The sequence below is a fragment of the Prinia subflava genome, chromosome 15 (genome assembly GCF_021018805.1).
Source record: "Prinia subflava isolate CZ2003 ecotype Zambia chromosome 15, Cam_Psub_1.2, whole genome shotgun sequence".
Taxonomy (NCBI): domain Eukaryota; kingdom Metazoa; phylum Chordata; class Aves; order Passeriformes; family Cisticolidae; genus Prinia; species Prinia subflava.
In genome coordinates, this window is record NC_086261.1 from 17,833,861 (window position 1) to 18,122,218 (window position 288,358).

A 288,358-nucleotide genomic window follows, 5' to 3' on the forward strand; every position below is an offset into this window, starting at 1 on the left:
TTTATTTAAAAAATTTTTTTTAAAAGTGACAAAATGGCACATATTTATAGCTCAGTAAATGAGGGCAATGTGTAACAGAGTCATGACTCATGTGAGTAAACAGTTTCTACACTTGGCATCATAAACTGTGCCACAGAAATGTGTTGTTCATTAACATGACCAACCACAATGCATTTCATGTAAATAACATGAACATGGAAAAGCAGGCTTTGGAAATCATGACAATTATGGACAGATAACTCTCTTTGTTAACCATGATGTAATTACATAAGGAGAAAACTTTTACAGTGTAAGCTACTTGCCCCTAAATCAAGCCCACTCCTAAAGAGGAAAAAACCCAAATCCCAAGAGGTTACAAAATATGTAACCATACTCCTGGGCTGAATGTCTTATCAGTGTGATAAGGACTGATGAAAAACAAAAAGGCACTCATGATCTGAATGTGTTTAGGTTGAGGAGGTTTCTAGATTTACTTCTCCCTTCATTAGGAATTAAGTAATGAACGTGCAGAAAATCAAAGGGAAAGGGACAGAGAAAAAAGTCTGGAACTCCATTTTTGTTTCAAAACTTGTCTAACTTTTGAGGCTTCTGATGTATAAAAGTTTAGACAAATGATAAAATATTCAATTTTTTGAATAATTGGGGAATGACATTAGACTATTTGTACACAAAGAACTTTGAGGCATTTTGTTTTTAATTTGCATACAATTCTCAGAGTGAATTCCACATGAAGAAGGGTGAGATACAACAGAGCTCATTCATCATTTCACAAGTTAACAGAACAAAGTAAACATCTGTCCTTCTTATTAATTAGCATCTACCCCTTACTCCAACTTGTCACTTCCTGCTGCAAGTTCCCATGCCAAAGAAATGGATGGACTAGTTCCAAACTCCACAGATGTTCACATGTGAACTTCAGCAATACTGCAAATTATAACAGCAAGATTGAAAGACTTTGGATGACCTTATATTCTCTTAATGGTTCACAAATGAAGACCCAAAATTCCAAGTAAAAAAATACTTCAGTTGTCCAGCTCAGCTATTCACCTGACTGTGGTTCCTCTATGGAGCACACAGCTAAGGAAAAAATACTTTCTGTCATGTAAGAGGGGGCACTAAATCAGAAACAGAGAAGTCTCAAAATAGCTGTGCTAAAATGGACTTCGCAAACACTTCTCTCTGGAGCACAATTTGAACATGCTCTTACCTTCTACATACTGATAAAGTTTTGTAGCAATATAATTTCCATACATAGTTGCATTTGACAAGGTTTTTTTGGCTTATATCAAACTGGCAAATACCATCCTGACCAAAGTATATTACAACAGTATTATACCTACAATAAAATAGTGGCATGGTGTTAAAAGACAGCATCATCTGTCTTCATGCTTTAATGAGATCAAATAACAATTAAAGGTAGGTTGAATGGGAAGCAGTAACAAATCTGTGAAAGAGATTGGAAAGTGAGGCTATCCAGGTCAGACAAGAGCAAGGCATAAGCTGCAAAGGAGTTGAACCTACAAACAGCAGCAGAAAATCTCCATCAATAGAGCAGTCTTTATTTAGGTCTTACAGCAATAAATACCAGTTTATTGTTCTGCTCAAAGACTTACAGGAAGCCTTTTTCTTGGTGTGGGATTCCAGACTGTGACACTGTTCACAGTGAGTTGAACAAAAAACCAAATTGATTGTGTTTGTGGGAAATCAAAGAACTGGGAATTGCACATTTCTGATGGTACAGGGTTTGCATTTCACACCAGCCTACACATCACAGCTCGCCTGTCAATGCCAGTGACTCCATTTGGGATATACCAGTTTCTTTCCTCTCATGATTGTGGATTCTCCAGCAACTCTACTGAGTCTGAAATACGTCAGTATCAGAGAAGAGACAATAAAAACCTTTTTACACTTCAATATTTATTAATTCTCTAGCAATTTTTTGTTATGTATTTAGTACTAGTGTGACAAAATTCCTGACAATTGTCTCATGCAGGTAACTGAAATGAGGAGTTAGCACTATCTAAACTGATGAACCTACCACTAGGGGGTTACTGGGGAGGCTACAAGACAAGTATTTTCTGCAGCAACAGCTAGCTGGGGATGCACAGAACACAACAGGCTCAGCTGAACGTACCTGGTGGGATCTAAGGACAGCACAGCCTTCAGAAGGACTGGAGGGGCAACATCCTTTGACCTAAACAGATTTGCCATCTTTGTTTAGGAGGGCTGGACTGGAGCTGGAGACGTGTTGCAAACTGATGTTAGGAGAGATGGTGTTTCTGTAGTTAGTCAAATAGTTTTAGCTTTTGCTACTTCCAGTTGCTGTGATTTGTGTTCTCTCTTTGACATAGTAAAATAGGTTACTCTACCCAAATTGCGATTGTTTAGGTCACAACAGAGATACTGAGAGCATACTGTACCTTTCTGCAGCTGAAGACAAAGATTGCTGCTATTTCTTCTCTGCAATTCCCTGGTGAATACTTTTTCATCAATAGCAACTACGAAAACAAACTCTCTAGAGTCCAAATTTTTAAAAAATATATTACAGGAAAAATTGTAAATCTACTTGTAAATCACTTACTCTTTTCTCCTACAATTCCCACAGGTTTTAAAACATAATAATTATAAATGTCATTATTAAAATAATAACAAGAGTTGTGATAGTCTTTTGTTGTACTGGGCATTTCCCTTTTTAAACTGAGATACATTCTAACAGAAATACCACAGTACGAACCAGATACTTTCAATTAAAAAACAAAATGCAAACTATTCAGTCCAATGTTAGAGCATGTGTATGTGTGTATAATACTGTAAAAGTAGTCACACATTAGAGGTATATAATTGAAACAGCATTTTCTTTCATGAACCTGCTATTATTGAGGCAGTGACAAGGTTTCCATTTCTTTGTTTTTTGAGCTCTTTAAAGAATGGCTAATGCCACATTTTGTAAACCTAAATACTGGACAAGCAGAAGCTTGTTGGTATCAGGTAAGGAATAATACTAGTAGTGCAAACAGCTGCAGAGACAATTCCTCCAGTTTTGGGGTGAACCAGCTATATAACACTGAAAGAGGATAGGCTTCTTCTTCAGACCCACACTCGGGCGTGTTTCTTCTCTCAGCCACACATCCTTCTCCATCTTGGTCTTCTTTTTACAAGGGTACTTGGGGGAGGAGAACCACCAGCTCATGTGATATTTATCATACGAAAGATTTCTTGACTCTTTTCCTACTTAATATTATCAATGTTTTAGAACAAGTCAAGGAACGATAAATACCTCAAGCATCAGGAAAGTGACAATAATACTGACTTAGTATCTTTAGTAAAAAGTGAAACATTCTCTCCTGAGATATAAATCAAGGGAGGAACAGGAATGATGAACCTAACACTGTACCATTATTTGATCATCATGCACCTCAGCTGAGCAGATGGGAAAGAACAAGTGTTTATTGCCCTCTGCTCATCCAAAGCTATGACAGGCAGTTTATTTAGCTAAGTGCTTGGCATACCAGTATGCTGTCAGAGCAGTTCTCAATGTGCTGTCCCCCTTTAGCTTATTTCTTTAAAAGAAAAAAAAATAAAAAAAATAAAACAAAAGAATAAAAAGGAAGAAAAATCTCAGCAGGTTTATGGTTAACCCTCATCTTCTCTCAGCTCTGTGGGCAGAAATTTGTATTGCTGTTGGCGGATCTGAGCCAGTTTTTTCCTTGCCTCTTCCAGCTCTCTCTCCTTCTTCAGCATTTCTTCTTGGGCTGCGATAATCTAGACAACAGAAGCAGCAAGGAATACTGTCTGTAAAATAATATTTCTTTCTCTATGACACCACAGTCACAGCTGGCCCTTGTGAGCATTCTCCAGAGAAGCACCAAATTTCAATGACTTCATCAGGAATTGCTCAAATTTTTCCAGATGCCAGGACTAGGCCATCAAGAAAAGTATTGTATTCCCACTTGTTTCTTAAAGAGGACTAAAAAGAGAGAAAAAGAATCTACCACCATAGTTTTACCATGCACCCATGATGAATTTACAGCTCTGCATCGTCCCAACATTCAGCAGGGTGGGGGTTTTAGAACATGTGGAATAAGCACCATGTCTTAACATAATGTCTGTGACAGTAAAATTGAACATTCCTTACTGCAGGTGTCCACAGTATTTTCCCGCATCTCAGAATGTCAAAGAAAAAAAATGACAATACTACAGACACACAGAAACAATCGAGTTCAGTATCTTTTAAGAAGCAAGTCCAGTATATGATGTACCTCATTCATTATAAGGAATCTAGAAGTTGGTACCTCAGAGCCTTGAAATCTAATTTCAAATATTGTTATTATTTCCCAATAATTATTATGGTCACAGTAACAAAACATCATTGCTTTTTATCTCTCACTCTCTATTTCTTTGCTTAAATATATGCAAAATCATCCTTTCCAGTGAGATTTGGGAACATTTAAAGTACATAAGAGAATTCTGAAAAGATTCACTTATTTAATCAGAACAAAACCAAGAGCTATTGAACAATGGTAGCTGCTATTACAGCAAATGCTCAGTGGAGAAGTGCAGATATCACGTGGCATCACTGTGCTTTTATGTCAGGGGTTCCGTGATAATGAGGCATCAAACAATTTATCACAGATTTCTACATAGATTTGTCCAGCCTGCAGTGCAGCAGGTGGACACTGTAACACCACTCATTTCTGAGATGATTTTTCCCTGCTTTATTTCTGGGGTGATTGTACCAACCTGAGCGATGCCACCCACAAACTTTGTTTTGACCACAACGTCATCATCCTCTGCTTTTCCAAACGCTGCTTTTTGGGCTGCCCTGACAAGGTTGTCTGATGCACGTTTGACAGCATTTCCTGCAGCCTTTGAGAAAGACAAGAAATGTAGTAAGAAGGAGAATACATAACTAATGTGGTTTGTCTGAACATCAAAACAAACATCTTTTCTTGACTGCACAGGAAAGGTATGGGGATTTTCTCTGCAGTGAAAAGCAAATTAATCTTTGAAAATCAGTGTTACAGAAAGAATGAAATTCCTTTGTTTAAGAAGCTGAAAATTGAGGAAGTCACGAATTTTCTTTTCCTGCAGTTTGAAATAAAGCAGTCGATGAAATTACAAGTTACATTATGCCAATCAGACTTTTTTTTTGAGAAAGACAAACAGAAACTAAAAGCTAGAGTATAAAGATGCTATAAAACAATTAAGTTTTTTAATTAATGGACTTTAGTCAGGTCAAGTTAACAACTTACACAGCCATGGCTATCTAACATTTAAACCTTTATTTCCTAAAAAATTTCAGATATCTGAAGAGAAATAGTCCAACATTTGTAATACATCTTTTGTTGTCTGAACTGGATGCTGTCAGCAGGCTGAAATAGGCTGCTTGCACATGCTGGAGACACACTGGCACTAGGAAGGGAAGCCACAGCTCCCAACCTTCCAGCACTAGGAAGGGAAGCCACAGCTCCCAACCTTCCATCCTTCCTAGGAAGGACCAGCCTGAACCCATCCTTCCCTCTTTCCCCAGTCCTATCCCTCATTTCCAGCCGCATCTCCCTTTCAAGTCTTCCTCACTGAAATGACCCAAGAATAAATTGCTTGAAATTTGCTCTGCTCAGTCTGGAGCTCGTCCAGAAAGAATGGAAACATTTCCAATTGTTTCATTAAGTTTTGGAAGATTCTGTAACAGTGCATTCCAAATTTACATTCATGGGAAATGCAGTTCAAATTGGGGTATGAAGGAAAAAACCAAGACACTCAAAGTCCTGAGTCCAACCTATTGATTGAAGCTATGTGAAAACATTTCTGCTGGGGGCAAAGCCAGCTGGAAAGTCTCAGTAGTTTTGGCAAGTCCACCAGTAAAAATATTTAGTAGACATCAACTCACTGTTTTTGCTATGATAAAGGACATGAGTTCCAAGTGCAAACTACTCTTCCTTTCATTATTCATTCTGGGACTAAAGTGAAGCTTGGTAAAATGGCAAAGTTCAATTTCAGTCCATGCTTGGGCTTGTTTCCTTTTCACATTCCCTTCCAATTTCTCACATTCAATGTCTATTTAATAATATTTGCCCACAATGACTGAGAACCCCAAATTTCCTGTTAGAACTGAGGAAAGTCTCTAGTAGCTGATTTTTTCCTGTTTCTATTGTTTGTTCTGCATTTAAAATTCCATTGGACTCCTCTTGGTACCTAGATATTACAGAGCAGATTGCACTGTGGGCAGAACCAGCTTCCAGTTACTGACACCTTCCCCACACCCCTTTGGCAATGTCAGTATACAGAGAACCACAATAAAGCACTAAAACCATCTCAGCCCTATAACACACCACTGTTTTCTGTAGAAACAAACACATTTTCACACAGTCATATATTTATTTTTTCCTCCTAAATATTTAATCCATTTTTCTCCTTTATGACATCAGTTCCTCGTGCTCAGACAGACACCTAGTCATATGTACTTCTGCTGAATTTGATTCTGCCTATCCACACATGAACTGTTGCACTGAGTGTCTGCTAGCAGCAGCTGTGCAAGTACAAGAAAAAGAGGAATTTTCACTGTTCACCAAAGGTGGTGTAAAAAAGCAGCTGAAATAGTTCTTACATTCCAGGCTGAGCCTGCAGGGCATGATGTCAGACAAGGCTGTAGTAATTTTAAAAATTGCCACCCTCAAACAAAATTTCTAGAGACGTTGGATTTTACCTATCAAAAAACAGTGTTAATTCAGCAGCAGTTCAGAGAAGTTCAACATTCATGGATGTATAACCTAAAGGTAACCAGTTTCATGTAAAGAAGCTCACTCAGACTTCAGCTGAGAAGTTGCATGAGATTCTCTTCTGAGTTTGGCCAAAAATGATTCTCCATTTTAGAAATGCTCTCTATCTACAACTGCTGTCTCCTGATTCCTAGAAATGAAAGAAGACTGACCACAATCCATGCTAGCACTTAGAGAAATACTTTGTTGAACACAAGCACAATCTTGGAGTGCTGGAACAGTGTTTACACAGCACTACCGTGGGTTTTCAGTAATTAACACCAGTACCTGTAGCCTCCTCATGGCTTCAGAGTCGTGATCAGCCTTCACTTTGCAAGCCACGAGCAACTGTGCTGTAGAAGCTGCAACTTGTTTGGCAGATGAGATGAGTTTCTCCTCACTAGCATGGCCTTGAACTGAGGCATTTGCTGCTTCACAGAGATTGCTGGTTGCAGCTGCCACCATTCGGGCCTAGAAGGCAGTAAAAAAAGAGTCATTGTGTATTCTCACAGGATATTATTTCTTCAGAGAAAGTGCCAGTTTTCTGGAGAAGTAGTTACTCACAGCAGAAATAAGTCCCTGAGACCACTGTCCATCATCAGCTGCATTTGCAGGGATTGCTCCAACCTGAAAAAACAGTTCAGAGATGCTTACAAGAAAACAGAAAATACAATTGCTTTGTCTCAGAATTAGACAAGCAATACTCCATGAAAAAAGGAACACCCGTACCTGTGACTGTGCCCAGCACATTCAAGAGCAGAAAACTCAACTGGAAGTCAGTGTCAGAGTAACTGTGCTTCCAGCACTGCCTGCTCAGGAAGTGTCCAACTTACTGCTTCAGCTGACCCATTCTTGGAACACACAGAAGTAATTACCAGAATAACCAGTAATTATGGTGGTTGTAGCCACAGCAGAAGCAACAGCTGAAACAGCAGTTCCTTAAGTCCCAGGCTTTAAAATAACTTACTTCTCTTCCCATAATACATTTGAATTTACATTATTCTTTCATCTCTTCTGATCTGAGCACTGTGGGAAGGTACAGATCAGAAAGCTTCCCAGGGAAGCCCCTTAAGTGCCTTCATGCCTAATAATGGCACTTTAGGACAGCAGCCCACTTTTCTGATGGCTTTTCCACTGAAGTGTTTGTGGCATCAGCAGTACCAGCAAAAATTTGGAGACATTTTTCTTCCCAGATTAGATGAAAGCAATGGAACTGAACTCTACAGTTCATTGCCAGACCCACACCGCCAGCTGCCTGGGTCTGGGTGGTTTTGAGAGAGAAATTGAAAGACGTGAAATGTAAACATGGTCCAGAAACTTGTGTTTAAAAAGAGATGGAGACAGGCATTTGTGCATAATGAGAATTCCAGGGAACGAAATCAAATCATTAAGTGCAGCATCAACATAAACAGAAGATATGTTCTCTCCATAGCTATGGTGACTATGTAACTAAAAAAAAACCAGTTATACAAAAAACCTCCACTAGGTCCATAAAGTATTTAAGTTTCAAGGTTTAGCCTTTTTTTTTTTGCCTCACCATCCCCTGAACAGGTATTTTTAAGCAGACCACAGATGAAGTGCTCGCTGGTCCTGTTTGAACCAAAAGCACAAACTTCCCAGAACCCAGGCTGAAGCAGACAGCACAGCCTGATTGTGGGATCCATGATACAGCCTGCTCTGAGTTAAAAATCAGGTGAAAACAGAAACCATAACTACACAACAGCAATGGTCCTATAATGAATTGTGCTCATAGGCAACATATTTAGGTTTTATGTTTCAGAGTATACTAACTGGGAGAAATGGTGATGGATATGAAATGATCTACAAAATCTCAATTCTGATCACACCAAAAGGATGCCACGTGTTGTAAACACTCCTTCCATTGGTTCCCACAATAACTACAAGCACAGCCACTTAAATGTACTGAATGTACATGCAGGCCTGTGTCCCCACTGTACAATAGAGCACTATTGTACATTCTGACATTTGGGTTTGGATCCCCAAACTCTTGTGTGGGACTATACATTACTAGTCCCACGTGAATCACAGATCTTCACGAAGTGAAAAACCCACACAGTAAAACTCCCCACAGCTGAATCATTTGAGGAGCCAAGCACTTGATTGCACTTGTGAGGTTTAAAGAAATGTAACTGTGGGATTTTTTAAATAGAACCAGGTCTGGGCCATATATTGTGATGAGCAGTGAACAATTTACATTTTCATTAGTCACTCCCAAGCTTCTTTCCTGCTGTTTTTAACAGAGCTCTTAGGAGACTAGATTCAATTGCGATGCTTTCCCTCACTACTGTTGCTCCATGTCCTGTTTACCCACCTTTCCCTGAGCCACCAGTTCCCTCTGGGCTGCTGAAGCTGACTTCACAAGGGCACTGGTAGCAGCTGCAATGGATTTAGCTGCTTCCAGGATCTGTTCTTCAAAGTCCAGAGTCTCATCTGCTTGCTATAACCAAGAAAAAACAATGTTACACATTCACCTTAGAGCAATTATACTTTCAAGACTGAGTATGACATACGCAAAGACAAGAAGATTCTGGAACACATCAGTCAGTAAGGCCTATACATAATTTTCTGCAAAGGAGTTTTGTGTGGACTAAAGCTGGGAGTCAACATCAAGCCAGTATTAGCTCGCTCTTGTGCCTGCTCACACTGAAGCACATTGTCACACAAGATACTTAAACAAAGCCCTCAACTTTCTAATGCATTACCTCCACTAGAACTACTCTAAACTACTTCAGAAAACTGCAGGTCTGAAAAGAACTTCTTGTCTTTCTATCAAGATTATCTCTGTGGTGCCATAACAGTGGCTCCCAAGATTGCTAAACTAGGGAAAGCATTTTTAAAATACTTAAAGACTTAAGGCATTGAAAAAGAACAGTGATAAACAGTGATCATGTTGTCTCTTTCACCTGAACTAAGGAATGTATAGTTGATACCAAGCAATAGCACAGATTTATCAGCTTTTGGTAGGAGCTGTCATTGCACAGAAAGCAGCTCCATGCAGCAGTTTAGTGATCTTGGAGATAGGAATTTCCAAAGGTCTGTCTGGAACATTTCAGTCATCCAAGTATGCCTTTCAACAAGCATGTACAAAACCTCCTAGTGAGGTTTCTTACTATTTAAAATGCAAATTCATTCTTCTGTAAGTTTCCTGACTTTCAAATAATTTAAACAAATATTGAAGACATTTATCCATCTAAGCATGCTTACTAGCTTTTGAACAGTTAACAAAATAGAAATGAACAGTTATTGTTATTTTAAACAGAACCAGGCCTGGGCTGTGTATTCTGATAGTTTTTTATATAAAATAATCCAACAGAATCTATTTTGTTTGTGATCCAATCACAAGCCAACTGGAATCCAAGGCCCTGTGACAAGTAGGGCTGGTGGCTACAGTATCAGGACCTCTTATTTGTGAGAGATACAGGTTTTGAAATACAGGTTTATTCCAACTGTGGCAACTACAACATTCTTGTGTCTTCCTATTTCTAACTTTAGAAACACCAGCCAGGTGGGCAGTGAGTTAAAAAATTGGGCACTTCATTTGCAAGTCCAAGCACACCCATCTAAATTTAAGTCAGGTTTAGTTCTGTTAAGGCAATTTGATGAAACAGTCAATTGTAAAATAATAAAGGATAATGATAAGTAATTAATATGATCCATCAAGCAGCACTCATTCCTACAGCACTTCACATAACTAAAAGTCCAGGAGATGGAACAATAGCATCCAGACACCAGTAAAACTGAATCATCTGAAAATCAAAACTGATGTGTAGATAAAGATGTTTGGCAATTGAAAGTTTTTTATTTTTTTCCTTTTTTAAGGAAAAGCCACCTCATCCACTGAAAAGTATTTGTCTTGCCTTGCTGTTGGGTTACATGTCTTTGTAATAAAAGAAACTGCTTTGGAAAGTGAGCAAATCATGTTCCACATAAAATTTTGGCAGTGCTTGCTGTGCCACATCATGACCATTATTATACCCAAGTACGATCACATCGGCCCTCTACAGGCCTCAAGTCTTATTTGTGAAACTCTTATTTCAATCACAACATTGCCAGAGTGATGAAATGGAATCCGGTAGAGTGTCTAAGGAATGACTGTCCTTATTAAAACAGATGTATTATTGACTGATTTGACTAAAGACTGAAACATCAACAAAAATACCTCTGACTGACAGTAAATTTAGCAGACTGTTACTACATTTTTACCTTTGTCCAAGACTTCTTGCTATCAAGTTTTTAGATTCTCATTTCCAACATAAAATATATTATGTGCATTACTCTTCATATGTCAGCACTTCATATGTCAGGAATTCAAGCTTAAATGAGAACTTCAATATCTGCTTATTTATTACAAAGGAGGTGTCAATCTTTGTTGACATTTAAAAAAATGTTCATGGCCATAGTCTGATCTATTGGACAGCTGTGTATGTGCACAGATAGAATTCCATTTGTGAAAAAACAGCCACCAAAAAGATGCTGAACAAAAGCAGTTGTTTAAACTCAGTTCAGGGTCGTGAGTGGACTAAATACTGCACACAAGTCCTAAGCAAAAATCACTGTTTTTCAAAGAGAACACCAAGAAATCAAAGCTTGCATTATTAAGAGAGCCATTGCACAATGGTTGGATTAACTTCCACTGTGGAGCAGCAGGTGAAGCTCAACAGGAAAACAGACAGCTAAACCTTAGTATCTCATCTGGTAACAGATTTTGTTCTCCCCTGTGTATCAAATCAGTTTCTTTCCAATTATACTGAAATCCAGGGCTTGGGAGAACAAGCCATACTTCAAGTTTCTCAAATTTCTAAGTCTTTCATTCTCTGACATATCACAATTTCTTTTACTTTTGGAAAAATTTCTCTTGACAGTTGATCCCTTATGTGGAGAATTAATTTTTGTAGCAGCCTTACACAGCACTCAGACTGCTGGCTTTTCATCTTTTCTAACAAATCCTTCTTTTCTAGTGCTTCTCTGTGGTTTTCCCTTCCCCATTCTCAGGTGTGACACACACCTAAGGGCTTAGCCAGCACTGTGGGTGTGTTTCCTGCCAGGGCTCTCCCAGGAGCATTCCTTAGCAATAAGGACAGGAAACAGCACAGGACTGAGCACAGCAAAATGCCCTACAACAAAAATAATTCCCATTATTAAAGGAGTGTCTCCTGCACTGTCTGAAGTTCACACTCATACACAGCACCCTCACAATGTGCCAGTTCACAGCATTCATAATAAAGCTGAGAGCAATGATGTGATAGATGGCAGAAAAGATCATAGTGTGAGATTTTTTACAGCAGGTTTCTTTAGAAAACCAGATTACAACAAGTGATCAGCTTCTCGATCCTCAAGCAGCCCCATGAAGGTCAGAATCTCATTTTCCTCAAGCCTAAATTAATATGCTGTTATTAACCATGAACAGCTATGGATGGATTGGAAAATGAGGTTACCAGAACAGACAAACATTAGGCTCACTACAAAGTCTTTAGAATGGAATATCCTAAAAATGTTGATTATGCCATTGAAGACAAAACAAGATATGTTTTTGCAGTGTATTTTAACCATTTTTCTACATCATCTCCATTATTTGGGGTAGCATAAATAAAGTCAGCGTTAATAGGAAAACATTAGCCCCAATCTCATTGCAAAACAGTAGCAAAAATTACGAAAGAGAAACCATTTTATTTTCAAGCACCTCTCATAATCTATTTTATAATGAGCAAATATGAGTAAGTTACTGCACTGAGCCATGGAAAGCACAATAACCATTTCAGTGAAAGTTCTTGGCAGAGCTGCTGCTGTCACAAAGAGCCCTACACAACTTAAAAGTCTCTTCAAGAGCAATTCTACTGCTAAAGGAGCCCTCATGTATGTATTTTATACCAGATTAGATTAGGAGTCTACAGAAATCTTCTAAACCTGCTTGTGAGTGACTGCACTCCTTCACATTGCCTTCCACTATGTTAAAACCCCCGGAGACAGGGCAGGACACTGTAGGAATATGTTTGATATATAGTTGGATTAAATAACAACCTAATATATCAAACATATCACACAGAGTCCTGCAGAAAAAGGCATCCAGGTTTGATTCATCTTGGGTTAAAAAAACAAAGGACCAACTGCTGAAAGCTACCAGCAGGGAACTCTTACTGACTGCAAGACTCTCGTGTGTGGAGGCAGAGGCCTGCATGAGGAGCAGACAGAACACGGTAGGGACAACAGTGCTCCCTATTGTACCTTATCTAGCAAACCTTTTTACTTAAAAGCGGGTTTTGCCAAGTATTAACATGAAGACTTTATTAGACAGAACAGTTTTCTTCTTCAGAAAATTACTAGTTTTGGGGGTTGCTGTTTTATAGGAAGTGGCATATTTGCATAACAGAAGGAATATGTGTCTGCATTGCAATACACCTGAGTCTCCAAATGGAAAACTGAAAAAGTAAGAGTCCACATTCAGGAAAAATAATTGTACTTAAAGGAAACATGACAGCCAAATCCTGCTTAATAAACCATAAATATCACCTTGAACACTGCAAGGAGAATACTGAACAGGTTTTGTGTTACTGTAGTAACACCTGCTCAGGAGAGTCCTCCAAGGTCTTCCAAGATACAAGCTCAGAGACACAGAGATATTTACAGAGCGTCAGTGGGGCTGTGGACTAGTGGACTAAGTATTTTGGGAGCACATTAACTTGCAGCCAAACAACCAGGATTTAAAGCAAACAAAATAAGCATCGTACAGGAAAGCACAGGCAGCAGTTAGCAGGACTGTGTCTCATTAGAAATCGTTCTCTGGGATGATTCCCAGTAACAGAAAATGAAGATGTCTCAAGCTGTTTGTGTCTGTTTAAGACATCAAGGGGGGTATGATAGGTGCAAAAATATGAGGAGGAAACAAGGACAAGAAGAAAAAAAAAAAATCCAAAGGTTAAAAGTAAGATAGTGGAACAAATGAGAAGAAACCCTACCTTTAACTATTGGGGGTTTTTTTAGAGGTAAAGACAAACTGGAACACAAAGATAAAAATTTCAAGCTTAAATCAAATTACTCCCACTCCCTGCACCAATAAAAAAACTTTACCAAAAAATAGAGATTCAGCCAGCAACTAGTAATGATGAAGACATTGGATTTCGTGCAGGTAGACATTCTAAAATTACCAACTTCTCTCAGAGTTCACTTGATGATGATTGCTGTTAACCAAAGCAGGATATTGTCTAGATAGTCTGTTCCATTGTAGAAAATAACCCCTACCCTGCATTTCATAGACTGAGCACCAGACAAAGCAACCCTTAGCTAGTCTAAGTATTCCTACTACAACAGTCTGAATGTTGTCAAAGATGGGCATTAGAAAGACAGAGCTGTTCACCACAGGAAATCCTGCTCTGGGAGGATACAAGCTACAAGTCTGCAGCAGAGAAAGTGCTATTTGAGCCACTCTGTGGTCTTCCTAGTACCTTCTGATGTGGATTATAATCCCTATTGTGAAAGAGATTAAACATCTGAAAAGGATGCAAAGGCTGCTGAAATCCAAATCAAGCAAACAGCTGGATATAAATTTTAGTTTCAGAAAGCAACAAACCAGTAAGTCACAAGCAGACTGGATACTCAAATGAACATTTTAACTGATGAGCAGGTGTGAGAACTGTGTTCACTGGGAGATCACAATGACCCTGGAGGGCTTCGATGTTGGAAGGAAACTGCTCCATGTTACCAGGCAACACACATGTGCTATTGTGCAGTGATTGTATAGAAAAGGTGATGGAGGAGTTCTCCACTCCTCAGACTCAGCCTGGGCAATCTCATTATAAAGGACCATTTTTCTTTATAAACAAAATGGATGTACTCGTTAAAAAATACAGACAAAGAGCATTTCTTTTTCATGAGCTAATTTATTCGTATCACTAAGCAGGGAGTGGGGGTGGGAAGTCCTCAAAGGCTGAAGCTTCCAAGAACTATTTCATCTGATGCTCCTACAAAATACTGCCCTGCACCAGTACAATCATCCAACCCTGAATGGTCTTGAGGCTCTGCTTTTTAGAAAGACTTCTCATTAGCTTTACTTTGAAAACAGTTTTGCACCTACAAAGCAGCATAAATAGGAAAGTAGTCCTCTCCTGAAGTCAATTACACAGCCAAAACATGTTTTTCATTTTAAAGCGATGCAGCATTGTAATTCCTACTAAAACCTGCCTGTTAACACCAGGCAAAAGGCAGCAATTCTCTGGGATCCACCAGTTTCATGTATTCCCTCTGTACTGCACATGAAGGTAGTTGGCTTAATCTTATAATATCTTCAGAGACACATTTGAAATGACCTGGCGACATGCAACACCATGTAGATATAATGAACTGTAATTTCATTTCCTTTAGGAAAATGACACAGAAATGATCATACAATGTATCTGATTCTATACTGAAAGAGCTGCTTTCTAAGCATGGCATAAAATACTGGTTTTAGTCCTAGAAAATCCTGCAGGTCATTTACATTCTCTTCAATCCCAACTGTTACTGCTGCCTTCTCCTGCTATACTACACAAATTCAAAGGGGCTCCAAAAGAAAGCAAATAAGAATGACTACACACCAGTAAAATATGTTGGGAAATGGAAAGGTAATTAATCAACAGTAACGATGCCATAACTCTTAACAAGCATTTCAAACATTTGGCTTCTCTTCCTTTGCTTGCTTATGGCTGGTGCTTGACTCCCTCCCTGAAAAGCACCTTTTGACCCTCTACCCTTGGGGTAAGTGTAGCACTGAGGGTCATGCAAGGTTTGATTGTTTACACCGTGATGGTGGCCAGGAGCAGAGTACTCCCCAAACTGTGGGCAATGTGCATCCTCTGCCTTGTGCACCTCAAACAAACAGGGATGGACACTCACCTTGGGCTTGGCTCTTGGTTTCAGCTGCTCTAACTTCTTTGCTGCAGCCTCAATGGATGCTGCAGCCCCTAACAGCTCTGTCTCTGCAATGACTGTTGGGTCTTCTGGATCCACCCACTCTGTCCCTGAAATTAATGGAGACAGAGACAATAACTGCAGTGAGCTGCCACTCCAACAGGGGAACTGCAAGCACACCTCAAGTGTCCAGTACAGAATGTACTTCACAGCTGATTTTAGGGCCATAATGGCATGAAACCAGTGGTTTATGTCACACAAAAACTGTAAAGCAGAGGGGAAAGAAGTATTTAGTAGCATTCTCTCATGACAGTAACTTATTTAATAATTACGTAAGCAAAGCAGCCTCAAAAAGGGATCCTGTCCATGCTGGGAACAAAACCAGCTGTCACTCAACTTGTGTTCATCAGAGGCCTTGATCAGAGGGTTCCTAAACTGACCAAGCCATGGGGCACATTAAAAAGTCTGTGTAATGGTAGAGAGAACAGGCTACAGCCACCACAGCCACCCCCTGCACAGACCTGGCAGTGGCTGGGGATGAAGTTAGCACTGACTGAAGGAAGCACACTTTTGGCAGAGTGTCTCTAGCAGTGGAGTAGAAAAGGCCAAAGCATTTTCTGTATCACATCTTAAAGGGAGACCTTTTTTTTTTTTTTTTTACTTCTTCTGTTGACTTTTTGGCATTTTTCTTTTCTCAAAGAAATTACAAAATGAATACTTGGCTGGAAGTGGTTTCAGAGTTTTGGAAGTTGTCAGTGCATTATTATTTTTGATTTCCTAACACCATTCTCTGAATTACAAGATTCAGAAACCATCCATATTTTGAATTGAGGGAAACAGCCAGAAGTTCATAACCTCTAAGGGTATGGTCTAAAAACCATTTCTCAGCTCAAATGCTGAACAGGATGAAGACATTCTATATTAAACCCTAATACTAGCAGACAAAAAAAGAATATAGCAAGTATAAATACAGTCAGCCCATAATTTATAAAATGTAGCAGTTCCTCTTCAAAAAAAAGGTATTTCACCAAGTTTAAAACATTTACATGTTAAATTTGTTAGGAGACAATTTTATTGTGTACTTATAAATGAAAATGAGGAAAGAAAATAGTGAATGGTTAAAAAACATTTTACTTCCCACAAAAAAAGCTTCTAAAGTGAATAAAGCCGTCCTCTACAGGCAGCAAGTGAATAAAGAAATAAAAAGTGTTTTTTTATTTTAAGGAACATGAATTAAAATGCAAAAATTGCCAGAAATTTGGAAATGTGTCCAAATATGAGGATAATCTAAAGATTTTTAAAAAGCACTTAGGGAATAGAAGAAGTCTGATATTTGCTTGTCTTGGAAACTGAAATTTTGAAATATAAAAGAGAATGCAGAAAAAGCTGAGGAATCCAATGAAGCTACTTGAACAGGGAAATAACATAATATAGATAGATCACTGTTCTATGGAAAAGAGTATCTATATTAAGAGATAAGGAGGAAAGAAAAATGGATTCCCATACATGAAAATTGCTTACAGTTCAGCTTCATTTCCAAGGCTCATGTACTGATAAGGAAATAACAGCAGCCCCTGCAGTGTACATTACACAGAATATCAGGTCAGCACCTCTGGAGTAAGGAGCACCCCACGCTGGCAGCCCGGCTGCCCAACTCACCCTTCATTGCCTCTGCTGACTGGATCAGCTCTGTGACTGCACTTGCAACCCGCTTGGAGAAAGAGGCCAGCTGGTGCTTTAGCTCTGGAGTTGCTTTTTGAAGAATCTAGAGAAAGAGAATGCACGTCAGTAAGGATCCCAGAACGCTGGAAGATTCCCAAGGCTCTCCAGTGAAAGATTTATTTTGTATAGCGATTGTCTGAGAGCCCAGTGAGAGAACTGGAAGTGTCAGGGAAGCACTGGGAGCAGAGGCTTACACTGCAGTGTTGGATGCACAGCAGGGAAGTGGCACTGCCTGGCACAGCTACAGGAACTGACAACGTCTCAATCCTAAACTGAGGACAGAACTACCCAAAACAGAGGCACACATTTGAGTATCTGGGAGGAATATGCAGCTTTAGCACTTCATTCTCAGGTATTTTAGTCATGATACTCATGCATCAGGCTCAGTCTTTTCACACTCTTAGAGAAGGTGATTTTTAAGTACTGACAGACTGCTCATCCCTATTTCTGAGAGACAGAATTATAGAGTTCTGGAAGTGCCAGTTGCCTGTTGTGGAAAAATCAGCAATGGTGAACACTATGGAAATGCCAAGGCTCTCAAATAGAAGGAAAAGATGAGCATCTCTGAACTGAATTTGTATCAAATATTAAACTGTGCTTCTTCAAATGAAAAACACTAAGACACTCAGCAAATGAAATTGAATTATTTCCCTGAACAGGACCATCTGCATTTTTCATTACCATATTGTCAAGAAAAATGTTAAGTTCTGGAAATTTATGTTTACTCAAAAGCTCCTTCTGAGAGAAGAGTGACAGACACAGATAGAGCTTTAAGAGCAAAACAAATGGTTGAGTTGTGAAAGTCACATCCTGCACACAGGTGTGCATTTTCTTAATGTTTTCCAAAACTCTCCTGCAAGCCTGTCTAGATGCACATTGGAAACAGATTGTGTCTTTTCACCAGAGTGTTGCCATATTGCAGTCATAACCCATTTACTTTGATAGAATAAACTAAACTATGTTGTTTTCCTAACTTTGCCTGGTGAGAACTCTGCCACACGAGGAATCCTCTCTCTCTGGAACTGCCATATCAATGTATGTGTGTCTGGTCTCCTGTCAACCAGTTTCCACAGTAATCACAATTCCACATGAGTCCTCAATAGCTAAATAATCTTCAACACTAACAAAATATAACAACATAATTATAACCAAAATTTATGCACTGCATGGACTCTTATCATAGCAGAAACTGAGCACTGAGCACCTCAAGGGTTATCTTCCAAATATAAGCAAAAAGGTCAAACCCAAAAATGTCCAAAAACCACACAAATGTGGTCAGGACTATAACAAAGAATGCCCTTTTTTACTCCAGTAACTGTGACATTAATATCTGTGATAGAGTTGTCAATGATGGAATTGAAATAACTGAGCCAATTTTAAAACTAGGCTGTTAAAGAACTGTATTGTTTTAAAGCCAGTTTAGAACTGTCAGCAGAGTCTCATCCCCACAGACATGGATGGGAAAAGCTGCAGACTTCCCCTGAATTCAGCAGGGATCAGCACTGACCAGGATGGGATATGCAGGGGGTCAGGTCAGTCTTGAACGTTGCTAGTACAACTCACAAGGAGTTTTACTCAGATGTGCAAACACCACACAGGTGGAATTCGCGTGTTCCTGGCCCTACCCCTAGCTGGGTTATAGGTGCAATATTCTTTTGAGCAAACAAATCACTTCTGTGCCACTTGCCCAACGCAACCTCTACACAGGTTAATACGCTGGCTTGAGAAATTTTAGGTATTGCATCTGACACACAAGTACCATTTTCAAAGAAATAGGGCTGTTGTTTACTCCTTGTTGAATACCCCCTGTGCTGAGTCACCCATGCAAGCCTGACCACTGAGGGTGTAACTCAGCTTAGTGACAACTGTATCACAGGGTGCCAGATGGAGCAATTAGAGATTCCTAATCCCACATGATTTGCTGTTTCTGGAGGTTATAAATTAAATGAGGTTGCAGATCTAGGGGTTCTAAACCCCCAGTTTGCTAAGGCAGCCAACACTGGGGAAGGAGCAGGGGGTGGTACAAGGGGGCAGAACTTGCTCAGGGCTTTAGGGCACTGAACATAAAGAGGTTTAAGGTAAGAAAGGCCTGTTACTTCAGTAAAATGGAACATACCTTTCTTACCTTAAGCCTCTTGACTTATGCAGAGAGAGAGAAATAAAATGAGCAAAAATTGATTCAAGTCTTTGGTCTGTTCTGGCACTTAGTTTGGAACACATACTGCCAGTGTTCTAGGGGTCAAATCTGAAAAACTCCCCACAGTCCTCTGAACTAAAAATGGATCAGACATGTAATGCTAAATCACTTACTGTGATACAGCTCTAAGAATTCCACTAGTAAGTTCCAACTTTCTTGAACTATTTTACCTGCTAGTGGCAAGCACAACTGTGACTGTACTTTTATTTTATATATAAATTTCAGTGAGTTGATGCAAAAAATCATGCATGCTTTATTCTCAGCAGAAAAACTGATTTGGGCTTGCTAATCAGCAGTTAATGGCTGCAAATTTCAGTTTCAGAGACTTTACTATGTCAAGCTGAGAGCGACCTAAAAGAAACCACTGGTCATCCATGAAGTGATTGCTGATTTAACTCTTCTCCAGAAACTTCAATATCTCATAAATGTTAGTTCAAACACATTTTATTGCTTCCTACAAAATAATAGCAAGAACATACATTATGGGGTAATTAATATATTGTGTGATAATTACGTATGGTCAAGCAAAGCCCACTGAGAGCAGGATTCGTGAGTTTGGATTTGAGTGCAGGAGTTTTATGCAGAGCTTTGGGGTGCCGTGTCTGATGTGTTGGGAAGTTCTTTGTGAGGCAGTGCTGGCTGGGATTTTGGGATGCCCTGGAGTCGGGTGTGGCTGTGAGAGGCATGTAACAGTGCTTCACAAAGATGATGAAACCTCCTCAGTCTGGGGGACAGGCCTGTGCCTAATTTGTCTAGAGTTTATTGTGGGCTTAAAAGAATACTGAAATCTCTTATTTTAATTTCTTTGTCAAGGACCTTTTTTAGGTTCAGATCCATACTGCCTCCAGATCTGATCCAGAATGCAGCTCCATTTAAGTACTCCAATATTCCTTCAGTCTCACGGTTTGAGCTGAAATACTGAGTTTCCTTTAGCTTGCTCTAACAACAAAATGTCATGATCTTGTGACAAACATTACAAAATGTGCCACTAGCAGTCACTGTAGAAAGAGAGCAGGGGGATTACTCTCCTTGGAAGCAATCCAGTAGATGGATGGAGATGACTCCTTACCAGGAGAACGTGCTCCAGGAGCTCCAAGTACCCCAGGGTACACTCTGTTCCAAAGCGCAGGGCTCTCTCCCGAACTTCTTCACTCACATCCGGGTGATACGATGCTTGCTGAGGAGGCAAAACACAACATTAGCATCCAAAACAGCTCCCAGAGGAGAAGATCAACACAGAAAGATGGGGGAAGAGAAGGGAGGAGATTTTTTTATAGTGTGCAAATGACACTTGAGCTCAAGGACCAGTCATTTCTGTTGTAAGGAAATGGTGCTGGAAGAGCAGCAGAGCTCCAGTCCTGTAAAGGCTCATTAATGGTGTTAGCTTGATGGAGAGATTTTACACAGCAATAGCAGTGCTGGAAACATCTGTTTAAATACAGAGAGAAGCTGCAGCAGAGTCAGGCCTGTGCAAGGATTTCCACTAAGTGTAATGTCTGGCAGCTAACATAAGCCCAACTAATTCAACCATTTTATTTTTAATAAAAAGTGAAACCTGCAGCCTCTCCAAGCCTTATACTTTCTACAATAAACTTCTAGGGAACTTTTTTATTGAGCAGAAGCACCATTTGTTGCCAAGTGTAAGTTCCCAAAGCGCACAGCATTTCCTCTCACAGAACAGCTCCTCCCGCTCCTGCAGCCTCTCATCCCCCGTTGGGATGCGGGATTATCTCACGGCTCACTCATGTTCGGCCTTTCCTGCAGCCCAGCATCCCGAGCAGGGCCGGCCTGGTCTCTGGGCTCCCTCTGCAGGGAAGCTCGGGATGAGCAGGGAACAGCCCCTCCTCATGCCACCAACACCCTGTCTGTGGGGCAGGGAGAGGGGAGCAACAGGACTGACTCTCCTCATCCTCACCATACTTCAAATGAGCTGCCGAAGCCCAGAAAGTTCAGGACAGTTCTGGTTTTATTTTATTTTTAATTTTCAAATAGGACAAAGGGCCCCCGAGTGTTTCTTATGCATACATTGTAAAGCCTCCTAAAATGTCTCTTCTGCACTTCAATATTACCCTAACACAGGGAATTGGAGCAAGCATCTGTAGGATGGGAATATAAAGTTCTTTCTATGTTGTCCATACATAACCAAGACTGGCGTCAGAGTATTTTAGGAGCATTTTTAGGGTTCAGTATAAATTCCATACAGGTGACAGAAGTAGCTTTTCTTTCATTGCTTCCTATGGCTTTGGTAGGACTCTCTTATCTGTTTCCTTTCCAACAGCAATCACTACGAAGAGTGATACTATGCACACGTTAATTACTGCATTATTTTATACAAATACATAATAAAGAAATTGTTATCTTAGGGCCTGCTCTAACATTCAATAAATGTAATTATAGCATTTCCACTGACTGTAATGAGAATTGTCTCAGTACATCCCACAATAAGCATCCTTATTGTCTTTTGAAATAGCATCTGCTTGTAAGAACTGAATTAGTAATGAGCACTGTAAATTCATCTATAGCAGACCAAGCACAGGCATCTATATAACTGTTAATTCTAACTCCTTATACTACTTGCCTTAGGCAACAGGCAATTAAATAGAATTTACATTCAAATTCCTGACACTGGGGAAGTCAGAGCTGTTCTGTACAGTTCTACCAAAGCTCATACACTTTGGGCCAAGGCACTTTTGTCTTAGCCCAAAGAACATAAAAATCTGATCATTTATCAGTGCTAATTCTATGGAGAAGCTTAATATCACTATAAAACCCCTCCAGTGTTTGTCAAATGTCACAAAACCCAAGTCCCATTGCATCACACAGCTTTTACAGCATTGCAGGGCTGAGACTGATGGTTCCTATCCCTAAAATTCAATGAATGTGGTTCATCATGGAAATGCCATGTCCAGTAATAATTTTTTAGGATTAATGGCATAAGATTTCTAAGACTCAGAGCAAAATTTAGTAGAAAAAGTAGAAACAAGATTTTCTAAATCAAGTCTGGTTCAAGCTGTGTATTTAAAATCTTTGTTAAATGATACAGCTATTTGCTCATACATTTTAGATAATGCATAAAATTAGTATTCTTGGAAAGTTTTATTCCTGTTTGTCCAATGAATGCTCTTGGTTTTAAGAAAATAGACTAGATCTTAGGCCTTGGCACTGTATCATTACAAATAAAATGATTCCCAGCCCCTTTTCCATCTGAAGGCTCCTCTCTTTGTGAAAGCAATTCCCTGGGAGACCAAGAAGGCTCTTGCAGCATCCCAGAGCTCCACTGTTCCATCTGCAGGGAGTTTCATCCTGTCAGCCCCTTACAATGCACAAACCACTCAAAATCATGAAATTAACTGGGAGCAAATGCAAACATAAAAAAAGGAATATTCATAAATAGAGGTTTGATAGTATGTGCTGGGCTGTGCATGGATGGAAGGGTTTTATAATGCTACTAAAACCAGAGGATTCTGTTCCTGAGAATCTGCTGCCTGTTTGGAAAGACAAATCAAAATCTGAAGCATGCAAAGAGGTCAAGAATTGTTAGACACTAAAAAACCTGCTACAAACCTAAGTCAATATAAAAGTTTCATTCAGTGGTTTTGTATAAGGTAGTTCTAAACTAGAACTTGCACTTTTGAAAGAGAATCATTTTTAAAACAAACATAACCCCTCTGTTTGGGCAGTATTAAGCTAAAAATCAATCTGGGAGTGATGTAGGCAGTTAGAATTTGACCAAATACTGAAAATCAGACAGCACACAGAGAGCACCGTTATTCCACTGTCACCTTCCATACATGGAAAGATAAAAGTAAATAACTGTGATTTACAGGCAAAGGCAGTTTACTGCTACAGTCACTACTGAAAATCAAAAGGAATGAGATCCTTATAATTTCATTTTTTTAATAATTTATGCCTAGATATTTTTTAGCATCATAACAAAGCCAAATGGCTTAAGAGTAATTTATGTAGCATATCATGTAGAAAATAGAGCTACACTATTTTTATAGGGCTACAGTTATTATAATTAAAATTTTGCAATAAAAATTGCAAACATTTATGAAAAGCACAAAAGAAATGGAGCAAACCAGCAGATTTGGTCAGGGGGGAAAGAACTACTAAAGATAAATCAGAGTGATTTTTTCACCATTCCTTTCATAGTTCTAGGAATATTGAAATTATATTTATAACTACAAGAATAGTTGTATATTCTACCACTTGCACAGATTGTTTGTCTTCTGACTGAAAACCAGGAAATTTCAGCTCAAATAACATTTCTCATTTTCATAAAAAGAAAACAGTAAAAATTAGTGCTGGGGTTTTTTGTGTGCACGGCAAAAAAAGATCCTTTCTGAGAGAAAAAGTAAAAGAGTAAAATTATCTTACCCACTAACTTCCTCATACGAAAAGCAGAAAACTGAACAAAATCTAAATGTTCTATGGATTTCGAGGCACACAAACACAGCAAGATCAGTCTCAGGCAAGGAAGGGAATCTTTACCTTACACGCTGTTAGCATGTCAGCCACTGCTTTGCGGCTCAGATTGGCGGTAGCGATCACATCCTCCTGCCTGCAAGAGTTCCCAGCTGCAACAGCTTTGGCAGTTGCCATGGTGATTCCTTTCGTCATCCGGATGGATTCTTCAGGTGATGAGGTCTTCTCTGGAACCTCGCTCGACTGAAACACCTGAAAGTGAAAGCAGAACAAAGTCTGATGCCAGTCCAGTCAAAGCAGAAGAGCCGTGAGGAAGAGACAGCAAACAGAAGCAGCCTTCAAACAGCAGGGAATTAGAAACATATTTGGGTATCATTCCTGCTTGCCTGGCCTGGATCTGGTAAGGCTGCTCACCTACAGACACCAGAGAGAAACAATAGGCTGAGGGAAGGAGACAATGAAAAAGGTTAACCCATTCATCTCATCTGCATTTAACTACCCACACAACAGTTAGAGGCAGCTGTTCAGAGCCTCACTGGATGAAAAGAATTTCTGGTCCTTTCATTGCATTCTTTTCTCATCCTGACTGTTTAGGCTGGTCCACTCACATGAGGAGATCCTTCCCCTGCAAAGGCTGGACCCTGCCAAGTGCTTGTTGATAGCACAGAGCAGTAGAGACTGAACATCTCCACTAAAATATTCAAATGTGTCTTAAAAAAGCAGAGGTGGAGCGTTGTCTCTTAGGCTATATTTAGTCTCCCTTAGAAACCTAAAGATATAATTTTGCAGGGTGAATCATGTGAAAGTAGTTCAAATTACCTCACAATACATGAATTCTGGAATACAGGAACTGTGGGAAGATGTGGGTAACAAGAGCTGCACAACCTTACTTTGATCATGTATTTTCCTTTCCCGAGCTTTACTCTGTATTTGCTTGCCATTCTTTTACTGTGCAGGGGCAGTTTGGAGTGCACAATTAATCGGAGGTTTCTTGACCACACACAGTGCAACCTAAGCAGGCCAGTGGTTTCAGAATGCAAATGCCTGGACAAAAACGAGCCTGGTCTACCCTGTGCTCCCAGTTAATGAGATTTTCACTTCCTCTCTCCAGAAACCGAGGCGATGTTAAAAAATGAATTCTGGTTATGCATGTGAAGAAATCCCTCGCTGTTGCTCAGAGCCAGCCCCTGGAATTCCAGATCAAGCCTGACACATTTTCTTGAGTACCTGTGTGCCACTCTCTGTTCTCCCCATGAATGAGATGACAACGCCACAACCACAGGTCCCCCTTAGCAATGCTGACAAAGCCAGAGGAACACTTCAAACAGATACCAGCCAAACTGAGAAAGATGTGCTAATGCACAATCCACTGACAGATCAGAACAGGCTTTAGCTCAGAGTCACAGGATGGGATGTAACAGCCAGGCCTTCATGAGGATACTCCACAGTGACTTGTGAGATATTGTACAGAAAATGCCTGATCAGGTACCAGATCAGGAGGTTTTATGACTGCCATATGTATTCCCAATGACTATAAACAGATATCTAAAAAGAAAATATTTTAAAAGAAATTTCCTCACTACAACAGCTTTGCTCACACAGTGAAAGCTGTGGATGATGAAATGTTTGATGGAGAACATTTGACAAGACAAAATGGTGCCACAGTGCAGTTATGGTGTAAGAATTGCTGATACACAGCCTATACAACAAAGCATTTTCTGCTGAAGTTTGTCTACAGGGTTTTTTTTACAAAAATGGACTGTAAGTAAAGGAAAGAAAAAAACCAGGCTTCTTCACAAACATGCAGGTATTAATTTATGTCACTACTATACTAATAAAAAAACCCCCAACTATACTTTTATGTCTTCAAGAGGAAGGAAAACAATTGTCATGGGGTAACACCTAATCTGGGAGAGAATTCCACACCATCATTAATTCCTTACACAGAATATCAATAACAGGCCATGTATCACAGGTAGGATCATTTCATAATAAAGGAAAAATAGAAACAAGTTTAAACTGCAGACACAGTATGAGAGTGATGCTGAGGAGACACTACCAAAGCCAGGACCAAACAAGTGAACAACTTCAGATCAGAAAATAATATCTGTACTGAAAGCTTAGGGTCTAAAGAAAAAGGAAGCAGTTGACCCACTACGACTCCTCAGTCCTGTACCGTGAGCTCCTGTTTGATGTACTCGATTGTGGCCTCCAGGGCTCTTGTCCCTCGAGTAGCTTCATCTTCCACTGCTTTAACTGTCTTCAAGAGGGATGTGACATTTGTTACCATCACCTGAAGAAGAGGGAAGGGAAGACAATAACATGTGAATCCTTGCTTCTGTTTTCAGAGGTGGCAGGGTATGAAACAAGGCAAATTAAGCTGGGAAGTGTTGTTATTTCTAACAGGACCTAAGAGACTTCATGAATTCTACTTGTTACAGGACTAATACCAACTCTTGTGCTGGCCATGATACCACGATAATTAAACAAATAAAGAAATGAGGCAATCAGAAATTGCTGAAGCCAAAGTTCCACATGTTTATCAAATGTGTTTGCACAAACACTTTCAAATAAAATGTAAGAATAACGTTTTACCTTGGCAGCGCCTTTCAGCTGGTACATGGATGGATCATCTGCTGGTTTGCTGGCAGCTCCTTTGGTAGCACCAATGAGATCAGAAAGGGCCTTTGCAACATCCTTGATGGCATTGATCAGAACAACCTACAGAATAAGAAATATTATAATAAGGCTCAGGCAGTAAAGGGGGTCTGCATGAGGGTGTGATTTTTAGAACACAGCTAAAAAAACCCCTGTGTTTTTTCAAACATCTGCAATATGCTTGCCTGTCTCCATTTCACTGAGATCAAACAAACAACTGAGGAAATATCAGGGATAATCCACATGGGAAAGTTGTAGAGTTAATTGAAAAAGAAGACAGATGTAGCTGGAGAATGGCAAGGGTTTGTCAGCCTACACAAATAATACAGAGCACTGTCCAGATGTAAGTGGGATAAGCAGCTTTAAAGACCTGCAAGCTCTACAGAACAAAAATGGGATGAGCCAGAGTTCCAATCACAGGTTAATAAAAATGAGCCAAATACTTTGCCAGAAGCATCCCAGCTGGAACACAGAGGTGAAATAAAAGCAGAAGGGTTACACAAGGGTTACACTAGTTCCACTCAATGCTTGTGCCTCTTGACTGTATTCTAAACAAGTGATATCTGAGTAAACCCAGAAAAGTCCCAGAGGAGATGAACCGTATTGTGTTGCTTAAAAGCATAAGTCACACAAAGTTCTGTTAAATGAAAACTGTTCTCTGTAAGAGTATCATAAAATCTTAAAACATCTCACCTGTGTTTCAGGATCATCAGATCCCAAGCTGGCTGCTCCCAGTTTTACTACCTCAGCAAGCTGAGTGATGGTGTTAGCTGATGACTGAGCTGCTTGGGCCAGCTTGTCCTGACTTGAGGCAGCACCAGAAACCAACAATTTTGTGTCTTCAACTAAAGCTTTTGCTGTTTTCAGGATGTTTTCCCTGTGGAAAAAGAAGAGGAAGCAGGGAAGGAGTGGAAAAGGAAAAGATGTGTTTTCCAGTGTTATGGTGACTAACAGCTACACAAAAGAGCTGATCTAAATCATCGTACCAGTGTCCATTCCTAACACAACCCAGGTCAAGGGTGTAAGTTAAAAAAACCAACTATTAAAAGTTGCATTAAAAGAGCATTTGGGGTAAATGCAGGGCAGTGTAATAAAATGAGCCCATCTTGAAAAGAAATGGATTGGGCAGTAGCATTGAAGAGCATTGTATTTGAATACTAAAAAAAATCTGGCCGTGCTGTGAGAAAAGTACCACAGCTGTTGAACGTCCATAATTATCAGCATAACGTAAGAAAAACTAAAGAAATCATGGGGGAGGAAGGTAGAAGAAAGAATGGCAACAGGAACAGAGAGTGTCCTGGTCAGAGTTCCCCACCCCCCTCCCACCCATATTTGTGTTTTGACATGTCAGGACAACAAATCCAAAGCAACATCTAGGTACTAAAATAAATAATTTTGAGTATGGAGTTCAAAAACAAGTCAAATCCCAGATTTCCTATTTCTCCTCTCACTCCCCTCCCTCATTTAATTCCATTTACAGGAATCCAAAATGGTAAAAATTTATCTCCATGTCCCAGTCTCCTCTGCCAGTTCCACTGTTCCCCTGGGCACGCACTCTTCCATCTTTCTCGGCAGCACTGACCTGTGATCTGCAAATGATTCATTGTTCTCAGCATTAAGGGTTCCAGCAGTGGCAAACATGATAGTGGTGTCCAGATCTGCAATTATCCCAGACACTGCACTGGCTGCAGTAATACAAGCCTGTGTGCCTTTGTTCCCTGCCTGGAGGGCAGATAAAACCAAGGAGACCTACAAACAACAAAAAGCAACAAAGTGGTCATCAAAAGAAAGTTGGTCCTGTGAATCATTACTACTCTATCAGCTTTAACTTTACTCACAAGGTACTGTCTCCCCCTGCCTAAATTTGGAGTTGCCACTGCTCCTGGGATACATCATGGAACTGGCACAGCTGAGAGCAGAGTAACACAGGCTGAACCAAGGGCGTTTGGTGAAACCTGAAAGCCGCTGGCACCAACTCTCAATGTTCATGTCCAACACAAGGAGAGAGATGCCATCAAAAAGGGTCAACAAAATACCCACACCATTTATTTGAAGGGGATGTTTCCAAGGAACAAGAAGGCCCACAGAGGTTTAATATCAGCTCTAGGCAGTTAGTCTGGCCTTGTCCTAAAAGGTGAGGATGTTGCTACATGAAACCACGTGTCACTGACCAACCCCACAGTAACTGTGCCCAGGGAGCGCCTCCTAAGGCACGAGAGCCATCTCACATCCCAGGGTGGTTTTGGACCAATCTCCTCTGAGAGGAGGTTGAAGTTTTATTGCAAGGCTGAGGAAGGACTAATCATGGGCTAATCCAGCACATGAACTCTGAATGCTTAAAAGAAAAGTAAGACCTTTGGGTAATTCAGACACTACTGTACTACAATGCAAAGTTAAAAGAAACAGCTTCCTGAATCCAGTTTGGCTGGTTTACTCCCAGTGGAAGCTTGGACAAACATCATGGGGTAACAAGGAAAGCTGTCTTACCTTTTCTGTGACAGCACGAGCACATTCTATCAACTCCCTTTTGGTGTAGCTGTCTGTAGGGCAAATCTGGAGAGCTCCAGCTTTTTGCACAAGAAAGATACACCCATGGCCAAGTTCCTGCACCCGAGTCCTGATCTGGAACCCAATCTAGATAGTAAAGAAGGCATGGGAAAAAAGGAAAAAAGGCAGCAAATAAATAGATGTCATGCTGGTACACTGTGTCAACAGGACTGGAAGCACAGTCTCTCTGATGAATACCAGTATATCCCACCACTATATCCTCTGGAAAAATCAGAAAAGCACAGCTGTAATTCCATCTAAACAGGAGGCACAGCCCTATAAAAGGCTCCCTGATGCAAAAGGGCAGGAAGGACCCAGAGCCTGGGCAAGAGAAGGGCTAAGGCAGGTACCTGAGTCAAATGGACATAAGAGAAGCACACACAGCTTCACATTTAAACACTGCTTCATCACCCAGAACTGCCCTGCCAGCCTGAGCGGTACTCAAGGTACGTGCAACAGGAAAAAGCACACGGTACTGTACACTGCTGAAACTGGGTCCAAAAGTATGTCAGTAAGTGATTCTCTCTGCTTGGTTTTCAATCTCACACAGTCTTCACTCTCCAGAATCAACCACATCCATGTGGAGCACTGAAATGGGGAAAATCCTGCTGTTACTGCTTCTGATTTATTAATAATCCTACATGCTAAGATGCATGGTCCCTGTTTTGACACATGGTAGTTGTAGTCCCTGCATGTATGCTGTCATTCCGGTGTGATTTGGGATAAATACATGAGCTGGGATCACAGCCATTAGTGTCACAAACGGAATTATTTTAACCTCAGGCACAAAGTAACATGCACAAATGGTAATTCAACTTAACAGTATCGAGCCAAGTGCCAGCCACTGCTTTTCCCCTAGCTACTGAGCACAAAACATTTAAGTAAGTGTATCAGCAGGATGTGTAAGCACAGAGGCAAAAACTCTTTAAAGGACTTTTATGTAGATAATCTGATACATCTGGAGAAGGTGAGATACCCTCTTACCCCACCTTGACAAAGTTTGTCTATGCTCCAGTAAGAAGAGAAGGGTTAAAGGGCTGTGCAGTTGTGCTCAGAGAAGATGCAGCCGTTCCCAAAACAGGCTCATGCAACTGAGGCAAACAGCCCGTCCTCCTCACTTAGCACAAGGCAAGTAAGACGTTTCTCCCACATCACATTCCAGCCCTGAGCTATGGAGGATGTCCTTCAGAAAAAGATACTTGTGCTCCAACTGCTTGCATGAATCTCACTTTCAAGATAGGAAGTTATACTTGAAATCACTTACAGGCAAGATAAAAAAGGATATATCTATTTGTAACTTGTCACAACATGCAAGATTGAAGGAAAGCCACATAGTAACAAGTTAAGAGTTTTAAGAGTTTTCTTTGTATTTGCAAGTTGCCTGTAAGTGAAAGCCCCAAGTAATTTAGGAAGTTCTGTTGTGGTCTATGGAATTACCCACTTTTATCCTGACCTGCTTCTTTCTAAAGCCAAACAGAGGTTTTGACAAAGGGTTTCTGCTCTTTGATGGGGCAGTTCTTGTAACAAGGCTTGTCACCTTTACTGTGTTCTCCACAGTAAAAGAACAGCCTTGTTACCAGCACCGTGTACAGAGGGTGAAGAGGTCTAGAACGCGCAGACCTCCTCTGGTTCTGCCGTAGCCGCGGCCATTCGGCCCTGCAGAGCCAAATGCCCGTAGTCATTGGTCATTTGCGATGCAAGTCCTCCCAGCTCCTCCGGGTTAGTAACCGACTTAGTCATCTGCAAAAAGAACACAGGCGAGAGAAAACACCATTGACAGGCATGAGAATAACTTGTTAATGCACCCCGGATTAGAAGCACGCTTGTCTGTTTGGCCACGCTGATAAAATGGGGAAATCCATGGAGGGGATGTGTCCTCCAGCAAGAATTCCAGAGGAAACTCAAGCTAACATGCTTTATTAGAGTCATGGCAACTGGGCAGTTGCTGCACATCAGGAGGAATCAAAGAGCAGCAGTTAGAGCCAATCCTTCACTGTTTGACACACAGGGGCCCTTGGCCAGGGACAGTTATTCACACTGGGAAGGAAAGCGGGGTTTGTCACAGCCACCTTATTCTGTCAAAGGTGAGCTAATCCCCATCAGCCTCAGCTGAGACGTGGAAGCATGGGAATGGAAAAAATCTGAGGAGCAATGCAAATCACATCTCAGATGAGGGAACAGGATGGAGAAGAAATAGGCAAGATGACACAGAATGTCTCAGTAGAATGTCAGTATCAATAACTGAATCTCTCTTTAGAAAATTCCTACCTTTCGACAAAGATAGTTCTTCTGTCTCAAATTAATGTAAGTAAAAACAGCAGAGGTCCATCCCTGGGACAAAACTGGTTTTAGACAAATTTCTGTCACAGATAGCAGAATCATGGACCTGTCTTGATTGCAAGAGCAATCGACTTGGTGAAAAATCCTGGCTGTAGCACTCAAGAACAGCCACCTCAACTCTCTCTACAACAAACTAGCAGCCACAGTACTGTTCTGAGGGAAACACATTATGCATTTCTGTGAAACCAAAGTCAAGAAAAATCTCAATTCAACAGGTGCCACTTTTTTCTTTTTTTTTTTAAACCCAGCTGAGTCAGAAATGAAAGAAAAGGACAGTGTGAGATGTTGATTTGCATTCATTCATTAAACATTACAGGCCTCTGAAAGCACTGATGTTATTTCACTGGCTACATGAAACAATAAGTGTGAAAGAGTATCCTGAAGTCACTCATAAACAAAAGGTGGCATTTTAGCCAAGTTAAATGGGCTGATGAAAAAGCAGGTGGTTTTCCTTTTATTTCTCCTTGAAGATGAGCAAATACAGAGCTTTTGTGCACAATACAGTTCAGCACTCCTCCTGTAGAGGACCCCTCTATGATCACATCACTGAGATGCAAGAGTTAAATTGACAAAATCATCACTTCTTTTGCTCCATTACCCCAAAAGAGATAAGGTTATTGAAAATTTGATGATCAAGAGTGTCTCAACATTGCGCAAATAATTCCACATTCCTTATATACACAGTGTTTGGACCTTGTAAAGGTAATTTCTTACCATTTCCTGTGCTGTAACAGCAATGGCTTTAGAATATTTCACCACAGTGGTCTGATAATCAACAAAAGTTCCTTTTGGATCTGGAGGTGTACCTTCATCCAGCTGCAAGACAGAGGGGAAAATGCAGCATTAAAAAGTCACAATAAACAGCTTACTTTACAGGCAATAGGAAAATTGTATTATATATTCAGTTCTGTGATGTCCTCTCTCTCAAGATACACAGGGGAAAACAGTGCACCAGGATGTTCAGAGAAGCTCAACAAATACTTGAGGCCAGGTTATGAGCATGGAAGATGCAGAGAATGTAAAGTGCAAAGGTTTTGGGCACGAGGTTTGCTCCTCATGCAAGCTCAAACAATCTGCTCTTCTCAGCTAATAGAGAAAGGAAGGTGCAACAGCTACAAACCAAAATGTTCATGTCAGAAGACAATGTAAGATTTCTTTATGTGCTAAAGTCTTCAATCTTTTAAGTCAGGATAGGAAGAGCCAAATATTTGGATTGAACTCATGTACAATTGCAACTATACATCTTCAGTAGAATGCATTACAAAGTACAGCAGAGCATTTCAGGCTTGGACTTCATCTTCTCTGAAAGTAACTTGCTTCAAGGTTGGCCTGCTGTTCATTTAAGAGACTAACATGAAACGTAAGGGAAAAAAAGGAAGCAAAAATACGAGGTCACTTGACCTAAGATGATAGTTAAATGTCAGACTATTACTGAACAAACTATTTTGTAGGAATTCTACAAACAGGTACCATGTAAAAGGTGAGCGCCATGGCTCACATCAGTTTTATTTTACAATATTAATCTTCAGGTTTCCTGTGACAACATTTCATGACTGACCACTGAATCAGCACCAGTTTGTCCACAGCTCTGCAATGTGGATCAGCTCTCAAGCACAAAGTGAGAAAGGGGTCAGCTTCTATGCTCACCTTGGTCATTGCCTCTGCAATCGAGTCTACCATACCTCCGACCATGCCAACCTCACTTGCAGCTTCATTTAAAGTGACCATGATGTCATCCACAGCCTCCTTCATCAGCTGTGCAGCCTCGGTGATGGCATCGTGAGTATGGGATGCCTGGTGGACACAGAATGAGAAAACTGAGACAGTCAGAGCATGTTCTCTGCAAAACACTGTGTGAATCAGAATTGTGAGAAATTCAAACAGTAAAGGCACTGAAAATAACATTTCTGGGCAAAGAAAAACACTGCAGCAAAGTGGACAGAACAAAACTTGTTAACTCCTTCAAGGAGCCACGACACTTCCAGCCTCAGGTGCCTCAGTCTCTTTAAACATCCTCTGAGGATGGTGGCTCTCCCAAAGGCACAAATCGCGCCCCAGCTATGAACGGTTGTGTGCTGCTGCTCCTTCTGGCAACCATCCCCATCCCCCTGGGCCATGCACCACACAGGCCCTGGGTTTGAGCCATTTGCTTGCTCTATGACAGCCTAGACAGCTGCTGTCACACCCTGACTTTGTGTTCCCCGAGAGGACGCTGTGAGAAGACTGCAATCCTGTCTTGGAGAAATGTTTCCACTCCCAGGAGACATCAGGAGAGCTGTCACTGGCACTGACTGCAAACACATCCCTTGACTGTACAGCAGGTATGTGCTGGGTTTTCTGCCATACTTGCCTTCCTCTCTCACCCCTAATGCCACACAACCGCCTTACCTTGGGGTTTCCTCCCCCTTCTTTGGCAGCATACAGCATCTGTAAGGCAGATTCTGCTAGAGTCTTGCTCTGGTCCAACACAGTCATCTGCTGCTGATGATTCAGAGTCTTGGATGCCACACCAACTGCAGCTAAAACAAGGGGTTCGAAGTAACTTGCCAGCTGAGTTACCTAAGAAAGCCAGAACAACCCCAGAAAGCCATTAACCACACTTCTCAGGTGAAACAGAGAAAACACATTCCCTGTTTAGCACTGGGATGTGGGTTAGCTCAAGGAGCACGATGCTTCTGCCCTGTACAGCGTGGGGTTTGGATCGTGTGCCCAGGGGTTGTGGCTCTCCTCACTGTCCAACTCCTTTGCAAAGCCACACGTCTCCCCCTCCAGAAGCACCTGGTCCCCTGAGGGCATATGTAACTGTTCAAGACACTCCATGTGCTATTCCAAGAGTATCCCTGAAAAGCATCTCCTCTGGGCAAGGGAGGAACCTCTCAATCTTTGCTGCCTCTACAGTTTTCATTCTCAAGAATATATCACAGGATGAGAACTTCCTATGTGAGAAACTTCTAAATCTTGCAATAGCCATGATAAATAAGCTTTTGGTACATACATTCTAACATTTGTTTTTTTGGACAAATATCTTATAAGCATGAGTTTGACTCCACTTACACTCCATATAAGAGAAGAAGAAATTTACACAAAGCCCCTAACCAAAATCCTCAATGAGAGTGTTTTGCCCTCTGGCACAAAATATAAAAAGGTTTATTTGGTCTTGGCTCCTAGTATTTGAAAATGGCATACTTTTTCTCCTTACAAATGTGTTCTTCTGCTCTCCCATAGGAAGAGAAACTGCTATGAAATTGGGGTGTTCTCTAACACTCAGCTGCCCAGGATTTCAAGTGCCTCTGTCACGGCAGTACCTTGTGCCCCAGCTGAGCTGCCTCTCCCCGAGCTGCGGTGGCGATGGGATCGATGAGGTGCCCAATTTCCTGCACAACTGATGTCAGCTGCTCCTGCAGAGCCTAAAAGAAAGAGAAATTGTCACTTGCTGTCACAGCTCTTCTCTTACCCAGTTGTACCACGCTTGACAATCACCCTTGGACCAGTCAACATCCTCAGAGCTGTTCAGGTGACCTGCTGTGGCTGAATGCAGAAATCCACACTGCTGCTTGTCCTCACATACTGGCTCATTCCTTGTCCCTTCCCCTCTTCCAACAACAGCAGCCCTGCTCTGTCAGGTTTGTATCTGGGGAGGGAGTGCTGACAGTAGCAAGCTCAGGGCAAGGTGTCCTTTCTCACTGCAATGTGATCAAGGCCCCCCTGACATCTCCCAAGCTATTTTTGCCCTGACAAAGATTTAGTATCACTGCACCAATCAGAAAACTGTCAGGAGCGCTGATTTAGGTGTGAAGAAACATTTTTCAAAGCAGAAAATGCAGTGCAAGAACAAAAAACTGCCATAGATTCTGAAGCTTGCAGGAGAAACCCACTGGCAAAGGAAAAACGTCACATCTCTGAAAGACAGAGATGAGGAGTGACCTCCTGAATACAACCTGCAGGAGAGGAGTAAACATATTAAAAGCATATTAATGGCCTGGTCAAGACAAATATTGGCTTTTAATTCAGAAGCACTTGATATCTTGGCAGCCATCAGGATTAAGGTCATCTCATGATAGGCAAGAGAAAAAACATTATTTTTGTCTTTTGTTACATTCCTTTACTGCTTTATAAATAACTGCCATTTTTGGTAACATTTACTGCAGTTCAACATGGTGAACACGATAACTTCACCATTTCAATAAAAATGAATTATGACATATTTCTGGCAATGACTTCTTTTGCACAGCTTCATTTGGTCTGACATGTTTCTAGTAATGCAGGGTTACAGCCCCAAGAAACCACTCCAATAAACACAAGAAGCAACAGAAAAGACATAACTTTATGAAAAAAACCATGAATTTATGAAAAGACATAAATACCAAGATGAGAATCTCAGTGTGAGTTGACACACGGAAGAGGGCAGAGAAGGAAACTTTCTTAAAGTGAACATATCAACATCAGCCTCAAATTTTGCTTAATAAAGGACAAACCAGGCATTAAGAAAAAAGAACATTGATGCTTATGTCACTGAACTTCTGGTACTAGAGTAGCTTCAGAAACAAATATATTATGAATTTTCAGAAACTAATCCTGGCTCCCAGGATTGAAATCCGGGCAAGATACCACAAATACTCCATCAGTCTGTCACATCAGCATAGGAAGTCAGAGTAATATGTGGGTGGCAGTAAAAAATAACTACTTCTGCTCCTACTATTCCCTGGTGACTCTGGGATCTTTGGAGAAGCGCTACCCGTTGGTCTGTGCGTGATTTTGCCTAGAAAGACCCCGGTAAGGACACTCCTCCCCTCGGTGGCAGTGACTGTGCTGTGCCTGAGCAGCAGGGTGTCCCCCCTGCCCTGCCTGTGCCCTCACCTCCACGGAGATGTCGTCCCTGGTGGCCAGGCTCTGGCTGACGGCGGCCAGCGAGGCCTGCTCGATGTCCCTGATGCACCTGTTGATGCCATCGATGGAGAAATCGCACTCCCGCTGCCCTGGGGCCTTGTCCCTGCAACACACAGACACTCAGCTCAGCAAGGAGCAGGGTCCTTCCTCAATGCACACAGGCCCACGCTAAAAAACTAAAATAAATAGAGCTGTTTCCCATATATTGTGTGTTGGTACATGATCCACATGGAGGTAATATTAGCTACTGGTCATTTTCTACAGCATTCTTTATTACATTTAACTCAGAGTGAATTGGGGGTGGAACCAGAGCAGGAGAACAGAACACAAACACAGAACAGCCCTGTGCTGCAGGGTGCTCCAGTCATCAGTTGTGATTAAACACCCAGTGTAATCACAGATACTGTGCATCACAGTAATTTCCATCAGTAAAAATAAGACAGTGCTAATGGCCATATGGCATTTTTCTTTAGGAAAAGTTGCTCAATTACTACAACAGACATACCTGATAGAGGTAATAAGACTCTTGATAGAATCTGAGACTGTATGGGAATGCCCTGCTAGTACAGACCATGTGGGAGGGTCTTTGGGATTGATAGCCAGGGAACGGGCAGTTTTGATCAATAAAGATGAGCTCTCCAACATTGTCTTAGCTGAAACCAGAATTGGCTCCTGTGCTCGTGATCCCTGTGGTCAGGAAGGAATAGGAACAGAAAGAACATTTAAATTATTATTCAAGTTTATCTACATTTTCTGCTCCTAAAAGTCTATTTAATTAACAGCATTAAAATGGAATTATCATTCCTCCATTGTACTATTGTATTCAGATAGTCGACATAGAAATAGAATAAAAATAATTAGTCCAAAGCTTTCTCTGAAACATACTTAAGATGTCTCAAGTTAAGAAATGCATCTTCCAGCTGAGAAAGAAAACAATGACATTTGTCCACTTGCAAACTACAGAAATTGAAAACACACTTTGTCACAAAAATTGTTGTCATCAACAGATGTGCCCTTTCCCCAGTCAGACCACAAACTCCACGTGCTGACTGATGACTCTTGACTGGATTATCATCTGTGTATCTGTTTTATTGCCAATAATCTGATAGAGCCAGGTACCACAGCCCTGGAGGACACACTCAGATTTCAGTTACAGCCCCACAGCTGTAAAACTGCAGCAGCTGCTGCCTCATCTGATATTGCCATCTGCATCAGAGCCTGACAAAAGCAGGAAGCAGCCCCTGGAGGGCGGGTAACAACACACGATGACCTCTACTCCAAAGCTTTTACAAAGCTTGAGGGGTTTGCTTTTTTCTCTCTTTTCCCTGTGAAAAAAAACCCCAAATCCAACAAATCCTTCATTAGTCTCTTCACATTCTACTGTGCTGTAGTTACACAGATTGATGATGGAGAGTTGTAGGCAAAAAAAACCCACAGCAACATCCCTTTGATTCTTTTCAGAACTAATCAGGTTCCAGCTGCTAAAACTGCTCTTGAGGGAAAACAAAGGGATATTTACTATTGTATTGCATGGAATAATCCAGCTTCTAAAACATGCAAATCACCTGTGCTGTATGATTTTGTGCATCCTACTGGTAGAAAAGTCAAGATTAGAGGTTAAACAAAAGACAGCAGAATGCCCTGTGAACACCCAGAAACCCAAGGAAACACTCTGGAGTCTTTACACTCACTCTCTCCCAACATGTGATTAATTGAACATTTTCAGCTTTTGGAGGATGGAAATGCAGAGTGCTGCCTTACCTCAGAGCTGATCTGTGCTGGGATGCTGACAAATTCTGGGTTTGAAGCAAATGCTGTCAGATTTTCCACAGCCTCTATTAAAGGTGCAGTGGCAATCCTGCACTTGTTGCGGTTCTCCTCAGAGAAATCTCCATCCAGTGCCTGGAAATGAAGTCAGAACTGAGCCCTGTCTGAATGGCTTTCTTCAGCAAAATTGAGGGAAGATGGCTCAAGTCTCCCTAGGTTTAAACCGCTGTGTGTTTATGATATTTGAAAGCTCCTCCACAAACAAGGGGATGCAAAGAATGTGATCTTTTAGGTGTGTGTTTCTTTCCTCAGCTGGTTACTGACCCTAAACTTTACACTGCTGCAGGTTTTCTGTGACTGCACTCAGTGAGTCTCTCAAGTCTCTCAAGTGTCACAAGACCTCACACTCCAAAGGGTGGAGGGGGCTAACTCCCACCTTTTTGTGGTTTGTGAAGGTGGTTCTTTCCCAAGGACTGATTTTGAAATCTTTTAGTTATTTCTGTTTTAAGGAAACCAGAAATGGTCTCATTTTCATCCAAGTCACCCAATCTCTCTCACAATCTCAGAATAAACATTTCAGCTAATGAAATCAGATTAAATCAGTTAATGGCTTCCAGAAGGGTTCAGAATTGTGAATTCTCCATGGCTTCACAAGCATTACTTCTGCTTGCATGAAAAACCTACCCCCTACCAAATTGCTGGCAGGAATCTGGAAAATAAAAGGTTCCTATTAACAGGAGACTACTAGCAACACAAATGGCTTCTATTTGGCACTATTATTTAGTCCTTTTTTTTTTTTCTCCTATAGATAAGGTAAAGCTGTCAGAAGTAGCTCCAAAAATCTCCATATACTGGGTAAGTTAACACCATTAAGAACCTTCACATTCATTTGCTTGCAGATTATTCTCATGGTGCGAGCTCATTAAATACATCAATCCTGAGGGATCTCATATTGGATGGGCCAGCTGCCTCTCCAAATATTAAAACTGCCCAATTTTTTTCATCTGGAATTCAGCAGTTACACCATTGAACATGTTTTCAGTTCAGCTCTCCAAAAATTTAATTAGTCATTTTTTAAACCATGCATATCCAAGAACATAAAAAGATATTCCTAACTGTTCTGATTCTGTCTCAACAGGGGGAAAAAAAAAAACCAAACAAGAAAATCCTTTAAAATCCCAGCGGAAGAAGAAAGCACAATTAAGCAGCATTTGTACCTTGATAGTTTTGACCAGGTTGGCAGTGCTGTTTGCAACTTCCTTGGCAGACTGCACAAAGTGTCTCTTGGCTACGGGGTTGGCTGTTTTTGACGAGGCGATGCGACAGGCGTTGCACAGGGCAGACGTGTGTTTGGCCACGATGGTGGCAGCTGACAACACCTGCAGGAGCCAGCACAGCACAGGCACAGTCAGAGGGGCAGGACAGCGACCACACCGCAGCTCTGCAGTGCCAGTGCTGTGACCACACCGCAGCTCTGCAGTGCCAGTGATGCAACCACACCGCAGCTCTGCAGCGCCAGTGCAGCGACCACACCGCAGCTCTGCAGTGCCAGTGCCGCGACCACACCGCAGCTCTGCAGTGCCAGTGCTGTGACCACACCGCAGCTCTGCAGTGCCAGTGCCGCGACCACACCGCAGCTCTGCAGTGCCAGTGATGCAACCACACCGCAGCTCTGCAGCGCCAGTGCAGCGACCACACCGCAGCTCTGCAGTGCCAGTGATGCAACCACACCGCAGCTCTGCAGCGCCAGTGCAGCGACCACACCGCAGCTCTGCCGTGCCAGTGATGCGACCACACCGCAGCTCTGCGGTGCCAGTGCAGCGACCACACCGCAGCTCTGCAGTGCCAGTGCCGCGACCACACCGCAGCTCTGCAGTGCCAGTGCTGTGACCACACCGCAGCTCTGCAGTGCCAGTGATGCGACCACACTGCAGCTCTGCAGTGCCAGTGCAGCGACCACACCGCAGCTCTGCAGTGCCAGTGCCGCGACCACACCGCAGCTCTGCAGTGACCACACCGCAGCTCTGCAGTGCCAGTGATGCGACCACACCGCAGCTCTGCAGTGACCACACCGCAGCTCTGCAGTGACCACACCGCAGCTCTGCAGTGCCAGGGCCCAAAGCCAGGCAGCAGAGCCAAACCAGGACGCCCCAGACTGGACACACCAGAGCAAAGCCCCGTGCACTGCCAGGGCCGGGTCCCTGCAGCCCCGTGGCCTCACCTGCGAGGGGCTGCTGGCAGGGTCCACCAGGTTCTGGCAGGCCATCTGGATCGCCTGGTTGGCACGGGCAAACTGGATGGGGTCCACGAGGCCCTGCTGGCCAGCCTGGCTGTTGGGGTCTGAGATACCGACCAGGTAAGCAGCCTGGAGATGGGGAAAAGGAGAAACGGTCTGAATAAATCACGCTGAATCTATCCAAGATCTCTGGTAGGCTGGCCATATGTCATAGCACATGGTGGTCAGAGATTATTCAGAAATCACACTGTGAAATACAATTACCATTTGTTTTTAGCCGTACTTCTCCAGAATCCACTGAAACCAAGAAAACGTACCCTTACACTTGAGAAATTTGATTAGTTGAAACAAAACTAACAGCCCACTGCTTAGACAGCTGCTATCCCTGAAAACATTACTTGTCACTTGCACAGCCAATGGAGAGAGCTTTAATGGTTAGAGGTACTGGCAAATTATTTACTGAATATTTACTGCAAGTTACTGTAGTTATTTACTGTAGTTATTTACTGTAGCCACGGTTGGAGGCAGTGGGGATTTTGTCAAGACTACAGAGTCAATCCAGCAAAGGATTCTGGTTGAGTGCAGGTCCCACCATGCCTGCAGCTGCTGGTCTCACTGCAGCTCGAGGTGTCTGATGGCCAACCTTATCTCCTCTCTCATTTAAGTTTCATGCCTCTCAAAAACCACAACTTACCTGAACTGTCACAATCATATAGATGATATATAGAAGATTCCTTGTATCTATTACAGATGCAATTATCTGTCACTTTAATATGCCAGTAAGGCAATCAGAGTTAGATGTGGAGGAAATTTAGTCCATACCAAGGCATTACACATTTGGGGAAATTAAGAAGAGGTTTTCAGATGCAGAGCACGATCCCCCACAGCCAAATCCTTCACCAAGGTGACTGTATCAGCTCTTTATAGTTCACTCAGTTATCAGATCAGTGAAACCACAGAGATCAGACCCTAATTTGTTGTATCAGCCTAAAATTTTTGGTTATTCCAAAAGTATCTGAACAGCTGAATCAGGTTTCTTCTTATTTCCAATGTCAGAAATTTGTGGTGCTCCTTAAGAACTTTTACACACTAGAACTCGATTCATTACTTTTAACTGTGGCTTCTTTGTGCATTTCTCTATGATACAATAGTTCTGAGCTTGAGCTGCAAATATGAATTCCACATGCTGCATTGCTTTATCCTCAGCAAAGCTTCCTTAGAAAACAGAAAACACCCCTGTTATTGCACTCTGCTCCTCCTGCAGTTTGTGCAGTTTCTGTGGAACTACACAGAGCACACCATGTAATACAAAGTCATCACTTGCTTGACCACAAGGAAGTTAATTTCAGATTTATAAACCCAGAACATGAGCCTGACAAAAAATAAAAACTTAATTTCTTTACAGCCTTCAGTCTCTTACCTGAGCTGCTGCCTCTGTGAGGCCACAAAGAGCCTTGGATGCGACTCCAACACATTCTCCAAAGACTAAAAGATCCCCAGTTTTTGCATTCTGGGAAATGCCCGCCATTGATTCTCCAAGAACCTCAGAAATTAAAAAACAAAGTTATCTTTCAAATATGCACCCTACCACTTAGAGGCAAGCAATTGCTGGCCTGAAACCAATTTTGGCCCACAAACCCGCCAGACTTGGCTTCCAGAATTTTCAGACTTCACTGAACTGGGCACATTCCTCTGTGTGGTGTGAGGGATCAGGCATGCACAGTGACACTGCACTGACAGGGAACATGAGCACTGCTACAGCTCAAATGACCACGAGGATACAGAATTAACCCTCATTAATTTTGCTGTCACCCGTTAGTCATCACAGCTATCCTGGCACTGGGTGCATTTCAGACTGCACAACATGCCAGCCAGTCCTGCAGATGCTGTTGACACACCCAGGATCACCTTTGTAACCAAACTCACTGAAGCTCAGTGGAAATGAAAGTGCACCATGACTTCTGGAACCATCCCAGTGTCAGAATGCACATGAACCCCCACATTATGTCCCACTGAATTCAGCTCATTTGCCTTTAAAATTCAAAATGAGCTCTGACTGCAGTAGAGCATCAGATGCAAGATGACATGCACATCCACTAGGTGCTTTCTTTTTCTTTTAGAGAAGAAGGAATATGAGACAATTCCAACACATCAAATAATAAGGACACCAGAAGCCAGCTGCAAAGCAAGATGTACAGCATGGTTTGATTAAAAATAACTGGAGAGGTTTCCCTCAGGTTTTCTGACGTGCTGAGGTGTCTGGAGTGCTCAGACATTTGGCAAAGCTGTTCTGCACAGAACAATACAATGGGATTTCACTGCCAAGCCCCCCATCCATGCTTTGGGCTGTTCTAACACAGCTGCAGTCCAAACACAGCACCCCAAAGTGTGACACGCTGTCTGCTGCACAGCAGAGGAAGGGAGAGAGGAGAAGCTTTCAGAGCATTGTGTACCAATCACTTCATCAAAAATTTCTTACTGAGGCAATACACCTTCAAAGAGACCAAAACCTGAAATCACCTGCAAGAGACCTGTCTCAGGCAGAGTTTATCAAGGAGTGTAGCAGACATTTCAGCTAGAAACACTGACTGCAGCTTTAACATTCAATTATGCATATGGAAACTTCTGAAAATCCAAACACATTTTATTACTGACACAGAGATGAGAAAAAGAAATTACCTTGGAGTTTTCCATTACGCCCTCAATACAATCAAAATATGAGAGATCGCTCACAGGTTCATTTGGGTTATCCAGCATTCCCTTAACTGTCTGAAATAATGGAAGAAACTGATTACTGACAGACTCTGAAATACTGAGCTGAGAGGAACACAGAGCATCACACCTATCCTGTTTATCCCAGTGGAATCTTACACGTTTGTCTCCAGCAAGCAGCCAAAGCTACACAGACCCTGAGGGTGTGGCCTGCAGGAAACCACACCCGACAGGAACTGAGCAGTGGGAGCTCCATCTCTGTGCACCTCCAACCTCCTGGAAGTTCAGCAGTGATACATGGCCAGAGCTGCTCAGCTTGACAGGAGCAAATCTGGTTTTCTGTCAGGTGTCAACAGTGTAACACATGTTTTCAGTACTATTTTAGATTTCATAAATGAATTTAAAGGAGTGATAAGAAAAACAGCTGCCATTTGTTGAGCGCTGTCTGGAAACACAAAGGGTTACTGAGTACACATCCACCACCTGCCTGCCCTTACAGTGTCAACAGATTCCCCAACACAGGAAATTTTTCTGGCAGGAAGCTACAGATAGTTGGGTTTCATTTCTTTTCCTGAGGTGATTCTGAGTCCTGAAAATAACAATGTGACAATCAGTCACATATTCATTGGAAAAAAATAATGAAATTAGATAACAAAACTTGTAAAAAGCTGCAAAATGCAGGAGGCTAATTCTTTTTTACATAAAACTATCTGTAGCTCATCTTTTTTCAAGTTTTAAGGAACACTATGTTACTGCCAAATATCATGCAGAAAAGACTTTTAATCCTTCTGATGAAAGGGAAATCAGTTAAGCAGAGAAAGATACTGGCAGCTGTATCTGACATTTGCTTTCCACCTAAAGAAAATCAAGGCATGATTTTAAACACATAATTATCAAGTGAGAAGCCAGTAACAGGAGCTATTCAGACAAAGAATACAATGGAAACAAACATTTGGGGCCCAGTTTTATTTATAAGAACTTTTGAATTATAACAATACCTCCAGTTCTCTGAGTGCATTGTCACATTCCTTCTGCCCGGGAGCTTGCTGGGTGCACAGGGTGATGAGCTGGTTTATGCTCTCAGTCACAGCTCTGCAGAGAGCAGGAGGAAAAAGAGGTGGATTTTAAAGTTGAACTATTCCTCTTAGTAAAACTTTTGTCATTAACTGTGTACTGCATAAGGATATCAAACTTGGATCTTCCCCCACGTGGCTGAGCCCAGCAGCCAAACTGGGCAAACACTGGTGACAAAGGACAGAGCAGCAGCTGGCAGCAGGCCAAGGCCAGCACATGGCAGTGGCACAGTGACACAGCAAAGCTGCTAAAAGGTATTTCAGCACTTCTCCAGGTCTGGCATTAACTCAATCATTTCTCAACTGCCACCCCAGAAGCCCTAAAGGATACAGAAACCAGTGTCTGGTATGGAAAACAATGGCTGAATATAAAGTAAATGTTATTTACCTTTCTCTAGCAAAGCCTTGTGTCTTGTCTGATATACTGTAATACACACACACACAATCCTGCTATACATCTCCACAGTCTCTGAGCTAATTGGGGTTTTTGCTCTTTAACTAAGAACTGATACTCTGCCCTAGGCTTATATCCCCAGAGAACAAGTTATGCAAGGCATTATGTTCCTGTGGAGTTCACAGCTCTTGGACAGAGGCTGAACCTGACACACAACAGTCACTACCTGTCTTTCTGATGAATGCTCTGATAATAGGCAAAATTCATTATAACTACATTTGTTTAGACTCATGACTAACAACCCAGGAAAGGGGCATCTAGAAGAGAAAATCAGTGAAATTGGAGTGCATGGAGAATATGCTTTCCTCTGGCCTTGGAATCTGAATGGCATTTGCATTATTTTCCCTTTCAGAAAACAGGCTCTTGATAATGTATCAATAGCATGATGACCTTGGTAGATGGTATCCTACTGTTACAAAAGGAACCATGATGTGCTTATTACATTTAACATGTTCATGTTAAATTCCAGGGCAAGAAGAATGGAAACTCATAGACATACTTGTTTTACTATTTACTGTTTTTACTAATCATAGTACCGCAGATGAGGAGAGAGAAATGAGAAGAAAAGCTACTTTATAATAAGGAAGCTGTGCCTCTTTTAATTTTCATGAGAAGAGAGAAAGTAAAAATATTTGACCCTGATCATGGGAAAGAGAAGAGAGCCCTGGCAAGCTTGTCCAAGCCAGAACAGAGGATCTGAGAAGGGAAGTACAGTGTCTCCTGAAACACAAGCTGAGAACTGGTGCAGTATTTACTTCTCACAGGTGTGTGGTGTCTGTGTAAGGTCACACACACACAGAACAGCTGGCTCACCTCCGTTTTTCTATTACGTGCTTCCACAGAGGGAACTTACAACTACCTGGACTTCACTGGGGTGAAATTCCTCTACACTCCAAAGAGGAATGCTCCAAGCCTAAAGCAGAAATCTGGAGCAGTTTGATGCTGCAGCAAAATCTCACGTGACTCCTTTACTTTTAAGCAGCCTCTCTTTGGTTATCTATAATTTTTATAGGTGCTATTTATTTCCAGGGAGACAAGAGGGATGTAATTTTTTTTTAAACAAAGTATGATGAAGAAAAGTAGCCTAAGTTCTTAAGGAAGCCCTTTACTGAGGGAGTGGATTTATAATCCTAAAGTAAGGGTATGCTCCACTGAAGAAAAGTAGCATCTAACCCTTTCAAGTATTCCTTATCATACACACATGCACACTGCTCATGATAGGTAACTACAATTTTTAAGCACATTGTATCTAAGAATATTATTTAATTTCTTTTCTTTCAGGGATTTAGAGACTTAATGTTAGCTATTGCCTTGTCAGAAGACAGATGGTGAGAAGATAGTGTGTTAAATACACTGATTCCTTTCAAAAGCCAGGCCAAGTCTGCAAATACTGGTTCCCATTCCCACCAAGGGTAACAAATTATACCAGCTGAGGAACTACTCTAAGGTAAACAACTCTCCTCTGGCCTGCTTCCATTTAAACAGAACTACAGCTTCCAACCACTCAGTGAACTGCCAATAGCAGAAGAATATATAAGCACAATATAAATAAAAAGTAAATCTCCTAGGAAAACAAAGCAAGCATCCTTACCTTGCTGCTGCTGCTAAGAGGTTCTTGGCATTGGGAGCTCCAGGATCAACAGACAGAGACTTGGCAGCCAGTAACAGCTTGCTGGAAGCCATCGAGATGCTCTTGAGGTTACCTATGACCTGAATCTGGTCCTCTTTAGTCTGGAAAGCCACAGCAGCATGACATCAAGCACAAAATTAGCAATCAAGAGAGTGTGCTAAAACCACACGTGGAAAACCTGTTTATTCACCTGAAACCACTGACATACATGAGCTCAGAGGAGGATGGCCCAAGCCTCTGTTCTCCCAGACAGGTACCTCTGGCTTCACTCACAGAACAGAAAAAGACCCTTACAACAAATAGCTTGGCTTCTGACAATGGTGGTATTCACAAATGAGCAATGGAGAAACTTCACTACTTGTTGAACAATGCTTTTGTTGACAAGACTCTTCTGTGTCTCTGCCTGGCACAACTGCTTCCCATTATTCAGTCAGTGTACTCTCTGTGTTCTGGCATCCTTTGTGCAGCCTGCAGGTTCTCCAGCTTCTAACTGGGACTGCTCACACAGAAACATCCTCCAGAAATCATCTTCCCCAGGAAAATAAGTTTCTATAAGCCCACCTTGGTCAACATTCTGACCTGGGTCATCTATTACTTATTTTGAGCTATTGCTTGAAAAGGGAAATCTGTATTTAAATACAGAAAAGTACTGCATCTTCACAGCAAACAGCTGTGACCAGATTCTTCTGCCAATGGTCAGTAGAAGTGAACCCATTTTTTCTAACAGTCTGTTCCTAGTTTTATGTAGAGGTTGCACATTATCCAGCTGATATGAATTGCTTTTACTCTATATTTATACCACATGCTACTTCCTCCCTACCCTACATTTTGCTAGTCACCCAAAATAGCTGGCACTGCTTCTGTTTAGGCCAAATAATTACACACAGAAGGTTTTCTCTTTGGAAAGATCAGCCATTAATAACTAAGGTGGTTACCACCCCTGTGTCAGCAGGATAAGCAAATTCACAAGGGTCATCAGCAGCTGGATTCTCATTTCAAGCAGCCATTTGCAATATCATTTCTATCTTTGCCTGCAGTGAATCACCTCAAACAAAACATCCTAAAAGTCAATGTGGTCCACAGCTAAACAAACAGGTACCTGACTACGACTCACATTCAGAGTCAGCTGTATATGGAGCCTAACTCACTTCACACATCTGGAACCTGAATGAAGTTCTGATGGAGAATAACCACCAACCACTGCAGAAATCTCTGCTCAGTTCTAGCTACAAAGTATCTGCTCTAGAGAGACATTTCATAAATTACTTCAAAGGACTCACAGTAATTTCTTAGGTTTGCAGGGTCCTCCTATTAACCAGGGCAAAACCATCTGCAGATTCCTTTTTCTGCAAGTCTTCCCATCTCTTCCAATACACAATTCCTTTTTATATGCTGACATCTGTTATGCTAAACCATTGTCAATGCTAAACCATGACCAATTACTGCAGCTCAGCACAACTGTATCCAGTAAGATAAACTGAAAATGGTATCTCCAACCACCAGGAATGAGTTCAGCAACATGCGACAACGTCCCTGATTGTTAGAGTTCATCAGAGTAGAATTCTGCCAGATTTTAAATCACTGAACACAAGTCCATGTGCCTGCTGTCAGATCCAAGGATGGCATTTTGGGCACTCTCTTCTAGTGCTTGCTCCCCTCTGTAGCAGCTCCACAGCACCACAGAGCAACATCAAAGCATCTTTTTCTCCATCTACTTAAAGCATTTCAAAATCGAAGTCAAAAGGTGCTACATTTTGAACAGCATTCACCCAAATTATGCTCCATGGTAGTTCCACCAAAACAGAAGCAACCCTTTCCACAAGCTCAGAGGCTCAGCACACCTTGGAACCTTTGAAGCTCAAACTACAGAGAGGGGTAGGAAATTTTATTTCTGACTGGACACAGAAACAAACACCAACATCCTGTGGAAGATGCAAATGCTGAGCTCTCTTCTTTCCAGATAACCAGGGGACTCCCTCACAACAAGCATCTCCTCACACACAGCATGCTGTGCTGCACTGTAGTGCTACATATTTAATATTTATAAACAAAGTCCTGCACTGCCAGAGGTTATGGCCAAGATTACCCCTCAATCAGCATCATCAAGAACTTACCTGTGCTTGGCCTGCCATTTCAATACCAGCATCAAGAAACTCATCAAAGTCATCGCTGAACTTCCCAGAGGCTGCAGCCAGCTCCCCACTTTGGCCCCGTGTGGCATGGACAACTTCCCCTGCTGACTGGTTCAGGTCTGCTGCTGCCTGGTTCAGTTCACTCTGAGCTTCCTGGAACGACTTAGAACTTGGAGGGAGCTGTAAGAGACCAAGGTCAGTATTTTATTGTCTGTCACACCAGCCCGTCCTGACTGGAGAGTTCAACACACGCTGAGAATGCCAAATGAAATGGGGTAGTGAGCTGGAACTGTGGGACAGCTGTCAACCAGAAATCTGTCCTGAACTTCTGTCCTGCTGTTCCTTTCAAGGGACAGACAAGTCTGTAAGCTTTTCAAGGGACACAAGTATTGGCAGCTCTTCAGAATAACTCTAAACTCTCTCTAGTAAACCAGTTTGATAAAAAACCCCCTGGTTTTATCAAAAGGCACAGCACAAACACATCAAAATACAATTCCTCCTTCATTCACAGGATAGCAAGGTCAGTGATGGATGCAGAAAAAAAATGCTGTTTAAACAGCATAAACTTCTGCAAATTACCAGTGCAAAAAGGGGTTTTTGACATGAATGCAGTTAAACAAAGTAATAATTCCACTCTTTACAAAAAGTGACCCAGCATTTTTTGACATCATCTTCAAGTAAACTGATCACTTCTAGGTGGGAGATGAACTATAATTTTCTAATTTTCATATTCTTCAGAATGCTAAGTCATAGCTGCCATTTTCAAAACCAAAAAGTTAATACCAATCTATGACAATTTTAATATTGCCTTCACAAGTCACAGACATTTCACCTTGCCCATGAAACTACAAAAACGGTATTTCAGTCTAAGTAGCAGCTGCCTAAAGGTGCAGAAACTTCAAGCTTACATGAAGTATACCTAGGGAACATTTAGTAAATAATGATTTGACACATGGAGAGCCCAGATCTGCTGTTCAGTTTTCTAACCTGTATTCCCACATTAACAGCCATCTTACCGAATCCACAAGGAGCTTCTTGCTGGATTCCCCAATGCTCTTTAAGGCCACATCCACATCCTTTTGTCCAGGCAGACAATTCACACAGTTATTCAAGGAGTGAGACACTGCTTTTGCCACCTACAACACACAAGTGAATGAACATATTCATCCCCACTGAGAGAGGCTCAAGGGCTCATTAATAGGAGGCACAGCCTCTGCTCCACAGCCAGCAATTCCTACATTCTGACCCTTACAGGAACATTTTTTGAGGCTTGCAACTGTCTCAGTTTGCTGACCTGCAAACTGAGACTCATCCATGTGATCCATTTAGGCTCATCCATGTGATAGGACAGTTCAGGGCAGCCCCAGAACTGCTCCTGGGATAAAGGCTGCAGCACTGCAGATAAGGGAATGCCCCTGAAGTTATCTGTACATGAATCACAGAAATTTGTTGCACGCTACTTTTTACAAAGTTCTGATTAAAACAAAGGTATCTTCGTATGAAATTATTTGCAAAGCAGGCCAATTCTAGAACTTCAAATCAGTAAAAAAAGAACCTGTTACTCCTAAAGTGTTCAAACAGTGGTGCCACACATGAAGAAAACATGCACTCACTTTTTGAATATAACATGGATATTGATCTTTTACTTGAAAATGATCAGTTTAGTGGCTATTTTGCAGTCAAGCAGTCCCCTCACATATGTTGTGGGTAAAAGCACAGAGCTGCATCTTTGTATATTTTTCTAAGAGATAACTAAAATACCATACATTACACCACCTGCATTAACACAGGCACAATGGTGCTGTCTGAGAGCTGCTGGAAGGAACAGGAAGCTGACATACCCAGCAGCCTTATTTTCTGTCCTTCCCTCTCCTTGCTGAATGCTGCTCTGGAGTGAATTCCCTGGGTGTCTGACAGCTCCTGCAGCTGCTCCAGTCCCAGCTTACCTGTGCTAATCTCTGCTGGCTGTCTGCGTCCCCCGGGGCAGCCAGGGCCTGCTTGGCCTCCTGGATCAGCATTGCAGAGCCTTCCATGACGTCCCTGGCGGAGTCCAGCATGGCGTGGGCAGCCACGGGGTCACTGGTGGAGGCTGCAACCCCTCGTGCTGCCTGAGCCAAGGTCTTCAAGGCCTGAGCAGTTTCCCTGGCAGCGACTCCTGTGGTCACCAAGGATTCTATCAGTACCTTCAAAGATAATCTTTGTGTTTCATGACATGACCTTGCAGGTAATGACCCTATTGCAAAGTAACACTGCAAATGCAGTTTAAAGGAAAATTTTCAAACAGGAATGCGTTTGAAATATACAGTATCATGGGCTTAGAGAAATGGGGGAAGTGAAGCCATAAAGTCAATGTTACAGCCCAAAAACCACAATCTGGGCACAGCACTGAAAAAGAAGAAAAGCTAAAACCTTTGGATGAGGAAAAAATACTCCAAGCTATGGGGGAAGTGATTGTCTGCAAGAATGATGTACAGGAGTTCAGAGCCACAGCACAATAGTTTAACTTCCAGCAATCAAAAAGAGATCATTAGGAATGATTCAACTTGCTATAATCTAACATCACTGTGAGTAAGAACATAAAAAAAATAACTGAATGGAGTCACAGAAAGGATGTAATACAATTACTTTCTGTGATCTGTCTGGCCTATGTTAAAGGACATCTATCAACTCCAGTGCTAAGGCACAGGACCACATGAGAAATGGTCTCCTCCTATTTATGAAATTATTGAAAACTCATTTTGTAGGGTAGCTTTGTAGGGTTTCCTACAGTCTGATGATAAGAGAGCTACTAGATTTAGCTATTCATTATCAGCTGTGAGTATCTGTAATCCCTTGCCTCATACCCAGTGCCTACTTCTCACAATTATGTGATAGGAACATGAGCCATGCTAATGAAATTCCATCTGCTTTGAATGAAAGCAACTATAAGTTCTAGAGGCCAGGTGCAATTATAAACAAAGTGATAATTGCCATAATGCATTTTATCAGTAATATTAGACAAAACACCTTATGGGAGTATTTGCAACAACAGCTTTCATTTCTAATAGAAATAAGGACACAGAACATTTTAACATCTACGAGTAAACTTCCTTAACCTGTAGAGGGTTTTTTTTTAATTAAGGTGTTTTTTGTTTCTAAACTGAAAGTGCAGGTACAAAAATAAACTGTAGAATGTGTGTGTCCATGTTTCCTGTTGGCTTCACCTCAAACTATGCAAATGTGCTCCATGAATCAGCCAGAGCAGCTGCATTGTACACATGAACTGGGGACACCTAGGATGAGATGCAGTTCTGAATGTCACCAAGCTGTCCCCACTATGTTTGTACCCTTTTGCATCAAAACATATCTGAGGCACCCTTTAAACCTTCTGTTAGGATGTAGCAACACTTCCAGTGGCACTGACCTTTAAAATGGAATACATTTTATTTCAGCCCTTCAGAGTCTCAGTGGCACATATTAACCAAAACAACAGATGTCCCAATCTATTCTGATTAAAGACAGAGCAGATTGCACCACTGTTCTTTTATGAAGCACGAGTCACACTCACAGTTCTTTGTAACATACCACTATTCACTATGAGAACTAAAAAAAGGAGTAATTCCTTGATTTAAGTAGTCTGTGACAAGAAAACCTGTCATCAAGTGTTTGATGGCAAGCAGAGGTTTCATAGAGCTATTGTGAATAAAACAGTACCTGTGTAGTGCTCGTTGCCCTGAGCAGCACAAGTTAACAACTGGGCCATTGAAGAACCGACTGCTTTGGATGTGCTCCCCAGGTCCTGAGTGCATTTCTCAAGCTGTAAAAAATTGCAAAGGACAAAATACTTAGTTTAAGTTCAACAAAAATGCACTTCATTTTAAATAGTACTGAAAAATTCCCCATTCCACAAAACTTTCACCTCAGCTAGTGAATAAACACACAGTTTCTCTGAAACCTGACTAGCACATTTTCCCTGTTCAGGATGAAATTAATTAACATACTAGGCAGTGTGTACAATAAAACTATTTTATAATTAGCAATGCAAGTAAATACCTTAATCCAGGAAAAGCTTTTTTTTCCCCCTCAAATAAACCATTTCACTTTCTAAGCCTACTAGAACTGGCTGTCCTGATCATTATTGAAAAGAAATTCTTTTTGACAAGACCAAAACATTATTGTTATCAAACTGTAATTTGTACAATAGAGAAGGAGACCCTATAGCCCTATGAGTAACTCTACTACAGAACATACTGTTGGTGTAGTAGTAACATACATTCCTTTTAAGAGAATCAGTGCAAAATCCTATCAGCAGCATCATTATCCAAAGCCTCATGACTTGTTTTGCCTCTAATATTTAAGTTTTTTAACAGCTAACTTTGTTTGTTTTTAAATGAAGAACATCCTTCCTCAATTACAGTTTCTCCTGGGAGAGGTTTTAACTGTCCATCCACAGCTGCCATCTTCGCATCTTGCAGTTCATTTTTGAGTGTCTGGACTGTATTCAAAGCAGAATCAATTTCCATTGGGCCACAAGCTTCATGAGCCTGTGCAGAAATCAGATCAGTACCACTGTTAGCAGCTAATGCAACTCAGAAACAGTGAATGCTTCAGACCCAACCTCCCCTCCCATATTATTTCTTTTCCTATTTTAGAAGGAAGTTTATTTACTCATCCACTGTGAGCCCTGTAAGTGCTATACATCATGGATTCCAAACTCCTGAACAATATTTTCACTCTGTGAAGAGAATAACACTCTGCTAAAGGCACCAGGGGAATGAGGTGCTCCTGTCCCTCCACAGCAAGCAGCCAGGGACTGAGGGGGTAACTGCTGCCCTCTGGACTTCCCCTTGGACCAGCAGCCTGGCTGTGCATCATGGCCAAAATCACCCTGAGCCCTGATGGGGCAGCCCACATTCATCAGTGCGAGATGGGAATTTTAGCATCAGCTCAGGTGCAGCCACCTCAATGCTACAATTCTGGTTTCAGGCCCCAGTGTACACACATGCACACAAAAGATCAGACTTTCCACCTGCATTTTTTCTAAGCCCCACACAGCTTAGAAATCTGTGTGTGAAACACAGACAGCCTCTGCTGCCCTGAATTTTAGAGATGGTGATTCCAGTTCACAATCACAGCAGTAAGCACAGCAGAGCTGTGGCTGGCCTCTCACTGGTTTGGTGGGGCACGAGATGTGTTCCCTTTTCCCTGCTCTCCTCGAGTGTTCCAGCAGCTCAGAGCCTTGCTGTGCTGCTCTCTGTGCTCTGCTCACGTTTGTCTGGCATTGAAAGGGCAGCACAGGCTGGTTCAGTTTTCTCATCACTTCTCCCTCCCCTTCCTATCCTGACAGAGGCCACCTGGGAATCTGAGCAAAGTGTGCACAAAATACAGCAGAGAGGTGAGCACTGCCTGAGCGTGAGCCATTCCCTCAGGGGAGACAAGAAGTGCTCTTGTTTTAGGTGATTAAAACCAGCATTTACCTACCTTCTGGGAGGCAGTTCGCAGCTCAGCTAAGCTGGTAGCGAGATTCTTTGCACACTGACTGAGCTGCATTGCTGCTGCTTGATCCGTCACTGTGGGGACAGCAGCTTTAGCAGATGCCACCATCTTACTTCCAGGCTGTTCAAAGAATATCAGTGAACACAATTGGTTTTACCAGCTCATTTTCTTTAAAAAAGGCTCAGGATTCAATAAACAAACTGCTTCCTCCATTCACACACACTCATGAGGTTTCTGGATTTTTCTTTAATGACTGCCACATTCCTGCTCCTTAAGCTGGAACACCCTGTCATAATTCTGTCACTTTTGCAAGTCCTCTGCAGCAGGACTCATTTGTGCTTTACTGGGACAATGACTACTCCATTGGTTCCAATGTCTGCCTGAGGCCTTTGAATACTCATGCAGATTAAAAATGTGAATTTTTGCCATTCAGCATTCATCAATCAGGTTGAGGTGGCAGAGATGGCAAATTTCTGTTTGTAAATATTAACCTCTGCCAAAATTCTCTGAAATTAAAATTGTAATTCAAGCAATGCCTCTAGACAGAGATTACTGCCAGTACAATAAAAGCCTTTGCTGATTCTCGTCATCACCACTGCACACACACACAGCCAGAGGGGAGATGGATCAATCATGTGAATGACTCCAGAGGGAATCATGGAGCAAATACTTAGAGTGAGAGCGTGGTTTGTGATCCCTCTGCCTACCCAGGACCATAAAATCTGCTAACAGCAATCACATTTAAGGCAAGAATAACTGATGCCAAGTAATGACCATGTACAAACAGTTGGTTTCTGGTGTTGTTTCTTGTAATGTTAACAATAAGCCAATATTTTTGTTATCAATGTTCAATACTCTGTCCTTCTGTTTTAAGATGTTTTAGAAAAAGCACACTGTCAAATTCTGTGTTTTTCCCAAACCATCAATCTAGATCTCTTATGCAGGCTAATATCTAAAAGAACCATGCTAGTATTCCCTTTTATTTCTGAAGAATTCTGAAACTTGTTGATGCAACGCTAAGTTCACCTTGCCTAAAAAGGTTACAACAGCCTGCACATATTCAGACTCAAACTTCTATTTAAAAAGATGCTAAATTCTCCCCATCTTGTTCTTTAAACTCTTTTCTAGAAGGCAACTGTACAGCAATGAATGTTTCTTTTCCATAAACATACATTTTTTTCTTGTTAATTTTAACCTCAATGTCAGCAGTTCTCACTCTCCACAGATACAACCTAACCTGAGGAACTAAATTCTCCCTATCTATGGCTCGTGGTTAGCAGTGAACTTCTTTACAGGGTTCTTAACAGTTTACTGGTTATTTATCACAAATGAAAACGTATAGCACTAGAAAATGTCTTTTGTATCTACTGCAATGATTGGTTCACTTCACCTGAAGGAAATTCTGGCTGGAATTTATTAAAGCAAGCTGGGCACTGAGGTCTTCTGCCTGAGCTTGACTTCCTCTTACACCCTGCACCAGCTGAGGAATGTGGTCTGCAACATTCTAAAATGGACAAAGGGAAAAGATTGTCAGTAAATAAATAAAAACTCAAAATCCTCTGAAAATAAACATTTCTAAGCAGGCTTCCCACTCCCCTTAAAGACAACTGCAGCATTCCTAAGTAAAATCCTCCTGCTGTGCTGTCACAGAATTAATTTAAGATGTGTGGAACCAAATTAATACACAATAGGACTTTTTTAGAGATGTTCTACTTAAGAAATCATTATTCAATCCACTTATTAGTTAAAGGCTCCTACAAGACAATCCAAGATTTTTATGCAGAACTGTGTACATCAAGTATAATTATTCCCTTTGCATGATCAAATGCCAGTAGTGAAGGATTTTTTCAAGATCATGTCTTGCTTTCAGAAAAACATTATTTTTTACACACAAGCACCTCAGCTTACTTTTCCTTGGCTTTCAGCAGCACAAACCTCATAGCGTGGCTGGAGCATTTGCAAGCAGATATTGCTAAAACTTTATCCCTGAACTGTCCATATTCATGGTCCTTCTCCAACCATGTCACAATAACACTTGTGCAGTGCAATACTAAATTACCACCAGCACAAAAACGTAAAAAAGTAGATACTGAATCTTCTCTGTTATCTAATAAATGAGCATCAAGACAAAATTACAATGAACAGTAAACAATAGTTATCAGTTGCACTTTAAAAAAATATACTGAAATAGCAGCTTTCTACAACACAATTCTGAAGCATACTTGAGCTATCTTACTTAATTCCAACATTTCTTAGGATTCACCATGACAAGAAGTAATTGCAGAATGTTGGTGTGGTTTTTAATTGTCTTTAATGGCTTTGTTCTTGTTCCCCACATAACTGCCCTTTGATGCAGAAGAAAGTCCTTCTGCATTCTACTGTCTTTTGCAAATATGGCTTAAGCACCAAAGGGAACAGCTTCTCATCAGATTGAATTCCAGCCTGGAACTATTAAAATGTGCTTGACTTTGGGCATACTCTGAAATCTGTGATCTTACAGCTTTAACTTCAAGCTAGGACCCATGATAACCCCACTGTAAGGTCTGTCACTTATGTTTTTATGGTGACATTTAAGGTCCCAGTTGCTTGGAGGCGGAACATCAGAATAGCAGGAGCAGTTGTTAGTTATATAACCAATTATATAACTGATATGTTAAATAAGAATTCCACACCATTATGGTATAAATCACTATTGCTACTCCATCCTTCATTAAGGAAAATCCAAAGGCCAGCTTTATCCCACAACAGACCTCAGTCCCATTTCACTGCATGTTTTGATGATGATGAAGCTACTCCCCTGCTGAAGATCACACTCATACCCTGAATGCACGGCCAAGGCTCAGAACCAGCCAGGGAATCACAAATTCCTGAGCAACTGGGCCCCTCTGTACAGAGCTTCCAGCACAGCTCTGCCTGTGGTCCATCACTGGCTGATCTGTACCAAAACTTGCAGCAGAAATACTCACTTCAGGTGAGTTGTGTGGACAGCTACACATCTGTGCATCCTATTCTAAGGTGTGTGTGACAGCCAAGAGTTACATGGCACTGAGAGCAGCTCAGCTTTGCAAAGCTCTACAAACAGCAATGCACAGATAATACAGTAAATGAGGGTTCTCCACAACCCACACCCATGAACACACACAGCTGCTTTGGGTTTTTAAAAAGTATTGAGTTTTTGCAACTGTATTCTAGAAGGTGATCCTCATCAGCTCCCCTACAGCAGAGTTCAGGAGTCGTTTGTCACGGGCTGTGGTGTGTTTACCTTGCAGCTCTGCACAAGTTGCTGGTGGGCTGCTGTGTTCTTGTTGGAAACAGCTGCATTCTGAGAAGCTGCAATGGTCTGAGTAGCAGCAGCTGCAGCTTGTTTAGCTGCAATCTTGGGAGAAAAGGAAAGTTAAATGAGTGCTGAAAGTCAGTAATAACAGAGGATGAAACACACATTACTACAGGTAACTTTGACAGTAACAACATAGACAAATGAATACATTTCATCCCTTAATTTGTTTTTCCTCAAGGAAACCTCAACTGACCATCACTGCTCTTCTCTCAAGGTGCAAATGATCTGAATACTATTATCCATCTGTAATTCTCCAATACAGAAAAAGGCAGATTTAGAGGCATTCTGTGCCCTTACTCTTTCATAGCTTAGGTTCCAACAGGAGGAACACAAGTGAACTACAAACAGCAGAAATTATCTAAAAACAATGAGCTCCTTATGCAGGCCAGAGGAAACAGGCAAAGCACACAGAGTGTTTCACACTGCCACACTGATACCTCTGAGCCAGCATGCCAGGGAGCCAATTTCTGCTGAGATTGCTCTATGGCAAAAGCAAAGATCCTAAAATGACACACAGGTACCAAACACTGGTATTTCTGAGCCTAAAAGCATTGAGAAGATCTTCTTCAAATATCTACGAATGTTATTATCAACATCTCCCTATTATTGCAAAAATAAAAATTCAATGGTTTATCCAAGGTACTTCAGCATGTTGTACAACACTAACTGGTTCACTAAACAGAAGCAAGCAGGAAGTTTATTACACATTTTACTTGCAGTCTATGTAACAGCAAAACATATAAAATACTCTTTGTATAAAACTGTTGAATGCAGTTAGAAAATTACAGACATCAGCCTTTATTTCCTCAAGTACTCCTGATTTTTAGTTCTAGACAGAAACAGGAACTTCATGTATTCCTGGAACATGGTCACCGTACTGCATTTGAATCAGACTAATGCAAAAACCAGTTGCAAACTAGGAATTATAAAAAGTTTCTTTTTTCAATCTGTCTTCATTTTAGTTGTGAATGTGAAGATCAAACTCTGCCTACAAAACAAACCTCCGTGGTATTTTATCCTTACTAAATTGCCTTTCTCCCTCTTGGCTGGGCCACTAGACAGGATGTATCTTTTTACTTCCCTTTCTGCTTCTTGACTCTGAGTGATTTCCCAGTTTAATTGGATATGGTGTGATTCAACTAATCTTGAACAGACTTTCATTTGTTGCATCCCAGTAAAGCCACTGAGAGATTCTGTGTGTAAATGGCACGCCATAGAGATAAATTACACAGCAATGGAGCTGTTTGAGCTCAGCTGTTGGATTTTAGGACTTCTGAGTCAAATCCTTACAACGTTACCACATCTGTGATACAAGTTACTCGATTTTCTGAGGGCTATGTTATGATATACTGGTATATCTAATTCTAAGCCTTGTACTCTGGAACTGGGCTTATGGTGCTGTGATTCTCTGCTTAGCACTTTCACTATATGGTTTCCAACCTCTAATCTGTTGACAATTTTCTTCTTGATGGCATTCTGTGCAGCAGCGTTTGTGGCAACCCGCAGTCCCTCTGCTGCTTCTCTCAGACGCTGCTGCTGATCCTCGTTCTCAGGATTGGCTGCAGCTCCCTGCACAAAATTTCCAAGCAAAACCCGTAAGTCTGAGTAAAAATTATTGAAGAAAATGTGGATGAACATCAAGACTTAAGTTCAGACAGCATTTGCTACATCAGCATTCACTTCCCTTAAATTATCATGAAGGAAAGTTAGAAGAACACTGAAGCATTACAAAATTTCAAAGCAGAAAGTCTGTTTCTAGTGGAAGGCTGTTCCTGCCTATGTCTGGTACTTAGAGGAAGAAAGCTGAACATTTGCTCCATAGAGCACTTGAGGTGCTTGAGAAAAAAGCCTTTTTCAACTGCTTCCCCTATGATCTGAAATAATGTACTTGTATGAATATAGGTTTTTTTATGAAACACAGTTTTTAAAATTCCCAATTCAGTATGTCTTTCAGTAACTGCAGTCCAAAACTTGAAGTTTAACACAGTAGATTTTCTCCACCTGAAGTCAGAAAATACTGGAAAGTCAAGGACAGGCAGCCAGGCACACAGGCCTTCTGGAGTCCCAGCAGAATGGCTGGCCCTGCTGCTGTAAAAATCATTTCAGTGCAGGATCTGTGAAACAAGTGAAAGGACATACTCCTCCCTAGCAGAGTGAAACAGGGAGCAGCACAGAAAGGGGAGAAAAGTTGTGATATTTGGCTCTTGTGAGAAGCAGGGAAGGATGTGGAGGGGAAGAACACAGGCAGGATTCCCCAGGTGGAGGAACTGTTTCTTTGACAGAGGGGAGTTGCTTTGTAATGACTCCAGTAAGAGACTGCTGTGGTTCTGCTGTTCCATTTGCACTGGTACATCTGCACCCAGCAGGGCTCAGGGCTGGGGGTACCTGCCTGCCCCACATGGCTTGAGTCATGACCCAGGACATGCACACAGGAAAGCAAAAGCAGTGCAAGAACATCTTTTAAAACCAAAAAAATCCTGGTTGCTAATAAACTGGGTTTTGGAATGTACCTAGGGAAACTCACCAAATGCCAAACTTTTACAGCATAAGAGAAACCATCTTTCCCATCAGCCAGATCCTATTTATAAATCCCACATACCCTCTTCTCTTCATCGTGTACAGCCTCACAATTTTAAGCCGACATTTCATTTTCCTGGTACCTTTGCAGCTTCAACCATGCGGGCTGTGGAATCTGCCAGGAGCTTTGCAGCAGCCAGAAGCTTCTTGGAGTTCTCCATGTCGATCTCAGCCTCTGCATCAGATCTCATGGCATTGACGAGGTCGGAGGTGGCCTGGGCCAGCACCCTCGCCTGCCGCACCATTTCACCTGGGGAGGCAGTTCACAGCTGCAATTTTACCTTCTGCTCTCTGCAGGAGAGTCTTGCTTTCAAAACTCAGCATTGTTTCATAAGGCAAAAATGAAGTTATATTTGCTGAAGCATTTTTTTACTTGAAAATGATATGCATATATATACATATATAACTTGAAAGTTTCATAAACAGATCTTGGATCCCAGTAAAAATGACAGAAACCACTACAGTGGAGATTCAGAAAAAAGTGTAGTATTTGCAATCTAAATAGTAAGACACAAACACACAATCAGTATTTTTAGGTAATTTTGAATATACAGTTCAAGGAAACTCCTCTCCCAGCAAAGACTAATAATTTTGCTTTCAAATCACAGCCAGGATTTCACTTCTTGAATAAAAACTACCCATCTTCCTCCTGTGTTTCTGGGGAATTATCTTTGGTCTAATATAAACTGGGAACTTTGTCAGAAAACACTTAGAACCATTAAGACTGTTTTAGCCAAAAGCATTTTGTTTCTCATTTTAGAGGCTGCATTTTTTAGAGACATCTTAGAAGAAAAAGCAGAGCTAAGTTTAAAAACTTACAACAAAATCTATGCATAGTAACACCAATTACTGTGAAGTATTTGCCCAGGTGCCTGTCTTACTATTTGGAGATGAGAAAGTGCTACACAATTCTGTGAAGTGAAGCAGTGGCAGAAAACAGACAAAATATTACAGTGTTCCTTTAGCATGGTATTGTTTTCTGTTGGGAAGGATGAAGTAGAAAGACCTTGTAAATATGATGGTTTAGATTCTGGGAGTATGAGATCAGCAGGGGAGATAGAAATGAAAGCAAGCTTTGAGATTTAGGGTGTGGGGTACCGGGCCATCAGCTAGTGAATAATGGTGTGCTTAGCTGAGGGCCATCTCCCTTGATTAAACAACCCTCCTGCTTACCAAAGGTAATGGGACAGTTCTATTGGCTGTATGTAAGTGCTGTGAGATTGGTATCTTGTATTAGATTGGTTGGTCCAACACAGACTATTCAACTTGGAAAGACATTTATTGTACGGTATTCAGAACCTCCTCCTCTGTTCCTGCTCTCCTGGCCTGCTTTAGCTGTGCTCAGCAAGGCCCTCACAATAAACCACGTGCTACCACAGTTGCTTTGCTTATAGAGAGACTTTGTTGCCGACTCTGCGGTCACCCTACAGTTTTCACTGAATATTTACCCCACCTAGCACACAGCTATGTGCATGTTGCTGATTTATATTGGCCTGGATCACTCCCCATCATGACAGCACTAGCTCAGAGGCAGAGAAGAAGGATTTTTCCCTCTCCCGGCTCGAAAGGTGCACGTGTGGCTCATGTGCAGCTCCCGCTGTGGCAGGGACTCACCGGCGTCGCCCATGGAGCTGAAGATGCTCTCGGTGACGCACATGATGGTGTCGGTGGCCTGGTCGTAGCGGCCGATGGGCTCCCCGCGGCTGGCGAACTGCCGCACGTGCTGCAGGAGGTCTCCCAGCGCCTGGCTGACGATGGCCGCCGCCGCGCTCACCTGCTTCAGCAGCTCGCCGTCGTCCGTGGCCGCCTGGCACGCCCGCACGCAGTTCTCCACCGAGCGGTCCACCAGCTTCCCCGCCTCGATCAGCTGCTCCTGACACACCGGGGAGCTGATGGTGGGGCTGACCACCTGCACGGAGAGAGCCCACTGCACTCAGAACAGGCTCCTTCAGCAGCCTCAAGGCCACGGGGAACGCACAGCAATGTGGAGGTGCATTATTTTAGGTTTATTATGATTTTATATTTGTTGTAATAACTCAGTTTTGTGTACCCCATTTCCCAGTTTTATGTGCCCTAAACCCAGTTCTATGTACCCTTACCCCCTTCATTAATATTCCTTTGTCTCCCTCAGCTTATGTTAATTTATGCAGGCACCTGTTCTGTTATGAAACTTTCAGTTATTTGTCTATCACCTTTTCCGCCTTGTGTAAACCCATCCCACATATTCTGGATTGGTCTCTGCTATCTTTACCTGCTAATGTATAGACCCTAATTGGTTGCTGTAGCTTTACCTCTCCCCCTTTATCCCTCCCCTAAGCTTGCTGTATAAAACCCACTCCCCAAGCCCTGCTCGGGGTCTTGCTTTTCAGTTGCCAACATCCTTAATAAACCTCTTTAGTTTCACCCCAAGACCCGTCTCATCTCCACTCCATCTCTGCGCCCGAGGCAGACGCTGCCGAGAACGTCGGAGTCCCTGGGTGGGGAGGTGAGAGCTCCCCAGGGGGAAGGTGTCACACCCCTATCCTGCTGTGTGCCCTGGGACAGAGGAGAAACACACACCACGACACAGCAGCACGCCTGGACACAACACTCTGCCCCTTCCCAAACACCGCCGCCTCACCTTGGCACACGCCACCAGCTGGGAAGTGGAGAGGGCACACTGGGTGGCAGCAGCAATGACCCTGTTCTGCAGGACCGTGTCCTCTGCCACCTGTGCCACGTTCTTGGCCTTCAGCACCAGCATGGCAGCAGCGTTGGCAACAGCTTTGGCCAAACTCATCAGAACGTCCTGGTAAAGGAAAGGGGAAACTCAGTCTGTGACATTAAAACACACTCAGGTGTTAATCCCTGCAATCACTAAGTGCAAATAATTTCTTCCCATTTCCCCATTTAAAATTCCATCCATATGCTTCAGATTTTTAGAAGGATGGAGTCTTCCTAATGCCTCTACTATGAAAATGACCTGATTTTCCAGTAAAGAAAATACTTCCAATACACTTATTTATAATTTCAACTTCACAGCAGACAGAAAATCTTGCATTTCAGAAATCAAACCCACTACTTTTTGTTTTGCTTTTAGACAGGATAAGCCATCCCTTTCCTTACCCACTTTCTCCAACACTCCATAACACAGGTAAGAATGCTTAAATTCCTTCCCTTAGCCAAGAGCTGTAAGACATACATTTAACTAGGAATAAAAATGAGAAAGAACTCTGATGAAGTTTACAGATTCACTGCTGGATGTGTTAAAAATGGCCTGTAAGTTGTATTAGCAGACACCCTGCACACAGTGCACTCCAGATCTGCTGCTGAAAAGCACCTTCCCTTGCTTCTGGTGCAAACACGTCCTTGGCACTCAGTGAAAAAATCCACACAGGTTTTTTACAGAGGATTTGAGAGCACTGGTCTTACACTGCTAACAGCAAATACTAAAAATAGTTAAATAATAGTTAAATCATAAGGCATTATGATTTTCTAACTGATGCTACTATTTATCTTAAAGAAATTTTGTTTGTAATACAATGGTTTTTTTCTAGTCAGTTTACCAAAAGATTTTATTAACTTCTGGTTTACATGTATACATACAGACACAGCAAACACTTATATAAAATCCACTGTATTTAATGAGAAGAAATACAGTGCAAAAAGCTCTCCAAGAAGCATGACAGCATCTGTATGGTGCACAGAATGAAGTAGGGGTTCCTATGAAATCAGCACTCTGTGACTGTGTAATTAAAACCAACTTCAAGATGGATTCAATCAGCATAGAGGAACTCCAGCATTTTCTAACCACGCTTTGGGCAGCCTGGTTTTAGCAGGAATCTCCTCGTTACAGAGCTGCAGAGCTGTGACAGTGACAAGCAAGCCCTCATTACCTGGAACCTTTCATCTGTCTCATTCTCTCCGATCTGTCTCAGCAGCTCCCCGCTTGCCTGTCCAATGCTTCCAGCTGCAGTCAAAACTGTCTGGCGAGGCTGCAGGAGGCAACAGAGAAACGCATTTGTTCAAAGAAAATGAGCCTGACTTGCATTTTAGATTTTCCTCAAGGAACTTTTACATTAGTGTGCAAGCAATATGGCCAAAAAAGAGAGAACCTGAGAAGTTTTTCTATATTCACCTCTCCTGAAGTGGGCTGCACAGCCTTCAGCAGGTCTGAGACAGCACTGGCCAAGGTTCGAGCTGCTTTCAGGAGGTCTTCTCCACTCCCAACTTCATCATCCATGAGTGCAGCAAGCAGTTTCACACCTTTGGACATCTCAGTGAGGTTGGAGGAGATGGTTGTAATTGCACATCCCACAGCAGTGTAATCAGTGTCGACTGGGTCTCCTGCAGAGCAAATGTTTTTCAATGGTCAGAATGCTTTAGTGGCTAAAAGGGAAAAAGGGGCAGCTACAACAAGCTACACTCCGGTGAGAGACAAAAGAGACATTTCAAGATAGTCAAGCAATGCCTACTAAGTAAAGTGTCACTTAAAAAACCATTAGATTGCTATAAATTTTCTGATTTCTACCTTTCTTCTGCAATAATCTATCCTCTAATAGAATGTTTCTTCATTCAATGCAATTTGCTGAGAAGTCAACAGTTTCAGCCTCTTTCAATACTAAGAAAATCTAAGGTAATACAATCTTGTCTCCTTTAAGCCACTTGCAGCTCCCTCAACTTGTAATTTGCTGAGGAAAATCCCACTGCCAATAAAAACATTATCTGTCCTTAACAACCACCAGATCAATGATGCTTCCTAGTAGTAACCTTGCAAACACTCTCTGCTCTGTTGGACAAGCAAGCTACATTTTATCTTCACTATTACACCTTTACAGGAACTGAAGATAGAAAAAATTGTGTTGTTAGGGACACCAAGTTTGTTCCACACACCAATGCACTTAGCTATTGGCGTGTTTTAAAGAAAATTTTCTGCAGCTGCCCCCATGTTCATGTTACCTGATTTAGATTGACAAATAGTTAGGAGACTGCAAGGAAATCCTTCCCATGGAAATTTACCTGCTGTAAGGTTAACAACAGATGCAGTTCCTGCAGTGATTGCATCAACCTGAGAGTGTATTTCATGTTTTGATTCATCAACCTTGTTCTGAACCCATACTCTTGATGCCTGAAGAGCAATAACGAGAAGAAGAATGAAGGACTGAAGTGAGGTTCTGTAAGGCAAGACACCATGTACATATCCCATTGCTTTGTGAACTCTTAGAAGTGAAACAGAAGACAAGTGAAATATGAAAGTAAGCATCTTCTCGTGATTCATTCATTACAGATTTGCTCTCACATTTCAACAGCTGCCCTTTTAAGGTAAATGCCATAAGAAAGGTTAAACACTCTTCACTGAGAGTCCCCCACAAACAATAACCCTCTGGCTCCATCCTCCTGCCCTAACCTGGATCACAAACAACAGTGTCATATTCTGTTCTTATTTTCCACGTCACTGAGAGGCAGTAAGTCCCACCATTAATACTGCCCATAGTTTGTGTTTAACTGCACATATGCTCACAAAACCACAGCATTCCAGGCAGGTTTGTGCAAGGAATTCTGCTACATCTGATTTCAGGAGACTGGTTAGAGTGAGGGGTGCCACTGTACATGAATTCCTTAAAGAGAGCACAGAGTTTTTACCCCATTCAAAAGCTTTGCCAAGATCACTTTAGACGTGGGGACAATGACCAAACAGGTCTGCAAACACGCCCAAGCCCTCAGGGTGATTCTGTGTGGATCAGCACTCACCATGTCCTGCCCCAGCGGAGGCAGGTTATCCACTTGGCTGAGGTCGGCCTGTGCCTGCTGCACCGCGTGCATGCTGGTGTTGATGGTGCCCATCAGCGCCTGCTGGGCTGAGGTCTGCAAGGCAGAGCAAGGCCGTGGCTGTGCTGGGCTCCTGGGGACACTGCAGGCTCGTGTCACACGTGCACAAACAGACCCTGAGTGCCAGCAGTGCAGCCACCACACCAGGCCACTTCAGAGAGCTGCCTTCTCCCAGTGGAGAAAGCAAAGCCCTCAGACTCTTCTCACGGTCTTGATTCTGCTTGTGCCATTTCACACTTTGCTGTACTTTCACACACACAAAGTGCTCAGCTTTCTCAGCTCCAACCATGATCAACAGACACACACAAACCCACTGAGCTGTCTTACTGACCTGCATTCCAGCAACAGGAAAACTCAATTTGCTTCTAGGAGATCATCACTGATTTCCTGGGACAGCCTCCCAATGCAATCAAGGATGATTCTAAAACTAAATTGTCATCAATATGCATAAGCTATCAGAACACTGAAGGGGTTTAGGCAGAGCAGATGCTCTGTGTATTGAGTGTCTGTGGCAAAGTTTTGGCTGCAGGGGTGGCCTCTGGGAGAATGAGCCAGGGGCTGCCCCACAGTGGGCACAGCTGGCTCTAGACAGCTCCAACAGACCCAGCACAGCACACAGCTGAGAGCAGCAGCCGCTCTGGGAAAACAGTGGTGACATTGGTGAGGGGAAAAAGGAGTTCAAGAAACAGCCTTGCAAATGCCAGTGCCTGACAGGGATGTGGAGGGGATGCTCAAGACAGCAGAGCTGTGTTTCCTCAGCCCGTGGGAGAGAGCCAAGTGCAGCAGGTATTTCTCTGCAGACTGTGGACAGGGCTGTGCTGGAGCAGATACCCCACGTCCACCCTGCAGAGCACAGAGGAGCCCACGCTGCAGCACTGCAGGGGGATATTTCCCTGAAAGGACCTACAGCCCATGGAGAGCCTGTGCTGGAGCAGGGGCACCCCCACTGGGGCCAGTTTGTCCTGGATGACTGCAGCCCACAGAAGGACATGCTTGAGCTGGGGAAAGCCTGAGGAGCAAGGACAAGCAGAGAGGGACTATTATAACTTGACCACTTGTGAGCAAGGTAGAATAGTCAGAACTGATGGAGTGAAGTTGAGTCTGTGTAAAAAAACAGGGGGTGGGTGAGAAGGATTTTTAGTTTTCATTTGTTTCTCACCATCCAACTGTATTTTAATCAACAAGAAATTGAATTCATTTTCTCCAAGCTTATTCTGTTTTGCCCATGAACATAATTGATCTCCCTATCTTCATCTTGACCTATACTGCTATAAAGCTTTTTTTAATCTTACTTTTCTTCCATACACACTTCTTTGGTTGAGGAGTAGGAGATGCCTGCTGAGCAGGCATCTGGCAAACAGCCAAGGTCAATTCACTACACAGACTACACATCTAGTAGTATGTCATGATTTTAAGCATTGATTATGTTCTCTAAATGCTGTTTAGGGTTTGTGAAAGTCTTTCAATTTAAATGAAAAAAGCACTATCAGCTTTAGGCCTGCTAAAAAATTTCTAAGTTGGTTGGCTAGTGATAAGCTAGAAATAAGCTTTATCCTTAAAACTGCTTACTTTTGCCAGTCTTTAAATCTTTTTCCCCCCCTTTGAATACTAGTTTTAACTACTTAGAAGTAAACAAAAGACTGGAAGAGCCTGTTTTAAAGAAAATGAGGACATACCTCAAAATGTGACACCCTAAATATTTAAGGGATACTCAAAAACTTATGTCTGGTAGAACAGCCAGGGCATTACAGCCAGGACTGCTGGTCTTACAAACGTGTGTAACATTCTGCTTCTGACTACCTGCTGCACAGAAAGACAGAACAGGGAGGTTTCTCACAAGTGGGGGCATGTGTCCTCGGTGCATCTGGCCGGTGGTGACCTGCTGCTGAGGGGAGGGCATGATGCCCACGTTGAAGGTCTCGGGGCCGCTGGAGCCGGAGCGCATCACCGCCGGCAGCGCCACCGAGCCGTGCTCCACCTTGCCCGTGCGGTTGAACTGCTGCTGCAGGATGGTGGGCCTGAAAAAACACCCAACACACACCCACTGAGCTCCTGTGATCCACGTCTGCCAGCTCCTCTGCCTCGAGGGGTTAAACTGCATTTTACAGCATTTGGAGAAGCTAGGAAACCCGATGGTTTTTCTTCTAACGTATTGGAAAGAAAATAATCTGGGGCTTCTGGCAGTTCAGTTGTTAATAGCACTAATGAGCAGGAAGCAAGGCAAGATGGCAATGTGCAGTTTTGTTAAACACGATACAATAGCTTTGCCCCTTTTCCACACATGGAAGACAGAACCAGAGCAAGGTTTATGGCATAACAGCTGCTTCATTTCAGTTGTATCACAGTCTGATGAATAGAAAATAGAAGTATGAAACTTGTGGAGAGATCTTTTGTTCCCTAAAACTGCGATAAAAACTTTGTTTCTCCCTCCTTTAGACAAACAAGTACACACAGTACTTGCAAATAATCTGGCAGGCTACCAGATACTGGGCTGGAGAATAATAAATAAAGTTACTGCCATCCATGGTCATGAACTGGCTTGCCAGATATACTGCTCATATTTAAACATGGTTCAACCTTTAATAGCTAGAAGCGTCGACAGAAATTCAGGCTGTAACAACAACACTCTGCTGAGGGGAAAAAAAAGTGATTTCAACTGTGAAAAAATTTTGTATTTATCTACTACAGGCTCTGGGCTTCTCTGCACAGCTCTTAACTAAACAGTATACTCTGGAAGTGATTTGGAAAGGGCCATGTCAAAATAAGCACATCTGAACATGTGTGATCCATCAAAAGATGAAATTTCCCATAAGGCCACATGAAATACCTAACAAATCTAATCTCATATAAACCATATGTTTAACAATAAATTAAATGGACTTTTCACATACACACTGCTGACACTGCCACCCTCAAGAGTTCCAAGAAAAGACTTGAGTGGCTCATTACAGCTTATAAAGTCACAAATCTGTTTCTATTGTCTCACTGCACAGAAAGATTTGACATTCCTTTTCAAGCATGTGGCCAGCTGTACAGTTCTGTGTTTTGCTATATTCAGTTCCCATCAAAACCATAACCTGACCTACTTGTCTCAAACCCTTTCCTCTACCCACACCACACATCTGATGAAATCAGCCAGCTCTGCTCATAACCCTGTGTACAGCTAAACTGACAGGTGTCAAATCTACTGGAAACATGCAACTAGCAGACACAAGCAACTAAAACCTTGTAAATCATACATGAAGATGAAAAAAATACTACAACCTTACAGCTCTGCTACATTATCCCCCTCTCTGCCCCAGCATTTTAAATTGAATTACAGCCTGAGTGCCTTAGTTCAAACTGGTTGTCCTAACCAGCAATTTTGTGACAAGTATCTGCTCTTCAATCCTTGAATGAAGCCAGGAACCTGCTGAACTGCCTGGGGACAGTGCTTCCTTCTATTGAAACACTCTGTAGAAACCCATTCTTTAACAGTAATAACTGCAGTACTTCATTTGAAAAAGCTGCTGCAGCTACATGTGGTGCTCTTAAAAACATTTCCTCCTGTTGCATGCACTCACTTTTTAGGTGAAACAGATTCTTCCAACATGGTTGACTCCTCATCACCTTCAAGCCCAAATCTATCTTTACTTTGTTTCTGGAGGGGGGGAAAAAAAGAAAAGTTAAACAATGTGTGTTGTTTCGTGCTTTCTCTCCACCATTTATCATAAACCTAAACAAATGAGCTGCAGAGCCTTGTCTGGAGCTGCTGTTGGGCAGTGAGTGACAACACAACCTCCCCCAGAGCAGAGGTGCTCTTCAGCATTTAACAGCCCAGGTTCTACACCCTGGCACGTGAAGTACATGAAGGTGAAGACCTGCTGCTGTCATTTTGAACAAAAGTATAAGGAAAGTGCTGAGATGTTACTGTATGTGTTACCTACTGGTGCCTTAAGATTTCAGCCTTTATATTTTTCAAATCCTGTAGTGCATTAGTGCATAACTCTAAACTCCATATAAAGTGTTAGTTAAGTGTCTTCACATTTTGGTCAGATAAAACAACCCCTCTAGGCCTGAGATCCAAGGACACCCTACAGCCTCAGGCCCTGAAAATATAAACAAAAGTGAATGGGGGGGAGGAGCAAACTGGGGATGTATGACTTCATTAACCTGAAGCTGTAATTGGAAGATTAACCCCTGATATGTAAATAGACCAAATATATCTGTCTGAAAAACTCATGCCTATCATCTGTTTTGGGTGTAGCCCCCTGGGGAGGCTTTGCCTGCCCTTAATGAGGGCCCTTCATTATACATATCCACTTTATTTTTTTAACTTTGTCTGGCCTCTGTTTCTAGGTAAGCCCGAAAGAGGCATCGCTACCATAAGGAAATACATACCCATAAGTAAAGACAATAAATTGAATACTGTCTCCAAGTCATTTTATCATAGGTACTTTGAAGTTCAGGACAGTCTGACCTCAGGCTGAAGACTGAGGCAGGGGTATTTAGTGCTGAGATTTGTAAATATACATAAGGGCAGTAAGTCTAAACCACTAGAAACAACAGGAAACTACAAATCAGAGAAATAGTGCCTTATAAAAAGAGTTTATTTCTACTCATTGCCTAGTGCAGAGAAACTGCCTGCATTCCCTCTTGCTGCATGATTTACAGAGTCCACAGAGATGAATATAAAGAGAGGAGTATCCACTGTGACCTGCCATTCAAGAGGAACTCCTCATGCTCATCCACATGAACACACAACTTTGGAGAAAGAAGTTCTTACTATAGGGTTTGATTTTATCCATGAACTGAAACTCTCTGTTTCTAGTCAAGATTGTGCTTTACTTCTGTAATGATGAAGTAAAAAAACCCTGTTTTTAATTTGGATAAACACTACTCAAGTTCTGGGTTCTCTGTCACCTGATTGATGACCTATCACTGAAATTGCAGGACATGAGGGGCTGGGTGGGATGGGGGGGACACTATACTAACAACACTTGAGCAGAAATAAATGTACTTATCAATGCACACTGGAGAAAATTAGTTGGACCAGTCCAAAACACGCCAAGAATTAACAAAAAGCAACTGAAAGCAATGAACCCCACTCTGTGGCATCTTTCACAGAGATAATGTGGGCTCAACAGCTGTGAACTGCATCTTCTCATTTGAATCATGGGTGTTTATGATCTAACCTGTTCCTAATTCATTCCTTTTAAACTGGCTGTGTCAGCAGATGGTAGAGAAAAAAAAATCAAAGGGCTGGGAGTAGAAATTCTCACATTTGTATTCTATCAAGACAGAAGGCTGCTTTCATTTGGCACTGAGAGCAATGCTACTTTTGAATGAAGTTTTAAACCATCTACAGAAACCTGCAATTTATTTGATGTTTATTAAACCTGAGCCTGACAGCCTCAGAGAAAAAGGCATGTGATGAATTCTGTGTGATGAATTCTGGCAATCCTCCTGAACCTCTTATTATGTAACACTTAATGTTACATCCTACACTGCTCACATGAACAAAGGCAATAAATTCTTCTGAGCTACTTAACTTCATGATTTCTTACTACTGAAATCTATTACAGTAAAGAATGATGTTGTTTGGAGTGTCAATAAAGTAAGAATTTGATAAGAAGCAACCAGTACTGTTTGGAATACCTCACTTTTCTACACAACATGCTTTAAATGGGACCATTCAGCTCCATGTTTGTTGGCAAATTTGCCATTTTTTGCTGTTGCACCTCTTGCTTGGGAATACATACTTTTAAATACTGGAAATTCGTATCAGCCCTTCCTCTCTCCTCCCAGGCATGTTCTATAAAAAAGTTTCGAGGCAGTCTGACCTCTTCACAAACACTGATTTTATCCCTCTCTGCCCAATTCAAGTCTAATTCTTTGCTTTAGTAATCACAGTGTTTTTAAAGCAATGTACTGTTGGGGTTTTTTGGTTTGTTTTTCTGGCCAAAAAACTTTCTCAGCTTTGGTACATTATATACAAGAGCACCTGGACAGCTACTGTGCAGTCCTGGCTGTGGTTTTAAATATTGCTCCTAGGGTAACTTTTCCCCACCTGATTCATTATTTTGGACTATAGTTTAAAAATCCATGGCTGAAGCTTTGGACTCTTCCCTGGACATACACTCACAGTCACCAGGTCACCTTCCAGACAGAAAAGCAAAGCCCAGGAGTGCTGCACTGAGCCTGAAACATGCTAGAGATGTAATAAATAGCCTTGATTTTTTCCAGAACCAGTGCCTTACTTGCAGGTAAAAATATACAACATCAAAACACAAGATACAACACCGACACCATGAGAGAAAAACTGCAGTCTGCACGTATTTGAGTTTTTGCATTGGCTTTTTTGCTACATGCCAAGATGTTAATACTGTACCTTCTTCAGGATGATATCAATGTAACCTGCAATTAACTGAGAGATCTGTTCTCCTTCAGTGGTCTGTACTGAGTAATAGCTTTCCTGATATTCACCAAAATCCTGAAGAAAAAGGGGAAAAAACCCAAAACTTAATTGAAAATGCAAAGTAATTAAATGAAGAAACAGTACTAAATATGAGTGAGAAAATCCAAATTCTGAAATTGTACAGACATTTTATTATATCCAACAGTAAGTTAAACTCCTCCAATATTCTAAACCAGTCTGTATGCGAGACTGAGGGAAGAGAGAAGAATGCTTTTTATTTCAGTTTAATCACAGATGTTTCATAAATTGAAATGCCTAGGAGTGTTCATCTTTGAAATATCCAAACGTTCATCTAACTTTATTAGATCCAGTCACTTGAGGATGGAGAAAAGTTTTTTTAGAATTGAATCCTAGAGCATAATCATCCATGCAATTGGAAATTAGATGCACATGAATCAAGTGAATGCAGTTTTCTAGCCTCTCCCTCTTGCTTCATCACTTTAGAAAACCTTTTCATATACAAAATGTATGTTACAGTGGTCTCCTGTGGACCAAATAATTAGCAAAATATCACATTCATGAAGCTTCTCTGAATTCATAATTATCAAAAACATGAATAAGCCATCTGAATTTATGTTCACATCTTACAAGTCACAAAGTACATTATGAATGACAAGCACTGTAAGTATTTACACAAGTGTGAATAATAATAACTGCTTCATTAGTAAGGCACAAATCAGATTTAAACAGTGGTTTGTTGAAAGATTTAAAACAGTACTTGGGAGGAACAGGCCTGTCTAGAAACTGAAACTACAGATTGAAAACCAAATTTAGAAATCAAACTACAGACTGAACCTGGACTACAGTATGTGTCAGCTTCTTACTTGAGGACTCAGTGACTCTGCAAGGCTAGAAAATTAGAGATAGAACAAGTTCCAGTACAGAAACTGCTCTAAGTCTCCTTGCCCTCTGAATACACACAGAAAGATTACCAGAGTGAAGCTTTTAGGGGAGGCAGCCCAGCGTTTCACAGTTGTCAGTGGCCATTCCTGCAACACCTCCTTGGTCTTCTCATCCACACGCATCACCGAGTCCTTGGTGACCCCCAGCAGACGAGGAACCAGCTTGTTTTTGCCTTTCATTTTTTCCTATAACAAGGTGTGGAAGATGGTTTTCCATACCAATGTAGTGTTCCACAGGACAAAGGAAAAGCAAAATAGAGTATCCTGACAAAGGGAAGCAGCTGGCATGCAGACAGTGACGATTTAAAACTCCAGGCTTAGTTTGTTTACAGACAAGGATTTTCAAGCATTGCACAAAGAAGCTCTGGTCTTTAGTGCATCTTTACTATTCATGTCAAAACACAACCCCTATTCTCACCCCTCCAGGAAGCTGAAATATCTTAGTGGTGGAGGTAGCAAAGCTTTGCTCAGTGAGGCACCTGAGACAATCCATAAGCAAGGGGACAGGATGGGCACAGCAAGGGCTCTGTTACCTTGACAAGGAAAAAGGACACGCCGTAGGTGCGCAGGGAGCGCGCCAGCTTCACGTACTTCACTTTGGCCTCGATTTCCGTCATCTCACCACAGTTTTTGTGCTCCTGTAAGACAGTTCAGTATCAATTAGGCACAACAAAGCTTTCTAAACAAACATAAAAAGGGTACGGCTTTTAGCTATTTCAGGATGTTTAGTTCATAATCATTAAAATTAGAATATTTGAAAAAATACTGGGTAGAAACATTTGCAAAACTATCATATAATGCCTCCCATCAGAGAAAATAACTAACCTAGGCTAACAGAACACTCCTCTTTGACCATCAACCATTCAATCTGTGCTTCAGATCATGCATATTAAATCTCTTCTGACAGTTTAAAATTCTAAGTATTGCTGCTATTTGACACCATGAGGTTTCATATAATTAATGCCTCTTCACTCAGCCTTTAAAAGTCATTTTAGTGTACCAGCACCCTTTTTTTTCCTCCCAGAAACAGATTATTTATGTCTGCTTTGTGCCTGAAACTTCTGACTCATGACAGCCTCACACCTTGTACTTGATCATTTCTCATGTCTTGCAGGCACTTCCAATGGGCCTTTTTTGCCAGTTGCAGCATTACCCAGAATTTTTTTCCATGGCATGAAAATAATTCTACAGCTAAAGAACAAACAATGATTTTTCTGAATAGTTCATCTTGAAACACTCATTTGTCTTATAACTCAGTCTCTATTTATTATTTAAACAGCTTGGTCACTAGCAGATTGAGGATTATGTTCAAGCAATGATAGGTCTTTGTATTCTTTATAAATCTTATGTATTTAAATTTCACCCCAGCATCTGCTCTGCCATCCAGACCACTGTGCTGAACACACCCAAGTGTCTCGCTGTTGAAATCCTGCTGGTGGGATTCCTGTCCCACCCCACCTTCCCCTCAGGTGTTTCTGCACCGCTGGCTGCCACCTCTCTCACGCTGACTGATGGCAGCAGGGGGAGCACCACGAACGTGGGAAACGCCTTCTTACTCCTCTTGTTCCCACCCCAGCAGCGTGGGAGCTGCTAAGGGAGAGCAACTGCAACTCCAAAACCCTCTTGCATCCCAAGAACACAGGCTGCTCCCATCTGTCAGCCTCAGCATGGAGAACACCACCAGCATCCCAAAAGAACAAGAGCACAAATGTAGCACCTGCCAAGCTCCAGAACTTCCCGACTTGGGAAACACCTGGGTTCTTTTCAAGAAGACAGCTCACATATTCTACCTTGTCATCAAATCTTTGCCCAGATCAGTGCCCTCACTGATGAGCTTCTGGTCCATGCATTAAAGCACATAACGACTGAAGCTACTCATAGATGGGCATGGGCAAAAAACTGACAAAAAACCTGACATGGGCAAAAATTCCATGCTACGAACAGCATGGCCATGATACTCAGAAGTGAATGAATCCGGTTTTTGCTTTAACTGTAATGTCACTGCACCACCTGAAGGTGCACAGCAAAGTGTCAGACATGCTCATCCACAAGGAAGCACTGAAAACTCCTTATAGAACGGACTAAGCTGTAGGATTCTTCAACTGGGAGTGCAGCAGACAAAAGAAAGGACGTGACCTGTTCCTGCCCCTGAACTTGTCTCCCTAGCTGGGATCACAGATCTCTGCTGTGTCCTTCCAGAAGCCACATGACCTCATCTCACCTGTTGACCTCAATTTCCAGCTTCCATTGCACTGCCAAACTTGTATTTCAGTGGGCAGAGATACCTGGTGCACCTACAGTACTCAGACTCTGAGACCACTTCTAACAATATCAGTACATTTTACCATTTATACCCAGCTGCTCCACTCTTTGACAATGGGGTGATTCCCACACGCACCACTGAATTCAAGCATTAAAAAACCAGAATTGAGACTCATGTTTCAATGAGGCATGAAATTAAAATTGGCTTTCTTAAACACGTGTCTATCTTAGTACAAATATAGTACAAATCTTTACATGTCAATGCAACGTAGAAAAAGATCTTAAAAATACTGAATTTTCACTCTCTGCATTTAACAAAGCCCATTGGATAATCATCAGTGAAGAAAAAATTATCAGGACAATAAATCTGCTGAAGAAATAAAAGCTGTCAAATACTCCATACTTCATTTTCTGATAGCTACATAGTTCAAGTATATATGAAGTTTATGCCTGGGAAATCTCAGATTTTTCTTATACAGGCAGTGAAATTGTAGTAGTTTTTTCAGCCCCACAATTACCTGAAATACTCTCTTTTCAGCCCCTCTTTGTTTGGTATATTCTTTAGGCAGGAATTCTTTCAGGCTAGGGGAAAGAAAAAAAGAAGAAATTCCAAAGTTAATGGTTCCTTCTTGAGGAGGGATGCTGTCCATCCATCCTTACTGGCACTAGGTACCCCAGGCTTCCTACTATGGGTGTTAAAAACCTCCACAACAAAACAAAACTAAGTAGAGCAAGAGCAAGTGCTGACCTTACCACGTGAGTTGCTGCCCCAGGGAGTACCTTTTCATGTTTTGTAAATTCATCAAAAATAAACAAGAGCTGGGACACTTTGCATTCTTAAATTCTAGGATGTCTCTCAGCAGCTCAGAGGGTCTCACATCTAAACGCAGCTACACTTTGTGTAACCTGGGAGCAGGGGATGTGCAGGCTTAGCCAGCTCTGTGTCTGAGCTCAGACACTGCTGCTACCTCACTGCAGCACTTTCATTTACTGATGTGGGACCAAGTTCTTTCTCTGTGTCATCCAAGAAGTGTTACAACACTAATATTGTACTGAAAAACTAGAAAGTCGTGTAAGTGGACCCTTAATACCACTGTGTTGTCTCGAAGTAAAAAAGCAGCAGTTTTAATTTCTGCAGCACTCACATTCTAAGGCTCTCAGAACATGGATTAAAAGAAACAAGTTCAGCCTCTGTGACAGAGTTTAGACAGAAGGAAAGCTTCAACACCTCACCTGCCCCTCCTTGCTGTATAATAAAATAACGCTTTATATCTCAGTCAAATTTCACCCTAACCTGGGGGAGTATCAGCACCACACTTTAACAAATACCTGTTCTGGTTTGTACCTTCCCATCTGGAATATCCTACTCTGATGGAACCATGTCATATAGTCAGCAAGTCATTTTCCACCTGAAGAAACTTGCACAGTTAAAATAATTAGTCTTTAAGGATTCCCCCTACTTTGGAGTATTAAGAATCATAGAAAAAGTCTGACTGGAGAATGTCCTCCTAATTTTGATTTATTCAGTAAACAAGCAACACTTAAGACTGAAGGCTAGACTATCTACTAGGATACAAAGTTAGAAGTTTTGAGAAGGATGGATTGTTTTAAACAAGATTGGCCAAAAAAACTGCTCAACTGTTCTGTGGGAGTTGCTTTGGTTTTTTATCTTGAGGGTGTTTGTGTTGGGTTTTTTGTTTATATTACTGTGCTTCTTTTTTGTTTGTGTTTTTAAAAACAAAAGCCTGCCATTGCAGACAATCAAAAAATAGCTCAAAAGAACTAAATTAGGATTTTGTGCTTCAAAAATACTACTCAGTACTGAGCTCACAAATTTTGTCTTTTCCATAAATCTCTAGCACTATAAAACAAAGTAAGAACAACTGTCCTTGCTAATCTTTCTTCTGATGTTCTCATAGCTGTATCTCATTTATCCATGATAAAGAAATCTCTTCTTGGGGATTTATTTACAAAGACACATCATGGGGTAGGGGAGGCTGAAGAGCCAAATTAAAACTGTAGATAAGGATTGAACACTGCTCATTATCTTAAAAAGCTGGTGTATCTATTAGGAAACAACTGGTGGTTTTATACAGAACTTCACAGGTTCAAACCAGCTTAGTTGAATTCAATTCCAAGGCAAATTAGGAGAACAACAAACCCAAACCTGAATTAAACAAAGTTTCATTCTGGAAATCGATTTACATAAATAAATTACAGCTATCAAGTTTCTTTAAATTCTCATCTTTTATTAGCTAGAGTTCATTTTCTCATAGAGTTATCTGTATACAGATAAACTATCAAAACCATTATATTTTTAAGCTTGTCTACTTATTTTTTAATTAATATAACACTTTAAAAACACTGCCAAGCAAACATTACTTGAAGCTTCATAAGCAGCAAGGGTTAAGAAAACAACTTTGTGCTTTGTCCACCAAGCAGCAATTGTAATACTCCTGCACATGTGGGTGGCAGTTGGATTGAAGTTTTTTCCTTCTAACACCTTCCACTATTTTTAAATCAAGAGGCAAGTGATCACCTCAGCTGAAAGGGTGAAATGCCAGTTGTGAACAGACTGAAATGATTTTAATTCTACCTATAATCCAGATATTTTCTTTACAGACACAGTTGCACTTTATTTTACAGCTTTTTAACAGAGCTAGCAAAATAATGGAAATATCTTAAAATTTAGCCTTCTTGAATCCCTTACACATATTAGAATGGACATTGAACTCAGTCAAAAATACAGCTAACAGCAAGCAATGTTGATTTAACTTGGTTTACACTGAGTTTCATCTTCCAGTCCATTAAGAAATTACACAAGTGCCAATACTTTTTGTTTTTCATTAGCACAAATGTGTTCTTGAAAAATACAGCTTAATTCAGCAAACCAGGTTAGATTCAAGGATTGAGCTCAGCATCAAGCTCACTCATCATCTGCAGCTTTTCTGTTTGCCAGTGTGCTTGCAAAGAAGTGGAGCTGCAGTTTGAGGTGCTCCTTTGCTATCTGCAGATGAACAGGGTGAGCTCTTTATTATATTCTTTATTATGTTCTCAGCAAATTCAGCCCCAGGGTACTCTCTGTAGGTGCCCTGCAAAACTACATCTGTACCATGAAGGGCACGAAGAAGGACTACTTTAAAGTTGATAGTTTAATGCTTTCACAATTTACTTTGGCAAGAGCTTCAAGGGAATTCCAACAACCAATACCAACGACTTAGCAAGACACAGGCTACAATCTTCATCTGTGCCAAGAATATTTTAGCAATGACAAAAAAGGATACAAAAGGTCTCTCTACACAACCATACTGTACAACATGGCAAATTAACTAAGCTGTTTCCAAACAATTTCATTAAATACTAGTGCTGTTCTGTTCTGTGCTGGTTTTTGTGGGAGCTGACAGATTCTCCTTAAGGGAACCTGTAGCATCTTAAGGCTTCAGTAGCAAGTGACTTTCAAATACCTTTCAATACCTTTCAAATGTATTTCACATACTGAGCTGCAGTGTACAGTTTATATAAAGCAAAACTACTTTCTTACTTGAAAAGAATCAGTGTTTATGCACCAAACAGTAGAAAATAGTTGGATGAAACTTTAAAAAAAGCTCATTCTTCTTCAAGGGGCTAAAAATACTAAGCGTTTTTTTTTTCTGAAAGGATGAGAGATGCATCTTCAGAAAAAAATAATGAACATTTAACTACACTATTTCTGTATATTGTTCATAGTGAGCCAGGATCACTTGGCTCACTTGGACTCACAAAACAAAAGCATGAGGTTTCACAACAAGGCTGTCATGATGGCTACGTAAAATAAATGTATCACCACTAAATCATAAATATGTACTCTTCAAATTAGGAGACAATGACCAGGAACTTACGGTTCTGGGGCAGGTTCATCTACAGAGGAAAAAAACTGAATCACCTCCAAATGAGAAATGCTTAATTCTATGAAATGATTAAACATCAGGACAGAGACCAATTATACTTGGTTACGTGCCAAGCTTGGTTCCAATACAACCAAAGCCCTAACTGAAAATAAAACAACAGCAGAGCAAAATGCCCTACAAAATATCAGAAGATTCTGAATTTTGGACTTATGGTTCAAAATGGTTTCCACTGGAGTAACATTCTTTTTTTAATAGATCATTCAGTTATTAATACCTTTCATCTCTACTAGGATTAAAAAAAGATAATGCACATTATGTGAGTGATGACTGTTTCATGATGGACTCCAAACTATCCAGCACTGCATACAAAGCAGAAGTGCCATCCAGCCAGCAGCTTCAGTACACCATAAAACACACTCACTATATGGGAGCTTAAAAAAGAGAGGAAGAAATTTTCCACTGAAAAAAACCAAATAGTACATTAGAAAATCCTAAAAAAATTAAGCAACTGAATGCTGTTCAGCAGTTGGCAAAAGCCACTGGTTAAGCTTGTGGGAAAGTATTGCTTCAAAAATTAAAAGCAACTATTCCTGGGAACACCTAACTCTTGAAATCATTACCATGACACAACGTTAGCTTATCATGAGATGGTGCCACAATGGTTTGCTGCAGGAATATTCTTCAGTGAGTGTAGTGAAAGGGGAGGAATAAGCAGACAATGGACCAATCCCAGAGAAAGATTGCTGTGTAACTGCTCCCAGTTCCAGGAAATAAAAACCAGAAGCTGTTACACTGGGCCCCTGTAATTCTTTGACATCAGTAGTTCTAACAGGAAAGGTTCATGGGCCAATCAGGAGCAGACAGACAGTAAAAAGAAAAGCTGATTATTAATTGGAACTGAAAGATGTTTATTCACATAACTGAGCTGCTGCTCAGGAATAGCCTTCAGAAGTGAAGTGTTTCAAAGAACCAGCACTGCAGCACTGTGTTCCACAGCAAGACACCACTGCAAAGGGGTTCCCTGAGATGCTGTAAAGCCCAAAGGGCTCACAAAGGCAGCCTGAGGCAGCACTGAGCACTCTGCCAGTGGAACAGGACAAAAACCAAATACGCACCCATTGTTTTGTGCCTCCAATTAAGGTATTTATGAGCCTCATATGTAGGCAAGGCTTGATGGACTGTGCAGTAAATAGCTCTCTTTTACCTTCCTACATTGCTTTCCTCAGACTTCGGCCCTCGGTTAACTCTACTGCAGGTAAACCAATCAGAAAATCAAAATCAGTAGAAAAATGGGACATCTAATTTTCAGCCAAACTTAACTTGCCCTCCTGATAGCAGTAAATTAAGTATCACAGTAAAGATTAAAGGATGAGCCACTTGTAAGCAGGACTTCTGTCCATGCCTGAAACAAGAGCACAGTTCTAGAATTCCACTTGAACAACACCACGAGAAGGTGACTCTGATCAAGTGACTATTGCCACTAAAAGGTTTGGAAAATTTAATTTCTACACACAGGAGGATTCACTTTATTCAAATGACACAACTTCTTTCCACTCTTTACTTTCCTGGTGCTAAGTGTGTACTTAACTGGCACTCCAGGAGGAGCCAGTGCCCTGTGCTGTCTAATAAGCCACTGCCAAAGGTCCCTCCTCAGCTGAGGTTGTTGATTTGTGCAATAAAGCTCCTTTCTCTGGGAGATTTGCTATTGAAAACACACTGAATCTGATTACCTCTGCTTGGAGTAATAAAATGTGCTTAATCTGTGACAACTCAACATTAGTTACACTTGAGGTCACCCAAATTTAGAAGTTAGAAGTGTTTACTCTAAAAATCCAGGTTTATGTTTGTGTTCTACATGAGGTCCAAACTGGATCTGTGCTTGAAAGCCTCCAAATTCACAGGCCTTCTCAAAGGAGACGGGATGGGAACCATTCAGAATGTCATCACGAGCCTAGAGGAGACAAACAAAGATGTGTCAGAGACACCCAAAACAACTACTCCATCTCCAATTCCTTGAAAGCTTGAATGCAGCCAGCATTTTCCTTCTGAATGTCTTTATTATTCCATTCTGGATGTGTATGTGATTAATAAAGAGCTACATTATTTCATTGTGAGTATCTACGGAGATTTATTGCAGCTATGATTGTGTCAGCTTTGATCAAAAAGAGAACTTGACAGCCATTTCCTGATGCATGTGTAAATAAAATACAACATGTACAGACACTTCTGTGTATGTGCACACACATATCCAGATCCATGTGTGTGCAAATACACACACTGCAAAGCTTTCATCCCACTGCCTCACATGGCAGGGAAAAAGATCTCCGTAATTAGTAGGTAAAAGCAGAATTACTGTGACAGATATGGCAGCAGAGACAGGCACACAACATTTTTCTTCCTTCTGTGTAAATCTGGTGGTCATTGCAGATGACAGATTTTATAGTTCTGGCAGGAGAAGGCTCATCTACCCATATTTAAAGCAATGACAAAGCATTATCAACACATAATGTCACACCAGCCTGAATGAAGTATTTCAGTGGCAGGAGGACAGCTCAGTGTGATAGTCTTGTAAGATACTTCAAAAAGATACCACAGTTCTACAAGCAGTAGAACAGCCTCACCTTCTGCCTCAGATTTTAAAATGTAATTTATAGCAATGTCAAGTATAACAACAGCACATTCCATTGAACTTTCATTTTTTTTTACTTTGAAAAAAAGCCCCAAAACTTTAACAAGGAGTTTAAAAGCCTACTTTTTTTTCAGACTGAATTGCAGGCAACTGCAATGGCACCTTCAGTTAAATATTGGCTTCTGCATAAGGCTCCTGGCTTTGCTAAGGGATGCACAGTCCCTGTGAGAGCTCAGGAAAGCTGTCGAGAGGGACTCCCAGTGTGTTACAGGACATGGTCCCTGCCTGCCTTGTGTGCTGTGTGGGTTGGACACTGGTGCACAAGAAGCTCTCTCACTGATCAGGCAGAAGAGAAAAAGACATGAGAAACAGAAAGCTGCTCACAAGACTGACCTGAGAGTTCACATTACACAGAGAGAACCACCCAGAGACGAGAAGAGGGAGAAGAACAAAAAGAACAACTTGGGACTAAAGACATGCACCAATTTTAAGGAAGCAGGATGTGAAAGCCTCATTGCCCATTGGGTTCAAAGTATTTGATTAAAAAACCAAAAAGTCTCTGTACTATCATGTGTTTTTGGAGGGCTAGATAAAAGTAAAACTAAAGCACAACCAGAACTGGAATTCTAGAAGATGGAATATTTGAGCACCAATTTTTTTCTACCAAATCTACACAGGTTTCCTCAGACAGAGCAGAAAGTACTGTACCTGAACATAAAGCAAATTAAGCTGAACAGGATCTCTTGAATCTACATTCTGGTCTGAATAAAAGAACTTCCGTCTCAAGAGCAGCGTTTCATTTTCATCCACTCCCTGCTCCCTGAAGGTCCTGCTGTGATCCAGCCAGTTCACTGCAACAGAGCCACAGACACGCACACTGGTAAATCCACACTGCTGCCAGTGCCAAAAGCTGATGTGAAACCCATGGGATAATTGACATTTCCACTGTGGGGGGAAACTCCACAAGAAATGTAACTTTCACTCCTGTTTCAAATCATCAGTGCTGAAGGTTTGCTGCAAATGAGAACTGAAAAACAGCACTGCTGAGAAACAAGGGTATTCTACAGCATGAACACCATTAATATTGAAGAAACAACTGTAGTAATGTTTTATCACTAACTTTAGATCTCCAAAGCTTCACAACAAAATAAACTTACCACATTTTACCTCTAAACCAAATTATTCTGCTTACCTTTCTTATCACTGAACACAATTTTAAAATATCTTCCTGCCACTTACAGTTAACCTTAGTGTCTTACAGTAAAACAGAAAAAATGGTTATCATGACTTAGCACACAAACCAAACCAAATCCTGTCTTAGTCTTTGGCAAACTTCACTTACAGTTAAAACTTATACCTTCAAACACAAAACTACCTTTTGATGGCTTTCAGTAGGCATCAATTATTAAATATCCAACTTTAATGAAGGGACAAGAACAACCCCTCACACAGAAGTTGGGGTGCCCCTCCCAAACATATACCAAAAATCACTCCCAAACACCTGCTGACTCTCAAAGGCATTCATTGTCCTTTCATTCCATTTCAAAAACACTCAGCTGCAGACAGCACTACATAAAGAGATGCAAAATACAGCCAGGAACCAACTGAAACACATTGTGCAGTATAAAAATGCATTCCTGCATGGCTTCTCTGCATTAGACCATGGGAAGATATGAATCAAAGAATGACCCTGGAACACATTACTCACAATCATCATCCGTATGAAGCTTTGCCTTCAGTTTTTCCATTTTTCTTTCATCACGTAACAGTGTCCTGTCTTTCTTAAGTGTTCCTGTACTCTCCTCTTTCTTCTCCTCGATGGTATCCTGGATTAATGAATATTCCTCATAATTTGTTATTCCTGGAATTATAAATAAATCCAATTTCTGACCCCATCTTTCCAATGCATCATTTCTTTGTCATGTGCTGCATTTGCCACTTTCAGAAGGGTATTAAGTATAAAGTTGTTTTTTTTTCTGCTGCCTACCAAGAGAAGTTGCCAGTTTAAAAACATGATGGACTGTAAAATAACTGTAAATTCCAAACTGGAGACAGGCTATAGCGAATTTCCATTCATGGATGCCTACAACTGCTTCCTGAGGACTGAATAATTTCAGCTTGCCCATGATGCAAAAAGAAATGTGGCAGAGCCAACTGAGGAACAGAAACCATGGGAAATTTATGATTTTTTTGTTTAAAGCATTATGACTCAACTTTTCCTGTGAATTTTAAATGAAACTGAATCAAAAATCAGTTCAAAGTATTTAGCATATGTGCTCAGCTGTTCCTATTTCTTTGTTCTGGTTGGTTTGTTGTACTGTTTAGGAAAGCATTTTTATGTTATACCAGACACCAAATTAAACACCTACATAACCACATTCATGAAAATTAGTCAAACTAATTTCTGAGGTAGTTACAGCACATTGGAATCCAACATACAAAACCTCAACGATGAAATAGATGATTCACTTTCCAAGGGAGGTAATATAAAACAAATTAAGGCCACTTGAATTCAAAATGAGATTTAAGCACTGTTTTAAGACCTTAATTAATCCATGTTGAATGCATACTTGTAGTGCATATATGAAATACAATTTTGTTTTTAAAAATGTCTATTTAGCTAAGCATTGAGATGAACTATAAGCAATATGACCCATTTTTGACCAGCTGCTCTGTTGTTTTACAAATGATACAATTTTGTGATCAATTCTTAATCACAACAACACAAAGTCCTAAGCTTGGGTACATTTCAAGGTCAGCAATGTTCCTCTTTTGTCCAATTAACACTGAGTATAAATTCAGTTCTAAACCTCTACCCTATAGCAGGAAAGAGTATGTAAAAGTAATGTACAATAAAAAATTGGTACCTGCACTGTTGGATAACTTTGTGCCTTCAACTGCTAAATCCTGAAGTTTAAGGATACAGCTGACTCTCTACAGACTTTGATAAAACCTGGACAACAGGTTTCAAGAAAGTATTTGGTAAATAGTAAATTAAAACAAATTTAAATTTTCACATGTATGCCGATTTCTAGCCACATAACGTCCTAACAATCAAAATTTAAATATGGCAGCAAAATAAATTCTTGAGCATGTGTGTCCCAGAAGCTTACCTATCCTGCTGCAAATGGTGACCAGCAGTTCACCCACTGTTTTAGAATCATCCACCATGACTGTTTTCACTGAACCATCCAACATACGTATTTTCTGAGGTCTCTGTTTCTTTTTGTACTCCAAAATATCCTAGGAAGTAAACACAACTGTTTCTAAATGCTTTTGGAAGCCACCACAAGCCAACCCACTACCTTAGATGCCTAAACCAGGATTCCCTTCCTGCCCTCCAAGCTGGATTTTTCCTTTATTACAGTATAGCCAAACGGACTCATTTAATCAACTTGAGAAGTGACTACTTTTAGATTTGCCAATGTCATTTTTCAAGGATTGTCCTGAGTAGCCAGATCCAGTCGGGGCAGGACAGACCAAAGTACCTTAGTGCTGTGAAATGTAGTCCAGCACTTCAAAAGGACTGCAACGCTGTGGCTGCAGCAAGCTGGCCACGACACGAGCCAGCCTGACCTCACCACCTCAAGTATACAAGAAACCAACTCCAACACAAGGTCACATCAAATAAAACAGCATATAACAAAAGTTATTTTTCAACTTTCTGTTAATCATTCTATGAAGACACTACTGACCACAGCAGCTCACAGTCACAACCTGAATGCAGGAGAAAAACTGACATCTGAGGCACAGCAAGGAGGAGGGCTAGGTCAAGTTCAGGAACACACTCAAGACCATCCTACCCCTCCAAATGCTAAACATTCTTCTTGCTGTTTAGGAAACAAGTTTTGTAAGAACATGGTGATGAAGGAAGCAAGAGACTTGCACCATACCCCATTTCTGAGCATGTAATAATCCAGTGTTCTTCCAGCCTCCAGCCATATACCTTTCCGAGGATCATCATCTGACAAGAACAATCCATAGTCAGAGGCTGCGGAACAGAACAGACAGAGAAACACTGAAAAATATCAAACCTCATAAAGCCAACGTGGGTTTAGTCAGGGCTATTCAGCTTCAGGGTTAAGCCTCCATTACACTTACCTTCCATTCCTAATAAACTTGGATAGAATTTTTTTCCTGTGCTTCATGAAATGTTTAGTTTAGCAGCAGACAGCAGGGTACAGGCTTTAGAGAAGACTCAAACAAAAGCTTCACTATGCCATCACATCTTCACATGTCACATCTACTGTGTATTATATTTGTAACTACTTTTCTTTTAGACAACCTTTTTTAAATGCTCACACATCCTGCTTTGGAATCGACCAACAAAAAATACAAGCAAGTTTGCCCTTAACCATAGTGTACTATTTCAAGCAGCAGTTCTATTTTCAAAACACAGTTTTCTTTCAACCCTCCACAAAATGAGTTTATTATAAACCTGGGAATCTTTCTGGTAGATGATTCAGGTTTAGGTATTTAAAAATATACAAGGCTTCCAGAATTATATTCATAGCAAACACAGCAAAAACTTGTATCTTTTGAAGGCTAAACAGTGTCAACTGATTCTTTCAGAAGCAAATGATAAAATTTTCACTGCCACACAAAAACAAACCCAGGCTTAGGTTTCAAAGACTAAACTCCAGATCCACAAAATGAAGTATCATGACTGTTAATTTAAGGCCTATCCATATGCATGAAGAATCCACACAGATTACACTTCACAAACAACAAGCAAGCATTCAGCAGCTGAGCCTGCTCTGTTTGCAGTCCTGCAGGTTAAGCTAAAGCCCCTTCTCATGGGCAGCAGTGCAGAATCTCCTACAGCAGCTCTGGGCCATGCCTTGGTTACTTTCAGCCTTGTGTTTGCACCTTTGATCAGAAAGCCAGGTAAAAATCCTGCAGTTTTCTGATAGTATTTCATCCTGAAATGCCATGCACAGCAATAATTTACTTTTAACAGCCTTTACCTTAAACACATGATTACTTATGCAATTATATAAAAGACCTTACACGTAATTGATAGAAGTGCAACTGACTTACAGATATCCAATTTATAAGGGAGAACCCTTCCAAAAACAACTGAGTCAGATGAAAAACTTTCCCTGCTGACTTTAATTAAAAACTCCCCTGAAAGGTCACATGATCTGTTCATATAGAGATGTTTATGATACAGATTCAATACAGAATCACTTCTGTGAGATTTTAGAATTTGTGCCTATAAATAGGTTGTGACCTTTAGAAGCAAAGTGCCTTGCACAGGGCACAGAAGGACCAAGGAAGCACAGACTGCTCTGATACCCATTTGTAATGAACACAGCAGGAGCTGTGCAACTTGGACATGAAAATCATGGCCACCTTTGTGCTGGGACCAGGCCTGTGGGAGAAGTGGAATGTGCAGAGCTGACAGCCTCAAGTACATTTTGTGTTGTGCAGAACCAGTTTATCAACTGTACTGCACCACTGTGAGACTTCTGGACTAATAACTAAATACACACATTTTAACAGCCACCAAAAACGGGAAAGGATATTTTGGAAACACTTCTGTTCATCACTCAGCTTCATTTTTTTGAAGTTTGTAATTGTACTGCAATCATAAGTAAAGGAAAAGCCCTACTAAAGAGTCTGAAAACTCCTTGGCTTTTCTTTGAGGTTCATAATGTTCAGGGATATTTATTACTCAGCTTCTCCAAATTCAACAGCTGTCTACAATCACGGCCTTGAGAGACCAGCATGGTAAAAATCACAACTTTTATCTGAAAACTGAAGTTCTGTAAATAGATTTCCAAAGGACTCCTGCAAAGGAGAAGCAATTCTCAGTAATAGTAATGAAGTCCATTACCAGTAAGTTTTTCTAACAATTCAGACAAGATTTTTGAAATGACTGTAAAGGTTGAGACCTTAAACCTCAGTAAACAACCTGCTTTAAGAATTACATTCTGGTAGCATTATGTACAATGCAGCACCAAAGGGCTTTGAAGTATCTGAATTTTTTGACGACTTTGGCTGTATTAAAACCTCTTGTCCATGGTGTTTCCCAGTCTGTATTCACCTAATCCACTCAATAGGTACAGAGACAGTTACATTTGATTAACATATAGCACCACTGTACCTATGGCATGCACAGCGTGGTGATGATTTTAGTTATTAACCAGTTTCAAACATTTCTCTTTGCACATTTTGGAGGTATCCATGTTGTCCCTTCCTTTGCTGAAGCACAAAGTAAGTCTGTACAGATTTTCTTAGAAAACATTGCCAGAAACACTGCTTTAAGTAGGTAATACCAAAAAAAAAGCTCTCCATGCAGGAGACCAATTTCTCATCTTTTAGGCAAACAAGGTATTTATTTAAGAAGTCAAAGTTTGACTAAAAACATCCATTGTGGGAAAACCTTTGTACAGCTTTAACAGGACAAAAAGAAGAAAAACAACCCAGCTTCTTTCTGTCCCTTAAAACTCTGTTTGCACTTGATCCCTTTCACTCCAGAGCGTTACAATTTAAATCAATTTAAACAACCAACCCGTCCAACACAAAAAATAATGAAGAGACAGGGCAATGTGAGAAAGCCCCCAGGGTTCGTGTCCAGTGAGGTGAGTAAGGACAGATTGAGGAGCTCACCTTGCCCTGTCTGAGCCTCCGGCACTCGCTCTCGGATGACCCTGCAGGCATCGTACACGGCCGTGGAGGGCTCAAACTGCATCGTCTTCACCACATTGCACTGGCGCACACAGATCTTCAAGGACAGAGCCACCATGGTGCCAGCTCACTGCCACCTTCCTACTGGAGTACCTGAAAAAGCAGTAATGACACTGCTGCTTACAGTTTTCTATTTAATGCTTTAACATACATAAAGCTTTTCATTAAACGAATGAAACTAGTTCAGTGGAATTACATTTATTCAAATGCACTTCTATTTAAAGTCTCGTTAGTATCATCAAGCCAGAAACTAGCCAAAACACGTATTTTTCTTGGTATAATGGAAATTCATTTTTCAAAAATCTGTGAACAGATACTACATGTTCATACTTTCTTTGAGGTAGGTTGAAATGGTGCATAAAAACCATCGCACTTATTGGGTATATTGGCAACATATTAACTGCTGACAGAAAATTATTTTTCTCTCATCACACATTTTTATTAGATCATTTAGACTGGTTGGTAACCAACAGCTTAAAACAACTATTGCATTGCAAAAGTAGGATTTTCTTAGCACATAACTACTCTTTTCTGAAGATTCTAAAGTGCAATATAGTGTTATGGTTTTTCTCAAATCTCCTCATAGACCTGCTAGATGTTTTCAGTCTGTTGCACAGCTACACAGAGCTTCAAGAATGAGTTATTTTTCATTTCAGTTTTATTTCAGAAACTACACCAAATCTGACAGCATTTTTTTACAGAAACAGGAAGCTACAGATGCTTTTTGTATTGTTTCATTTTGTAGATAGTCTGGGTTTTGTCTCCAGTGTCTTCCCTTGCTGTTTCAACAGTCCAAACCACTCTTCCATCACCAGACTTTCCATAATGATCTCCAAGAACTCTTCCGAACTTCAATCCTTTCTCCATAAATACAGAATGCACTAGAATCCTCAAATAATTTCTGCATGAATTTATGTGTGTGTTTTTAAATAGGAGTTTCCCAGAGGATCCTAGGGACTAACTTGAAGACCTGGAAGTTTGTTTTCCTCAAGTTCAGGGGCCTGACTTCACTTCCAGTTCTGAGGGATATGAGTCCAGTCCAGACTGTCTCCAAGCTCAGCACCCCTGATGAGCCCCTGCTGGTCACCAGGACTGCATCCCCTCTGGCAGGGGTGGCTGTTGCTGTAAAAGTTATCCTCTGTGATCCCCCAGTCTCCTGGACTGCCCAAGGCTCACAGTGCAACTTCTGCAGCAGCTCCAGGGTGGATGGAGTCCCCAGCAGGAGCAGGGTCTGTAACGCCTCCTGTTGCTGGAGCAGAGGTTTCCCTTTGTTTCCTCAGCCTCTGGTTCTCACCCACAGGCTTTAACCTGCTCCCAGCTGTTCTTCAGACACAGCTCTTGGCACCCTCTCCTGATGCAGAGGGTAACACGTCCCCCCTCCCTTCCCTCCTGTCCCTTCTGAAGTGCTGGTGGCCATGGAGAGCCACACCCCAGCCATGGGATCCATCTCATCGTGTTTCAGTCAAGGCAACCAGGCCAGGGCTTTCCAGCAGCAAGGTGTACTCCTGTTAGTGTGACACTATGCTCTACTGGCTAATTTAAAAACAAGCAGGGTCCTTTTTCTTACAGAATGTTCCTTTTAAAGTACACTGTTTAGGTTTACAGCTTTTTAATATTTTCACTTTTTGCTCGTGCACAACACAACATGCATGTCAGAAAGAACCTCAAAAGGCAGCCTAGAACAGTGCCTTGCATTGCAAAGTGATGCATCCCTATGCATCCCTGCCAGATGCTCATTTAATCCATTCTGCCAAAGCTCCATCACAATGCAGTCCACAACATCCACACCTGAGCTGCTCCATTTTTATTTTTCTTTTTACTATTTCTACATTTTTGGATGGTTCTCCACTCTGCAAAATAATATTTTTATTCCTTCCCTACATAAACAGACATGCAAATTTATCCCTGATGCACTTTTCCAAGTTGGGAACCTGTTACTGTGTCCTCCCCCATCACCACTCTCTTTTTTTCCAGGGTCAAATTCAACCCAAAGAAGGAAGGACCTAAACATGACAGTGGTCTGGTTTCCTTCAGTTCAGTGCTCTTGGTTTCAGGCACACCAAAGGATGCTTCATCTGAAAAAGAGCTCATGACTTATCAGCTTCCTCCAACACTGCCTTCTCAAACTCAACAGAAAGGTTTTCATTTGCCTCCTCCAGATTATCCTCAGGCTCTAAATCTCCCCACTTGGCTTTCAGTAATAAATGGGACAGGCAGTTTCCATCTCCTGGGTAACAGCCAGAACAGGACAGCTGTTTTTTCTCAAAAGAACTAAGAACTTGGTCAAGAAAAAGGGTTGAGATCACTCAGAAAAACAAGGGGAAAATATCTTCCACATTCCCTTTATCTTCTATACATTGATTCACACCACATTTAAATATTTCTTTGTGTAAGTAATGGACTCTCTGTGCTTCACCCAAATTCACTCAGTCTGCGGAATGGCTGACCAAAAGTTAAAAGGATGCTGGAAATTAAGAAAATTTTACATGAAACTGTTTGCCTTGTACTGTCTAATTCTCTGTGAGTAATAAAATAGGAAATTTCTAAATCAGGCTCTGACGGATCTGTGCTTGTAAGGTGGGAGACTGGAATAATAAATTATGAATCTGACAGCTTTGGGAAAGATAGCAGCAGCTTCAAGCTCTTAAAAAAGCCACAGAGCATATCACAGTGCCTGCAGATATATATCAGAGTGTGTATGTCAAGGCCTGGAGCTGAACCATCACAGGGCTCATGTTCTGGAAAATCTGAACAAAACAAAATTCTAACCAGTGCTTGAATTAAGATCAGCAGGCCTGGGTGTGCTCACAGGGATACCTCGCCAGCCAAGCAAACAAGCACAAATACTTCAAACACATATTACCTAGATAATAAGACAGAAGATAAAGTAATAAGATATTATCCCAAGATGTAATCAAGGGCTGAAAAGTAAGACAAGAATGAGGCAGCAATAAGGTTCTTTAGAGTAACCTCAAGCAGGAGGAATGTGTGCCTGTGGGTTCAGCAGTGATTATAACACAGGATTACCCAGAACATCTCTGGCAGGAGCACCCTCCAGCACAGGAGCAGGAGGAAACATTGTCCCAGCAGGGTCCCCATGGTCCCCGTACCTGGGCAGGACAAAGCTCGAGCAGAGAGTTCCACTCCACTTGCACAGCCCCTCCTGCGAGCCCCAGCTGAGTTACCCATCCCTCCCCTAGGACTCTGCCTGCTCTCACCAGAGCTAGGATGCTGTTGCTACTAAATTAGATTTACTGTGGGCTTAGAAGCAGATACATACTCCATGAGCAGTTAAAATACTTCTAATAATTTCTCTTCATTAAAAAAAGCTTTCTGAAAATCCAAGGACCGATATTTACAAAACTAAACATCTCTTGTAGGTATTTTCAGTGAAACAATTTGAACATTAAATACAAAAAAATGTTTGTTGATGAAACACTTATACATATTAAAAGATATTAAGTTTATTTTCCCTGAAATGAATCTGGAAACTGCCTATTGCAAGACACAAACTAATAATTTGAACAAAAGCTCCAATATATTTGTTTGAGAAATGTCACCACATTAACAGGAAGAAAGTTGATGCCAAAACACCCCCACCCTTAATGTCCACTGGAAAATAATTTAGAATTGCTTTACTTCCTGGTGTCATTCAAGGGGAGCAAAACAGAACTAACCAACACCTAGTAGGGCTGCCAAAGCTGAGTAAATGAATTTATTCATATCCTACTGCACCTCTTCCTCCATCAGTCTGAAAAGTAATTTCCAGAAAAGTTTTTTTTCTAATTAAACAGTAATTTCTACACACTGTCTGTGCTGCCACAGTAAATTAACAGCTTTTGCATGAATTTACTCTCAAACTTCCTTGCCCCATTTCTGCTTCACCAACAAATGGCTTTCCCAACCAGCTCCTTAAAAAGCCTTCTGTAACAGGATGCAAAACTGAGCTGTCTGCTGTTTGTGAATGCATCTGTGTTAAAATGTTAAAAGCACTGAGATGGGTGACACACATATGATCAAGGTCAGACTTGCCCTAGTTAGAGAGCTTCCATGATTTTTTGTCAGCTCATTAAGCGAGGACTAAATCAATGTAGGATCCAACCCTACACTACTGAAAACCTCACAAGTCAAATCAATACTCTGAATGCAAGCCCCAGGTAATGTACAGAACAGATCTCCAGTCCACAACACCTTGCTGAGATAACTCACATGATAAAACCACAGTTACAGAAATTCCAGAAAAGATTTCCCAAGAAACTGAACTGAACTTGAGAGTCCAGCTCTGCTAGACTGGGAATGCAGCACTGACCCCATGAGCTGCAGTGCACAGAGACAGACCAAGGCAAGGGGCAGCAGAGTTATCTCAAAAAGCGTTTTACAAGGCCTCTCAAGAGACATGGAACACAAGGTAAATGGCTGTTTCTCCCAATACTGACAAGGACAGAAATTTGCATCACAGAATTTCAACAGGAATCAACTATCATCAAGGCAAAAGTGTAAAATAAAATAAATAAAACAACAGAATAAGGATGCATGGGAGAAAGGGGATTTAGAGGGGAGACCAGTTAGTGCACAGTGACCTCCCTGATCATTAACCTACTCACCTGGCTTAATTTGTACCATTCCTACCCTCGTATCTGTGGTGTTTGAGCTGATGAGACCACGATTTTATCTGTATGTTCTGAACTGCACTGCTAAGCAAACAGAGAATGCAAAATGTCAGCTCAATGCTATGAGGGCATTTGACATCCTTGCCAACTGAGAGTTGAGGTAACACAGAGCCCAAAACCACCTGCATTTCAAAACCAAGCAAAGGTGGAACAGCCACCCCTGGCACTGCCAAACACCGACCACGCCCATCCAGTTCAAGGAAAGTTGTCACTGCCAGTGCTATGGTTAAAAGCAAAGCTCTGCCATGATTTACTAAAGGTCTGTCTCCCTGGAGATATTTCTTAACTGGTTCATTCAAGCTTGAGCAAACACAAATCTAGGTCATGAGACTGTCACAGCCTAAAAGCCTGTATGTGTACATGCTAGTAGAGGCAAAGCTACAATTTTTATACTAGACTAACTTTGGATTTTGTTACAATGGAACAGAAGCCCTCTATTCTTTTCAGTATTCCCACCAACTACCTGCTGGCACTGGGTACCAGCAATACAGGACACGTGACATTTTCTGTTCACAGAGATTGATCATCTAATTCTATTGTACATATCAAATACTTGTTTAGTGGGCTGCCTGCTAAGACCTCCATGAGCAAAATGCACTCTGAAGCACAAACTAAGCTGAACTGATAGCTTTGTATGCTTCCAAAATTATGGATACAAATGGAAGCATCATCCTTCAAAAATCGAGCCTAAAGGAGGCACAAGGCAGGCAGAGAGGCAGCTGATTGCACAGGCACAGAGAGTGACAACATCCATTTTACTCTGAACTCTCAATGGCATCTATGTCAGCAGCTTATCATAAAAGAGGTGACATTGCACCTTTCAAGGAGGCCTCTCTCCAGGGCTCCTTGGCTGTCAATTTGTAACTCATTTATACCACAACGCTCTCAACAGGGCCTAAGGGCTGCCATTAATAGACTTGATTAGAAGACTAAGCTGATTCTCCACCAGAGCACAGTAGAGGAACCACACGATCATCTGTGGGTTGTGTGCCTTAAATGTATGTCCACATGTCACAGCCATCAGCAGCTCCCTGCTGGACAGGACACGGTGAAGATGCCATCACTGGTTGTCACCACTGCACTGGAACTGTGCAGTGAGGGGCTCTCAGGGGTAACTGTCACTCATGGACAAATATCACATTTGTAAACACTGGACTGGAAGTTCTCTTGTCAGTTAGGTTAGAATCTCTTCTGGTCAGAAAGGAAACAAAACAATATCTCTCAGTTTCTGTCTAATTAGCTTAAAGATGAAGGCAACAACAGTAAACCAACAGAGTACAAGTTGATGTTCTAAATGGGCACTAAGTACAAAGATATCAACTTGGAGGGTCCAGGAGCAGCCTGACAACCTCAGACACCACACACTGTTCTGGGGTGGCAAATCAGAGCTCTTGAAGCTTAAACAACCAAAAAAGCACAACCAAGCAAACAAAAAATCCCTTCCTTTCATTGGTTAGAATACAAGGAACTGAACACTGTGCAGCAGTAAACGTTGCTTGTTCTGTTTGCAAGTATGCACAGACATATTATTATTAAATGCAATTACAATTAAAATGCAGGAACTCTCCCATGGCCCCCTGCCCTAAGAAAATCCCTGCTCAACCACTATGGCTGTACACACACCACACGTGCCCATAAGCAAGTGTACCTTAAAAACCTTCAAAAATCTCAGGAAAAATTCACTGCATTTAACTGTAGCATGCAGTACTAAATCTTACAAACAAACTACTTGGAAAAAAAACCCCACAGCAAAACAAAGATGAACCAGGACAAGCTTTGAAAGATTACAATGAGAGCAGGCTGTAATTATTAGTAAGCATTAATAGATACCATTCTCAGTTCACGCTTTATAGTCACACAGCAACAGCATCTCTTTTGCTAAGAACCCAGCAAGGAAGTTCCCTCAAGCAGAATTATGTAAGAGACCAAAATATTTGGGTCTAATTAAGAGTTGTTTATGAGACAGTCAGCTTACTAGCAATTGAACTTCAGCTTGCTTTTTAAGTCAAAAGGCATATTTGCAAACTAACTTGCTTATATATATCTTCAAAAGGAAGTATGAATTAGAAGGAACTGCAGGAGGAACGTCACTGTCCCAAGCAGAGCTGGAACAGCTTTTAGGTAAGATAAGCAAAGAGCTTGACTGGAGCTAGTTGTAACAGAGAAATCACAAGGCTCAGAACAAGAGCCTTCACTGTGGCAGCCAGTGACATGTCTTGGAAGAGCCCTTCCAGACCTTTCTTTCCTATTTTGCAAGAACACTGCAAGAGAAAACCAAAACCAGAAACACGAGTTTTTGTAGAAATCAGAAGAGAATCACATCCCATGGCAAGGTTCCTCTCCCAAAGTCCTTGGGAGGACAGCAGTAAATGTATGTATGCACAGATTATTGCTAAAATGGTATCTGATGTACATAAGACATTTTTATTTGGTGTGGGTTTGGCTGAGGGGTTTTTTTCCCTCTTTTTAAAGGGTTTGTTGTTGGGTTTTGGAGGGGTGCTTTATTTTTTTAAACCCGTCTCCTGTAAGGTTAATCTAGGTCCATCTCAAGCACTGCAACTTGCTTACAGTGGAATATATTCTTATATGTTTATACAGCTTCAAATATATTTTCTGATCTCTAATACTTAGGTAAATTACAGGATAAGAAAAATAAATGACGATTAAAAATAGTTCCTATTCTGTGGAAAGGTTTGGCTGATAGAAAACTGATTTTCCAAAGCAGCAGATGTGACAATTTGAAACATTTCACCCAGATTCTAAATCACACTAAGAACAGTAATAGTTTGAAGTAGGCAGTGGGCTGTTAAATTCAGGCTAGAATAGTTCTGTGTATTCACACAGTTTTCAACTGCTTAAACACTGCAATGCTTTGAAGGACAATTTTAAAGCTTTTATGTCTAGGTCTACAACCTCTGAGCATGAGTTTTTCCCCTTCACTGCATTAATTGCACAGGCATAGAGAGTGACAACATCCATTTTACTCTAAACTCACAATGGCATCTATGTCAGCAGCTTATCATAAAATTCATAAATCATAAAAAAAAAAATTCAATGAGTTTTTTCCCCTCCACTGAATTAACTGTTGTCACCACTCAAACTTCTGAGCTCCACCTGCCATTCTTGGGAAGCACCACAGAGCTGGATGTAATAACCCACTTGGAGTTCTTCCTTGAGTCATTAAATGACACAGCCAGGATTTGACCTCTCGGGTTCACCTGCTGTCGTCTAACTCTTACTCTGCATTTTCTATTTTACTCCTGAAGTGACATGTTTTGGCAGAGAAACAGCATTGCAAAGTCCCAGATAAACTGTCATGGTAAATCACACATGGATTTTCCTTTTGCTTTCCTTCCACCCTGCTGAACATCACCTGATGCTGCCCAGGAACTTCTTTATCATTTCCTTTAAGAAGAACAGCAGTCAAATCCATACACATCTACTTGATTATCTACCTTAGGGAACACAAAGGCAACTAACAGGCTGCTCAGGGTTCTTACAGGCTTCATAACCAACCTTCCTTATTTGTTACAGAGGCTGAACTGTTTAATAACAGCAAATCCACTTAGCTACTGAAATCACTGAAGTAAATCCACATTGGTAATTTTGATCAGCATCACCATCCTGAATTAGATGGGGTTGGTAAGTCTTCAGAAACAACTTTGCTACACAGAAGGAAAACAGTGAAGCTCAAATGCAGTAATTTTTTGCCAGTCCTGTGATGGCATTAATATGGAATCGTTCTCTGCTCTCACTGATTCCATCTGAAATGGTGGACTTAACAGGCACTGAAATTGGTCTCAGTAGGTTTGGATCCATTTGTCCCCAAAATCAATTAGTACAATTACTTAAAACAGATCACTTAAATAGGAAGTGAAGTAGAAAAAAATAAACATTTATAAAATGTTATTTGAATGAATGCAACAGCAGTCTAGCAAGCCAGCATTCCATTTATTTAAGTAAGCCCAGAAGAACATGGAGAAATTCACACAACTGATAGAGTCATGCTGGCAACCAAACTGATCTCCACAATAAGCCTCATCTGTTCACCTAGAACCTTCACAAATTCAATGAAGGCAAAGGGATTTCTGACTTGGAAATCTGTTATTTCTTGCAGGCCCATTTGAAAAGCAGGAGGCTTGGTAAAGAGCTCACTCATTTAGTGAAAATTCAGGTTGACAGCTGAGAGACCGACTGTCATTTATATTAGGGACAGCATGGCAAAGTGGGGCCCAGTCAAAGCCACAGGTACTCCTTAGGCAAGCTAACCCACTTTTCCTCTGTTCAAGAACACAGAATGCACTGAAATCCCTTCTGAGTTAACACAGCCATGTGCAGAAAAATGAAGTGCAATTTAAAAACACATAGATCAAGACCAATCCAAATGGTAGCTTGAGATACCATTTTTATTTATGATAAATAAAATAAATAAGTAAAACTTCAGGATCTGAGTTTGTTTGGAATACAAATTCTAGAAAAATCACTGTCAAAGAAAATACTCATTTATGTTGTGTTTTTTTGTCCCAGGACAGTGATTTAAACAATCAAATCCAATTAAAAAACAGCTAAGGGAAGAGTGAATACTGTCTGTCTTTCCCACCAGAATATAAATCAGAACTTGTCAGAACATTACAAACCCCCACCATGCTATATGCTCAGCATGCAGCCAAAGCTGACTTCCAGAATACACTGTGTATAAATATAAAACACCATTAGATACTGATGATTCTGATCTTCTCATTAAACCCCACCACTACATGCTGTTTATACAGGTCAGATAACATACTACAGTTACAATAATAATATATTGGTCAAAAGGTAAAGGAGAACATATTCTGATGATAAACCACTGTGAAAAGTCAGTAAGAACTGAAGAAATGGTGTGTGCAGTAAAGACAAAATCCTAGAATTTACTCTGAGGTAGAAATCATGGTCATTTAAGAAGCTATTACATTCTAATACACGATCAAAGAAAATCATAATTAAGAATCAGACAGTGTTAGGAAGGCTATAAAGAACTCTTATGGTACAACCAACTCTAAAAGGATTACCAGAGTTTCTAATACTTAAGGTATTTGATTCTCTGATTTGTACAGATAATATTTTATAGCCATTTCTTTGCTTAGGCACTTCTTACTGTGACTAACATCAATCATTACTGTAGTTTTTTCAACAACAGCCATTTTGGTCAATCATTTCCAGTTGTGTAAACTTCTGTAAAACAGAACTCTGCTGCCATCATGGACATCTCTCTTCGAAACAGAATGAAGCACAGAACAAAGAAACATGAGTAAAATTATGCAGCTGACACTAAGCCCAAACTAGGCTAAGACAAAAAAAGCCCAGAGATTAAATCTGGAAGAGTCGACATCAACCTAACAATCAAACCAGCAGCAGTACATTTGACAGAATTTGTTGCAAGCAAATGATTTCCTGTTGGAATCCTAATATGAACTACAGAAGACGTGGTTATGGGCCTGGAGTCAAAATTAATAAAAACGGAGTGCTTCCTCCAGATATTTTTCAGACTTGAATATACATTTTTGGTGTCACTTGTGTGAAGTGTTACCAATGTTAAAATTGAACATAAATTTTTCCTTGCAAAAACAATTGGACAAGAACAGTGATTCTACTGGTGCAACTCAACTTTTTTTCTGCACAAAATGTTATTGAAAAGGCCTCAGCCAGGAATCACTGCATGGAATTCTATAGCAAAAAAGAACCTGACAACTCACTGGAAATGATTGGCCAAAGAGATGCCTGTGATCCTGAAAAGCCATCAAGTGAACCATGTAAACTGTTGTATGCAATTCCTCTCTGAATCTTGCAATGCTGCCTCTTGGGGGTTCCATAAGAGGCAGATTGTCCAGGATCAGATGGGGAATCAAGGCCACCAGAATAATTCACTTAATGGCATTTCTTCAACCTTTGCTTTACATACTTATGTGCACTGGAGCTACTCCACAGGCAGCAGAGCTGGACTAGCATGTTAGAAGCCAAGTCACTGGACACTGCCTAAGGTAAATAAGAATAGCTGTGAATGTGTTTTTTGAAACTTCAGCTATAATTGTCTTATTCTCCTACAGCCATCAGACTAAGCCAGTTTTAAAAAACCTAAGTACACAAAAGAAATAAGGGGAACAACCCATATAAACTCAAACACCTCAACAGGTTGGGGTTTTCTTCATCAGCATCATGTAAGTTCACTACTTCAGCAAACTTTTTACCAAATAATACCTATTGGAGCATTCAAAACAAAGCCAAGCACTACTTCAAACTAAATTATAATTAATTTAGTTATGTTTCTACCCCTTAAACACTCAGATCTCTATCCCATCTCTATCCCATCTAGACAATTTTTTCTCACAAGCTATCACAATTTGGTATCAACATGAGATTAAACAATTTTTTAAATAAATTACCATTCTTTATCAGTTTTCATGTCATGGAGATAGAAAAGTTTTTACAGAAAAACAATGAAAATAAAAAACCCTGCATTTCATTGTAACCCAACACACACCCCTCATTGAAAGGTGGTCACATGGAACTGTCATCACATCCTGCCAATGCTGGAAAACTACAGGCAACAGTTTACACACAACTCAGGTGGTGCCATGCCAAAGAGAAAAACAGCAGATCATGCAATCCCCTTCCAGTGGGTTTAAATAGCTACTAAAAACTAAAAAAACCTTTTCTTGCTCTTCCAACCTCCATCACCTACTTGAGATTTACCACACACACACATTACCAGTTATAGTTTACAATTTTTAGAATCTAATGCTTTGGCTGATGCTACTGCAGCAAGGTTGAACGACCTTAGTGCATGCTCTCTTCATTTTCTGATGTCAGCACCTGAACAGAGAGGGAAGCGAAGGAACAACAAGGTGTCTCAAAACTGAACCATTGCACACCATCTCAAAGGCTGAGTGTCAGCTCTAAAGATTTTTTTTTTTGACTCTCAGGTTCGGGCAGAGATGTCAAACACTGCTTTTTGATGACTAAATTATTTTTTATTAAAAAAAGAACACTTCTTCCGAAAGAAGAAACAAACCAGGAATGGCTATTCAAAAGAGCTTTGAACAACTAATACAGGGATAAAGAGGAAAAAAACAAAAGTAGATGAGGAAAGGAAAAAGACCTATAGCTATAGACTGCAAAAAGCTCTGTTACTACCAAAATCAGCAAAACTAATGAAAACAGAAAAGCTGAGCAAGAACAGTGTGCTAGCACCCATCAAATCAACATCTGTCACAGCCACAAAACAGGACAACACAGAGAATGAGCTCCAGCTTTAAGAGTTCTCCATACCCCCAAGGTAAAAGTTCACAGCTGCTGGATAAGGAAGGACAGAAATCAGAAGCTGGTGCAAACCCTATAAAAATTTATGAACAGGGATAAGTTTGAGAAAAACCTAGATTTTGGAAGGAAACAGGATTTAACCCCAAAATATCCACTGTTTCTAGCACAGAGACAGAGGAACAAAGAAATCATGAAACACTGAAGTTCCATCAGGGTGTAACAGTGTGTGCAAACATTGTATGTCAATTAGATTACACTGAGTCTAGTACACTGCCAGCTGTGTGCTCATCTGAAGTCAAACCTCCTCCTACCCCAAATGTGCTCAGAAGAGCACATCTCCCAATAAGCTCAACGTCAGCTTGCCAGAACTGAAATGGTTGAAGCTGAATTCATATATTTTGTCATTGTTCTCAGCAAAGCCCATTTCAAGATGTACCTAAAACACCTTCATTTAACCCTGTCCTTAGATGTATTTGACACAAAGTGACATGTTGCTTTAATTACAGGCTGCTTTGAAAGTTCACTGAAGACATTTTTCAGACATGGAGAATTGCAGGACAAAATTCCATTAGCGACCTTTTGGTATTTCAAGCACCATTTCCAGATGAGCAGTCAAAGCCAGAGACACATTTAGAACAGTAATGTGGACAAGGTCAAAGTCACTCCAACAGATTAAGAATATGGGCTGAGATTTATCAACATTTTGCCCAGAGCCAATTTTACCACTTAGTGACATTCTCTTCTGAGAGCATTACAGTACAGAAATGGTGATGTGTCTGTGAAGTTGATGTAGTAATGATTTTTCCTTGTTCTTTTTGCCACCTCTTGCATGTATTCAGATGAAAGAGTTAAGTCATCTTCTCAGCTGTTTGTTTCATACCAGTGTAAGGCATGGCCCTTTTTCCTAAGGCTTAGAGAAATCACTTATTACATGATCATATTCTCCAGTCTCCCTGGCAACTGTTTCAAAACAGTCAATGCCTGTCATAGGTTAATCTCCAGGCTGTTAATTACAATATTTACTTGGCACTTCAATATTCACACATCACATTTATTTTTCAGCTCAATTGCTCTCTTCATAAACACAGCCACAGAAGTATATATTTCACATACTCTCTAAAGAAAATTTTATACTAATATGTACAAGCTTTTAAATTACTGTAGGTTTTATGTCATTACATGCATAACAAAGAAAATTAACCAGGACCTTACCTCAAAATTAAACTTCATTTAATACAAAATAACTTTGTCTGAAAGTACTGTTTGATCACATGGAAGGCTTCCAGCAACCAAGTCTGTAACACAAAATACAAACAAGTTACTTTCTTATCCCCAGTTCAGTAATTTCTATTTTTCAAGTACCTTCTTTGTCAACAGACTGGAAAGAAAACAACTCAGGAAGTTGTAAGCTTCCTTTTCCCTTCGGGAGTCAGAATTTGCATTGCCAAAATGTCTTTTTGCTTAAGAAAACAAATTTCAGTCCAGGCTTCTAAATTACTCACACATAAGAGCTCATAATAAATTAATTCATGAGTTTTTACAGGTAAACACTTTGAAACTGCCTCGAGTCAATTATGAAAACACTTGTAGCCCAAGTGTGGATGATAACATAAATTAAACTATCACACTGACCTCTCAAAACCACTTATTTTGCATTAACTGTGCTTTTCCATGGTTTACTGTCCCTGTGTGAAATAACAGTCTCAAGCACCACAGCTCTCTGGGCAATCTCCCTTCTGAAAGTATGATTGCAAAAAAATGGTAAAAGAGTTTTGTTTTTAAAAGATGACAAAAATCTGTTTCAGGGCTTTGGCTGTTTTGAGGAGGTGGGTTTTCTTGTCTGGATATTTTCAGGCTTTGTTTAATAGATTTTGGGGTTTTTTTCCACTCAGGTTTCTTAGGATCATTACTCAGTTTTTACTCTAAACAAAAGCTAATACATCACAGCAGTGTAATAATCACGAGGATGGGCAAATCAGTTTGCTCACAAGCCATTTAGCAATTCTGGAGCCCCACAGTGCTCTGAAATGAACACCAGCTTCTCTCCCAGTATCTTGCAGCACCTCCAGGCTTAGGTCTTACTGCTGGCAAAGGCTCGAGTTCCATGTGTGCACTTATGGAAGGCACTCAATCCATTTTTATATCTCCTGGATAACCTAAAAATTCAAATGAAGTTCTGATCCACAGCAGCTATCCAAATTTGAACCCAGTTTATGCATCGATTTAGAAAGACCAGGATGTTAAAGAACAGTTATGCTTTCATACAGCCACACAGCAGAGAATGACTGAGTTGAGAAAAGCCCCAGCAACAAAAGAATTCTTGAGAATTTCAACCAACCAAAGCTGGCAAAACCATTTCTGATAAAACAAATTCATCACTGAATGTTTTCTTGTCTTGGCTGGTTAGAAAAGTGATTTTTTTGCTTTCAGTGGACTTTTAAGCAACATCAGCTCTATGCTAACACACCTATGAACTGCAGGTTAACAGATTTAATGCAGGCCACAGTAAATGCACTGTATTTCAGACAATTACTTCAGCACCCAATTGATCACCTGCAGCTGCATTAAAACTGGCAGTGCAGTAGTTTGCTACTTTGAAATCCCTGATCACACTCACCCAACTTTTCAGTGCCTGCCAAGTCTCCAGTAATGCTCAAATAATGTACAATTACATATAATTAAAGGTATGCCAGCACCTGCACCTCATGGGATCCCCACTAAAACGTAAGGTCAGGATAAAAGCAAGTTCAGCACACAGAACATCTGTGAGTCTGATGCACTCCCTTAGGTGGCTGCATCAGTGCATAAGGGATTGATCTGCACGGTAATATCTGTATTACAGTCACATGCAAATTCCTGTTCAGTACAGCCCACAAACTCCCCAGCCACCCCACTTCCTGCACATCACTGTATCCTTCTCCATACCTGCAGGTATTTTAAAGTTCTAAAATTTGTCTCAAGTGCAGTTGTGAAGCAGTTCAGTCACTTGCAGCTGCTACCTGCCTTTGTTCTCAGTCCTTTGTCAGCAAAGAAGCCCTTTCAAGCCCCCGTGTTCTGTAAGCACAAAGCACCAGCTGAAGGCACCTCCACCTCTGCTCAGAGCCACCACCAAAGCAGGCTGACACTTCCTGGGCTTGTACCAAACCCTGAGTGCCTGTAGAACTCACCACAGCTAGGGAAGAACAAACCCAGGCAGAGCAGAGAATGGAGCGACCTTCCCAATATTGCCTTTCTAGCTGCACTGCACAAAGACCCCCAGAGAAATGTTCCAATTTATGTTGCTATCGTCATGATAATTTGAATAGGTGTGAAACTGCTTTGAAATAACACCTTTCCAAATGCAGTTCCAAAGCAGAATCATTCCTTAAAAAAAAAAATCAAGCAAACACAAAAAAATCCCCCAATAGTTTGTTTCTTTCAAGCTGTTCACTGATCATGGGTAACCAGAAATTCATTTTTCTGTAGTTTATCAGAAGGATCTATATACTTACTTAAGTGTTAATGAGACTAGGAAGGAAGGAGGTAAGGCAACTGCTGTCTTAACTTGTTACGTCAAGGGATGAAACAACACAACTCATTTGCACATACTACCAGAGTAACTCAATGAACAGAATCCCATGTTTCAAAATGACAACTTAATTTTAAATAGTAGATTTTAAGTCATCAGAATACTTAAGAGTAGAAATATGAATATATCTTGTGGAGTCTGAGGAACACAAAAGTTGCTTGTACTATGATATATCTTAAGAGCAGCTGGAACAAATGTGACTGTGGAAACAACATTCATTTTTCAAGTGAGTCAATTACTGCTGAAGCAGCCATATATTTTCTTTTTCTTAACAACACAGAGATAAAGAGATGCTAAAAAAACCTATCAATCACTGTTTTTTTTGTTCTATTGTCCTCACTTCCTGGAATGCAGTCAGAGATGGAACTAGACTGCCCAGAAGCCCAGTCAGCAAAGCAGCTGCCCTGAACCCAGCATTTGTTTACAATCTAGTGGAGGGTGGAAGCAATGAGTGCATAAAACACCCAATTCCAGAAGTTTACACAGGGCTTGCTGAATATTTGGAGTATTATTTAGTAGTAGCTCCCTGGCTCCTCCCTACCCTTCTTTATCCTTAGCTGCAGCTACATTTCTATGAAATGCTTTTGGTTCAAACGCTAGTGATGTTATTTACAGAACAAGAAAACTGAATAAAGAAAAGCACTGGAGTAGAATGTACTTGCTCAACATTACTGCAGATTCCTACACTATGAATTAGAAGTAAATTACAGTTTTGCCTTTATAGATTTTTCCTAGGTATTCTCTAAATTCTTGGTGGCAACAGTTTAATTCAGTAGCATCTGGATTTCAGGCTCACTGAGATTAAACATAAATTCCAGCATAGACTCATACTGCATTTTCTGAATGTGGAAGACACTTCTGCCCATGTATTTCCTTTGGGTTTGTGATGTGTGTTTTTCCTACGCTGTGTTTTGTGGGCTGTTCTTGTTTGTGCTTCTACAGTTGTGTGGGTTTGGGTTTTTTTTCACCATAACTAAATCCAAATCCACGGTCCATTACACAGGGTATGTTTTAGTCCTATTGGCATTCACCACCCCTGTATTTACTGTATCACCTCTGCTAAATGAATCTGCCAACAGCTTAATATTTAAAAGCTACAGACAGGGGAATAGGTCCTTTGGGACACTGGGAAGTTTAGTTTAGGACATCTGGAACATTGGGAAGCTTAGTTCTGTGATCAAGTTCCAAACTGTGTTCCTTGCACATAATAAAGATATTGAATGGCTGTTTCAGGCTGGTACTAATTCAGAAGTTCTGTACTGTGTGACTTCTTGAAATCCTAGTTCCTTCTTACCTGTCTCTGTTACCTGCTTCAAGACTACTTCATAAATCATCACAATTCACATATTAGAAGGTTTTCAGGATTTAGGCAAATTTGACAACCCCCTCATGAAACTAAACTCTCAAATGCAATTCTTCCCTACTTGGAACAAAATGTTATTCCTTAAAAACTGTGAAGTTTTTTAAAGTGGTGGTTCAAGCCAGACTTTCTGGGAACCCCACAGATGGTGGTAGCTCATCCCTGCACTGGTCTGCCAAAACTCAGCTTTCAGCCCCTCAGGACCTATTATTGCTTCACTCTTATCAGATCTGAACTACTGTTTTTCAGCTATCAATCCTTACAATAACCTGCACATCTGGGATAATAGTTTTGAGTCTGCCAAGGTAGAACAAGTAAATTCTGCAACACAAAAGCAAAGTATGGCATTCATTTCTTCTCAAGGCTTCATCTCTGTATTTAGCAGGTAAAAAGTATCTGTTGTGATAATTTAAAGTCAACTGTGTGCCAATTAATTTTCAAAATTATGTACATTTCATCTCTTACATTATAGTGCTGACCCAGCTTTCTGTGATTAATGTTCAATATGTTCAAGGAGTTTACCACAGCCATCATCAATGGTTCTTCATTTATTCTAAAATCTCTGGCTATAGGTGTGAACACAGAATACAGTCTTCCAAAAGCAGAGCTAAACACATAATTTACAACTGTATAATACAACGTATAGTAACTTAAAATGACAGGTAAAAATGCAAAACAACAGGTCCTCAAAAATGAGTACATGGCATTTTCCTCACCCAGGTACCATTCACACTAACTGTAGTTTCTGACTTTTCACAATTTGGTATCTCTATTAATGTTATCCTTTATTTTTATTTCATAACAGTCTGCAAGCAGTTTAACAAATGTAAATAAGATGCTAAGCCTGGCTTTCCTAACAACAGCAAGTGTAGCTTGCCTTAGAACAGCTGCAGTGCTCTGCTGGATGCCAACACCTGAGCAGTGAACACAACCCCACGTATCAGAAATTCCTCAGCACAGGGACTATTTCCTTCCCATGCTGTGGTGCTGCACACTCTGAATATCCAAATATGTACTTGCACTCAAGTCAAAATTAATCAGATTTCTCATCCATTTATGGTGCTAAATATTACAGAATCAGTTATTCAGCAGTCTAAGGCAAAGATTCACTGGTTCAGTGGCACCTCTTAAGTTTCTGCCCTCCTATGGCAATATAAATAAAAAATAGTACATTTTGCTTGACCTTTATGAAAAAGTGTGAATTGAGCTGTCACACACAATTACCAGAAAAACAACAATACAGAAACTTGCACTTTTCCTTTGTTTTTAAGTCACGAATCAATCAGGCCTCAAACCTTTCTCCTCAGTAATCTACAGCAGGTTCTCATTTCCCTTCAAACTACTTATCCCAAAAGATCCATCAACCCAGGCTACAACAGGCCACGTTCCCAATCCCCAGTGTGAGTCTCTGAACTGTGAACACTTCCACCTTGAATGATGACCTGCAATTCATCATGCACTTCTGCCTAAATACCTGCAAATAAAAATCATTGGCGATATGGCTGTTAGAAATTGGGAATTCATGTCCAGGGTTGGTGCATGAGCTGAAGAGGCAATAAAATAACAAAAGCAATCTTTCAGTGGGGAGGTAAAAAAGAGAGATAAGGAAAAAACCCAACCCCACAAGAAAACAGCACCAGGCTTTGGCTGTTGGTTCACTTTCTTCAGAGCGTGTTACCAGGACAGGGCACCTGCCATTCCAGTGGTGTAATGCTCGAGCTGTCTGCAGTTAACAGTGTGCCAGCTAAATCTGCTCACAGCAGAACTATGGCCCGCTCACACTGCAGCAGACAAAAGACACAATTTACTTCTTTGGCATGACTAACAGGAAGTTTGCCAACTTTCCAAACATACTCCTCAAAAGCTGGCCTGCTCTGTGTTTGCATCCAAAGGGTTAGTGTGGTAATAGTTCAGAGAGTCCAGATATAAAGTGTTGGAAACCCAGTTTCAACAGACATAAAACTTGGATCTTCCATTTTTATACTATCCTCATTACTTCAGCAGACTGAAGAGCTTCCTTTTAAAGAGTAGTGGTTTGTAAAATTTCTGTATCTTCACACCAAGTTGTTAAACACTTCATTTAGGCAACACATTAACTATCCCTCAAGGAAACACACTGAATCACAAATATAATATTCAACGTTCATGTTAGCATATAAATTTATGATGTATGTAGTGAGAAAGTGTTTTGAACTCAAACCAGAATGATACAAAACAAATTTAAATTCCTTTCTGTTTGCATACCAACAGACCTTTGATGGACCAGGCCAGTCTGCAATACAGAAAAATCTCCAAGCAAACAAGCAAACAGCACCAGTCCCAGACCTTCTGAGAATGAAAGCTGGTTCCCAAACAAAATGCAGCTACACTGAGGTGTGGGGGAAGTGATTCTGGGCCGACTCTATATATACATGCATATGTACATATATGTTTTACTTTAGCCATGCAAGCACACATGGCCTTAGCTGGGTGCTCTCCACACTCCATCATATCAGCACACTCTGCATTTTCAACACAGTCAGGGTGAGAGGTTTCCAACAGGAGGAAGTCTATTGTATAGATGCACTCCAAAGTACATCCCAGGTTGAAAACCCCATCACCACTTGGGAAAAGACACAACCTCAGAACACTAGAAAATGTGGAGAACATCCAATAAACGATTTCTGGGGGAAGTAAAGGCCAAGGCACAACTTGGTGATTTTCTTGTATGCTTGAAGCTCATGTTCTCCCAGTACCATGACTCGCGATCAAGCCTCCTACAAAATTTCAACATTAAGCATGATTTCTAAACTACTTTCAATACACTTCCATCTCCAAATAACAGCCATTTATACAAGTGAGTGAAGACACATCAAACAGATGAAGAAGCTGAGTGTCTACCTCCTGCATTTACTTCTTGAAGGAGGTACATGTCTTTTGATGTGACTGTGGGGAGGGGAATTTAAAAGGCAGCTTTAATCACTGCTACTTATTAGTGTTCCTCAGAGACTCAGAATTTAGTATGTTTGCAGACTGTACATATTACTGCTGCTCACTATACCAGAAATGCATAAAGCAGTTCCCTTTCTGCCTGATTTGCCTTGGAGGACATTAAGTTAACATTTCAGAAGGAAACAGCACTTCTTTAACTATGCAGCTGCCAAATCAATTCTTTCTGATTCAAATATGCTTTGAATTTCATAAGATCTTTCCACAGCCATAAATCTTTCAGTCCCAAGCACTTCCTGTCATTTTAATTACTTCCCTTCAAGTCCCCTAAAGAACAAAAATGATGCTTTGCAGTGTTCACAGACAGGATGAACAGCACTTACTGTGTCCTAGGGGAGAACACTGTCAGGAAGGGCTATTTAAGTGGGGGAAGAAGCAGATGCAGTGCTGGAAAACATACCTAAGAAATACATACTGTTAATACTCAATTGAAATTGAAAATATGAGAAGCTCAACCTCCTTCTCACTTCCCCCTCCCAGTAGATAGAGGAGAAATGCCTTCTCTTGACAGACTGAGCTTTCCAAGCACGTTTCTGGTATGAGACAGTACCCGAGTTAGGCTGGAGAACATGAAATAATCCTTTCAAGTTGCTTCCCCTACTTCTAGATAGTGGTGGTCTTAGATCAAGGAGGTTTTATATAAATATTTTATATTTATTCAATAGGGTAAGGAGCAAGCCAATCTCCATCACACTTGTGCACTGATATGCTCTTGACCCAAGTCAGACCCCAGTTTCTACACAGACTGTCAAATCCCAAGCAATGTCCTTTCCAGTCACCCCCTACTGGAGCTGCTTCCATTTCAAATCTCCTGCCTCACTATGGTTCACCTTGAAGTTACCTCCTGCAAGCTTCCTCCACACACCAGCCCAGACTCCATAATCTTGCTGTGAAGAAACTTAAATCAGGTCACCCCAAGGCAATCTGATAAAGAGAAAGCACTGTTTGCCTTCATGTCAACTAAGCTACCTAAATAGTGCAAAAAACTTCAAGTACTCAACACTCGCAGTCACTCAGAACTGGTTTTGGTTGTTTAAGGTGACTGTACACCTGCAGCACTGCAGCTGCAGCTGCAGACAATGCCCTTCACCTGCATGGTTGCCCTGTACAGCTGCAGGATTTCAGGGCTAAAAAAAAACCCAAAAGAAACCTCAACCAAAACTCTCCCACCGTGAACAAAACCACCAAACACAAAATAAAATAAACCAGAACTACTCTGCATTGTCAGCATGTCAGCAACACGTTTGTATGTCAGAAACTGTTTGTATGGAAGAACAAACTGACTTGTAACACTTTGAATAACAGAGATGCCAGAAAGATATGTTTTTACTGATTTTCCATTCATGGTCCTGGAGTTAAAGCCAAAAAACCCAACTAAATCAAGCAATTTTCCTATCTGGTCTTTTTGAAAGCCCATAACATCAGTGTGCACAGAATGAAGGCTTTAGAAAGGTAGAGGTAAAACTGGAGCATTCTTAGCTCCAGTCAGCATATTGCATTTCAGTATTTTCACAATAAAATACAGCTGATATCCAAAGGTAATTCCAAAGGTTTTTTTGTACATTATCTGCCCAAGGGACTGATTCCACTGCATTCATAAAGCACATCTGAAGTGTTTATTGCTTCCAGATTTTGAAAGGAGAAATTGCTGTTATAACTCAGCTGAGTCGTCTCAGCAGCTCTGCTAAAATCTCTCTGGTTTTCTTCCCAAGTCTCACTTCAGAAAAGACATGTTTCCTGTGTACTAGTTCTCCAAGCATACAAAGCCCATAGTCAACATTTAGGGAGGTAAAGACATTTAACAAGATGAATGCAACCCAACACTTACAGTGTGGGCAACTCGAAACACGTAGCAAAGTTTTGGGGCCTTGAGTTACTGCATACAACACTCTCTAACCTTCTTCCCACTCTCTGCCAAAAAGCCAAAATGTTGCACTCAGAATTTGCACTAAAAGCAAAATTTGATAATCACGACCTGTGTGCAATGCTGCATTTAATGGTTTTATTGGATCAAGTTATCACATAGGTGACAAGTGACCTCAGTGTCACAGACATGTGAATTATGTCACATGAGAAGAGCAACAGCCAACCCAGGCAGGCTCCAGTTAATGAGAAATGAAGCTGATGTGTAACACTCACACCTGGAGGTCCAGCAATGCAACAGCTCAGCTACAGATTGAGCCCAGCAACCAGAGAACAGAGATATGAACAAGTCTGAAACTTCTGCCCAGAGAGCTTTTGCTGTGAAAAGGCACAGATCTTAAATCAAAATAAAAGAGTCTACCAAGAATGCAAGTGTTGTTATGATTTTTGGATGGCACAGGAATAACAACATGACTCTCGATATGATGGTGAAAATGAGAGCAAACTTTATTCTTCTAAATTCTACTTTTATAGAGTAGTTCAGTACAAAGAACATGATTGGTTATTAGAGTCTACACCTTTTTATAAACATATTTTGCCAGTAAATATGTTGGAAAAACACCACCTGCGGATGGCTTCTCATTTCCCAAGGTTTGTTTGAAATCCTCTTTAAGATTTTCCTAGGCCAGAATGAGAAAGTTGCTCACCTGCCTTTCACACAGACACTGGCAGAGCCTGAAGCCTAAATTCAGACCAGCTGTCAGTACCACTTGCAAGTGACTATTGAATGCAACACCTAAAGTACCTGCTCAGTAACACTCAGTTTGGTCACAGATCACAGGAATGATGAACCAACATTAAATAAATGATTAGCACGACATTTTACATAAGCCATTTTGGATGAACAGAGTGAGTGAGCATGTCCACTAAACTGGTGAAATAATGCAACTGTACTTTGGTAGGGAGCATTTAACAGGTCAACAAGCCAAGTGGCAATATCTGAATTCAACTTGCATCTTTATTGCCCTGCTTCTAAATCTGTGGTTTATTTATTAAATCATAGCAACTTTAAATGCTCCTCATTATGCTTTAAGTGATAGATTCCACTTCTGCCATAGTGCACTCTGGAAGCAAAGCTTCTGACTTGTCTTAAAATTCAGAGCAGCCCAACTCAGGGCTGTGTTCTGGATTCACTTTCACTCCAGCTGCTCTCACGAATGATTAACACTTCTCCAACTGTGTTACTGGCTCCTTGGACAGCACTTAGCTGCACGAGCAGATGGACAAGCTCCTGGAAGCAATTCTGCCAGGAATGTCCAAGCCAAATGCTCTTTTTGGACTGGCCTGAGGAGCAGCATGTGGGAAGTACCACACTTCTGGTTGACATGTTTGCCACTTGGAATGTTGCCATGAACTGGCAAATATTTACAGAGGAAACTTTTTTCTTGGCTAGAAAGTGACACATCAGTCTGAGGGCATGGAAGATGACAGATCAAGTCTTGTATTTAGAAGCACCACTGTAGGATCAAATAAAGACTAAAAGTCACATGGCACTAGTGTAGCTTCAAGGAACACACACAATAGGCAGAGGAGCAAAGTTTTAGCAATGTAAAATACTCAATGCCACAATATCCAGCTCCTCTGAAATATTTTTGAGTTGTTGGAGGGGAGATGTTCCCTCACAGGCAAAAGACCAAGGATCAGTATCTTAAATCTGAAGAAATCTCCACAATTTTTAGAACTTAGGCTCATCTATTCTGGCTCTTTTTCTACCTCCTTGTATCTTTGCAACTGCACAGAAATCTATGAAGGTGGAGGGTATCAGCCTCTGATTGCAAAAGTCCATAGGGGCATGGACCCAGAAATGCAGGCTTAAAAAAATTCAGGTGACAGAAAAGACTTTTTCACAACAAGCAGATGGTTGGGGAAGTAAAAAGAACCTTATGATGGACAGTCTGTGTCTCTGAGCTTTTATGCCTTCTGTCCAAAGGACACATATGCCTGAAGTGACTGAATTACTTCAATTAAATTAGGATACTAAATTCTAGTCACAGGGAAAGCAGGTGGGAAAAAAATGGGGAAACAACAGAAATAAAGGTTTTTTCATTTCTTTCTTCCGTTATTTTCCCTAGACACATGGGTATGTATAATGTTCACAATTCCAACTTGTTTGTAACACAGGCAACAGAGAGAACATTCAAAAAATGATAAGACAAAAAAGTCAATCTGATAAGTAATACACATGAAACAAAAGAGTTGAGATGAAATGCCTCTGTACAAAGGAAGTGTGTTTATAGGTGCTATACAACTATCATAGAGTAGACTTTAAAACAATAAAATCGAATTTTACAACTAAATCCAGATAACAAAAAAAGCTATAAACTAATAGCTGTATCTGCAGAACCTTCTGCCTTGATATCTGTGCTTCAGTTGAACTGAGAGGTCATTGCCACAAAAATCCTTCACAGAAATCAGACTTCAGAAATCAGACTTCAGAGCAGAAAGGGACACCCTTCCCCAGGCTTCAGGTGAGCCATGCTCACCTGCCCAATGGTTGCAATTCTAAGACAATAAAAGATATTCCTAAGAATTTCAGAGATGGCAGTAGCTGCAAAGAGGGCCAGTGTAAAAAACAACCAGGACCGTGGCAACTTGGGGGATTTTCACCACAAGCCAAATGTACCCTTACAAAAACACAACAGCTTTCTTCAAGGTCATGGGGTGGTTTATAATTCTCCCAGAAACTTCAGTGCTCCCTACTTGAAGCTCAATATCTCTGAAGTTTTCATCTTCAAGTGGCAAAGGAGGTTTTTTCCCCTTTAACTTTCATTTCCAGCAGCAACTGCTCCACAATAGCTTTCCTATTCCCCCTACCAGGCACCCCTTTGAAACAACCAAGTTTTAGGACGTGTTCCAAGGCATCTCTCATTCTCCACAGGGATTTAGAAGCACTCCCAGCTTTCCCACTGGTCTAAAAAACAAGCCGTTGTTTTGTCATGTGGTCCATTTTCACTATTTGCATGAAAGGAGTCACCCTCTGAGGACTGCAGTAAGCTGTCAGCCTTTCAAAGTGACAATCACAGCAGAGGTCCTAAACTGCCCTTAGAAGAAGACACCGTATGTGCAACAACCACACAATTCTCCCCACTGCAAATACAGCTGAATGCTAAAAGTTACACCACTAAAAACTTACTGAAGTTACATTGTACTTCCATATCTTCCTTTGTGGCTGCAAAAGCCCTGCTTTAATCCAGTTGTCCAGAACAAACTTCCACTGTAATTCCAGGGCTTTATTTCACAGAGGGCATTGTGCACAGCAATATGAGCTGGAGAATGTGAAGGCTTTGTCAACAAGCAAAGCACGTTTCAGCCACATGGTCAAATTCCAGTTGTGACCTGATTCCAGTACACTGCAGCGGGGTGATACCAGCTAACAATACTTGAGTTTAGCCCAGAGGAAAAGAATCCGTGTTTCTGTGGTTATGAACTATAAAATAGAAATTTTCAAGGGTCCCTGCTCCAAATTAAATATTCACACAAAAAGAAACTTCCAATAATGAAACAGTTTCCAGAAAAGTTCAGGGGACTACATGATTCAGTCTCCCAAGGAATTTGCCTTCCCACACAAGCTGTAAATTTAAATGGAACTCAGAAGAGTTGTTTTTCTATCCTTTCTATAACTAAAATTTGTAGACACTAATGTCAGAATGTTCAACAACAAGTGGTCAAATTTCCAAACAAAACTAAATTCTAAAAATAGTAGTGATTCCAAGACAATTAATTACTGTGCTATTTGATACCTGCTAAAGATAACTGGAAATCTGAGTGCTTTTTCTAGACAACCAGACATCCTGGTATTGCTGTTAAATTTATTTCTAAGGAATGTGTAGTGTTAGATTAGAATAAAGACTGCCTTAAGGAGTTCTCTGTTGGAAAACTGTTTGCAAGGGTTGTTTTGCTGTTAGTTCAAAGGCAGGGCATTTCTTTTTCTTAATTTAGCTTGGCCCACATTGTGCAAGGAAGGGGCAGCAGAACTCACCCCCAGCTGTACAACACAGCCCTGCACGGTTAGCTCCATTTTTACTTAACTGCAAATGTTTCTAGTAAAAAGCAATGTTTTCACTTAGAGATGGGAAAAAAATATCACTGGCATGCTCTAGCCAAGATGAATACCTTTTGTATCTTTTCATATACTATGCATGCTTTGTAAGAGCATTTTTAGATAATTTCAGGTAATTTGACAGCTATGCTGTTTAAAGCCACGGTTTAATCAGTTCTGACTCTGGCATGGTTTGTTTCATACAAGGCTTTCCACTGTCTTGCTTGACCCAGTCCAAGATGAGCCTAACAAAAGGAATTTACAAAATGCACCAGAGAAAGGTGATTATGTACATTTTTTAGCACTACTATCTAAGACAGGACTTTGGGCATGCTCAATGGCAGCCAGGCCAAGTGGAAGGAAAAGTAAAACAGATTCCAATCCTGGAGTTTCACATAGAATAGTCAGTCTGGTGAAAAGGAAGGCCAACACTGAAATCCAGGCCATGAAATACCACCTTAGTTACATGCACAGAGTTCCTGGAAAGACAAAAGGAGCTTACAGTCAGTGAACCAAAGCTCACTGATCCTTTCCTAGCATTCTCAAAGAAAAAACACAGTCCTTTCTAACAATATGAACATCCAGTCAGCAAAAGAGGCAATCAATTTACACCAGGCTCTCCATATGGGGATATCTCCAAATCTGAAACCTGATTACTGCTTGTAAAGACAGGGAAATCTAAGTTTTGAAGTGCTCTTAGTGCCATTCAACTGTTTATCTTCATCATTTCTACCCTACCTGATAAACAACCTTGACTACAAATAGCTTTATTCAAAATTATTTATTTATTGAGAGTAAGATCAAAACCAATGTACATGTATTATAAGAGGAAGCGGGTATCCTATTGCCTTCCTGTTTGCTGCCTCACAGAGCTGACATCATTTCTCATGTCTGCCCACAGTTTCTTATTAAACATCCATAACTCAACTAGAACCATCTAGAAAAAGGCCTGACAGCCAAGTCCATTTCTGGAACATTGGTTTGCAATCAATATATCTGAGAGCATCTGCAATGCAGGAAAACCCAATCAAGTGCAGAGCTTGCTGTCCCACCACTGAAGGTCATTTATGCTCCCACAGGTTTCAAATGGAAAATGCAGTTTGCAGAGCTGCCTCTTTCTGCCTGTCTCCCCTCACTACGTGGAACGTGCTCAGTCAGGAGAATCCTACATGAAAACTGCTGTGGTTTAAAAACCAAGCACAATCCAGCTACCTTAGGTAGTTTTCTTACCTCTGGAATACCACACCAGTTCAACTATAGAAAATTAATAGTTAAAACTTGAACAAAGAACAGAGGCCAGACACCAGTGTCTTTCATTTCAGCACTTACATACCAGAAAACGCAATAAAATTCAATTGCAGTCACTCAGGCTTTCTTATGTCATTATTTCTACTCTATGCCACATTTTTTATGACAAGTCAAAATTTAACTGCTTAATCAGCATGCAAAATTTCATGCAATAATTACACAGAAATCTTCACCAACCCAGTGTTTCTCCATGTTCAATTAACATATTCCACTATGGACGCTTCAGTACATTTCTGCCATCAAATGGAACAGATTATGGCATTACATGACAATTATGACAGCCTCCAACTTACACTCTGACACCTTGTTACTTAAGCAAATCCATAGTCCCCACAAACTAAACACTACCATTTAGCCTAAATTGATTTGCTTCACATTAACTTCATCATACTAACTCCTATACCCCTAATAATACCTCAGGAGAATGTAGAAATAAATTAAAATTAAATTACACTACTGCATGAAAAATAACTGGTTACATGGTATGGTTATAAAAAATATCAAAGTCCTTCTTATTTTCAAAATCTAGATTCCAAATACTGGACGTCTGGTTTCTGCTGTAAGGATATATTTAGTGCTGATATACTGCTCTCATCTCAGATTACACTATTTAAATCTAAAAGGCAATGCATGTGCTCAAGAGAAATGTTAAGAGTAAACATGAAAGTCCTGATGGAAAGTTCCTGTGGACTAGGTTAAGCCTTATAGAGATGTAAAATCAGGCACTACCAGGGAGAACTTGGACATCTTGCTTGTCACACTTTTTAGCTTTCAAATCCTGTACTGATTCCTCAGTTCAAGATGGGAAGAGATTAATTGCTCTCCCTACTAGTGGAGCAGACCCTTTCCCCACCAGGCTGAGACATAAATAGAGCCACCACACTCTCAGTAAGGCCCAGATAAAAGCAAAGTCCTGTGGTTTCCAAGCCCTTTACCCTTGAAAGGGTAACCAACCCCACAAACCACAACAGGATGTGACCAGAACTGAGTATTTCTTTTGTATACCCAAGCTATGAAATCCTCCACAGCCTTGCAGAGGTGCTTGATAGCTTGAGATTGCTCCAGCTGCCTCCGTTCTCTGGATATGCAGAGGAATAACAGTGTCAAAAGCAAATACACAGCCTGTCCAAGGAGCAGTAATGACTGTGCAACCTGAACACCAGAGGGTAGAAAACAGCAGGCTGAAGGGGAAGATAAAGAGCAGGGCTTGGCAGCAATTCCTCTTTCCATGTAGTGCTCATGAAAAAACGTCTGTGGCATTCACATTTGATGATAAGGAGCTCCAGACACAACCACAGGAGGCTGAACACCTGGGAAAGCAGCACTTGTGGCTCTCCAAAACCTGCCTTATGCAAGTCAATCCACTGCAGAATACTGCTCTTGCTGCCATCAGCAGAGCCCCTGGCCTTTAGGGTTAGGGAGAAGTCACCCCTTGGCTGACCCATGCTCAGAGCTCAGATTTTCAGTTGAACCAACCTCATTTGGATGCAATGGGAAGAAATCCAGCCCCTCACTTGTACCTCCAATGAGTGTTAGCAGTATTAAGCAGATCCTAACTGTGTTTAGTTCCTAACCAAAATCTGACCTCAAGCACATGCATGGCACCTTTAATTACTACCAACACTAAGCAACAATTGAAAAATTACACTGGGTAAAGAAAATAATTTACAATATTTGAAAATGGGAAAGAAAATATTACTTAAAGTAACAAAAAATGACAGAGTTGTCATATTAAAGAAGCTTGACCTTTCTGACATTGTTCCCACAGGAGCCTTCTGCAGCAATCAGACAAAAAGCCAAGTCAGGAAATTCAGGCTGCAAAAAAAAGAAAGCTGACAGCATGCAGGTGATGAAGAAGTTAAGTGTGCTATTGTGGAAGCAACAGTGCACACTGAAAACAACAGCCAGGACCACAACAGCTGCAGAGGTTTGCAGAAAAAGAGGCTGCAGGGGCAGCTGCAGCATTAGAAGAATTAAAACATCAAATGAGACACCTCAGCATCCCTCCTTCCAGTTAACTTACCTCAAATAAAATTCTTGTAATTTAAAGATGATCCAAGTATGGACTTCAGCAGTTAAATTTTTTTACATTAGAGCAACAACTGCAATGAAAATACAGGTTTCATTTGAGGTTTTTTTTCCCCCTGTGTAAATGGAAGGATGGCTGAACTCCTGTTAAACTAAACAGAAGCTCACAATAATGAGCTCAGGACTCAGATATATCTTGACAGTGACAAATCTGTACTGACAAGTTTGCAGACACCTTTCTTTTAACCACATTCCCTGGAGGAAGACAGAGTCTGAGTAAAATCCCCAGATGGTTTGAAAGAGTCAAAGTGAACAGTTAAAAACCAAGGGGCCACCTCTCACTGAATGTAAACTGAGTGAATGTAAATCCTACTGAGTTTTCTATCTGGTGGAGACTGAATTTGATCCCTTGGTGCTTCTAATAAGGAAGAAAAGCTGCAGACACTTATTTCTTCCTACCTTTCCTCGTTCAGCTCAACCACTGACAGCCAAGCACCAGTCTTGGACCTTCAGATCAACAGACCTTTACAGTTTTAACTTCACAGACTGTACATCACCACATTAGTTATTCTGCAAAGAACCCAAGTGTGTCAAAGCTCAAGTCATAGAAACACTGGGAGAAGTCCTGGTGTCAGTAAAATTTGACTAAAGAATTTTTACACAATCAATGCAAAATTAACTTGTCAGAAATTGGTTTTCCATGGCACTAATGCACGTTCAATTTTTTTTTTCTATTTACTTCCCTGACCACCTTCTAAATGAGCATGTGTTACCCTGCTGACACCACTCATATGAACTTCAAATCATTTGGCCCACTTGAACACAACAGCAGCGTCATTTGAAGCACTTTACTTCACAGAAAAAACACCTAAATGCCCAAGAGAGCACCCTAGCCTGTACTGCCATTTCCCATGGAATCCATGTAGAATTTAACTCACTCTGATCTCCTGCTGGAGTTTTAAGATGCCTTTATCCTAACCCATGCATGGAGATGTGTGCTAACAGCCATGCAACACAAACACTGAGGACAGGGTGTATGGCACACAGAGCAAGGAAATGTGTGGTCACAAGGAGAGGAAACGTGTGGTCACAAGAAAGTTACAGCAAGCTCTTCACTGTGTTCTGTATCGAAGGATATTCTCCAGAGGAACTCAGTTTACTGCAGTGACCATTTGCTTCTGTCCAATCTGTAATTCAACACGCTTTGTGGCCTATTTCTCCACAGATTTTTTGGTCCCACCCTCCAAGTGAGTCATATCATCACTGTGTCACCTATTTAACTTTCCCTAGTAAACAAACACTTTTTACTGTTCTTGTCACCTAGAACAGATCTCCTCAGATCCCAAGCAAAAGCAGGGCGGAAGGAATTTTGTTTCAGATATTCTGGCAAGAGTATGAGAGAAGAAAGACAAACAGGATGCCAAAGTAAGATGTGATGAAAGAACCTTCTGGAACTAGTCCCTCAAAAGTCTAGATATGCAATTAAAATTTAGTCTAGTATTTTATAATCCACTTCAAAATTAGAGACATCTTTTAGTAAAAGCAAAATAATTCAAATAAACTCATCATACAACACCTGATTGATAAACAGGAAGCTTTCTTTGTTTTGCATAATACATTAATAAACAGCCTACTGGATTTTGAGGTGGTAGCATTTTTAAATCCCAACTGCAAAATAAAATTAAGATTCCAAGTAAACACATGGAATTTGTTCTTCAACTTACACTGAGCTTTCTTGCAAGAACCTTATAAAAGTATATACTAGCTTGTTTACCCAGGCAAGGAAAGCATTTTCTGATGATGAACAACATCCATGGTTATGATGCAGAGTCTGTTCTAGCTTCAGAGTTTTCTAAAGTCCCAAGACTTTTTAAGGATCTGATCATGGCAGTGTTTATAAAGTTCCCACCCCTCAAAGAAGAGATGCAGGAATATGGAAAAAATCCTAAGCTGCAGAGCAAGTTTCCACAGCTTTTGCCTCCCACAGAAAGCAGCCCCTCACTGCCCTTGCAGAAGGCTGAGAACCCAGTTCTGGGACAAAGGGGGTAAAACAGCTCCTGCTCCAGAGCTCCTTTACACACGGCAAAGTTTGTCCCACAGGCTAAAAGGGAATATGCATGAGGCACTCCCATTTCTTGAAAATTTTTGAAGTCTTAAGTGTTAAACTCCACTAATACATTCTTTATCTTACATAATTTCACACACAAGTTTTTTTCTATAGTTTTGAGCACTTAAACTCAAGAAAGAACAACTTTAACTCTGTTCCCATCTCTTATCTAAATATAATCTTTCTTTAGAGGACCCTTGATGAAAAGACTACAAATCATAGATGTGTGTAATTCCTTTCAACTATTTCAAATATCAGCCAATGACCACCTGAATACTGGAAGCTGTTCTAAGTTTCCTTCTGTTAGCTGCATTTCTAATTCCTATATAACTCAAATTCCAGGAAAAGAACCATGTTGTAATGATAATATAAGCACTGGCAATATAAAACCAGGTTTTTCACTCTACACTATGTACCATGCTTTGGTACTGCAGTCCCAGCATTCCTGGTGGCTCCTCAGACTTTTGGGTTCTATTATTTTACTGCCCTTAAAATGTTTAAGCTTTCCTTCTGTATCCCCATAGTTATTAAATGTATCTTGTCCATTTATTTAACTTGGTCAAAGCAGATATTTTTCACTCAATATTTCTTTATACATTTTCAAAAGATATTTAACTTCTCATCCACTTATATATGAAGATAACAGCTTCTGACACATCCTAAAATTAACTGGCTAGAAATGCTTATCTATTTATTTGAAGTATGGAAAGCATATACAAGGATAAAATATTGGTTAGAATATTTAAACTGAAATTCTCTCTCACTCTTTCCTACCTCCCAGGAAACAGGCTTTCTCTACAGGCCAGATCTCAGAAAACATCAGAAAACTCTCCAGATATATGGAGTTGACTGATAAGATATGCCCTGATTACCAAGTACCACTTATGTTCAATGTCATATTCAAAGTCATAAATTGGACTGGTTTTCTTTCAGAACAGCACATAAATAATAATAAATAATCTAAGGGAGAAAAAGCAGAGAGGTAGACAACTCTGGAATAACAGAGTAACAGGAATATAAAGAAGAATTCTGCCAAAATATGGACAGGTGCAACTATCCCTCCTACTATCTCAAAGGTCCAAAACATGTGAACCAGTGTGCAGAGAGCTTAGTTAAAATGCATACCATTTTATACCTGATTTAACTGACTTTTTAAATATTAAAACAAGACTAATGCCTTAGCTTTAACTTCAGGACAAATATTTCAAGGCCTATTCCAAGGGCTCCTTCCCTACTGCTGGAAAAGGCAATAGGGAAAGACCCCCTGGAACACTCCTTTAGCTTTACAGACAGAACTAATTTCTTACAAGCTTTACATTTCTTCAAATATGAACTGACACAGCTTTCTAAAACTCATAGTATTGAAGTTTTCCTTATTAGGCTGCTTAAGCTAGCTCTGCACCTTAGATTAGATTATTTTATGAGTAGTTCTTCCTTACAAAAAGAACCTTTAGAATCATCTTTGAACTATGGGCCCCAACAGCACAAAGATACGAACCCAAAAGTTGCATTTTGTAGTTGTTAACATCCAGTCACCAACCCTGTCTGCAACAAACTGTGCTTGGCAGCAGGACACAAACATCACCTGAGGCTGCAGCAGGTTTTCAAAGAAGCTGAACAACACCACTCTGGCAAACGTCCTGGAACTCATCTGAGCAGAAGTCAAGGACGCTTGGGCAACACTGTGGGCTTGGTGACAGCACAAGCCCTGACTGCAACAAAGAGATTTGGGTTCTAACTGCAGCGTTGCCCAAGATCAGCCCTCGCAAGCCAAGAAGCCAAGTGGGGAAGCTCTGCCTGAACAGTAACCTCATTGCTGGACTGACAGTGCAGTGGAGATTTGGGTCTGCCAGGCTCAACATTTCCCCCTCTGTAGGAGAGGCCAATTGATTGTACTCTGTCCTCCTTAAAAGCTAAAATATAACTAAGCCTATTTAAATAACTTAACCTGGGAGCTTTTTAGAGTTACTCTACATATATACATAGTGAGATAAGGAAGGAGTGTAAATGACACTTTTTTTTTCTTTTTTTGTTTTCAAAACTGGAACAGTAGCAGCAAAACTTGATGGCAAGTGCTGTGACCACTGATGTAAACGTCGCAGCAGCCCCAAATATCTGAGATAATTATCACCAGGGCAGTAAGCAGCTGAAGTAATCTTCAGGAGTGAAAATTCCAGATAAGTCTGAGTGTTCACACTTCAAAATCAAGTCAGTATCAAACTCAAGTTAGTATTCAGATAATTAAACATAACTAATAATCAACTGTATTGACAGAAGAAAGCCATGCCAGTGGAGACAGGAATGGCAGTGGGAGAAGAAAATTAATTTTATTTACACTTGAATGTTCTTGTGCCCTAAAATGCCTCAAACAAAATATTGGGGAAGCTAAATTACCACGCCAATCTTCATTAAAAGAGGAAAAAAACCCCAAAATTTGAAGTCAAGACACTTATCACATGATGAAGAAACCTTTATTTTCAGAGCAAGATAACTGATGAAGACATCAATAGATTCTATCAAAAGGAGATGTGCAGCTTCCTATGACATTTGAGCTGAAGTGTTTTCCTCTCATAGTAAATTGAGGCAAGGATAAAAAAATAATCTAGCATTTCCCATTTCTGAACTATGACAGTATTAAATCCTGGCAACAAAAAAACGGGGTTTTTTTCAGTTCAGGTGTTTCTCTAGGACCCAATTATTGCAGCATGGCAGATGTTTGGAATACTATGCAGTGCTTATTATGGCACTCCCAGTAAGGAGAGCATAATGAATTGCTGAAAAAACCCCCCAAACTCTTCCCTTTTTCATTGTTTTTGCTATAACAATTATTTCAGTAACCATTCTCTTAATTTCCCATTCTTCTACAGATAACACCATTTTCTCCAGAGCAGTCATTCAAATATGATATTTCTGGTTTTATCCAGAATTCTGCAACAACAAAACAAAGCACAAAGCAGCAAAGGCACCCAACCAGTCCCCTGAGGCTGCTTAGGGACCCAGCCTCAATGGTCTGAAATAAGAGCTGGAGTGATACATTCAGCTGTTCATCACAGAAACCCCACAGTTTGCATGTGCCTAAACCAGAAAGGCCTTTCAGCATACCTGCTAAAGCTCCAGCTACAAAGGTGGTCAAGAGGGGAATCAGAAAAGAAAAAGGGAAAAGAAGTGCCTAAGCATGAGGTCAGTGGGGAAATCAAGTGAGCTGTTACAGCTACAGTGCTTCAGTTCCTGAAGCCAGCTCAGACATCTGGGCAGAAACAGTCTCTGGTCAGAAATGCCAACAAGGCACTCCCTGGGCATTTAGAAAGAACGCTGCTGGGATGACAAGACTTGTTTCCAAACTGAGCAGCTGTAACAAAATGTACTGCAACACAAATATTTCTATGTATTTACCATGTACCGGTATACAAATAGCTCCTGTGTATTATTCACATGCCAAGAACACTGAGATGAGGTGAAACAACACATACACATGATGTCCTGTCAGAGACAAAAGTTCCTCATAGCAAACTCCAGGCTGTCAAATTAGATCTGATCATATTGTTATTTTGAATAATTTAATGTGCTCCTCCTCCTGTTGATACAATTTCATTGGTTATGCAGTCAAATATTTTCCCTAAAATGGTAAGACTCTAAAAAAGACAGATACATGAAGAGAATTTTCTGCTCTTCTTTACATTAAATATTTTAAGGGATCCAGATGTAAAATACAGTTCTAAGGTAGGAGTGCCTACACTCTGATTACTGATCAGCTACATACACTAACCACTAAAGGTTAAGTATAAAATAAATGCTGGCACTTGTTTTGCCAGGTTTCTTAAAGCACACACAATATCACTGGTGCTACCCGGCTTTGAGGTAGGCAGAGCATTAAATGCCAGTAAAATATTCTCCCATACCACTGTAGTTACTGGTTCCTTCCTGCCAATCTGGGATCTCTGAATAATGGAACTACAGGACAGTCTAGACTCAGATGTTAACTCACATCAGAGTACTGCTGTAGGGAGACGTGAGGAGAAAAACACTTCAAATACTTTACCTAAGCTAAGAGGTTCATGGAAGAAACAGCACGTTATGACACTGCTTCCAAAATGACAGCCACACCAAGCCAAATAACAGAAAAACAGAACAACTTCACTTGTGGCAGCAGAGCAGCCACATTTCAGTCCCTCAGAGTAAAGTTAATAACAAACTAGGGCAGCTCAAATTGCAGAACTGAGCTGGAATGACCTGACAGCAGCAACTGCTGCCCAAACACACAGGAGCTACTACAGTGTTTGATCAATGCTTCCAAGAAAGCTCATGTTAGAGATGTGTGGACAAGAAACTCTCGATAGGTAATTTTAAGATTTGCTTTTCTATCACCCAACATTTGCTCGTAGACAAGGTACCTTAATTTTCAAGATATCTGTGATAAAACACTACAGCTTCAAGTAGTGACGCTTCAAGCAGTGACTCCAATTGTTTCTGAACACAGTTTCTCTTTAAATGCCAAAGTCATTTGTCCTCACTGACACCTATGAACCTGAAGGCCACAGTCTGAGGCTGTCAAAAACAACAATATTTTTGCCAAATCATAACAGGGTACCTTTAAGAAATGCCAAGTTTTACATATGTCTAAATATTTCATTCTCATGCAACTCATTAATTCAGCATTGACATATTTAGGCTAAACTTCACACAGCAAACTAAGCAAAGAAATTACACTAGAGGCAGTAATGGAGTAAATATTGCAATCCAAAAAAGATTTTCAGTCTTCCTGAGTGTTAAAACATTGATGCTAAAACGTTAATTTGAGAAGAAATGTATCTTCTACAACTCAAGTGCTTCTTCATGGACCTCTTCTCCCTTTCAAATCACTAAAATTCACATTATACAAGTCTAAAAAATGTTTCTTTTTAATACTAGCCCTTGAAACTTTCAACATGCTTACCAAGTTAAAAGAATTACAATGTTTAAACAGGACTCAGAAGCTGCTGATGGTGTCATCCAGTGATGCAAATACAAAAGCAACCCTACATATGTGTGCAGATACAAAACACACACAGCGTACCCTTTACTCCTGACTGGTTTTATTACTCCCAACATCTGTAATGAACATGCCACTACAACATGTTGTTAGAGGTTGCAAGCATTAATTTACAAGTGCTTCACTTTTTACAAAAACCCCAAATTATCTAGGAAATGAAGTCATTTGTTGGTCTTGAAACTACAGCAGCCATCATTGCCATTCACTTCAGCGCTGCTCCTCTTCTAGGCAGTAAAGCTGGATGTTTCAAATGGTATCAGATATTCCCAGCATGAGCACCTGCCCTCCTGCCCTTCAATTCACTATTCTACACCTGCTGAGGGCAATGTACAAAATTTAATCTAAAATATTAGATTTTCCCTTTGATTAAAAGAAAATAAAGTGCATCAACAGCTTTCCTTCAGTTTTTAAGGCTCAGTAGAGAGAAGTACCTCACAAGCATGTACAAGTTATTTTAAGTCATTTCATCTCAAAAGTTTACACATAAGGGCAATGCTAATCTTATTTAAGAAAACTGAAGCCATGCCAGAAATAACTGGGGATTCAAACCAAATCTATTTGGGGATAAATCTATACAGGGATTCACTGTAATCTATTGATAGGTATCTATCTTACCCAAAGTCCTCACTGGAATGATCCTGTGCCTGCTGCCACCAGCAACCTCACTTTATTTGAGTATTTCTGACCTGTCAGAGATATTACTAAAATAGTACCTCAAACATCAAAGGCCACATTGAATTCTGAAGTCTCAGCACTGTAAGACTTCAGGAATCCACTGCATGGGAGCTTTGGGGAACACAGCACAGCCAGCACTGCTGTAGCACTGGATGAACTTGCTGCTCTCTTGGGGAATTTTTACAAGACCAGCCGTACCCAAAATGGGAAATTACAATCCCTGTATTTTTAAGATACAGAATGTAGTATTATGCTACAAAATTCCACAATGAATACTCAGAAATGCCTCTCCTTTGTATGTAGTGCCCACTGCAGATCAGGGATCAGTAAGGACTTGTAGTAAATTTGCATTTAAATACCAGCAGCACACTGTAAGCAGCACAGAATTCAGATTCTTTTCTATGGCATCTGGGTTGAATTAAAAGATGCTTCAGTTTGTGCATGTCAAAGTCCTTGCAGTGTTAAGTAAAAACTACTGCTCAGACCCAGCTTTCAAATGGTTACGTAGTCAGAGAAAGAGTACATTGCCAAGGAACTGAATATTGATAAGCTGGTCACTCAAAAATCATTACAGCCATCCCAGATGGAGCACACAAAACTGATTTCATTTCCATGCAGTTCAGCTATTTAATTACATGTCATACATCCTCCCAGTCTGATACTTGTACAAACATTCTGGTCTTTTGCTGCTTCTATCAGAACCAAAAAAAAAAAAAGAAATAGCTGATGGTGGTTAATACTTCTAAATCTGGTGCTCTATATCACCCCAAAATTTCCCTGTCTCAGGAGATAGTTAATGTTCTGTCACAACAATTACAGCTTACTAACGAGCACATATTCCACAATCTTCTTTCATTTCATACAGGACAAAATAGCCAATCCATGTATGGTCCATGTAAACAACAGCTTTGCCAAGAGAAGCAGATGAAGTTGAGCAGCTCCCCTCATGCACTGAAGGGTGCTGGAAAACGCACAACTGTAGCTGTTCCTTAATCTCAACAACTGAAGGTACAATCATCACTCATAACCTACTTGTGTCAATCACAGAGAAGCTGAACCAGACAAATCTGGTTTTACTTTGTCTGACATGAGCAAAAGGATGGAAAAGGATTGACATGAGCCTATGATAGATGATGTTTTTCAAACTAATTCTACCTTTGCCCAGAGTTATGTTGTCTTGTTTTGGGAAATGACATAAAACTACTACTTATGTCAAATCAATTTAACTAGCACATGAAGTCAGAGGCCAAGCCTGCCTTCATTCTCCCTTCAAAACTAGGTTACAGTGATGTACAAAATAATGGAATATCACTAATTATGCCCTGCCACACACCTAACAGATACAGAGCTTTTCACACTGCATTGCAGGTTTCTCATACAATCCACCAGAAACCTCTGACTAGGAATCCTGGGGTCCAGTGGAATTACTTGCAAAATCAAGTATCAATCATATAATCATATTTTAAATGATCAAATGCTTCCTCCCAACACATTCACACTTACTGAATTGCAGGGTTGAAGATATAAACAGTAGGACTTGAAGGTGAGGTGTAAATTGGCCACCAGTACCAACCTGCATTTGGCCAAAGATGTATTTTAGTAAGATAACTGATCAGCTGGTGAGTTACACAATATATATAATTAAACAGCTGAGAACAGTTAGCACTTCTAGTAGTAAATTAGAGTATATTTTCACTAACAGATAAAAGAGCTAAACTAACAGCTTTATCTAATAGATTTTTAAAACTATATTTAAATGTGGTCTTAAAGAAAGAACACACATGAAAAAGGTGTTTTGCCATTTATTTCAAGTGCTTCGCTTCCACAACACTATGAGAGCCAGAACCCTGTAAGAAAAAGCAATATGAACAAAGAAAAAAGGCTTGCCCTCTCAAGCTGTCATATACATGAGATTTCTTTTCTTCAAATTTCAGGCACAGTAGTGTTTCATTATTAACAGCTTCTCCTGATTTAACAGAGCCCAGAGGAATGCATGAGGCACACAAATTAGCACATGGGCACTGTTTCAGTACATACTGCAGCATCTCTAACTCCATTAATTAAAAAACAAAACAAAAGGACTTGTACCAGAGACACGTTACCTGCTTATGACCTCGAGTACAGAGTTTTTGGAATGCTACTCCATTTGCTGCAGCATGCTGAGGGCTGGAAGTCACAGAGCACTCATTGTAAGACATGGCTTTTACCAAAATAGAAAGCCATGAATGGGGCTTGACAGCAGGGGAATCCCCTTCCTTTTTACTGCTATTTATAACTGAAAGCAAGTAAGGTCATTTCCAATCTAACAGGCAGTTCTTAAAGCAACAACTTCTGCAAGAAAGGGAAAAAATGAAAGGTACAAGTATTCCAAACACAACATTCTTAGGCTTCATCTGCCAGCAAGACACACTGACCATTTCTACAACACAAATTAATAAAAGTCAACATTTAGTGTTCTGTGTAGAACACTTATTTTAATGCCAAATGCAGTGAACTTGGAAGTACCTAGCACTGAAATAAGGAGTAAACAAGGAAAACTAATACTGGCTTTCCCACAGCTTTTCAGCTGAAAGAAAGACTGGATTTTTGCATTGGTTGGGCTCATTTGACAATTTGGTTTGGCTGCAAGTCTGCTCCATCAAGCAGACTTCACTCCTCAGAAAGAACTTTCAAAAGGAATTCCCACTTTCTAGTTCAACCCAGAAAAAGTGTGCAAACTGATATACAGCATTATTTGCTTTCACAGAACAAAACTATCAAAACACACAGCTGATTAAAACTTTTGTCCCACTGTTAGGCAGAATCTCTCCTAACACTCTAACTCATTGAAATTTAAAATAATAAACATAAGAATGCTTTCAAATCTTGAAGGTTGAGAAGAAGAACACTGGAAGTCAACTAAGTCCTCTGTTAATAAACTGCCCAAATCATTTTCTTACCCATCTGTATCAAGCAGATAGATATTATACTACAGTCCACTTAAGCTACTGACTTCAGGAAAAACTGAAGGGTGGTCAGCAGTGTAGTTAATCTCATCAGGAAGCTCATTTGCAGATGTTTCTGCACACAAGAGGCTGTAAAACAGATTTCTGCACTGTTGGATGGGCCAGGAATTCATCACAACCACAACAATCAGTGGAGAGCTCTGCATTCTCTTTGATCACCTGAAGCAGGAAACAGTCTCTGAAACCATGTTTACCAGAGGACTTAATACAGAAGACTGATGAGAATTCTGTTCTTGAAAGTTGGCACCAGAAGTTTCACTCCTGATGAAAGGCTGTCATAAACTAACAGCATATCAATATAACTTTCCTTGAAATGAAACAAAAGGGTTTCCAGAAATTACACTAACTGTTAATGAGGTTCTCTTTCAAACACAGCTCCAAAGCAGAACAGAGATGAGGGGCCAGGAAGTTTGACACTAGTTGAATTAACATCCTGTTAAGTAGAGTTAACCTGCCCTAGGTCTTTCAAAAACCATATTTAAGAAAAAGATGACAAATCAGCATCTCAGCTTGCCAGTATTTTCTGTGTGCCCCACCACACACTGCGTGTCACACCCACAGCAAGGGCAGATTCCTCACTGGTTTGCAAACAACTGCTGCATGCCGAAATCCCACCCCTTAATGTGCTGTGACGGCAGAACTTATGCAAGATTCAATAAACACCAGTGCATGAATAAGATCCCTATTTTCACACAGAACAGACAATCTGAGCAGAAAACAGCATTAATGACAACTGCTCAATATGGATTCGTGATGCTGGAATAAAATAAAGTTACTTGGTAAGGAAAAGTTCTTGCAAGATTTGGAATTAGATATTTGTTGCCAAACATATCCCACGCTTAAAAACAAGGCTTCTCTTTAGTGTTAGCAGCAGGCAACTGGAAAAGATGTTCCCTATTAAGAGCAGCTGAGGAGGAACCAAAGAAAAGCAAGTGTCTGTCCTGTAACCTGACAACCTTCAAACAAAGAACTGTTTCTTACAGAAGGCAAGTGGTAGCTGCACACAGGAAATTATTTTTATGGTATTCATCCCAAGTGTTGAAACCCAAACCTTCCTAGAGGGACACATTTTTTTCCAAAGCCTTAATTTTAATAAAATAGGATTATGTCTTTAAAAAATAGAAAGACAGGATCCTAACTCTAGCAATGTGTAGAGCAATGAGGGTTTGCTCTGCAGACAGACTCTCACCTTCCAAGGAATGACCCCTTAACTGTCACAGGCTGCACACCAATAGCAGCTGGGAAGTATTTCAGTAATGCTTCCCACAGCAGCAGTTTGGGGGAAAAAATGCCCAAAAAGCCTGGGGTATGCTGGGAGGGGAGTGAGGCAGCACAAATTCAAGAACCAAATCAAAAAACCAAGATTGAAGAAGCTTAGTTTTGAATTTTAGGATAAAGAGTAACAGAATATAATTGAGATTGGATCCATTTTAATTTTAAGAATGCATAATATTTACTGCACACCAAAATGGGCTGCTCACATTCCAGGTGCAAGCTGCTGAGCAAGGTCTTTCCACTTTCTCTATTTGGCCATCAGAAACAAACAATTAACTTAAAATCATGCACTTAACAGTTCATCTTGGTTTTAATTTTAATCAAACTTACAACTTAGGAAATCCTAAACAAGGTACAAGTAGAGAGCAACCCACAATCGAAAAACCTATTCACAAGTTCTTCAAGCTGAAGTGTCATTAGTACTTAGGAAGCTGGAATAAACTTAAGTTATATGTCACTGCAAGTTAGGGTCAGTTACAAGACTGACAGTACAAAAAGAGAAATATATCCCTCGGGAACTGGACCATTTTTAACTTTGCCTGAATTGCTGTCAGTTTTTTTGGCGTTTTATTTTTAATAATGCAATAATTGGAATATATTAGGTTTTTTCCCTGAAAAAAAAATATACTTCTGCAAATTAAGAAAAGGCTTCTCACATTACTAATACTGGTGGGCAACATCCATTCCATGAGTTTCTCAAGTATCATCAGAATACAGCAATTCAGAATTGTTATTTCTGTCATGTTCAGTGAGTATATGAAACATTATTGGAGAATGGCATGAGAAAAAAGGGTAGAGGGATACAAGTTTAATAAAGCTTCAAATTCAAGCTGTAGGTCAGAATATGCCTTCAAAGTCAGTATTTCAAATTAAATTTTCAAATCCAAACTTGACACTTCAGGAACTCCATTTGCTGTGACACACAAAGTTCCTTTCCCCTTGCCCATCAAGGTTTCTGCCTTTACCTTTGACAGAGCAATTAAATGCCTGTAATGCTTCTGAGAAGGGTAAAATCCTGATTGTTCAGCCCTGTCTGCATATGCAGTGCCAGGAAAAAGCCATTCCCGGGCTGTCGGTGCAAACTGCACTGCCTGTGGCTGAAGCTGAGGCCCTCAGCCATGCACACCCACAGCCCAGTGGGTGCCCGGCTCTGACAGCCACAGAGGGGCTCCATGCTGGGGGAAAGTCTCAGATGAGAGGAGAACTTGGCCTTCAGCTATCAAACCCATTCTTCTCCAAAAGAGAAGGCAGGAATAAAAAATGGATACCAATAATTTATTGATACTGGGTATGCTACTGCATCATTCTATAGAAGAGAACATTACAACAATACTTCACATTTCAATTCAATGCCTGGACACTTTGTCACTGAAGCATAAAGACTGGTCCTTGTATCTGACTCACAATAACTCTGCTAAATTAATCAAAATTAACACCATGTACTCCTGGGTCTATTTATCCTTGCGAAGTCAAACAAACCATCTTGAAGTTATATTATCTCCACTTTGCAAAATAAGTGTATATTTATTCTTTCTGACCACCAGCACTAAATAAGTTAGTTTATTTTGATGTGAGGGTTGAATTACAGTAAGTAATCAACTGCCAAAGCCACAGGCTGTATTGGTACTCATTTATACAGATGTGACACATCATATATGTGCTCATTTTACAGACACGTTCCCTCAGCTGCTCCTCCTCACCCTCAGATTTCAATAGTGCTTCAATGACTTTGACTCATGCCTCTGTGTATAACTAAACGAAAATCTGGGTTCAGTAGATCAGAAGACATCAAGTACATGCAACAGAAAGCACAATTTCACTATCTCATTAATAACTTACATTGTCTTCAAGTGTAGTAACTGCCATACAGCAAGCTTATTCTTTTGACACTTTATGGAAGCAGCCCAGAGTACTATTAAAAATAGTACTTTTATTAAAAGTACAGATCCTTCTGAAGTAATTTGTAAAGTGTAATTCATCTCTGTAGACCTCCTCAAAGGTTTCCTACTTTTTTTTTTACTTGAACACTACCAGAGTGTATCTCTTGTAATTATAAACCTGGGGGTTGTTTTATATTGTATATAGTTTTCTATACTGCCTGAAGAAACACTTTTTTACCAAAACCCATAGGGCCTAGGAGTAACCTAGAGCCCTAGGAAGTCAAATGTAATTTCCTTAGTTTCCAAGATGCCATAATTAAACTATTACTATATTACTAATACTATTACTAAACTAACCTATTACTAAACTACTAATAATTAAACTATTATTAGTTCAATTTTTCCAGCTTGTATGTCTGTTAGGAGCATCTTAAAAAACAAAGTAGTCACACAGGTATCTCAGCAGGACAAGAATTTGAAACAGCAGCTCAGAAAATGCAGTCAGCTGGTTCAGTGTGAGAAGGTATTCAACATTTACATGTATCTCATAGAGATCTAGAAGTGGGCAAACTTCTTCCTTCCTGCACACTGTTTTATGTAGGACTAACCCTAAGTTCCTGAGTATTTGGAGTCATTAAACAGCAGACGATAAAGCAGGACAACAGGGCATGCACGGGAAAAGGAGAGCATGTGTGAGAAAACAAGGGGGTTTTTCCATTCAAGGATTTCAAAGCCGAGTTATTGGGAAATACCTTTTCTCAACTACCTGCTAAGCACTGTCTTTTGCCTACGTCATCTTCTCTCAAATAATCAACACTGCTCCTTTGTTCAGTTGCAGGAAACAATTATTGCAAGACTTGCCACCAAACAAGCCAAGAACTGACATTTAGAAACCTCCAGTATAAACAAACAAATTAGGTTGCAGCACCCTGCAGACTTTGCCATAGAATCTCAGAACAGTTAAACATATCAAGTTATTTCTTCCAGCTCAAAGAATCAAGCTCTTCTAACAGAAATACCTGCTTTGAGGGCTTTAGTTCCCTGTTAATTCTCCCAGGAAGATACAGCGCTGTATTATTCATTTGCAGTATAACACCTACGTTAGAGAACCTTAAGCACACCCGGGTTTCATTCCCCTTCAGTGAGATATCAGCCACTGGCCACTGTGTGTTGAACAGGTCATTTAAAGCTTTGCATGACAGAGAAGTATTATTTGACAAAGCAGGTAACAAAAGGATGCTGGAACTGCACAAAGTCTTGTCCAAACCCTGTCTTCAGTTAGCTATTGGTCAGGATTTCTGCCTTCCACATGTCACTAGAGCTTTTTGCTGAACACAGGTTCCTTGTTAACAATCCCCTGTGCTTCCAGACTGTGGGACTTGTACCAAGATCTGCATCCCACTTGAGTTTCATTTCATTGTTCCCAAGACATCCACTATGGAACCAGAGCACGGCTAACAGTGACCCAGATCCACCCGTTTACATTCTTCACCAAGCCTTACAATGGTTTTTTTTTTTTTCATTCAAATAACCAAGTTTAACCCCATTTTGCATCAGATGCTTTGTGGAGAAGGAGCTGGTTTCATGCCAGCACTCCGTAACAACGGGAAGTCCAAGAGAGAAGGCCAGACTGGGCTGCCCTACTGGCCCCAACTCCTCCACCCCATGTGCAGCTGTTTCACTACCCAGTGGTCACTCACACCAACCAAAACACGAGATTGTCTCCAAAGCTGTCAAAAGGCAGCGTTCCAACAGCTCCCAACAAGACACTCCTGCTCCTCAGGCAAGCCTCATTATACAAATACTAGGCTTTCATTAGCCTATTACTTATAAAGAAGCATTTTCCTGTTGCTTAGTTGAATATCCCATGAATGTTGCCAGAAGAAAACTTTTCTAATTCTAAGCTACTTGGAGATATCTAAAGTAAGAATTGCTTAGATTCAAACGGCAACTCCTAGCAAGGATGAGTATTTCAAGCATCTGTAGACTTACCAGGAAGACAAAACTCCTACTAAACACTGTTTAGAGCCCCAGAAGGAAGACAAATTTCACTTGCACAAGTCTCTAGCACCCTGATTCACTCATCACATGTCATGGGAGTTACATCTCGTAGAATACGTGTAAAGAAAAATGTTACAAATAAAAGAAAGCGAAATTAGAGACTTCTTACAGAACGACTCAAAGTCAGAAGGAAATAGCAAAACTATTGAAGACATCAGAACAAGGGTTGATACAAAATACAGCTGTTCTATAAGGTCTGTTTCTGTGATGACATGGTTGCTTTCTGTATCTAGTCATAATAACACAAAGAGTATTTGACAAGCAGTAATACAGTTCTGGTTAAAATAATGAGAGATAAACATGAAGCAAGAAATTTGGCATGTGTGTATAGTCCAGAATAAAAAACTCAAAACAATCAATACAAGCTACTAGAAATCTTCCGTCTTTACAAAGCTGTAACTATAGTTTGCAGTTTTCTAAAATGCTTTTCTCATTTTTCTTTCTATTCTATCATTATCTGTCTTCATTCTACATTTCTTCCTTTGGTTTTAAGAGTCTTGTAAACAACTTTTAAAAACCAACTCCCTGCTTTATCTTCTTTTTTTACCCAAAACACAATTATCTGCAACCCCACCTTGCCTTTGCATCTTTTCAGAGGCTAAAATTGTATTTCACTCCTTGGCAGCTCCAGAAAGATGAGCTGTACATGAAAAGATACACTTTTTGGGTGGGTACCAAGACAGCACTGGTGCTTGATAGCAGATGTTTTGCAGGTACTTGGAATTTATCTGCTGTAGCCTCAGGCAGGATGGGATGGGAACTACTCTGTGTTGGCTGCTGTAAGCCAGCAAGAAAAATTGCTGTCCCCTCTAACAAGTCCCCATGCAAAGAAAACCAAAACCAACAAAACTCACCAAAACAAAACTTCCATTATTTAGGAATGCTTATTTCTAGAAGTTTAAGCGGCACAGCCTAAGACCACAATTCACAAAGGCTTGCTTATAGAAATTTGCTGTCACAACACACGTGAACCATGTAACTAAATACCCCATTTTCAAATATGTGAACATGAGATAAATACGGCTAGGAATTCTAACCAGGGAAATACACAAATGGTTTAGGGCCTTTAGGGCCTTCTACAGCTGCAGATCTTGCTAAAATCACCTCTGATCCTGAAGACTCTGAAGTGTTACTATGCCACATACACAGATGCCAAGACAGATCCTCTTTTTGCTTCAAAATCCATATGCAACAACTGACTTCCTATTCCCAGTGAAAGCTACTTGTCACACACATCATAAGGTAAAATCAACAATCTAATCAGAGCTGACAAAAAGTGGGCCAAAAAAATGGAATTATGACGATAACTACTTGAAATATGGATTTACATATACCATCAATAACAATGAACCTCACTCTAAATACACATTTTACCTTGACACATTACATAATGATAATATGAAGCCATCATGATCAGCAAGACATCTAAAAACTAAGTACCCAGGGAGGTGAGGACAAATCTTTACAATTTCTTCACATTATGTGATACTTTACATAGTGCTTCACTTCAAAAAACCCCAACTACCTGAACTTAATGGCAAATCTTCAGAAGCCTTTTTTAAGGTTTCTTACCTTACTGCAGAAGAGATAAAGGCACATAGCATTTGGTCTTCCTACTGCAGTAAAAATGGCTGAAATAATAAATGGAAGACAATATGGCATTCCTTTGTCAGCAAATGCTGCTGGAAGACTCACAGAAAACAGCTGAAGATTTGAGGAAACAAGTATTAGAACAAATTCTGCAGTGTGGGAGGTGTGCTGCACTGCTGGCTGACCTCACAGATGTTTGTGACATGCCTCATCTTAGGGTATATGCTGGATTGTTCCAGCAGTGAAATGCACTGGGAACTTCTCTCTTGCGAGTCACTCCAAGAACAATGTACCAGAGTAGACTCGACAGTAAATTATTTCTTTAACAGAAACACTGTTTTATGAGAAAACTGTGCAAGCACACACTTTTGTGATTTTATCTGTAACCTTCACACTGGAATTCTTTAATTTTTTTATTCCAGTTAAAGCAGTCACTCCATAACCACACATGAAATTCCTTCACCGCATCATTCGTACATAAATAAACGAACACAGCAATGCTGGAGGCAGAAGTGCACCAAGTGCTACAGGATGTGATTGATTATGTAACTTTATAAAAATAAGATCTTTCAGCAGCAGAATACCTTGTAAAAAGGGAGCTACCATGAAATTCCCACAATAAGTTTTGCTAGTTATCTTGTGGCAAAGGGCTTAAAAGAGTTGTTAAACGTAATGACACACCTTGTCTTTTTTTCCTGCAAAGGCAACTGTTCAAAGCTGGCTGATCTTTTCTGTGATGACAAGGGGCTGTCAGCATTATCTTACTTAGCAGATATTTTCAAATAAATACACACCTAAGGTGTCCCTTCAAGGTGAAGCTGACGTTTTAATAGGGAGCAAGAGAGTAACTGCTTCCCAGAAGCAACTCACTTTACAGAGGCTGTTTTGAAAACAGATGTTTGGAAATGTTTCCACCGAAAAAACCTCCCGTAAAAACCTCCAAATGCTGTACATAACCTCCTAAACTTTAAAATATTTTCAAAAACCCCAACATTGTTTAAAACTCTTCCAAAAGAAGGGCTTCAGGAAAAGAGAAGGATGCAACATCTTCCCATTAGTCTGCAAGAAGAACTGATTGACATCAGGGAAGGTGGGATTTAATAGATGAATCCCAAGAAGTATCTCTGCATAGTATGGGATTGGAAAATTAGTATCATTATTTAGTAAGCACAACAACAGTGTACTTCCACTCGGATCTGTCTTTGTGAGGTGACTTATTTGGCTAGGAAAGTAATTAAAACCAAGTACTGAAATAAACTGAACCTAGAACCAGCCCTTAAAATGGCTATATACAAGTGATGAACCAGTACTTAAAAAAAAATTGAGAGGCATGTTCAATCACATAGCTCTCACTAAGTTATTCCTTAATGAAAGTAAAAAACAGGTTTGTTAAAAAATAAAACAAATTTTCTAGCTATTTGTCTTTTCCTTTATTAATATCTAATTTTTGTGTTTGTTCTGCAATGTGTATAATAATAGTATAGTAGTATGTGTGCAAATCTATAAATAATACATATAGTTTTGGGGTGTGTGCTCACAAATCTTTTACTGATAAGGGTGTGAGATCAAAAAAACTCTTTCAAAGCCATTGCCTTAAATGACCTGATAGGCTGGCAATATCATCCCAGAGAAGTCAAGGCAATGGCTGATTACACTAAGACCCACTGGTTTTAGTTTTCAATATAAAGTACTAGAGGACTTTTACCCTCATATGCAGATGGCATTTGTAACGCTTCAAGCTGCAATTTATGCCTGAAAAGGAATGATAATAGCATTGAGGCAGGAACACATAGTTCCCACACAGATATTCACACTCATTACTGAGCCACTTTTGTAGCCTGGCCTTACAGTTGCCCCTGTTGCGCTCTGCTTGGTTCTTCAAACCACACTCACCCTTCCTCCTCTTGCAGGCTTCCTCTGTCTGTGTTCAATAACCTCCAACTGCAGAACTGCTGCACAAGTAGCTCATTTTAACCACACCCTGGTACCACAATCAAGGTGTTTTTCTGCCTCATCTCTTCATCACCGAAGCCCTGCCATTCCCTTGGGAGTGATAATACAGAGTCAGCTAAAGCCCTGACATGAAAACTCTAAAAATACATTCTCTGCCTAGCACAGAGAACAGATTTGCACTCACTCACACACAACCTGTGATGCATTTGAACTGACCCCGGACATATCCAGGTCCACTACACATAAAGGCCTCAGACAAAACTCATTAGATCCCCTGCAACCCCTCTTCAAAGTCTAGATTTGTTCTGTACTTAATCTGTAGTCTGGTCTGCCCAAACTCATAGACGAAGTTAACTACCCTTTCTTCACAGGTTTCAGTCTTCTGTACACACACCTACACTCATCAGCTGTGTTTAAGTCTCATCAGTACCACAGTGCAGCTGAACAGACAACCCAGCAATCAACTTGGCTTATCTGGACCTTACTCACATCTGTCAACACAGTCACTGATTTTTTTTTAATTAAAAACCCCAAATATTCCTCAGAGTTGGTACATACTACAACATCTTGCGTTCTTGCCTGGGGTCTGTACATCCTCAGCTGGTGCATATAACATTTGGAAAGACTACTTTAAACATCACAACAGAGTGATCTCATTTCCCACAGCCTTCGCTTTTTTCAGCTGAAGCTGGACATTTATCTCTTCCTCCCTGAAGCCTTTAGTGGTACCCTGACCCAGGAGACCCCACTGGTTCCTTTTGCTTGACCCTGCATGGTGGCTGTGCAGGAATGACTCCCCCAGGGAGTTCAGATGCCCTTGTCAACAGATGCATCCTTATACCACAACAAAAAAATCAGCTAAGAAAATCTTTCAGTCACAAATGATACAGAATTACAAGAATTGTGAGCTACAGTCAACTGAAATATTCAAGTTGGGCTTCCTGATTTCATTTATTCATATATTCATTTACAGGCCCATTGCTAAATCTTGATTCTGTCATGGTATCTAAAGATTTATTGTGTCTAAGGATCATGCCCATCAGTCCTACACCACCACCACATTCCTGACAGCATCCTCCTAGAGGTCTTTTCTCAAACAGGCACCATCACTTCTGTCATTCTCTGATAATCTTTCCTGCTGCTGTTCTGTCTGCCAAATGCCACATTGCCATTTCCTGCTACACAGCACTTGGCACATGTAAATTGAACAAAGGTAAAAGGTACTCACTGTAAATTACTTTAAGCTTAATTAATGTTTCCAGCTGTACAGATTCAAGCCAGCCATTTTTGGAACTGTTTTATGCTTATATTTACGTCAACTATACACAAAGTTTAAATCTCACATTCCAGAAAAGTCAGAATTTGCCTGCTAGTACAGAACTTGACTGAAATCAAACCACAGGACAGGCTGGACTTGAGGTTGCTAAGACAAAGGGCTGCTTACCACATTACAGACATCAACTCTCAAGAAATGTAAAGAGAGATTATATGAAAATAAACAATAGGTAATAAAAAAAGGATTACACAAGGAAGACTTTAAGTGGAAGACAATGCCATTGTTTAAGAGGTTCTCACACCACTACACCAAATACTTCAGCAAAACACTAAACTCTTCAATATTTTAGAGCAACAAATCTACCACAGCTGGCAAATGTAAATTGTTATTCAACTCAAGAAAGTAATCAGCCCATGTAGTACCATTGATTCTTTATCACCTCAATTGTTATTTGCTGTGATTTAGAAGACTGAGTCTCCTGCTTGTTCCTGGGTTATATGTCACTTTTTCGTGAAAATAAGAAATCTCAGCCTTGCAAAAGTTGCCATAGAGAAAGACACAAGGTCCATTTACAATTCACTTCAGCCCATACTTTCTTCCTGCTGCCCAAACACAGAAAGATGAGCTACCTACAGAGAATGAAAGGAAGGCAGTTTGAAGTGCCAGCCTGGCCCATCTTGGCAGGAAATCAACTGGTAGCTGCCAAGTAAAGGGACTACAAGTAAGTCAGCACTGTAATACTGTAAAGATATTTTAAGACAAGACTTACTGTTGTATAGTCACCCTCACCTTGTGAAGTCAGTCAGTGCATTTTCTAGCTTTATGAAGATGCTTGAGTAAAAAAGGTGCTGGAGCTTTGAGAACTGAGGGGGTGGATCTCTGGGGATGAAATTCCAGCTTGCAACTGGAAGTGGAAAATATCAAAATGTTATCACAATTGCTTCAAGTATGCAAGCTAATTCAAACTCAATTCCAAGATAAGCATGTGTGCACACAGCACACCCAGGGAAATGGTTCTCTGACTACTGTGAAATGGATTTTCAGCAGCATTAGCAGGGACAGAAAGCTATAAAATTCATTGTACACAGTTAAAAGTCTGGTGTTAGAACAAAGCACAGGGCTCCTTACCACCTCCTCATCCTTCTCATCCTCAAGCATCCCAGCCTCACTCCACAGGTGGAACTCCCTGCACCCAGAGACAAAAGGCACAATTCTGTAAACCCTGATCAGACCCAGGATTGCACCACATGCTGTGGATCAGCACTTACACATCTAAGGAGCTCAGGTTACCTCCAAGGCATTCTTCGTGTAAGAGGAATAGACTGTTTAATCACAACAATAAAAATAAAGTACAAAAGAGCTTAAGACACAGCATGATGTCCATAATCATAATCTCATCCACAGAGCTGCAAACCCTAGATTATTTATCTTAACATAGCCTCTGGAAGTTGTAAGACAAACTACTCTGAAAAAAACCCTCTGCTTTATCATTTGCAACTACCTTGCCCTAAAATTTTTGCAGTTCAATTTACTGTATATTTTTATAACCATATGTGGTCAAAAGCAGAACCCTGGAAGCAAAAATCTGCATCCTCCTTCAGGACTACCTGAAACTGCAATTTCCACCTCCATTTGTCCCAAGTGAAACACTAAACTCCAAAAGTAAACAAATGTAACATAACACTGCTTTATTAAGACAGCCTCCCCCATTTGCAACAACACCCAACATTTTGCTTGCTGTTCTCAATTTGCATCAGCATTCTATTGTCTGTAGAAACATGCAGAAGCAGACTTGCCAAAAATTTTAAAGATTCAAAAGCAGGGAGGAGAAGAGAATTTCTGAAAGCTGGTACAGTGGTCTGTAAAGACATTCACACTTCTTACCTAATTAGGGCCTGGTGCAAAGGCAGCATCTGGAAAACACTGCTTAGCAAGAAACTCTGCATATTAAAATAAATAATATCAAGATGTCTACACATTTGGCAGCTTACCAAAATCTCTAGAGGTCAGATAGGACTGGCAGCTGAGAATCATCTCAAATGGTGTTTTCAGTACTATAATGCTAAAATTATGGATTGGAGGGGTACTTCAGCAAATGGTATCACTCATATTTCATGAGCATGCAATACTGATATTCCAACAGTTATCTGACACTACAATGCCACAAAAAGGAATGGAGGTGAGATGTTTAAACTGCTGTCTAGATGTGGTGACTAATTAAGTACTGTCATTTTTGCACGCCATCTAGACTGCATTTGCACAGGTTTAAGGGATAAAGGATTAAGGATATCATACAGGTAAGCATATAAAGTAACAATCCAAATATTAATACCTCAAAATATCCTTGCTATGTGGAGTCAAATCTTTGTAGAAACAACACCAAATAAAAGGAAGTTCTCACAGCAAAACTTCTAAGTCATCATGCAGTTCAAGCTATGCCACAGCTAGACAGTTCTTTCAAGCCCACTCCAAAATAAGACTTGAGTCTACCATAGTGGTGTTTCATACTGATAGTTAGATTTATAACTGTAGATGGATTTCCTAATATAAGTAGAATTCGGTCATTGCATTAGCTGGCAAATAATGAAAGAAGTCTAAAACTGTGAAACAACCCAAGCTTGGAGTAAAATTACTTAATCCATTGCAGTTCAAATGCAAGTTCATCTTTCCCAATATTGTCTGCTTGTAACCAATCTTTCCATCACATAAATCACAAAACCCCTCACCCTCTCAGGCACTACTACAGTGCAATGGCAATGCTTCAAATCAACTTAAATTAGGCTGTACTACGTTCCCTGACATGATATCATGCAACAGATGTTACTCTAAAAACACAGAGGATGATTATTCAGGATAAACTCCTGTAATCTGAATGGTAAAATGAATAGGAATCCTATATGAAATGGCCGTAGACTTTATCTAACTTTATAGTGAGATTTAGAACTTGAATATTATCCAAGTTTACCATAGTTAACCCACTTAGACTGGCAACCAGAAACAAGTGGCATTCTTATCTTACATAAGCTCAATAATTTTGTCATGAACAGATAAGCTAGAATTCCACTTAACCCTTTCGTTGTGCGGTGACCAGTGAGTTAAATGAGCCATTAGGAAACTCAAATGAAATGCACTTCCAAGAGGCAAGAGACACTCCCCCTCCCTCCTCGGCTGCGTGGTAACCTTGAATCTCCCTTGAAAATGTCACATTATGAAAATTAAAGCAGGAATGGTAGTTCAGCCAACTTAACTCACAGTTAACGTGTCTAACAGCGGCTCTGTTGGAAGTAGGGCTGACCATTACACAATATAGATATAAAAGCTGTTCATATACTACAATTTGTAAGGTATTTTTAATCAACACTGGCAGCTTGCATTACTACTTAAACCACAATGCCATGAACATACAACTAAGTCATGTTTTACATAAGCAAGAGCAATCTCAGAACTGTGTTGCTTCTTTGTTTTTAAATCATAGGGACACTGTTCCATAGCCATTGAGCTCTTTTGATAATGCAGAACTCCTCAACACCTCTAAGTAACATACTTCCAAACTTGAAATTTCATGTGGCTCAAACTTGAAATTTCATGTGGCTCAAACTTGAAATTTCATGTGGCTCAAACTTGAAATTTCATGTGGCTCAAACTTGAAATTTCATGTGGCTCAAACTTGAAATTTCATGTGGCTCAAACTTTGCTCCAAAATAGAGGTCTACAAAAAGAACTTCAAGAATATTTGGAGGGAAGTGGACAATTGTTTGTCAACAGGCGTTTTTCAATCAATGAGCATTTCCACAATCTTTCTAACTAGATGTCACAGCAGCATTTTAACACACAAAAAGTAAAGCCCAAAACACCTGAAATGGCTGGTCAGCAGAACAAAAGCGCTATAGAAGGTGAGCATAAAGCCAGCAGAGGCCCCAGCTCTCAGTAAGGTGTTCCCACGCAGTGCCACTGCGCCGGGGCTCTCCAGACACCCAAAGGCAAGCCTGCACGCAGAGATAGATATGTGCTGGGAGGGCACGGGACAAACAGAGGTACCGGGACACACAGACGGACCCCAGCCCGGGACTCGGGCAGCCCCGCTACAAGCACACAACGCCGCCCAGCACTAAGGGAGGTTTTGTGCTTTGCTGAGCCCCGGACACGAAGCCTCACCGGGGCAGGTAGCCGGGAGCCGCCGGAGCCTCGCACGCCGCAGGCCGGCCCGGAGAACAGGGACGCTGCGGAGCAGCCGCCCACCCATGCCGGTGTGCGCTGCGCAGGGCGGCCGCGTCCTGCCCTCCCCGCCGGGGTGGCCCTGCGGGACCGCCCTGCGCCCAACCCCAGCCGGCCCACCGGCCTCGGGGGGAGATGCCGACAGAGACACACACACAGATACGGATTCACGCGTATGCAGACGCGGCAGGATCGTCCTTGGGAGGTCGTCACTTCACTACGTATTGCGAAAAGGTTTTTTCTACATCACGGTGGCCAACAGCGCCCACAGCGAACAGCTCCGTTCCCTGGGCAAACCCACCTCCGAGCCGGCCACGCCGCGCTCCCCCCGGCGTGATGCGAGGGGCCGGCCACCCCAGCACCTGCCTCCTATTCCAGCCCTATGCGGCCCAAGGAAATCCCAAAAGAGCGTTGTTTCCCTCTCATCCCGGCCCGGCTCCTGAGGAACGATAGGTGAGCCGAGGCCGCTCTCCCCTTCCCGGGGCCCAGCCCACACGGCACGGGGCCGGGCTGTTGCTGTCCTCCTTGGAGCCGGCAACTTGTTGGGCGGGCAGCGCTGCCCGCGGGCGAGCCTGTACGGGGGAAGCAGGCACCGACGACCGGCGGCTGCTGCCGCTCGGAGACAGCCAGCACCGGGAACCCCGCACCGGGAACCCCGCACCGGGAACCCCGCGACAGCCGAGCGGCTCCGCGCTCCCGCCGCTCAGCCCCGCGCCGAGTCTTCCCCCTCTCGGCAGCTCCGCACAGACCACACGCTCTATGCAATGTGCAAAGGCAGGGCAGGACGAGGGTCCTCGCGGGCTCCTACCGGGGACGCTGTTACCGTGGCATTGCGGAGCGCCTAAGCCCCGCCGCTCTCTCGCTTCCTTCCTCCTCCCCGCTCGCCTCCTGCCCGCTCCCGCCGGCTCCGCCGCCGCCCGCTGCTGCCGCCGCAGCGGACTCCAGGCGCAGACCCCCGCCGGGGAGGGCAGGAAGCGCGTCATCACTCCGGGCCGCTCCACCGCCCTCCGCCCGGCCCGCTCTGCTCTGAGGGACCCGCGGCTCCCGCCCCGCGCCCGGAGCCCGCCTCAGCTGAGGGCTCGGAGGTCCCCCTTACCTGCGCCTGAGGGAGAGGCACCTCCGCCGGCCGCAGCCCTCACCCGCGCGGTGAGGTAGCGTCGTTCTCGCTCTGCCCGCCCGGCACCGCTGCTGCCAGGGCACGGCAGCTCCTTGGGGGAAGGAAGAGGAAAGCCAGAGCAGCCCCACGGAGAGGGGAAAGACCCCGCACGGCACCAGCACCGGCGGGGCCGCTGTGGGGGCACGAGGCGTGGGGCCGCGCGCCCGCGCCCAGCGGAGCCCTCAGAGCCGCGGCGGGGACGGGCCAGAGCGGCGAACGCGCGGTGCGGTCAGCAGGCGTGTGGAGAGCCGGACCGACAAACGCCCGGTGTGGAGAGACCGGACCGATAAACGCGCGGTGCGGAGAGACCGGACCGACAAACGCGCGGTGCCGTCAGCGGGCGTGTGGAGAGCCGGGCTGACAAACCCCCGGTGTGGAGAGTCGGACCGACAAACGCGCGGGGCAGTCAGCAGGCTTGTGGAGAGCCGGACCACCCGCGTCCTGCCTAGCGCTCACAAGTCACGGCATCCATTGGGGTGGAAAAGAACACTGAGGTAATCGAGTTCAAACTTAGGACCGAACACCGCCTCGTCAAACAGACCACGGCACTGAGGGGTACCAGACATTTCTCGAATGTCTCTAGAGATAGCGACCACCTCCCTGGGCAGCCCATTCCCATATTTAATCACCGTCTCTGTCAAGAGAGTCCTCCTAATGCCCAACCGAAACCTCCCCTGGCACAGTTTAAGACTCTCCACTTGTCCTATTACTGGGGAAAAGCCCGATCCCCTCCCTGTCTACACCTCCCTTCAGGGAATGGGGTACAGTGATAAAGTCACACCTGAGCCTCCCCCAGGCTAGACACCCTCAGCTGTTCTCACAGCACCTGTGCCCCAGACCTTTCCTCAGCAGTATTACCCTTCTCTGGACCCATTCCAGCAGCTCAGTGTCCTCTCTGAACTGAGGGCTCCAGAACAGGACACTCCTGGAGGTGTGGCCCCACAGCACAGGGGGAGGATCACCCCCCTTGTCATGCTGGCCACACCATTCCTGGCAGGCCAGGATCCAACAGCAGCAGCAAACGAACTGCTGGAGCAGCAAAGGAGACTCAGGGCTTCCCTCACACAGCTTGTACCATTTGAACAGTTCTAACACAGAGTTGTGTAAGTGCTTTTCACACCAATATATTGGTACAAATATGAGAAAATAAAGACCTGCTCCAACTTAGGCCCCTTACATGAGTTAGTGTCATATATAGTGTGGCCTCTGTAAAACTACAACAGGTGAAAATCATGCAGTTAAAATCATTTCACCTGATTTAGGTGACGTACAGTCATTAGTAAATATTTTTACTTGTAACCAGCTTAAAAGAGCTACATCACTATACAGATGGTTTTGCCTTTTAGAGTAATCTTGCTCCAACAAATTAACCTTAAGAACTAAACTCACAATGCATGGTAACACAGTCCAACAGAGTTGCACAGCTTGTGTTGATACACTTGGTGGGCATGTTTAAGGCAGTCTGTAGATACAAAACCCAGGCAGATTATTTTATACACCCACCCTACAGAATTAAAAGCATCACAATTTTAACATCCCTAAGAGTTCACCTGAGCTGTGCCAGCTGTATCAAACAAGAAGTGTCTGCCCTGTTAACTAGAATAGAGGCTACACAGGATTTGCCTTATAACTTGTGAATACTTGACAATATATGAGTTTTATAAATAAATTATTGTTATCATCTGTTACTAAAGAGATACTATCCAATCTGTTATTAAAGGAAGTGATAACTGAAGTATTTTTTGTAGTTCTGAGATACTTTTGCACATGTAAGTTACCTGTGAACAGCCATAACATTTACATAAAGAACACTTTGGGTTGTTTTGGTTTGTTGGCTTTTTTGTTTGGGTTGGGTTTTTTTTTCCTGCCCTTTTACTACCATGATGATAAGCTTCCCTGTGTGGCATAAAACTTAAATTTCCCTCTAAAAAAATACATAATGATACATTTCATTCTTCTCTTCAAGCAGTATTATCCTGTTTCCTGGCTGAAATACTGCTTCAAGAGTAACTTCCTGTGCCCATGACTGTACTTGATTGCATTATCTTTTTCTGCCTTCACTTTTAAACCTTTTCCTAACCTATGTGTTCTCTCTCACAGTAGCATGCAGGGCCACAGTTCAAGTCTCTGTTGCCCTTGTCATTTCTGTGTTCTGTTTCCTGTCAGCTCACAGGAAGGCTGTCTAAATCTCTGTGCTGCATTGACCTCCAAATAGCTCCTTTGAAATCTCTGCAAAGAGATTTCAGCAAAACATCAGTAGAAGTGTCCCCCAATCCCAAAGAACCAAATTTCACTGCAATGTGGAGTGCAGTGCCAACACCAGGCTCTCCTGTGTCATTTCTGTCTCTTGCTCCTCCCAGTACATATGCATGTCTGCACACATTTACTGTCTCCCTTTGTGCCCAGCTCGTGACTTGCTTTGGGGCAAACCAGCTCTTTTTTCCCCTTTATGTTTGTATCAGATCAAATACAAGGTGGTCTGAGCACTTACCTGCATTCTACAGTAAGAATCCTTGATAAAACTAATGCAATAATACATGAGATATTCTGTCAGCCTGTCCTGTGAGGATTCAGCTTTTGTTATTTCGCTACTAATTCTAGGCTTGATTTGTATTCAGAGAACATTTTGAAATTAAGGCATTCTATTGGACACCTGGCTTCACTTCTAGGGTTGTCTTTTCCTGCCATCCCAGCTATTGTAACACTTTATCTTTCCATCTTCCCATTACCAAACCCCACAACTTTAAGAGTGTGTTTTATCAGAGGAAGAATTACAACAATCTAATGTCCTTCTCCAAAGTGAAGTGGGTCTGGTGTGTGAACATCAGGGATGTTCTCTCGTGGTTTGCCTTTCCCACAGGTCAGGAGACAGACATCAAGGGATCTCCCAAAACAGTCGTGAAGCACCATCACAAACTATCCCTACATGCTGTCACACTTGTCCTACTTGTTTACAGCCCTCTGTTAATCCTTGTATTGCAACTACTTTTGCATTCTGGCCCTCAAAATATCCTGTGGGTGAGAGCAGCGCTGGCATATTTACTGGTGCTCTGGGTGAACCAGCCTGTGTGCAGGGACCTTCAATGAAGTACACCATAAACAATTTTCTCATCTATCATTTCAAACGCATTTTAAATCACTGTCTCAGAACAAGTCCATTAAAATGCAGCCTAAATCATACCCAAGCCTGTAAACTAGATTCTGTGTGTGTGACAAGGCTATTTCGATAATTACATTGGATAGCTTAGATATACTGAAGACATTTATAAAAGTGACCTTTATGACTCAAGCTTATCCTTGGTAATATTAAGCAAAGCTCAGCACTGCCAGTATTGCTTCAGCATTGCAGGTGGGAATGGTTCTGAGTGCTCCCACAGCCCCTGATGGCCCTGACCAACCTCAGCTGGGACCTCCACCCACACCCCTGCCCACGTGGCTCAGGAGATCAATGTAAGAGCAGTCCTGGGGCTTTCTGGCTCTGCTTTCTTGATGGAAATTTCTCTAGAGGTTGGGTTCTTTGTTGAACTTGTCTGCTGCCCTTATACCCATCTCTTGATGGTTTTGGTTTCTTGGTTGGTTTTTCCTGTATTAAAGTCCTAAGACTAGGGAATATTGTAATGTCTGGGTGTAATTGGTTCTGGTAGGTTCAGGTTTGTGGTGCTAGTTCAGATGGGTTCTTTTTGTTCTGCTCTCTCTAGTTACAATAAACAAGGGTTTGTTGTAGTATATTGTAATATATATGTATATTGTAATATATTGTAATCTGGATTTTATATTATTGAACTTGTAACTTTATCATTTGAATTTTTTTCATTGCTCTGCTTGGTGCCTCTTCAGGTGTTCACAGAAAGGCTACTCATTTCTTTGGGGTTTTTGTACTCTCTTGTGGATCATTATAACTTTATGCTTTTCAAAATCCAGTACAGCTCTCTCCAGTGTCTTTTTAGCTTTAATTTGTGATTCTAATTAGCTCTCTAGGTGATTTCTGCTATTCTGATACTGAACTGATTAATTTCTAATTGACATTTGTGCTTAGGCTTTTAATTGTCTCTTTGAGCCTCTCTTTACTAGCTGAGTTTATTGATAATGGAGCATATCTTCAGATTGCTCCCATCATTCTGGATTTTTTTAGACTCTTCCTCAGTACTCACAGGTATTTTAAACTGCAGTGCTTACTTCTGCTCATTTGGTGTCTTCTTGGTACCATGGAGCCTGGTATTGTCAGCAGTTCATGGACTTTGTGAAGACTAAATTATCTCTGCTCCCTTGAGCCTTATTGCTGTGCTCTGACTTCATCAGAGTCACAACCATCTCCTCCCTGCCCTCCTTGGGCAACACCCCCAGACCTTCCTGAGCTGGGGGGCAGTGGCAGCAGAAACCCCCTGTGCTGCAGGTGGACAGGGCACAGGGGAGGGAGGGGGGTTCTGATTTGCTTCCCCTCTGGCAGGTATCCACCAGTGGGTGCATCCACTACGTGCCACATCTTGTGTCCAACACATTCAGTGAAGGTCTTGCATGTGTGAGAGGGAAGTGAATTTGTGGGTGACAATTTTGCTGCTTGCCTGATGTAAATCCTATCTTTCTTTTTGGCAACATCCACTTTATTCCATACCATTGCACTGTACAAGACCCACAGCATTACTGTGCTACAACAACCATGTTCTTAATTTACATGCGTTTCTTTATTTTTTTAATAACTGGATTTTTCTGTAAACTTTTCACTGGTCCTGCTAAATATCCAGTTCTGTAAGGAAGTAGGTCATTACTAAGAGGCATTACAGCATTGGTGAATCTTACTCTTCAGATTTGCACAGTAATTTTAAAAATTATTTTATTAGAGAAAAAATCTTAGGATGTCAGTCCTCAAGAAAGATGTTAAATAACTGAAGGGATCATGTTCCTCTCATCTTATAGTAGAGCATTACAGTATTCTAGGGAATCACAGCAGGGTAGCAGTCTTGTCATGATCTAACAATTTTTCCTAGCTCTACTAATTGGAGTTATGATGAAAGGACAATGCATTGTGTGTCAAAGCAAGATCAGTTGATCTTATAAGTTCCTTTTTTAGCTTTGTGGTTGCAAAATACAATATGGAAAAGAAATTGTATTTCTCTTTTATGGGGGTTATGTCTGCAAAAAATCAATCAGCTATTTCTAAATGAGAAAATAAATTTACAAGGTTGGTAAGGAACACTCAAGACTGCAGAAAACAAAGAGGATATTTTGGTACCTAAACTTCAAGGGAACAGCCACAAGAGACTGAAGGACAGGATCTTAATTCAGATCTAGTTACCACAGAAAATGGCAAAGTTAATGGGACCCAGGTTTGGTGGTGTGGGAGGTGAGGAGACTAAGAGGCAGAGCAGCATCCCTCCCTGTTGTGTCTGACACAGCACCTGCAGTGGCAGGGTCATGAATTCATCCTGTAGTCAGTGTGTCTGCCTTGAGCAGCCAGATCTTCTGATGATTTGTATCATCAGAAAAATTCTGACTCCCTAACAGCAGTGTTTCCTGTAATGTTGTCCCTCAGAAGGCAACCCAAGTTGTCTCTGTGGCTTCTGATAAACATATAAATGCTTCTGTTTGCAGCTGAGCTCCATTCTGGTCGGATGAACATTTCCAGGTTTTCTAGAGTGCTGCAAGAAGGATCAGAAAATGAACATGAGGACTTTGTCCACATACCCACATCCATCTAAGGGATAATTCTCAATATGAACTGTAAGTAACACAGAATCTTTAATACAGGGTTCCAGGTATTCCTGAGTAGCAGTATACGTGCTTTGCCAGGTTTGTTTTCAAAAACAGCTACTAAATTAGTCTTGATTTTTTAGAAATCTGACCCTCTCTTGTTTTCTTGCCCATATCCAGAACTAAATAAAAAAAATTATTTATTTTGTACAGCAAAATAAAGTTTGCTGTACAAATTACACATGAAAATATTGTAGTCTTGAAAATAGAATTCAGCCTTCTAAACTGCTTGGCTATTACATGTTGTGATCCAAATTGGATGTGACTTGTATGGAATTATGTTGAACTTTTTGCTTTGTCTGAAATTCATATCATGCAGCAATAATGGGTATTTTTTTTCAATTGCCTGTATTTTCAGGATGCTGATGAAGCACTGGAACCATGCCAGGTATTTTAGGAAATGCACTGCTGTTTCCCTGGATCCCCAGATGTTACAGTACATTAACTCTGTTTCTGGAATAAAGAGCAATTTTTATTGTGTCTCTTTAACTAGGATGATTCAGTGTTAGACAAAAACCTTTACCTTTAAAATGAGACATGTTGTTAGCACCTTACCTAATACTGCATGTTATCTAAATTATTTGTTTGAAGACATATAACTCTGTTTCCTTTTCCTTCTCCAATCTCCTTCAATGACTGGTAAGAGCTGTGCCTCATTTTTATCAAGTTGTTCTATTGTTCAGAATTATTCATTATTTATGACTTTTAACAAAAAAAGTCTTTAAAAACAATGAAACACAGACTTGGACATATTTAAATGAATCCAACATGTGCATTGCTTGAGTCTGTGTGGTACCAGAGGACAGAGCTGTAGTTGACACAAGATTATTTCCTGCTGGAGTTTTGCCAAAGAAAAATTGGCATCATTTGCACTATTCTTTATTGGGAGTCTCCTCTAATGTGTGTGTTTCATAAAACACGAACATCTGCGCCCTTTGGGTAAACTCCATGTGTACCAGCAGTGTAACTCTTCCAAATTGATTTTTATTTGCAGACTTTTCACTCAAGCAGAACCATCCTGGAGTGTCTGCTTTGGGGCCACTGCTACTTCAGTGCTACTTCAGCCCTACTTGGGTGTGGGTGAGGGTCCCCAGTGGCACTGAGTCCCCAGGCAGGTGCTAAGGAGAGCTGCTTTATTGCATAAACCAGCAGTTTTAAAGCCTTTTTAAGCAGTTAGTCCATTATCAGTTACATAGTTTTAAAGCATAACAAACATCATTCAACCAACCCACCATGGTGTGAACATGCAGTGTTATATGACTTGCTTTTCTACCCTTAATTCAGCTGTCTCTTTCCAACAGCCCTTTTCTGCTTAGCTGAAGTAACAGGCCTGAGCCCTGATTTTACAAGGCCTTCCTTTTGTAAAGTTTTACTCATTGGTCACACTTGGGCTTTGAGGAGCTGTATTAGATAAACTTTGTTCCTTCCTCCGCTTCCCATTTAGTTTCTGTGTTCTCTTTATGGCCGCACTGGGATTTCCATGGCGTGGCCCCAGGCTTCTGCAGGCAGCCAGCACTGCTGTGATCATTGATCTCCGCTGGAGAGCCAAGGAATGAAATCACAGGAAAAAGGAGCTGTGTTTTGGGATGCTAACTTCTAAGATAAGGCACGTGGTAGGCCGGAGCACAGGAAGATATTTGTCATCTGTGCTGTCAGGAAGCTGCTGACGTTGATTCCTCAGTCTGCCTCTTCCTGACTGCTTCTGGTGCTTTCCCTTGTCCTTGTGCCTTGATACTTAACTGGAGTGGGTGCTGCAGTCAGGTGTGAGGTGAGCACTGAGCTGTGAGCAGGGACAGGTGGGCTCACATGGACTGCACAGGCTTGTGATTCTGTGATTCCAGCCTTTCCACAGCAAGAGGGAAGCCCTGCCAAGGGCTTCTGCTACAGCACTTATTGGCCTCAGCTTAAACTAACTTTTCACACACCTGAGATGCTGGTTGGGTGTCTTTCTAGATATTTGTGTTCCTGTTGGGTGTCTTGTTGGTTTTTTAAGTAAACCAAATCCTCAAACCTCTTCAAACAGTAGTAGGAAAAATCTTTTTTTCCTTTTTGTTAAGCAGTGTATGTACATAAAAGCATAAGTTTCATGGGTAGAACTATGCCAGTGCTTTTGCTCAATGGTGTTTTACTGTATTGCTGACAAATACTAAAATCTGAGGGGGGGGAAAAAAGGGGGTGGGTGGCAAAAGATAAGGAAACTTCTTCCTCCTAGCTGGTGGCAATGCTTTGAGTAGCCCTGAGCTCTGAAAGGGATTGCAGTGTGTAGCAGGATTTTGCTCCATAAACAAAGTGGCTGCACAGAACTAGACAGTCATTAACTTGAAGGAGTTACCATAAAGAAGGCAGTAGATTTTTGAGAATCTGTGTTCTTAAATAAAGTCTTAGGTCTGTTTATCCAATGCTCTCCAAATGGATGAAGAATGCCACATTACAAAATCCTGATGAAGTAGATCAGCTTTTACAAGGTCTGTGTGGGAAGAAAGAGCCACTTGTGCCATTAAGTGGGAGACTATAATTATGCATAATTCATAATTCTGCATAATGTGTCTTAAGGGTAAGTGTGCAAGTGGAGTCCTTGTCTGGCAGTGCTGAGCAGGCAACTTGTACCTGTGTGCATGCTCTTTGTGCACATCAGGATGGCCTGAATTTATTATGGCTTGTATTTAACTGAAGTGATGTCTAGAGATTGTGGCATTCTTGTTTGCAGAGACATTTTATAGACATTTCTGCTAGTGCTGTTATTTCTGCTTCCTGCTCTAATGAGAGCACATCACTTTGTTCATGCATATGAAACCAGCTTCATAAGTCTCAACCAAGTAATTAATCATTTCTGATTATGATTGTCAAATTCATATATAATCAGCTTTTTAGCCATGGGAGTAGCAAATTAGATCTTCCCTCAGTAAAATGAAAAATTCATAATCTTCATATGAAATCATGGACAGCACATAATTAATATAATATTCCATGTAATTTATATTTCTATAAAAATAGATCAGTGCATCCTTTTTGTGTCCTATGAATCCTCGTCTTAGACTGCTATGAAAGTAAGCTGCCTTTTCTGTAGGCAGAAAACAATAAATCTGTTGATTGTTATGATCTTTTGTTGATGTATTAAGCCAATAATGATTGAACAGCCTTTTAAAAATCCTAACAGCAGTTACCAATGAGAACTGTACTACTTCTGGCATGCCTGTGGTGTGGGGAACAGCCATGAGTCTGCATTTAATGCTCAGCTGTGCAACCCCTTTGCACCTTCTGGGTTTGGGGACCTTTTAGCTGTCAGGGTTGGCCTCGTCTGTGTTCAGTTGCCCTGTCCCCTGCTGGGTGGTGGGGAGTCCAGGGTGGCTGGTGCTGCTCCTTCTCCCACCCTGCTTCAGGCACAGGTCCCCTGTATTTCCCTGTGCTGCCATCAGCCCCTTCCCGGGACATTATTCCCTGCCAGGACCGTGTCCATTGCTTTTCTGCTGCTTGTCATGCAAATGAACTGGGGTGCCCTGGAGCAGCTCCTGTACCCAGCTATGCCACTAGAACAGGGCTGAACATTCCCCAACCTTTTCTTTTTCATTCGAGAGATCTCATAACAGAAGAGGCTTTAAATCTACTAATTGTAATCGGGGCTTGTGTATTTGGCAGTTTTCCCTTACTCCCTGGCCAGCTTTACTGTTTCTGCCAGGCCACCCCTTCCTTCCCACAGCTGAATCCTTTGCGAGGCTGGACCTGAGACAGCCTGTCCCAACTCTGGAAAATGGACCCGTGGATTCCTTCCCACAGATGTAATGAATTCTACAAAATTATTTGCTCTTCTTGGATTTGTATTTATGACCTCAAGAGCAAAATTCCCTGTTTCAGGGCATACTCATTCCTTCCAGAATGGTTTAGCCTGCATTGTGCTATATGCTCCTCCTCCTTATCTTGCGGGAAGGGGGAATGAGAGATCTGCAACTTTTGTGTGGATAAATCCCTGATGCTTTACTTGCTGGAATGTATTGCATATGAACATGCACTATTACACATTTTGTGGTCAGTTGCTAAGAAAAAATGTATCCCAAAGCAAAGCAACTTCTCTTATATCACTCTAGCCTTGTGCTCATGAAGTGTGCTGAGGGATTTCTTAAGTGTAGTTCATCTTTTTTAATTGTGAAGCATGAACTGAGACTTCACTGGGGCGTGTATCCTAATGGGAACTTGGTGTCATTCTTAGGCTTTGCATGCCATTCTGCACCCTGCATTGTGTGTAGCTGGCTTTAGCATTTGTATTTTTTTATCAAGTACCCTCGCAAGAATATGATCATTCAAATACAGCACAAAACAAGTTCTTTGCCTTTTGAATGCAGTGGGTGTCTGTGAGCATGTGTGTGCATGTACATGCCTACCTCATTTACCAAAGAGAAGCAATTAGTAGTGACCTTGGCAATTTGGGCAGAGGTGATTTTTTTCTTTTAACATAATGCAGCAGATTTCAGTAAAGTTAAACTCAGGATAAGGTGGGAACTGACACACACTGCACATAATTTTGTTTCAACTTTGCAGACAAGGTTACTGATAGTTAAATAATCTCTAGTGAGGTGAAAGTATATGCATAAGTAGAACTGATAGACAGAGTTGATTTGGGGATTTTTCTTTACTTTTGAATGAGGCTAATCTCTTGGTGCTTGGCAGGGCCAGACCCAGGCACAGGCAGCAGCAGTAGGGATGGCAGAATGGGCTCTGGCAGAGCCCTGAAAACCAGCCTGGCAGCTGCTGCTGCCAGGAAAGGGGTGAGAATGTATGAAACAGCAGCTACTTCAGGAAAAATGGGTCATGTGAGCCTTTGCTGCATCCTGTTCACTTTTCTGTGGTAGAAAAAGCCAGCTCTGTGTGTGATGTATGTACTTCATCCTCAGGGCAGCACAGTGCAGTTTGCTAATGCTGATAAGAAGCCTTGAGCTAGCTCTGGTGGTTGGCTTGCAGTCACTGTGTCTTCCAAATTGAATGCTTTCAATCACTCGTTAGCCACTTCACAAATCAAACAGATACTGCTGTAAAAACAGCTGTCAGGGACAACTATTGATGAGTAGTGGCAGACACCCATGGGTATTTACAGACAGATGAAATACTTAGACCCACATGAAACAAAGTATGGAAGATTAGCAGAAAAACTGAGGAGAAACTCATCTGTTCCAGCAGAGCAGCAAGCTGTGGGCTCTTACATGGTGTGCAGACAGAAGTGGCAAGATGGAGAAATGCAGGAGAGTGCTCCACATGTCAGAGCTGCAGAGAGAGAATGCTCTTGGGCTGTGAGCCTTTGTGAAGGCACCTAGAAGCAGTCTGTTCTGAATTGGTGGAGGAAGTGAGGCACACAGAATAAGTCTATGGGATAGAGAATCTGTCTATGAATAATCAGTCATTAATAAGTGTTACTTTTACTTTTCCACAATTCTGTCCAGAAGAAATTGTAATAATGTCTCCAATTATTGCTGAGTTCAATGAGTAACGTTCTCCAGTGGCACACTGCCAGTCATTTTTGTCTTCTGAGCTTTCTGAGATGGAATATTCTTCCCTTGCCCAGAAGTGTCATCTCTTTTGTGGCCACTAAAATGGATTTCCATGTAGGAATCTAGACTGCAGATTCTCCCAAATATGTAAATAAATATAATTGAGGCTTACTTCCACTGTTTTAGGTGTAGCCACCTCTGTGAGACAAATACTGATGGATTTAGTAGGAATGCTGCCCCACCAGGGGCAAAACTGAGTTTCCTCTCACTATTGCACTTTGAGGAATTAATGCTGAAGTGTCACAATGTACAGCACTCACTACCTGAGGATAACTCATCCATGTAATTGAATGTCAGTTGATCTACCTGTTACAGTACTCAAAAAACCCCTACTTTGTTAAATGTGTTTTTCACAGAGCTTCAGCACTGTTGGCACCTTTAGATCCCTTTCATATTTGTCAGGATTTCTTTCCACTGCCTCTTTCTGCCACTTTAACAAAGCTCTGTGTGTCAGATTGTTTTTCTAGGCCCTGATTCAGCAGCCAGCATCAGGATTGAATGTCTCAGCAGCAGCAGCAGCACAGTCAGAGTTGGGACTGTGGCAACAGTGAAAAAGAAAAACTGGTTAGATCTATAGTGGCATCCATTTTCTTGGAGGAAAAGCAGTTCAATGGTCAAGGATTAGTTTTCTGAAGAAGCCCATCGCCTAAAAAGGCCAGTAGAACCCTGCTGCAATTTTGAAATAGTTCAAACCCTGCTAGTCTGTGTTCTATCTGTGAAAAAGCTGATTGATCCTGCACCTCTTGAAGGTGATGGCACAAATCCTGCTGCAGTCTGTGGGGCAGGGTTAGGCATTCCCCCAGCTTGCAGGGTGAGCACTGGCACTGCTGCTGTACTGACAGGGAGAAAGTACACAATGGGGTGAGGAGGCAGAGCCCTGTTTGGTGGCCTATTGGTATTTATGGTGTTGCTGAGTTAGGGCCATGAGATGAGGTCGTATCTGAACCTTGAACTGCCAGACATCAGGTCCATCCCTGTGCAAGCATTTGGGGAACTTTAAAAATGGCTGGCATGGTGCTGAAGCAACAGCTACATCCCAGGATGAATTGTCCTGTTGAATCAGGTGTTTTTTAGGGAACTGGGAGCTGTAACCCTCATGACACAGTGAGCTTCTCCTTTTCACTGCTCCCGAGGTTGCAGGATAACCTGATAGTTAGGCAGTTGTAGTACTGCAGCGAGCAGTACTAGACACTGCTGCTGAGGGTAAGTATCCTGCCTTAGGAATGATTTGGGCATTCCTTCAGTAATATGTAACAGTGCCAATTAGAGATACCACACAAATTAGAAACACAGCTTGCACAGATATGTTTTGTATCCCTTAAGTGTTAAATTCAATTGTATCCTAATACAATCTACTCTAGCAGTTCTAGTCATATTACTTTATGTTCACAGAATTGGAATGGTTTAAGTATTTCTTAGCCACCTGGGGAGGAAGAAGTATCTGTCGTGCAGCAGCAGAACAGGCTCTGTAGCTGTGCTTTCCCCTGTCAGTGCCAGCCCCTCCCCTCAGAAGCTGGCATGCAAGCTTTGCAGAGATCTCAAGCTTTCCTCAGCAAACAGGACTGGAACTTCTTGTGTATCATGCATGTTTGGGGGCAGGAAGGAAGTAGAAAGGAAAAAACCAATTTTTCCTAAGTCTCTTTTTTGACAAGAGACTTTAAGTAATGACTCAGGAAAAATGTGAGGGATTTTTCTGCTTCTTGCCTGCCTAAAGAGAATTTTTTCATCATTGTTGACTGCAGCCCAGGAGTAACAGATGAGAAAAGGATTTGTATCTGCACTTCATGTACAGGTTTAGGAAGCTGGAATCCATTTTGTAAACATTATGATACTCTTATCTTCCCCAGTCTTGCTAAGTTAATGCAGTTTTGTGCACTTCTGTTACTCAAACACAGGGAGTGGAACAGGGAGGAGGAGGGGAGGGCTGTGCAGTGCTGCAGCTACAGTGTGGAGTCATCTGTGCCACAGTGGTGACAAGAGATGTGCACGCCCCAAACACTCAGCAGAAGGGACAGCTGCTCCTTTGCCTAGGAGAGAGGAAAAGATGTCACTCATACCCTGGGAATTGGACACATTTGGGCAGCATCTCTGGAATATGCTTGCAGTGGTTATATCTCCTTTCTCTGAGGCAGATACTGGCTTCATGTAGGATTGACCAAGAAAACTCCCCGGAAAATAGAGGCTGGTACTTGCTTTATCACTTTGTGAGTAACTACAGAAGAAAGCTGATACAGCTTTCTTTCAGAACTTAGTCTCCTTAAGTAATACAGCCTGTTAGCTGTAAGTAGGAGCAGCCTTTTTGTGTTAAGATTTACACTATAAAATCACCTTAGACTTGATGTGCACCCTTGCTTTTCTCTCTTTTTATGCTTTGCACTTTGGTAAGGCAGATTTCATTTGCTCAGCTGAAAGGTCTCCAAAGCTGGGATTTTGCAATCTGTTGTGAGCTAATAAGAGCAACCAGGGCCTTGCATTACTGTAGTGCTTTTGTGTTGAGGCACTGCAGGCTACAGGGAAAATGATTACCAGGCACTGAGCTAATGCCACCCTCAGACAGGGGGGCATCTGCACAGGTCTTGAGTGAGTGTTTCAAGGGGTGTCAGAAAATTACCAATGACACGTAAGCAGGGGTCAGTCCAGGGTGCAGCCTGCTGGTGCTGGGCTCACTATTGCTGTCCTGTTTGTAGGAGAGGTCGTGTGCCCTCCATGCAGCCTCTTCAGTGCTTATTGCTTCATTCCCCATCCTTTGTGCCCAGGGTCTGTCAGGCCTCCACTGGGACTCACTTTTCACTTATCTGAGAAAGCCATAAGTCAGGTTTCAGGCTAAACCCAGACGGGGAAAAATGCTTCTTCAAGTGAAAAAGGGGAAATGAGAACAAAATAGAAATGCCATGGTGACTAAGTGCTTGAACAAAATGAAGGTACTTCTGAGTACATGAAGGAGTAATGTTAGTGGGGAAATTGAATGTCAAGATAACATCTGGTTGTATTGCACCAGAATTAAAGGAAACTGAAGTGATGAACATAAATTGTTTAGTCATGATCAATAAAAAAAACAGCGTTTAATTTCAGGTTAGGTCTGTGATGTTCCATGTTAGTAACTGGCTTTCTTATTTGAATTTAAGGAAAAGACCTGTAACCCTGTAACACTTGTAATTTTAGGGTAAAGAAAAGGCTTTGGCAGGGCTGGTCCCTTGGCATCTGCAGTTACCAGAGCCCCATCCATGCAGACCTGCAGCTGACTCCTCAAGTCCCAAAGGCTGTGCTGCTCAGAAAGCAAGGAGGGCAAGGCCTAGGGGCTGAACATTTGGGGGCTTTCTGCACACCGTTTGGTGGTTGGAATTGACAGTGGCTTCTGAGGGATGTCTTGGTGTCTTTTCATTTAGTGCTGATGTTCACATTGCAATAGTCAGATGGAGGAGGTTGGGTGAGGCGTGTCCTGACTAAAAGCTGGGGAAGGGGGTTGGAGAGAGCTGGCTGATGGAGCAGATGTGGCTGGGGAAATGGTGTGTGCCTGAAATCAGGACATGTTTTGCTGTATGTTTCAGTGAGAACTGAACAGCCATGGGGAAGGCATGGAATTGCCTGTGTAGGGAGACATAAGCAGTGCAGACTGTAAAAGCACCTGAGCTGTAAGTACAAGTCACATAATTCAGGTGCTATTTAAAATCTCATTTCAAGAGACTCTACTGGGTGTTTATTCCCATCACTGAGTGTGTAAGAACATTTTCAACTCTGTCACTGCACACTTGGGTCCTTTGTGCTTTGCCTTCCTGAAAACAACTGCAAGCACTTTCCTCTGAGCTTTGCTTTGCTTAGGGGTTATTGAAGGACAGCAGAAATCCCAATCAGCTGAGAGCCCACGGGGTGTCCAAAGCTCCCTCCTGTGCCAGCCTGCTCGTCCCCCTGCAGAGGAGAGCTCCAGTATTTTGGAACAGGTATGGTCCAGCCCATCACAAGATTCTTCCCACTTGCATGAGACTGGAGGTGTGCAACAGCTGGGAGTGCTGGGAAAGCAGCTATAAACTGGTTACAGTTTGAAACAGCAAATATATTAGACAAGGAGTGGGGGAAGAAAAGAGAGAGCATAACATTAGATTTTCTATGCATTTTTGACAGTGTAAGGAGTCAGTTACAACTTTATAGTTTTGCATGGAAATTTGTTGCTTCAGAAAACTTGGCCACAGGGCAACAGGGTCTACCAATCTCACAACTGAAAAAAAATCCCTTTTTGGCTCTTGGACAGATTTTGCAGATGTTTCTTGTGTGCTTAGGCATTGCTTCTGCTAAGCAATTCAATGAGGGAATAGTACTCTCCTGCCCAATATTGACATACAGCCCTTCCGAGAGGGGAGCTGTGCTAATCACAAGTTCTGGGGTTTTTCACATGGTGTGTTTGAGGGGAAATAATCCCAAACAAAATCCATGAGGTAAGATGCAATTTGTTTATCCTCACTAGTTGTAATGGAGTCAACAGCTCTCAATTTTTTGTGGGGACTTTAACGCTGGGATACAAAGTATATTGTGGTGCTGCTGAACACCTCAAACAAACCTGTGTACTGGGGAGTGTTTCCCCAGGAGGAAGGAGCCATTATTTCAGGGAGCATGGCCAGCTCTGTGCTTCTGCAACAGCAGGTTCATTTCCCCTAGGATAACTCAGAGCTGGGCTTTTCTCATCATCGAGTAGGAGAAAGCTGTGGGTTTTATCTGCATTTCTACAGCTGGCATGTCAAAGGATGTTACAATTAAGGTCACACACATGAATGCTTTTGAGAAAGTTATGACCCATTATTGATAAAGTCGAGGATTGACTTAGAGTCAGTGAGTTGAAAAATCATGCAGATGATGCCATGTATATCTTTATTTTCCTCACTCTTAAATTGAAGACACAGCAGTGAGATCTTACCATCTCGCCTCTTGGCAGATTTTTGATGCATTGATTGCTTTATAATTTCTTATTCTATTTATTGGTTTATAACATTTCCAGTTCCTCAGTTTGCTTTGTGAATATTGTTAAAATCAGAAGAAGGTTAAAAAAACACCTAGAGACAAACTGATATACTCATGGGCCTGGATCATTTTGAGGACTTTTAAGTGAACTCATTACATGTCTACTGTTTCACTGACAAAACTTATGTAAAACATTGATTGCCTATGATATTAAATTTTCTTTTGAGTTTGTTATATGCCCTGATGTCCTGCAGAAAAGTAAAGCATCTGGAAAAAAAATCCCTTTTCTCTTTTACTCTGAATTTGCAAAAATGGAAACCAACAGCTGTTTCAGAGCCAAAAAGAAATAAAAAGCCTGTAGCAGGTGGTACCATGCATCTAACAGTCTGCAAGCCAGCTACCAAATAGTGAGGAGTGAGATCATCATTTGGGCAGAGGAGGGGAGCAAACACAATGGGAAAGCGAGAGAAATAGTTTTGGCTCAGGAAATTAATATCTTTATAGAGGAGAGAAAGGAGCGTAACTAAGAGCAGTGAGTTGTGATAGCCTTTTGTTTTTGAAGCGTTGTCCCCTTGGCTCAGTGCTGTCTAGAGAAACTGGCTGCAGGTGCCAGAAATAGTGGGGAGATGAGGGCATGTCTGGTCTGTGGGTCAGTGTGAGTGAGCAGAGCGCTGTGTCAGGTGAGCTGCGGCTCGAGGCGCACACGGAGCAGCTCACGTTGGCTTCTGGGCCTCCTCTCACACACTCTGTGTGTGTGTGTGCTCACACCTGGGCCTTGGGGGATCACACGTGTGAACAGCCCTGTGCACTTCCTCATAGAGGAGCTCTCGTAAAGCTCTGGGGTTTGTGGTGTGCATCTCAAGTGCTTCAGTGAAAATAATGTTCAGGATGGAGAGAAAGACTAACGTGGGTAACTCTGGAGTCACAATTGCTAAGCTGGGTCAAAGGGAGCCTGGCATATATTTGGCACGTGATTTTCTTCTTAGTTGTGCAGTGAAAGTCTGAAGTTAGCAGGATTACACAGAGTGAGCCAGCATTAGTGAGAGGAGGGAGCTTGAGCCTGCTGCTTTCTCTCCAGAGGTCTGATGGTGATTTATTTTAGTGCTGTTTTTCACTGACACCCCCCACAAGGTGTAATTTGTTTGCATTTTCTGTGATCAGATCAATCTTCCATCTTATTGTCAGCCATTCACTGATAGTAATCCTCAGTTAATTCTTTCATTTAATGCTATCTCACTGTACAGATAAACCATAAAGGATTTCTTTGCCTGGAGGACATGTGCTACTACCTTAAACTGATTTAGGAAATGCTTTTCCAGAATTTCACTGGGCAGCACACTGAAGGCAGTTTGAAAAAATATTTAAAATTAAAGCATTCAGTATAATAGCACAAGCCCAAGAATGCTTTTTTCCCTTGTCTGGCACTCCTTTCAGTGGGTGAAATGTGCTCCTGCACAGTATCAATAAGATCATGTACCTCTGAAACCGTCCCTGAAGGGCTTCTATCAATGTGTCACAGCAGCTCCCTGTTGCGAGGGCAATACTTCAAAAACAAGAAGAAAAACCTACAAGCCTGCAGCTTATTTTGCAAGTTTCCTTTAGAAAACTTAATTAAGCCCAGGGTCACTAAGGTTCCCCACAACTTCTAAGGGGCTTTGACTTAGATCTAACCACAAGCAGAAGAGATTTGAATTATATTCTTAGAGGAGAGCAAATTGTTGACAGGTGAAGTTGGGCTGTTGTTGATGACTTTTAGTCTGCCTGAAAGAGCTGATCTCTGAATATCTGGGGAGCTGAAGCTCCTCTGGCCTCATCACCACTTTAACTGCTCTTGGACTTAATGATCTTAAAGGTCTTTTCCATCAAAATCATTTGTCATTGAATGAATCACAATCTTCATTGCTTTAGGAGAGTTGCTGAGCAGTAAATTGCCAAGTATAATATTTTAATTAGTTAAGATCAGTTGTTCTTCCCAATTTCCACTGATCACAGTAAACAGTAATTAAGAGCAAACAGCACAGAGTGAGGGTGCTGCTGCCCTGGAGCTCAGGATTAGGAATAATCAGAGCCAAAGTACTGGCCTTATTAGTGCCTGGGCCATTAATTAAAAGCAGCAGGGACAAGTTGCTGACTTTTTGATCCTGGCCTTACTGAGAGTGCTGATGAGGCAGACACTGCTGTGGCACAGGGTGGAGGAGCAGGCTCTGTCTGGAGGCCAGAGATGGGATTTGCTCTGTGAAGCAGCAGCTCTCAGGTGTGTTTTGCCCAGAGACAGGTGAGAGGGGCTGGTGCCTGCCCTCAGCTGATCATCTGCATAATAAATTAAAGTCAGGGACAGAAAAAGACTGCTGCCCAGGAAGTTTATAATTTATGAATGTAGACTGACCCGCTGTTGACCTGGCTGGTTTCACACCCAGCTCTGAGGATGGTGCTGCCCATCATGAAGGAAGAACTGTGCTTCCCACAAGCACAGCCTGGAAAAGGGATCCTCCCCTCATGTCCCTTCCTTCTCCTCACTGATCTGTCTGTGCACCTCCTTGGAAGACTGGTGCTACAAGAAGCATTTTCCAGAGCTTTCGTTGTATTTGTTTTAATTGAGACCAAGTAATGGTGAAAGATACTTGCAAGAGCCAGGAAACAGAGGAAAGCATCTTCTACTTTACATGCTTGGGTAGCAAAAAACCTCTTCTTAACCTTCATCTTAACAGCTGAAGTATTGAGTTCTGCTTTTGGGTGTGTGAAGCCTCAAGTGGAACATGCACTACAAGTAAACTGCAGCCTGTTTGAAGCGTTTGGGGTGGAGGAGGTTCCCGGAACACCAGTGCCATGTGCTCCACACTGCCTGCTCCAGCAGGACAGAGAGAGGCCCAGGCAGGCTTCAGATTCAGCCTTGCCTCAGGGAGTGAAAGGATGAGGAAGCCAAACAGTCAAGGGTTCAATTTTGTCCTCCCCTCTTAAGCAAAGCTCCTCACCATGAAACAATTTTAACAAGTGATAGAAAAATCTGTTATAGCCACATGAGCCTATTTCTGCTTTTCCAGTGGGAATATGTGTGACAGCAATAACTGCAAATTATTTTTCTGTATACAGTAATATCTGGCCATATGTTTAAACTCTGTGTTTGGTAGCAATAGTTAAACAGTTTTTCTCATGCCTATGGATTCCTGAGTTGGAAGGAATTTTGTCAAGGAAAATCCTTGTATTTCTGCCACTCTTCTTGCTTGCAGCTGTGAGCCAGTGTTGTTCTCCAAGCACTTTTAACCTAATTTGCTACACATCTCTGGTTGTAAACCATTAGTAGCAGATGTTTAACATGTGAGTTCTGGGGTGTGATCCACAACATGTCTCAGAGCTGCTGCTGTGTCCCAGGATATAATTATAGTGTCCTGTGACTTTTCTTCTGATTTTCCTTTAAATGAAATTTCAGACAATCCATTTCCTCATGGTAACAAAACTGTCACTGTCTGTTTTCATCCTTTCTGCTCCCAAAGACCAAAACCAGCATCTCCACAAAATCCTGAGCCTTTCCCCAGAGCTGCCTGAAGTCTGCAGGGCTCGTTACATTGATTCCTGGAATTAGATTCCTCTTAGCAGTATCAGGTTAATGAATGGATTTTTTCCCCCCACCACTGAGAGTCCAAGGGATTGTTGTTCTCCAAATATTTTTTGGGCATTAGGAGTTCTGAGATAAGGGAGGTAATCATAAATCTTCTGTATGGAGCTTTGCAGGGTCAGGGCCATAGCAGGCCCTGCTTTGTAAATGGAAAGTAAAAGTGGAACACTATCTCATTTCTGAAAATACTCCTGCAGAAACACAACCTAGGGGACAGAAAGCCACAGTCTAGAAATGTGGGAGTTTTAGAGAAAGAACTGTCCTTTTGTACCTAGAAATGCTGGGGATAGTCTAAGGGTGAAGAGCTTAGCTTTGAGCTTTGCTTTGAAGGTTGAGCTTCAGTGTACCAAAAGCAACATCTGCTTCTTAATGAGATGCTGCTGGTTAGTGAAACTACTCTGAAATGTATTCCACTTAAAGGTGTAACTGTCATGACTACATGTCCATCAAGATATTGTGGCCAATTCCACCAGTCTGTGCCACCTTCAGGTAGAAGAAATGTTCAACTAAATTTTACTCTCCATAGGATAAAATTACTCTTCAGTTATTGGTGAGTTTTCTTTTTTAATATTTAATTTGCAATGAATTAGGTAAAGCTGCCTGGAGTAGCTTGTGGTCTTAACTTGCTGCAAAGCAGGAATATTTCCCAGTCAAATCTGTGAAGTCAGAGTGTAGATGAAAGCTGCTATAAACAACTAGAGATTGTAGAGGAGGGACTGGAGAGGAGGAAGTAATCTGGAGGTTGCTGTTCTTTATGTACTTTACAAACCCCTCCATGAGGCAGCTCCTGCAGCAGAATTCCCCAACCTAATTCCTGATCTGCCTCCCACTGGGCATGGGCTGTGGCCGAGGGAGGAACAGCAGTCTCCACACACAGCCCCTTGAGCTGGGCTGTGCCTGTGGGCTCTCCCAGCCCATCCCAGTGTGCCTGCATGGCCTGCAGGCACCTGCACTTGTTCTTAGGGCAGAACTTGGAGCCTCTCCTCCCGCAGTGACATCTCAGTGTTTGTGGCTCACGGCATGGAAAATGATGGGAGGTGATGTTTGCCAACTCACCTGTTTGTGAAGTGTTAAACGCTCCCAGCCAAGATCCAGCATGTTTGGAAAGGTGAGTGATCCTTTTTGAAATGTCCCTGGCTTGCTGCCTTGTTCCTTCTCATGAGCCTCGTGTGTGCCAGCAGGTTGCTGCTTCAGCACAGACACGTCACTGGTGCCTTTCAGCTTCATCCATCCTGCCTGTGCAGGGCACTGCAGCCAGCCACAAGTCCTGAGAACACGGATTTCAGGAGCACCACTGAGATCCTTCCTCTGTTCTCCAGTTTAAGGTTGCTTTGGATCTGTGCTCTTTGGAGAAGGACACTGTGGGTGTGACTGGACAGGGAGGAAGGTTGTTAAGGTCTGCTTGTTTAATAAAACCTGCCAGTGAGGGTTTTGCAGTGCATACATCAACCCTGCCATACTTTTGGAAATCACTATCACCTTTTACAAGTTTCTGCATGACTGCAAGAGTATTATATGGCACAGTTATAGAGGAAACTCTAGATATTATTTGTGCAAATCATGGGGCACACCATGTGGTGCCTAATTTAAACTTTAGCCTTGTGTGTTGAAGGAAGATGGCAAGCAGGGAAATCCTCGGAGTTATTCTTCCAAAGAATAACTGCTGACATTGTAATACCTGGTGAAGGTGCTAGATAATGTAGATAATGATCCATTTGCTGACTCATATAGTCTTCCTTTGAGGCATGAAATGATGTATAAAATGATAAAAAATCAGCACATAGATCCATAACTTTTCTCTAATTTGAGTTTTTGGAATGGATGTAAAAATACATTATTTGCATGGACAAACATAGATTTAGTTTCCTAATACACAGCCCTGGCACTGTTTTCTTCTTTCTCTCTTTAACCTTGATAGAAGTAATCCTTACTGATTCTAAGGTTTGTGGAGACTTTTTTTGCTTCATTTCCTTTTACAAAGGCTCATTTTTATTTGAAAACAAAAAATATTTTTAGCTTTTATCTTTCATATTTAAATTTACTTTGAGCACAAAGAAGATAGAATATTTTTCTCTCAGTATGTGTGATTTACCTTGCAGGTGTCCATGTAACTTTATATGGAATGAATTAATTTGGGTTACATGAGAATGACCATCAAATCAGACTGCAATAGGATGGGACCAAACTGCAGGAAATATTCTTCTGTCGAGGCTGCTAGAACAGAGCTGGTTGCTTCAAGTGTTTATTTGTGTTTTTGTGCCTAAGCAGGGAGTGTGACATGAAAGCAGCTGAGGACACTGTGCTTGAAGAGGAGGAGGCTGAGGGTGACCTGGCTGCTCCCTGCAGCCTCCTGGCGAGGGGAGGCAGAGGGAGGGGCTGAGCTCCTCTCCTGGGAGCCAGTGACTGGACGTGTGGCACTGATCCAGAGCTGGCTCAGGATGGGTTCAGACGGGATGTCAGGAAGCATTTCTATGCCACGAGGTGGTCAGACACTGCCACAGGCTTCCCTGACAGGTGGGCAATGCCCAAGCCTGGCAGTGTGTTAAGAGGCATTGGGACAAGGCCCTTAATAACACTCTTAACTTTTCATGAGCCCTGGATTGATCTGGCAGTTGGACTTGGATGTAGGTTCCTTTCTACTGAAATAGTCTGGTCTAGAAATTATAACGTTGTACTGCCTGATTTAAATTCTGTTTTTACTCTGGGGAAAAGACTGATGGTAATTCTCACATTTCATTAATGGGGATGTATCCTGCAATGAGCCAGAGTAACTACAAAGCCATGATGTAAGTGGAGCTCATTCCTGCTGTAACTCTCTACATCTCTGTCAGAAGGCCCAATCAGTTTGGTGGAGTTTTTTCCCTGAGAATCCCAAAAGGCAGTTACCTGGCTGTGGGAGAGGCCTGCCCTGAAACTGAGCTGTTTGGCATTGTAATAAGTTAATTTTCCACAACAGAAGAGTGACCTGAACGAGACAGTCCAGGGGCAGTTCTGCTTTCACCAGATCACAGAATTGTTGAAAGAAGCACAGACTCTGTAATACAGAGCTGCAACCGTGGCAAATGTCATGGGAACTTTTAGGTTCTCATCGTGTTCAGCCCTGTAAGAGTTAAAAGAAACATCCACTAACAATGCAGTTTATACAGCAGTCCCTTGGATATGTGTTCCTTCTGTCTTGCTGCAAGGTCTGATCCTGCCTAAACCCTGCACCTCTGCCACTGCCATGGCTTCAAGAATGTGGATTAAAGGCACTTGCAGAGTATTCTATGGAATGTAAATCTTCTAGAGGAAATGCAGTTTCCATTCTTTGTGTCTGCATCTGCATGACTCTGCTGTGATTTATGGCTGCCCTCTCAGTGAGCATGTCCAGCAACAAAATTATCTTCCTGACTGGGCATCCTTTAGCTCTGTTGGTAATATTGATTCCCTGGAGGAAGATCAGACACACTTCAGAATGGTGGCCATACACGGGGTGCCAGCAGCCTCCTTTTGAGTACCTGAGCCCTTTTCCCTTTGAAGTTTAAGATTAACACTGAAAATCATGGAAATAGCACACTGAAAGGCAGCAGTTGGCCAAGCCTTGGCTGAGAGTCACAGGTGCCTTCAAAGTTGGAGCTAACACAGCTCAAAAATCCCTGTTCTTTTTTCCCAGAAGCAAGCAGTCTTTCTGCCTATTGTATTTTCTTTCCAATTAAATAATCTCACTTTCTTTTATCTTCCTCTCTCAAACTAGTTCCAGTCTTCTTTAGGATCCTTTTCAGCAGCATACCTAAACTGTCCAGGCTCTCTAGTAAACCCTCTGGTCCTAGGAAATCTGCTCCACTTTACCACTGAATTTTTATCCTGGTTATCTGTCTCTAGAAACTTGCTTTTTTTGGGTAACTGGCTGGGTGGAATCAGGAACATCATACCTTTCTTGGATTTTTGCATGGCAATTCTCACTTTGTCGTAACAGGACTATATAATGTGCTATAAGAATGAATTCTTCATACCTTTAGATTTTTACAGTTCACACTGCTATGACACAAGGCACTTGGGATACTTGGGATGAAGTCCCCAGGTGCCTGAAGGGCCCTGCAGCTCCTGAGCTCTTCCTGCCAGTCCTTGGGCATCTGTTCATTCATTTGTTCATTTAAAGGAGCACGGACATCTCTTGTAAAGCTATGCAGAAATTATCTTCACTGATGAGATAAGATATAAACTACTCTGTGATACAAAAAAAAGAAAGGTCGGGTTGGCAGATTACTTTTGCTGACCTCTTTAGTAATACTTTGTATTACTATGAAAGTAATACAGAATTATTTGGCCATTGATTTAGGCCAGAAATGATGAGCAGTCTGCTAACAGATATCTTTGACATTTTTCAAAGTGACAGGAAGGTATTAATGTGCTATACAATGTGCTGTATTTGTTCATGATACCAATCTCTAACAAAAGAATATGTCTAAGTGCCTGTCAGTTGATTGAAGTCTCTTTCAGGAAGCTACAGCTGAGTTACCGCTGCATTCTTTAGGAAGATAAAGCTGAACTGGGTTCTCTATTCTCACCAAAGCTGTGTGGAAATTGTGAATGTTTTATTTTATTTAAATTAAATATTTTATATATTTAATATAATGCACGGCTATTGCTGTTGCTTTAAGAATGGTGACCTGTTACATGCTGTCTCATCCAGGACTGGCGTTCCCATCTCCCCTTTTCACAGCAGAACCAGAGGTTGTTTTGTTTTTTATCTTTCAGGTCATTTTGGCCGGGCAGGGAGTGTTTTCCCCTCCCTGGTGCACATCCTCCAAGGGCTGTCAGCTCCTGCAGCTCTCCTACCTCTCTATCCCCTGTAAAGCACTGAGAGGTTCTCCCGGCAGTTCCAGGCCCTTGAACCAGCCAGCCTCAGCCGTGGTTTGGATTCCGATGTGTTTACCCCGCTCCTCCCGCAGAGGCGGGGCTGGCAGGGGCTTCCGAGGCGCGGGACCTTTCCTGAGCCGCTGTGCCCCGTGAAGCCCGAACAGGAGATAAAAAATATCAGTAACACACGAAGGAAAACTCCCCACTGCCTCCTGTGTTGCTGGGAGATTGCATTTTCTTACAGCCCCTGCCCTGATCCCACGGTTTCACCTATTGTTGGTACAGGAGTTGTAATAAAGATTTGCCACCAATTATATCCGGTTTAAAAGTGGATTTTTGTAGGCACATCTTTTATAGCGACAGGAAGCCTTGTTGGCAGCATATTTTAATTATGCTCCGAAGCTAATCAAGGAAGGAGAATCAGTTCTGAACACAGCAAGCTGCATACCCACATGTGAGTGCCTATTTCCTCAGGGCAGGTACAAGTGTTTAAGCGTTGCTGAACTCCCAGCATGTGAGTAATCTCAATGTTTATAAAGTGCAGGCTTTCATAGGGAGGGGAGGATCCACCACCCCGTGTAAGGCACCTGCTTCCTCTTTCCAGTCACTGGAGGGAGACAGGCAGCTGTGAGCAAGAGACTCTGATCACCTCTGGAAAAGCCCTGACTCTTTTCCCTGACGGTACAGGAAGAGTAAAGCGACTGAAGAGAAACCACGTACCAATAACAGGGTCGCTATTTTATTTCATCACTGCCTGATGCTAGGTGCAAACTTAGTACCATAATTGCTGTGTATGAACAATTTCTGTGATCTGTTACTGAAGGCAATAAGGTTTCCACTAAGAAGCGCCATTTCCTTAATTCTTCTCCATGTTAAGAGTTAAATTTTTCTTTGGTATGAAGGCAGTGGTTCATATATTGGAACAATTACTCTTAGGAAACTCCACGGTTTGTAATGTATGATACATGGTATGGCATTGCCTGGTCTGAATGGGTAACAGCACTAAGGTGCACATGCTCCTTCCCAAAAGAGCAGCCCAGCGTCTCCAGTACCTCCTCTTCCTGCTGCTGTAAAGTCTCAGTGGCTGCAGGAAGCACTAACCCTCTCCAGAAGCCTCTAAATTAGATTGGGAGTTGTTTGAAGCACACTCACATCAACTAAATTCATCTAAGTGAACTACACGAGCTCCTACAACTGAAATGTCACTGGGATGTTTGGGGTCCCAGTTTTGTTCTGCACCTTCTTACAAAGCACGGCAGAAAGAATTTTCTCAGATTTTAATCGCTAGAAGATGGTTATGCAAATGAAGCTTAACTGGTATAAAACAGGAGAGAGGCAGGGCTTACATGCTTACACTCAGAACACGTATGTACCCAACTAAATCATCTTTCAGCAGGTTCAAAATGTTCCCTGCCCCTGTTGCCCACGGGATTTGTCTCCTCTGAGCACATCCCGTCTATTTCAAGCACTCAGTAAACATGCACTTTAGCTCTTCAGCGGAAAAGAAGAATGTTATTTGTGCACTATCCCTGTGTTAGAGGCTTCAAATGAGTCTTTAGCCAACCAGTTTGGCAGGCCTCCCTGGCTTTGCATTAAAGATTCCAATTTGCAGCTTGCAGAATAATTACAGGCTTGGCAGAGATCCGTTCAGGCTCTGCTGCACTGGTGAGGAAGTTCATGGATCCCACCTGGCTTTGTGCAGGGTCTGATAAGCGTCACACGTGCCCGGGTTTTTGACGTGCTGCTTTTCAAGGTGACTTGCCAAAGCATTTTGTGCCTTGTCTTTCTCCTCACTCCATCTGCATTCCCGTTTCTGCTGCTGCTCAGTAGCAGTGATAAGAACACGGTGTCAGGGTTCCGTCGTCTCCTGTTCTTTGTGAGTAACGAGGGGGTGGACACACATTCAGATGTAGCAGGGCAGCAAAGTTCTTTACAAATGAGCTCGAAAACCGCAATCCCCACTTCCTACTGCTCTGACGCTGGAAAGCCGCCAGGATCTCCGGAAGAAAATAATCCCCAAGACAATGTTGCTTTTGTCCTGCGTTTGTTAGTTATCTCCAAACACCTCGGGACGCCTCTGTGAGTAGAAATGAATCAAAAAGAAACTGGACGCAGGGGAAGGGCAGGGGCCGGGCGGGGGCAGCGCCGGGAGCATCTGCTGCTGTGTGGGGGCGAAAGGAGCGGTGGAAAAGCGCTTTCCCGTGAGAGGCCCCTTCCGCAGGTCCCTCCCCGCTGCTCCGGGCACGGCCGCGGTGCCAGCAGAGCGTCCCCCTGCTCCGCTGTCCGCAGGCGGCGGGAGGAGCCCGCAGCCCCCGCCCCTGCCGCGCCTGGGAGGCGCCGGCGCCGCTACAAGAGCGGCGGCCCGGCCCGGGCTGCGCCGTCCTGCTCCGAGCTGTGGGAGTGAGCCCGCGGAGCAGCGAGCCGGGGCTGCGGGAAAGAGCCGGGCTTGCGCTTGTCAAGGTACGTCCTCTGCTCAGGGAAAAACACGTTAGGGGTTATACGAGAGGGACGTTTTCCTCTAGTGAGGAAACTCGATGCTGTTTTCTCTCTTTAGTGGTTTCGTTCCGTTCCTGCACCATCTAACTCTAAAGGTAGTGTGCTGGGCAGGGGCTGTTCTGAACGTGGGGATTGAATGGGCTTGTGCTAGTCCTGCCTTGAATGGCGCCCTCGGTGCCTTGCTTGGCTGTAGTGTGTCCATGAAGGATGTTCATGCACTTTTTCCTCTCCGTGTGTCTGCAGGTGGATTTCTCCTCAAACTTTTCCCCTTTGCGGACCTCCTGCCCAGCTACAGGGATGTGGTTCTTGGAAAAGATCAGAGCGTCACATGAAAATGGAAACCTCCCCAGCTCTTCCTTCCTGGGACTGCCACAAGGCCAAAATCTGCCAGAAAAAGCCCGGCTGAGGGCTGCTGTTTTTCCAAACGTGATCACTCCTGACAGGATCCCTGAGTTCTGCATTCCCCCCAGGCTGACCAGCTCTGGCTCCATTAAGGGCAGCGGCTTCCACCAGGATCACAGTTCAGTGGATGCAGCTCTTACTTCTGATTACAGCCCCAGCTCCTTCCCACATCTCATTCAGGTGGAAAGTGTTGAAGAGGAGGTCGCAGCCCTGGAAGAAGAAAGCACCAACGCAGACCCCCAGTCCCAAGCAGCGCTCTCCCTGCCCCACTTTCCCAGAGCCTCCACTTCCTATGGCTTCTGCACCTTGCTGGAGAGTCCCCACACCAGGAGAAAGGAGTCCATCTTCCACGGTGATCCACGTGCGGCTCTGCCCAGCCTGAAGCTGTCTCGGTCCCGAGCCAACACCTTCAGTGGCAAAGGGAGCGTGTCCAATCCCATCGCTATCAGCTTTGCTTCCGTGCGACTGCCGCCCAAGCACCTCTCTCTGCACAGGCAGGGCACCTGTGACAGTGACACTGCCTCTTCCAGCGACTCCTCTCCTTTCAGTTCTCCTCTCCTCAGCAGGTCACCTCCCAGACCCTGCTCCCTCATCAAAGCACACAGCCAGGAGGGATTGCTCTGCAGAGCACTGAAAGACAAGAGCAAACCCGCTGTGCCCAGGAACAATTCTCTCTCTACAGAGGAGAGCAGCTCCACCGATAACAGCCCCAGTGCCACCAGGAGAGCCTCCGAGGGGCTGCTTGGCATGCGGAGCTTTAGCTCCTCCTGCTCTCCCATGTTTCCCGTGGACCTGAGCTGCAGCCGGGAGAGGCTGCTGGCAGAGAGCACCGTGCTCCTGGGCAAGGGAGGCGTGCTGAGGCTGTCAGCCGAATACTGCGCAGAGAACGAGCGGCTGCGCATCCGCCTCATCAGTGCAGAGGGGCTGTACGACGATTCTGTAGAGCCCAAAAACATAAACTGCTGCATCTCCTTCTCCCTGGTGCCAGGGAAAACACAGAAGCAGAGAAGCACAGTGATAAAGAGAAGCAGAAACCCCATCTTCAATGAGGACTTCTTTTTTGATGGCATTGCGGAAGAGGAGCTGTACAGCCTCTCTGTCAGGATGAAAGCAACAAATAAAGGGTGCAGTATGAAACGGGATTATACCCTAGGAGAGCGGCAGTTGTCTATAATGAGTATGTTGTCAGTGTAGTGCTTCAAATATTCAAACTGTCTCCTGAAAGTTTTCTACTAAATAAAGTTTTAGGTTGACTTTTACGTTGTTGCAGGGTTTTTTTTTTAAGAATACTTAGAAGCACTGCCTTGCTTGGTGTTGCTGTTGTGCTCTTGTGCCTTGTTTTGCTGTTTAACACTTCAAACTCTGAGATAGGAGGGGTTAAAAGGTGGCTGTGGAGCAGACCTCTGCCTGTAGACTAGGACAGCAGAGGGAAGAAGGGCCAGTTTGCCTTTAGGATAAAGAATAAGGCTGTTCTTGTTTATGGCTTTCAGGCCATAAACTTCAGGTGGAAGTGTTTTTTACTCTTCCTGGTCCCTAAGTGGGTAACAGTCTGTGCCCACAGTACACCCTGAACTCTGTTGTAGCTCCTCGGTACAACATCGGTTCAATGGACCATTTTGACAGCCACACATTTGCACAAAGCAGTGTTTCAATGAGCCCTGTATTCGGAGGAGAATGACATCTTTCACAACAGGAGGGTTTGGATTCCCAGAGCCGGTGTAAGTTCGTGGTGAGGGTAACGGGATCAGCCTGTGAGCAGCAGCTGGAGCCACAGGAGGCAGGGCTGTGGTTCCACAGAGCTCGGTATAAACACTTGGCCAGCCTGGGCGAGGTTGCAGCACGGTCAGCATCTCTCACCTTCCCTTTCCACGGTCGGTTTCACAGGCACAGAAGCGAGTTGCCAGGTGATTGCGTTTTGATCAGGAATGTACCTGAGAGCTCCAGCCCTCAGCAGTCCAGCCATTGAATCCTTGCTGAAGCTGATAAGGTATCAGTGCAGCAAGGGCAAAGGACAGTTTGGGATCTCGGCACTGAATTCCTGCTTCAGCTCCTGACTTGATGCATACCTTGCTCAAGTCATTGTCATACAATTACTGTAATCAATCTGTCACCAAGCAGCGAGTGGCTGAAGCACTTGCTGTGCCAGGGAAAACACAAAGGTGCAGAACTCCTGCCTGCTCCAGACCATCTTCCCTTTTTTTTTAATGAGGTTTGCTGGGGGCTGAGTAAAATGGATAAATTAGTGGGAGGAGGTAAAAGTGTCTTGAAAGTCCAGGCCTGTTCTGCCTCCCTTGATTAAGTTGCAGGCTTCATTATGTGAGGGTAGATAAGCCTTAATGGAGGAGCAATCCGTGCAGGCAAGGGGCAGAGAAAACAAAGGTTTCCTTTTGTGTTCCCTTTGAGGCTGTAGAAACAGGGCCTTGCTGGTGCCCAAATACACCTCTTAAAAGCTATTCCACAAAGATTTTAGCAGAATCTCCCTCGGGCCTATTCTGGCAAGAGTCTAGTTGTCTGCAAATCATGGGACTGCTCACAGGGAGACTGTGGTATTCCTTGGCCAATGAATAATTTGATTCAGTTTCAGGCAGAAATACTCAAGGAAGGACAGCAGAAAATTCCTTCTGATAGCAGAAAAAGCTCAAAGGATGTTAACTGTGACCACAAGTGCTCAGAAATGCCTACTGCTAATCCTTGATCCAACCCACATCAGATGCTTCTAAAAACAGGATCCTTGTACGAAGGACAACTCACACAGGTGAATGCCTGGGTGTTTTCCCAGAAGCCAACTGCAATAAAATGGAATAATAATCCCCTTGTGCTAAGGGAAGGAATTAAATGTACTGAACACTGCTCAGATGGAGGTGATACACTGTCACATTTAACCTTGAATCTGAGCAAATTGACGGTAAGGGAAAACTTATAGGAAGTGGGGAGAAGTGAAATTAAAAAAGGTGACTTCAAGGGAGAATCAATAATGTTACAAAAAATAAGCCAATTTAATTAGTTATTGCATGGGGTCTCCTGAGGGGAGGCAGAGGCTCCCTCTTCAGGCTTGTCACTCATCCACCATCACACTTTTAGTTCCTGGGTTTAGGGTCCCTTCACAGGTGTACTCACACGGAGAGATTGCCTGAGGTCACACAGAAGAGCTGCAGGCCTCAGGGGCTCTTGTACAGCCACACTGGTGGGTGTCTGTCTGTCCTGTGACCTGTGCCCTGCCAGTGCTGTCCTGCAGGGACACACAGCCACGGGATGGCTCCAGGTGGGGAGGGGCCCTCTGGGGTTAGATCACCTGAATCCTGCTGGACGCACAGTCAGCTCTGGCAGGCTGCCCAGGACCATGTCCTGTATTGGGTTTAAAGCGTCTCCAAGGATGGAGACTCCAAAATCTGCTTGGGAAACTTAGTCCAAATCCTCACCAGCAGAAAAGGTTGGGTTTTTTTTCTTCAAAAGTGAAATTTCCTGTGTTTCAGTCTGTTCTTGTGGCCTCTTGTCCTGTCACTGGATACTGCTGAGTAAAGCCTGGCTCCATCCTCTGCACTCCCTCCCAGCAGATAGTCTCACATATCATTGAGATCTTCCCTGGGCCTTCTCTCTGCAGCCCAATGGGCAAACTGCAGTCACTGCCACAAAAGAAATTTCCTTCTCAAGTCTCATCAGCAGGGAAGGAGTTAAGTCCTGAAGAAAGTTCTCCTTTCCTGTCATAGGAAAGTAGGTTTCCAGCTGGAGTCATCTGGCCAAGTGTTTAAACAGGTGATGGCCACCTCTCTGGTTGGTCAAAAGGAAACTCAGCTATTTTTAAAACTCTTTAAAAAATGAAATATTTCTGAGAAAGCCTCCTCATGGAGGTTTGATGATAGGCCTGCAAGTTAGAGGGGGACAAAGCAAAGCAGTAGAAGATTTGTAGACTCAATTCAAAGGCAGAGTTTAAGCCTGGGAATGACAGAGACACTTTGCCTACCTTTCTCTGGTAAATAATTTAGCTTCCGGTTTTTCTTGATAATTTTGTTCTTTAATATAAGAACTTCAAATTACCTATTCAGGTACATTAGACAAGACTAGACATGACTGTGACACTGGATGGAAAACAGTGTTGGTGGGCCCCCCCCATTTTAGTGTGTCTCTATATTTTAGAGTATTTGATTAACTTTGAGTTTGGGGTGTTGCTCATCAGGCATTATTAACAATGCAAAGCCATAATACAGTTTGAACACTCCATTTTGCCTGGCTGTTAGAGGGCACAGGAGTTGTTTTCCTGTGCTCTTGGGGGTGAGTTGAGCTGTGAGTGGTGAACACCTTCGAGGCTGCAGCTGCTTTCCGTAAGCGTCAGCCGTACTGGGGCAATTACGTAAAACACCTGCATAAGCAAACAAAAAGGCAACTGGATACTCCGGCCTGGAAAAACGCATGATGCCTCAATGCTTGTGTTAGAGTCAGCAGCAAGAAGAAAATCAACCTCCTGCATTAGCAAACAGCTACTCAGAGTTAAGAAATATTATCTGCAGGAGTTTTTGGAACTTCTGAAATGCCATGAAAATATGGGAGCATAAATGACTCTTTCAAGCAAGACTCCTGGTTTGGGTTGTCTGATCAGCTGTAGTCAGTGGTGCTCTCTGGTTGGAAGATCACATCTCAATTTAAATTTAAAAAACCCCAGACAATTGTTTGAGGAAAAGAAAATCTTTGTGCCAAGATCCTGGACTCGTGTTCTGCTAAGCAAATATTATTTGTTTCAGCTGCACTGGAAGCAATACTTATGCTGCCCTTTTCAAATGCAGGTATTTTGAGCATGCCTCTTCAGTCCTGGAGAAATGTTACTGCAAAGCAAGGCTTATGTTTTTCTTTCCAGAAATCCACTCAGGTTATCTCAAATACAAATTGAGTTGCAATACACTGAGGTTTACTACAGTACAAGGCAGTTCCTGTAAGTGAGCTCCTTTTCAGGTAAAATTCAGAAATAGAACCAAGGGAAGAAAATACATGTGACCTAAAAAGCCTGACAGGACAGATCTGTAGACTGGGGATTAGGCAGCATAGTGTCTGCAGTATCAAATTCTGCTTATTGCATCACTTTTTCTAAGCTGCTCCCATTTCTCAGACTGCCTTTGGAGAGGCACTGCTGAACACAGCACCTATGCTGCTTCTAGGTGCTTCATCTGAGAGGGCTTTTTGGGGAGGGTGGCACTTCTGCTCCTGGGGCTTGGCTTTTCAGTCAGCCACAGTGGCTGTTGTGAAAGGCTGAACATACAGTGGGGCCTAATGGGCAAAAATTCTTCTATTTTTTTAGTCTAGGTAGTAAATGCTGTGAGTAACTCTTAGTTCCCTTAGAGAACTGATGAAAGAACAATCAGATAAAATTATAAATGTGTGAAAAGCCTATCTGTGGGTTGCCAAGCTTGGGAAGTTGTCCTGGAGGAATCAGTGTCAATGGGATTGCTCAGTGTGAGCAGCTCTCTCTCAGGGCTGCCAGGGAGGTGATGCCACAAGCTGTGTGTCCACTGGGCCACCCCACGCCCACCAGGGCCACCCCACGCCCAGCACACCTTTCCCAGCTCTTGGCTGCTGGGTGGTTGTCCTGTGTCTAGGCTGGAGCTCCAGCTTGCATGGGTGCCTGAACTGTGGGCCATGATACTTGGCCAGAGTAGGAAAGGTCATGAGTCGTATCTATTGACAGCTTTTTGCAGCAGGATTGAAGCAAACAGTAGCCCCCTTATGCTCCCCAAATGAATAGCATCATTAGGTGCTATTTGTTTTTGAGTAGTGTGCCCTGAACAAAAATGTGTGTAAGATTAATCTGTATATTTAAATGAATGGCATTTCAGTACAGACTTAGTGCTGGTGACTGTCACTGAAATGTACTCTACTATTATTAATAGTGCCTTAGAAGCAAAGGCTGATGGTGAACAATCTGTCCCTGTAGCAGGGGTAAAATGAAGTTTAATGTTGTGAAGTGTCTGTGAACTAACCTGCAGTGCACTGAGGTGATTGATGTAAAGCCCAAAGCACACCTCAGCTGGGCTGTGCTCAGTGTTTCACTGCCTGCAGAGTGGGGAAAGGCTCCACATTCTTTGAGTATTTTGTGCCTCCATTAGGCATTGATAAGCAAGCCACGTTTTGTGCTGCTGCATCTTTGCATTTAGGGTATCCTTTGGAGAGGAAAAGAGCTTCCAGTAATTCTTTGTTCCTGCTAGGAACAGAGATAGCTACAGCCCAGGTTCCTGGTAATAGGTGGCAATGGAGACAAGGTACTGGGAATTGAGCACGGTCAATTGGATGAGAGGAAGAGTCCAACAAACAGGAGTGAATAGAATTCACAGCCATTTTTGCTTAGATAACCACCACAGGTGACCAAACAGCTCTGTCCTCTGGTTTTGTTATTCCTTCTCCTGCTACTTTTCTCTTTCTGACTATAAATATTCTAATGCTGCAAAATTACCTATCCTGGGTGGTACAGTGAGAACTGTCAAGCATTGCACGTTCTAGACAGGAAAGAACTGAACAAGATTTTCCACTTGGCCTCTGTTCTGTTAAATCTAAATGATTTTTCTACTTACCTTTCTCAGCCTCTTCAGTGCAAAGTCAGGGAGCATCTGAAGGAGCTCAAGGTGAAAGAAGGTAATCTGAAAAACTTCAGAGTTGCTTCTTTTTAGTGAGAGGACCAAAGTTCTGTGTCTTTGTTACATTGCTGGATGAAGAAGCACTTGCAGGGAAGCAAGTCACAGGCTGTCTGTCTAAGCTGTTGCTGGGAATTAGAGGAGGTCACACAAATCCAGTTTCCCGATGCTTGTATCCCTGTGTGCTGTGGTTTTCCTATGGCTGTCTCATCATATTCCTCAGCTGCCTGTAAGGAAGAGCTCTTCCCTCTCTTAAGAGGTGAGAAAGACATGGAGAAACATCACTCAGGTAAGAGGCTCATACCAAAGGTGCTCATTTGCTCATGCACAGAGGCAAAACATGAGATGAAGCAGCTTAGAAAGGCATTGTATGAATATTCAGGATCATTTCTATAAGATCCTCATGAACACGCACAGTTCCAGAAGATGAAACTCCTTAACTCAAATCTTTGTTCTGGTTTTGGTGGGGTGATTTGTGGTGTTTTTGTCAAACCTTCCTTTGCTAACCACTGGCTGTTTCCAGTGAGCAATAAACCTGAATTTACCATACCATTAGATATAAAACAAAAACAGATTTTGTCTTGAAATCCCAGAGCCAACTTCAGCTTGCCTGGGAGGTTTCTGTGATTCCACCAGATTATTTGTGTCATTTTGATTGTAGAAGATACCCTAATTTTAAGTGTGTGTTGCTTGATCCTTTCTGGCTGCCCAGTGCCCCTAGCAGAGCTGCAGCTGCCAGAACTGCTTTCTGCTGCAATCCCAGCTGTTCCTTTTGCAGATGTTGGGCAGTGGGCACAGCTGGCTTTGCAGCGCTGGATGCCAGAGCCTCAGCAGAGCTGGAGCCCCAGCACTGCTCGTGCCTGCCCTTTCCAATGTGACACAGCTTTGGTGTTAGACAGGCTCAGCAGGAGCTGCTGCCCAGCCCCAGGGACTGCTGTGCTGGGCCTGGCAGTAGAGAGGGAGCTGAAGGAGAAGAAGGATCACCCAGTAAAGCTTGTGAAAGGCAAACAGCTCATGCTGAGTGTTGGCAAAAGCCATGTCACAAATGGTGGAAAAGTGACTAGTGGTCAATGCTGACTTTCACACCCCTAATTAGCTGCTGTCAAAGCTGATTCAAGGCAGTAATTCGGCTGTGCAGTGTTGGATCAGCTGGGGGGAAGAAGCAGAGTCAAACCTTCACAGATGATTTCTAAGGATAGGAAGAGTTGTGTAGAGCCCTAAGTGTTGTTTGTCTGCCACGTGTGCTCCACCAGTGATGGAGGATGGCTGGTTGTCAAGTGGGATTCTGTGAAGGAAAATATCCACCCTTCTCCTCAGATGGGTGCTTAACCCTGTGCCATGACAGAGGTTGCAGTGCACCAGAGTAATAATTTTGCATTTTTAAGATAAAACTTCTGATTTCTGTTCGGAAAAGTTACAAAACCTAACCCTCAGCTTTGTTGCTTATTAACCCAGCTGGTTTTTTTAGCAGAATGTTTTGCTGGGCTATTTCCTCTGGTATAATCCAGAGGAATCTGAAACAAGACCATTAGTGTAAAAACGCTGGTGAAACTGAGAGCTATTCTTTATCCACTGGGAACATTGAACATTTTCCAAGTGTGCATAAATCCAAAGCACAAATCTCATTCAATAGTGTGTTTCCTAAGACTTGTCTTAACTAGATCTATTGGAAAGGAACAGACACAGCTAGTAAATGTAGACAAAGAGCTATGGGAACCAGCTGGAATATTTATTGTTCTAAAAAAGCATGTGACCATTTTTAGCCATCTGTTTTGAAGCTATCTTGCTAGGAGTGAATGAATTAAGGTTGCTTCAGGAATAGGACTGGGTGGAAATTATGGGACAACAGACATGTCCAGCTGACAGGAATTATTTGCCACCCCTGGAAGTTACTACATGGGCACAGGAGATGAGCAGAACACTTGAGAATTGCACAAATATGAACAAAAACAAAGGGAGATTTAATCCGTGGGACTTTTTGAAAGGTCAAAAATGCAGCACGATCTCAGGGAAGTTACTGGAAAAAAACTGATAAAGTCAAAAGCAAGAATGCAGGGTAGGTCTGCCAGTATGGAACTAATCTGCTCCATTTATTTATATTTCCATTCAGTGTTTGAATTGTAAAGACGTACTCTTTGAGGACTGAGTACCACTCACCTTTCACTTCTGCTTGATAAGAATGTCTTTTTCTAAAGAAAAACAGTCCTTGTTATGGATTAGGCTCATGACTTTTTTGTCAACTCCAGAATCCTGGCATAGTTGATGCCAGAGGTCCCCAAGTCCATCCCCTTGCTGACAGCAGGGTCAGCTGCAGCAGTCTGCCCAGGACCACGTTCACTTGGATTTTGAATACCTTCAAAGGATGGAGACTACATCCTCTCTGGGCAACCTGCCCTAGAGCTTCCCCACCCCCAGAGTAAAAATGGGGCATTTTTCTCCTCTTCCTTCACCTGTTCATCTTTTGTGTAGATGGAATTTCCCAGGTTTCAGTCTGCACCCATTTCCTTTTGTTCATTCTGGTTGCACTGAGAAGAATTTGGCTCCAACTTTGCTTCCTCAAATCACACTACCATTGTTCCTTCTACTCAGTTTCACCTTCCAAACACAGGAGATGGTTTTTCTGTGAGTTGCTCTACGTTTTGCTAATACCAGAAATGTAATAATATAAGATGTCTCACCCATCTTGGCTTTTTTTAAAACTACTACAAATATCTGTGGTCTGACCCTGCTTACACTACATGCAAAGGGAATCTCAGAATCTCATAAGTGCCAAGTTAAAAACTTTTAATACCTATGTGAGATGCATTGTCATCAGTATAAAATGCAAGTGTTACAAAACTGAGCAAGACTTTAAACCTGAAAAGTATATTGATAAAAATAATTTGGCAAGGCTGAAGTCTTTCTTCTTCAATAGATTACAAGTGCACAACATTGGGATTCAGTCATGATCCACTTCTCTGCTCATTACACCTGAATTAACAAGATTTTTGACTGCACAGGCTGCAGGACTAAAGCATGTCAGATCAAAGTGTGAAAAGGTTTGCAGTATATAATTCCAAATGCATCAACCAGACTGACAGGAGTTAATGTTTTTCTGAATAGTGACCCTGAACCCTGATTGCAAAACAATATGCTAGATAAACATGTATTATCATACATGAGATACAGCAATGTCTGAAGAGAAATTTTATCCCAGAATACAGCAGAAGAACAAGTTCTTTTTACCATGGCCTTGAATATACCAGGCCTGTAGCTATCATCTTTGCAACATTAAAAAACAAGGAAAAGAAAAAAAAGGCAGGACTGAGTCAGTGGCAGCAGCAGAGGCAGAAAGATCTATGTTTCTGTGTGTCATGCCAGGGGAACTTTACCCCTGTCTGCTTTCCACTGGTCCCTCTGACATTGTGCAGCCTTCTCCACTGCCTCACTGTGCCCTATTCTTTATCCTTCTTTTGTTGTGTGGTGATTGTGTGAGCAGGCAGAAATCTCAGATGTGGGCTAACCGGAGAAAACCAGAGGAGTCTCAAACTGCCATCTGTGCATCTAGACTTTGGAGGATAAATCCAGCTAACCTGACAATTATGCTATTTTCATCTATTGTGTTGTACAGATTTCTTTCTTTCTCTCCTTCTTCTCTCTTCCTTCTGCAGTTCCAGCTGGCTCCTTCCTGTCCCCAGCACAGCCACCTCACCCTGTCTGTCCCTCATACAACATCTCACCCTCTCTGTCCCTGCACTCCCTCCTGTCCCTCCCTCCTCACAGCACGGCCAGCAGACTCCAGGTGCCTCTCTACCAGCAAACTCACTCTTTTATCACACCCACAGCTGGGAGGGCAAGGCTGTTCCCACTCTGGAGTAATGAACTGAGCTGCAATGCACCAGAGGCAAGATTCCCTCCAGCACTGTCTCCCCACACTGCAGTTTGGCTTGCTGGTGGTGCTCTTACACATGGAGCAGTGGTAGGTGGAAGGAGACTTGTTAGCCATGCACACATGGCCAGACTAACACAGGCCTGTGCTACCAGATTTTCTGGAAACTACAAAAGGAGACATAAAAACATGTAAGGGAAAGGAGCAATCCAGTACACCCCACAGAACTCTAGTTCTACAGCTTTCTTCCACACCACGTCTACTTCAATATCACTGAAATATAAACACTAACAAAATCCATTGACAGAGCAGGCCTTGCTCAGGTATATGAAGCAGAAAACATTAATGAGGAAACTGGTGATATTAAAGTGCATCATAAAAACACGATTATTGACCTCCTAATTTAATGAAGCATTGCACCTCATTGGAACAAGCAGTTTGTGCATTAGAATAGTTTAGGAAATAAGACACCTATTTATATCTCCCAGTAGTTTCAAATGGTTCTGGGGGGAAAACAAAACAAAAAAAGCAAGGCCATGGTGATGCCAAGCTAACTGTCCAGGTGAGGAAAGATTTTGAATTTGCTAATTCATGATGTGCCTCAACCACATGGTTTTTTTCTCCTTACTATTCCCCCACCCCTTCCAGTTTCTGAGTGTCTCTATACAGGCACCAATAAGTGTTGCCAATAATGTAAGAGGATTCTACTCTGTGCAGATGAGAGGGAAACACACAGCCAGATCTATGTCCCTGCTCAGTGTGTATGAAAGCAGATTCCTAATTTATGCTGCTGCTGAATAAGTCCAGGCACCAGTGCATTGCAATGATTATTTAACAAAGCTTACTTAGAAATGACACCACAATAGCTAATGGCAGGTTGTTTCACTCTTGCAAGTGCATATTAGTTGTTACTTTTAAGGAAAAAAACGACTGAAAGTCTGTTTTTCCTTGTCAGTTTGACAGATAAAATGGGAGGTTGCATATTTCTGACTTTTCCTGTTTAACTGTTCAGCTGGAAGCAGCTTTGGCTTGCAAAGGAGAGGGTACAGAGGGTAGCAGTTTCCCCCTTGCATGATCAGTATAATGTATCATCAAGGTGAATGCTTTCGTGAGCCCATGGCACTCAGCCAGACCCCCAGGACCACCAGGCTCACTTGCTTTGTTTTGGAATAAACAGTTGCTTCACACCCAGGACACAGCACCCAGCCTCCAAGGGCACCTGGACAGAAGTTTGGAAGAACTTTTTACAGCTGTAACTATATCTGCCTGTCAGCCACTTATTGCCATGAGCTGCTGATGTTTCTTGCTGCAGCTTTGACTTACCAAACAGGTTCTTGAGGCAAGGTTGGCCAAACAGTTTGGTTCATCAGCTCTGCAGTGAATTTACTTCTCAGACTGCCTCAAAACAGTCAGATCACTGGACCTGCCATGAAAACAAATTATCTTGATATAAAAGTACTTCTAACCTGTAATTGAATGTTTTTGTCAGGGAAATTGCCGAATCCTCATTTCACATGAACAGATATGTGAGTCATTGCAGTTGAGCATGTTTATTGTACATGGCAGTTCTTTTCAAAACACACGTTTAAACAGATGGCTTATGTTGACTATTAATGCAGTTCCTGCAATTAAGTTCAATCTGAACGAAGTCGACGGGGACCGACATTCTACTGACATCAAAGCTGCTGTATTGCATCTTCTCCCCATGAATGTTCAAATTTGGATCTGCTACTGCAGCCTCACTGAAATGTCAACTGTGATAAGTCACGATGCAGCTGAAGAGGAGAGATAAGGTACCTGGCGTCTTCCTAAATTACTTTTTGACGGGGATTTATTATTTGCATATTCATGCTGCTACATTTCAATGGTGAAAGTCCATGTTTGAGCAAAGTGCTAGAATTAAACACAGCAGCAGGAAGAAACCTGTCTCTGTCTCTGCAGATGGGGTGAGCTCAAAGCACAGGCAAGTGAACTCCCCACACAAGTGACACAAGTCCATGGTGGTGTTGTGCTCTGCCCACCGTACTGCCCACAAATGCTGCTGCTGGGTTTATGGTCCTGCAGACAAAGGACAGAAGATTGGAATGGCCACACACCTGGTGAAACCCAAAGCTCCTGTACTGCAGTGTTGTGTTGAGGCAGATATTGCAATAGTGACTGGCAGAGGAGTGTGGGAGCAGCTCAGGTGACACAGCCTGGACTAGAGCTGAGACTGTTTTGGGGCTTTGGGACTGTTTGGGGCTGATATACAGCCCATTTTGCTGTGTTTAAAAGTGCCATTTCCCTCTACGATTTTTTTGCAGAGTCTTTGGAATTTATGTAAATGTTCATTCCTGCAGCAAAATGCTTCATACTTCAGCTGTGCATTATGTGAAAAAGTGTCTCCCCTTCTTTTGAATTAGCTATCTTTATTTGACAATCTTTCATTGGAAGAAACATCAAACAATTGTTCTCTGTTCACTGTCTTTTGTCACAAATGATTTTACAGGTCTTTTCTACCACCTGGTGTGTTTTGCAGCCTGAGGGATTCGATGCTATTTTTATCACCTTTTCCTGTATTAACTCATCAGTAATTTACTTACCTATCTCAGTAATTTCCAAACACCTGCCTGCAGCAGGTAAGGGGTTGGCCCTGAAGCTGGATTTGTATGGCTGCAATTCAGCAAAGAGGGCATCCAGCCCCTAATGATCCATTTAGGAGCTGTTGACTGTGGCTTCTGAAGTGACACAGAAGTAGCCAGGTTTAGTGAAGCAGAGTAACAGGAATAGTTTAATTAAGCATGTCTATGAGATACTGCTTACCTTTCCCCTCTTTCTTGGTACTCTCCCAAAGCAAATTCCATCTTTACTACTACTTCTGCTATATTGTTCACTCTCATTTAGTATGGGAAAACATACATTTCATACCTATCTTTAGAAGGAGATGTTTTGAAATGTCCTTTCATTATTCAGTAGCAACTTTGTAAACATGCATGGGAGCAGCTTTCTTACAGCACAGAGCTGTACAGCAGTTATGCTGTTTTTCCTATCTGCTCTAGCAGGGCCTGTGACACACATTGTTGAAAGGCTTCCAAGGGTCACTGCATGATGCTGGACAAGGCTGAGGCTGGAGCACAACAAGGTCCCTTCTATTTCCAAGCCTGGCACATGTTCAGTGCTGCAGGGCTGGCACTGCCCCAGTGAAACTGCCTCCCCCGTCTGCTGGAGCAGAGATCTCATCTGCACTCACACTCATGCAAATACCCAGGCAGCCACAGTCAACAACCTAATTAATTCTGAACATCAATACATGCAACCTAAACCACAAAAAATTACCATTCTTTGAGTGGAATTCATGGCTGGAATTAAAAACCCACTGTATTTCTGGGAAAGGCTCTCTGAGGAACAACATGAAAGTTCTCTGAGGAACAACATGCAGTGCTTAAATCTCTTCTGATTTGTTTTCTATTAGCTTTAACAAAAAATTTATGCCTCATGAAGAAGAGGAACAGCTATATATCTCATTACATAAGTTCTGACCTTTCATTTCAGTGAATACATTATAATAGTAATGGACTTTATAAAGATGTTATTCCAGCACTCTCAGACAATATTCTGTAAAAACCTAACAAACCCCCCAAAAACACACACCACAACCAACCCCCTCTCCCCAAAAACCAACTCCCAAATTCCCCAAACTCCCCAAAAATCTAACCCAAACAACACTTCACCTTAAACCTCTGAAAACCCATATACACTGTCTCAGAAAGTCAGTGAAATATCCTGGCAGTGGAAGATTTTCTCTCTAGAAAGCTGTGGTGAGCATTTTAGCTGACCCACAGTTGTAGGAAGGAAGTCTTGAAAAAGTCTCTCCAAAGGGAGAACAGCCCGGATGCTTCTCCAGTAAGATGTAACTACAGCAACCACGAGGCACAGCTATTTGCCTTTATAGAAAGAGAGGAGCAAAGTTGTGCTGTAGCTTGATTAAATATTTGTGAAGCTGATTTAACATCCTTTCACCAGGTGAACATATCATGCTCTAAACATCTGTGTAAAAATAACCTACGAAAACAGGTTATAACTTTTCTTGAAAAATGGCTGCAGAGAAGTACAGGTAATGAACAGGTACAGAAACATTAGGAAGCTGATTGCAATTGTAGCTCATAAAGCTGGTTATTTAGATTCCTTGATATTTCTTGTCACTGGAGCTGGATTTCAGCCATTGGTAACTTTGTCAAATCACAAGTTATTGATCACATGCTTTCTAGCCTGGATGTTAACCTCAGACTGTATTTTAGTGAGAAAATGATTTAATTTTTCTTGTTTCTGATCAAGCTGTGTGGACATGAACTTCAAAGAGTAATTAAGCCTGTTTGGCCCATGCAGGCAAACAGAGTCAGACTTTGCCCCATCAAAGCTGCTTTGGGCCCAGCACAGAGCTTGTGATTTTTGTGCTTGCATTGATCCTGGGCTATAATGGATGGATGATAAGAAGGAGGAGTGAAGACCAAGAGGAGGGAGGGGTCACCTCGGGGGGCTGGCAGGAGATGGCAGCCCTCTGCAGGAGAGGGTGATGACTCTGGGAAGGCAGTGGTGGCTGGGGGAACCGGCCCAGCTGGCCAAGGACTGGCAGGAAAACAGCGCAAAGAACTGGGGCTCTGAGAAGGGAAGAAAAGAGGGAAGAGAGTAAAACTAGCAGAAGAGGTAAAGCAATGGAGATTTGGGAGGGACTGTAATTGCACTGGTCAAGGTAAGAAAATCAACAATAGCAGCAGTTTCTCATGCAGCAGAATCATTTTTTGGGTTTGCGAATAAAATATCCCAGGTTAATAGAATTTATTTTTTGATGTATGTTTTCTGAAAGTTGCTTTAAAACAACCAATTTCAAAAGTATAACATTGACACGGTTGCTACCATCACAGGAAGCAGACAGATATTTGCTGGGGCAGAAGCTTCCCAAGTTATTTCTGAAGGACATTGGGAGTGGGAAATTGTTGGTCAAAGGGCAGGGGATGTTGGGGGAAGGCAGCCCAGGTAGTCACTTTGTGTCAGAGGAAATCTGATGAACGCTGTTGGTTAGCAATGAGTGCCTGCAGGTTACATGCATTCATTGAAGAATATCTCAAATCCAAATTATGGAACAAATTGAAGGAAAAATGGCCACCTTATGGCCACCATATTTCTTGAATTTTCCTCCCTACTATGTTAAACAAATGATATAATTTTGCTGGTGCTTTTTTTTCAGCTTCCTGTTTTAAGCTTATTGGCATTTCCTCCAGTCCCAGAAAAACTAATTTACTGAGAGATTATAGTGTGGTCAGTTTGTGTTGGTTTAGGCAGACATTCTGATCCCGTCCAACATTAAAGACTAATCTTTACTTCCCTTTGGCTGGTGGATAAATGCAACAAACTTTCCACAGTCACATGAGTAAATAAGGATCTTTACAGATAAAGCAGGAAAATTAGTGTAATCCTCTTTGAAAAGTTGTATCATACTTCAAAACAGCAGCTCTCATTGTAACCTTGAGTCTGCTGAGCATCAGTAGGATCCCTGGTCTGTGCTTCCCTGTTCTGTGCTGCCAGCTATGAGGAACAGAGGTCTTTTCTGGCAGTGGCCCTGATAACCTGGTAGGCCAGAAAGCTGGACACTCAGAGAGAAGTAGGTGTGAATGATGATCACGTTTATTTTGTGGTTTGTATTAATTCTGTGGTTTGTTTCTCCCCCCAGCATTTGCTACAAGTGAAGAGATTTTGCTTGTTCCATCTAGTGGCAGTCTGCATGTATCAAAGCACCAACAGGTTTTTCCTTGCTTGTAAGCAGAGTCTGAACCATCATTCAGGGAGACATCCTGTGAGGCATCCTGGCCGTGCTGGCAGCTGTGGCATGGTGGAGGTGGCCTCTTCCTTCTCTGTCATTTGCCTTTGGCAACTGAGTGTGCAGAAGGAGGCAGTGCAAACAGGATACACACACCTTTAAGCTACAAAGCAATTATTTGTTGCCTTATACACATAGTTGAGACTGACGAGTCCCCAGGCTAAGGAGAGCTGGCAGGGACCTGCCAGCAGCAGAGGAACACAGTGTTGTCTTGTTCCCTGGTACCGGCTCGCCCTCAGAGTTGCCATCCTTGAATCCCTGTTTTTGATGTAGGTCTTTATGCCGTTCCAGGAAGTGACATTCTCCATCTCAACAATCTTGCCTCTGTCTGTAAAGTTCTCTTTCTCATTTTGTCCAGCCCCAGCTGACACACGGTCTCACAGCTCTTGCTTACAATTTGGTGGTTTTCTCGGAAGTCTGAGTGAGGATGATGGTGCTGTACTTCAAAACAGAGCCTCAGGTTACAGACTGAAACAAAAGGAGGAGGGTAGCAGAGGGCGGTGCTGCCCTGAGCTCTGCTGTCTGTGGCTGTGTGCTGAGCAGGCTGCTGGGTCTGGGAAATGTGGCACACACATCCCCCGCACTCTGTGCTGGCACACAGCTAAGAGCCCAGAGCTTGGATTAGGTAAAACTGCATGGAAACCATTTTGGAGCATCATTAGTGAAGAAAAGAACTAATTCTCTCAACTGTCTAATGCTGAGACAACCCTATTTATCAGGATCTAAAAGAACCACCCTGGCACCAGACAGTTCCTGTTTGCCTTAGAAAAAGACTTATTAATAAGTAGCTTCCAGGAAAGTGCTCATCCAGCATTCCTGATGGAGGAGAGAACAGGGAATTTTCATGGCTAAGCACTGCAGTTTAGGGACAAATTTGAGCTCACAGTAAAGAAAAGGCAACCAGAGGATGCTAAAAACCTGGATTGATAACCATGTAAGAAGTCTATGGCAACTATTTCAAATTCCAGTCTTATGTTATAAAAATTGATAACTCTTGTGGGTTTTCATTTTTTTGTTGTTTTTCGGTGTGTAATTTTTTAAAAATTGTATTTTCTTTGCTAAGTATATGACAGCACTGAAATGCTATGAGTTGAAATGCTGTCCTTGAAGGGAGAGCCGTTGAAGTAAAATCATCTGTCATAAAACCCAAATGGTGACCATGAAATTATAACAGATGTGAGACTGAGAAACTCAGGCTGCCTGGACAGATGGAGTAAATGCTGTGCTGGGACACAAGGCAGGGTAATTCCTTGGTTCATCAAGTAGCCAGAGACCCTCAGCACAAGAAATCAGTCCTAACATACTTCTGAACCAGAATGCAAGATACATAATAGTGGATGAATGGTTGTGATTTGCAGTAGAGACTATCATGTACTCAAATACCAACCCTGGAGGAGGAAAAACATGATTTACTGCAGTAATACATAAAAGAAGACAAATGAAGTGGCTTCTGAAAAGAAATTTAATATAAGCTGTGCAGAGCGGATTTAAAGAACTCTTATCAAAGACTTGGATGTATGCACCCCTATCTAATGTATTTTCTAAAAGACTAAATCTCAAAGAAAGTGGTGTGGCTAAACAGGAATGGGAGCCTTGTTAAAATAAAGAAACATCCTCCAAAGAAGAAAAAATCAGATCCAAATCATAGAAATTGAGAAGAGCATAAGCTCTAGCTTTAGAATGAACTTCCCCAAAAAAGGAAGCTGTAAGAACTAAGCTGTATCCCTACCATTCTTCAGTTTGCTAGCCAAGCTCTTCTATTATTCTCCTGTACAATATGTTCACCTGTCTCCGACCATGCTGCTGGATACATTTGAATTCATCTTTCTTCACAAGGGTGGCCTGCTCTAATGAAGGCCTTTGTTTTCAGAAATCCTAACTTGTGTTACATGAGAAACTTGCAAAAGTCAAATATGAAGACATAATCCAGTTCTGTGTTTTTTTGTATTTCATACTTTAAATAATAAGGGTAAATATTAGCATCACAGAAGCACATCATAAAGGCCCAACTACTGTAAACTGAAATGAACAATATTATAATACAACCAAAATGACAGTTCAGATTAGATTGTGTGTTCACAACTTTATGAAGTCATAAATCTAGTACAGTATGTAACCAAAGCGTGTGCCCACCAAAGAGAAGAATTGCTATTTGTTAATTTTGGATCAGGTGTTTGAAACAGGAGTTGTTTCCCTTTGGTAAAGGCCTGTCTGTAACAGAGGACTTCAGCAACCTGGGGCAGGGTTTGCCGAATGAAGGGTATTGACTGCGAGAGGGGATAAAGCCTCTTTAGCCAGGGTTAAGGAACTGCAGAGATCTAGGCAGGCCCTTTGCCATTTTCTGCTCCAACGCTTTCTCCTGAAAATCTCCCTGCAGTTGCAGAGCTATTGTTTACCCTCTTTCAGTATTTGTTGCCTTTACCTATATGAGCACAAAGCCTGCCAAGGGTTTTGCATAAAGGTTCATCTCTGGACAGCCTCAGGACTAACAGTGGTAGATCCATATGGCCAACTCTCAGATCCCTCTGTTTTGATCTCAATTTAATCAACAGGATTATGAGCTGAGGTTTGCTTTTCAGCTAATTAAGGACTGTCTACAAACCAGTACTGTCTCTTTTCTGCACTGGCTGACAATCAAGTGAATTGTGCACTTTGGACACAATCTGTGGAACCCAGTCCTCTCCAAATGGGAAAACTTTAAATTTATGTCCTCTTCAGAGCTGGTGTTCATCCCTCTATGCTACAAAAGAAGATCTCAGAAAGAATCCAACTATCTATTTTAGGTTAGGTAACTGGAAAGGTTTCTTCTTTTTTTATTTGTAGTTCATCTGAGAACACATAATAATTTATGTGTCAATTGTATTTTTCAAATTATTCTTCTGTGTCCACTGAAGCTTTGGAGTTTCTGTGTAATCTGAACACATTTTCTTTCATAAAAAAAGTACGAATCTAAACTGTTTTAAATGTACCTAAGTTGCCATGTCTTGCCTTTACAGTAGGTAAATGGATTGTAAATTGAAGTTTGAACAATTCAAATCCCAGTCCAAATTCTACTATTTCATATTCTTAGTGCTTCTTACATATTCAGTAAAAGCTAGTGTTATAGAGAATATTTTAAAGTGAAAAATATATTTCTATGCAGCTTATTAGTATTAACTATAGAAAAATTGGGAAAAACCTTTTTTCCAATCACAGCCTGAAAAACTCCTATATGATTGAACTGACTAATGCCTTTATTAATTAGAGATGCTTTTATCCTTTCCTGACTACACTGATTCCCAGAAACAGTGGTGCTTCTGCACACAGTTTAACTCCCTTGTAAACACACCCATCTGCTCGGTGTTTTCCTTCCTGCATAACTTTTACCTCAGTGGTAAACGCAGCTCACTGAGGGCATTAGGCAAGAAGTACATCTGTTCCTGCAGGATCACCTTGTTAAAATGAAATGGGAAATCAGGCGATGGTCATTCTCTCAGATGATCCCTATGCTGACAAATGCCAGCTAGAGTTCAAGGGTGTGGGGGACAGGACACTTCAGTGACTATACCTTAAATGCTTATGTGTCAAAGAACATTTTTATTTATTTCTTGATATCTCTGCCTTGGAGAGTGTTATAATTTAAAGCTTTTCTCAGAATTGTGTATTCTCAAAGTCAATAAAATTTGATGTGATTAGTGGCCAAACTGTTGTGTCATGGAAATCATGATTATTCCACTGACTACACATATTTTTCTTGGTCTCAAGAGAAGCAGTGTCATCTTCAGATTTGACCATTTTAATGGCAAAAGTACACAGAGAGTGTTCCTATGGAGTTTAGAACAGTGGAGGGATTGCTTCAAACTCTGTGAGAGACTGGGGGTGGGCCCCTTTCATGCTGGTGACAAGTTTCAGAAGTAGGATGCCAGCAAAATTCAGCTCATCAAAGGCACTTATACTGACCAGCTCTGTACTTTGTACACAAAAATCTCAAGCTCCCAGTTCTATTCCATGGAATTTTCCAAGAGCAGCTATCAGTTTCACAGGTCCCAGAGCCTCTACAGGGAAGAAATGTCACTGCAGACCAGACAATTTCAACAACACAGTCATAGTTCCCACCTTACACTTATGCTGCTATACTAAAATGCTGAATACAGAATCTTGTCTGCTGGTTGCTGTAACAACAAGTGTTTGTTGTTCTTATGAAGTGAACACAGACAAACGACATGGGTTGTGTGTTTTGTGGGCAATTGTACCCCTAGGCATGCTCATCTGCATTGATCCTCATAGGAGAACAGTGTCTCACCAGAGAGGTTGCCAGCTTTCAAGCTGAATTTTGCTTGAAGGCTGTGCATCTCCATATTGATTTCAACTTCTTCCAGAGGATCAGGAGCTATCTTCCATGTTTGGCAGTCCTTGGTTTTTAAAGTGAGGACTGACTGTTCTATTCTTACTAATTTTAACTCTGTGTAGATCTTACCCTGTGCATTTTAGAGGAGAGAAAATAAAAATTGCAAAGACACAGACTGGTTGGAGGAGAAATGTTTCATATTGGGACAAAACACCTGGGTATCTACCCGGGCAGAATCTGGTATTATACAGGAGAATAAGTTGAATAAGGGCAGCATGGACAGGCAGGCTATAAAGTGTGCTGGAGACTACTATTTAGAGGTGTCAGCTGGATCAAAAACATTTAGTTAGGCATTTCGAAGGATTTTAAACTGAGATTAAAATACAGAAAGGTTTGAGCATGAGTGGTTTCTGATCTAGGAGTGGAATTCAGAAGGATCCCTGTGTCCATGCAGTTAACCCCTTTACGTGACTAGGATTTGGTATGATGTGTAAGGTAACAGGCAGCTTGATGTGTGTCTGTAGTTCAGGATTACTACTTTGCATTCTTTAATGCATAAACCAAGAGATTTGTCATTCCAATAATCTGATTTGCATGGACTACTGCAGCACAGCACTTGAGTGCCTAATTAAGGTACATGTCTATTTAACAGAGTACTTCTTTGTTATAGTAACACCAGGAAAAAGTACATATAGTTCCTGCTGTCAAAAATAAAGATGGAGAAACGTGGTAAGCAGAGGCTCCTTATTTCTCTCCCATCTGCCAAGTATAACCTTTCACCTATAAAACCCAATCACCTGTAAAAGATAGTTGTTAAGCTATTATTTTATTAGGTATTATTAAATAGCTTCCTCCTGATAAGTGACAGCTTACAATATGTACAGTAACTCAAAAGACAATTTGTATCCATAGGCTTCAGCCTTTCCAAGTCACATATGCTGAATGTGCAGAGGGTTTCATGAGAAGGGTAAGCTTCTGAAAAATCAGGTTAATCTATAAATAGCTTCATAATGGAATGTAGGCATTTAGGGCTGTGTAATATTCTGAAAATCACGGGTCTGTGTTTTCCAGTATTTTCTACAAATAGTTAGCACATAGTCTAGGCCAGGTTGCCTTTATTGCTCCCTAAGCAGCATACAAGAGGCTGTGGGGACAATCCACTTTGTACCAAAGAGGTGACAGAGACTGGGATACAGCTACAACAATCAAAAAAACCCAACCTGAGTAGGATGTTGCCAAAGAACTCAATTCTTTGGCATTTCTTCCTCACCATTTTTATGGAAAGCTTTTTATTCCTAAAATATCAAGTGAAGGACCAGGAAAAGGAAGTGGCATTTATTTGTAGGAGAGCTGCACCAAACAAGGAGCCTTTCTGCTGAGGTGACCACGCTGGAGAGTGCCACTGATTTGGCTCAGTTGTATTACAGCCTTGGAAAACATGGGTTCAGCACAGCCTGAGTGTCAAACCTGACATCTACAATCATGTTATGAACTACCACTATTAAAGGTTCCAATGGAAGTGAAGTCAGGATTTCACTAGAGCAGTGTCAATATTTACATGAATGTCCTGTTTGGGTGGTGGCAGTGTTGCACTGTCACATTGCCTGTGGGGAAAAAAGTTGCAACTCTTGGCTACAGCTTTAAGTCCCTGAATGTTAGACAAAGCCAAAGAATACTAAAGTTCCAGAGAAGATTGGAAGGCCAAATATAAGAGTGACATTTGAGGCAGCCTTCTGCTCTTAAAATCAGGCACGAGCTGCTTAATATCTCTTATCTGTTGAGAATAAAGAATTTAGGGGCAGATATTATGTGTTTGAGTTCAAGTACAGTATTCAGATATGTTGTATGTCGTGAGTGCTCGCTTCTGGAATAACTGATAACTTGCTACTTACATTGGGCTATGTATCTACATCTTATGTGAGAATCCTGGTCTAACACCCAGATTATGCATATAAAACAATAAAATTGGAATGGTGAGTGTACTTATCTTCAATTGAAATACAATAAACTCTGAATTTAGATAAGCTTTAAACATGCCATTTAAAAATTAGTTCCTCATATGAAAGCTTCAACAATTAGTGGCAATATAAAGACCATGTTTTTCTGTAATGAGAGATTACAGTAACCCTCAGTATTTGCAATCTTGCTGAGGTGTGTGAAAAGATGTATCCCCAAACCCAGAAATTTACCCTCTCCTGAGTGTGGCCTTGCAGGGTGTGGAGAACACATGACCACAGGGGAGTAGCCTGCACAAGTTCAGCTTGGAATAGCAGATTGTGCACCCCTTGAAGCACCCAGCCAGTGCACAAGAGGGTAAAGAAGAAAAAGAATACATTTGCATTAAAAAGCTGCTCAGAAGACTATAATTCCCTCATTATGACTTAGCAGGTTTTGCTGGAGGACTCTTCCAATGTCCAAGTGAATGTGCAAAAACCTGAAATTTCTAGGAAGGGCTTGGCTTTGGATTAATAGATGTTTATGTGTGCTTTCAAAATGAATAAATTCAAGTGTTTATCCATGAATGAATTTACACTTATAATTTAAAATAAATATGTTTGGTCCAGACCAGATTACTATTGCTTTCTTCCCCACTTAAAGGCAGCACATTCATTAAAATAAGCACATTTTTATTTCAACCAAATTTCTATCTAACTAGTGGCCTGTTCGTCTTCACAGCATACCACTGAAACAAAAAGCTATGACTCTCAAAAATTCTGTCAGACAAAGCCCTCATGAAAAACGAAGTTAGATTCTTCTTATGATAGAACTTGGCTGTTTTTTGAAGATTCCCTGGCTCAGGATAAAATACAGCAATATAATTTATATTCCAAATTTCAGCTGGCATGACATGCATGTGATCAATACTGATAAGATAAACTAAGCCTCTTGGCCTAGAAATTTCATGCAGAAATGCAGATTGTATAATAAATCTTTCAGATGCCAATGAGGTGTAGTAGATAAAGGAAACGAGTCTCCAAACTCCCTTGAAAACCACCTGTCACAGTCAGATTGGCCATGGAGCTGTCCTCATCTGTGGATACAGCATTACTTCATACCAGGTGGTATTTACACTTTGTTCTCCTTGTTTTTTCTAATCACATGAATGCTGTAAAGATCTTTGAGTCTAAGCTTTTAACTAAGGTCAGAGGGAATTCCAATTTTTTAACTCCAGATTTCTCTGAAAACGTATCTATAGAAGCCAGTGAAGATAATTTTATGCAAGGTTTTTCATGGAGGATAATGGGTACCCATGTATTTACAGAATACAGATGTGGCATTTTTATAGAAGGAAAAATATAAACATTGTGTTAGGATTTAGACAACATGTCTAGTTTAAAATTATTCTGAGAAACACAACTGCTGTCTCTGCAGACGATTGAAGTTATTTTTATGAATAAGACAGGCTTCTATTTGCATATCATTTAGTTCTTACAAATTTGTGCATGGCTAGTCTTTTATATTTGATTGTTTCATCACAGAGAGGAAGGACACACAGTGAAACAGCATCACAGCTTTTTGCAGATGTCAGTTCTCCACTGAGAACTGAGATTCTCCAGCTGTTACAAGGAAAAAGGGAAAGCAGATTGCTACGTGCTGGCATCTCAGTGCACCAGACATCTTAACAGATCTTAATCTGTTAGGTTTATTTACTGCTAATAAGATTAATTGTTGCAAAAATGTCTAAGAAATGTCTTAATTGTTAGCAGTGCTCTAAATAGTATCAGTTGTTTTAACTATTTTGCTACTCTAGTCAACTAATTTGGTGTTTATTCTAGTATCTGACATAATTTTTAAAGTACCTTTTGTTTTCATGTTATCCCTTATTGGCTACAAGTGCATTCAGCGCTAATGAAATCTCCTGTGTATTACTTAGAAAAAAAGATTAAAAACAGTTCAAAATGAAGTAATTATAAAAAATTTATACCAAAATATAAGTAAGACTAACCCTAGTATCAAATACTACTATTTTACAGCATACTAAACTTTTTTTTTTAGAAAAGACAAATTGGCAAGATCATGAATATTGTTTTTTTCCATCCGTTAGATCCAAAAATATGTGCTTTAAGTATATAGTTACTTCTGAGACTGTAACAATCCAAAGTTGTGACAAGGGAAATCCTCAGTAGCTGGAAGGAATGAAACATCCCTCAGAATCAGAGTCGACAAGGAACTGGCTGCTCAGAGAAGCTGTGTCATAACTGATTTTTGGAGATTTTCTAAAGTTGTCCAAACACTTTTGGCTTTTAGCAACCTGATCTAGCTCTTACCAAAGATCTTACAAAGTCCTCTTACCTCTGTAGGCTTTGTGACGAGAATTGATGCCACATTTCGTGGCTGATTTCTCAGCTGCTAACAGGCATACATTCTGTTTAGTGAGGTACAGTGGATAAAATTTGCCATCTGTTCACTTGCCAACTGTCAGAGGGTAGGAGTTGAGATTTTATATTATCAATGCTGTAAAACAGGAGAAGAAAGCTTGGCTATCGAGCTATCGACCCATGTACCTACCTCAGATAAGAACTGCTGTGGCTATTATTTATTTATGTATGCAAGATTGTGTAACAGGCAACTCTAAACAAATACTTTGTTGCAGTTATTCATAAAACTGAAGCTCTAACTGGTATTTTCAGTGCAGATTTCTTGTCTTTTTTTAGGCTTCCTAATTTTGGTAAAGGTTTCCCTCAGAAGTTTGATCAAACCTTGCCACATAAAATAGCATACCCACAAAGTGAAGTGTCACAATCTTCTATTTATATTTCCTTTTTAGTAAATTAGTACAGTGATGGAATCATCAGATCCTGTTATTTAATAAAGTGTTGCAATAATATAAAAGAAGCCTTTATACTGCAACTAAAACATGTTTTTCATGACTTTCAGCTGAGTACAACTAATTATTCAATTCATATTTATCAAAGCAATCATTAGGAAAAGGCAAGTAGAGTGCCTGGGGTTTTCCCCAGGGCTAATGAACGTTATCAGTGTATTCAATAAATGGTGGGCAAATACCAAAATATTTCTGTTTGTCCTGGATCTGTTCTCTAGATACAGAATTCAGAGGTCATACAATGGTGGATGAGGAGGTTTGGGGGTTCTTTCCCTCCTCCCCACCCCCTTTTGGGCTGTTTACCTTTCTCATTGAGAACACACCAGGAATGGCACCTACCCAAAGACAGAGCAACATTAATGTCATTATTTCTCATTTCTGAGTGGTGTCTTATCTGCAAGGGAGGCTTGGGCTGATTAACAAAGGATTGGTGGTAGTAGTGATACAATATGAGTCTTTATTTTCAAGTAATATTGCAGTATTGAAACCACACATGTGGTTGATAAAGTATCTAATAAAACTACTCACAGGTTTTCCATTCTTAATTCTTTTTCATTTTCCTTTTGTTTTTAAAAAATCTCCGTAGGATTTACTGAAATAGGATATTTGATACAAATGTGACTGGCTGGTGATCTTTCCCAAGTTAAATCACACTCTTTTGGCAGCAATTTTTGATCCACCACATCTTATGCTTATGTTTTCTGGGAAAGCAGAGAATTATTTAGTTTGGAAAGGACCTTTAGGATTGAGTCAAACCTTTTGCCCTGCACTGCCCAGGCCACCAGTAAACCATATCCTTAAGAGCCACATCCACAGGTCTTCTGAATACCCCCAGGGATGGATCCTCCACCCCTTCCCTGAGCAGCCTATTCCAATGCTTGGTAACCTTTCCAGGGAGAAATTTTTTCTATTGTCCAACCTAAGCCTCTCCTGGGGCTACTCGAGGCCATTTCCTCAAGCAAGATGATTTTATAAATTCATGGAGTTCTTTAAGTTCTTCAGAACAACACTTTAGTCAAACAGGATATTATTTAACCACATTAAAACTGTTTTTTTTGTGGTTTTCAACATCCTTTATAGTTGTGATTAACTTTTCTTGTTTTTTTTTTTTCTGTGCAGAAATGATGACCATTATGAAAAATGAAGTAGAAAAAGGATATATCATTGTTGCTATATTGTATAATTGTTACAGAGAAAATTTACCACCATAGATTTGCACAACTGTTCTTAAACTGACATACAACTGCCCCTGATTAGCCAGTACTTTTGCTTAAGCTTTAGTTATTCAGCTGTGGGTTGTATATACAGAAATTAAAATCTTTGAAAACTTCATTTTTAAAAATCACACGTGAAAATTCATTACCTAATAGAATGGCAGCAGGAGGTTTCTTCAAACTTCCTGGCATGTCTTCTTCCATTGTCTCTTTCCTATGGTGAGAAAAACCAAGACTGTACAAAACAATTAAATAAATAAATTGAACATAAAGGTAGGCAGATAGATAGATAGATTAGATAGATAGATTAGATAGATAGATATGTAGTAATGAGGTACAGGTATGGCCTTAGCCTCTTAACACTGTATGAAAAGGTAAAAAACTTTTTAAAACTTTTGTGCTGCCTGCATGGTCTGGACTGCACCCTGTAGTTTACCACATACAGTTTGATAAACTCAAAATGTGTTTGACACATTATTTTGATGAGGATGAGTGTCCACAATTCAAATAAAGTCAAAAGTGTTTCCAGCATTTACATTAACTGCAGCAAGAGGGAGCTTGCAAGCCTGAAACACAGACTGTTACAGAACCAGAGTGGTAAAAATTGCTGATGGACCCTCTCTATTTTCCTTCAACTTTGTGGTTTTGTAAAATCTTCTGGCACTAAGCTCCACAATCTATTTGAATGCTGTTTAAAGCAGTATTTATCTCACTGTGATCACATTTATGGGGTGTTGATGTATTTTCACATACTTTTGAGGTTGAATCCTATTGCTAATATTGTTTTCTGCTCTCTGGAATACATTTTTAGACTGAATGTGCCATTTCGAGCTACCAAGTGCTGTGCTTCCATGAATATTTTAGCTCCTATGAGTTCCTAATGACTGTACAGAACCAGTTTGAGATTAGCACCCCAGAGATTTAAAAATTTGTTCCAGGGCTGATATTGCTACCTGCAGGTTCACCACATGGACTAGCATGTACTTAGTAATTCCTACCTGCTTTCTCTGCAGTGCTATTACCTCTAAAAAACGTGGGCCTTGAGATTTTTTCTCATTTGTGCTTACTTCCTCTGTGAGCTTCCTGAGCTGCCAGATTAGCTGTTTAATTCACAGTTTTCAATAATAAGTAGTTTTCTAGTGCACTGTAAGCACACCCAGATTCCGTCAGTCCCGGGTGAATTGACGTGAACAATTCTCCCTGGGCCGGCATCAGCACGGGCAGGGCCCCACGCGCGGCCCCACAGAGGCGAACGGGCCGTACCCAGCGGCTTTCGGCGGGAGCCGCCTGAGGGGAGCTGAGGGGAGCCGAGGGCCGCCGCGCCGGGCGCCTTCCCCGCAGCGCCGCCAGCCTCCAGCCCGACCCGCGCGTCTCTCCGGGGCTGCTGAGGAGCCGAGGCGCGGTGCCGGTGCCGGGACGCTGCCTGCGGTGAGAAGCCGGGCCACGGTGCCGGTGCCGGGACGGCGCCCGCAGCTGCTCCTCCCTCACGGGGTGCGCTCGCCGCGCGAAGCGCCGGGGCGGCCGCGGCTGCGCTGGCGGCCCCGCGCCGCACGGGGGCGCCATGGGCCGCCGCCTGGGCCGCGCCCGGCCCCGCGCGCTCGCTCGGCCCCGCGGCTCCGAGCGCCGGCGGCGGGCTGGGGATCCCCCTTCAGCCCGGGTGTGTCCGTGCCCGGCACTGCCGCCGCTCCGCCGCTCCGAGCCTCCGCCAAGCCCCGCACCCCGGCAGGCGCTGGGCTGCGGCCCGCCCCGCCCCGTCAGCTGACTGCCGGGGGCGCGCCCGCGCTGGGTCACGCCGCGCTCGCCGCCCCCTCCCCTGCGCTCCGCTCCCCTCCCAGCCGGCGGCCGCGGCTGAGGGGCCGCCTACGCCATGGTGCTGGAGTCAGTGGTGGCGGATCTGCTGAACCGCTTCCTGGGCGACTATGTGGAGAACCTGAACAAGTCTCAGCTCAAGCTGGGCATATGGGGGGGTAAGGAGCCCCTTCCCTCTGCCGCTCCGTGTCCGCCGGGCCGCCGGAGTCTCCGGGGCCGGGGAGCGGGTCTCGCTGGCGGCGGTTGCCCCGTGAGGGTTCGCGGGCCGTGGAACCGCCGACCCCTCTGAGGGGGGCCGTGCGTTTGCGGCCCCCTGTGAGCCGCGGGCGAGTTCCGGGGCCGCGGCCCGCCGTGAGGGACGGGCGGTGTGTGGCCGCACACGTCCCCGCTCCCTTGGAGGGGCCGCACACGTCCCCGCTCCCTTGGAGCACCGTCGGTGGCGGTGTGCCCGCGGTCTCTGGCACCCCCTCCCTGGCGTGGGTCTGTGGGGCGGGGGCATGGGCGCACGGAGCGCTGCGAGCGAGGAAACCGCCAATATCGATAAAGCCCCTGTTTTGTCCGCTGCTCCTTCTCTGGGGTGCCGGGTGGAAGCACGATGGTGCTGTTGGCCCTGTGGGCGGGCTGATGGCGCAGTGCCCCGGGGGCCGGTGTGCTGCCGGGGTGCGTGGGGAGCCGTGGGGAGCCGGGTGTTCCCGTTATCGCTGTAAATCACGGGTGTCACACAGCCGCGGTGGTGCTGGTACGTGCATCAGCTGTTCTCGGTGAATGTATCAAAACATTTCCCTTCGCCACCCTGCACTCATGCAGAAAACCAGCTGAGGTACTGCCTAGGGAAGCTGGCTGGTTTAGGTGCCTTCTGTAGGTAGGTCATCACCTTATTTTTGCTCTTGTCATAGTTGTATTTTAACATTTATGCAATATTAATAGCTATACTTCAAATGGAATATAGCTCTAAGGTACTTGTCATTAAAGCACTAAGGTATATTATATGGGCATTTCTCTGGTATAATTCTATGCCAGTGTTTCATTTAGAAATCCTATTATGTTGTCTGCGTCAGGAAAAGTTAATGTGTTTGTGAAAATAGGCATGTGTTTTTGTGGCTCTGTGAATCATGATTTTTCTTTTATGTGAAACCATGAAAAACAAGATACCATTTTCCAAGTTTACCCTATGTTGATGGAACTGTAGTTGTTATTCGCACAAAGTGAATAATAAGAAAGGCTTCCTATTATTGTGGGTGTATTTAATAGAGTAGAAACATATAGAGACATCTAAGTGGTGATGTTTTCATCATCTCTTCCAACTGAAAGTTTGTCTATAACCCATATTTAGTGGCACTTCCAAATTACACTGCTATTATAGTGCTATTCTGTAACTGGAATAAGGTTTTCAGATTTTATTCATAAGTACTTGGGAGGATTGTGGTTTTGTTCCTTTTTCTAACATAAGTAATACTTGAAATAATTTTTTCTGTACTTCTCCCTTTCTTCTGAACAGGTAATGTGGCACTTGACAATTTACAGATAAAGGAGAATGCATTAGTAAGTATTCTAAGAACTTCAAATGGGTTTTATGGGTCTATCCTGAGAGTTAGGATAAAATATTGCTCACCGTAGTCTCACAAAAAGAATACACTGTGTTCTTTTTTACTGGTTATTGGAAATAAGTACTTGGTTAACTGCTTCTAATTTTGCTTATTTCACTGGGACAGAGAAAGAAAAACTGTGGTTGAAAAACAAGAAGTAACTTGCGTTAAGTTCCCTTATTCTTGTCTGGAAAAACAAGTGACTTGGCTAATTTTCATGTTCTTCAATTTGGCTAATGAACATCTGTACTACTGAGAGAATCTTCTCCAAAACTTAGTGTGTTTCAGCTTCACTAAAGAGAGCTGTTATTCTTCTGTGCATTGAAAACACATGGGATCTTTATACAACCTGATCACTGGCTTCTCTTTGTTATTCCAAAGTTTTCTATTTGACTTGTTCCTTTCATCCATTCCTGATCACTTTGTTGTACTTCAAATCTATTGCTACAAACATCTTCCTATCTAGTAGATAAGAAAGAAGTGTTACTTTGTGCATGCCTTTCCTTCTTATGGGGATTGATTTGGGTTCCAGCAGTTCTGGTGTAGAAAAATGCAGAGTCATGTATGTGACTGACCAGAGCTGAGAGGGAGCTGAGGCCAAGACAAGAACATAAAATAAGGGATGGTTCTGACAGCCTGGAAATTGCAACGTGTTAGATTTTCATACAGAAGTCATTAAAGGAAGATCAGTACTGAACACCACCTTTAGAGGAGTAGCCTACACTTTCTTGAGACAGAAGGCATCAAAGGAATGTGATATGGTTCAATTCTTCTCTTTTTTCCTGTAGTTTGCCTGTCTGCTGCTGTCTTGTTTTCCTTCTAAGATTTTCCACTAGAAAAGAAGTAGCTTTTCATTTCTGTGTGTAAATATAGTACTTTGCAAATGTAATTTAAATTTATTTATTTGACTTCCACTACTTCTTCTGTTTCATACTTTATTTTTGTCCTTTACAGAGTGAACTGGATGTACCTTTTAGAATAAAAGTTGGTCAGATAGGTAAGTTTTAGCTCCAATACAACTATTGCAGTAGAAATTTTAATACAGGCTGTAAGGTCAATCTTGCCCCTGAATTTCTTTTCTTGAGCTTCTTGAATGTAACTGTACTCACTGTTGGAGCTGGCATAGAAATTCAGTGTGGCTGCCATCGATGTTATCTGGCAAACCCTGTTTGTGTAACTTTACAGACTGGTATGAAAAACACATGGTATGAAAAAAAAAAAACACTGGTATGAAAAACCATAATCTCTGAGAGGTTCTTCCTGGAGACATGAATGATCAAGGCAGCTGTTTGGTGTACACAGAATATGTGTTGTTCTTTAAAGGACTGATTGGGACTATGAAGAATTTAGGTTAAATTCCTGAAGCTGGCAAATATGCCAAAGGTTTAGGAACTCTTAGATTTTTAATTTTTTTGTAAATTACTTTCCCTGGTGGTCAGCATTGCTTTTTCACATGAAACATTTGTAGGAGATATGTTGTATATTTTCTTCTGCTTCCTGGGAAAATCATATTCATCCCAGTGAATTGAACTTCAGTCATGATCTCAGGTTTTGATTTGGAGTATTCTGACTCAGACTCTGACTTTTTGCTTGAAACTATGGCTCATGTTTCTTCTGCATGTATTTTATCATAGCCCATATGGTTTCTCCTAACCTTCTAAGGTGTTTAGGACATCAAGATACAGGACTAGTGCTCTTTAATGCTGGAGGTGTTCTTTGGACTTAGCACAGTGGAGATGTTTATTTGATGTAACTGTATCTGTTTTGTTTAGATAAACTTACTCTGAAGATTCCCTGGAAGAATCTCTACGGGGAGGCAGTTGTTGCAACTCTAGAAGGCTTGTATCTTCTGATAGTTCCTGGAGCAAGTATGTAAACTTCTCAGCAACTGTTAAATTATAGAAGAGAAAAATATCTAAGTAAATGAGTGCATAATAGCAAGTAATTCATGTAAGCCACAATTTTTACATTCTGTTCCCTCAGGGAAATTTCTAGACAAATGCTGGCAAGTTATTAGAAGAAGGGTGGGAGAAAACAGCACCTGTTGCTTTTGTGGAGGTCCTTAGTTGTATCCATTCCAAGTTCAATTCAACAGCCAAGTTTCCTCTAAAACATGCTTATCCTGAATCCAGCTTTGTGGTATGGTTTAGATCTTTGGCTGTGTATCTGCTTCTAAATGATAACAGTCAGAGGTAATAATTCTATTAGTAGTGTTTGTAGGAGAGGGAAGAAGGTCAAAGGACTTTATTAGTTTTCTCTGAAATCAGAACCTCTGGTATGATGAGAAAACTTGAAAGTTTCTAGAGCGTGAAATATATATATAGAAGAACTTAAAAAATCTGTTCTTACATTGCACAGACCACTCTTAGGATTCTGAATTTCCACAGAAAACTCTCCTGTGAAATAGTGCATAATTATGTAAAAACAACATTTTTGGATGCTGGCTGCAGTGTTCAGCAATGAAAAAGAACAGCCTTTCTCTCAAACAAGGTGTTTTGCAACATGATGTTGAATATGGTCTACATTGCTTGATATTGTATTTATATAACTTGAGATTTAGGGTTAATGTGCTCCCAACTTGGCTTACAGGTGTTAAATATGACGCAGAGAAGGAAGAAAAATACTTGCAGGATAATAAACAAAAGGAACTGGCAAGAATTGAGGAAGCCTTGCAGAAAGCAGCAGAAAAAGGTACTGAGTTAATAATGGAAATCTCCATTGGAATTTGAGGGCTTAGACGGTGCTGTGAAAGAAAAGTCCTGGTTTCTAATTGACTTAATAAATTTTGTTTTTTCAAGTGTCTAACTAATCTTACTGCAGTGCTTTGAAAAGCTTTTTTACTCTAAAGCTTGAAAGAAATGTTGTTTGTTTACCATTCATTTATCCATTCAGCTTCCATTGGAAATGGGGATTTATTCATCTGGTATGTATTTTTTATTTTTTCCCCTTGGTGCTCTAGGGGAACAGGACTTTAGAGAACAATAGAAGGTACATTGCGTGAGGGTAATGCTGTCTTTGCACCTTGGTAATAGATATTTAACTGTGTGTATTAGAGGTGCATGTGGTAGGTTGTTCTTTGCTGAAAGGAATCTTTAAGGGGAACAGCAAGGCTTGTGAACTTTTACTGCAATGATAATGCCTTTGTTTCAGTTTCTGCTGTGCTTTTATGATGTACTGAGTTTGAACTGGTTTGGGAATGGAGACTCTTGAGAGCAGGAAATAATTCATGACAAAACAAAACAATTGAGCATGAACATAGGAACCTTAAACTTTTGCTCTAGGTAATAAAAAGTGTTAAGCTCTCAATTACTTGTTTCCTGCTAACTTGTTTTCTGGTGGTGATTTTTTAATTATTTTTTTAAAAATTTTTTGGTGCTGTTTTCTTGTATTGTAGTAACCAATACCTTTATTAAAATTATGATATCAGTTAGGCTTGTTTGGATAGAAACCAAACTCAGAACCAAGGACAGGTAACTACATATGTTGGAGGAAAAAGTTATATTGAACTTTTTGTCTGAATTGAGATCTATTTGTTGGCTTGCGTAATGTTCTTAAGAAGTTTTTATGATACTTGTAATGCTGCAGCTCATGGAAAAGTTACTGAGAAAGAGATGATCCTTTCAACACTTGGAAAAAAGATTGTTTGGTTGTAATTCCTTTGCTTATTTAATTCTCCAGTTATGGGAGACTCTGTGGCCTTTTTCCTGCTCTGCTACTTTGAGAGGTACATGTGCAGTTTCCTTCAAACAGCAGTTTGACCATCTGGCTGCAATGAAGAAAGGAGCTTTGCTTTATTTCTGTCTTTGATACGCCAGAAAAATATATGAGGGCTAAGACAACTTCAGTGAATGAGTTTTGCAGCCATTGCTTGATACTGGGGTGAAGAGATGTTGGTAGAGGTTTAACCTCAGTCATGTGGCACTTGGATCTGTACAGCAGCAGTGTTTCAGCCAATGCTCTTTGCACCAGTAACAATAGGAGGAAAGGATAGTGTGATAAGGTGAACTTAACCTAATGGGTTCTGCTCAAGAAATTCCAGTTCTGGAGCTTCATGTGGTTAAGAGTGAATCTGTGCGCTTCTGTCAGTTTTCTTTTTCAATAAAAACCTAGTACATCCTGTGTTTGTAATGCTTTTGAAAAGAAAATCATCATAGTAAAATGATACCTTAGTAGCTCAAATGATTATATAAAGAACAAGAATTAGATTTAGTCATGTTTTCCAGTTTTAAACTTTAAACCTTGAGAAGGAAAAGCGAAAGGAACATTTAAACTGGATTATCTTCTACTCTAACTTGAGAAGTTCTGTTATCCTATGATCGTATTTCAGTGGTAGCCATTTGTGTTTGTGGTGCTACACTGGAATACTGTATTCAAGAGGACTTGTGTAAGTCCTGCATGAGCAGATCCTTTGCTTTTGCTAGGTATAGAAGTCTTGGAGCCCATGTTGCTCTACTAAACCATAAAACTCTAAGAAATTCAGCTCTCTCTTTAGACTTTTAAGAGCACACATTAGCTGCTGAAAATCTAGGAAATATATTGAATAGAAAATTGTCAGGGTTCATGAATTCTTAGCTGTATTTTCTTTTCTGATTAATACTTGATTTATATTAGTGTGTTTAGAATCTTGATTCAGTCCTTGGATTTAAGAGTATAAATGGGCCTGGAGATATTTTCTATTGATATGCTATTCAAGTACTGAGCAAAATGGTCATGGCACTGTGTTGGTAAGGAAATGTGAGGGGGAAGAGAAAACCTCTGACACAAGCTGATGAAACTATCTGCATTTTTCTAAGCTGTTACAATCTGTCTCTATCAAACCTTATGTATGGAGTCCAGAGGCTGCAGTTTTTTTGCTGGTTACAAGAAAGAATGTAAATTGCATGATTTTCCTATATAGGTAATCACTGAAACTAGATATTCTGGAGTGACTTGGGCTGTCAGATACTGTAATGGAATACTGCTGTGTCATACAAATTTGGTGAACTTAATATTAAATCATGAGTTGGTTTTCTTCTTTTAAACCAAATGCATTTTTTTGGTTATTTGCTGCCATGTGGATCAAGGCACGCACTCACAAGATTCCTTGTATGGGTTGGAGAGTCTGGTTTACAAGGACACCAAGCCTGGTGGGTATGCATGGTTGGTTACATGTTACACATGCATGATGAGCTGGCAGTTTAGATTTTTAAAAGTCCCCCTCTCCAAAGCAGCCAAATGCAGAGGAGAGAAAACAATACTTGTTTGGTAAATATCCACATATTGGTGGTTCTAGAAATAAGATTTTAATGAATGTGGATTCAAGTGGAATCTTGCAATGACTTAGTCCTCTTTTAATTGAGTGGCTGCTTCAGAAGATTAGGAGACCACTTAGATTTCCATCAGTCATGTTGAGCTCAAGAATGTTATAAAATGCTGAAAATATTCTACTGTAATTTTACAACACCATTATTAGCTGTTTGGAGGGTAATTACCCTTACTTAAATTAAGGGCTTAAGATAATGGAATTTCAGGCTGCCTTGAAACCATGTACAGACAAAAGGAACTATAGCAGACTGAAGGCATTAGCATGCTTTCCTCTGCTTCTCTTTATTTGCATTGCTCTCAAGTTAGACAAGGAAACAGCTTCCCTTGACATTCAGAGGAACTATTGTTATGTTGTACGTGCTTTATTTTTAACTTCTGAAGCCTGACTTTCAGAAATTTACACTTGGCCAAAATTTCTTGCTTGAGCTGTTATCCGAGCACAAGTTTAAAGTGAGCTTAAAAATACACATTTAGTTCCTCCCTAGTAGTGGATGTGGGTGAAGAAGAGGAATATCCTGTTTCCTTAGTTTTATTGTACGTGGGAGTGAAAGCCTTAGACCTACAAATTCAACAGTAAGTGAAGGAAGCTATCCTTTTAAAGTAACCTTGATAAAGAATCACTTGTACTGTTAAAAGGAACTATCCAAAATAAAATGTTTCTATTTGTCTAGTTTTGCCTTTTTATTATTTATATAGTGACCACCCTGTCACGTTACCTGCAGGACAGGTTGAAATCTTGGCAGGCAAATTCCCTCCTTTGTTTGAAGAGGCCTGCAAACGATACCAAGCTGTTCCCAGGGTTAGGTTCACTGCTACACTTGCTTCCTCCTTGCTTTAGTGGGATACACCCAGCTCCAGCCCCATAAAGATAAGCACAGGCAGCATTACTGCTGAGTTCTTTTTGCTTGGGTGGCTAGAGGGGGGAAAGAAACAAGGGAACTCACCAAACTGGTTTTCTTCAGAACTGTGGAAAAGTACGAGCATCATTTATTTAATCATTTAATTAACAAAACGGTTGTGATTGTGTGGGTTGTAATGTGTGTGTAAATAATGGAATTTAATTTCATGTGAAGTTTTTAGAATCGTCATTTTTGTGTGTCTTTTTTTTGTACTTACTGGATTTGTTCTTTCAGAGTGCTTTCATACCATACTGTTGATTATCATGAGAATCCTATTGAAAAGTGTGCTCTTTGGGTTTCCACATACATCTACATCTTAGCTTGAAAGTTATGTCCTTGTATGGTGGAAGCTCTTCTGGATTTATACTTTATGCTAAAATGAAAAGTAGCTGATTGTTTGCTTAACACAGCTGCAATTCTTGAAAAGTTTTTAGTGACACCTTCTAAGCCATTTCACTTTAAGACAAGCTAAACCTTCTTCCATATTTTCTTATGCTTTCCTACATTTCTGCTTTACTAACTTGAGTTTTATCCTTTTTCCAAAAAATTGCTTGCATTGCAAAAGGACGTAAGCGTAAAAAGTACAAAAAGCATTTTAAGAGACCCTTTAGAGGTCGTGATCACTCAAAAGGTGGGTAATAGTTATGGCTTTTAACTTTAAGGCTTCTTTTTGCTTTCTGTTTGGATTAGTTTTTCATATCCTTGGCTGTCCATCCAATGAGACCTTTTTCCTCCTGTTTGAAAGAGAGGATATGAATTGGAGAGAGCTCTTTTTGCTGTTTATCTGTTCTCTGGATTCAGTGAGACTGAGGAGAATCTTTGTTTCTCTTGACTTGGATAGTTGTGCCTGTTCCTTCAGCTTGAGCTATCTGTAGTGTTTACAGCAGAACTGTAAACTAGTGGCACTTCACTGTGACTGTTGGAAAAACTGCATGTGCAAGTTCCATCTGTTTGTCTGATTTTTGTCAGATTCCAGTAACAGGTAAAGAAAACCTGACACTGATGCTGTAGCAGTAAACAGTCATTTTCATCACCTGTTAGCTCTCTGTTCTAAAAAACTGATTTAGTGCTTTGACATATTTAAACAGGAATGAAATTGATGTTCCCCAAGAGGATAATCATTGTCTGTAAACACCAAACCGTGCAGGTTTTCAGCATTAGCACGTGTCTAGGAATGGGTTGTCATGTCCCAAGCAGTTGTATTGTTATGTATTTGGAATATACAGGAAGCTGCCACTGTACACAGACTTGCAGTTAGAGGGAAAACGTTGTGGGCACCCAAGATAAGCTTTGCAGAATATCACACAAATTGCTGCTGGTAGCTGCATCTGGCTGCAGAAATGTTAGTGGTTCCTTGCACTTAAAGGACATGAAGCTGGGATAAGGACTTAGGCCTCCTTTTAAAAATCAGTTAGTTGGAGGAAATGTGTGTTGCATGTAAAATGTTTCTGGTTTTTCTGAGTTCCTGACTAATTTTTTTTCAATTGAAATCAAATGCTGTCTTGACTAAAACTGTGTTATACCATGTTCAATAGTGAAGTCTTTTCTTTTTTAAGCAGATTTCCTGAACTTCTGAAAGCTTTTAAAGAAAATTTCTCATTCTTTTAGCAAGATGTACAAAGTTAGATACCTGTGTTTTTCACCATGCATGGCATATGTAAGAAGTAGAGACAGTTAAAGTAAGCTAAGTCAAAACCTGCAGTCCTTGTTTTTCTCTATAGACTATTTCTTCAACTTGAGTTTTGACTGAAATTTCGACATGTATTTTCTTGTGGTTAAGTTGTGCACAGGCAGCTAATATCTCATCTTCAGAATATGGATGTGCAGAAAAGGAAAAAAAATACAAATATGTAATCTAGATAAGTGAAAACTGAAATGTTAATTTAGAGGAAATTTTAAATTTACATTGCTGTAGTTGTTGGTTTAATGAAATTCAAGACCCAATTATTACACTAAATACTGACTTTTAAAAAATTCTTCTTCTAGACAAACCAAAGGAGGAGAAGAAGGATACTTTCTTAGAAAAGCTTGCAACTCAAGTTATAAAAAATGTGCAAGTCAAAATCACAGGCATTCATGTTAAATACGAAGATGATGTAAGTAACTGGAGCATAGTTTTCATTTTCAATTGGACTTCAATGCAGTTCTGATTCTCTAGTCCACAGAGAAATTTATTTGCCACCTTGAAAAAGTTGCTGTGGTTTCTTCTGCACCTCTTCAAATAACTTGCCCCAGATATAACTGAATGCCAGAAATGTGGATATGTGAAGCAGCTGTTCTCTTTCCCCTTGTCCAGTGCTGCCTTGCTCTCTGAATGTGAGCAGTGTCTGTTCTCATGCATTGCTGCCTGCAGGGCATGTCCAGAGTTTTTCAGTGTCCTGGGGAGAGCCCAGAATGGCAGAAGCTGATGGTTTACAGATGGATCCGAAGCAAACTGCTGAAAACACCTAGTCAATAAACAAGAATGTTTGTTTGTATGGACCAAACTGGTATTTCTAGTCTTACCTTCTTTTAGGAGAAGAATTAAGCAGTTTGTTATTAGACATTTGAATTTAAAAGAAAAGCACTGGATAATAGAGTATTTCCCAAACTTTTCTTTGGGACTGATTTCAGAGATACTGAAGTTAAAGAGGTCATAGAAGTGCATATCATAAAGTGATATAGCTGACTGAGACATCATACTCTGATTTTCATTTTTTTTCCTGTATGGTGGTAGAATCCAAAAGAAAATTTTCAGTTTGAACTGAAGTCCTAAGTCTTTACATGACAGCCGTATTAATTTGGGCCTATCTCAGTGGGTTCCAGTAATGTTTCAGTTAGATTACCAAGCAAAGGAGGTTGCTCAGAACAGTTCAGGATTTCAGTCAACTCTGAAGGAGACATCTGTGTGCAGCAGGAGAAATAAATAGCTGTTATTTTTCTCTTTTTGTAGATCACAGACCCACAGTGCCCGATTTCCCTGGGAATGACGCTGGGCGAGCTCAGTTTGCTGGTAATGTGTGTGGGAATGTGTGTTCTTGTGTGTTCAGTTTGTCTTTGGAGTAGCAGAAAGGAAAAGGAGCACAGTGAGAAGATACAGTGACAGTGAGCATACAGCCAGAAGTGAAGATAATCTTTTTTTTCATGCAAATAGTACTGACAGTTTGAGCAGGCAGAAGGGAAGAGGATTGAGGAACATCACACTTCCTGAGACATTTGTTCCAATGATCTGAGTGACCTTTGAAACCAGGCAGGTTGTGTCCAGGAATAATAAATGAGGGCAAACAAACATTGCATCACGATGATCAAGAATTTGGTATTTTGCCAGGCCTTTTGAGAAATGGGGAGAGAAAATTTCAGCTAATCTCTCTTTGCCTTAGCTGTTAAGCATTTTGTAGGTAGGATGAGGAGTTGAATATCAAAGTATGAAAGTAAACTGACAGATTTTTGTGTATGTTGTCTTGATGTGTGTGTATGCAGAGAAACTGGATGCATTTGTTGCTTGGAAGCATAGGATAAACCCACAAATGTGTTAGCTAAGATGCACAAAATTGCTTTTATCACTTTGAACTTTTAGACAACAAATGAGAACTGGACACCTTCTATACTGAATGAAGCTGCAAAAATTATATACAAGGTAATGTGTTTTGTGTTTTTTTCATACAAAAGTGAAGAAGGCAACTGATCTTGGAGACTAGTAAACCTGGGGCTCTAAATAAAGTTGGAAAAATAGTTTGCTTTTTGAATTCTCCTGGTTTTCTTTATTTTTGTTGTATGTTTAAGCACAAGTAGAGCACAAATAACTGTTTTTATGTAAGGCATAACCTTAAACAAACTCCACAGTTTAAATAATTTCTCTACACTGTGAATGCTGATCCCCTCGTTCAGTGCGTTATACAGCAAGCCTGCGTGGAAGCTGTGATTTCAGAGAGGTTATCAAATTGCCATTTCCTAATCTAATTTGTATTCCTAGCATAATTGGAATTCTAGGAACTGAGCAGTCTCTCTGTTCTCCTTGCCCACCTCCTGAACTACCCTCTGAGCCTGTGCAGAAAGGAGTATGCAGAGATCTAAGGAATTATAGGAACGATATAAGAAGGGTTTAATAGTCCTGGCTTTGTTATTAGGCCAAGTACCACTTTTGTGCACCCTCGCCCCTGTAATCCAGGGTCATGTTTAACAGATATGCATGAACATGTGCTTTAAGAACTTGCAATTCAATTATCATTTCAAAATACTGTTGTCAGATTAAATACACCTCAATGCTAATGGTTCATTTGCTGCCTAGTCTGCTTTCCTATGTTTTCTGTTTCACAAATGGAAAGCTGGGCTCATAGAATGAGTTGAACACAGAGTATGCAGTTTGTTGCATGTTTCCTTTCCCGTGCAGCTTTTGTGCCTGGACAGCCTCAGTGCTTACTGGAACGTACACAGCGAGATGTATTATCATGGCTCCCGTGAACAAATACTGGTAATGTAGAAGAAAATGCATTAATTACTATATTCTCTGGCTCTTGTAGTATTCAAAACTACATCACCCTGATTTCTACCCCACCCCTCACACTTATGGTCACTGTGTTCAGGGTCATATGTTATTCCATTTTAATCCATTGCACTATTGTGAGTAATATTTTGTGGAACTCACTTGTTATCAACCCCTCTAGGGTTTGGACATGATATATTTTTGACCCATTATGTTTATAAAGATGTTCTTTGTGTCCTTGTGCAGTACTACTTGTTTCCCTTTTTCTTTTGTGCTCATCTTTTATGGATACCTTTTTTTTTTTATTCTACCCTTAACAAAATATGTACTTAACCCAGTGAGCTTGGTTCTGACGTCAAAGATTGACTCAAAACTGTGAAGTGCTTAAAACCATCCAGTTATTAAGAACAGCCAAGTTCATTTGGCATTGCTTGTCTGTGGATGTTTTCCTCTTTTGTCTCTGAATCCCAGTCCAAAGTGAAAACACAAATTGACACACAGCTTGAATTGACAGCTGCAAAAGTCTGCATGAATTTAAATTGGTCTACTCAAAGTTTTGAGAACTCTAAACAAGTAATGCTCTTCAGAAACTGTTAGACAGTATTGTATCCCTTTACAGGATCAGCTGAAAAGAGGAATTCCCTGTAATGGTAACCAGCCTGAAGACTACCAGTACAGTAAGTGAGCTAGGAATGAGTGAATCCAAACTGTTCTGGGCGTGTTAGTGTACAACAGCCTGACCTGATCCTGCAGGCATGGCCATACAGTCTTCATTTTAGAAAAACCATAATGTAATAGAACATGTTGGGGCTTGTGAGCTTTTTGCCTATTGTGGTACTGGCTTAATTGTTGTTGGTAAGAATTGAATCCTGATTCTGTGGGGATTGAGCAGGCACGTTGTCTATTGACGTGTTTGATCTATTACTTGTTATATTTAAGTAAAAATCCATCTCACTTTTTTTATCTTCTAGTTTTCAGACCAGTGTCAGCCTCTGCAAGACTCTATATCAACCCATATGCAGAAGTAGAACTGAAAACTCCTAAGATTGATTGTAATGTAGAAGTACAGAGAATTGTCATTGAATTCACTAAGCCACAGGCAAGTTGGTTTGGTATTTATCACTCATTTCAGATTGTGATGACCTATGGTGTTTTTTCACTGGGAAACATTCTTCTTAAGGATTTGTGTGCTTGTATGCCTGTAGAATTTTTAAACTGTTTAGCAGTACTGTGGGGAAAACGTAGGATCTTTTCCCCTTTGTGTAACAATCACTTCCTGGTGATTCTTTGATGCTCTTATCTGTGGGCCCTCTGGGAACCACCTGATCTGTATTCAGCCCTTCCAGTAGCATCCTTTTCACCTAGAGAATACAATCATGACTAACCCTTATCTTTTTAAACTATAATCCAGTGTTATAGCTGCAGAGGTGCCAAAGTACAGGCAAGGGTGAGAATGAATGGAGCGTGCTGGCTTTGGCAACAAAGCCTGCTGAAGTATCAAGGAACTAATTTAGTTGGCTATCCAGCAGTTTTTTGTTATCATTTATTCAGAGATAATTTTCAGAATTCAGAAATTCAGAAATTCAGTTAGTTGGCTAAAGAGCTTTTTAGCTTTTATCCGTGTCTAAACATAATTATATATTGAGTTCAGAATGGTACCAGTAAGGTTCACTAATGTAAAGGCACCTCTAAAATGAGGCAAGCTGCATTGACAAATGAATATGGTTGGTCTGAGACAGCCTGAGAGCTTGTGCTGAGCAGGCTGGTAAAACTACAAATCGTTGTTCTTGGAGGGAAGCAGGGATTCAAAGTGAAGTCCTTAGAGAAGAATGGGTGCAGTTGGTCCACTTACAGATACAAATGAAAATGCATGGACTTCACTTTGTGTGTAGTTTGAGGAATACTGAAGGCCATGGTGTACGTACAGTTTGAGCAGTGCCTGCAAACAAAACCTGAACCTTGCTAAGAGCCTTGTTTTCCTGTGTTCAGTACCTCAGCATGATAGACCTGCTGGAGTCCATAGACTACATGGTTCGCAATGCACCCTACAGAAGATTCAGGCCAAACGTGTCTCTCCATAAACATGCCAAGGAATGGTAAGCTGTGAACATTCATGCCTTCTCTGGGACATGCTGGAGTCTTCTTCAGTTTCTTCATTCTCCTCTGTGGTTAAAAGTAGTTTTAAAACTAGATCACATGCTGATATAACTTCCACAGACCTTTGCTTAGCCCTTAGATTCGAGTGATAAAAGATCCAGCTGGTGAAAATCTCACTTGCTAAACTGAAGTCCACAAAATCTGAACAAAATGCCAATGCTCTCACTAGAGGTTAAAATGTAATTTTAGAAAGGCTAAAGAAAAATCTTGGCAAATGTTGTACAAGGGAAACATGTATGTCAACTGTAAGTTTTAAAGATTTGAACTTTTTGTTGGCTTTTTTCAAAGTACTAACTGATACCCTATCAAAGTGCTTGAGTGCACTTAATGCTGTAACAGCCCAAATTTGCAAACATGCAGAAGTCAGTAATGAAGATTTGTAGTTCTTCAGTCATTAAATGTAAGCCCTCTGTCCATTTGTCAAAAGTGGTGTTGAAAACATGAAAAATTTTATAAGCAAGTTACTCAAATCACAAGTGGTTATCAAAATGTTTGCATGCTCATAAACCACCTCTGCAGCCTGTTAGCTGTAATACACAAATGAAATGAGAAATTGTTCACAAGTGTGGAATTATTGTAGGTGGAAATATGCAGGTAACAGTGTTCTTGAAGTTCACATCAGAAGACGTAGTCGAATGTGGTCGTGGAGTAACATAAAAGAGCACAGGCAGCTTCTGAAGAGTTACAAAAATGTGTACAAGAACAAGCTAACACAGAGTAAACTGTCAGAAGAAACACAGAGGCAAATCCAGGTATGAGTTATTTCTCTTTGGAGGAATTATATTTTGGTCCCTCTATGAAATAATTCTTTAGATATAATTGAGAGTAATCCAGGTTGATGGTTTTACAAAAGCACAAGAGGTCTGTGAAAATAGCTTTATAATCTGAAGTTCTGTGTAACCTGTTGTGGAAAGCAAAATAAAATACTAATAAAGTGCCATTTAAATCAGTCTATCTTTGGTTGAGGATTAATGAGCATGGATATATTTAATGAAGTGCAAGAGTAATCTAGTTAAGAAAAAAACCTAGACTGCCTCACATCAATATTATCTTCTAGTGAACTTTGCAGCCAGGGGTGGGATATACCTGTGCTAGAAATGAGCAGAGATGGAAATCAATTGGAGTGTAAATAGGAAGGAGTTGGTAGAAAATTTATAGTGGAGAGTCTTTTCTAAATGTGTTTTACTGATTTGACACTAGTGTGTTTTAATAATTTGATCATACATTTTTCTAGGACCTAGAAAGAAAACTTGATGTCTTCAATACAATCTTAGCAAGACAACAAGCACAAGTAGAGGTAAGGAGTCATTTTTGTTCAGTAATATTGTAGCTCTTCAAATAGGATGCTTTTGTCATGATAGTATTTTTAAAAAATTTGTGCTGATGGGTATGATAGGATAGGTAGGTTGGAAGACAAGTTTCCTGTCCTTCCAGGACAAGAGTAAATTGATTTCCAAACTGGAAATCAGTTAAAAAAAAAGTTCAAAAGTTTCAAATGGTACCGGATCAGTCCTCAGGTTTGTTACTACTAGGTTAAGGAATCTGCTAGATTTAAGGAATGTAATTGCTTTTTGTACTCTTTAAATACTGCCTTTTGTATGGTTCCTGCCTTTTTTAGTCTAAATGTTGGTGAAATGTGTAGAAAAAACTGTCCAAAATAAATGCATTCACAGATACACAGATTCTTGCCTCTCACCCTGATCCTCTTTTTGCCTCTGTCTAGTGAGGCAGGGAGTGCTTAATTCCTTGTGGTGTGGCTGTCCCTCAGTTAAATGCACATTCAACATGCATACATACATGGATTATTTACAGAAAAATAGTAATGCTATAAATTATGTATTTTGTCCAATTTGTTTTAATTTCTGGTTTGTAGACAGTGAGATCAGGACAAAAATTACTGAAGAAGAAAAGCACTGAAGCAGAAAAGAAAAGCGGAGGATGGTTTGGTGGTTTCTGGGGTAAAAGAGAATCTAGGGTTAAAGAAGATGAAGAATCACCTGTACCTGAAAGTAAGTGTAGACTGTAATGCACTGATGTCTAGAGAGATTTAATGTCTTCTTATACATTAACAAGAAAGTGATGGTATTTTTGCTTCCTACTGTGCAGGAGAGGGTATGGCATAAAGCAGTGCAGTGCAGTATTGATCATTTAATGGCACCTCTTAGTGAATATTGAGCTGGCAAATAAGGCATTGTTCTGAATTGGCCATAAGCTTTTCAGAACCTTGGTGAGGAGAAGAATATGGCACTTACAGCTATAGTGATAATTGGCAACAATTGGAATCCCCTTTCTGGTGATTTGCTGTCTGGATCAGAGGTTTGAGCTGCTAAAATTCCTGGAATCTGTTTTCGTCATGAGGAGCTATGGATACTTTTGTAATAAAAATGATATTAATTTCTGTGCTACATATGTACCACCATATATGAAGACGCTCATGTGAATTATTTTGCGATATGAAGAATCAATGGAATATATCAGCAAAGCTTAAGTAATAGGAGGCAAATGTGAGGAAAAATGGTAATTGTTATTTATTAAAGTGCAAATTGTGTTGCTTTTTCATTTTTAGCGATTGATGAACTAATGACACCAGAGGAAAAAGCTAAACTTTTTACTGCCATTGGATACAGTGACAGCCACCATCACCTGTCATTACCAAAGCAGGTAAGCAACCTATGGGATGGTTTAAAAAAATAATCACAATTTAAGAGTAAAGCTGCCTTCAGCCCTCCCATTACCCTGAGGAAAGATGAAGGCTTCAAATTCAGGTAGGAAATATTGTTTGATTCTTCCGAAGTTGCTGATTGATGCAGTCATAAAATGGTACATATATTGGGAGTCAGAACCTTCTCTTGCCAAGGCCAAGACTTGACATTTAGCAGTAAGAACAGCAAAGGCATACAAGCTATGTCTTCTAAAATGTAGTCATTTAATGGGATTATAATGATTTTGGTTCATCTAGTGAGTCCTCTACTGAGTGTAGTCAGCTATGCTTGCTGCAGGACTTGAAAAGGATTTCCATAATGCTGAAAAGAGTGAGACTGTATTTGCTCTGTATTTGTTGAACTACATTGTTTTATGTTAAAGCAATGACTGGTAAACATTGAATAAAGTACTCTGTACTTTGCTTTCTGCATAGAGATGAATTTCTAATCTTAGTTGGCTGGAAAAACTTAGAAAGACACCTTTCAGTTTGTTGAAATGAGGAGTTGTGAAAAATAATTGTTATTGAGATGACTAATTTCAGTTTTCTCTGTTCTTCTCACTAGTATGTTGCCCATGTTGTGACACTGAAGCTGTTAAGCACTTCTCTTACAATTAAAGAAGACAAGAATGTGGCAGAAACTCTAAAAGTGCAGATAATTGATCTGAGTACCAAAATATCACAGCGCCCAGGAGCACAAGCCATTAAGTAATTGGATCGGTATTTTCTTTTTGTGGAAGCATCTCTGCCCCTCCTCACCCCACTCCCCAGCTTCTTAACTTTTCTTGGGTAGTGCTTGTTGTATATTGCCTTTTAAATTTGTGGGCATTCTGTAATTGTACTCTGTTGTAAATAATATAATTTTGTAGATAACCTAGAATGGAAGGAAGAAGGGAATGCTGTCTGCTAGTTTTTATAAACAGTGGCAACCTCTTTCTTGAATATAAGTGTCAAAGTGCTGAATATGACTTTTGGGAAGTGATAACAAAGCCATGTGAAATGGTTTAGCCAACACACTCCAGCCAAGCTGGTGAATGTGTTACTCACTGCTTATAGAAATGAAAAATTATGTGTTTGTGCTGTAGGTGGGAGGTCAGCCAGAGGATAAGATACTGACACCTTCCTGTGTTTTAAGAAAGGCACGCCAGAAATAGTGAACAAAAATTATTGGATTACACAGTCAATGAATAAGATTTCCAATGTCTGAAAAATGAATTTGTGCACTTTTTGCTTTCCTTTGCAGTTCGTTCAGTTCAGGCTTCATACATGAGATTACCAGCTCAGTCACTGACTCTTGAAATATTTTTGTTAAAAAGCATTCTGGGGAATTTTCAAGGAGCAGCTTGAATGTTGCACAGAAACAAAAAGAGCTTTGAGATTATTTTACGTAAATGCATGCCATATGATTTAGTTAGCAAGACTGAAGCAGTAGAACAGATATTCTTTTAAGTGTCATGTTTCTGAAAAAATGTAGTTCAGTTGTCTCCACAGAGCCAGGCATATGACACTGGTTATGGCCAAATATGTCACCTCCCAATGTCAGGGATTTCAGTGGTGGGAGGCACAAGATCTGAAAATCAGTTTCTTATGTAATAGGTACTGCTAAGGATGAGTGAACTTGGTGTGCTTTGGTGGTGTTCAATGTCTTTCTTCAAAGGGGTTTTCCTACAGACTCCTCTTAACACTATTGGCAGGGCAGTTCTCAGTACTGAATTCTCCTTTGCACCAAGAGAAGTCTGTAACTGCTTTTTAAATCCATGCACAATAGTAAACATTCCTACACTTCTTATTTATGTAACATAAATATTCTGCCTTTCTTTTCTCTTGCAACTAACCTTTGTCCTATTAAATGTTTTTAACTATTCATCTTCTTTAGGGTTGAAGCAAAGCTTGAGAACTGGTATGTTACGGGCCTGAGACAAGAAAACATTGTGCCATCTCTCGTGGCTTCCATAGGGGATAGCAAATCTTCTCTGCTTAAGATTGAGTTTGATATTAACCCAGAGGACAGTACAGCTGACCAGAGCCTTACTATTGAATCACAGCCTGTGGAAATAAAATATGATGCAGTGAGTAGTAACCAAAACTCTCAAATATTTCTGAGTCCTCTTTCTCTGTTTTTACTCTCTTGGCTCTGTCCAGATCTGATTTTTGAGTTTTTGCTAAGTGACTTATATGTATAATGCTAATTCTTGGGTTTTTTTTCTTTTCAAGAGAACAATAAATGCAATGGTAGAATTCTTTCAGACAAGTAAGGGAATGGATCTTGAAAGATTAACAACAGCCACCTTAATGAAACTGGAAGAAATCAAGGAAAGAACTGCTACAGGTAAGATACTAACAAATCTCAGTGAAGGGCAGCCTTAAAATGTTTCCATATGATTACCCAAACACTTGGCTTATGTTTTAATTAATGACCAAATAGTAGGATTGGGGTTTTTCCTTGAGTTGGTGCCCTCATTTCAGCTGGGATAGAGTTAATTTCTTCTCACTTGGCTGCTTGGAGATTTAGTGAATGTTTTGTGGGAAGGAGCATTGAGTTTAGTAAGAAATCAGTAGGATGCTATGAAAGTCGTGATTCAAGAGGCTTTATTTTTCTGATAACATCTTTTTGTATGCTGACTGTCACAACTGTTTCACTTGTGAATAGCATTTACATTCCGTGTCCTTTCCTTTTTTTAAGGATTAGTTCATATCATTGAAATGAGGAAAGTCCTTGACTTGAAGATCCATCTGAAGCCTTCCTACCTTGTGATTCCACAGACTGGTTTCTACCATGAAAATTCAGATTTGCTGATTTTGGACTTTGGTACATTTCAGGTATATAAATAACGTCTGTTATAAGCTCAGGGGAAGCAAATATTCTCTTTTAACTTGACTGTTGTCTGAACCATCTTGCTTTCAGAAGGCAGGGTGATCATCTGTGTCAATGTATTTTTAACTTACCATATTTCTAACCAAATAGATTTGGGTCAGCAGTTTGATCAGGGTTGTTAGGGTATCTGTGACATACTTGTGCTAGTTAATCCCCCCCAGGAAACATAATCATGTTATAATCATGAATGTAATACTTCAACATTTACTATCTTTCATTTCTTCAGCAGAATACATGAACTTTTTTTTCATTTTTTTGTAAAATGATGGCCTTTTATTAATAAAAGAGAATATATTTTTTTCTCTTGAAGTTTGAAAATTAATTCCCTTGTTCCTATAAAATGGAAAGATTGCAATAATTTAGCTTGATTTAATGACTGATTAAATACTTATTTTAGTTGTAGTCCATAAGTAAAATTATAGGCTAATAATATCTTGTGTCCTAGGAGAATATTTTTTGCATGGCTTGAATTAAGTGTATTGATAAAAGTAACAACAAAAAAATCTACTTAGCAAGAATAAGTGAACTATGAAATGATTTAATATATTTTCTCTGCAAGATGAATATATTTAATATATTTTCTCTCCAAATGTCAATTATTAACCCCTATGAATTATCTTTTCATCTTCACTAGAATGAATGGCACATGTCTGTTTTAAAGACTTAACTTTATTTTGTTTATTTTGTGTTTAGCTGAACAGCATAAATCAAGGCAGTAGTGAAGCTTCCAACTTTTCATCTTTAGAGGAGATTATGGACAAAGCCTATGACAAATTCGATGTGAAAATTAAAAATGTGCAACTTCTTTTTGGAAGAACAGGTAACAAAACAACATAGCTGCTGTTTATGCAAAAGATTGTCAAAGGGTACCTACCTGTAAGAAATAAATATGTTTTTAAAGGAAAAAAGACAAGCTAAAATCTATAGTTAATGAAAAGATAGGCTATAATACATATTGGGTACCAAACTTTGAAAAAATTATTTAGTTTCTCTTCAAACAGCTGCTCCCTTTTTGTTTGGACTTGAGCATCACTTTGATGATAGCAATGAATGTAAATGTATTGAACTATTATGTTTTCTGTCATATGCAGGAAAAGCACTAAAATTTGCCTTAGTTCTTCACTTAAGCTTGTGTAATCATCAGAATGCTGGGGTGCTGTTCTCCCTTTTTTCTATCCATTTGTTTTTCTAGGGGTCAGTGTAGATACATCTTCCAGTGTAGAATTGGATTTAGTGCTGCTAAGACAGTAGTGTTCACAAATGGGATTAAAAGCTCTTAAAATACTTGACCTAAGTTGTTTTAGGTTTCTTTAGTTGGTGAGTGGGGTTTTTTTACCCTCCTAGTGATGCCATTTGATTACTTTAATGATGCCTTAATTAAAGCAATTAGCAAGTGATGGTTTTTTTTAATCTAAATTTCCTGGACATTTTCAGGTGAAGACTGGAAGAAGGCTCGTTTTCAACATCCATCAACTCTGCACATTTTGCAGCCTATGGATATTCATGTACAGCTGGCAAAATCAATGGTAGAAAGAGATTCCAGGATGGCAAAGTAATATATTAATGTTGAAAATACTCATTTAGAATTAATTTGTATTTAAAGCAAACAAAGCTGTGTTTTCCCTAAGGGTTCAGCTGCACTTTGTAATTTGAAGGTATTAACTAAGAAACCAAAATAGGCTACTACTAAAATAGGTTACTACTATTAATAGGCTACTACTTATTTAGTTAATAGTTACTACTAATTAATAGTTACTAGTTAATAGTCAATACTACTAGTTAATAGTTACTACTACTACTACTAACTAACTAATAGTTACTGCTATTAATAGGTTAACCAAAATAGGTTACTACTTGGCAAAATCTCTTTTGGGTAGTGGTTCCCTGAACCCTTTGCTGGTTACTATCTACTGCTTAAGTCCAAGCCCTGTTTTAATGCAGAATCCCTGACTTTACTGTGATCTTTATATAGGAGTATCCATATTGGTAAGATTTAAACGAAGAATTGGTACCTTTTTGTATAGGAATTTAATCAGTTGTTTTCTTTTAAAAAGGTTTAAAGTGTCAGGGGGACTTCCATTGGTGCATGTCAGACTCTCTGACCAGAAAATGAAGGCGATCTTTGATCTGATTGATAGCATTCCACTGCCTCAGAAGTCATCTGTGGCAGCTCCAAGCACAAAGGTAAGCTGACTACAACCAAGAAAACTTAAAAATATCCCCAAGCATGCAAAAAACCATTACTAGTGTGTTCACTGACTTACAACAGAACATTCTGGGCTTCCTCAAACAAGTAATGGAGGCTTTGTCATTGCCCTCCTGGTTTCAATGTGAGTATTGGCAGAGCTGACCTTGCCAAAGAATGTGGGGGAGGCATTGTAGGGGGACATTCATCATCAGCAAAAAATATGAACATACCAAGCTATATAAACTTTAAATTACTGTGTTGGTTATTTTTCTCTTTCCTTTCCCTCCAGGTCTCAGCTATTCCCACAATTCCTGTTGTTGGTACAGGGTTACTTGATACACCCCAGTTGTTAGCAGAAATAGTGTCAGGTAAGAAGCTACAGATGTGTCTTGTAAAGGTAGCAGGCTATAACTTAGGGAATAGCTAATATTTTCATGCTGTTATTGATGTTAAAACATGTAAGGACAACAGAGATGAGCATGATGGGTCATATCTGCCCTCAAGTGCATAAGGAGATTTGATTAAGATGCTGATGTCCTCAGACTAATAAACTTGGTTTTTCTAAAATGCAAACCTCTTTTTTTTTAAAATTAATATTATGCATGAGCAACCTCTTCTAATGAGTGAACTGTAAATACCAACGGTATTGGGTTGTTCTGACTGTTTTGCATTAGCAAAGCTCTCCTTTTTCTGAAAAGGCAGAGCTAGAATAACACATTACTGGGAAATTACTGTGTTGATACTAGATTTGGGCATTTATTTTCGTGCCTGTTCTAGAGAAAAATTTCCTGTAGTGAAACCTGGAAACTTGTTTCCTGGAGCTTCTCTTATTACTGTTCTCTTATGTGTTCTTGAATGCCTAATGATGCCTTTAGACTCTAGTGCTGTCCTTAATAGAACTTCAGTTTTATTCGCTTCTCATCCAGTGGTAAATGAGCAGTATAGATCTAAAGTATATTTTGTCAGGTTAGATTTAAAGTGATCGTGCTGTTAAAAATGCAATTGGAATGGGAAAGAGGGAGTGGGATATTTAGTCCTGTTTCTGGAAAAAGTTTACTGAGGCAGCAATTTCACTTCTGTAGATTCTGAAGAAGAATATTTCGATTTTGAGGAAAGCTCTGAACCAACTGACAGTTCAGTAATTCAAGGAGAAGAAAGAAGAAAAGAGGAGCCTGCTCAGGAGGAACTGATAAATCTTCAGCTGAAGTTTGAAATTAAAGAAGTATGTCTGTAATTCTATTTTCCCCTACCTAAAGAATACTTTAGGAAATGTCCAGTATTAATTTAGCCAGTGTTCTCCAGATTAGTGGATGCAGAAACATAATCACCAAACAAAAAAACCCTCATGTATATAACCCCTCATACATATTTCTATGCATATGAGATGTTTCTGGTCTGTATGTGATGCATATAAATAAAATATGATGCATACACATGGATGTATTAAAAAAAAGAGTCCCTTACTAGAGTATTTTTAGTAGAAAAAATTAGTATCAATTCATAATTAGGGAATAGGGAGTGGGAATTTTGTGCTGGAGAAACAAAGTCAGTACCCAGGCAGGCCACTTGCAAAGAGAAAATCTCCAAATATTTTTTGTATTTATATCTTTCACTATCAAACAATCATTTCTCCTTTTTATTTTATACTCTCAAATATGTAATAAAAGCAATTAGGGAGAGCATTAGTCTTGGACTTTTTAAATAGTTGGTTTAAATGGTGAGAATACTGCATGTGAAAAGTTGGCATAACTGTATTTCTTGTTCATGCAGGTTTTAGTAGAACTCACCAGACAGAAGAAAATTGAGGAAACAGTGCTTGTATTTGATGTAATGCATCTTGGGACAGAAGCTACTGCCAAAACGTACAATTTAGCAGCTGTATCTTATTTGAAGAGAATAAGCTTGGACTACTATGGAACTGGAGGTAATGAGCAATGGCAGAGAAGTGGATTTGTGTGTGTGTAGCAATTAATCAGAGCTCTCCTGTGCCCTGTGCTCACTGAAATGCAAATGTTGCTCCAGTCCCCCAGTTCATGTGCAGCTGTCTAATGTGCCACTGATAGCAGCTGATAAGCTCTGGACTCTCACCATAATTATTATGGAATAAAAAAATGGCTTAGAGCTCAGTCTTTGGGTGGAGAAGGGATTTGCCATTTTGGACATAGCAAAGAGAAACCAGTGACTCATATTTGGTGGTGCAATGTCTTTTAGCAAATGGTATTGAAAGTTAATCCCTGCCTTCAAGGCACAAGTTGTTTGGTTCTCTTAAAGAACAGAAAGGATCCTAATTCTTGTTTATCTCCCGTGGTGTTTTGCAGGTAAAAAAGCACCCATTCATCTAATTAGCTCCTCAGACAAGCCTGGCTTAGACCTTCTGAAGGTGGAATATGTCAAGGTATACACAAAACTTAAAAAAAATATTTTTAAAGCATTTCTACATATTTTTAATATATAGTCCTAACCTACTGTTCAGAGCTAGTTGAGTCATTTTGTATCTTTTGAAGAGGACAGTGACTGGTTGGAATTAATATTCATGTTAATGCAAATCTTTATTTTCAGGCTGACAGAAATGGGCCACAGTTTCAGACAATTTTTAACAACACTGAACAGATGATTCAAGTGAGTGTTTGCAGATTTTATTACTTATTTTCTTTTGGTTTGCTTGCTCAGAACATCAGAATTAAAATTTGTTTTGCTTTCTTGTTTTCCTGCCTTCCAGCAGGAGATTTCAGGAGTTAAAACATCCTTGAAATTTTTTATACCACTTAAGGGCAGACTGTTTGTCTGTTGAACTGCTGAAAAAGTGTCTGTGTAGCTCATGTGGATGAAATTCAAACTGCTGTAAGGATGCCCCTTCTCAAGCATCAGGGATCATGACATTCAGGGGCCCAGTTTGGGAAACCATAGTGGAGTCACAAAGTCTTTCCCTCTCATGTCAAATAACTTGTTTTGTGAGTGCCACGTATTCAGCACTCTGTTGGCTGTCTTTTGTAAGAAGTCTAAATCCATGTCTGAGTGTGGGAGGTTTTTTTTTAATGTTGTATTTTTGAATCAGATTTTAGTCTAAGGAAAAAGACTGACTTGAGGCATTCTTGGAATAAAGTACAAATGGTGGTGATTTTTGTGATAGATCCTTTCTCCTCTTTGTACCTTTATGGCATTATTTTGCCTGCCTTATTTTAGTGTGAAGACTGAATTATTTCACTTGTTAATTAATTGTTTTAGAGCATCTATAGATTTCATCTGACAGCTTTAGTTACTGAAATCTTTTTGCCAAAAAGCAGTTTCTGAAGCTGCAGCAGGAGCTGAGAGTTCTAAAACTCCAGTGCTGCTGAGTTAACTGTCTTTGTACTATGGACTAGTGCTAAAGTTAAGAGAACTCAATTTTCTGTGCATCATCTGGAGTTGCTGTTGCCTTGCAGCTCTTCAGTGAGACTTCTGTGCCTGGAAGAATTGCATTTGGGCTCTAGTTCCAGTTTGGAGTACATTCAAGTGGGCAACTTTTATTAAACTGCACGGCAGGCACTTACTTAGCTTTTGGACTCCTAAGTGGATTTGTTGAGGAACATCCATATTCTAAATATCTGCACGTCAGCCACCTGCCATTTACCCATGCTGGTAGTGCTGTTATTGCAGGAACATTCAATCCCAAGGCTGTGTTTGACAAAATGAATTTTGTATCTCTGTTTTTGTGCTGAGGAGGTTATAGGTTTGCAGTTACAGCTGTAAGAGCTGGGTTGTTGCTAGGTTTCCTTATTTTCTAAGCTTATCCCCTTTCCACTTTACAGAAAACTTGTTCCTTTATTATCTCTTGCTGGCCATATATGCATCTTTTCTGTTTCTAAGGGATGGTTCTTTGCACTGTATGCTTTTGCACCTCTTACACTTCTAAGCTGCTGTTGGATCACCTGGAGTCTCATGTTTTCCACAGGTAACTTTCTCTTCGTTGAACCTCCTGTTGCACACAGAGGCCCTGATGTCTGCTGTCAGTTTTCTAACAGCTGTGAGTCCCTCAGGCAGTGAGAGAAGGGCAGAGACACCATCCAAAGAAGAAAAGCAGGAAGATGACTCTAGACTGCAGAAAGGTACAGTTGTGATTATCCAAATGATGGTTCTGGAAGGATGTGTTGTATGCTGGCAAAGCAAATCCAGGGAAACACGATCAGCTTTGTAGAAATAAAGATGGAAGTGAAAATATGGCTCATATGTACCTTGAAAATCCCACCTTCTCTATTTCTAGTGTCTAAACCTTCCAAGGATAAGGATGTGTTTGACTTCAAGCTTTTTGCCAAGCTGGATGCCTTCTGTTTAAATATTTGTGATGAAAAAAAGAACATTGCAGAGATCAAGATACAAGGTATTAAATTCTTTATTAGAAGTAACTGCACTGGTACTTGAGTTTCAAAGGAACTGCTAATAATTGGACTAAAAATAAGGTGTAAATATGCAGCATCTGTTTTTATGTATTTATTTATTTATTGTTGTCTGTGCAAAAATGGCTTGTTTTCAAAGTCAGCCCTAAGTCTGTCATAATGTTTTGGCCTCCAGCTAGAAAGATGTGCTATGTTATTACTCAGTTAATTAGGTTCATCCTTTGAAGGAGTTTGATTATGGGTGGCTTTTCATGTTGTACTAAGTGTTGGATATTTTTATGGTATATCATAAAATTATTTAGGGTAAAAAATTACGTAGGATAAAAAAAAAAAAGGCTTCAAATTTTTTTCTTTAGTTTTTAACCCTAAGGGTTTGTTTGGGTTCCTTGTTTTGGTTTTGTGTTCTCAATTGGTTTTACCCCTTGTAAGGGCTGTCAATAATTCTTTGGGGGGGGTTTCACTTCTGGCTGACTTTACCTGCCATCCTCAGAGTTGCCAGAACTCTCTCATGAATATTTAACAATGTGTGATATGCCAGATTAGTACTGCAGTTCATAAAGTCTTCTGCTTGTCCCCATCTCTAAATCATATCATGTATTCACACAAGATTATGTATGCTGAAGTACTGTATTCAAATAGTTCAGTGTAGTAACATCTTTTCTGACAGAAAATCTCAGTGCACTCACACAATAGCTTGCTTATTAAGAAGTGGATTATTGAGTATTTTTCTATAACTAGTAGCTCAGTTATTTCCAGAAATGACTGCTATTGAGATAGTGTCTGAATTAGAAGTATTTCTGGTTTGTTTTGGTTGAAGCTGTAGTACAGTTGTTATTACAGCTTAGTAACTTCTCCTCACTTCCTCTGCTGGTGTCCCCAGCCTGACAATAACTGTTACTTCTGCTGTGCAAGACTGTTTCTATTTTTTACTTTGCAGGTCTTGACTCATCTCTTTGCCTTCAGCCGAGTCACACTGTATTCTTTGCTCGACTTAAAGACATAGTTGTCACAGATGTTGATTCAAGGACCCTCCATAAAAAAGTACTCACCTACAAGATTTTAACTTTTACTTGATTCTTGGTTAGTTTGATGTGGATAAAAGTGAAATGTAATACACATTCCACTCCTCTAAAAGTATTTGATTTGTCTTCAATAAGTATTTTCAAATAAGATGAATCATAAAGAATAATTTTTATATTGCAAGAATGGATGTCTGAAAGGATTAGAAAAACTAGTAATCTGACTTGTAATCTGGTAGGCTGATGGTATCTTCAGTTTTTTGTGTTAAATGCCTTTGTAGAAGCTGCTGATGGCTGGTGGGTGCTGTTTCTCTCTTTCTAGGCTGTGTCTATAGTGGGAGATGAAGTTTTCAGTTTCAATCTGACATTAAATCCTCATGCTACTGAGGGAGAAGCCTACACTGACATGTCGAAAGTGGATGGTACTGTATGTTTGAAAGTGGGCTGCATCCAGCTGGTGTACCTTCACAAGTTTCTCGTGTCTCTCCTGGTGAGTCTTGTTTCCCTTTGTTTCTGCAGCATTTTCAGATTAGTCTTCTGGGCTGTGCCCTCAGTACAAGTGGTAGGCTTCAGTTTCTGAAAGAGAAGGGATGTGTTTAATTTTTCCTGTGTACTATTAACTGGTTTAAATTTCGATTGGGTCACTTCCCACCCTCAGCTTTGGAAATAGAGCAAAACTTCATGCTGTTGAGGTAGTTGGGGGTTTTATGTTTGCTGCCCTTTCCACCCTAGCAAAATTCTGTATTCATTGCTAACATATCAGAGGTAACACTAGAGGCAAATCTTTCTGCAGGGTAGGTGTCATGATGCCTGCAAATGAGCCAGTGTAAATATCAGTGTGTTTGAGTACCCTAATGATAGCTTTTTCAATAAAACACCACTGGGCTTTCTCTCATTCAACAGGCTCTTTAATAGGAATTCAGGAGTATTCAAGGAGGGCAAGAGAGGCTTTCAAAATTGTGTCCCTAAAAGCTAATGAGCTATGGAGTCTTGTAGCTAAGGAAAGAAGGAAAAATAGAGATGAATTTAAGATATGTGGATTGCACTGGTAGTAATTCTTTGACTCTCTGTTAGAGGTCACAACAGAAGGTACTCCGTGGAAAATTCAACGGAGCAGCAGCATAATTGGTGGATAATGATGTAAAATGGAAAAGTAACATAGAGTAAAAACTGTTTACAGACATTTCTCCTTTCTCTTCAACTGCTTTTCTAGACCTTCTTGAACAACTTCCAGACGGCCAAGGAGACGCTGAGTGCTGCTACAGTCCAGGCTGCAGAAAAAGCTGCTACCAGCGTGAAGGACCTGGCGCAGAGGAGCTTTCGGCTGGCCATGGACATTCACCTGAAAGCACCAGTTATAGTTATCCCCCAGTCCTCCACTTCCCCCAATGCAATAGTGATAGACCTTGGCCTGATTAAGGTTCAGAACCAGTTTGTCCTGGTGTCCTCGGAAGGCAGTTCACTCCCTCCAGTCATTGACAAAATGGACGTGCAGCTGACAAAGCTGAAACTGTCGAGGTACAGTGACTAATACTCTGTAGAACATTAAGGTTCTTGCCTAGAAGCCATGGTTGATGCTAATGTCAAATATTTGGTATTAAAATGCTGGTCTGTTATCTTAGAGTAGTTAGAAAAAATAGAAAAAATAAAATCAGAAACTCTTCTGCTTGGGAAAGTGTCTGGCACTACATCTGAGATTTTAAGATTTTCAAACATGTAACATGTGACTTCCAACTTCCCAACTGCTTTCTTTTTTTTTTTTTTTCCTTTCTGTGTTTCAAGGATCACTTTGGAGACAGATTTGTCACATCCAGATATTCAGATACTTCACCCCATTAATTTAAGCCTGTCTGTGAAACGAAATCTCTCTGCAGCTTGGTTTCACAAGTTACCGGTGTTGGAGGTCACAGGGTATCTGGATACAATGAATGTAAGTCCTGTGGTGATGATACTTACTGGGAGAGCAACCCTTAATCTTATTTCTGGACACACAGGGGCAACCAGCTGCAAATTTTTAGTAGGTGTGGAGTGGATTTCAGCAATGTAACAGGATTTAAGCCCACCCAGATAAATGTAGTGGTTTGAAAGCATCACCTAAATGGTTTTGTGACCTCTTCTCTGGGCAAGAATTCTATAAAGTGTTTTGGTTTTTTTCTTTAAAAACAGAATCTTCTTGAGAAGAGTTTAAATTAATGCAAATATTTGCTTTATTAACTCCAGCTTTCTACCTTCCCATCACTCTTGGGTGGGATACTTGTTGTTTGTGGCATTTTATGTACTGTGAAAGGAAGTACCAGGGACATCTTGGGTGAAATTAAAATATCATGAAGGGGCCTGGCATTGACAGGAATGTATTAAAAGCATAGGTACATTAAATGCTGCAGTGTGTATTGATACAGCACTGGAGGTCAAAACTTTTAATCTCCTCAGACTTTTACAATAAGTGGTTGAAGGAATTTAATTTTCTTATTGAAGGGATGATTCTGCTGACAAAACAGCTGTAAATAAGCTCTCTTCTTGCCAAGAAACATCGTTCTGCTTTGTTAGCAGGTGATAAGTTCAAAGAACAATGTGTTTTTCCTGAGAATTCTGATCTGCAACTTTTTAGGTTGTGTTAAGTCAAGAAGATTTGAATGTCTGTCTCAAAGTGTTGACAGAAAACCTGGGTGAAGGAGAAGAAACTCAAACGGATGCAAAATCAGTACTGCAAAAGGAAGGTCAGAGATGGAATTTGTGTGTCATGAATGCTAAGTGTGATTGCTTTCAGGAGTAAGGAAAAGCATTTATTACCTGGAAAGCAAGTTTAGATCTGAGAGTATGGTGATAAACTGAGTGCAAGTGATAAACTCTTCTTTCTAATTTTGCAAGGACAGTGTTCATACTTAGATAATTCAAATAATTGGAAATATTACAAGACAAAATTTGGTAATTGTGTTAGCTATGTTGTCAAGGAACTAGCAAGGTATTGAGTTCTCAGAGTCATCTTGTTGCCAGAACATGTTTCTATTTCCTCTTCATGCTCTGAAGTTAAAGGCTCTGCTTTTTGTAATGTTGCTAGCTTATCTTAGGTAAACGTCCTCTATCTAAATGAATAAAATAATTGGATGTGTCTCTTGAGCTAAACAAATGGTGGCAATTTCAAAAGTTAAGCAATATATTGAATGTTCCAGGTAAACCGAAAGAACTGGAGAAATCAGTTTTGGTACAGGATAAGAGTGTTCCAGAAGGAGTGCTGCCTGAAAAGAGAAAAACAACACTGAATGAAGATGCAATCAATATGCTACTTAATTTTGAAATCAAAGAGGTATGTATCCATCTGTATAACTTGTTCTATCTGATCCAGTACTCATCTGTTTCTTAGAGGCAGTGGGCTCTAAAGTCCATTTTAACAGTTTGACAACTAAAAGCCAACAAGAGGAACAGAGCAGGGGCCAGGGGGAATCTTGAGCAAATTGGTCTTATAGGGTCTGTTTATAAAAATGCAAAATGTCTAGATTAATATCATGTTGCACATTTAGCTGAGGAGATAACACCTGCTTGTAACTGCCTGCCATATCTGAAGAGCTTCACTGAAATACTGAACTTACTTCCCTTTCCATATTCCAGGTTGTAGTAACCTTGATGAAGCAAGTTCAGAAGGAGAGATACCCATTACATATTCTAACTGTGCTACAGCTTGGAACCAAAACCAAAATTAGAAATCATGAGTTGGCTGCAGCAGCATACTTGAAAAAAATTACAATGAGGTGCACTGAGATAAATGGTAAGTCTTGTAGACAACTGATACAGTCAGTAGAGTGTGTGAAATAGGATTTATAGGCAGAGGATAACATGTCCTAAATCAATAATGAGGGGGGGAGAAAGAGTAATTTGGATAGATTTAATCTGTTTTACCTGGTACCAAGTTTTACTGCCATTGCTAGAGTTAATGTATTTGGGTGAGGTGTGTACCTTGAGCAGGAGTGGTGTTCTGAGAAGTGTTGCTGCTGTTCAGTGTGTTTGGATGAGCTGCTGATTCTGTGCTTTATGAGCAGTCCTGGCAGCACTGGAAATGTAAATGCTGCCTTGGTTGGTCAGGTAACAATTCAAACTGGCAGGGAAGGCATCACTGAAATAGCCATTTATCCAGAGTACAAAAGGAAGGTTTTGTGTGGGAAAACATGAAGGTAGGAATGCAAAGAACTTTAAATTTTGAATCTTGTTTCAAGAGCTAGATAAGTTAATTTTTACTAGTTTAATTTAAAATAAAGTGAATATAATATTTCACAAGATAATGCTTCATGTGCAGCTTCTCAATAAAATAAAAATAGCTGTTTACTTTCACTCTTTCAGCAAGAATAGTATCTAATTAGTAAGTAACAGAGAATTAGCATGGAGACATTGCATAGGTGGAGTAAACCTTGTGAGTGGAAACACTTCACATTCTTATTTCTTTGTTTGCAGACTCAAAAGGAGATCCCCTTTGCATTCTTAATTCCTCAAGTGAGACAGATGACCATCTTTTGAAAATGGAATATATTAAGGTTTCGATACATTTTCAGTAAAATTATATGGGGAGTAAAGTAAGGCTTCCATACTTAGCCTGTAGATTTGTATCTAAAACTTACCCGGGCCTTTTCCCAAATACTTGTTTTTTAATGTAGCATTTCATTTAATTCCACATAGTGCTTGCTTCGTAAGTCAATGCTATTACTGAAATCACTGGCAAGACAAACATTTGTTTGTGTTCTGTGTGTGCCTTTGTGACACCTAACACGTGTGATGGTCTTTGTGTGAGTGAAGAGTGACTCTACAGCTGATAAAACTCACATTTGAAGAGTGATATGCTGGTAGATTGAAAAAGGCCTTCAAAACTTGCATGAATGCTTGGGAATCTGACAGGTTGTAGAACCAGGGGGCTCTCAGTGCTCTTATCTTGAGTGGCATCACGTAGTGAAAATAATTTCACATAGTGAAAAATAAATTAATTTGGACTGGCAAAGTACGAAGCATAAATTGACCCATTTTAAATAGATTCTGGATGAAAGTTTTGTAAGTAGCCAGTTGATTTTTCACAAAGTATGTGCTGTGAAATGTCTGAGCTGAGCATTGTGAGTACTCCGTGCTGCTTGTCTTGCTTGTGCCTTACTTGAAGAACTTGTTTGTTCAGGTTTCATCACTTTCCTTTGTTTTCTTTTGCAATTGGAATAATCCTTCTGTGTGGGCTAGGTTCAAATAATTCAGTTAATAAAATTATTCATAATTACTATTAATTATTGGCTAATTCAGTAGAGACTGACTGTGTCCTTTTTCTTTTTTTTTCCCCTTTAGGCTGATCCTGATGGACCAGACTTTGTTACTACTTACCAAAGCACCAAGCAAAACATCAATGTAAGTGCTGGATGTATTTAATAGGTATTTTAGACTTCTCTAATCATAGCAACTGTGTTGGTTGCTCCCTTTTTTTTTCTTCTCATTGAAGAGAAAAAAAAGGAAACAAAACCAACCCAAAAACCAAAGCCCTGACTCTCATCATTAAAATCTACTGCTTTGTATTTAACTACTTCAAAGACAAATCCAGGTAGGAAAAAAAAAAGGATTTTTTTTTACAGAAGTATTTTTGTATTAATTTTTTTTAACTAAAACCAATGTTTTTTGCTAGTTAGAAAAATGTCCTTATGAATTTTAACTTAGGCCTTCAGCATATTCTTTGTTTCTGGGGTGATACACTTAGCAGAGAGAGAAACCAGGGCCTTGTGTTTCTGAGCTTGTAAAGCAACAGTGAAAATGAGATGTGAGCTGAAATGTCCAAGTAGCATTCTCAGGGGTCTTGAGTGCAATTAGTCCTTTTACTTCTCCTGGAAACAACTGTTCATGAGTAATTTTCCATGGCTCCAGTGACTTCTGAAATAAGATGTCATTCTGTTTCTAGAATGTTTCCTTTAAAATGGTAGTGGTGGGTTGAGCTGCTTCTTGATGGTCTTTAGTGGAACAAGTGGCTGATGCTGGGTTTCACTAAGCAATACTGGCAGCAGTAATTGCTGCTCACATACTCCTTGTTCTGATTGTAAATTTTGAATCTTAGTGAGTTTTTTTGTTGTTGTTGTACCATATCTACTAAAATATCTTCGTACATGGTTCTGAAGTTGTCAACCAAAATGCTGAATGAAATGCAATGAAATGAAATGCAGCAGAACTAAAGAGAGGGTCCTGAAAAGGCAGAACCACGTGAGGCATCAATTTTTAGATTGGCACAGCTCCTCTGTAGCTGTTTTAAGCTTCCCTAGCTCTCTTATCTGTTCTGGGGCTTGTGTGGTGTGAAGTTGAACGGGGTGGAGATAGAAGAGTCAAATACTTGTGAAACTGAGCAAGAGGCTTGTTTCCTTGATTCTGCAGCTCTGAGTTGTTACTGCTACTAAATAACAATATTACTTTGTCTCCTTGCCTTTGTTTTAGGTCATGTTTTCATGTTTGGATGTAGTACTTCACACAGAGGCTTTGCTTTCCATCATGGGTTTCCTCACCTTCAGTGTTCCTTCAGGAGGTCTTCCCAGTACTGAGAAATCGTCAGACCACAAGCCTCAGATGAAAGAACAGGAGAAAGAAAGTTCTCTTAGACCAGGTAGTGTCATATTAGAAAGGCTGCACTTTTGTTGCTTAACAGCATCTCCCCTTCAGTTTCAAAGGATATTATTTCAGATGACAGCATTGCAGTCTATTTGGTGGAAAACAAAGCATGCACAACTGTAAATGGGGAGAAAATAATCTTAATTAAAAAAAAACCAGCAGACATTTTTCCTGTTGCTTAATTTTACAAATTCTCCTTACTCAATATAACTTTTCCCTGGATGGAAGTCTGATTTTTGTAATTAAAGTTGAATAAATGATGTTGCAGTGTGCAGCCTGTCCAAAGGTTTAGTGTCACAACCATGTTGCTTTCCAATCCGAGGGCTCCAAAGAGTGCTTACGTTGCTGAAAATAAATCCTCCTGTGGGGAAGCAAAGAGAAGTTCTGAGCTGCAGGGATGGTGTATTTATTTTAATTACAGGTCTTTGTAACCTTGAAATAGTAAGAATTTCTGCATGGAAGCTCCTGAGTATTTTGTCAGGTCCTGTGTTGTTGATTACTGTGCTCGTGGTGTTGTTTGTGAAATTCAAGGTTGTCTAATCCTAAACCCTTGGGACTGAGTCCAGGGGCTGTGGCTGTTACATTTTGTGTTTGTGCAGTGTTGCTGCAGCTGATGTGCCTAAATTGGCTTTGCTGCTTGACACAGAGAGGAGCATTTCTCGTGTGAGACAGTGTTTCAAATAATGCAGTGTATACTGCATTCAGCAACTCATGCATGAAAAGTAGGTATTAATGAGGAGGAAAGACATCACCTTGATGGCTTTTTGCCTGTGTTGGTTGGTGACAGTTCATTGCCTGAGGGAAACTGTTAATAAATGACTTTTTTCACTCTTTAACTAAGGATTATCATATCTTTTAGGGAATGACTGCAGATTGCTTTTGAGTAGTTTATATATGTACAATACTATTAATCTAATATTTAGTTTAAACAGTGGCCTTGTAATACTTGAACTCCTTGTATGTCTCCTGTGTTTCCTATCCAGTGTCTGGTGATGCAGCCCATGATGATGTCTCTGAATTAAAACTCACTGCAAAGCTAAATGCATTCAGTATTACAGTGTGTGATAAGACCTGTAGAATTGCAGACATTAGGATACAAGGTAAGGTGGTTTTTATTTAATTACTAGCTGGCTGTAACCAGAAATAGGCTGTTTCCCTCCATTCACTTCTAAAAGCCCAGTGTGTGCACTGCAGATGTCTCTAACGTGTTTCAATATATTTTGATTGTACAAAATGATCTGCAAGGAAAGAAACCTGTTTGACTCAGAAAACAAAGACAGTTTCTAAGTGTAGTAAAATTAAAAGAAGTGAAGGCACTTTTAGATAACACAAACTTGCCTTTTTCAATACCTAGGTCCTAGGTAGTGCTGGGGAATTGTGCTCTAGTCTTAAAATCAAGTTATGTTGGCAACTTTGTCACGTGCAGTAAGGCCCTGACTTATCTGTCAGGCTTAGCATTCATTGTTACATAGCAGAAGGCTGGATTCTAAGCTGTTATTATTCTTTATATTCAGTAATAATTAATTCAGGGGGTGGGTTTGTTTGTTTGTTTTCAGCAGAAGTGTTTACTTAGAAATTTGTAGAATTATTGTTATTACCTTCTTTCTTTTGTTTCATTCAGGAATGGATGCATCTGTGGCTATGAAGCCTAAAAAGATTAAGGTGTTCTCCAGACTTGAGGACATTGTGATTACAAACGTTGATCCAAAAACAATCCATAAAAAGGTGATGTGTTGCAGATTGTAAACAGCTGATGACACCCAGTTCTTCAAGGGATTTAGTGCAGCTGTAGTTTAATTTGTTGTGTTCTAGAATGCAATGTAAGATGTAGTACTAAGAAAAATATACTGGGTAATTTCCTTCACCTCAGAGAAGCAAAACGTTCTTCCGTTTAATATTTAGTTCTGTTTAATTATGTTTGCACTGGTATGTTTAGTTCTGAGGAGCAGGGGTTAAATATGAATTGAGCTATAGATAAGCAAGTGAGAAGAGGCATATACTATAAAATAGGTGATTCTGTTTCCTGTTGTACCTACCATGTATCCAAGTACTGCTGATACGTGGCCATTGATCTTGTTGGGGAAATGTTTTTTGTTTCACAAATACCTGGTAGTGTTAACTGTGTCTACTTAATCTTCTAGGCTGTCTGCATAATGGGAGATGAAGTGTTTAGATTTCACATGTCACTTTATCCAGATGCCACTGCAGGGGAAGCCTATGCTGACATGTCAAGGGTGGATGGTAAAATGTCTCTGAAAGTGGGCTGCATCCAAATAATTTACCTACATAAGTTCTTTATGTCTCTCTTGGTAAGACATTAGTTTAAGTTTTTTTTTCTTGACATTAAAAGTATTTTTTTAATGAGATAAAATGCAGTCGACTCTTTTTGACCTATACCTGGTGGTGAGCTGATGTGCAAGCATGTAGAAGTATTTTGCTGAGGAGTTATCACTTAAGTTGCACTGCTTTACAGAAGATACCAAGGAGAATGATGACAAAAGAAGTAATGAATGGAGCTGACAGCTTTAATAATACCTTAAAAATTAAACAGTTGAACAACATGTAAGCTTATTCATTATTTTAACCTTTTTCTCTTTTGAAATGAGTGTGGTTGAATTAGAAATTTCATATTTATACCACAGGTGTTAATTTTTCTTAGATTTACATTTTGCCTGGGGCTTGCCTATTTTTGAGAGGCTTATTTCTTTTCATGACCCTCTTCCTTTTCTCCCCTACCTATGGATAGAACTTCCTGAACAATTTCCAAGCGGCGCAGGAGGCGCTGACCGCGGTCACTGTCCAGGCAGCAGAAATGGCTGCTTCCAGCATGAAGGACTTTGCTAGAAAGAGCTTCCGCCTCCTCATGGATGTCAACTTGAAAGCCCCAGTCATCGTGGTCCCTGAATCTTCAGCTTCATGTAATGCTTTGGTAGCTGATCTGGGCTTAATCAGAGTTCAGAATGAGTTCAAGCTGGTGTCTTCAGATGAATCTCCTCTTCCTCCAGTCATTGACAGCATGGATGTGCAGCTGACTCACTTGAAGTTATCAAGGTAAATGTGGAGCTTTTTCCTGAGCTGAAGTGTCTTTGTAAAGGAAAGGGTGCCCACGTATGCAGAATTTTTCTCTTATTTAAACATGCTATGCAATGAGAACATACTAAAACCAAGCAAAAAACCTTGCCAAGCTAAGTTTAGGAGTGCTTTTAGATAGAGACACAGGTCTACAATCTCTAAACCTTCTTGGAAAGAAAGGAATAATAGCACAGTAACTGGAGTTCATCTGGATTGCATAGGTGGGTGTAAGTGCATATGAGCTTATTCTTAAATTAATTATGCCTGCAATTTTGCTAGATTAATATGATTTTATTTGGTATTCTGCAACTAGTCACCATCTTTCCTCTGTTACTTCCACTGTCTTTTTTAGGTGCATCATATCCACAGATTCACAACCAGATTCTGAAATTCTGAGCCCTGTGAGTTTGACTTTGCTGGTGCAGAGAAATTTAGCAGCAGCGTGGTATCACAAGAGCCCAACAATTGGTATCAAAGGAGACCTAAAACCAATGCAGGTAATATCATGACTAAGAGGAGCTATATCAAAAGTCACACAGATTCTCAGAATAGTCCTCAGCTTAGTTAAGGAGTTTGTAAACTCATTTAATTTGTGTCCTTTACAGTATGTTCAAAGACTTCCACCTGGATCATCAATTTATAGATTTGTTAGCATTTTGGTATTGTATAATGAATGGTTTTGGTGTAGCTGCATGCAAATGGAATAAAACCTGGTTTTATTTTTCTGAAGGTCCATTGGAACTATCCATTGACTCAGTTAGGAAAATCATTGAAGTTATCTGTTAAGTTATTGTTTAAAAACCAGATTTAATGATTAAAATTGTTTAATCTGTGTCATTCAGGTTATTTGAATGTTTAGTAGATGTATTAGAAATTAAAGATTATCTCTAATACACAAAAATTTAAAATTATCTTTGCAGAGGGAGGGCTCTACTTTTTCTTTTCCTGCATTAACCATATGGATTTAAATGAGTAAAACCAAACTGGGGCACCTTTCCCTTGTTCCTGAGCCTGTGCTGTGGCCAAATGTCTCCCTGGTGAAGCACAGAGAAATAAGAGATTTAAAGGAGTACCAGCAAAATTACCCAAATGTAGGAAAAATATTCTTACACTGTGTACTATGGGCTAATCTTGTCACTTAGTACTGCTTGCTTTTTTGTGATTTTATGATATTATGTTTGGATACATATTCATTAAGTCTTTGAAGGCCTACTGAATGACATTGCTTTAGTGTATGCAATGCAAATCTGGGCTTTAATGTTTTCTGGTCGTATTTTTGGATTACTGAATTGCTGAGAAGTGCTTATGTTTATCAATTACTCATATTTGTAATAGACAAAGATCCTTTATAAGTCTAGAAAGTGTTTATCCTATGGATTGTTATTTCTTGTAACTCCTCTAACTCCTGTTTATAACAAGTAATAAATGATACAGGAAAAATGGGCGAATCATTTAGATTGTTTTGGACAGGATAACTTGGACTATCCTGTATGTTTCTGCTGGAAGCAGCCCGTTGTTTCTCCTCAGTGCCTGCATACCGTGTTGGAAGAAATGCTGTCACCAAAAATGAACTTGTGGCTTTATCACTTCACAGATTGCACTCAGTGAAGATGATCTCACTGTTATCATGAAAATTTTACTTGAAAACCTTGGAGGGGCTTCTTCCCAGCCAAATACTGTGCAAGAGGATATTGAGGGTACACAGATACCTAAAAAAGGGAAAGCTCCACATGAATCTGCTGGCTCTGAGGGTATGTTCAGTTCAAAGGCTGAATATGTGTAGGCAGAGGGCTGTTTGCAAATTCAAATATCATATTTTTCTGAAGCACAACAGATTGTTTTAGCTGTTACAAATATATTGTATACATGAAAAGTTATAAATAAGAATGTATGCACTTACATGGAGTGTGAGCTCCTGATGGTCAAAAGTTTTTGTGGTGTGTTTTTTGTGATTCATTTCTCATCTCATTTCTCAAGGTATTCTTCAGTTTATATCAATCACTCTTCTAAATGCACGTGGTTAAGTAAGAAAAAAGCCAAATCATCTACCCCAGAGTGTTAATGCACAATTATAATAATTGAGGAAGATGTTAGTATTCAAATGGTGTGGAATGTAAACAGTGCACGTCTCTGGATGAAATATTGTTAACACTTTGCCAGAACCTATTTTATCCCCACACTTAACATTCTCTATGTCAAAAAATTGCTGTTCAACCAATAGCTGAATTGCTCTTCTGTGAATAAAAACTGGAAGGAAGAGTAGTGCAGATTCTTTGAGCAGACTTTTGTGTTGTTCTTCATTAAAGTGAACAAAGAACTTCAGTAAACTAATGATGGCTTCTTTAAAGGTTCTCAACCACTCTGTGCTAGATAATTTTAGTGTGCATTGGATAGAACAAAATTTAAAAGTGTGAATTATTTTGAGAATTATTTCTTCTGGATTTAGAGATTTCCCTCTTTTTGTGATTTTTCTGATCTTAATTTAGAAAACCCCAAACACCAAAGCAACTCAACCAACAACAGAAAAACCCCAAACCAAAAGCAAGCCCAGTGTTCAAAAGAAATGTAAAAATATCTTTTTTTCACTGACAGGTGCCCTTGTTGATTCTGGACAAGAAAGTGTTTCTGCAGTTCAGTCTTCTGTGGAATGTTACACATTGCTTAAATTTGACTTCAACTTTGAGTCCCTTTCTGTAACTCTCTACAACAGTGACAAAACTCAGGTTTGTGACAAAGCTTTTACCACATGGGCGGGGTGGGCAGCCAAGGCTTCTCACATGGACAGAACTCAGGTCAGAAAAATGAAGTTATATCAACTGCACTGGCTTTGTAATGCTTTCCTAATGGAGCTTTGAGCTTTCTTGGGCAGACAGTGTCCTTAAGAAGAAAGAAGGTGTGTACATTTCTGAAAGTCACACTAAAAATATTCCTAAAACACCAAGACCACACAGCTCGTTCAAACTTTGGTTCCAGTTACCCAAAATAAAAATGAATATTTGAGAAGCAGGAATTGTTAGCTCAGATAGTTCTAGTTCTGTGCATGGTGCATTTAGAGTTAGTAAGCAATTCCAAGTTGTAAATGGCCCATAATTTCCTCTTGCATATCCCTGAGTGTGAGCAGTCATGGACATCCTCTCTGTGCTGAAAACAGAAGATGTGAAATATTGTCTTGTTTTTGTGACTTAATAAAGTCTGCTTTGTGTAGATGTGAAGGTGCTTGCATTTCTGTGTCTTTGTGCATAGTGAATGTCATTTGTGTATGATTTTTAAGATGTTCTTGTGCAATGAGCATCACAGGGAAGGAGGACACTGTAATGGGATTTTATTTTCATTTCACTGTCATATAATTCCCACTTATTGCTGAGGTGCTCTTGCAGATGTGTGGTGAGAGTGGAGGGCTCCTCTGGTGAGGGATCTAGAGCTCAGATAGCTCATCCATCCTTCAGTGATGCACTCTGAGCAGGTGCTGGCAGGGTGCTGCAGAATCAGCTTCCCTGCAGCCCAGCAGGATTTTTGTTTGCTCAGGGAGTTTCTTGAGCTCATTTGTATGAGTGGAGGACTGATGACAGCGACAGGCTAATCAGATCCGTCAGTTCCTGGATGCACATGGCTTGCAGCAAGGGAAATGTCTCCTTGCTTGGTCTGGGATCCCTGACCCTGCCCTTGTCCTTCTGCAGGGATCCCAGCTTTCAGTGCACAGTGACAAATTGCGCCTGGGCGAGCTCCGGCTGCACCTCATGGCATCGGCAGGGGACATGTTCTCAGATGGCTCCATGGACATCAGTGTTAAACTCAAAGCATGCACCTTGGATGATCTCAGAGAAGGAATTCAGAATGTGACCGCAAGGTAGGTCTGAATGCATCAGAAATTAAAAAACTCCAGCTTGTGAGGAAGGCTTTTTCCTTGCTCTGTACTTCGCTTCACGTGGAATTGATAAAACTCAGTAGTGCTGTCAGTTGTGGCCTGTAATACTCTGTGCTTAAGCAATGAACGAAGTCATTTTAATAATATTCAAGAAGTTTCTACTCTTTTATGTTGATTTCTCAGGTTATCCAAAACAAGAAGAAATCTTGGAGGCTGACATATTACAGTAAACTGTAGAACAGCAGAATAGAGGGCACCCAGCCTCAACTGGGGTTCTGTGCACTGAAACTTCAGTGTGATTGTTATGTGGTGCATACAGACTTTCAAGAGTGTAGCACACTAGTTTTAAATTGAAATTACTCTTCTGCTAGAAAAGCCTCTACCTCCTTTTTTTCTGGAGGAAACACTGCTTGCTTGTGTAGTAATTCTTCTTTATAAATGGCATGGGGAGAAGAAATGGCCACACTTAAACATCTTTGTTTTCCTAGATCTCTGTGTTAGAGTGTTTGAGATGTTTCTTATTAAACTTGTTTTCCAGAATGATAGACAAGAAAGATGACACAAATGACATTTCTATGATCGATATAAGATATAAGCAGGACAAAGATGGAACTGATGTTGTTGCTATCCTTGACAAGCTGTACATATGTGCTAGTATGGAATTTTTGATGACAGTGGCACATTTTTTCATTAAGTCGATGCCAGTATCTTCAGCTGAAGGATCTGCACAGTTCCAATTAAAGCAAGTTGCTTCTGGGAAATCCAAGGCAGCAACAGGTCTGTAAAACCAATTTGTACCCACCTCCATTTCCCTCCTCTGCAGATTTCATTCTGAAAATAACTTATCCAAAAGTTCTCAAGATGCTGTCTTGGTATAAGACTTAAGAAATTAGTTTATTCTTCAGAATGTGTAGATTAGCCACTGACACAGTGGATAGCTTTCCTCTTTCTGGTTTTTATATTCAAGGGGGTTTTTTGAACTTATTTTCACAGAAATGTCTGTACGGCCGAACATGACAGTAAAAGCTGTGATTATGGATCCAGAAATTGTATTTGTTGCTAATTTGACCAATGCTGATGCCCCTGCCTTAAAAGTTTCCTTCCAATGTGACTTTTCTCTGACATCAGACAAGCTTGCACAAAGGATGACTGCTCAAGTGAAAGCCTTCAAAGTGTTGGCCTGTGCCTTTCTCAAAGAAAAACAAGGCAAGAATGTCACTACGGTAAGGAAACCAGTGTTTCATGATGAAAAAAGTGATTAGAACTGGAGGCAGGCATGTTCCTTAGCTGGCATATCCATAGCACTCAAAACTCTGTTTTCATACTGTTGATTATTGAGAAGTGAGGAGGGGCCTGGGCCTTTTAAAGGTGAATCTTTTACCAGCAGCTGCAGGACTTGAGCACTTGAAGCTCTGTCTAAAACCCGTGCTGTGCATTTGTAAATTACATTCAATTTTCTTAGTGAAGAAACTGTATGAGGGGTTTTGAAGCCCAAGTGAACACTTTTGGAGTGTTTTTCTCTGCCTGTTGGTTTCCTTGTTGCAGCAGAGCCCTGAGCAGCCTTTTGTCCTGAATTCATCTGCACATTCCTGCCAAGGGAGCACTGAGCCCCAAAGCACACTGAGCCTGTGTGCTCAGCTCACAAGTGCTTATCTTCCCTTATACATTTAGGTTTTTAAGCATTCATGTTTTTTACTATGTTATCTGTGTGTTGGGTGTTTGTTTTCCCTGGTTTTTAAGCATTATGTCAGAAGCTTTTATTTCACTGCCTTTTAACCTTCCAATACAAAATGGTGCTTGTGCAAATTGGGATGTGAGATTGTTGCACTGTATGGAAAGGTTTTACTCTGAAACATGTTGTTGCTTCATGGGATCAGTCCCCCTTTGGAATATGGAGTGAAAAAATAAAAGATCTTGTGAAAAGGTTGGGTTTAAGGAGTCACCTTAGTAATCAAATTGTTTTTCACTCAGGTGTTACGGCCGTGCTCTTTAGTCATGGAAAATATGGTGCACACTTCAGGGTTACACACTGTGGCAGTAACAGTAGAGGAACTGACTATTAAGGTAAGATTAGTAAAACTGCCTTTGGAAGAACAGCTGTGTTTCTCAAGCTGTAGCTTGGTTTTTGTTGTTTGTGTGGGGGTTTTAATTTTTTTTTTAATTATTATTGGTTTTTTAAATTTTATTTTATTTTGTTTGCCTGTTGTTATTTACATTTTTTATTTCCCCATTAGTTTAACTCCAGAAATACCCTTTTAAGAACTGCACTGTGTTGGAAAAAGTCATTGTGTGTTTGTCATTTTGGCAGTCCCTTGACCAAAAAAGAGTAATTTAAATACTTCGGATTCTAATATTCCTCTTACCACTTCTTTCCAAAGTTAGGAAAAAACTCTTCCCCCTGCTGCTGCTGCCACTATTTTTGGGATATTTTGCAGGAAAGGAAAACAAGAGGAGATCCATGAATGGATTCTTTTCTTTGGAAATTAAATTGCATCTCTTAAAAGACTTTTCATGTTTACTATTTCCATTCATCATAGATTTTGCATTTTAACAGATTTTTTTCTTTGTTCAAGATATCACCAATAATTTTGAATACTGTCATGACCATTATGGCTGCCCTGAAACCCAAAGCGACAGAGGAGGATTCTGGAGGAGCAGCTGAAGTTTCTGAGAATTTGTGGCAAGTGAAGCCTGTAGACGAGTGCAATGCTTGGTTTCTTGGTGTTGACATAGCCACAGAAGCAACAGAAACTTTCAGGGACCACGAACAAATCCTGAAGCAGGAGAAGTTTGACATTGTAGTGAAATCGGTTCAGATGACCTTGGAATGTGGGCTGGGACATCGAACTGTCCCTCTGTTGTTGGTGGAATCTGCATTTTCAGGTGTCCTTAAAAACTGGTCCTCGCTGATGGAGGTCACTGCTGATATGTCACTGGAGGTACGTGGGGTCTGTTAGCAGCCTAAAACACTTCTGCAGGTTTCCTGAGTTCAAGTCACTTTTTAATGCACTTTGTATGTGTTGAATCAGTAATATGTGTAAATTGTAATGCTCTCAGGAGTTCTTTGGTCAGGTAAGTAAGCAGAACACGCTTTGTACAGAAATTGGAAGTCAATAGATTTTAATGGCAGTTGCTATGTGAAATAATCCTCTCTTTCTGCATTATTTTTGCATATTTAAATTCTGCTGTGTGAACTATGAGCTTGGCTTGAATATTCACATTGAACTCTTACTGCCTCTCTTTTGTTTGTTTCTCCAGCATTGTGTTTATTAGTAAGGTAGAAGTTACACTCTTTTTGCAAAATGAGATAGCATTCCAAAGGTAGAAGTCTCTTATGGAGACAGCATGTTAAAATTTCATATAACCAGTTGTGCAGCTGCTCTGTGCAATGCACCACCCCTTGTCATTTTTACCAAACTGCCTCATTCTTCATTCTGTTCTTGGATGTACAAGTAGCCTTCTTCCATTGCCAGGTGTGCATCTCATGGGGGAGTTTGGATGTTTAATTGTGTACCTCTGGGGGAAATCACTGGGGTTCCATGAGGGATGACCAAATATCTGCAAGGGAGCATCCACAGCTCTCGAGTGCACAGCTTCTATTCGGATTTGCAGTGATGGAAGCAAATTAATGACTTGGTGTTGGCTTTGAGTTAGAGGAATCATTTCAGAGGACCAGATTCAGACTACAGTTGGCTCAAACTAATTGTTATTGCATAGTACAATAAAGTACTTGTGGCATTGGAGTTCCTGGTCTCAAAGTCATTCTCTCAAACCATGTGGGAGAAGATAAGAGACTTGTTATGTTAATTGGAAGTGATAAAAATATACAGTGTTACCAGGATGCTTGGTTGCTCTCAAAGCCTGTCAGGGAATGAACTCTTCAAAAATGGTGCAATTTGTGAAAAAATATATGATGCATTACACATCTGTGTATTAATTTTTAAAACCATTAAAAGTTAATACTAGACCTCCAAAACATGAAATGAGGATTTATTGTTTTCTTATTCATGTTTTTCATAAGAATTGCTTTGTGTTTAGATACCTTATTTAATTTTGATTATTTCTTTAGGTTCATTATTACAATGAAACCTATGCAGTGTGGGAGCCACTTATTGAACGAGTCGAAGGAGGAAAGAAGCAATGGAATTTAAAGCTGGAGGTATGCAAAGATACTTGACACTATGTAAAATAGTTTGAATAGGCAGCTATTCTTTAATTTCTGAAATGTTTTATGGGGCATTGACCTTTTGAATGCTGTTGCTTGAAGGAGCTATGCAATTTTACATGAGAAAAAAAAAAACCTCTTTAGAGATCTTAAGGTTTTTGTGAATAATGTGAATTATCAGTGCATGGACACAATGAAGTGTGTAGCCATGCAGAGAAGATAAACTGATTTTAGCCTTCTATGTTGGTATAAAATTACCATGTTTGTTTAAAGCATCTGAGATTTACAAGGCAAAGTAGATATTACTTTGCTTGTGAAATTGTCAAGTGTAAGTTCAGTAGTTTTTTCCTGTTTTAACAGAGGAGAAAGTAACCTATAGGTTTGTAATTGCCTAATGAAATTTTTCTCCTAGATGAAGACTAACCCTGTCCAGGAGAGAAGTCTGCTGCCTGGGGATGATTTCATTGTTCTTCCTGAGCCACAAACAGCAATTAACATCTCTTCGATGGATACAATGAATATAACAATATCCAAATGCTGTCTTGCTGTTTTCAGTAACCTAGCCAAGGTAATCCTAACAGGCAGGAGCTGCTCAGTTATGTGCTTCCATAGGAAATTCTGAATTTTTTTTTGTTTTAAGAACTATATTGGCTGCCAGTCAATGGATGTTCTGCAGCTCTGACATAAGTTACCTGTAAGGTCTGAGGAGTTTTACTCAGACAACTCCTTCAGGCTCAGCAAAAAGCTGCTGTTATCTTTTGAAAGAAGTAACTGCTGTGTTAGAACAAATGTGCCTATGCAGGAGTTAAGGAAGTGTCATACATGCAGGTTAAGTGAACGTGAAATGCTCTAATAAACACAGCTGTTTCCTACAATGCTCCTTCGAAAATATTAAACCAGAAATTTACTTCCTTTCCATATTTTCTGCTTAATTAAATACTTAGAAAAGTGTGCAGTTTAGGAGTGGCCTTTAAACTGCAGGAGTAGAATGTCCCATGTGTTAAAAATACTCCTTACCCCTATTTTTCTCATGGTAGTTAGTGTGCTTATGAATGGTCAAGGCTGCTTTTCACTCCTTTTTTTTTCTGGGGTGAAGAAATTTTGGTCACTAAATCAAGCTGTTTTTACAGAATATGACTTATGCCTACTTCTTTTTTAATTCTAAATGAACAGCAGTTCTCTAAATACTTGCTTACACTGTAAGTTTGTATTGACAGTCAGTTACTGTGGCTTCTGTGTAACCAAACAAAAGTCTGTGAGTACAGGTTGTGATTGAATTTGGAGCTTGGACGTGTTCCATCTCCTTCTGACTTTTATGTCCCAGATCTTATATTTCTCTTACAACCTAAGATTTGGGAAAATTCCCTGTGAGAAGCATGAATACCTTGTGTAGTTCTTCATTGAAGTGAACAAAGAACTTCAGTAAACTAATGATGGCTTCAACACTTGCTGCAAATTACAGAATAAAACTAAATTCTCTGCAAGTAACCTGTACTTGCCTGAAATATACTATACAGAACATAGATCTTGCTGTATTGTAATTCCTCCTGTCTTTAAAAGAGGTAATTGCTGGAAACTCTCTTTTTAAGCCCTTAGAGCTATGTTATTTTGGCTATTTTTGTATGATATATTGTATATTCTTTTATTTACAGGCATTTTCAGAAGCAACTGCATCCACCTTTGACTATTCCTTTAAAGAGACAGCACCTTTCATAGTGAAGAATGCCCTGGGTGTTCCTCTCAAAGTGTTTCCTAGCTCCAATTTTCGGATACTGGGTTCAGTTGAAAAAGAAAACGTGAATGAGCTCGAACCTGGTCAGAGCATGGAACTGGAATATTCTGTGTTTGAAGCACCCCAGCAAGGAAGGTTGTCTGCACTGTACCGACAGGAAAGCTCTGCCTTCTCTTTAAATTTAGGTATTACACCAAGCAGCACTGTTTGTTATGACTGTGCATGGGAAGATGGGAGTTAAATTCAATGTGATAAAAATTCAGGTCAAGTGTGTTGTGTTGGAATTACCTTTGAATATTGATGCCAATTAAAAAAACACCAAAAAACAGCTACTGGGCTTCTTCAAGAGATGGAAGATTCCTCTGCTGCAGTTTTTCAGAAAGTAAAAAGAGTGATATTTTTTCTCCCCCTTGGTAGACTGGAAGACATTCTAGTGGAGTAATCATTGATAGGTCCCTGTGATATAGACCTGTGTTCCAGCTCCTGTTAAACAGCATTTCCATTTCTCCTATCACTACTTTTATCTGGCTTTCTATAGTTACCCAGCTACATCTTGAGACCAGTTATGATTCTGTGTTTTTAGTTTTGCCAGGAACTATTCCTAAGAAAACAGGTTACAATAGCTACTAATATGTAATCATCTGAGTTTTTCCCTTCCCATCACATCCCATATGAAGGTGTTTGGCCATGATACAAAGCTTGTTCAGTGTTCATTAACTCAGCCAACAAATACCTTTGATAACAGCTTGCAGTATCTCCATGCTGTGCATAAATCATAACCAAAAGTTGTGGAGTTGAGGGGTATTTGGATCCTAAAGCTTTCCTTCAGTGGTACTCGAGTACCATTTAAGGTGCTTTTGCCAGAGGATTCTTTGGTCCTGGTTGTTGCTGAGTTTTGAGAAGCTCAAGTACTGCTCAGCTAGGAAATGGCGATGTGATTTGTGTTGCTGATAAGGACTTGTGTCTGTTTTTGTGGCTCAGAGCTGCAGGGGTACAAGGAGGTGCTCAGCATCCCCGTGGCCAAGCCAGGCCGCCGCCTGTACGACGCCGGCGCCGCGCCCTCGGGCTCGGTCGTTGTGCAGATCGACGCTGTGGAGGGGAACAAGGTCATCACTGTGCGCTCCCCTCTGCAGGTAAACCAGCCTGGAACCACCCCTGAGAGCACTGCTCTGCCAGCACTCACCCTCCTTCCCTTCCTTAATGGTTTCTCCCAGATCACACTTTTCCAAAATTTTACTTAAAGGCCGGTTACTAAGTATTTTGCTCTATTTGTTACATGAATTTTCCTTTGGTTTTCCCTTTTCTGTTTGGCTTTCTAATATCGTCAGCATTTGGGATACGTTTTATACTATGTGACATTTTAAGCGTTTTTCAGTTCATGGTTGAATAGAGTTTTCTCATATACTTGTGTATTAAGACAGCTCAAGTCTGTTTGCTAGAGGAATTTAATCTACTAATGTTGGTTTTCCTTGTTGTTACTGATGCTTTTTCTTTTAAAAATTTGTGCCATAGAAACGTAATGAAAAATGACTCATTTTGATTCTAGATCAAGAACCATTTCTCGATTCCATTTGTGATCTATGAGCTGGCTAAAGGCTCCAAGTTGCTGAAGCCAATTGGCATATCCAAGCCAGAGGAAGAGTTCCATGTTCCTTTGCATTCATACAGGTACGTTTCCTCTGCTCTCTAGGGCCAGTCTCTGTGACACTGATGCACAAATACTGCATTAGTTTTGAAACCTTAATTTGCACGTGGAAGTCTTCCTGACTGGAGTAAAACTGCAAAGTTCTGTTTTTGTTAGGTAATTAGTGTGCTGCAAAAGCACTTGAGAGTGTCAGCCATGACTTTAAAATGGGTGAGGTTAGGTGTCAGTGCAAACCATTGTGTACAATTGCTGCTGTTTCCCTGCAGGTGCCACCTGTATGTCCGACCAACAGGAATATTTGAGGGTCAGTTCAAGGAGTCCACAACTTACATTGCTTGGAGGGAAGAGCTGCACAGGAGCAATGAAGTCAAGTGCTTGTTACAGTGCCCAGCCACTGAGACCAGTTTCCTGCCTCTAATAATCAGCTCAACAGCAGTACCTGATGAACTTAATTTTATTTCAAGTTCTGTGGAGGAGCTGGATCCTGCCTACATTATCCACCTTTACCCTACACTGACTGTGAGGAACCTTCTCCCATACTCCTTGAGATATTTACTTGAGGTAAGTTACTTTATGGTTTTATTTGTAAATAGTTTACTTGGTTTTAAGTAAGAATACATTCATTTAGAAGTGAAGGTGAATGTAGTTGGAAGATGCTGAATGTTGGGGTTTGTATTTTCTATTGTAAATGAATGAGGCAGATAATTGATTCTGGATGTTTTGGGGATTGTTTTAAATTTGTGTGTACCTGACCTGCTCTACCTTGCACCTTTAAAGGAATCCTGTACTGTATTAATCTTTTTCTTTTACATTCTTCTGAGATTCTGTTGGTATTTTGCAAGCTGTCTTTAGCTTCACAAGAAGAGGTGTCAGAGAAAGCATCTGTAATTTCTAGAGCTATCTTTTTCTATGTAGAAAATGCGAATTCTGGCACTGTTTCTTTACTGGTTACTATTGTGAGGTCTCGTTTGCACCAATGGGGGAATCTTTGAAGGACTCTACACAGACCATTTTCCTGTCTGTTCAGTATTTTCAGTATTTAGTATGTCTTCATTAAGGCTGAGTGATTTTAGTAAATACAACAGGTGTGAGCATTTAGAGCCACCATCCTTGTTTGTTCTGTTTTATCCTGCTTGCATAAGTGGCTGTGGCAGTCATTTAGATCTTTCCTTCACTTCTGTCCAACATCCCAGAGGCACTATTCCCAGTTTTCCTCACCTCCACTGTACTTCAGGACTTGGAGTAACAGAATGGCACTCCAGAGTGCCATTGCCTTGCCTGAGGAGCTAGAAACCAGTAATTCATATCTATTTCTGAAGTCACCCTACTTGTGCAGGGGTTTGTGCTTATTGTCTTTACATCCCTGGGCTAATCAAGCCTGGCCACTATTCCATACAGTAAAATATACTGTTCATCAGTAAAAATGTTTATCAGTAAAAATTAGGAAAGCTATTGTTGGATGCTGTTGCCTGAGCAAAGTTGTGCTACCAAATAATATGGCAGAACTGGCAGGTCTGTGCCTTGGGGGTTCTTTAGAGTGAAAAATCCTGGCTGTGCATCTGCAGCATAGGCCAGTGCAGTGTTACACCCAGTATTGTAAGAGTGTGAATAGGAACTCATTGCCAAAATCCTTTGGAAATCATGGAAGATAGAAGGAGGGAGTGAAAACAGGGGATATTTTAGAACTAGTTTGCCTTCTGAAATCCAGAATTAAACAGTCTTTACTGCTCTGCAAGTGAAGTGCTGTTGATCTCAAATTATTCACAGGCTCAGTCTCAAGTGAAAGTGACTGAGATTAGGACATGGGTTACTGAGGTATCTAAAATATACATCCTACAAGAGAATAAAATGCTGGTTCCTCAACACCTAATTTTCATCTGTTGAAGACTTAATTTGCCTTGTCTAATTCTGCTACAGGGAACCGCAGAAGCCCGTGAATTAACTGAAGGGAGCGCTGCAGACGTTTTCCATTCAAGAATCAGCGGAGAAATAATGGAGCTGGTGTTGTTAAAATACCAAGGCAAAGACTGGAACGGCCATCTTAAAATCTGTGATGGGATGCCTGAGTTCTTTCCTGTGCGTTTCACGTCTCACTGTGCCTCAGAGGTGACCGTGGATGTTTACATCCACTCGAGGCGCGTCGGGAGCCGCGTGGTCCTGTCCGTGTTCAGCCCCTACTGGATCATCAACAAGACCTCCCGGGTTCTGCAGTACCGAGCTGAGGACACTCACGTGAAGCACCCAGCAGACTACAGAGATATTGTTTTGTTCTCATTCAAAAAGAAAAATATCTTTAGTAAGAACAAGGTATGCTTACTTTAGATGGCGGCAGTCTTTAGGCCGTGCTCTGAGAGGGAGAATGCAAACACATTTTATATAAGGAATATTTTTATGTCATTTTTAGGTCTAAAGGCTTTAATTTGACTGCTGCTTTCTTTGGTACTTGGACATTTAAAATGCACACTGTAAATATTCTGTTTTGTGTTAACCAAAACAGAAGGAATGTGTTTTTGGTATGATGTGATGTTTACATGGTGAACTTACCTGGTTTACTCATTTCAAGTGAAGAGTACTGCAGTAGAAGTTTTTTTGGAAGTGGCCTTTCATTCCTTTTAAATAACTTTTTTTACCTAACAGTAGTTGAAGAAATGGTTGAAAAACAGTGGTCATTTTGATTATTTCCTTCCATCTCTTCCAGTTTCTGAAGCACCACAAAGTTTTGGGCTTTTTTCCCATCAATGTATGCTGTCATGAGCATGAGTCAGTGAGGACCACTCTGCTTTGACACCTTTTACTGTAACATTTTCCCAGAACTCGATCACAGATTAATAAATCAGAACATGAATAGTGATACTGCATTCTTAGGTTGACCTAATTTATGGAAGGTGTTAAAAGCACTGAAGTGTTGTCCTTACATTGCTATATGTGATATAATTGCACTCCATAATGCATTACCTACAGAATGAAAATGAGTTTACTGAATTACTTTGCATGTTGTTTTTTGTGTGTAGATCCAGCTCTGTGTTTCGACCAGCGCTTGGTCCAGTAGCTTTTCCCTTGATACTGTAGGAAGCTATGGATGTGTCAAGTGTTCAGCTAATCACATGGACTATCTGGTAAGATCTGTTTCAGTGATTTGTGAAGCTCTCTTTGGGTTCTTTTGGCTTGACTTCTCTTTTACAAATGTGTAGTACCCAGCTGTTTGAAAACACAATGATCAATGTGCATAATGGAGATAATTGTTCACCATTGTTTGCAAGTGTTTAGATTTGCACTCCTTATTCAAGACTACATTTCCACAACTACGCCAAGAGACATGAGGAGTTTTGTTTTCATGTACTCTTTAACTGTTTTCTCATGAGAAGGGTCATTTTAAGTTGTCATGATTTCCTCTAGAAGCATTTCTGGTGGATTTTCCCCACAAAAGCTACAGCTGCAAAATGCTACTGCTAAGCCTGTCAGTTTACTCTTGTGTTAGTTGTGTTGCATAACCTGCTGATTTTACCACGTCTGTTGCTTTTACTTCATGTGGACAGAACAGGAGTGTTGTGTGTTAGGCTTCATAATTACACTGATGTTGGCTTTTCTGTTTTTTCCAGCCTGATTTTCTTCTTAGCTTGTTGTTGATTATTTTCTCAAATTCTCCTTGTTCAACAGGTTGGAGTTAGCATCAGAATGAGCAGTTTCAACCTTACCAGGATAGTTACCTTCACTCCATTCTACACAATAGCAAACAAATCTTCTCTGGAACTTGAAGTTGGAGAAATTGGTCCTAATGGTTCTCTTCCAACTAATAAATGGAATTATATCTCAGCTTCAGAGGTAATGTTTTTTTCCTTTTGATATCATTGCAGACAAAGAACTGGTGTTTAGGTGTCACTGAAGGGAAGAGCAGTTCTCTTATGGAAGCTGTCTCTTCTGGTGACATGACATGGATATTTCACATCCCACGGGAACTTGAACAGTACAGGTTGCATATGCTGGTACATCCATCAAGTCCTTCAGTTTAGATGACTTAGTAGATGTAGATGTGTTCATCAGGAGATCCTTGGGCATGTGAAATAGTCACACAAACCTGTTTGTTTTACTGCTCGGTTACCATGTTGAACATATGTGAAATGTTAAAGTCAGGTGTATTTCTTGTCTTACAGTGTCTTCCATTTTGGCCTGAAAACTCATCTGGTGAACTTTGTGTAAGAGTGGTTGGCTATGAAAGCTCATCCAAACCATTCCTGTTTAAAGCCCAGGATAATGGTACTCTACTGAAACTGGAAGAATTGGTGAGACTGACTCTTTGTAGCCTGTTGTTAATTCTCCGTTTTAGCCCTATGCTAATTTGACTCAATGAAATCATCAAGATCAAAGCCTTGTGCCTTAAGTTATGGGTACACTTTATTCACTTCTGTTGCATAAAAAAGCTATGAATCAAGTTTACAGTGGTGTTAATGTTTTCATAGCTGTGTAGTCAAGTTGATTTGTAGGAAACTGAACAGCTCTATTGCTGTAAGATGGTATACTGCATCTCTGACATCTTGGGCCTTTTGCAGAGGGTATGTCTTGGATGCCTTCAGTTTGTTTAAATAGGTAACAAAAATACCTTCTATTTTAGGATTTCTTGATAAGCTATTACATGTTGGACACACAGTTCATGGTTAAATTAATTTGACTCAAATGAAGAATATTATAATTTCGAAACTCACTCTAGCCTAGCATTAGGGAATGTGTTTTAAAGGTACCATGTTCAGTAAAGTCTTTGGATATATGCTTATCATAGTTGTAGCTTGAATTAATGCACATGAATTAATAAATGCTGGCTTTGTGTGCCCTCCTCTCAGAATGGGGGCCTGCTGGTGGATGTGAATGTCTCGGAGCACTCCACTGTGATCAGCTTCACGGATTACCACGAGGGAGCTGCCCCAGCTCTGATTGTCAACCACACTCCGTGGGACTGTCTCAGATACAAACAGAGGTATGTGAAAGAAACAATTCCTTATTTAACCAGGGGATATCCAGGTTAAACATCACCAAGAGCTGATGAACCTGAGCTGCACTTGTCTGGGCTCAGCTCAGGCCCTTGGTGCCTCACTGCTGGAGTGTTCAGTACTGGGGTTTGCTGGCACCGCTTCCAGCAGTGCTTTTAACCACTGAATGCTGTTGTTTTCTCCTTTCTTTTACCCTGCAGTGGATTACAAGAGGAGATGGAGTTGAAACCAAGGCAAGTTTGCCTCTTTGCCTGGACAGATCCAACCAAACCGAGAATATTGACTTGGGGCTACTCTCAAAGTTTTGGTGAACATGACCTGCTTAAGGTAAATTTTGTACGGGGAGAAGTAAATGCTGAACCAATTTAGGACTATCCAAAATTAAAAGTGTCTGGGAGAAAGCTTCCTCAGTAACTTTGCATCTGTCTCATCCTGTAGGAGACTTAGAGCTACTGCAAGAAACAAGATTTTGGATGTTTCAATTAAATAAAGTCCAATGTGTCTGTCTTTAATTAGCTGCCCACTTGCACCTTACACTAAAATGAATTCCTCAGAATAAACTTGGTTTTTCTGTCGAGTAGCACAGAGTTAACAAAACTGACAAACATTAGTAGCTATAAGAAGGGTCAGAAAAGCAAACTTGAGTTTCAGTTGTACTGGAAATGGGTTTAATTTCCCATACCTGAACTCAGACAGAACCAGTTACAGTGTGCTTTAGTGTGTAAGCACTTCCTTGGGTCAAATTTTTCACATTTAAAAATGGTTGTAGTTTAAAACCAATTTCCTTTCCATATAATTATGGTTACATTCATGATTCTTTGGGGCTTTTGAGAAAAGGGCTTTAATTATCTCAATTTTTGCCTTACAAATTAAAAAATAAGGAGTATCTGCTTTTGAAGAGGAGAGATCTTAGTAAAATTGGTTTTACTGTGTCATGGTATGATTTATTGCCTTCTTCCTACGTCACTAAGATTCCAAGCCTTTTGCTTTGCCCTGAAGGCCTTTGTTTCCTAATGATTTCCAATATCATTCTAAACCACAAATATTGCTGGAATGTTTAGTTTACAAAAGGAGAAAAAAAAATCCCAAACTCCAGCTTCTTCCCAGCGTTAGGGTACAAGGTGCAACCAAGAAAGGACAATGTGAACTGAACAAACAGGAAAAATACTGAGTTCTGGTTTGTGTTTGTAAACTTATAAACATAGAGCAACATCAGGGATTTACTCATGTAATATGCTTTTTTTTCCTCAATACAGGATGACTGTGGCCAGTTCCCTTACAATGCCAATATTCAGATTCACTGGGTGTCTTTCCTGGACGGACGCCAGCGAGTGCTGCTCTTCACAGATGATGTGGCTTTGGTGTCTAAAGCACGACAGGCAGAGGAGCTGGAGCAACCTGATCAAGAAATCAACTTGTCAATCCACAGTCTTGGACTTTCTCTAGTTAACAATGAAAATAAAAAAGAAATCTCTTACATAGGAATTACTAGGTACTGCATGTGGAAGTGTAAATATTCCTTTGAGTAATCAAAATTTGGCAGTGTTTTATAATTTTAGCAATAGAGTTGAAGCGGATATGTTTCAAGTTAAATTAAGTGAAACATTTTTAATTAAAATCAAGTTCTGCATTTACTCCTATTGTGGAATTAGAACCAATAGGATTTAACTACCTCCTTTTTTTAGCTTATATTAAAAAAAAGACATAATAGGGTTTTTTGAGCCTGAGAAATTAGAAAAATATATTGTACATGATTTGCAGGCATAAGAAAGGTATAAGTACTCTGAAATGAACTTTGTTATTTGTCTTGCAGTTCTGATGTTGTCTGGGAACGGAAACCAAGGCAAAAGTGGAAACCATTTAATCAAAAGCAAATAAACCTCTTGGAACAAGCATATCAAAAGTATCTCTCCAAGAGTGCTTTCCAAGGTCCTGGCTGGCATAAACTGGACAGCAATACTGAGGTATGTGTTGAGTTCCAGTGTTTAAAGGCTGGCAGGACAAGTGCAACAGTTAAAACGGATTTCTGTTTGCTAAGGTTGAGGTAGATGCTGCTTGAAGAGAAACAGGAACAAGAGGCCAGATTTTTATTTAAATAGTTGCACATTTTACACAGTGGAATGTTTTTGTCTTGTGGTGATACTGAGGCAGTACTGAGGTTTTATCCAGGCTTGTATTATGAAGTAAGAATTTCAAAGGGTTTTTCTTTTGTGTGGTAGAAAAGGTTGCTTGGTGTCTGCATGTCAGTTGTGAATCTGTATTTGCAGTATATACCCAAAATTCTTTGCAGAAACTTTGGTTTTAGCTTCTAAATAAGGTGCAGTTCCCATTACTTGATATGGTAAAGGAGTCAGCAGTGTTCAAGGGCTCTTGAAACTAATCCACTTACTTATCTTGTTCAGACATTAATTATCCATGCCTGTATTCCATGCATAAAGAGTATATTCAAATTGCTAAGTGCAATACAACCATCTTACAGTACCACAGTCAGGCTTATTTCCTACATCATCCTTTCATTTGAAAAACATGTATGCACCTTCAGCTCATTGAATAATACTTGAGTTTTGACCATTGCAGTAGTGCATTTATAGTGCATAGTGTCAAATCTTTTATCTGTAGGTCATTACATTTCACTCTCAATAAAGGAGAGCTTTATGCTTTTGCTTCTCATAACTTCAAAGTTTCAGGATCAGGGGAAAAGCATCGGTTGGGAAAGTAGTCAGCTGCATATAAATATCTCTAATTATGCCAGGGTAAGATCTAACTCATGAAGAAATAGCTCCTTAGATAACACAGAGGGTCCTGCTAGGGACAACTAAAGCTGCAATATAATGTCCTTGTCACTAGCTGGTGATTTTCACTGCCTTCCATGCAGTTAATTAGATGGAGAAATCGAGTAGCCTTGTGATCTGATAATAAAGAAAAACACAGGGTTTATTTGCTAGTCTGTTAACTAGTAATGTACCATTTTATTGCTTCCCAAATTAAACTCTGTCCTTCTTGTGTTTGCAGGTGAATTTTAGTAAGTCTCCGATGGAAATGCGTCTCCCAGTCAGATGCAGCATCCGCCGTAGCTTCCTGTCAGGGATTCAGGTTGAATTCAAACAGTCCCCTCACCAAAGGAGCTTACGGGCTCAGCTCTACTGGCTGCAGGTACCAGCCTTCCTCTGCCTTCTAAACAGACACATCAGGGCTTTGATTTTCCTAATTTTTGTGAAGAAGTGTCTCCAGATCTCTTGCATGTGGTGCTTTGCTTGCTGCATCAGAGTAGCAGGGATGCTGTGATGGAAAAGTATTGCAGAAATGTCACCCCAGGATTTTGCAAGTGGGATGGAGAGAATTCCACAAAACTGTAAAGCAGGGTGCTATGATGGAGAGTTTATTTCTAAATAATTTTAGTGTTTTAAAACAGACCTCAGCCTTTTTCAAAATTTATTGTAGTTTTTACACAGAAGTGTAAGGTTATTCTACAGAGTCTATCTAGGGGTCTAGAGCCCTTTAGTACAAAAATTGCCTGTCTAATGGGAAGTAGAGAACAGGCATCTAAATATGCTAAAAGAGTACTCAGTAATGTATCTACATGTAATATTACCACTAAATTAATGTGCAACCCTTGCAGCAGATCAGCATAGTCCAGTCAGTGCTAATAGTGTTGCTGAATTTGCCAGTAGAGCATTTAAGCATTAAGTGAGAAGTGTTCAGTGCTAGAGGGAAATCATGTTGAGTCATCATCGTTGCCATCTTCATCTCTATTTGCTGCCCTTCACTGAGCACCCTGGTGCTTTTTCTGACCAGCTGGTGGGGAAGTTTGCTCTTTCCTTTTATCTTCCATTTTGTTTTTATTTTTGCCTGAAGGAGTTTTTTACTGTACAGTCAGTGTGAGCCATCAGCTGCACACCTTGTGAGTGAGTCTTTGTGGGTGTGAGCCTCTCTAAGCATCCCTTGTGCAGCACTTGCAGCACTGACCTTTTATAAATGAATAACATTCCACGTTGATATCAGAATAATCCTTTTGCTCTTTCCTCCTTCCACCCAGATAAATAAAACATTGCTCTTGAACACAATTTATAAACAAGTTACTCAAGCTTTCTGAAATGGGAACTGGTTTGATTATCATGTCACTAAAATATTCCTGTAATGATGCAATAATTTTTTAGGTTGATAATCAATTACCAGGATCGATGTTTCCTGTTGTATTTCACCCTGTAGCCCCTCCCAAGTCGATTGCTTTGGATTCAGGTAAGAGAAAGCCTATAATAACATCAGATTTATTCAGCCTTGAAAGTAGGAGTTTGGCAATTTATTTTTGTTTTTTTCTCTTTAGAACCAAAACCCTTCATTGACATCAGCATCATCAGTAGATTCAATGAATACAGCCAAGTCCTGCAATTCAAGTGAGTGTAACAGTGTATTGTAATTCGATTTTTGGGGTGTAAGATATTTTAGAAGGGAACTTTGTTCTAAAGTTCATTCTCCTATCCAAACCACTCTTGACTTCAGACTGAGTTTTTAAATACCTCCAGTAAAAAAAAAAATCATTCAAACAGGAACTTACTTTTAGAAAATAAGAACTGATCATATGAAGGGACTGTTATGCAAATTCTTTAGTAATCAGAATTATTTCCTTCCTGTGCTGCAGTATCAGAGTTATGTCTGTTTGCTGTGCAGTGCTGGCCAATAAAGCACTTTTAACTGTAGGTTAACAGTTGATATTGTGGATTGCAAATCTTAATATGTGACATTGCATAGCAAGACTTCACTTGTGTAAGCTAAGCATGTAATTTTTAAGTTAAATTTATACAAGTATACACTTTTTTTCCCATGTTTTAGGTACTTCATGGTTCTTATCCAGGAAATGGCACTGAAAATTGATCAAGGATTTTTAGGAGCACTTAGTGAACTTTTCACTCCATCTACAGACCCAGAAGCTGAAAGACAAAGGGTAATGTATGAGAGAAACTGACTTTTGCTGGAATGGGACCATAAGGGATTGAGGAATTTAGGTCAATATCAATATAATATAAAATGGAAAAATCACCCAGAAATTTTGTGTTTGTTAAGGGTTATTTGGGTTTTTTGCTATCCCTGGATTCATTAGTACACTCATACTTAACTAGTTAGTTAACTGTATTTAACTATGATTATTTTTTCTACTGTTTATTTATATATATGCATAAAAACACATTTAGATAGAATATGATTAGTTGTATTACATATATGGATGAGATTAACTTCCCTTTTTTTTTTAATATTGAAACCAGTCTAAATTAATTCAGCAAGATGTGGATGCACTTAACACCGAGCTAATGGAGTCTTCCCTAACAGACCTGTCAATGCTCAGCTTCTTTGAACATTTCCATATTTCTCCAATTAAGGTATGCAACAGAGAGATTGAGAGGTTTATAATACATCTAATTAATTCATTACAGTAAATACATCCCTAGTGGGAATTTTACCTTCTCTAGAATTTAATACTTTGTTGGAAAACTTCCTTGCCCATGAGAACAAACAGACCTTTAAGCATAACTAAGTGGGAAGAATGAATGGGTATAATAATGCTGAAAGGCAGATAAAATATTGGATAAAGTAATGTATCATGAATTGTATTAAAATACACTTTCATGGGATTATCTTCATGTCTTCCTTGAAGCAGTTAGATCTTTTTGGAGCAAGGGAAGAAAATTCCTGACTAGATGAAATGATATTTCCTCAGCTTCCATCAGTGATTTTTTTACATGTGCACCACATGACCTGTCTGCTCTGGTCTGGCTTTTTTTTGGTCTTGACTTGTCTTGTTTCACTAATTCTGCCTTCACAGTTGCATTTGAGTTTGTCTCTGGCTTCTGGTGGAGAAGCATCCGATAAGGGGGAGGAAATGATAGCCATCCATTCTCTGAACTTGCTGTTGAAAAGTATTGGAGCCACTCTGACAGATGTGGATGATCTTATTTTCAAGTAAGCAAATAAAATTGGTTGGGGTTTTTTTGTTTAATACTTTGATTAAAGCTGCTGTACACTTAATTATTGGATCCCTAGTGAACGTTGCTGACTGACTCCAGTGTAAGTTTATACAGCCTTAGGGAAAAGGGAGGAGTGGAGGGAAGATGGGATTTGAGATCCTTTTTAAGGCAACAGTCTTCAGGATTCTCTGAAGGAAAGCAGAGAAGTATTTGAATGAGGAAGGGTATCTTTAACTAATGTATGATTACTTGTCTTTCAGACTTGCCTTCTTTGAAATTAAATACCAGTTCTACAAGAGAGATCAACTGAGGATGAGAGTTATTAGACATTATAGTGAACAAGTAAGCTTATTTAGTCAAGCCTTTGTGTAAAATTCTGAGTATGTGTCTTAAAGAAGATTTTAGTTTTCTTCACCAAATATTTAGTTGGGCACTCTTAATACCTTACTTGGGTAGTAAATTAAAAATGAACCAGGCTTAGGTTCTGATGTGTGTGACAACAGCTCATAACTCTGCTTTTGTTGTTTGCCTTTTTTCTTCTCTCTCATCGTTTAGTTCCTGAAACAGATGTATGTTCTTGTACTTGGGTTAGATGTTCTTGGAAATCCATTTGGTTTGATCAGAGGTTTGTCTGAGGGAGTTGAAGCTTTCTTCTATGAGCCCTTTCAGGTATGAGTTCCTGATTCTTTACCTGTGTCTTTATAAAAGGCTGATTGGATGTACTGGCAGGGTTGTAGTTTGTTGTCACTGTACTCCACACCCTGAACAGGCAGGCAGCAGTAATTTTTTAATGTGAATTTCAAAGAAATAACCCATTCAGATGGCCTTACTTGCATCAATGTAAAGGGGTTGCTAGTTTTTCTTGAAACAGATGCATCATTGTGTACTTTTCTGCTAATCCTAATAATTTTCATTTTTAGGGTGCTGTTCAAGGACCTGAAGAATTTGCTGAAGGCTTTGTAATTGGTGTTAGAAGTCTCCTTGGGCACACAGTGGGTATGTGTCACAATGTTCTGGTTTGGTGAATTCCCACATTATTTTTCTTGTGAATATTCAAGGCTGTCATACTGTTGCCAGTGTTTGTGATACAGATCATCCACACATAATTGACCTGAGACCATCTAAATACCTGTTTGCAACCAATGTGAGAAACATTGCATATATAGCTAAATTAATAACATGCTCTGGATTAATAAGAAGCATCATTTTAATGCTCCTAAAATGTCTGGAGAAGTGCTGTATGGACGGATATCAGACCAGATTCTGGACTCTCCTCATGGACAACGTGTGGCTCTGTGTCAATTCATCAAATCTAAACTGAATATGAAGGGAAATTGCTCCAAACTTGTTGCTTCCTGTGTGTTGTCTGCTCTTCAGCTGTGAGAGCACAGTGACTTTAGCTCTGTGCCCTGTTCCCTCAGGTGGGGCAGCAGGGATGGTGTCCAGGATCACTGGAACTGTTGGCAAAGGCCTGGCTGCCATCACTCTGGATGAAGAATTCCAGCAGAAAAGGAGAGAGGAGATGGGTCGGCAGCCAAAAGACTTTGGGGAGAGCCTGGCCAAAGGAGGAAAAGGCCTGCTACGGGTATGGATTTGGAGATGAGTGTTGGATGTGCCAGCTTGCTTGAAAATCAAGCCTGCAAGAAAGTTTGATATCTTTTTTGTTGGTTAATAACTAAACAGAAGAGACAGACAGGCAGTGGGTTTATAGGAGACTCAGTGTTGTGCATCAGCTGTAGTGTTTGAGGTCATGTTTCTGCTCAGCCTGAGGAACTGAAGTTAGGAAATGACACCAATTTCTCCTGTGAATTGTATAAATAAATAAATAGTTACTCATGTTCAAGTGTGTTAGGTAATTAAGGTTAACTGGGCCCTTACTTCACCTTGTAGTCAGTTGTGTCATTCAAGGCTTTCCCTCAGTCAGAGTTTTCTTAAAAATATAAAGTAATAGAAAATACAAATCCCAAACCCCCAGCCAAACAGTGTTTCTGATACTGAACTTTACATTACAAAGTATTAAAATAAAGTTATGAAGTTGCCCAGTTGGACTAACATCATTCCACTTTCTCATTGGGAACTTAACTGTCTTTGTTTCAGGGTGTTGTTGGAGGAGTGACAGGCATCATCACTAAACCAGTGGAAGGTAAGCACCAAGGCTGCACTGCACTGCTGAAGTGGTCTCTCAATGCTTTACAATTTAGTTTGTAATGTTAAGAAACATCAGTCCAAGTATGGTGATGCTAAGGCATCACAAGATTTTTATATTTCTTATTCAAATGTGAATTTACACGAAGATTTCCTCAAGTATCTTTATATCTGTTATTTGCTTTACCACCTTTTAAATCTTTGTATACTCAGTGATGTATTTTAAGCCTGCTGTAGTACCCAATTTATTGTCTGAAGTAAGAATAAAGATAGTAAAAATAAAGTAAAAATGACCAGCTGAAAAAGCTTTTTGGGACTCTAAAAGTCGGAGAAATCTTAAACAGCAAATTTGGTTTTATGTCTGAAGTCATTATTTGTGCCTGGTACTTCATGAAAATGATAGATAGATGAAAAATATCCAGGATAAATGCCTCTTATTAATCTCCAAGTGGCAGTGGTTTAAATGTTGGGAATCAATTGTAACTGTGTGGTATTTTATAGTTTTTGAGTGATACTTTGATATGTAGTCCTTGTCTCTTGGGAGGGTGACCACACCTGATTTCTGAACACTCCTGAGGTTCTTCCATAGTTATATGTCACCAGAACTGTGCAATTCTGAGATGGAAATAGTTAACTTCTATCATACTTGAGCATCTCAGTGGCTTCAGAATATTTTGTTATTACTCTCAACCTATAAAAACTCATTCCAGTCCAGACTGGAAGTGTGAGAATCTGGATAACATCTCAGTCCTGGGCCTCAGAGGCTGTAAGGTAGGAAGTGAAGATGATGTGTGAGCAGAGCAGAAGCAGTGGGAGACTTTGTACACTAGGACTCTGCAATCAATGGCTGGGGGCTGTTTTAAATACAAACCAGCTCCCCTGTAGCAGTCATGGTTTAATTCTGTGGTTAACTAGGTCATGAAAACATTTATTTCTCTGTTTCTATTCCTTTAAAGGGGCTAAAAAAGAAGGTGCAGCTGGGTTCTTTAAAGGCATTGGAAAGGGGCTGGTGGGAGTGGTAGCCCGCCCGACAGGAGGCATTGTGGATATGGCAAGCAGCACCTTCCAGGGCATTCAGAGGTACAGTGCAAGGGGGGGTGTGGAAGTGTCCCCCTGTGTGGGATAGCAGGTGATAAAGTGCCCCTGTAGTGCCACATAATTATTTGTTAAATACAAAAAGCAGAATGATATGTGAGCTTGAGAAATGTCCAGTAGCAAATGTTTTAACAAATGTATTTTATGATGATGAGGAAATTGCTGCTTTTGTAGTCCAGGTAGACAATAACTAATCCATTTCTTTTGTTTTGCTCCTTCCTCTGAGGAGAAATGTCAGTTAAATTTACTGTGGAAAATAGGCCACTGAAATTTTCAGAATAAAACTTGAAATTTGGTTAGCCTGAAATTCAGTTAGGAGTGCACATCAGGGGCTCTTTAATAGAAACTTTGAATAATTTGTTAATAAACTTGAGAACTCTTAGTAAATCATCTGCACTTGGGAATAAAGATCTCCAGCTTATTCTGTAGCTGTTTAATTGGCTAGTGCTACTTCTGATTTATTATTACCAGTGTGTCTGTATTATTTACATCTGCAGGGTACCAGGATGTGTCAGTGGGATGTGTTACAAGTGAAAGGGTGACTTCTTAGAGATGTCCTGGTGAAACTCAGGGCTGTATTAACCAGAGTAACGTTGCACTGTCTGTGGCAGGGTGGCAGAATCCACTGAGGAGGTGTCAAATCTGCGTCCGCCGCGCCTCATCCGCGAGGACGGCATCATCCGCCCCTACAACAGGGTGGAGGCTGAGGGGTATGATTTGTTTGAGGTATGTTTTGCATTGTAAACACTGTTAACATTCTCTAACCTGCAGGTTCCATAAAGGATTAAGTTGCAATCAATCTGTAGCAGTAATTAGCTGAAGTAAAAATTTGCCCCAGCCTATTTCGTGAAGCAAGCCTGGATAGCAGGGAAGGCTCAGTGCTTGGAGTGAGCTGAATGCAGCATTGCTGTTATATAATCTTCTCCATTTTATGTTCTGTAGTCACTTCTCATGCTCTGGAAGTAGGTAGTAGAATTAAGAATTATTAGGATTAAGATTTAATTATGTTGGAAAAAACCCCTCTTTTTGATAGTTCCAAATTTTTGTCCTTATAACAAAGCTGAGGGTAGTTTACAGACTAAGCAACTTTTTAAAAAGATTAATAGACCTTGAATTGTTTGGTTGTATCAGCAGTTAAAAAACTGCATGAATTTTCAAAATACCACTGTTTGGTTTTTCCTTATGTTGTTCAGAATAGCAATCTGTCATAGCTACAGGCACTGTGTGGACGTTTAGCCTGCTCCTCATGTGGATGTGCCTGACATATGGAAGATGAACAACATGAGTTTTCAAGTTCTTCATAGTCAGAGTCTGCTTAATTTGTATTTCAGACTTTGTGTTCTTAATGCTCAGCTTTAAATGCTTATTTTGTTGGTAAAAAGTTAATTAACTGTCTACATTAACATTTTAAGACCAAAACTTGGATATTTGCTACTTGCTTGTACATGGTCTTTTAATCCTTATTCCCTGTTCTATTTCTAACGTTTCTTTTCTTTCTCCTTCTCTCCTGGCATGCAGCAAGAACTGGAATAATGGAGTAAACATTTTCCATATTTCTTGTCTGTTTCTGTCACAATTTTTCATCTGCCTTAAGTATTTAGATAAAAGGGCATGATTGCATTTACTATGTCCTCTCCCCCTCTTCCCTGTCTTTTCTGTGTAGCAGTTGAATAAAATGGAGTTTCATGTTGTCCAAGCTCAGAAAACAAACTGGAATAACCATCTTCAGTAAGGTTAGATGAGTGAGTCAGATGGGAGAGACAGGGAGGGTTTGTTTCCTGTATATTTATTTTTCTGAGGATGCTTAGCTCTTTATGAATGGCAACAACAGAAGGCACTTGGACAAAAGAATCATGATAGGTTAAGTCCTGAGTTCATTTATTTATCGGTGCTCTCCTAGAGGCAGAGCAGTGGACAGAGGGGCAGAGCAACATCTTGAGCAAAGTTTAAAACAGTGATAGTGAATGGAATTTCCTTCTGGGAAAATGCTTGTAATTGCATGCCCTAGAAGTGCTATTTTCACAGAAATGCAGAGAAAACCTGTACTTGTGTTTTCTGTCCTGTGCCATAGGCCTGGCACTGCTCCCCTGCTGACCCACAAGGCCTTCACGTTACTACTCCTGTTTTTTATGAGCTTGGCTCAGTTAAAACAGACAGCCAGCTTAGTTGACTCTGGTTTTTATTCACAGAATCTTCAGGGGCTTTGCTCTTCAACATCAAAAAATAGGTATAAACTTTCAGCTGTTAGCAGGAATTTACACACATATAGAAATAAGTATATATGTATTTCTATACTAAGCAATGCCATAAATTTCATTACTAATACAGCATATTAACAAGCTAAGCTTAACAAGCTGTTGTCAGAGCAAATTTTTTGCCTATCATATGGGGAAAAATGTTAAACAGAAGCCTCTTTGCTGGTAATGCCTTTTAGAATGTAATGGTCAATTTAAAATTATTCAAAAAAAACACTTAGTGATTTTTTTAGATGATTAAATGAAATTAATTTGTGATATATTAAGCAAGCCAAATATTTTCTTCTTGAGTTTTTTTTTTACTATGTTTTTTACATCTAGCAAAAAGGAAAAAGTGGCACAATCAACACAGAAAATTTGTTATTATACAGTTCCACCACATCTAGGGAGGGATGTGGACATTGTCTTAAAAAGTGTAGATTAGAACTGGATATAAACCAAGAATTAATCTTCTGTACAGTTGACTAAATACAGTTTGTTTCTTTCAACAAGTCACTTAATGGAATGCAGGAGAGGTTTAATTAACTGTTCTTGATTTTTGTGCTAGAGGTCAGTGTTGGGAAGGTTTTGTTTTCTAATGTTAGCAAGTACTGTAAAGCAAGACAGGACAGTGTCTTTACACGAAATCGGATATTTAATGAAACAGATGAGTCAGAAAGTCAGTTCTACATGCATTTACAGATTTAATCACAATAGGTACAAGTGCTGTTTATTTTTGGATCCAGTTTTGATCCTATTTACAAGTAGTTTAACCAGAACCCACACCTTCTCATCTGCTTTGACTGCATTTAATGCATATGTCCCCTGAAAATAAATACAGGCTCACAGAGTGGAAACCTTGTTAGGTTACCCTAAGGAACAGATGCCTCAATACTATCCAGTGATTGCATGGAAAAATATTTTACTGAATTACTTTTGTGTGAATGGCAGGCATTAGAGCTTGTCTTAGAGGAGCAGACATTTAAAAGAGCAGGTACTTTTTGCACAGGAAATGGGAGTTTTGGTGCAAACCGAGGACCCCAGGCAGGTGGAGCAGGTCAGTGCAGTTCTTGTCCAGGAGCGCTGGGTGTGTGCGCGCTGTGCAGGGCTGTGCTCAGGCAGCCTCAGCTCACCAGCAGTGCTCTGTGTGTTGTGAAACACAAATGTCAGCACAGCTGGAGAGCAAAGCACACACAGGGCAGCTCTGGGAGGGCTGTTTTGCCAGGAGTCACCTCTGAGTGTTTCAGTCGTGGTGTGAGCGGTGCTGGAGGTGAGGTCTGCCCCAGCCTTCGCCGTGCCCAGCGAGGGGCTGCTGCTCCCCAGCTCCTCAGGGCTGCCATGATGTCACTCATCCATTATTCAATGCCCGTGGCATTACTTTGTTTCATTTCCCAGTTAAAGCGTGGAGCTTTATAAAGAATGCAGAACACCTCATGAATAATTGAGTCAGGGTGGTGAGACAGTGTTGTGTGGCAGAGCACAGGCTGTGCTGGAAACTGCAGATTCTCTTTCTGCTCGACTCGCTGTTCTGCTCTGTACATTTGCATTGGTTCTTTAATTTCCATGTAAAATAAGAATGAGTTAACTTCTTCAAAGTGCTCTAGTATGCTCATAAAAATAACAGCTTTTATAAAGATGTCTAAATTGTAGGAGTGTGCAGATCATGGAGTAATTTACATCAAGTGCAACTCCCTTTTTACATAATGCCACCACCATTGTGCTGGCATCTATCAGGTGTATTGAGAATAGCTCTGAGAAATCCTGCATCTTTTAGGCACAGGCCTCAGTGGGAACTCTTACTTTGGTAACATATTGCATGTAAAATCTAAAAATACTATTGGGATTGTTTCTGAAGTTGTGAGAAACAGGCTTTCTCTCCAAAGCTTTGAGTTTGAATAGAGAAACATGCTTATGAATAAATCTGTTTAAATATGTGGCATGTCTAATTTCTTCATATTCAACAAAAGGATTCAGAATATGGATTGCAGCCTTTGAATTACAGTCTTCACATGGTGGTGGGTTTTCTATTTCTTCAATTTTTTACTTGTTTTTGAAACAGCTAAGATTCAGGTATAAAATGTGAGTTCATATTTTCATTTTAGTCTTACGCTGCCTTGTTTCTTCTAATGTTTTGAAGAGACTTTGAGATAAGCAGCCTTTCTGGCATCTTTGTTTCCTTTATGTACATTGTACAGTTTCAGAAATTTTTAAGATGGTCAGAAAGGGATATTTTTTTATAGAAGATGTTGGTTGACTCTGGGGTTCTGGTTGCTGAAAAATGCTGGATTAAAATGTATTTCAAAATATAACATCACTAGGGAGCAAGTCCAGAAAAACACTGTGCTGTTGATTTCAGCTCTTGAATATTCATCCATTTTTGAGATTAAAGGATTTTTTGGAGTCAGTTGTGATGTATGATGATGCTTTAAGATATTTGTTGAACTTTTGAGTATATGAAAATAAAATGCAAATATAAAAAAATGTCAAACCTTCTTTTAATTGATTCTTATGTAAGCTGATCTTTCAATTTTGGTTACTTAAACTGCATGGAGTTAAACCTGTTAGTCACAGACAGATAATTGTGGAGTCAAGTGAAGCCTCTGTTGTCATCTCATTGGGATTTATGGGTCCATCTAAGGAAATAAAAAAGAAACGGCTATTTACAAGAAATAACTAAAAACATACTGAATTTTTAGTCCATCCTCTTCAGGTTATTGGTACTAGTTTGTCAGAAACTTGAGGGATTTACTGTTATAGAGGCTGAATTCCACAGTAACAGCTGTAAAATGAACTGAAAGTCATCTTACTTTGCTCTGAAGAATATCAAACCACTTTTGGGCACCCATTTGCTGAAGGCTGATGTGAAGTGTGTGCATTCTGCACTCAGGCATTCTTCCTTCTATTTCCCCATGTTTCTACACAGGAGCTGCCCATTTTCCCTTAAACAGATTGTACCAAAAAAAGGGGCTTGTATTGACCTGGAGAGTACAAAGCTAATATATATTGGCTTTACACTTACATAATTGTGTTGCTAATTTTTGCAAATTAAACACTATTTAGAAGTTCTTTTTTTTAAAGATTTATTGCATATCAGGAGAAGCAGCAGTTGACACATTGATTCTCATACTCACTTTAAGGCTGGGTTCCCACTGGTAGCATATGATGAATTTCATACTTTTATCTTTTTCTGCATGATGTTTTGATGCGTATTCCTTTCCCACAGTAGGTTCAGGTATCACTCTGTGAGTCTGGCTGCCTTTAATCCAGTGAGATTTATTTGGAGCTTGATGTGGGGCTGACTGTGAGCCTGGCTGTGTTGTTGGTGGAATATTGTAATCCTGGTGATGTGCTCTAGGAAACATTATACTTCACTCCAAGAGTATGTACAGAATGGGAAATCAAAAAAAAAAATCATGAATAATTGCCAAAAAAATCCTAGGAGCACTTCAGTCCTTTATTTCAAACCCTTTTCTGTGTTTGTAGGTTGTCACTTGAGTTGTAGTTGTCTAATCAAAGCGTGATGAGTAATTTAATCTGCACTTTCATACACCTTTGTATTTTGGGTATTGAATAGCCACATCTCCTCAGTGCTTCAGAAGCCTGATCTTGAGGTGCATTGAGAATTTGTATCTTGGTAGTTTTTCTGAGGGTCTGAGTCATGTACCTTATAAAAATACATGACCTTTGCAGGGTTTTCACTCTTGACTGAAGCCTGCAGCCTGGGGTGTAGCAGAAAGAGCATTATTAAACAATTACTGGCTCAAAAAGGAAATCAAAGCTGAAGAAAGAGTCTGATACAGTGTCAGTGTTCTACCTTGGGGTGGAACAGATCAGACTTCTCAGTGACTCAGCTTCAGGACTGGGAGCACTGTGAGAACCTGCCTTTAAAGAACTAACAATGAGGGAACCTTCAGAAGGCTTTGAATTCAAGATACCAATTTGATTTGTGGTTTTGTGGGGTTTTATGGGGGTTTTTTGTCTGCTTGTTTTGATTTTTTGTTTTGTTTTTGTGTGGTTTGTTTGTTTGTAACGGAATTATTTTCTGTTCCAGAAGCTGCACATCAGAAAGTTGGAAAAAGAGGTGTATCGACACCACTGTGCAATTCCAAGAGGCAGAAGAGCAAACCTTATTGTTACCAACAGGTATTAAAATTTGAATGCTTTCTAAGGCCTTGACATGATTTCTGCTTGAGGATTAGACATCTGGCGAAGTCTAAACTGATTGCTGTTCTCTGCCTATCTATTTTCCTTCTCTATTTTCTCCTTGATTTTTAAATTATTTTGTTTCCTTAATGAAAAATGTAATTGAGTTGTGATGTCAGTGCTGAATACTAATTTGGGAAGACAATGTACTCTGAGATCAGTGACCCTTTCATCACAGTGGAGGGAAGTATTCTTTCTTTTTCTCTTTGTTTTTGATTTTTCAAATTAGCTTGTTATAAGTGTTTGCACTCAAGCTAACAGTTTGATAAGAAAGGTTTACATTCTTGTTAATGGAAGAATATTCTAAATGAGGACTTATGTCCTTGTACCAGGATGAAAATTATGAAAAAAACCTCATCTGACAAGTTTTAGAATTGAAGATGTGGGCAGTCCTGAGTTTGAGGACTCAAAACTTTCTCTAGATAATGAAAAGGATTGTGATCTCTGCATTGCACAGGTCACCAGTTTGCACCTTGCCTGAATGTGTGAGAGAGGCTCATCCACAGTAAGACCGTGGAGGTTTCCCAGTGTGGTTTTTACCAGTGACCAGCACACCTCAGAATTCAGGCTGCAGGTGGAGATTTCAAGGCACTGACAGAGGCCATGAATGAAATTGGGCAGTTGTTTGCAGCCTTGGATAAATGTGCACTCCTCTCCTGATTCCAGTTCTTTTCTCTTGCTGGGTGATGTCTTAGGTGATCTGTGACTTCTAAAGACAGTGATTGTCTCAGAATGCATTTAAGGAATGGTCCACTGTGACTGAGAGGATGCTTTTAATCCACATAGAAAATACCTTCTTAAACAAATACTTTCATTTTGTTCAGTTTGTCTTGCAGAGTTCTAGTCCCAGGGAGAGATTGAGTATGAATTTTTCCTTTTTTTTCTTGAACAGGAGAGTGATATATGTGAAAGAAGTGGAAATCTTAGGCCATTTAACAACAGAGTGGGATTACTTATTTGAAGAATTCACACGTTATCCCTCATATGAAGCAAATATTTTAAAAATCACTGTTTTGGTAAGAAAAACATGTAAATTTTCTTCTATTTAATACTCACCAGTGGTCCATACATGCTTTAAATTTATTTATGGTTCTAACTGCTAACCAAGGGTCTATGTGACAGGATTTACTGAAAGTTTCTTGAAAGTGTGACAGAGACAATGTTGAAATCTAACCTGAAGTTGGCATTCAAGCCATTTAAGTATGAGATTCTGCATTCTTGTTGTGTGAGTCATCTGAAGCACATTTTTGTTCCCCTCTGCAGCAGGATCAAAAGATGTTCCAAAGAAGGGACAGTACAGGTCACGAATGTGTGAAGGCAGTTCAGCTTCAGGACGAAGCTACAGCAAGGGTATATTCTTTTTTTTTTTTTATTTTAATCTTCTTTTCTTATGATATTGTTGGCAGTTGTTGAAACTCAGCATGTAAAAAAGCTGGTAGTGTTCAGAGACTTGTTAGAGAACAGGCTGCTGTGCCTGAGCACCATTCACCATAGTTTTGTGTTGAAAAATCTGTTTTACCAAGAGTAGGATGACACCAGATAGTCCAAACAATCAAGAGTTTCTGCAATAATAATTTAATGTTGAAACCACATAGTCTTAGGGTTTGTATGTTAAAGCTCATTAAGGGAAAATAATTCCAGTATCTAAACTACTAGGTTGTATTAAATTCCCTGTGGTCTGTAGGATTCCACATGCCTCCTGATTATTTCAAGATCACCTAAGCCAGGACAAGTGGACCTTGTATGAAAAGGCTTACTTAGATTCCTCCCTCCTCACGTTTGGTTTTTCTACCAGTTCTCTCTAAATGTTTATTCCTGTTGGTGCTGGGGAGGCTGGAGTATTTTGTGAGCCTTTGTTCTGTGCATGGTTGCATCTTGCAGGTAACTTAGCCAAGGTGATCTATCAATTTGGATAAATTCCAGGTACTTCAGGAATAGAAAAATTTACCTAGGAAACCATGTGTGTTCCTGTAGTGTTGTGTCAGGTGATGAGAGAGGAGGTGTTCTCCCTGAGACCAAAGGTGAAATCAATTGGATCCACAGTGCCTTGGAAGCATCCCTGAAATTGTAGCTCCAGTAAATGGCAAGTCAGCAGATGGAATCAGAACCAGGGCCAAATTGCTGCTATTAAATTGATTGAGCCTCCTGAAAGAATGGGTTAGACTGGGAAGGAAAAAAATTGCTATAATTTTGAGGCACTTTATATACTGGAAGAGTCTGTCTTAGTTCTTTACCTGAGTCTTGTCTAAAAATGTTCCTGCAGCTTTCTCTTACAGCATATTGTCCAAATCACACTTGGAATTCAGTAATTTAAATCCTTTCAGTTTGTCTGTGTCTGAGGGGCATGGCCAAAGCTGGAGCATTGCACAAAACACACAGGTCACACTAGAAGGATACTTCTTGTGTTTAATTACCTTTTTTGGTATTATTTCCTAACTGTACTTTCCTTTGCTAATGTTAATCTGGTGTTTATACATTGCAAATCGATTTTTCTGCTCTGAAATACAACACTACCCATTTACCTTTTGTGGATTACTGTTCAGCACTTGAATATTGTGCATGTGAATCAGGAGCTAAGAATGTAACTTAGACCAGCCTGTGTGGGTTTACATGTTTGTTGAATTAGCTATGTTTCAGTAGCATCTTATGGAAAAAAAAGTGCTTTAATTGTTTTTTGTTTCACTGTTGTTTTACAGAGGGTTTGTTGTGCCATTCAGGAGGCCCAGATGACACGAAAACAAGAGAGGCTGGTGAAGAGAGCTTCCTCTCAGCTGAGGAAACCTTAAATCCTGTGTTGATAATGACAGGATTTGTCATGTGTGACATTTGGTATGCAATTTTCTCCCTAAAATTGATTAGGAGCAACATGAAAGCATTGGGCAAAAAGTAAAGATAAAATATCTGAGCTCTTCTTTCAAAGTTAACAGCCATTAACACTTTCATTTTAGAAGTTATGCATCATTTGAAAACAATGGATTTCTGAAACCTGCATTTCAGTTTAAAAATTACAATTTTTGATAAAATGGTTTCCCACATTGAAATTTTATTTTCTGCTTTTTTAATGTCAGAGATTCTAAAATGAAGTGGTTATCTCATTTGCACTCTAAGGTTATGGTTTACAGACTGGTGGTAGTAGTTGGGGTTCTGGTGTTTTTCCAAATGAGTTACTTCTGTTTATGGTTGAAACAAATTAAAAACTCTTATTTTAGACAACATTCTCCTTAAATTACTGTACACAATTTAGCTCATATAATTTTATCTCTAAGTGTTTAGTATTAGAAAATACTGCACTGAAGCAATGTAAGAATGAGTTTATATGAAAGAAGTAGGCTATTGGCTGGAAATGCTTCCTTTGGAATGTTGTCACATTGTAAATGAAAATCTGCACTTTAAAAATGGAAAATATTATTCACCTCATGTGCCTGTTTATGGTTTTGGTTGTGTCACTGTAGCCTGAAGAATTCTCCAGGAGGAACAACACACTGGGTTTAGCATTATATGTCAAAAACTTAAATCTAAGAAGTTAGCTGTCCATATTTCAGTGTATAGTTACTCCCCTGCAAGAATGCCATCTCATGAAGTTAAAACTCACTTGTGGTGCAGCATTTCTGCTGCAGCTCCTCTTCCTGAAGGCTGTTAGCATTCACTTTACCACAGCCTTTAAACCCAAAGTGTGTGCCTGGTGTGAATAACCCCATGGACCTCCTTGAGACGAGTTCCATCCTTAGCAAGGCACATCCACAGGGGGCTGAGTCAAGGACGGGCTGAGCAAACAGGCTGGAGCTCAGTGATCAGGGACCTGGGAGCTTTGCTCTCAGTCTTTGCCTGTTGGATAAGAAAATCAGTGTCCTTGCAAAAACTCATCAAAATTTGACCTTTCCATTTCCCTTTTCTTGCAAAGAATATTTTCTGTTTCTTACTTCTGTTTTGTATTGGATAATAGCTATAGATACAAACTTGAAGAGCTAAAATGACAATATTTTTCTACAGATCCATACATTGCACCAGGCCTGGATTTTTAAACTCTTCACTTAAGGGCTGATGCATTGTTTAAATGCACTCTTAACCTGTACCTATGAGCTCACCAAAGTTAGAAAGCTTAAGACATTTGAAAGCAAGCTGCCAAACACAGGACTTGTAGAGAGCATTGCACACATGATTTTATTGTTTTTGTATGCACATGGCTATTAATCCACTTTGCTACGTGGGAAAAATGTGGTACAGTCTTTAAGTCTGTGCTGTCACCTGTTTTCCAGAAAGCTCTGCTCAAACAATAAATAAATTACCTGTCCAGGCTGTATGTATATCAAGTTCATGTTTTAAAAAAAAGACAATAAATTTTTATATGCAAGTATTTGTACTGTGATTTAAAGGTTTGTGTTGTTGGTTTGCCTCACGTCACTGACACTGTATGAAAACAATCGGAGGATGAAGGTACTGCAAAAGAGCTTTGTAAGCTCAGCAGATTTTGCATCTTGTTTTCTGACATTTAGGGACAGTTGTATGTGTACTGCCTCTTAATTGATGCTTGAAAATAGATGTCACTTTGGTCTACTTGGTGCATGTTCAGGCAGTATCATGTGCCTGTTTCTAGGTGAACTGGAGCTTAAAACGCTTCTGAAGACACTCTTGAATCCAATCCTCTGCTTGATTCCTTTCTGTACTTCCTCATGTTTTTGGTGAACTTTCTGGCTTGAACTATAAACAGATATTTCATTTTCTCACTTTATATGTGATTAGGTTCAATGAAGAAACCTCCTACCTAAAATAGTCTGAAGAAGCAGTAGTTTTTATTTTGAAATGCACATCTTTGCAGTTTGGTTCACCAGCTGAATTTGAGCTGGTGGATGACCTCCAGCTGGAGGATGAGTAACCTCCTTTACCACTGGGATCAAGAGGACGTGGGAGAGGAATTCCAGTTCTTGCTTAAATGAAGGTGGATATTTGGGATGAATTAGTTTCCAGTGCTTGTCCTGGGCTTGCTTCTACTATTCCATTGCACTTCACCGTGTCTCCTTCTGTCTTTGCTTTGTTTTTAAAGTGCCCTTTGGCATGGCTGCATCCTCTGTAGCTGCAAATGCTGTTGACTCTCCTGGGCTTTGCTCTCTAACTTTGGGAACTTCCTTTTCCTGTTCCCTTCCAGTTCTTTTCCTTGAGCTGGTGCATTTTCCTGAAGTGCTGGCTGAGGAAGTTAAGGTACCAGGAGAGTCTCTTGTCCCTAACTGTGCTCAGCACAGGAACAACTGCACAATTAAATCCTGTTTATGTGATCTGTTGGGGTAAGAGGGTAACACTGTGTTTTCAGACAATCTTGAGTGATGAATTTCAACCAGGTGCTGCAATGCAAGTGAAAAGCTTTTTCAAAGATTTTGGTGGGGTTTTTGTTTGTTTGAGATTTTTGTTTGTTAGTGTTGTTGGTTGTTTTGTTGTCTTGTTGTTGTTGTTGTTGTTGTTTCATTTTTTAAAAGTATCTAGCAACAAAATGTTTCTCCATACCTTAAAGATTTTATGCCTCTGTGAAGCTGTTGAGATTTTCAGTGTTACTGAGCTCACCAGATTGCTGCTGCTGACATCTTCTTAACCTTTTCCTTTCAGTGAGCACCCAGAAGCTTTTTGCTGTCTCAAGGGCCACTTTTTACTGGATATTAAGACAGTAAAATTAGTGTTAATTAGAACTCCAAGCATTTAGGTCAGGCCTGGGTCCTTGCTTTGCTTCAGTTACTCCTTTGCTTTCTGTCTCATCATAGGTTTCTCAGCTCCTCAGAAGCCTTTTTTCCCAAAGTGTGGATGAATGTTTAGTCCTTGTGACTGTTTCTGTCTCTTGCTCCAGCTGGAGCCTCCTGAAACCCTTCTGAAACTTGCTCAGTGCTTTGTGCCATGCCCTCCGTGCCCTGGCATGCTCAGCTGTCCCCTAGGTGAAGAACAGTACAGCCTTCCTCAGTGTAGATCTGTGACCTAGTAAGCATTTTAAAAAGACACCAGCAGAAAAATGATAATACAGTCAAGCTGTTTCATAGAAAAAGACATTAATATGCTTGTGCTTACATTTTTAGAGCCACTTAATCCTTTAAAAAGGAGAGAATGATGTGACAACTTTTGCAGTAGATAATGGCTATATGTGCTTCTCCACAGGATAATGCTATCAATTCCACTTAACTGTGAGCTTAAAGGAGCATTTTACTTTGATAATTTTCCTTGAGTTTCTGTTCAATCTGGAGACAAGTAGATATTCACTTGCTGAAATGCTGTATTTTGAAAATGCAATCAGCTTCTTTCCTAATTTCTTACATGAGCTTGGTCTGTTTCACTGTTAACCATCCAAGGGGATTTTAGGCTCTCTTTTCATGAGAATTTTATTGGATTTTATTTACTTTCCTCTCTCAAAGTGACCCTCTATTCATTGACTACTGCCAGTCATTCTCTGCAGAATTACAACAAGCCAACCACTTACAAGTACTTACGTGGAATTTTAAAGAAACAAACAGCATCAGAGCATTCTTAAAACCCCTCAGATTGTGGAATATCATTGCACAAATATCATTGCAAACATTGTACCAATATTCTTATTTCATTGCTGGCAGTAAATAAGCTTTTGTTGTAGTGTAGTAACACAGATTACAGTAGGTATATCCTAATCTTGGGCTATCATGGCAACAAGGATTATTTATATCAGGGTACCTTGGGTCACTTAGAAGATTTAAAAATAAAATTTAAAATATTTAATTTTATAAGTGTAAACTGACTTGTGAAACTTTTTGAAACTAGCTAACATCTGTTTGAAAAAAATAATTATTTCAACAGGTTATAAAGTCTCATTTAGTCAAACCTGAGTGTGAAGAATTTGGAATAGATGCCAGTGGACTGACCAGAGAAGTTTTATCATAAGAAACAAGCAGAGAGAATCTGAGAATCAACACATACAACTTCAAGTTTCACTGGAAAAATCAAAGCTTTTTTATCCAGCTTTGTTTCCAAGCTTGTTTATTAGGATTTCCTGGACCAAAGGTATGCTGTGGAGGGAGAGGGTAGTTCCCAGTTAAACCTGTGATGCCACATAGCAAGAGAAGGACAGATCGAAGTCAGGGGAAGAGTTGTTTTACAACTAGAAGTCTAATAAAAATTTGTTCCAGTTATATGAATATTTTTAGTTTACTAATGATCCTAATGCAATTCCATCCCTTGGATTATGGATCTTATTTGCACAATCACTGAGTAACAGTGAGGCAAATACACAGATCTCCAGACTTCAGCATTTATTATCTCTGTGCTGCAATTTGCTTCTGGTTTGGATTTTTCTAGGTATTTGTCATCAACTAAGGTAATAGCTTAATCTAGTTTTCTCAGTTGTCTGAGGGAGAAAAGCTGAAATATGAAAGGAGAAATAACTCTTAAAAGGAAAAAACTGACCCATTGAAAGAAACTTGTGAATTTAAAACTTGATTCACTTCACTGTATCCTCACCTTTCATGTAAGTCAACAAGTAAACCTCTAGTTTGACAACATTTTATATTATTTATTATGAAATGAGATTGTTAATTGTTTATCCTGATCTGGTCTTTAGATTGCCTAGAGGCCAGGGGAACAAGGGAGATGGGAGGAACCCTGTAATACTGATGTGGTAGCTGGGGGTGAAGGAAGGTGAAAGCAGGATAGTGATAAATCTATAAAATGGCCAGGTCTTTGAGGTAAAACCAAATTATTAAAAAGCTGTTTTGATATCCTGCCACAGATTCCTTTTACATCAGTAACTGGGAAAATATCTAGTTGTGAATACCAACAGCAGTACTTGAAAACAGTAACTTCATTAGATTTTAACAAGGAAAAGAAGTTTTTCCTTGGATTTAATTCTGAGAGGTAGAGCCATTCCCAGGTACTTTACTGCAGTCAGCAGATGGAGCACTGAAAATGCATTTATTGCTCCAATGACAACATTCAGATTTCAGTGCTGCTCTTGTGTGTGTGCACATTGTTTTTAGACTCTGCTGTTTATCAGAGGCAAGTACAGTAAAGATGCTTAAAGCTTGTCCAAAACAGAAGATGTGAAAAGTAGGGAATCAGTTTGTGTGCTGAATAATGGAGTGAGTTTCCAGGACTTGAAACGTCCCCCCATCAGGTGTGACATACATTCCTCTCCCGTATAATGAAAGCTCTATAGGTAAATCACTGAGCTGTGCAGGTCTGCTCTCTGCACTGATAAATGTGGCCCTGGATCTGCCCTTGGCTTGGTTGATGGATGAGGACTGGGTTGTGCTTATAAAGCTCCCCCTTGTGTTTGTCATCTTCACCTCTGGCTGCTGGAAATTTGCTGTTGACTTTCCAAGAGCTATGATGTTACACTAAGGTGCTCATAAGGAATCCAAAAACACTTCTGCAACTGATCCCATAGAGTTTTTGCAGGTTGTCAGTAAAAGCAGCACAAAGGGATATAATGGAATAACAAGAAAATGCAGGTTAATATTATGAGAAACTCCCAACAGTTGAAGAGTTAACTTTTTAGAACCTTCTCCACACTTTAAGAGAGTGCACCAACCTTGAGTAACCTGATGCTGATGAACATCAAGGGTAGACATTCTCTAAGTTGCTGTGGAATTTAAAAAACAGAACAGCGTATTACTTACATCAACTTTGAATTAATTGCAAAGATGCTTTAAAGTTGGCCACTGGCTGTAGCACAGCAGAAATCTGTGGAATGACACAGATGAGTGTGTCAGGGTTGCAAATGAGGGGATGCTGCTGTGAGTTGTTGTTCCAGTAGTAACCCACAAGGTGGGGGAATGAACCTTTGTTATTTTACTGCTCTTGTCTTACCTCTTTCCTGCCCCCTCTCCTCCTGCCTGGATACCACACTTTTAAAATCACCTGCTTGATGTGGTCAATGCCGAGCATGGAGCAGTAAATCAAGAGCCTGTCAGAAGCTTTTCAAGCTGTAGATCCAAATCTGGAGTTTTAAAAGTGCTGAAAAAACATACTAGAATGATCATTCACATGTTATTTGTACACAGTGTAATAAATAACAGAATTGGTGCAGATTTCCATGGGTACACATTTCTTTAGTGGGGAATATTTCAGTGTGAAAGCTTTTCTGTGTGGTTTTTACTTACATGTTCATTCTGTTAATGGTATTATTGATCTGCAGGTGGCTGTGTAACAGGCAATGTGCTATTTTCCCTCTCTGCATCTCATAAATTCAGAGAGCTCTAAGGCAGCCCACGAAGCCATCAGAGAACTCAACAGGGTTGTGTACTTTGGGCTGTTTAGCTAAAGTTAATAAAAATCTAATATTTTTTTTTAGTACTTTATGGTAGATACTACACCTGTTTCAAATAGTATTTAAAAATCTAAGAGTAATACTAGAAAACAAAACAAAAATTAAAAATCAGACATATTATTCTGTATTTTGGTCATGACTTCTGCTTCTTGCTTTGGAGACTGGCAGTATGAGCTGCTGGTAAAGAGAATGAGTCCTCACTCAGCTTGTGTGGTTCTGTTGTAGGAGCCATCCTCACACCCCTGAGCCTCCAGGGCTCAGTGTCATGGATGTTCCTTTGCAGCATGCAGGAACTTCAAATGCATGAGCTCATTTGCTCTTTTTGTGTCTGTATTGCTTATGCAAGTTTCTGTCTGGTTTTAGGATCCTTTCCAGTTCCTTCTTTCCAAAGATCTCTTCCCAGTTCTTTGCAAAGTAAGGCTGCCTAGATGTTTAATAATTAGGCTGGATCTTTTACAGGCAAAAAAATATTTAGTGAGAGAAAATATTCCTGGAAGGGCATTGGAGAAAAGGCAGTCTTGATTGTAGGAGAGTTAGACATTCCAAACTAGGTATTATCAGGCAAAGAGTGTTCTCTGTGCTGGGTTCTGAGGGCTGCTCACAGCCTCCTGCCATCACTCACAGTTCCCTAACCTTGGAGCATTTAGGGCTTGCAGGTCAGGGCTGAGGACTGAGGGAAGGCAGGAGAGGGAGATGAGGCACTTACAACAGCCCTGCTGCCTTTCTCCTTCTGCAGACTCTGCCCAGCTGCTCCCATCCCAGGCGGGGAGAAAATCCCCTGTGACTCTGTGGCTCATCTGATGGATCCTGGGTGGCCAGCAAGTAACACAAAGATTGTTTTATAGTTCCTAATTTGGCCTTTTTATTCATGGAATTGTGCTGGACGTTGTGCCTGGGTTGTACCTGCCCTTTTTCAGGGAAAGCTTTAAGGCTTCCACTGGCACAAAGGCAGACTGAGCTGGCTGTGGTAGCACTGACACACTTGAGATAACCTGAGCAACAAATTCTGGATGGCCCCTCTTTTATTCTGATAATTTCTATGACCCATGCCTGACTAATCCAGTGACATTTGAAGGATCTGGGAGCTTAGAACAAAGGGAGAATGGAGAGATGGAGAAACCTGGATAGGCCAAGAGACTTGAGAATCATGTTCTGACTCCAGTGCTTGCTTTCTGTGATCTGTACTTACAGAGTTTAAAACTTTAATATAACCTGGATATCATAAACATTTATATTTGACTTGTAAGATATTCTTTAAAACTTTGCTTTAGATAGAGGTAACACTTTTTTTTGGTCATAGATAAAAGTCAGTGGAGGAATTCTTCAGGTTTGCTCTGTAGATGTATTACATGTTCTACCTCTAGCTCTTACGTTGGCTGTTTCATGGCAAATGTTAGAAATGCTAAAGAATTAGTAGATGTTTTTTAACTCAAGTTGTGTATTGAAATAGAGAGTTTCATTTGGATGAAGTTTTAATTGAAAAGTGACTCCTTTGTACAATGTTTCCATTCTGGTTGACACTGAAGAATTGAGTACCAGAAAAAAAATTTTAAAAAAATAAAAAAATTCAGCTGGAAGCTGAAGCAGGCTGGTGCTGAAGTGTTCCAGTGTTGCCTGATAGGAGGTTCAGAAGTTTATTGTTTCTGTTCTTTTCAGTGTGCTGAGGTCTGTGACCAGCTTCTGGGGCAGATTGACAATGCTCCCACTGGCAGAGTGGAGCCAACAAAATGCCCCAAAACCAGAGGCAGGAGGCAAAGACAGGAGTGGAAGATTCTGGCAGAGAATTGGCAGGCAGGCTATTGATGAATCCAGCAGCAGATACACGAGTGGGGGGCATTTTCAAATGCAACAAGGAGGCAGTTAAAGCTCCAAGGGCTTGCAATGCCATTAATCTAACAGATGCCAGTGGGCAGTGAACAGGCCGTGATTTAGGATCCAGTCACCAGTGAGCCTAGTGAAGATAAATTGATCCAAACCTCTGCAGGGTGAAGCCTGTCAAAGGTGTGAGTGTACCTGTGCACTTGGGAGCAGGGCAGCTCTCCACCAACTTTCCAAGCACATTTGGGAAGAGAGACATCTTCACATTTCATGTTTATAAATATACAAAGAAAATGGTGTGAGAGCGCAGCGTGTATCTCAGCTGGGGCCACCTGAGTTTCTAGCAGTTCAGTTAAGAGACTTACTGTGCATTTTTGGTGGAACCTGAAATAGATTCAGTTTGTGAGATACAGAGCAATACAGGACAGAAGAATGGCATTGTCCTTGCAACACAGGTGAATGCTTTTATTACCAGCTTTTCTTGAGAAAAGATGCTTCTCTTTAAGCATGCAGGTGGAGATCACTGCATAAGTGATTGCCTGCATAATATATTATTCATCTGTTCCACCAGGCCTATTCTGTTACAGGTGATAAGGGTTTGGGAAAAACCTCTCATAATTAGGACAATTACAAACTCCATTTTTAGCATTCACTTTAGACTAAAATGGGGAGGGGGAAGTACAATATATAATCTTACATTTCTTCCATAAAGTAAGTGTTGTAAGAGTGGATCATGGGGAAAATGACTTCTGTATTGAAACTTGTAAATACTAAACTGTGTGAATGATGAAGGTGCCATGTGCTCGTGAGTACTGCTTTGTATTGTCTGTATTAGAATACAGTGATGTTGGAATATGAAATTAAGAGAGTTTTATGTCTTTTACAATCCTGTCAGCTTATAGAAACTAAGTGACATACAAGATGAGGTAGCTGAGACCTCCAAAGTTGTGACAAGAATAGTGTATTATGGAGCATAAAAACTGTTTTGAGCTTGGAACGTTGGAATGCCGTGAGAGTAGCAGACTTCTGCAACAAGACATATGGAAAGTATCTTAGCCACTTGATAAGCAATGCTGCAGCCACTGATCACAATAATTTAAAGTTTCCTTTCCCAGGTGGTTGACTCAGGCACTTGTTTCTCCCTGAGAAAGGCAGAGCAGGGGATGGCAGTGCTGCTCTGGGGTTGGTGTGCAGTTGCTAACATTGCCTTTGAGGGTGCCTTGCAGCAGAGTTTTTATGTGCTTTTTAAAGCCTCACCCTTGAACACTCTGGCTTCCCATCTGGTAAGTAGGATTGCAATGCTTTTGTAACTGACTGGTATTTGATGTTTAAAATTGTCAAGTAATCAAATGTAATTAATGTAAACACTGCTAACTCCAGTTAAATCTCTGTTCAAGTGATTCTGTGCATTGACAGAGCAAGTATGTCACTAACAAGGGGTGATAGATGTTTGTTGGTCCTTTGATGTTTGACAAACATCAGAAAATATTAATCCCTTTACACACGTTCATTTTGGCTGATGCTTGTAAACTCAAACATGCCAAATATATCTCTTCATCCACCTTGCCCCTCACTTCTCTAACAATTAGTTAGAGTTCCTGTGGGGCACTTTAAAATACAACAATGATTGCTGCACAATATTTTAATAAAAACATTCCCTGAAATAACAGCTGGATTATGTCAAACGTGAAACTTTTTTTTACCAAACAGGTTTAAAGACAAAGTGATTCTTTGCTGTCCAGATCTCCTACTCACTGCTTGATCAGATCTGGTTCCCTATTACAGCAGCACACAAAAATTGGAATAGTTGTTTTTTGAAATGTGTTTTTTCAATCCTAGTAGAAGCAAAAGTTTAAAACTTAAGAATTTTTTTCAAAGCTGATTGAATGTCTCAAGCCAAACCTCTCAGGGATGGCACAAAAATGAAACACACCAGCTTGTTAGCCTTCCAAATAACGTATGCAAAAATTCAGGAAAGTGTTCCTGTTCAATTTTCATAAATGAAATACTGTGTTACTATTTTGTTAATGGGAGGGAAAGCAGATTAGTTAAGAGGGTAAATATGTTGCCACATTGATTTGAAAGAGTTGCTTGGGTTCAGTTTGAAAGTGAAATCAAACCAAGAGACTTCTCTCCCTCTTCCCTCAATGAAGAACAGTGAGACGTCGATCAGAGCAGCAGCCTCCCACATCCCAGGTAAAGATATGCTGATGAAACTTTTCTTTCTTTGATTGTACCATGAAACCTTCAAGACTTACTGCTTTTGTCCTAATGGATGCTGAAGGAAAAAATGAAAAGGGTATTACTGGAACAGGAAATTAGATTTTTTCATAGCTGTGAATCTAAGCTGGGTTTTAGATTCAACCTGCTCCTCTTAGATTTTGCTGTTAAGCCTTAGGAAAAAAAATTGTCTGCTGAGTGTATCAGTCTTTGCATGATACTGTGGAATGGAGAACATGAGGCAATGCTGAATTCTCCTCAAGACACCAGTATTCTGGAGAGGCTGGAGCTATATTTCTCCTGTGTGGGTGTTTGAGCATTTGAATTGGCCATCTGTAGGGACAGCAAACTGCTTAAACTTTGTTTTCTTCTTTGTGAGGTATTTCTGTCTGAGAATTAAAATGGGTTCTGATCTGCAGAGGATATGGAGATGGCTAGCTGTTCCTTTTTAGAAAAGATATAGTGCTTATCTGGAGAGTTTTTTCCTAAGAACTTTAAAAGCATAGTAAATAAAAGTAGTGAATATTTTTAGGTTCTATTAAAATCAGAACTCTTTATTTTGTGCATTTGGAAGTCTACATTGAGTTAGTTAAAATCTCTGTGATAATAAGCAAATTCCTCCAAAGATTTTCCACAAAGTTTAAAAAAAACCCCTTAAACTTTTAAAACCCCAAGATCAGCTACATGTGTTTTACTTGTTTCTGTCTTCACTATTGTCAGTGCTGAACCAGTGAGCACCATTTAATACACCTTCAGTCTGACTCAATGTGCTGAAATTCACTTTCTAAGGCATTTATTTCATATATACTATAAGAAAATTAGCTTCTGCTCTGATGATGCATGGTTTTCCCCAGGATTATTTCTAGCTGACAGCAAAGCTCCCAGCATTGCTCCTGTGTAGTTTCCACAGGTACGTGTCCATTACTGAGCCTCATGATGTGTAAAAACTCCATGGCTTGCCCAGCCACTGCTTAAGTTCAAAAGTTTTCATGAAAACCCCTCCATTACAGGGCTTTCTGCTTGTGACACTTCCTTATCTATCTCAATTGTCTTTCTTTCCAAAGAGACGATGATTTAGGGTTTGCTCTAGACAGAATGGAAATGATGGATGGTACCTGACAGTTGCCATTGTTTATCCAAACAGAATATTTTGTGCAGGAAGGTCTGAACAATCAGTGCGGGGTTCAGTTCTGGTTTGGGCTGAAGCTAGTTTTGTACACAATGTGCATTTTTCCTTCTCACCACCTCAAAGGTATTTTTCAGTGGTGTTCCTTTTAGCACTGGCAGTTCTCACGAAGTTGTGAGAACTTTTTTTAACTACCTTGCAAAAACGTGGTTGCTCAAAACAAGCCTATGGAGGGGCTGATGCTGTTAATGAAACCTGATGATAAAATTACTTGAAAAACAAGTTTCCTATGGTTTGGTATTAAATTCCTCCACACAAGAACCTTCTATTTTATCTGTATTCTGTTAGACCACAGCTCTTGGCAGTGGCTCATTTAAGGAAATCCAGAAACATTGAGACAAAACCAAGTTGTCTTTTTTTCTGCTCATCTTTATTTGAAATGTAAGTACCGTAGAGAGACAACTGCTGAGTAGTTGTTTTTGTAAAGGTCCACATTTTGGTTGCACATAGGCAGTGAGAGTGGAAGCTGTCTTAGGGAGGCAGTTTTCTATGTGGAACAATCTGTTTGTAGAAAATATCTTCCAGGTTGGATTCTGCATTAGCCTCAGGAGAGGAGCTAGCAATCAGGTGTCATTTAGAGGGATTAAGGAATTAAGTTCTGGTTTGTTTGCTTTGTTTTTGTTGAATGTTAATGTTTATTTCATGTTTATTTCAGACTGTAGCAATTCCATCTTGGGTAATTTTCTGTCAAATATGTGAAAACAGGAGCACATAGTGACGGGTTTGTAGGAATATGAGCTTTTGAAAACCTGTAAAGAATTTCCTTATTTCAAGAGAATGTTTGTTACACTGATAGCAGCTGAATTTTGTATAATAGGGATGGTGCACTGGTTTGGAGATTTCATCACTCAAAATGAAGGTGAACTTTAAAACCACTTCTGTTTGTGAATAATTGCTCTGTTTCTGGTGATCAAGATACACTGACAGTTAAAAAAAAAGGGCAATATCCTTCTATCTAAGACATCAAGTCCTACATGCACACCAAGCATATCAGAGCAGTGACACTGTCACAATAAAGCAAATACACCACTTAAATTTCACAAAAGGTTTCAGCATTAGCTGATGCTTAATCTGTTACAGAAAGAACCTTTGAATTTTCTGCTATATTGCACCTGAGAACAGCATGGTCAGGATTTTTATTGATTTTGAGTAACTCCAAACTACTGTAGGGGAGACACTAAATGCCAGGTTCCACATTTGTGACGTGTTGGGCTCCCACCCAGTCTGTTTACAGCTGGATGTGAAAAATGTTATTTGGTTTTGATAGGAGTGAAGAGGAGTGCTATGGCTTCAATGCAGCTTTCAGAATGATCTCATTAATTAGGAAGGGATGTGTAGCCATATGCTCAAATGGCTGACTAAGCTTGATCATCTCCCAGTCCTGCTGGAGCCCTTGAAGGTTGTTGAAGTAAATGTAAACTTCTTTTTTTCCACCATACCGTCCCCCAGCATTTGAGCTGCCATAAGCTGACCCAAGTCTGAGATCTGACGCTGCACTTCCAGTGTTGTTTTTACAGTGAGGAGCAAGAGCCTAAGTGAGGTGTGATGTTTGAGTTGGAATCTCTTTACATCATTGTAGTTGAGGCCTTCCTGAACCTGAATCTCAGAATTCACAACAGCTTTAGTGTTATTAACAGTACCTGGGTCAGCAGGTACTTTGTGCTTTATTTGATTTTAAAGAGTTATCTTTCACTGGTCCTTACAGGCTGCTTTTGCTGCACCATTCTGCTTTCTGCTTCCAGTCTTCGCCTCTTCTCTCCTTCTAGCTGTCCACTTTGGACACGGCTTCACTCTCGGTGTTACAGATATCCAGCAGCTATTTTTCCAATTGTCAGGGCCAGTGATATCCTAAAACACCAGCAAGAACATTGCATTGCAGTTGGAGTTCATAGCAGCTACCAGGCACTTCCATGTGCCAGTCACTGCCGTGTGGGTAAACACAGCGATTGCTGCAGTAAGGAATCATCCTGCTGCTGCTGGAGCTGAGTGTTTGCCCACACTGTTTGTTCTGCTGTGGCATCACCACTGTTTATGCAGTGAACAAAGCAAGTAAGTGTTAAAAAAATACTTCTTAGGCTGGTCCAGTTTTCCTGTCCAAGGCACAGGCTGGCCTTGCAGACGGTGGTACTGGCACAACCAAATGGGCAGCCCGGGGGCAGCAGGAGGCAGCCAGGTGGAAACCCCCCCTGGGTCAAGGTAAATAGGAAGGTGCTGTCTGGAAGTGTATCCTGAGCAAGGCAGGTTAGAATGGTTTGGTTTGTGAACAAAGGTTCTCTGTGGTGTGAAACCTCAGGGGTCCCAGCACAGGTGATCAGGCCCCTTGGTTTCCTCATGACTCGGCTCTGGTGGCTTGATAGAGAGAGGCAGCCTTGAGCCAATTGTCCACAAACAGACTTTAATAATGTGAAAATAACTAATAAAAAGGTGTACACTGGATGAGGAAGGACTAGAAAAACAGCAGCAAAGGGCAGAAAGGCAGGGCTCAGGGTCAGACAGGGGTGTTTGTGCACTCTGGCACTGGCAGGAGTCAAGGCCAGGTCTGAGGGAAGGGCCCAGGTGGGGAGAATGATTAAGATTATTAAAATTTCTGCACCAAAAGGTGACCAGTGGTAACACAGAGAGCTCGGAACCCTCCAGTAACAATCTGCACAACTGGACTGAGGGAGCATGGGTGTAAACCTCTTGCTTACCATACTTAAAGGGGTTTCCCAGGGCTTTAGGCCGAGGTTTTCCTCTTCCCTGGGGAAACCACTCTCAGCACTGCTATGTGATGAGTTGTTTTCCTATTCAGGATTAGGAATACAGGAGCTGTATGTTCTCTTTGTAAGTGTTGTCATATAGCAGAGAAAAACCAGATTACCTCTTGTTTTCTCCTAGTGGAAACAGAGTGCAACAACCCCAAAATGAATTAAAACATTCATGCTGGAGAACAGAGCTAAAAATATGTCTGGAAATTAAGGATATAGCCAGAGAATCAGAAGTCTTAGTAGATACAGACACACCAGGGTAGCCGAAACATAATGATTCTACCCACAAAAAAAGAAAAAAAATACTGCATTTTGCAGTGTGAAAATTTGCAATATGCTATACCTTTTGTGGTGAAGAAATACAAATTTTGTCCCTGTAAATTGATGCATTCCTGTACAAGTTGAGATGAATATGCATTAATGTAAATAATAAGATAGGCAGAACTTGCCATGAATTGTGAGTTTTCTTTGCATAAGCTTGAAGTGTGCCATAAATGTCATATTCAATAGTGTTGACAATTCCAATAAGTTCAGAGCCACTGTAAGGCAAAGCTGAGGAGCACCAAAGCTGAGGAGCACCAAAGCTGAGGAGCACCAAAGCTGAGTGTCTGCTAAGTGCTCTCTAAGGTAAGCTCAAGGATAATGTCACTGCTTCAGGGGTGGGGGAACAGGAGGTGACAGTAGGATGAAGATTAATCTTAATTAATTAAGCTGTGGCCATAGCACACTCAACTGCCTGTCCAGCACATGTTTTGTTGTAGGAAACTTGCCAAAGATGATTTATAGACAGGGTTTGCATGCTCTGATATGGGAACTGGCAAGGGACAGGTCTGATTTCTGATTAAACAAAAGACATATTTGAAATATAAATTAGGCTGGTAAGACAGTCTGGTGAATAACTTGGAAATAGTATGATTTGTACCAGTGGAAATCTATTCCATGGCTCATATTCCAGCTGCTTGAGCAGCTATTTGTGTATGCAGAGTTGATGCAGGTACTGAAGGTGTTATGCAGTGTATGATCACAGCAACTTCCAGCCTTGCTGACTGGTGTGGTCCTACCTGAGCCAAAATTCATGGCTGGCTTTCTACTGGAAAAGCAAGTCTGAAGCTTTTGTTCGTGTTCAGCAGCAAATCGAACTCAGTGGGCTCTACAGTTGCTCTCAGTCCTCTGCTCTGCTGTCCTCTCCTCTTTTTCTGCTTGCACACCAAAAAAGGCTGCTGAAGATACAGTGCAGTCTTCCACTGTCTCTGTTAAAAGCTATTTTATTGATAGCTATTTTATCCTAATCTGTCAGATGCTAAGGATCTGTTAAGCTGACAGGGGCCGTTGTCAGCTGTCCTGATGGTGCCTGTGGTGCAGATGCTGGTGGCAAAGCAGGCAAAGTGACACAAGCTGCTCTCCATGTCCGGCGGGAAGATTTGGGGATTTTACTAAATGAATCTTGATTTTGTTACTGTGGCTGACACAGGAACCCGTGGCAGAGCTGCTGTTTCATTCACCCCATCTTATTCCACCCATGTCGTGACCCCACAGGGAAAGGGAATGAATTTGTCCTGATGACAAAAGACAATTAGGAACAAGAGCAAGGAACAACCATCCCTTCCTAGAAGTTATTGAAGGGATTGACTACTTTCACAGCCAACACTGTAAATTAGGTGATGCAAAGCTTGCTGGAGATGATTGTTGTGAGGTGTTAGTGGTGTTAAAAATGTGAGACCAAGTAGATTCCTGAGCACAGAGCTGGTTTATCTATTTATCTTCTAACTGAATAAATCAGGCAACACCAAGATGAAACCTTAGCTAGCCACAGAGTGGGTTAGCAGCTTGTCTGCATACATGCACACACTCTGTTAGTGCTAATAGGAATGAAGTGAAAAC

At 40.7% G+C, this 288,358-nt stretch overlaps 3 protein-coding genes across 12 annotated transcripts; 2 read left to right on the forward strand and 1 right to left on the reverse strand.

Moving 5' to 3' along the window:
- Positions 1 to 673: 673 nt before the first annotated feature.
- On the reverse strand, positions 674 to 143,665 carry TLN2 (talin 2). 8 transcript variants are annotated; one of them, XM_063412984.1, is made up of 59 exons: positions 143,527 to 143,663; positions 139,293 to 139,407; positions 101,651 to 101,733; positions 88,392 to 88,562; positions 85,670 to 85,767; positions 84,890 to 85,019; positions 83,485 to 83,637; positions 82,485 to 82,627; positions 80,971 to 81,098; positions 75,779 to 75,842; positions 73,532 to 73,636; positions 73,029 to 73,184; positions 72,010 to 72,111; positions 69,203 to 69,279; positions 67,477 to 67,657; positions 65,562 to 65,675; positions 64,830 to 64,938; positions 63,949 to 64,157; positions 63,707 to 63,805; positions 62,452 to 62,619; positions 61,446 to 61,740; positions 59,915 to 60,081; positions 58,695 to 58,823; positions 57,180 to 57,293; positions 55,308 to 55,421; positions 53,903 to 54,037; positions 52,837 to 52,965; positions 52,136 to 52,238; positions 50,389 to 50,597; positions 49,459 to 49,578; positions 48,425 to 48,622; positions 46,272 to 46,411; positions 44,152 to 44,245; positions 43,121 to 43,210; positions 41,862 to 41,984; positions 40,427 to 40,570; positions 39,423 to 39,584; positions 38,200 to 38,340; positions 36,944 to 37,125; positions 36,409 to 36,541; positions 34,857 to 34,958; positions 33,940 to 34,110; positions 33,199 to 33,345; positions 32,266 to 32,367; positions 30,832 to 30,951; positions 29,152 to 29,298; positions 28,247 to 28,413; positions 27,358 to 27,541; positions 26,602 to 26,727; positions 26,183 to 26,299; positions 24,073 to 24,258; positions 20,648 to 20,755; positions 17,319 to 17,424; positions 15,645 to 15,769; positions 9,091 to 9,216; positions 7,323 to 7,385; positions 7,047 to 7,229; positions 4,741 to 4,866; positions 674 to 3,762 (listed from the first exon to the last, which is right to left on the reverse strand). In XM_063412984.1, the coding sequence occupies exons 4-59, from the start codon at positions 88,525 to 88,527 to the stop codon at positions 3,634 to 3,636; spliced, it is 7,629 nt and encodes a 2,542-aa protein (XP_063269054.1). In that variant the 5' UTR covers positions 88,528 to 88,562; positions 101,651 to 101,733; positions 139,293 to 139,407; positions 143,527 to 143,663; the 3' UTR covers positions 674 to 3,633. The 8 variants fall into 8 exon arrangements, with proteins under 8 accessions (XP_063269054.1, XP_063269051.1, XP_063269050.1 ...); XM_063412981.1 differs by lacking the exon at positions 143,527 to 143,663 and adding an exon at positions 143,020 to 143,181; XM_063412980.1 differs by lacking the exon at positions 143,527 to 143,663 and adding an exon at positions 142,659 to 143,181.
- Positions 143,666 to 169,332: 25,667 nt separating this feature from the next.
- LOC134558777 (C2 calcium-dependent domain-containing protein 4C-like) lies at positions 169,333 to 172,718 on the forward strand. Of its 2 annotated transcripts, none has more exons than XM_063412988.1 (2): positions 169,333 to 170,640; positions 171,301 to 172,718. In XM_063412988.1, the coding sequence occupies exon 2, from the start codon at positions 171,355 to 171,357 to the stop codon at positions 172,651 to 172,653; it is 1,299 nt and encodes a 432-aa protein (XP_063269058.1). In that variant the 5' UTR covers positions 169,333 to 170,640; positions 171,301 to 171,354; the 3' UTR covers positions 172,654 to 172,718. The 2 variants fall into 2 exon arrangements, with proteins under 2 accessions (XP_063269058.1, XP_063269057.1); XM_063412987.1 differs by lacking the exon at positions 169,333 to 170,640 and adding an exon at positions 170,663 to 171,021.
- Positions 172,719 to 199,916: 27,198 nt separating this feature from the next.
- Positions 199,917 to 273,604, forward strand: VPS13C (vacuolar protein sorting 13 homolog C). Of its 2 annotated transcripts, XM_063412135.1 has the most exons (83): positions 199,917 to 200,128; positions 201,469 to 201,512; positions 202,511 to 202,553; positions 203,329 to 203,424; positions 204,146 to 204,247; positions 209,746 to 209,855; positions 210,692 to 210,751; positions 211,316 to 211,375; positions 212,129 to 212,209; positions 212,841 to 212,898; positions 213,193 to 213,320; positions 214,211 to 214,317; positions 214,959 to 215,130; positions 215,613 to 215,675; positions 216,252 to 216,387; positions 216,945 to 217,039; positions 217,645 to 217,787; positions 218,956 to 219,148; positions 219,294 to 219,408; positions 219,763 to 219,899; positions 220,648 to 220,774; positions 221,389 to 221,506; positions 222,009 to 222,138; positions 222,432 to 222,510; positions 223,225 to 223,364; positions 223,913 to 224,066; positions 224,461 to 224,537; positions 224,702 to 224,761; positions 226,074 to 226,227; positions 226,383 to 226,499; positions 227,453 to 227,556; positions 227,857 to 228,024; positions 228,748 to 229,052; positions 229,317 to 229,464; positions 230,143 to 230,251; positions 230,705 to 230,838; positions 231,141 to 231,297; positions 231,978 to 232,057; positions 232,845 to 232,904; positions 233,970 to 234,135; positions 235,124 to 235,240; positions 235,762 to 235,865; positions 236,282 to 236,449; positions 236,887 to 237,191; positions 237,565 to 237,709; positions 238,807 to 238,963; positions 239,805 to 239,935; positions 240,890 to 241,059; positions 241,616 to 241,854; positions 242,071 to 242,300; positions 243,049 to 243,141; positions 243,651 to 244,016; positions 245,147 to 245,236; positions 245,655 to 245,810; positions 246,895 to 247,159; positions 247,956 to 248,107; positions 248,521 to 248,642; positions 248,886 to 249,180; positions 250,537 to 250,926; positions 251,631 to 251,735; positions 252,277 to 252,441; positions 252,771 to 252,899; positions 253,455 to 253,588; positions 253,802 to 253,928; positions 254,858 to 255,093; positions 255,415 to 255,565; positions 256,614 to 256,754; positions 257,759 to 257,840; positions 257,926 to 257,995; positions 258,432 to 258,543; positions 258,863 to 258,976; positions 259,420 to 259,556; positions 259,822 to 259,903; positions 260,117 to 260,230; positions 260,482 to 260,557; positions 260,983 to 261,146; positions 261,659 to 261,704; positions 262,663 to 262,786; positions 263,413 to 263,527; positions 269,087 to 269,178; positions 270,131 to 270,254; positions 270,502 to 270,588; positions 271,935 to 273,604. In XM_063412135.1, exons 1-83 carry the CDS (start codon positions 200,029 to 200,031, stop codon positions 272,022 to 272,024), a joined length of 11,142 nt encoding a protein of 3,713 aa, XP_063268205.1. In that variant the 5' UTR covers positions 199,917 to 200,028; the 3' UTR covers positions 272,025 to 273,604. The 2 variants fall into 2 exon arrangements, with proteins under 2 accessions (XP_063268205.1, XP_063268204.1); XM_063412134.1 differs by lacking the exons at positions 199,917 to 200,128; positions 201,469 to 201,512; positions 202,511 to 202,553; ... (6 more) ...; positions 212,841 to 212,898; positions 213,193 to 213,320 and having other exon boundaries at positions 214,214 to 214,317; positions 270,505 to 270,588.
- The last annotated feature ends 14,754 nt before the right edge of the window (positions 273,605 to 288,358 follow it).

What these genes read in the sequence shown, in the direction of transcription:
- TLN2 (XM_063412979.1), bottom strand. Translation starts at nt 88,527, where the DNA reads ATGGTGGCTCTGTCCTTGAAGATCTGTGTGCGCCAGTGCAATGTGGTG. An exon ending in TGCAGCCCACTTCAGGAGAG is followed by an intron (nt 63,806 to 63,948) that starts GTGAATATAGAA and finishes TGCCTCCTGCAG; the next exon opens with CCTCGCCAGACAGTTTTGAC. An exon ending in CCAGCCAGAATTTCCTTCAG is followed by an intron (nt 54,038 to 55,307) that starts GTGAAGTGAACC and finishes TTCTTTGAACAG; the next exon opens with CCTGGAAGTAAGATGGTGGC.
- LOC134558777 (XM_063412988.1), top strand. Translation starts at nt 171,355, where the DNA reads ATGTGGTTCTTGGAAAAGATCAGAGCGTCACATGAAAATGGAAACCTC.
- VPS13C (XM_063412135.1), top strand. Translation starts at nt 200,029, where the DNA reads ATGGTGCTGGAGTCAGTGGTGGCGGATCTGCTGAACCGCTTCCTGGGC. An exon ending in ATTATATCTCAGCTTCAGAG is followed by an intron (nt 252,442 to 252,770) that starts GTAATGTTTTTT and finishes CTTGTCTTACAG; the next exon opens with TGTCTTCCATTTTGGCCTGA. An exon ending in TGTCTCAGATACAAACAGAG is followed by an intron (nt 253,589 to 253,801) that starts GTATGTGAAAGA and finishes TTTACCCTGCAG; the next exon opens with TGGATTACAAGAGGAGATGG.